The 288,358-nt window shown below is 35.4% G+C and overlaps 1 protein-coding gene across 20 annotated transcripts, besides 1 other annotated feature; it reads right to left on the reverse strand.

Moving 5' to 3' along the window:
• Window positions 61,373-208,125, reverse strand: GABRA2 (gamma-aminobutyric acid type A receptor subunit alpha2). Of its 20 annotated transcripts, none has more exons than NM_001377145.1 (11): window positions 208,087-208,125; window positions 206,461-206,541; window positions 203,899-204,014; window positions 150,440-150,507; window positions 130,321-130,541; window positions 127,998-128,080; window positions 123,393-123,536; window positions 121,285-121,437; window positions 79,751-79,953; window positions 74,020-74,199; window positions 61,373-68,429 (listed from the first exon to the last, which is right to left on the reverse strand). In NM_001377145.1, the coding sequence occupies exons 2-11, from the start codon at window positions 206,529-206,531 to the stop codon at window positions 68,133-68,135; spliced, it is 1,536 nt and encodes a 511-aa protein (NP_001364074.1). In that variant the 5' UTR covers window positions 206,532-206,541; window positions 208,087-208,125; the 3' UTR covers window positions 61,373-68,132. The 20 variants fall into 20 exon arrangements, with proteins under 20 accessions (NP_001364074.1, NP_001364073.1, XP_024309735.1 ...); NM_001377144.1 differs by lacking the exon at window positions 208,087-208,125 and adding an exon at window positions 207,560-207,953; XM_024453967.2 differs by lacking the exon at window positions 208,087-208,125 and adding an exon at window positions 207,136-207,234.
• Window positions 222,837-223,131: an enhancer, noted in NCBI's record as "tiled region #442; K562 Activating non-DNase unmatched - State 24:Quies, and HepG2 Activating non-DNase unmatched - State 24:Quies". NCBI's record gives its function as "activates a minimal TATA promoter and a strong SV40 promoter by Sharpr-MPRA in K562 cells, with weak activation in HepG2 cells {active_cell/tissue: HepG2 | K562}" and the evidence as "EXISTENCE:reporter gene assay evidence [ECO:0000049][PMID:27701403]".

The following is a 288,358-nucleotide window of genomic DNA, read 5'->3' on the forward strand; positions in this document are numbered from 1 at the left end:
CATATATGACACACCAACAGCCAATATCATACTGAATGAGCAAAAGCTGGAAGCATTCCCCATGAAAACTGGCACACGACAAGGATGCCCTTTCTCACTACTCCTATTCAATATAGTATTGGAAATTCTGGCCATTACAATCATGCAAGACAAAGAGATAAAGTATAAAAGGTATTTAAATAGGAAGTGAGGAGGTCAAATCATCTTTGTTTACAGATGAACTTATTCTATACCTAGAAAACCCCATCGTTTCAGCTCAAAAGCTTCTTAAGCAGATAAGCAGCTTCACCGAAGTCTCAGGATATGAAATCAATGTGCAAAAATCGCTAGCATTCCTATACACAAACAAATGCCAAGTCATGAATGAACTCCCATTCACAATTGCTAATAAAAGAATAGAATACATAGGAATACAGCTAACAAAGGAAGTGAAGGACTTTTTCAAGGAGGACTACAAACCAATCCTCAAATCAGAGAGGATACAAACAAATGGGGAAACATTTCTATGCTCATGGATAAGAAGAATCAATATCGTGAAAATGGTCATGCTGCCCAGAGTAATTTATAGATTCATTGCCATTCCCATTAAACTACCATTGACATTCTTCATCTAATTAGAAAAGAAACTATTTTAAAGGTCATATGGAGCCAAAAAAAAAAAGAGCCCAAATAGCCAAGTCCATTATAAACAAAAAGAGCAAAGTTGGAGGCATCACACTACCTGACTTCAAACTATACAACAAGTCTACAGTAAACAAAATAGCATGGTACTGGTACAAAAACAAATATATAGATCAATGAAACAGAATAGAGAACTCAGATATGGGACCAGACACCTAAAACCATATGATCTTCAACAAACCTGATAAAAACAAGCAAAAGAAAAATAATTCTGTGTTTAATAACTGGTGTTGGGAGAACTGTCTAGCCATATGCAGAAAATTGACCCCTTTTTTACATCATATCCAAAAATTAAATCAAGATGGATTAAAAACTAAAACCCAAACTATAAAACTATAGACACTATAAAAACCCTAGAAGAAAATCTAGGCAATACCATTCAAGACATAGGCACAGGAAAATACTTTTTGACAAAAACTCCAAAAGCCATTGCAACAAGAGCAAAAATTGGCAAATGGAATCTAATTAAACTAAAGAGCTCCCACACAGCAAAAGAAACTATCATTAGAGTAAACAGACTACCTACAGCATGGGGAAAATTGTTACAATCTATCCATCTGACAAAAGTCGAATATCCAGAATCTACAAGGAATTTAAATTTACAAGAAAAAAACCAACCTCATTAAAAAGTGGGAAAAGGACCTGAACAGACCCTTCTCAAAAAAAGGCATACATGTGGCCAAGAAACATATGGAAAAAAGCTCAACATCACTGATCATTAGAAAAATGCAAATCAAAACCCCAATGAGAACCATCTCATGCTAGTCAGAAGGCTATTGTTAACAAGCCAAAAAACAACAAATGCTTGTGATGTTGCAGAAAAAAGTAAATGCATTTACTCTGTTGGTGGGAGTGTAAATTAGTTGAACCATTGTGGAAGATATTGTGGTCATTCCTTAATGACCTAGAGGCATAAATACCATTTAGCCCAGCAATCCTATTACTGGATATATACCCAAGGAAATATAAATTATTCTGTGATAAAGATACATGCATGTGTATGTTCATTGCAGCACTCTTCACAATAGCAAAGACCCAGAATCAATCCAAATGCCAACCAATTATAGACTGGATAAAGAAAATGTGGTTCATACACATATGGAATATTCTGCAGTCATAAAAAAGAACAAGATCATATCCTTTGCAGGGACATGGATAGAGCTGGAAGCCATTAACCTCAGCAAACCAACACAAGAACAGAAAACCAAACACTGCATTTTCTCACTGGGAGCTGAATGATAAGAACACACGGGCACATGGCAGGGAACAACACACACTGGGCACTCATGGGGTTGGGGAAGAACATCAGGAAAAATAGCTAATGGATGCTGAGCTTCATACCTGGGTGATGGGATAATCTGTACAGTAAGCCACCATGACACACGTTTACCTACGTAACAAACCTGCATATCCAGCACATGTCCCCTTGAATGTAAAATAAAAGTTGAAGAAAGAAATAAAAATAAGAACACTCGCTATCATTGTCATTACTTAATATTTTTCTGGTTGTACTTTTCAGTATCTTTTGTCATGTGAAAAATAAAATTGAAAAAGCAAGAGGCAAAAATATCATTATTTTCATTTTATTCAATTATATATTTATAAACTTTAAAATAAATAATGAATAACTATTAAAATCAATAAGATATTTAAATAACAGTTTTTGTCACAAAGTTATTTTAAAAAATCAATAGAGATAATAAACTACTAGAAAGTATAAGAGAATATTCCATCTGGAAAAATCAAACAAGAAAGTAAAGTTTAAGACATCTACTTAATCAAATACAGAAACATCTCTAAAAGCAAATTTACTAAGAGAAGGAAAAGTTAACTAAGGCAAATATTTTATTCACTGATAAAATATACAATATTATTATTACAGTATGTTATTCCTAAATTAATATGTAATATTATGATCCTATTAAAATTATCAATAGTATTTTTAGTTAGGAAAGTAAAATTTTAGTTAATTTAGCTTCTAAATAAATATGGAAAATAAATATTTAGTTTATGTTTATCCAAGAAAATTCTGAATATTATAATTGAAACCAGTGGATACTATTCCTCCAAGAGAGCAGATGCATGTAAAAGGCCACAGAATTTAAAAATGATTTTGTTCTGATACAGAAAAGAGTAGACAGAGGCATGAAATAGAATCAAGATTTAACAAGAGAATGAACTACTGACAGCATTTATTATATACTAAAGTTAGCATTTTAAATTAGAGAGTAAAAAATAGATTATGCCATAAATAGCACTGGGACAAGTATCAACACCATTTAACAACAACAACACAATTCTAGATGTGACAGAATTAATGCAAAAAATGCAAACATGACTGACAAAAAGGAAACAAAGCTTTAAAAGCATGAAAAACTATAGCAAGGGCAAAAAAACAAACACCGCATGTTCTCACTCATAGATGGGAATTGAACAATGAGAACACATGGACACAGGAAGGGGAACATCACACTCTGGGGACTGTTGTGGGGTGGGGGAAGTGGGGAGGGATAGCATTAGGAGATATACCTAATGCTAAATGATGAGTTAATGGGTGCAGCACACTAGCATGGCACATGTATACATATGTAACTAACCTGCACATTATGCACATGTACCCTAAAACTTAAAGTATAATAATAATAGTAATAAAAAAATAAAATAAAATAAAATAAACAACTATGTAAAGGGAAAAAAAAAGCATGAAAAAAGGCTAAACATTATATATTGTTCTCATATTAGAATGCAGAAAGCTTTACTGAAGGAGACAGAAACCCAAAAAGTAGAAATAAAACAATTGCTAAAATTATTTACCTAAAATTTTAAAATATCTATAGAAAAAATATCACAAGCAGATTTAAATGCAAGCATCACACTGAGGAATCTGTGGCAGACAGAATTCTAAAAGTCCCCCCAAATTTTACCCCTGATGACCACAGGTTATTTTAATACAATGCCCTCCCCTTTAGCGTGCACGGAGTTTATAATTTGCTTCTAACCAGTAGAATATGGCAAAGATGAGTGGATTTTGCCAGTGTAATTAAGGTCTCTAGTCAGTTGATTTTGAGTTAAGCAAAAGAGAAAAGCCTGTCCCAACCTATTAAAGTGAGCCCTTTTCAAGAGGCCCAGATCTTTCCTGAAAGAAGAGACACAAAGCAGCAGGGACTCTTCTGCTGGCCTTGAGGAAATAAGCTCTCATTTTGTGCAAGGACCTATGAAGGGCCACATGGCAAGGGACTACTGGCAGCCTCCAGGACCTGAAACCGACCTTGACAATTTTACTTTGGAATATGAGACTGATACTCTGGGCTATAATTACAAAATATTTTAATCTGTTTGAAACCTTTATCATTGCATGTATTACTTTCTTCATCTATTTTTTCTTAAATTATAATCTAATTTATCCTTAAACATCCCTGAGGCAGGTAAGCAAGGGCTTATTAATCTTATATTTCAAAGGAGTACCTGAGGTGCCAAAAGCTTAAGTGACCTGGCTATGTAGTGGTTTCTATGCATATTTTGGTGATTTCTCTCCATAACACCACAAGAAAACTAAGGGGCTTCAGTGGTGTTTTCTGATGACCAAAACACCTTTTGATTGGTTTGGAGAGCCTTTAAATTTTCATCTCTCTTACCATTCAGTGCAGTTTTGTTTCCTAATCCAAAGATTGATTGATTGATAATAGATATATATCTCTAGAGAGGAGGGATTATAGGTGATTTTTCTTTCTTCTTTTTCTTTTTTTTTAAATCTTTTTACAAGCATCAATTAGATTTATAATCTCCAATCTGTCATTTTTATACATTTTCAAAATTTGCTTGAATGCACTTTTAAAGACATCCTGACTAGATAATCATGTTTAACTTAGCCTTTAAAGAATGTATGCAAAGAGAATAATTGTACCAAGATCGATATATTTCTAGTGAGGATGAGAGTAAACATTTAGAACAAGATACAAAATATCTCTGAGTGTTGGTTAAAAACATGAGCTCTGAAACGAGACTTTTGGGTTCATATTTCAGCTCTGTGTGACATAATAAGACTCGATAAACATTTGGTGCTGGTACTCTTAATGACAATCAAACAATGTGACTAAGATGCAAAAACCTTAACACCAGCAAAACTTGCGGTGAAAAACTGGCCTCACCATTATCAGTTGTTCAGTTGTATAGCCTTCTACAGAGTACTTAACCTCATTAAATCTCAATGTTCTCATATGTAAACAAGGACTGTAACACTTTGTTTACAAAGTATATTGAACCAATAATGATTACTATTCATTATTAATTAAATTTTTGATATATATAAATTATTGTTGCTATCATTGATAATTACAAAGCTTCATTATTCCATGTGACATAATGACATTCACAAAGAATTAATTAACTTGTGCATTATCCTGATTAACCAATTCTCTGAACTGGTATTAGCAAGATAATTCAGAGATGTCTGAGATATAAAGATAATTCTACCAGGGTCAGAATAGTAAGAATATTAAAGAGAAGACAGTTTCCTTGATAAGCCACCATATAAAGATATTAGGTTGGTGCCTTACATATTCATTTAGCTTTGGTGAGAGTCTCACAGTCTTTTAACCAAAGTGTATTTCAGAGAAAATATGCAACCTATTGATCAATCTCCACATCACCCTCATACTTAGAAGAACTAACATCAGCTTCTCTAACTCAGTTATCATCACCTACTGTCTTCTTCATTTAACAAATATTGACTGTGTACTTATCATATATCAAGCACTGGTCTTGGGTCTAGAAATACATCAACAAGGAACATGATTGACAAGTACACATTCCTTGTCAAGTGTAGAATACAAGGACGAGAATAAGAAACAAATGGCCGGGTGTGGTGGCTCACACATGTAATGCCAGAACTTTGGGTGGCCAAGGTGGGCGTATCACGAGGTCAAGAGATCAAGATCATCCTGGCCAACATGGTGAAACCCCATCTCACTAAAAATACAAAAATTAGCTGGGCGTGGTGGCACGTTCCTGTAGTCCCAGCTACTTGGGAAACTGAGGTAGGAGAATTGCTTGAAACCAAGAGGCAGATGTTGCATTGAGCCAAGATCGTGCCACTGCACTCTAGCCTGGTGACAGAGCAAGACCCCATCTCAAAAAAAAAAAATATATATATATATATACACACACACATATATATGTATTGTATATGTATATATATACATATATATGTATGTATGTATACATATATATGTATATATATGTATACATACATACATATATGTATATATACATACATATATATGTATATATATACATATATATGTATGTGTATATATATGTGTATATATGTGCATGTGTGTGTGTGTGTGTGTGTGTATATATATATATGGGAATAAGACAACTTCAGGCAGTTTAAGCACCATCAAGAAAACAAAACAGAATGATTTGATAGACAGTGATTAAAGGAGGGTAGGGATGAAGGGCAAAATATTACAGATGGTGTTCAGGAAAGATCTTTCTAATACAATTATGCAGGAGATGAGATCTGAATGGCCAAAGAAATTATGCATGAAAAGATAGAGAGGAAAAGAATATTGCAAGGAGAAAGAAATATCATTAGAAAAAAAATACATTGAATGAGATTGATGGTATAAATGTGAGGTTTGATATTATAAAGTGAGATTGCAGGGGTAAACAATTACCAGATCCTCTGCAGTCATGTAAAATGGCCCAAGCCTGAAAGTTAACTGTTCCCTTTGTGTCTGAACAGCTGTAGGATCAGTTTGCCTGTAACTGCTTGTACCTAGCAACTGTGGAACTTCATGTTGGCTGTGATCCTGCAGTGTTGTAGGGATGAAATCTCCTCGGATCGGCTGCAATCAGATGCATTTGCTTGAATCACAGACTTTAGGTTTTTATTGTCTCTATAAGTGGTTTAAAGATGTCAGATGGTTTGCTTTGCTTACACTTTGTTCTAAGAAAAGTGCATTATTTATAAAACTCATTAACTAAATAAGTAGATAATGATCTTTCTTAAGCTAACTTTATGTGTGGAAATGCATGTATATGAGTATCTGTGGGTGAATGATTTAAGAGGCTACAAGGAAGAAACCTTATTCAATATTTTTCCCTCTAAAGACTCCACAATTGTGTGATAAATATGGTATTAAAAATAATGCATTATACTGTCCCCTCTTATGTTAGGTCTTAAAAATGTTTTATTTAACAACTTATAAATCTTAAATTCACTCTTAAAGGAAAATAGATGTATATGGAATACTCCAGGAGTAACTACAGGGTGTAGCATACCATTCTCTCCAGCTTTTCTGATCCACTCACATGTGTCATTCAAAATAAGCACTCAGTATCACAACTTTAAAGCAAAAAGACTGCTTTTCAAGTGTGGGAAAAAATAAAAGAAGGTAATAACAGACTGATTTTTTCTACATCACAACCCTTTATTTTATCTCCCAAGTCAAGAGCCTCTCAAGAAAAAAAAAAAGAAAAAAGAAAGAAAACAAAACTATTCTCCCTTAAAATGGCTTTTGCTAGCAGTAGATGTGGATGTGACTCACTTGGACTGTTTTGATTGCTGAAAATTTCCCATTTCATTGGCTTGTTATGTGTGGATAAGTGTTCTTTCTCTAGGTGTAGTAGTAAAGATCATCTTCATCTAATCCTTTGCTGTTGACCATTTGCATTGTAGTTTGAGTTCAAGAGTGTGAGAGTGGGCCAGGTGCGGTGGCTCACGCCTGTAATCCCAGCACTTTGGGAGGCCGAGGCAGGTGGATCACCTGAGGTCGGGAGCTTGAGACCAGCCTGACCAACGTGGAGAAACACTCTCTCTACTAAAAATAGAAAATTAGCCGGGCATGGTGGTGCATGCCTGTAATCCTAGCTACTCAGGAGGCTGAGGCAGGAGAATTGCTTGAACCCAGGAGGCGGAGGTTACAGTGCGCCAAGTTTGCACCATTGCACTCCAGCCTGGGCAAGAAGAGTGAAACTCCATCTCAAAAAAAAAAAAAAAAAAAAGAAGTGAGAGTGATTGGCAAAGCTAGTCACCAAACTTTTTTACCTTTCTTTTCATGCACACTGTTAGACTACATTTTTCAGCTTACTTGCACACAGATTTGGCAATTTTGACATATTGCTAGCCAATGCAACTTAAGCAAAACAGTATCTATCACTATCTGAACTGACCCATAAACATCTTATATGTGCAACTTGCAACAGTGTTGTGTCAGCTGTCAAATTGATGAAGATTAATATTGCAAACCCAAAACCCATATATTGGAGATGGTGGAGTCACAGGTGAAAGGGCCTAGACCCTAAATCATCTTGTATAGAGCCACTTATTGATCAGAAACACTCATTTGTAAACTTTTTATGTGAACAGGAAATAAATTTCTCTTGTGTTTCAGCCATTTTTTGGTATATTCATCTTAACAGTTGTTATACAAAGAAAACAATAAGTATTTTTAACTAAGAAAAAGAAGATATGAAGAAGTTATCTATTTTCTGCAACATCTAAAAAAGTGATGTAAACAAAAATCAGGAAGTAGTCTAATAGGTTCTAAAACATCTAATTCTTCAGACACACGCTCCTAGAATGAAAATCTTCCTCTAGGAAAAACAAATCTTCCACATTTGCTGGAAAGCCATTTTGTAATTATCAGGTCATTTATTGCCAAAGAGACATAATAAGAACAGATAAAATTGGATTACCTGAAAAGAAAAGGTAGAAAAAAAGTAATTAATAATATTTGTGGCTAAGTAAGAGAAATATGTCCACATAACTGGTAAAATTATTTTTTGCTTTTAAACTACCTCTAAACTCCTGGGATCACAGTCTTACATATTGGCATAATAAAAGGAGATTGAAGTCTGCTCATATCTGATTATGTTAAATGAAAATATTGCATAAAAGATTACAGTTAAACTTTACAAGGGATGTTTGTGATATTCAGTGTGAGAAGATCATTTTATGCTTCTCTAATTTGGACTATGAAATGAAATTCAGTCAACATTTCAGCTTGTACACAGCCTTGTCTAAAAGCTGGTATCTTACACAAAGCCAATGAAATGATATAAGAAGTTAATAAAAAGAATGAGGGCTGCAGGGGATTCAAACCATAGGTGCTAAATTAGGATTTCTGGCAAATATAGAGATGTGAGACAGTTCCTCTTTTCTAGCTTGAATCTCACAATTTAAAAGAACGGCAAGCTAAATTTGACTACATCAACACTGTTAACAACACACAGAGCATAATCAGTTGATACGGATTGTGTTATTTGGCAGTGGAGAGGGACTGATGAGGGATCCAACAGGTAATATACATAGTAATTAACAAAATGTCTTTAGAAGGTTTAATGACTTAGATTTATTCTGTCATTTCCCAACCTCAGGTCTTTGGTTAATTTATTTCACATTTTTGAACCTCACAAGCCTTATATGTAATAGGTGACTTGAAATAATACACATCTTATAATACACCTGAAGCCTAAAGGAGATAATGCATGCATGATACTTAACATGGTGTTTGGCACATTGTAAGTTCTCGATAAATGTTAGAAATTTTCTAAATAATCTTTATTATTCTTTTTTATATAATTTTGGCAATAACTGTTACTTTTACAAAAGTGTTATACAATTGTTCATAAAAAATGAGGAATAGAGAAAAACAATGAAATGAGTATTGAATCCTTGTCAAGCATTTTCAAATTGCCAGGCCCCTTTTAAAGGATTTCTCACATTAAACTTATTTAATCTTCAGAAGCTATGCAGTACAAATATTTAGATTCCTTTTTATTATGAGAAAAATAAGGCTCTAAAGGGTAATATAAATTGATGAAGCTCAAAGGATCAATATCAGAATAAATTAAAAATGATTCTCAAGTGTGAGTTTTTAACCACCACAGAAGTGTCCTCCATAATGCCACTAACCAGAACTCCCACTGCTAGCCTACAAACTTGACCATGTTGTATTTGGCATATGTCTCAGGAATGTTTTCTTCAGATCATTGATGATGTTTTTTAACATGTTGTTTGCAAGAGTTTCTTAGGACTGCCATAACAAAGTATCATACACTGAATGGCTTATTCTCTTGCAATTCTGAATGCTAGTTAACCTGAAATCCAAGGTGTTGATGGGGCCATGCTCCCTCCAAACCTTCTAGGAGAGAATCTTTCTGTGCCTCTTTCAGCTTCCAGTAAGTCTTAGATACTGCATTGTGGTAACATAACGCCAAGCTCTGCCTCTCTCTTCCCATCACTGCCTTACCTCTGCACCTGCTTCTTCCCACGGTGTTCTCTATGTGTCTCTCTCTCCTTTTCTTACAAGGTACTTGTCTTTTAGATTAAGGTCACGATCTACTCCAGTATGACCTCATCTTAACTTATTACATATACAATCATCCCCTTTTCCAAATATGGTCACTTTATAAGGACTTTCTTTGGTGGCCACTGTGGGTAGAGAGTTGGACTTCAGCATATCTTTTTAAGGGAGACAGTTCGACTCAGAAAAACCTTATAATAATATCTAAAAGCAAATTAATTTTTAAATTTACATACTTTTAAAGTGCTTGGTACTTATTAGGATAGTGAAGAGACTGTTATATTTAGGCGATTATTTTTTCATGCCAGAAATATATTTTTGTCCTAAAATATACTGAAAAATTGTAAACTGTGCGTAAGTGTATGGCTATTTTATTTTTTATTTCCCTGGATTATCTGGACATATAGGTTAAATTTCTTTTTGGTTTCTCCAATCTACAGATTTTTGCTGATGGACAGAAAGGACTAGAAACAAAACCCAAACTAGGCTCATTTTTATCATCGATGGTATGAAATGAAGTAGTATTGAGATTACAAAATAAAGTCTAGACATATTTCCTCAGCCAAACCTGAGAAAGTTGCCAAAATGAAAATGACTTGATAGTAAAATTAAAGTAAATCCAGAACGAAAACTATTTATTCAGCACCAAATGGGGAGTCAGCATCTTTAGGTCAGGTATTCTTTCTGTTCTGTATTTCCTTTGTAACTTCATTCAGTCCTTCCCATCCAATCGCCATAGAACATGAATAATACAAGCATGGGCCATTGAATTCTATCAGGATAAAAACCTACAAGCAAAATGGAAGGTCCAACAGCATTCATCCACTCACTGTCAATTATTTATTGAAATCTCTCAAAAACAGAGTCTTATTTTACGTATGGGAGGTGATTACAAAATGATGAAGAAACTTTCCTAGACCTTAAAGATCTCAGAAACAAATTGAGAAAAATTCTCACTTGTAACCATGTAATTGCAGAACTCTATAGATTTGTTTATTTTTAATTTATTTTATACCAAAAAGACGATTTATGGAGCTTTTAAAATACATACTACATAATGACATATTTTTTCAAAAAGGCTTTAGAAAAATAGTCTAAAATAATGAAATTAGACTACATCTTAATAAATTATTGGTAATCACGGGTAACTAGTTTGGAGATATCTTTTGTTATCAACTCTCAAGGCATAAATTATCAATGTCTCTTCAACTAAAAGTATATCTGTACATATTGTTTTCATTTCTAGAATAACAAATAGAACTGGAAGTAATCACAGTTAAAAAATTAACAATTCTTCTGAAGCACTTTGGAGAAAAAAATAACTATTACTTAGGTATAGAATATTTACAAAAATAAAATAGTCCATCAGTAATTATACCTTTGGTGAGCATTTAGTACTTACTTATTGGCAAGCCTATTTCTCAAAACTCATCAGTTATCATTTGTAGACTATTTTTTAAACAAGATACAGACATTCAAGATGTTGTATTTAATATGTGTGTATAAATATATACATGTGTTTATATTAACATATATTTTCTAAAGTAAATATAAACTATTTTATATAGAATACACACACAGAAAAGCATAAATCAGAAGTGTACAACTAAATGAACTTTCACAAATTGAACACACCTATGTAACCATCAGCCAACCAAAGAGAACATTATTATCAACCAAGAAAACTCCCTCATAACTCCCTCTAGTTTATAACCCCATGTGTTAATTAATTTAAACATACAGATTAGTTTTATCAAATTTTAACTAATGAAATCATACATATTTATCTACAGCGTTACATGTGATTTTGTTTATTCTCAATCTGTACACAGCTGTATCATGTTCCATTATGTGACTCTGCCACAATTATTTCATCCATTATACTCTTGGTATATATTTGGGTATTGAGCATAATAAACGACTAGCTAATTAATCATTATATCTCTGATATTGAAAATTTTTTTTTAAATTTAAAAACATATACTTTATAAATATGCTTAAAAACTATCAACAACTACATGCATGATTTAAAACATAAGCAGTACAAACGAATCTATCGCAAATAGCAGAATGAATCTTGAAAAATCAATATTTTTACATATGAAAATCAAAATTTTATTGTACAGTGTTATATTTCAACTTTTAACAATCATAAAACTTCTCCAAGTTATTCAAGTTCAAAATTGCTTGACTGTTAAAGGTCTTGTTCTGACATCTTATTCAGAAATGCTATATTATTCATGGTATGTGTAGAATGAATGTTCTCTGGCCTGATGGGGATTGTAAGGAATCCAAGATCACGCATCATGATTAAAGAGAAATTTAACAGTTAAATCCTTAAATACATGTGACAAGGAAAAAAACTACTCCTTTACATTATCCAAACTACTCTTTGGCTTGCTGTCACTAATGTTCAATCAGATGGAGACTTCTGACAAGATATGTTGCCTCTGAATTAGAAAGTCCATCCATATTACAGCTTCCAGTGAAAACACAGATGTCAGTTGAGATGGTCTAAGTCTTCCAGCCTGAGAATATTTTTCCTTTATAATTCAGATAAACTAATGTCTCTTCACCCACTCAGTTGGACACCCAAAACCCTTCTTTTATCTGCAGATGATTGTCTTCTTGGTTCAGGGTGAGAGGAGGAACTACTTTTCTCCTAATCTCCTCTGACCCCACTTTTTTAAAGCCAAATTAGGGCTATCATAGAATTTTGCTTAAACAAAAATATATTTAACGTAAAAGGAAATAATACTCTCCATTAGTGCTGCAAGCTGATTCCATCAGTTGTAGTTTTTGATTGCCATTTCTTTGCTTCCTTTCTCTACTGCATTTCTTCTTTATAGTTATTTATAATAAATGTTATAATTCACTTTATATTCTGCATTGGATTTATGTATAGCTTTTTAAAATTTAGTTTAAGGTTTATCTTCCAACCTCAGGACTGATGAACTCCTGTAAGGATACAGTTCTTGGTCAAGTTCAGTAATTCAGAAACTCATGGAATTGTTTTCAAATTACTGTATCCAAATTTACTCTTAAAGGGGTTCATGCCCCTAAAATAATTCAATGAGATTGAATTTCAATTCTGAAATTTTTAGCTAGATGGCTTTTGGCAGATTATTTAAACTCTCTTCCTTAACTATAAAAGGAAATCATAATGGGATCTACTCCATAGGGTTGTTGTGAGTTAATTTATGTAAAGTACTGAATTCGTGCTTGCCACATAATAAGCATCATGTATGTACTGATTATTATTATAATTATTATAAAATGCTTCTGAAATACCATGCACAAACATTACCCATAAAATTTCAAACTAAAAGAAAATTGGAGTAATGTGGTCTTAGAAGCTGAGAGGTTTTGACTTCTCCTTCTACCCTTTAACAGCAATGATATTTTAAGCTATTATATAAACTGCCTGGGCCTCAGTTTCCTGATCTGTAAAATGGGCACAATTATTCCTACCTAGAAGAGTGGATCCAATGATTCAATGATGTAATTAAAGGCATGCTGTAGCATATATACACTAAATCTCCAGTAACAGGACTTTTCTTTATTCCATTTGTTTAACACCTGAGTGGGACTTTTTTTTATAGCCTACAGTTACTTGACAAAGGCAAAATAACCAGTGTTCAAGGTGTTAGTAGATTCGAGATAGAGAGCAAAATGAATGATCACACCTAAACATGTCACATTTTATTCTGTACTCCTGCTCAACAAACCAACAGAATGTGGGACCTTTAAAAGAATGAAATCTAGTGCACAAATAAAACATGACACTTTTTATTCCTAACAGTTTTCCATCACGGTAAGATTTGTGGTTATATTCAGCCATAAAGATGGATCTGTACCTCAGGCTAGCAAGATTTATAAAAATGAGACTGGATCAAAATAAAATTCTAGCAATGGCTTGTAATTACAGACTAAAATTTCTGTCATTTCAGAAAAATACAGTTGAAAATGTCATGCAATCCTCCAATTATTTTCTTTACTTATATTTTCAATCGTTGTAAAATAGATGACTTGGAGAGAGCCAAAGAGTTCAGACAGCCAGGTGGGAGGGGTTTCCTGGAGCAACTCCAACCAGCCTGCCCAAGGAGGTGGAGCCTCAGGAAGTTGAGGACTTTTGCAGCAGGGAGGAGCCTAACCCCTTCTCTTCCTGTGTGGGAACCTGGGATTCAAGCTGAGGGTGGGAAACACTCTAACAGTGACTCTGACCTAAAAAGTCCCTGTTTCTCCCTTTTTTCCTTTTCCCCCAATAAAACCTGGCTTTACTCACCCTTTAAATCTTCTGTGAGCTTAAATTTTTGTGGCCGTGGGATGGACAAGGATCCCGTCTAGCTGAACTAAGGAAACATCCTACAACAGAATGATCAGAATTCTCAGAAGCATGGTATTTACTTGTTCTACTATAAGGTTATTGACTTAAAACATACATTGCTGGAAATTTCATGAGTATAATCATTTGTTGATTACTTGTACTAATGGAAGAGAGGAAGAATTATTGGTACTATTAAATAGTATCTAAAAAAATCATGTAATTATTCATTGCTTTGCAAGAGAATTAAAATAAATAAATATCCATAAATATACATTGTTTATGTATATCAAATACAGCTGAAAATCATGCACTGTTCCTTTTTTAAAAAAATGTGGGTAAATAAATGAATTAATGAATATAAAGTGAGAACCAGAACACTATTTTCTCTTAATTTCTAAAACTATAATAATATCATATCTGAAGAGAGAAAATAAAGTAGTGTTTGTGCTCTCAAGTTTTCAAAGTTTTAAATCATACATCTCCACAACACCTGTACAGTACAACATTTTTCTTTGAATTATTTTTTACTAAATAGACTTGCTCTTTAGGTATCTTGAGCCTTCAATTCAAATGAGGTCAAAATACAAGAACTTGATCCAAACCAGGGATCCAAACCAATTTTTAATTTCGGACGAATTGGACCTTTGTCCTAAACTTACTTTACATTTAAATTCGTTGGGGTTGAACTCAACATTCACATTCCCCATTTTCAGCATGTCTTCCTGAGATTAACGAGATGAACATATTGGAATATTATAACTCAAGAACCAGTCCATTAACCTAGCAACAAAGGTCAACTCAGGAATGCTTGGGAAGTGACATAACGTTAATATTTTTAAGGTTTCTTATTAATAGTAAATTTTTAACAAACATAGTGACCCTGATCAGTTCTTCTATTTCATATTATTTGGAGACATCAATATTTATGTTCTTTTTATAAATGCCAGTGTTCTTCCATGTTAGCACCTAAGAATTCCCTTGACTCTCTCAGAGACATCCACCCCAATGCTTCATGAATCACTGATTTTCTGATTATTCCCAAGTCTTTAGGACTACCTCGGATCACTGTAAGGATCTTCAGATCTGAGAGAGCTATCTCAAATTCAGGAAGGACAAACTGGTTATTTTCCCCTCCCCACTCCAACCAAATATGTGTCTGCCTGTGCTCTCTTGTTTAGTTAGGGGTGCCCTATGTTATTCATCCTGTTTCTGAAGCCAGAAACATAGACATAATCTTAAAATCTTGTTTCTTCCTTTATGGCTTACATCTAATTGGTCACTGGGTTTTATTCATTCAATCCTCCTAAATGGCTTTCAAATCTATGTATGCCCACATTTCCTGCACCTAGTTGAGATAACTTCATTTGTTGCTAGGATCACTGCAACAATATCCCTAGTTGTCCTTTTTTTTTTTTTCCTTCTTTCCATTACCCCCACTGTAGTCAGGGTGATTATAAAATGAAACTCTGGAAATATTATTACCATGAGTAAGTCTTTACTGTCTCTCCAAAGTAATTAGAGTGAAGTCCACACTTCTCATGTTAGCTTCCAAGATTCTCTGACTTGACCCTTATCTCTTCAACATAAAATTCCATCAGGTCAACAATTTATACTTCACCTGCATGGTACTCCTGTGACTCCTTTCCACTCATATGCTTGACATACCATGTTTCTGAAGAATCTTTTTGTTTCCTGCCCAACACCTTCTCATCATTCAGTTCTTAGTCTAGATGTTCTTTGCCTTGAGGGGTCTTTTTCTGAACACTGTTCCTCACCATCCACCACAAGGTCAGAGTGATGAGGGCAGAGTAAAAAAACCTAATATACAATCTTCCTTAAAAGGCTCTTACAGTAACAACATGATTAAAATGACTGCTTACATTTACTGTTAATTTAATATAAACGGACAACATTAAAAAAACTTTCTGCAACTTAATGTTTTGTCATAAAGATTTTAGAAAGCAAAAGTCACCATTTTGTTAACACACCAAATAATAGTGCTCTTACATGATTATTTAAAATGAATCAAAGATCACCAAAGCTGGAGTAAGGAAGAAAAATTAAAAGTTGTATATAAAGGGATTCTAATGGAAAGATTAAACTGTAGCTATTATTATCAAATTGGGTTTAAATCCCAACTTTAATATTTACTAGCTTTAAAAATGTGGGAGAGTAACTTAATTCATCTGAATTTTGGTGTCCTTTCTTGAAAAAAAGTGATAATATACCTCTCATAGGGTTATTATGATAAATAAAGGAGATAATACTGAAAAAGTTCTTATATGCACTGTCCAGCACATGGTATTCATCCAATAAATGATGTTAGTAGTAGTAGATTTAAGACAAGTAAAATCCTATAAATAAAAGTAATTTATAACATTCAATATCTTTTATGAATTCTGAAAAGTCAGCATCTCTGAAAGAATGTTTTCTTGAGCAAAACTGAACAATTATATAAAGGATCTCTTTCACACAGGTCCTTTATCATTCTAAATGAAACCACCTTTCATTGTTCTGTAACTCTTATTTCTGGAAGTAGTGAATTGCTAAAGAAAGATATATGAGAATTCTGTCCAGCTTATATCTTGATCAGAGTCATTTATAGTCTTCAAAATCTATTTTTTATATTACACAGAATGTATAGTATTAGATTTGAAAGACGCTTTCTGCCGTCATAACAGTAATAGCAGTACCTCTGGGAAACATTAATTTCAAATGGAATGGTTATAAAAATCAAAACTTCATTTTTATTTAATATAAAAATGATTTCCAACAAGCCAGCCAGGCTTCAACAGCAATTCATAAAAACCAATTTGGTTATGTGATGCAAATTTCAAGAGCACAGTAGTACATTTTAACTGCTCATTTATTTGTTAAGCATTTATTATGCAGTGTTATTATAATTACTTCTTATGATCTATGTTGTGCAAGATCTGTCCCCTGACTCTAACTATATCATGTCCCCTCTTACCCTGCTCTAGTCATTATAGTTTCTTTGTTTTTCTTGAATAACTCTGTCCCATTCCAACTTTTTACCTGCTATTCTGGGAGGAATTGATGGCTATTGTCACTGTAAAGTTTCTTCTCATGCTTCCAGTGTTTTCATCAGCATCATCTTTTAGAATAAGATTTTGACCAAATTTTAAGAAGTAGTTTTCTCCTGTTATATTTTCCATATTCATCTATTCTCTTTTGATCCCTTCATGCCATTCCAATCACAATTTTAACACTGTTAGTTAGTTTTAGTTTTTCTTGTTAAACTACATGAAGGAAAAGGTGATGTCTGTCTCATTTGCCAGTCTATCTCTAGGATCTTGCATGTTACCCAATATCTAGTATGTGCTCAATAAAAACATGTCAAGTGAATGAATTAACACAATGTGCTTTCTCATGAATTCAAGAAAAAGAGGTTGTGTAGGTCAGGGGTCCCCAACCCCTGGGCCAGGAACATTACAGTTCCCTGGACTATTAGGAACCAGGCCGCACAGCAGGAGGTGAGTGGCCAGCAGGAAATCATTATGCCTGTGCTCTGCCTCCTGTCAGATAAGCTGCAGCATTAGATTCTGCAGCTCGAACCCTATTGTGAACTGCGTGTGTGAGGGATCTAGGCTCTGTGCTCCTTATGACAATCTAATGCCTGATGATCTAAGATGGAACAGTTTCATCCCAAAAGCATCCACCACCCAACATCTGTGGAAAAACTGTCTTCCACAAAATTGGCCCCTGGGGCCAAAAATGTTGGAGACCACTGGTGTAGGTCACAGAAAACTGAAGATAGATGGCCTATCATAGATATTGGTCACCATGAAAAATTCCCAAATTGATTAAATAGTTAAATAGAGAAGGGGTTACAAAGAAATATTTATGTGATAATTAGTTTGATTCTTCTATGAGACAACTGTTTCTAAGTTTAAAAGCAGCAGAAGGACATCAAATTAACATCAGTAGGTTTAATGACATAAAACTTGAATACATTCAAAGTAGGGTAATACAAAAATTTAAAACAAACTTGGGAGAAATACCAAAAACACAAATGGTAGGCAAAAGACCAATTCTTAATTTACAATTACATCATTTAAATTATTAAGAAGAATACAATTATATCAAAAATGAGTAATGGACCATAAATATAATAACTATAAAATTGTCAGCAGTAATTGTGATTTTACTATGTGCTGTGTTCAAGACACTGCATTATGTTTTATATACATTGCTTCATTTAATTCCCTAATAATCATATGAAATAGATAATGTTATTAAGAGTATTTTATGGAGGAGGAGTCTGAGGAACAGGGAGGCTAATTAATTTACCCAGTATTACACCCATTTGCAATGGGAATAGATTTAAACTCAGAACTTTCTCACAAAAAGTTCTAATTTATAACAACTCTGGTAGATTGACAATTGAAAAATGGGGAAGTATAAAAAAGAAAAAATATAATTCCATAAATAAGTAACGGATGTCACTCTTATCCCTTATCATTTTTGCACACTCCCTTCCTTGCAGGGCACAGCCTGGTTAAATCCAAACTACCATCCACTCTGCCCCTGATTCCATGTAGCTGAACACACTTATATTAGCATATAAACATGGTGAAGTTTTTCTCATTTTTTAAAAAAGTCTTCTCTTTTATTTTCCAACTATGGGCTGTCCCATTTACTCAGACTTCTATGAAACAAAACTTTGAAGCATCTTTATCCTGTCAATATCCAATTTCTTTGTCAATCCTTCTCTCTTAAATTTACTTATCTGGCTTTGACTTTTCCACTTTTCAGAAACTACTCTTGTCAAGTATGCCAATGACGTTCACTTGGCTAAATCTAATGGTCACTTTCAGTCTTCTTATATTAGACCATTCTGTACCATTTAACCAAGATGAGTGTTCACCCTTATCCTTGATAACTTTTCTGTATACACCTAGCTTTCAAAACATCACACTCTTGATTTTTCTACCCCTCCAAAATTTCTTTTCATTTTCTTTTGCTGTCTGTGCTCCTTCTCACCAAACTCTTAATATTTCAGTGTTCCCAGTTCAGGAATTTTATGTTTTCTGTCTGAATCCAGCCCTAAGGAGACACCACCTATATGCTGACAATATCCAAATTAATATTTTCATCTGAGACCTCTCTGCAAGACACTAGATCATATATAATTTTATAACTTCCTGTGTAATATCTCTACTTACACATCTAATGGCTTTCAAAACTAAACATATCTGAAGAAAAAAAAAAACCCACCATGCTACACTCCTTTATTCCCATCTCAGGTAAGAGAAAATCTATCCTCTAGTTGCTCAAAATAAAAACTTTTTTTTTCTGTTTCATTTTGAATAGTTTCTACTGCTCTCTTCAAGTTTAGTAAGTTTTTATTCTGTCATGTCTAATCTGCCATTAACTCCATTTAGCATGTTTATCCCTGAGTCATTATAGTTTTTTTTCTGGAAGTTTGATTGGATCTTATCTATATTTTCTATGTCTCTATTTACCTATTTATTTAAACATATGTAATGCAGTTATAATAGCTATTTCAGTGTCATTTTCTGTTAATCTAAAGTCCATGTCAGTGTTTATTGACTAATTCTTGCCATTTTGTGTTGTGTCTTCCTGCCTTGAGTCATACTTGATTATATGTCAAACACTGTGGATTTTACCTTATTGAGTGCTAGGTACATTTTCATTCCTGTAAGTTTTTGAGCTTTGTTTTGGCATGTAGTTAGTTACTTGGAAACATTTTGCTTTTTTTCATGCCCTGCTTCTATGACTTTTAGGTAGTTCTGGAATGGGGCTGAGTCTCTGGCTAATTATTCTACACTACTTGAGCAAGAGCTTCCTGAGTTCTCTACTCAATGCCCTACGTATTATGAGTTTCACTAGTCTGGTTCATAGGAATAAGCATTGATACCACCCCTATTGGAGGAATGGCCAGTATTTCCTCTGTCCATTTTGAAAGTTCTCTTCCAAGATGGGAGTAGTTTCCTCTGATGTTTGCTCTGATGAATAACTTTCAGAAAACTCAAGGTGAACCATCTGCATATCTCCAGTGTTCTCTCTCTCTGTGCAACTCTCTCTTTTCTGGTGATCTGTTATATTAGTCTGTTCTCACACTACTATAAGGACATACCTGAGACTGAATAATTTATGTTAAAAAAGAGGTTTAATGGACTCAGATCCACATGGCTGGGGAGGCCTCACAATCATTGCGGAAGGTGAAGGAAGAGCAAAGGCAGGTCTTACATGGTGGCAGGCAAGACGGTGTGCGCAGGGGAGCTGCCCTTTATAAAACCATCAGACCTCATGAGACCTATTCACTATCATGAGAAGAGCATAGGCAACCCCCCACCCCCCTAGCATGATTCAAAATTGCCTTGCACTGGGTCCCCCTATGACATGTGGGGATTATGGGAGCTGCAATTCAAGATGAGATTTAAGTGGTGAGACAGCCAAACCATATCATCTGTCCTATGAACTACAGTGGCTTCGTTTCTCTGGACTCTCAGCTCTATCTTCTAAACTCATACAATTATTTAGCCTCTGCTTCAGTTATCTTTCTATGACTACAGCCTAGAAACTCTGTCAAAGCTATAGCACTTGCTTCATTTTTTTCTTGCCTTTAAAAGGTCTCTGTCATCTGTTGCCTGATGTCTGGTGTCTTTTTTGTTTTTGCTTTTTTTAGACGGAGTTTCGCTCTTGTTGCCCAGGCTGGAGTGCAATGGTGCGATATCGGCTCACCACAACCTCCACCTCCCGGGTTCAAGCGATTCTCCTGCCTCAGCCTCCTGAGTAGCTGGGATTACAAGCATGTGCCACCATGCCCAGCTAATTTTGTATTTTTAGTAGAGATGGAGTTTCTCCATGTTGGTCAGGCTGGTCTCAAACTCCCAACCTCAGGTGATCCACCCACCTCGGCCTTCCAAAGTGCTAGGATTACAGGCGTGAGCCACCGCGCCCAGCCATCTCTAGTGTCTTAAAAATGTCACTTCATGCCTTTTGTCTGATTTTTTTGGCAGGGAAGGAATTTTTCAGATGTGAGGGCAAATCACATCACTGTTACTTTAATTTTATCAGAAGCAAAGGTTAAGAATTTAAGTGAAGAAAATAAAATGGATATAATAATTTCCAATATAGCCATGTAACATATATGTGTTTCTTAATACAATATTGACTTTTCAAATATTTTTTCATCTTTAAACTAAGATTTCTATGTAACTTCATTTTCATACTCTTATAATGCTTGTATCATTTAAATTTTTCTAAAATATACTGTTTATAGTCATATGAATTAATTATAATACATGGGAAATAAAAACATTTCCTTTTCACTTTTATTGGATAGACCAATTAATTCCACTTGCTCCTTAGGGAAAGAAAGAAAATACATTATAACTTGCTATTTGAAATATTTGAGATATTTGCTATTTGAGATATTTAGATGAAAATAGTTTGTGAGATAATTTAAATTAACTTTTATCAAAAAGAGTCTTGTTATCCAATCTTGATATCTAATATTGGATGGTACTTCGGTAATTTACCAAAACAATGCCCAATTTAAATTATTTTGTAAAATCCCACTTGACACAGATGTGAACAAATATAAAAAATGATGATTAATTTTCTGTCAGTAACAGTACTATTATGCTGTACTTCATTTGACAGATTGACTCACAAAAATATTAAAAATGACTTTATATAATTTTGTTATTTTTATGTACGTTTGTCTCCAAAATTATAAATAAGCCAAACAATACAGACAAAACAGATAATATAGGGAAGTGAAATTTAATGATCCAGTTTGATTGGTGATATCAGGCAAAAATATTTTATGAAGTGAAAAAAATGCGCTTTGTAATGATTCAATGAGAAGTCGACTCAACTGGGAACGGAAAAATAAGATTAGGCAGAGCATGTGTTTGAGTTTAAACAAGTTACTTAAATTCTCTGATCAGAGATATCCTCATCTATAAAATGGCATCATTAATATGTATATACAAATTTGGAGTGGAAATTAAATGAGGTGAATACATAGTTCAGAATTTCATACATGCATACTCATATACACTCACATTTCATATTAGTAAACATTTTGATATATAAACTGTAATCTAAAAAGTGAACCAAAATTTGTTATGAAACATATGATTTACAAAACATATTTATATGAAAGTTTGGCTGCCCAAAGTGCCTTCTCATTAAATTAGTTTTTTAAATTTAATTTCCAAAATGAGGAAAAATTTCTTTTAGACATGTGAAGATTCACACTTTATTCTTACTGTCAGTGAATATTAATGAACAACTGCTGTGTTTGAAATTTTTATTTACAACTTAAAGAATAAACAACCAGTATAGTATAGTATATTGGAGACAGTAAAAGGTTATTTATGCTCTGTATACTATATTTTAAGTAATTGTTGAATATTTGTAGATGCTAAAACCGTAAGCCTTCCCAAATAGGAAAAGAACCATGAAAGAAAGCAATCAATCACAATAAAGACAACAAATACATTATGGGAAGAAGTTGCCTGAAAATATAATAGGGTGGGAATTTGAAGAGAATCCTAACATAATATAACTAGATTCCATGTTAAACATCATTGTAATGAATTACTGGGCTACCAAGAAGGAAATACCATATCTATGGAACATCCTCTCTAAGTGGAAAACAAACGCAAACCAAGCCACAATTACTAGCAAGCTGTAAAATGTGGGGGTCTGAAGCAAATGCTAACATCAGCTTAAAGATTCAACCTTGAACTTAAGTTAAAGTAGTGACAGTAAGCCAGAGAATCCTATAATTAGCCTCTTTTAAAGGACCAAAACCATCTCAGGAAAATAATACCCTTGGAATCATGCAAAAGGAAATGCAAATTTTCTCTGGAATAAAGAATACCTAAATAAGCCATCAGAATTCCCACAAATTAAGATGAAAATGTGTGCATTTATAATCAAATATGACCAAGCATTTAAAAGAATATGAAACTATTAGGGTCAGAGAAATAAAACAAACAGACATCCCTAGCCAATTTAGATTCTCAAAAACACTTCAGATATTAGAATGTAAGATAAATAATAAGAGTAATTATGTAGAAAACATTTTATTAAAAATAAAAGATCAAACTAAAGAAAAGTGATTAGGAAAGTAGTGAGTGTAAAAATTTCCAAGGAGATATAAAAATGAATCATAGAGAATTTTAGAAACATAAGACATAAATATTGAAATTAGAATATCAATAGATAAGTTTAACAGATTAGATAAAGCTGAGGAAAAATGTAGTGAAACAGAAAGTAAATCCAAAGAAAGTATTCAGAATGCAATGCAGAGGGCAAGGAGAAGAAAATTATTAAGAAAAAAGAAAGTAAATCAATATAAAAGATAAAGTACAATATTCTAATATAAATCTAATTAGACATTTAGAAATGAGATTAGCAAAAATGGAAGAGACCTGAGCTTTGAAGAGAATATGACTGGGTATACTCTAGAATGGTGAGGGGCATAAATCCATAGAGAGAGAAAGAACAAGATACACTAAGCAGGGTGGGAAAAAGATGTCTTTGTAGACTACAGAACATCAAACACAAAAAGTATATTATAAAGAAAAATCCCAATACAATTGAACTTGGACTTTCTACCAAACAGTGAAAGCCAGACAACATTGGGAAAATTATCAAAGGTTTGAGGACAATTTTAAAAGAAAAAATGAACTACTAAAATAAGAATAATGTATTTGTATTTTTGGAAAAGTTACTATAACAGGATTATATTTAAAGCAATACCACAGAATGTCGTAAAATGAAGAAATTAATTAGGAAGAGAAATGTGTAAGATTACGGAAGAAATAGCTGCCCACTTAAAAAAGAGTGTAAAAGAAAAGAGAATTTACAAGGAATTCAAACAATTCAAAAACAGAAACAAAAATTACCATGTTAAAAAGTGGACAAAGGGCATGAATAAATATTTTTTAAAAGAAGACATACAAATGGCCAACAAGCATATGAAAAAAAATGCTCAACATCACAAATGATCACATACATGCAAATTAAAATCACAATGAGATATCATTTTGCACCAGTCAGAATGATTATTAAAAAGTCAAAAATAACATGTTGGCAAAGATGTAGAGAAAATGAAATATTTATACACTAATAGGAGATAAGTAAATTAGTACAACCTCTATGGAAAACAGTATGGAGATTTCTCAAAGACTTAAAAATGGAACTACCACTCAATCCAGCAATCCCACTACTGGGTGTCTACCCAAAGGAAAATAAACCATTCTATCAAAAAGATACCTGCACTTGTATGTTGATCACAGTGATATTCATAATAGCAAAGATATGGAATAAGCCTAAGTGCCACCAACTGATGAATGAGTAAAGAAAATATGGTGTGTGTGGGTTTAGCTATAAAAAAGGAATGAAAGTATGTATTTTGCAGGAACATGAATAGAACTGGAGACCATTATTTTAAGTGAAACTCAGAAACAGAAAGTCAAACATTGCAAGTTCTCTCTTATATGCAGGAGCTAAATAATGTGTACACATGGACATAGAGTGTGAGATAATAGACACTGATGTCTCAAAATGATGGGGAGGTAGGAGGGTGGGAGATGGATGAGAGGTGAGAAATTAGATAGTGAACAAAATATACAATATTTGGATCATGGTTACACTAAAAGCCCAGACCTCACCACTATGCAATATGTCCATGTAACAAAATTGCAGTTGAATTCCCGACATTTTTACAAATTAAAATAAATAAATAAGCATACACAAAAAAATAGTGGGGTGCAGTGAAAGCAGTATTTTCAAGGTAATATATAGCTATCATTGTTTACATTAGAAGAATAGAAAGCTTGAGAATTAAATATTTCAATATTTGAATGTAGAAGGTTGTAAAAGATCAAAAACCTAAAACCTGAGAATCTATGGAATAAATAATGAAGATGACAAAATTAAAAGCAACAACTACATCTATATCACCCAAACCAAAAGGTAGTTGTTCTTGGAAAAGAGTAATAAAACTGGCAAACTTCCAGTTAGATTTCTGTAGTAATATAATCCTTATTTATTGATTTATTGGCTGGGTACATGATTGCCAACAATAATTGTTAGATTCTTCAGCTTCTCTGCCAGCTAATTTTGTCCATGTGATTAAGTTCTGAGCATTGATACGAAAGCCGAGTCTTCCTTATAAGACATCTGGCACATGCCACATGTCACTTTTACTTTGTCCTTTATACTTTCTTTCTGGCTAGATGCAAACATGGTGGCTGGGAATGAAGGTGCCATCTTAGTCCATAAAGTGCCTTTGGGAGTGGAGGCTAAGAAAGGGTCAAGAATAGATTAGAACAAAATGAAGGCCTATGCACCTGTAAAGCAATGTGCTTTTATCAGCCCTGGACTGCCTGGTTTCAGACCTGAAAGAATGTAAATTTAAATATTTCCAACTTATTTTAAGCCACTGTTATTTTTAGTCACCATTAACTTGGATCCAAACCTGCTTCTAGTTGATAGAGCTATTTTGTGGGAAGAAAAGACTCTTCCAAGACATATCTTCTATTTGTTTCAATCAAAAATGAGGTGAATCATCAATGGAGAATGAATTGGGAAGAAGACAGATGTTGAAGTTTTCATCAGAGAGGAGAAATGATTACTTCAGAAAATAAGCTTATTAGGGAACAAGCTAGAATTGACAGAGAATTCTAAGTGAATTCTGGCAGTGGTGACAGTGATTTGAAGTTGCAGCAATTTGCCAGGTGGTATAACTTGTCTATACCACGGTTCAGATGTTTAGATTAAAGTAGAGAGAAGGCAGCTAGTTGGAATCATCCAGATATGAGTTTTACTCTCAGAGAATTAAGAAAAGAAAATACGAGAAAAAGCTGAGAGCATTTGCCAGAGATTAATTATAATAAATGAAGCACAAGACCCGGATCAGTTCAAAAGGAAAAGTATATAAGAAGTTAGAAAATAATGAGCTCAGAAAAACTGTACGAGTGGGCAGGTGTCTGCAGTCCCAGCTACTCAGAAGGCTGAGGCAAGAGAATCTCTTGAGCTTAGGAGTTTTGAAGCCAGCCTGGGCAACATAGTGGGACTCCTTTCCTAAAATAAATAAATAAACAAACAAACAAATAAATAAATAAAAATCAGGGCAAGAAGCTATGGGTCTTTAATGAAGTTCAAGAATGTTGTAGAAGTACTTGGGCAAGAATGTGGAGAATTTGAAGATCATTATCTGAGAGTAGAATGATTGAATTCAAGTTTTTTAAACTTCTCCTCTAGTACTGTGTGCTCAGCCTAATACTTTTTATTTTTCCCCTTCTCTTTGGTAAAAACAAGATGCTGAAAATTTGAGACAAATTGTCCATGTAATTACAAATGAAATCAATATTATTTAATGGAAAATTTTAAAACATTTCAAAAAATAAAATAAAATGGTCTTCAGAGACATGTTCCCAATGGCTATACATAAGGTGGTCCTAAAATAATTGGAACTATTGTTGCATAAGGAATTTTTCTAAAAAATAAGTATAGACATGCACAATGCTAATAAAAGTATAAAATCTCTTACACAAAATTCACTAATCTGTTAGTGTTCAATGTATTTTTTCATGTATTCTCTTAGAGGAAATTTTATCCCCTACTATCTAAACTCTCACTATCTGAATTCTCTTTGGTATCAGAAGTAAGGATCCAAATTTATATGTATCAGAAGGAAATACATTTAGGTGTGTATGTTACATTTTTCTTACAATTTTCAATGATTTTATTCTTAAAATCTTTGAATGTCTTATTAAGTATTTTAACATTTTTCTCCACATCTCCATTTAATATATTTGACCTCTTCAGTAATATCTTGCTGACTTTGATCTTAAAAGTTTTGTGCCTCTTCAAACATTTTTAAACCATTTCACTTTGATCTTCATTTGTCTATTTTTTAAAAGGTAATCGTAACAAAAACATAAAATAACATAGAAAATCTAAGTTTCTGAAATTTTTTCATGCAAAACGGCTTATAAGATTTCAAACAGCTGCATATGTCAGAAGTCATTTTCAAAGAGTGCTGTTTAATGTGCAGAGGTGGTCAGGCTTGGCTGAGATTGCAACTATTAATGGGTATCTATGGCTCTTTCGTATTTCCCAGGTGGGGTTCATTAGCATTGCCAAGTGATTTAAATTGGATGGGTTATGAACAAAATTTCAGGTGGTTGGAAGTCTGCAGACAAATAAAATGCATAAATTGTAATATATGATTGTGGGTGTTAATTTTATTCCAAGTGGTATTAGGAGGCTTAAAACAGACAACTTTTAAACTCCTTACTGTTTTCATTAGAGATAAAAGTAGAAAAAGTCACCACATCAATGTAACATATAGCTCATGAAGAATTCTGTACTTTAAAATTTATTAAAGGCATGATTTTAAATCAGCAGCAGAAATCGCAGGCATCCATAGGCTATTAGTCTTAGAAACACTGCACAGAGCCTAAAGGACCTACTACAGTCAGACTTAAAATGAATGTATTCTACTTCAATAGGCATTGTTCTAATACACTTTAAACATAATACATTATTTAGTTTAAAGTTCTAAGGAGGCTCAAAGTCAGACTAACTCTGGGAAAATATAAAAATAATTCACAGAAAAAAAACTGCAAGTAAAACTGTGTCTTGAAAGCTGAAAGGGTATTCAGCAGGTAGAGATGGAAGGCAGGGCACATGCTGGGAGAATAAGAAACACATACAAAGCTACAAAGAAGGAATGCATACAACCATTTGAGGTTAGGAAGAGTCCACTGTGGATGGAGGCTAAAACGCTTGAAAGAAAAGGTCAATGAAAAATGGCCAAAAAATAGGGCCATATAATTTAGGATATGATCCTATTATGAATGGAAATATTCAAGCCAATATTTTCAGCTTGGATTTTATCCTTGCAAAATAGTCATTAAGCAGTACCATGACATGATCAGATTTGGAATTTAGAAAGACCACTCTGCTGGGGTAATAGAAGGTCAATAGGACTGGAAAGGGAAGGAGATGGGCACCTGACAGTGAAAGACGAGGCATTAAGTGGTAAAGAAAAATGGAAAGGTTCAAGCAATCCTTGAGAAAAAGAAGCAACTTCTTTTTTCAGTTGGACATAGAATAGTTGTCCAGTATTATAGACACAAGAATTGACGAGGGATCTAATGTGAAAGTAGAGAAAGAACAGAGACATCAGTGACTGCAAGCTTTCTCTTCTACAAATAGTGTAGGCATGGGCTCCCAGAAGATCAGTGCTTAAGATACCTTTCTGAATGGGTGGTTCTGCTGCTCATGGATTTTTGTGGTGCTGAGTATGTGAATTTTCATGCATTCAAAAGCGTTACTACATATATCTCCACAGAGACGTTAAATGCCATTCACTTTGAAAGGGCTTCTTAACAGAAAACAAAATGAAACAAAACAAGACAATGAATCTTACTGGCAGATAAAATGAATACTAAAACACTTCATATCACTGAAGAACCCTCGCAGTCAAACATATGATACTCAGGCAAATTCATTTTGTTAAATTGAGACATTGATCACAGACACACACACACACACACACACACACACACAATACATATGTATATATATACATACATATATATATACACACACAGATACACATGTATATAATACACATATATATGTATCACATTTGCCTAAACTTTATCACTATTATTGACTAACAAAAATTATTTCTAAAGCACTCACTTGGATATTCAATAATGGGGACTGGTCACACAACTTACATAGACCATATCTCTCAGAGACTAAAAGATACAAAATGTTATGAAAGAACAACAGCATTCTAAAATGATTCTCCTTAGAGAGTCCTGCCTTCCAACTGGCATTTGCTACTGATGGCCTTGAATACGGGCACTTTGGAGCTGATTTGTAAGAAGGAGCTTAATGTTATCCATATCAAAGTTTATTGATCACAAATAAGGATCCCAAGACAATTATTGTCATTGTCTTCACAATGCCACAGATCAGCTTATGTCATTTCATGACATAACGACCAATGAAAAGCTCTAAAAAAAAAATGAAGATGCAGAGTTATGCAGACCACTTTGAGAACATGTTTAGTGGGTGAATCATACACCTCAATGGAGTCATAAATGCCCTGATTAGTCACTTCTTTTTACTCAATTGTGTCCCTCTAACTTAAAAATCATTCTTACGGTGCACTGGAAATTTTTCTATCACATTGTATGATAACATTAAGGTTATAAAACAGAACATTAGATCATCATATCATCCTTTGTTCCCAGGTTTCCTTGACCTCCATATATCTATGCAATTAAATCATAAGAATCTAGTAAAAAACTACACCTAAGAGCAAAAACATTTTAATAATACCACTATATTTAAAAGTTTCCAATAATACAGCCAAATGAGTTTGCTTCATTGAAGATGAGCAATTTATTAAACTTTTATTAAAGAAGAAGATGGAGCAAATATTACCTTTTACTTGGAACTGGGACAAATCAGCAAAATTCAGAATATTTCATACATCAAAGTATTTTTAAAAAATCGAGTACAATTTGTGAGAATGATAACACATTTTGGTTGAGTTTTAACTTGAAGTATTCTTCTAGGTGTTGTTGCTATAATTCTGCAGGTATTTTTTCGCTGCCCCACTTATGAATAGGTATTATTCAACTTTAGATATTTACTTCAGAAGCAATAACAATGGGGGTTGGGTTCAGTGGCCAGGCCTGTAATTCCATCTACTCAGGAGGCTAAGAAGGGAAGATGGCATGATTCCAGGAGTTCAAGACCAGCCTGAGCAACACAGTGAGACCCTGACTCAAAAAATAACATAAAATTAAAAAGAACAAGCTATCACAATAAATTTAAATTGTGATAAATTTAAATACACAATAAAATTAAATGCATGTAATACTATACATGCATACAAGCAAGATTTTATGCCCTCAGGAGACAATAAGTGATACATAACGGTAAAGCTGGTGTTCACATCCCTTGCTCTATCTCTCCCTGGTTGTACAATACTGGGAAAGTTACTTTACTTAACTACACTGTGTCAAGGCTTTTTACTGGTAAAATACACATAATACTAATACATGCTTCATATTTTGTATGACAATTAAACGAATAGATTCATGTAAAATTCTTTGTGCAGTGCCCATCGAAGACAATCTAGGTCAATAAATGTTAGCCACTTTTCATAAGAATTGAACTGTGAAGAAGGGAAGAAAAAATAAAATAAACCTGAAAAGACAACAAAGAAATAAATAAATCTGGATCATCATGAGCTGTCTGGGAAGGCTGATGAAAGTGAAGACTTTTCTATCAAGAAGACCTGAGAGCAGAATGGGGAGCTGACTCAGCCAAAATGTATGAGAAATCTGTTCCCAAACCAGAGCCTTGGAATGAAAGCCTGTGGACAGCCAATCACCTGGTGATCAAGGGTCTTCCCAAATACCTCCAAACATGTAGATGAGTAACCTGGTAAAGGATCATGGCACATTGAGTCAGCTTCACCCTGTGATCAAAGTGGAACTGGATATGAGCAGAGAGGGAGAGAGAGTCTCCTATTATTTTAGACTGAATTTTTATGTCCCAACCAAGTTCATGTGTTGAGTCATAAGAGTCTATGTGATGGGATTTGGAGGTGGGACCTTTGGGAGGTGATTAGGCCATGAGGATGGAGCCCTTGTGAAATGGATTTGTGCCTTATAAAAGAGACCTCAGAGGACTCCCTTGTCCCCACTTCTTCCTTGTGAGGACATGGTGAGAAGATGGCTATCTATTAAACAGAAAGAGGACCCTCACAGAACTTGACCATGCCAGCAACCTGATCTCAAACCTCCTGCCTTCAGAAGTAAGAAATATAATTTTTATTAGTTCTAAGGCACCTAGTCTATGACACTTTGTCATAGAAGCCCTAACAAAGGTATCGATGAACAAGATTAGCAGTAGACACATCAACTCTACTATACATGATTCTAACACATCCTGACAAAACTTCTCCAGGTTTTAATTTAAATATTAACAAATCTGCACACAGAAAAAACCTACACATAATTAAAAAAGATCTAACAGTTAACCTATTGCTAGATTCTGTGAGGAATTGTTGCTAATTGCAAAGATGATGCAACTTTAAAAATAAAACATGGACCAGGACCAGATGGATTCACAGCCAAATTCTACCAGAGGTACAAGGAGGAGCTGGTACCATTCCATCTGAAACTATTGCAATCAATAGAAAAAGAGGGAATCCTCCCTAACTCATTTTATGAGGCCAGCATCATCCTGATACCAAAGCCTGGCAGAGACACAAACAAAAAAGAGAATTTTAGACCAATATCCTTGATGAACATTGATGCAAAAATTCTCAATAAAATACTGGCAAACCGAATCCAGCAACACATCAAAAAGCTTATCTACCATGTTCAAGTGGGCTTCATCCCTGGGATGCAAGGCTGGTTCAACATATGAAAATCAATAAACGTAATCCAGCATATAAACAGAACCAAAGAAAAAAACCACATGATTATCTCAATAGATGCAGAAAAAGCCTTTGAAAAATTCAACAACACTTCATGCTAAAATCTCTCAATAAATTAGGTATTGATGGGACGTATCTCAAAATAATAAGAGCTATCTATGACAAACCCACAACCAATATCATACCGAATGGACAAAAACTGGAAGCATTCCCTTTGAAAGCTGGCCCAAGACAGGGATGCCCTCTCTCACCACTCCTATTTAACATAGTGTTAGAAGTTCTGGCTGGGGCAATCAGGCAGGAGAAGGAAATAAAGGATATTCAATTAGGAAAAGAGGAAGTCAAATTATCCCTGTATGCATATGACATGATTGTATATCTAGAAAACCACATCGTCTCAGCCCAAAATCTCCTTAAGCTGATAAGCAACTTCAGCAAAGTCTCAGGATACAAAATCAATGTGCAAAAATCACAAGCATTCTTACACACCAATAACAGACAAACAGAGACCCAAATCATGAGTGAACTCCCATTCACAATTGCTTCGAAGAGAATAAAATACCTAGGAATCCAACTTACAAGGGATGTGAAGGACCTCTTCAAGGAGAACTACAAACCACTGCTCAATGAAATAAAAGAGGATACAAACAAATGGAAGAACATTCCATGCCCATGGGTAGGAAGAATCAATATCGTGAAAATGGCCATACTGCCCAAGGTAATTTATAGATTCAATGCCATTCCCATCAAGCTACCAATGACTTTCTTCACAGAATTGGAAAAAACTACTTTAAAGTTCATATGGAACCAAAAAAGAGCCTGCATTGCCAAGTCAATTGTAAGCCAAAATAACAAAGCTGGAGGCATCACGCTACGTGACTTCAAACTATACTACAAGGCTACAGTAACCAAAACAGCATGGTACTGGTACCAAAACAGAGATATACATCAATGGAACAGAACAGAGCCCTCAGAAATAATGCTGCATATCTACAACCATCTGATCTTTGACAAACCTGACAAAAACAAGCAATGGGGAAAGGATTCCCTATTTAATAAATGGTGCTGGGAAAACTGGCTAGCCATATGTAGAAAGCTGAAACTGGATCCCTTCCTTACACCTTATACAAAAATTAATTCAAGATGGATTAAAGACTTAAATGTTAGACCTAAAACCATAAAATCCCTAGAAGAAAACCTAGGCAATACCATTCAGGACATGGGCATGGGCAAGGACTTCATGTCTGAAACACCAAAAGCAATGGCAACAAAGGCCAAAATTGACAAATGGGATCTAATGAAACTAAAGAGCTTCTGTACAGCAGAAGAAACTACCATCAGAGTGAACAGGCAACCTACAGAATAGGAGAAAAATTTTGCAACCTACTCATCTGACAAAGCGCTAATATCCAGAATCTACAATAAACTCAAACAAATTTACAAGAAAAAAACAAACAACCCCATCAAAAAGTGGGCAAAGGACATGAACAGACACTTCTCAAAAGAAGACATTTATGCAGCCAAAAGACACATGAAAAAATGCTCATCATCACTGGCCATCAGAGAAATGCAAATCAAAACCACAATGAGATACCATCTCACACCAGTTAGAATGGCAATCATTAAAAAGTCAGGAAACAACAGGTGCTGGAGAGGATGTGGAGAAATAGGAACACTTTTACACTGTTGGTGGGACTGTAAACTAGTTCAACCATTGTGGAAGTCAGTGTGGTGATTCCTCAGGGATCTAGAACTAGAAATACCATTTGACCCAGCCATCCCATTACTGGGTATATACCCAAAAGATTATAAAACGCAATGCTGCTCTCAAGACACATGCACACGTATGTTTATAGCGGCACTATTCACAATAGCAAAGACTTGGAACCAAGCCAAATGTCCAACAATGATAGACTGGATTAAGAAAATGTGGCACATATACACCATGGAATTCTATGCAACCATAAAAATGATGAGTTCATGTCCTTTGTAGGGACATGGATGAACCTGGAAACCATCATTCTCAGCAAACTATCACAAGGACAAAAAACCAAACACGGCATGTTCTCACTCATAGGTGGGAATTGAACAAAGAGAATACATGGACATAGGAAGGGGAACATCACACACCAGGGCCTGTTGCGAGGTGTGGGGAGGGGGGAGGGATAGAATTAGGAGATATACCTAATGCTAAATCACTAGTTAATGTGTGCAGCACACCAACATGGCACATGTATACATATGTAACAAACCTGCACATTGTGCACATGTACCCTAAAACTTAAAGTATAATAAATAAATAAATAAATAAAACATGGACCATTTATACAAGTTTGTCCACTTGAAAGTATAAGCAAGACCTTTTTTTTCAGCACTGATATCTCCTCTGAATTAGAAACAAAAAGTCCATACTAACATTATCAGTTATGAAAAACAACTCCCCCAGAAAGTTGTTAAGGATTTGGGAAATGGAAATGACAACAGTGCCTTGTACCTTGAAAAATTTAATTCCCCCAAATTAAGTGATGTGGGCAAAGAAAGAAGGACTTGTGGTAACAGTAGCTTCTGGTGATTGGATTTAAATAATGATGAACACAAGAACGCCAATGATTTTTATCATTCATTGAGCCATCAGTATGTACCAGGCACCGTATGTTATATAATTTAGTGCTGTCAGCAGCTCCATGAATTAAGTACTTACAAGGATAGATACTATCCTCAGTTAATGATGAAGAAGCTTGGACCAGACAAGTTATATCAGTTACTCAAGATCACATGACTAGCAATAGCAGAGCACCCTATTAGGAGCATCAAAAATCCATGTAGCTGAGGTGGGTAAGTAAATATTTCAAGCCAAGAGCACAATAGTATATAAAGACCAACTAGATACAGAAAATTATTCTAAGATTATGGGCATAAAATGACTTTAGCTATAGATTTGAGAAGTGGATTGCACCAAAAACAAAATGAACAGAGAATGGAATTAAGGGCATAAAGTGCACCTGTATGTTGGAAACTTCTAGAACTGGGTAGCTCTATTTTACTTCAATGTTGAGAAACATTGACATATTAGAAAAAAGGTTTTGGAAGTACGCCATTGTTATTATTTTTAATTTCAACATAAAGACAGAAAATGTTCACCACTTTCTAAGCAAAGCCAACAAAAAGCAGTCTGTGCCAATAACTCATCTGGGGAAGTATTTTATTTTTAAAAAATATCTTTAAGTATCCAAATAATGAAGGATCAGATAGTAGCATAATCTTAATTTTCTCATATATAACACTAGGTGACTGAAAATAAAGGAATAGGCCCTATGAAAACCTAAAAGGAAAATTTATGACCAAGAAAGTTTATACTCAGTGAGATTGTCTTTAATAAATAATTATAACAAGGAAATAGTTTAAAAGTAACAAAGCAGAATTTGTATCACCAATGCATACTACTTGAAAAACTTATTCCAGCTAACAGAGAAATGACTGGAAATTGAGTTTTAAATCATAATAACTATTATTCATTGAACACAAAGTATTTGTCAGACATAGTGCTATCTGTTTCTCACAAGAATTTTCATTACTTGTAAAATTCTTACAATAACCCAAGTGACTAGGCAATATTTCTGTCTTAGTCAGTCTAGGCTGCTATAATGAAGTACCATAAACTGGCTGGCTTCAAAAACAAATCTATTTTTCACAGTTCTGCAGGCTGGTAAGTCCAGCAGATCCCCTCCCTGAGGTGGGTTTCCTCTCTGGTTTGCAGATGCCTGTCTTCTCATTATATTCTCGCATGATGGGGAGCAGAGAATTCAGGTACCCTTTTATAAAAGCACCAATCCCACTACTGAGGGCCCCACCCCCAAGATCTAATCACCTCCAAAAGATCCCACCTCCCAATACTATCACACTGGGAATTAGGATTTCAACATATAAATTTTGTGGGGACATAAATATTCAGTTCATAACAATTATCAAATCCATTTTGAGACAAGAGTATTAATCCGTTTTTGCATTGCTATAAAGGAATACTTAAGACTGGGTGTATAGGGTTAATTTGTTCATGGTTCTGCAGGTTGTACAGGAAGCACAGCACTGGCATCTGCTCCTGGTGAGGTTTTAGGAAGCTGTCATGGAGGAAAGTGAAGGGGAAGCATGCTTGTCACATGGCAAGACTGGGAGGATAAAAGAGAGACAGAAGTGTTCAAATCTTTTAGACAAACAAATCTCCTGTGAACTAACTGAACAGAACTCACTTGTTACCAAGCGGATGGTGCTAAGCCATTGATGAGGGATCTGCCCCCATGATCCAATACCTCCCACCAGGCCCCACCTCCAACATTGAGGATCACATTTCAACATGAGATTTGGAGGGGAGACACATCCAAAGAATATTAATGAAGAAACTGATGCACAGAGAAATTAAGTAACTTGTCAAAGCTCATTTTAAGTCAGAGTAAGGAGTCAAACTTAAACAGTACAACTGCAAACCTAAAAGGTTCAAAACCACCAAGAAATACAGCCTCTCGGGGAAGATTATTTTGAGATCAAAGTTATTCAAAGATGTTCTCTTTCAACATGTGGGCCCAAGAATAGAAATCTAGAAATAATTTATTGAAATTTTCATCAGTTTCACTTTCTTTCTCATGAATAGAAAATGGGCTTCTTGTGCTACATACCGCATACTTTACCTTGTAATACTTTGCAAGGTTTGATTATCACCCAAACCAATAACTGCTGATAGTCTGTTGAGATCATCCTAATAATGACATTTATCTGAGAATAAATATTTATACGAATATATCAAATAAATATACCATAATGTTAAGTGTGGTAAATTTGGGAATATTTTAAGTAGCTTTTGGTTTTTCTTTAACTTTCTTTTTCTCTCTACTCTCTCTTTCTATCTCTCTTACTCTCTTTCTCTCTCTGTCTCCCTCTCTCCCTCCCTTTTTTCCTTCTCTCCATTCTTTATCTATTTACTTATTTATACCAATTTTTTGCAAAGAGCATGCATTATCTTTGCCATCAAGAAAAAGCAAATGTAAAACTCACCATATACAATTTAGTACATAGAAAATATATTGAAAGTAAAAAATTAAAGGAATAAATTTTTAGAATTTACAAAACTAAATTTTACTAGAAACACACCAAACTACAAATAGTACTCATATCTAACCACTAAAGTTGTGGATAATATTTTCCTAATTTTTCTCTTTTTGCAATATTCTAAAATAAATATTTATAAGCATTTTGTATAATATAACATTTTTGCGAGGGCATCAGATATATAATACAATCGGAGTCAAACATCTAGTTTCTGCTGCATACTCTAGATTTCAACAGATTGACGTAAATCGTTAAAATTAGTATTCTTTGACTCTGTTAATCAAAGGTGTTCTGTCCTTAAAACTGTATGAAAATTTATTTCCTTAGCTTATTTACAATATCATGTACAGGATGCCCAAATGTTTTGTGAAATCCAGATACACAATGTTTACAGCATATTTCTAATCCACTCACTACCCACATGCTGATTTAAATATATCTGATTATTTAACTCCCCATTTGGCATTTAAAATCCACAAATGACTTATAAAAAACAACTAATTGAAGTATGATTTAAATACAAAAATACTGGGCACATTTAATATATACAACTTAATATGTTTGGAGATAAGCATACTCTCTTGAAAACACTACCACAATTTATGCCAGAAACCTATCCATCACCTCCAAAGTTTCTTCCCACCCTCTTTATCTATTATTTTTCTGCATGTGACAAGAACACTTAACATAAGCTGTAACTGCTTAGCTTTTTTTTTTTTTGAGACAGAGTCTCATTCTGTCACCCAGACTGGAGTGCAGTGGTGAGACCTCCGCTCATTGCAACCTTCGCCTCCCAGGTTCAAGAGATTCTCCCACCTCAGCTTCCTGAGTAGCTGGGGAAACAGACGCATGCCACTATGCCTGGCTAATTTTTGTATTTTTAGTAGAGATTGAGTTTCACCATGTTGGTCAGACTGGCCTTGAACTCTTGACCTCAAGTGATCTGCCCCTCTCCACCTCCCAAAGTGCTGGGATTATAGATGTGAGCCACCACTGTCCAGCCAGCACATTTTTAAGTAAATAATGATGTATTATTAACTACAAGCACTATGCTGTACAGTAGATTCCTAGAACTTACTCATTTTGTATAACCGAAACTTCGTACCCTTTGAATAATACTTCCCTGTTTACCTCTTCCCCCAGTAGCCACGTCCACTCTCTGCTTAAATGTGACTGTTTTATATTTATCATATAAGTGGTATCATATACCATTTGTCCTTTGTTTGGCTTATTTCATTTAGCATAATGTCCTTTAGTTTCATCCACGTTGTCACAAATGCCAGGATTTTCTTAATTTTTAAAGCTGAATAATGTTTCATTTTCTTAATTCATTTGTCTATCAATTGACATTTAGTATAAAAGATGTCTCGGCTATTGCAATGCTGCAATGAATTTGGGGATGCAGATAATCTTTTTAAGATTCTGATTTCAAATCCTTTGCATATGTACCCAAAAGTCAGATTGCTGGATCATGTGGTAGTTCTGTTCTTAATTTTTTGTGCAAACAGCATACTGTTTTTCACACTGGCTGCACCAATTTACATCCCCATCATGTTGTACAAAGTTTCTCTTTTCAACACATTCTCACCAGTATTAGTTATATTTTTGTTTTTGTTTTTGTTTTGATAATAGCCATTATAACAGATATGAACTAATATCTCACTTTAGTTTTGATTTTCATTTCCCTGATGTTTAGTGATGCTGAGTACTTTTTATTTGCTGGCCACTTGTATGACTTCTTTGAAGAAATGTCTAACTTAGTTGCATTTCTATACACTAACAATAAATTATGAGAAAATAAAATTAATAAAACAATTTCATTTACTATAACATCAAAAATAATAAATTATTTAGAAATAAACTTATGCAAGTAGAGGAAAGACCTGTACACTGCTAACTGTAAAACTCTGATGAAAAATTAAAGCAGATGTAAACAAATGGAAAGATATCCTTTGTTAATGGATTGGTATGATAAATATTGTTAAAATGTCCATACTAGCAAAAGCAATATACAGGTTCAATGTAATCCCTGTCAAATTCCCAAAGGCAATGGGCAAAATAATCCTAAAATTTATATGAAACCATAAAAGACCCCAAATAGCCAAAGTAATTTTGATCATAAAAAAAAGCTGGAAGCATCACACTTCTTGATTTCAAAATATATTATAAAGCTACAGTCATCAAAGCAGTATGTTAGTGGCAGCAAAAAACAAACAAAAAACAACAGACATATTAGTTCCCCCTTATCCCTGTTTTCGCTTTTGTCAGTTTCAGTTACCTGTGGTCAATTGTGGTCTGAAAATAGGTGAGTAAAGTACAATGAGACATTTTGAGAGTGAAAGAGAGATCACATTCACATAATTTTTACTCCAGTGCAGTGGTTATAATTGTTCTATTTTATATTAGTTATTGTTAATCTCTTACTGTACCTAACTTACAAATTAAACTTTATCATATATATATATATATACACACATATATATCTGTATGTATAGAAAAAATGGTATATATAGGGTTTAGTATTATGTGAGGTTTCAGACATCCTCTTGGTTATCTTGGAACATATCCAAATAGGCCCCACTTATTCAGTTTTGCTTTCCATGGTATCAGTTACGCATGGTTCACTGTGATCTGAAAATATTAAATAAAAATTATGTAAATAAAAATTTCTAAACTTTTAAATTGTGCACTGTTTTGAGTAGCATACACTAACAACATGCCCAATACTAACAAATCTCATGCTCTATTGCTCTGTCCCACCTGGCACAAAATCATCCCTTTATCTAGCATATCAAGAAGTTTGTGCTACTTATTTTTAGTCACTTAGTAGCTGTCTTATCAGATCGACTGCCACAGTATCACAGTGCTTGTGTTCAAGCAATTATTTTACTTGATAATGGCCCCAAAAGAGAAGACTAGCAATGCAGGTAGTTCAGATATACCAAAGGGAAGCCATAAAATATTTTCTTTAAATGAAAATCTGAAAGTGTTCCACTTAATAAGGAAAGAAAATAATCAGATGCTGAGGTTGCTAAAATCTATGGTAAGAGTCAATCTCTTATCAGAGACATTATTAATTGTACATTATTATAGCTGTTCTATTTTATTATTAGTTATTGTTAATTTATTTATTTTTATTATACTTTAAGTTCAGGGGTACATGTGCAGAACATGCAGTTTTGTTACATAGTTATACACATGCCATGGTGGTTTGCTGCACCCATCAACCCGTCACCTACATTAGGTATTTCTCCTAATGCTATCCCTCCCCAACCCCCCACTCCCTGACAGGCCCCAGTGTGTGATGTTCCCTCCCTGTGTCCATGTGTTCTCCTTGTTCAACTTCCACTTATAAATGAAGACATGCAGTGTTTGGCTTTCTGTTCTTGTGATAGTTTGCTGAGAATGATGGTTTCCAGCTTCATCCATGTCCCTGCAAAGAACATGAACTCATCCTTTTTGATGGCTGCGCAGTATTCCATGGTGTATATGTGCCACATTTTCCTTATCCAGTCTATCACTGATGGACATTTCGGTTGATTCCAAGTCCTTGCTACTGTGAATATTGCCAATTTCTTACTGTGCCTAATTTATAAATTAAACTTTGTCATAGGTATGACTATATAGAAAAATCATAATGTATACTCAGCTTTTTATATCTATGAGATCCTCATTCACAGATTCAACCAACCTTAGATCAAAAATATTTGAAATAGAAAAACAAAAATAATGAAAATGAAAAACTATGCAACCTCACCCTCCTGGGTTCCAGCGATTCTGCTGCCTCAGCCTCCCAAGTAGCTAAGATTACAGGTGCCCACCACCATATCCAGCTAATTTTTTGTATTTTTATTATAGACGGGGTTTCACTATGTTGGTCAGGCTGGCCTCAAACTCTGGCCTCGTGATCCACCCACCTCAGACTGAGTAAAGAAGTTTTCCTTTCACCAATGTGGGTGGACATCACTCAATTCCTTAATGACCTGAACAGAGCAAAAAGGAGGAGGAGGAACATTTTTTGACCTGGAACATTTTCTTTTTGAGCTGGAACATTTTCTTCTGCCCTTTGAAGCTCCTGGTTCTCTGGCCTTCAGACTCCAGATTCTGTAATTTATGCCAGCCTCACTTCCCCAGCCCTCCACCACACTCACCAGCTCTCAGGCCTTTGGCTTCAAAGTAGAAGTTACAGCATCAGCTCTCCTTATTCTCAGGCCTTCAGATTCAGAGTGAATTATATGAGCAGCTCTGCTGATTCTCCGGCTTGCAGACTACATAACATAGAACTTCCTTGCTTCGTTAATCATGTGAGCCAATTTCTTAATAAATGTCCCCATATCTCATCATCTACCTATATATCTGTCTATATATATTTTCTATTTGTTCAATTTCTCTGGATAACCCTGAGTTGCACAGATTTTGATACTGAAATTGGTTCTAGAGGAACATAATTTTAAGAATGAGTTTTCCGAATTATTTAGGGGGTTCTAGAATTGGATCTCTACTCTGATTATACTTAAAGATATTAAAGATTCTATTTCTAGTAGTAAAGAGAGCACTGATAGTCCATGGTGTAATATCCAAAATATGTGCATTGGATACTCTTAATTAACCACTTATAATAAGCAAGGAAGTAAGCAATTACGTATATGACACTTGCTAACATTTTGGAAATTTAAGAAATATAATGATACTGGTTGCTTGTTCCTAATGTCACTGGACAAAGTGATGAAAGAAAAAAATAAGTTCAGTGATTTGAATTACAAGCTCAAGAGCCACATCAGTGATTTAAGAGCTTCTAGGTGTGCCCTGAGAAAGAGCATTATCTCCTACCACTGGAGGGCTGCAAGTGCTGAAAATCAAATGTAGGACCTCATCCTGTGATTGGCTGAATCACAAGGCAAGTTGAACTCCTAGCCTTACTGGGTGTTTTCTGATAAGGTGACAACATGGATTAGGAAAGCATGGGATCCTATAAGTTGAGATGGGACATGCAGAGAGACTTTAATGAAGCTGGGAACATTTAGCATCTGAATTCTGATGAGTCTTCTTTGGCAGTGGAAGTGGTCTCTCCACCGCTAGTAGAAGTAGGCTTTCTAACCCCAGCAAAAGCAGCCTTCCTATCTCCAGTTGCAGCAGCATCCCTGCCATATTGAAGTAAGCCTTTCCATTTCCTTATGAGGGAATTCAGCTTGCATTGCCTGAGGAAAAGGTTGTGGTCTTCCCTGAAATAGTGGTCATGCAAATCCCTGCTGATTCTCCTCAGGACCCAACCCTACCATCCCTCTTCTATAATTATAACTAGACTCATGCCCCAGCAGGCCCCTAGAAGTGAGGCACAAAGTGTGACCCATGAGGAGATATGCTACTCTCCAAAAGAACTACTTGAGTTTTCTAATTTTTACCAGCAGAAATCCAGAGAATATGTGTGGAAATGGATATCAAAGCTGTGGAATAAAGGTGGAAGGAACTTAAGTTGAATCAGGCCAAATTTATTAATACAGGCCCAGTAGCAGAGATGCTGTATTTAATGTTGCACTCAAGGAGTTAGAAAGGTCTTTAACTGTTTGGTTGGTTGACTGGCTAAAACATGGATTAAAGAGCACATCACTGTGAGTGAATTGGAAATGCCTGCTCTCCCTCAGCTTTATGTAGAGGAAATGGTGCAGATTTAAAGAGAATGGAATGTTAGAGAGGATATATCATTTAAGACCTACTCATTCACACTAGGTGGGTTCAGAAGTCCTATCTTTCAACAATATTTTGAGAAATAAATTCATGAGGGAAGCCCCAGTATCTTTGAAAATCTCAGTGATTCCTCTTCTCTATAGGTCAGATCTTACAGTGGGAACCATAGACACTCAACTGGAAAACCTAAATGCAATGGGAGTAAGTGGTTCCTAGGGTGGCGGAAGCCAACGGGCAAGATGAGCACAGCTACGATAATGGACAGCAGAGTCAAAGCAGCAATCAGAATATTCAGACCCTTGCAGACCTCTGGTGTTCCTAGGAATAAAATTGCTAGGATGCTTACTAAACTCTTACTTGTTCTGTATAAGCAGATAATTTTCCAGCCAAATGAACAAAAATATAACTTAAATCATAAAACCATAGGTTCATGGCTCCTCAAATCCGCTCAAATTCCCATACTTAAGTCAATTAACAGACCCCCAAGCCCCGTGAATAAATGGGGTGCCAAGTACCCTTGAGGAAGGACTCTCAAATACTACCAAAAATTTATATTGTTAATATTACACCCAGCCTTCCCCAAAGGGACCTATATCCTTTTGCCAAGATAACTGTGCATTGGGGAAATGAAATAATCAGACTTCAGGGACCACCAACACTGGCTCTTAACTGGCAATAATTCCAGGAGACACAGAATGTCACTGTGGTCTACTAATCAGAGTAGATCCTTATGAAGGTCAGGGCATCAATGGAGTTTCTATCTCAGGACCATTTCACAGTGTGTCCAGTGGGACCCCAAACCCAGCCTGTGATTATTTTCCCAGTTCCAGGTGCACAACTGGAATACATATACTTTACAGCTGGAAGAATCCCCACATTGGTTCCCTGACCTGTGAGGTGAGATTATTATGGTGAGAAATGCCAAATGATAGGCATTAGAACTGCCTCTACCTAGTGAAACAGTAATACCACATTCCTGAAGGAACTGCAGAGATTAGTGCCACCACCAAAAACTCAAAAGATGCAAGAATGCTATTTCCCACCACATCCCCACTTAACTATTCTCTTTGACCTGTGCAGAGTACAGAAGGATATTAGAGAATGACAGTGGATTATTGTAAGATTAACCTCATGGAGTTAAGACTCCAGCTGAAGCTTCTGTACCAGATGTGGTTTAACTGATTGAGGAAATTAACATATTCCCGGGTACCTGGTATGTAGCATTAATCTGGAAAATGTTTTGTTGGGTTTTTTTCCTCCATACCTGTCAATAAAGTCTACCAGTAGTAGTTGCTTTCAGGGGGAAAGGCCATAAATCCACCTTTACTGTTCCCCTACCTCAGGGGTAGGTCAACTCTCCAGTCATGTACCATAATTTCATCCATAGGGATCCTGATTGCCTTTTCATTCCACAATATATCATACTGTTCTACTACATTGATGACATTATGCTGATTGAACCTAGCGACTGAGAAGTAGCAATGACTCTAGACTTACTGCATATGTATTTGAATGTCAAAGTGTAGAAAGTAAATCCAAATAAAATCCAGGGTCTTCTATTTCAGTGAAATTTCTAGGGTCCTAGTGGTATGGGACATATCGCTATCATCCTCTAAAATGAGGGATACATTGTTGCATCCAGCCCCTTCTACAGCCAAGAAAGAGATCCAATGCTGTGAGCCTATTTGGATTTTGGATGAAACATACCCTTCATTTGAATGTATTACTTCAGCCAGTTTACCAAGTGAGTTACTAGTTTTGAATGTGGTTCAGAACAAGTGAAGACACTACAACAGGTTCAACTTGCTTTGCAAGATGCTTTGCCATTGAGCCATATGATCTAGCAGATCCAATGGTGCTTGCAGTGTCAGTGGCAGATAGGGATGCTGTTAGGTGCCTGTAGCAGACCCCCAAGGGTAAGTTAATGTGCGGGCCCTTAGGATTTTGGAGCAAGGCCCTGCCATCCTCAGATAACTATTCACCTTTTGAGAGACAGCTCTTGGCCTCCTACTGGGCCATAGTAGAAACCAAAAAAATTGATCATGGGCCATCAACTTATCATGTGACCTGAGCTGCCTGTCATGAACTGGTTATTACCTGACCCAGGAAGCCATAAATGTGGGCATGCACAGCAACACTCCATTATCAAATAAAAGTGGGATATACATGATCAAGCCTGAGATGGCCCTCTAAGCACAAGTAAATTACATTAGGAAGTAACCTATATGTCCATAGTCCCCACTTCTGCTACACTGCCTTCTCTCTCCTAGCCTCATGGAGAATTATTTCAATCACCTGACAGAGGAAGAGAATACCTAGGCACAGCTACAGCATTACAGCCCCTCTGTGGGACATCCTTGAAGTACAGTGGTGAAGAAAAATCATCTCCATGGGTAGAAATTTGCACAGTACAACTGGTTGTGGACTTTGTTTGGTAGGAGAAATGGCCAGATTGTGATTATATACCAATTCATGTGGCTAGATGGTCAGGGACTTTTGAGGGAACATAATTGGAAAATTTGTGACAAGGAAATTTGGGAAAGAGGTATGTGGATAGAACATTATGAATGGGCAAAAACATGAAGATACCTGAGTCCACATCCATGAATGCTCACCAAAGGATGTCCTCAGCAGAGTAGGATTTTAATAATCAAGGGTATAGAAGGGCCTGTTATGTAGATACTAGTCAACTTTTTCCCCAGTCCCTTCTGTCATTGTCTAATGGGATCATAAACAAAGTGGGCATAGTGGCAGAAATGGTGGTTATGCATGGATTCGGCAATATGAACTTCCACTCACCAAGGCTGACCTGGCTGTGACCAGCTTTGAGTGCCCAGTTTGCCAGCCATTGAGACCAACATTGAACCCCTCATATGGCACCATTTTTTATTGATTGATTACATTGGAGCTGGTGCCAGGTCAATTACATTCAACCATATTCATCCGGGAAGGGGCAGACACTTTATCACTTGAATAGACACTTACTCTGCATTCGACTCATCACTGGAATAGACACTTACTCTGGATATAAATTTGTCTTAATTGTACACAATGCTTTTGCCAAAAATACAATCCATAGCCTTACAGAATGCCTTATTCACTGTCGTGGCATTTCATGAAGCATTGCTTCTGATCAATGAGCTCACTTCACAGCAAAAGAAGTGTGACAGAGGGCCCATGCTCATGGAATCACTAGTGTAACCATGTTCTCCACCATCCATAAGAATATAGTTTGAAAGAAGGGTGGAACAGCATTTTGAAGACTCAGTTACAATGTCACCCAGGTGGCAATACCTTGAAAGAGTGAGACAAGGTTCTACTGAAGACTGTAGATGCTCTGAATCAGTGTTCACTACATGCTACTCTTTTTCCAATAGCCAGGATTCATGTGTCCAGGAATCAAGGGCTAAAAATGAAGTGGCGCTTTTCACCATTACCTCTACTGACCCACTAGCAAAACTTTGGCTTCTTCTTCCCACAGGTTTATGCTCTCCTGGCCTAAGGTCTAGATCCAGAGGGAGAAATATTTCCATCAGGAAACACAACAATGATTCCATTGAAATGGATATTAAGACTGCCATCTGATCATTTTAGCCTCCTCATGCCTATGAGTCAATTGGCCAAGAAGGGAATTAAGGTGTTGGCTGTACTGATTGATCTGAACGTTCAAGGGGAAATTGGACTTCTACTCCACAATGAACGTAAGAAAAAGTATGTCTGGAATACAGGAGATCTTTTCTGGGTGTGTTTTAGCATTACTATGCCATATAATTAAAGTCAATATAAAACAACACAGTCCAGGCAGGCCTATGAATGTCCCAAACCCTTCATTAATAAAAGTTTGGGTGACTTTGCTAAATAAAGGACCGTAATGAGGTAAAGTTCTCTCCAAAGGAAAGGAGAATACAGAAAGGAAACTAGAGGAAGGTACTTAAAAACACCAGCTAATTAACACAACTGAGTGTTCAGGGGGGATCAGATAAGACCACATGATACCTTATAGAATCCAGAATTATAATATTTCATGGGTATGTCATTATTTTGTTACAAATGTGATTGTGTATATATAAACATATTTAAGCAAATATTTGGATTTTTTCCTTTCTTATTCCTTATCTCATAACATGATGTCTTAAATTTATATCAGTATTTACATGCTGTTAATTTTATATCATAGTATTTAAATTTTGGAATATCAGAAGAGTAAATATCACTTAAAAACTTGACCATCTCTTCTGAGAAATAAATTAGTTTCTCCTCAGTTGTATGCAGAACAGTTGTACCATTGTAGGTAAAATTATGACCTTCTTATCCTCTTTACTTAGAGATTAAGTATGATTTAAGGAGATGTGTAGGGGTGTCAACTTAACAAGGGTTGGATATGTGATGGTTGATTTCATGTGTCAATTTCATTAGGTTAAAGATGCCTGGATAACAGGTGAAATATTATTTCTGGGTGTGTCTGTGAAGGTGTTTTCAGAAGAGATAAGTGTTTGAATCAAGGGACTACGTAAAGAAGATTTGCCCTTATCAATGTTAGTGAGCATTATCCAAACCCTTAAGAGCCTGAATAGAGATAGACCAAATTCTCTCTCTTCTTGAGCCAGGACATTTATATTTTCCTGCTTTCAGACATCAGAGCCCCTGAATTAAAGCCCTTTGAAACCAGACCAGAAGTTACTCAATCACTTCCTCTGGTTGTCAGGCCTTCAAGTTCTGACTGAATTACACTAACTCTCCTGGTTATTCAGCTTGTCCGTTGGATATCTTTGGACTTCTTGGCCTCCCTAATCACACAAGCCAATTCCCATAATAAATGTTCTTCTATCTATCTATCTATCTATCTATCTATCTATCTATCTATCTATCTAATCAGCTGTCTGTCTATCTATCTATCTTGTAGCTATATCTTAGATCAATACATAGATATATAGATCAATACATAGATAGATAGATCCTATTTGGTCTGTTCCTTTTAATTTATTTTCTTTGTAGAGATGGGGCCCTCACCATCTTGCCCAGGCTGGTTTCAAACTCCTGAACTCAAACAATCCTCATTCCTTGGCTTCCCAAAACACTAAGATTGCAGGTGTGAGACACTGCTCTGCCAAATTCTATTTCTTTTTACTAATATTTTTACTCACACAACCAATTCAAATGCTACTCTCTTCCAGAAATGCCCTCATAGACATACCCAGAAATAATGGTTTACCAGCTGTCTAGGCATTCCTTAGCACAGCAAATTGACACATATAAAATCAACCATCACATTAACCACCAGGAAATGTGCCTTTCTTTACTTTGTTATAATTTTCAACATTTTTTGTTTATTTTCTGTTTCTCGGTTTCATCTTTTATCTTTGCTATGAAGGAACTGGTCTCTCCGTTTATTTGACCTGGTCCTAAAATACAACTGTGTCTCTACCATGTGATCCTATATCCCCAACCCAGTCACAGAAGCCTGGCTAAATAGTACACATAGAGGCACCTCTTTAGCAGCTATTTTGCTTTCTGGCCTTCAGTCCACAAGAGAGATGATAACTCAGAGAATATTGTCCTGGTCATCTCAGGAGACCATTGGTAATTCACACAGGGCATGCAGCATGTGAAGCAAAACTTTCCTTAAGAACAATAATAGAATGCTTGTCAAACATAATAAAAGAGAAGTATATCATAGGAGCTAAGAAAATACTTTAAAGGGACTAAAGAAGTGAGAGCATAAATATTAGAGAAAAAAATATATGGCTGTTAAAATATGTAGACATTAATTGAAGGTTTAATTATACTTACAAATAGATGATTGAATCAACAGGGACCAGTCAAATTTTAATTAAAAACCCTGTTTAATATGCTGTGTTTATTATGAAATGTAAAAAATAAATGTACAATCTCTAGTCTTTGACCATGAGAAACTTACAGTTTACTCACAGACCCGAAAGTATCCATAGAAAATTCAGAGGAGATGATAACAAATATAAACTGCATTAAATATACTGGGAAAATAAAAACAGGCAGTGACTATATTGTGGTTAATCAGTGCAAGAAAATATGTCCTGTGGAAATAAGGAATAACTTTTGTCTTCCTGATACAGTAATACAGAAATGGAGACAAATTTAGCAGCTTTCCTCCAAAAGAACTCTCAGAATTCCACTTGTGATTTTGTTAATTGCCCAAATTCAATATCAGGTTTAGAACTAAGACATTGTTAGTAGACCAGTGGCAGTTTCTTCTGCTGATGTAGACTCATAGTAATCAAAGTATGAAATTGATATGCAAAAATCCAGAATACCATAACACTAATCTATAGTAACAAAGAACTATTACAGAGGCAAGGACATTTCTACCCCATATATCCAGCACATTATCTCAATGTTGGGAAGCCAAATTCAAATGATGAATTTTCTCATGTGTAAATAATCAGAACAAAGGAATATGATGAATTGAATAATAATCTAAATTAGGCTTTTTTTTTCTTTTTTACCTGATGCAACCATCTGACAATAGGAATGATATTGCCAATATTCAGGAATCAGTATAGTCTGATGTGTTTGCTAACTCCTTCTCTTTTTTTAGCAGAGCTTGGATGTGTAGTACAAATGTTTGTTTTTTATTATTATTATTATACTTTACGTTTTAAGATATATGGGCACAACGTGCAGGTTAGTTACATATGCATGCGTGTGCCATGTTGGTGTGCTGCACCCATCAACTCGTCATTTAACATTAGGTATATCTCCTAATGCTATCCCTCTCGCCTCCCCCCACCCCAAAACAGGCCCCAGCGTGTGATGTTCCCCTTCCTGTGTCCATGTGTTCTCATTGTTCAATTCCCACCTATGAGTGAGAACATGCAGTGTTTGGTTTTTTGTCCTTGTGATAGTTTGCTGAGAATGATGGTTTCCAGGTTCATCCATGTCCCTACAAAGGACATGAACTCATTATTTTTTATGGCTGCATAGTATTCCATGGTGTATATGTGCCACATTTTCTTAATCCAGTCTATCATTGTTGGACATTTGGGTTGGTTCCAAGTCTTTGCTATTGTGAATAGTGCCGCAATAAACATACGTGTGCATGTGTCTTTATAGCAGCATGTTTTATAATCCTTTGGGTATATACCCAGTAATGGGATGACTGTGTCAAATGGTATTTCTAGATCTAGATGCCTGAGAAATTGCCACACTGGCTTCCACAATGGTTGAACTAGTTTACAGTCCCACCAACGTGTAAAAGTGTTCCTATTTCTCCATATCCTCTCCAGCACCTGTTGTTTCCTGACTTTTTAATGATTGCCATTCTAACTGGTGTGAGATGGTATCTCATTGTGGTTTTGATTTGCATTTCTCCGATGGCCAGTGATGATGAGCATTTTTTCATGTGATTTTGACTGCATAAAAGTCTTCTTTTGAGAAGTGTCTCTTCATATCCTTCACCCACTTTTTGATGGGGTTGTTTGTTTTTTTCTTGTAAATTTGTTTGAGTTCATTGTAGATTCTGGATATTAGCCCTTTGTCAGATGAGTAGATTGCAAAAATTTTCTCCCATTCTGTAGGTTGCCTGTTCACTCTGATGGTAGTTTCTTTTGCTGTGCAGAAGCTCTTTAGTTTAATTAGATCTCATTTGTCAGTTTTGGCTTTTGTTGCCATTGCTTTTGGTGTTTCAGACATGAAGTCCTTGCCCATGCCCATGTCCTGAATGGTATTGCCTAGGTTTTCTTCTAGGGTTTTTATGGTTTTAGGTCTAACATTTAAGTCTTTAATCCATCTTGAATTAATTTTTGTATAAGGTGTAAGGAAGGGATCCAGTTTCAGCTTTCTACATATGGCTAGCCAGTTTTCCCAGCACCATTTATTAAATAGGGAATCTTTTCCCCATTGCTTGTTTTTGCAGGCTTGTCAAAGATCAGATGGTTGTAGATACGCAGCATTATTTCTGAGGGCTCTGTTCTGTTCCATTGATGTATATCTCTGTTTTGGTACCAGTACCATGCTGTTTTGGTTACTGTAGCCTTGTAGTATAGTTTGAAGTCAGGTAGCGTGATGCCTCCAGCTTTGTTATTTTGGCTTACGATTGTCTTGGCAATGCAGGCTCTTTTTTGGTTCCATATGAACTTTAAAGTAGTTTTTTCCAATTCTGTGAAGAAAGTCATTGGTAGCTTGATGGGGATGGCACTGAATCTATAAATTACCTTGGGCAGTATGGCCATTTTCACGATATTGATTCTTCCTACCCATGAGCATGGAATGTTCTTCCATTTGTTTGTATCCTCTTTTATTTCATTGAGCAGTGGATTGTAGTTCTCCTTGAAGAGGTCCTTCACATCCCTTGCAAGTTGGATTCCTAGGTATTTTATTCTCTTTGAAGCAATTGTGAATGGAGTTCACTCATGATTTGGGTCTCTGTTTGTCTGTTATTGGTGTGTAAGAATGCTTGTGATTTTTGCACATTGATTTTGTATCCTGAGACTTTGCTGAAGTTGCCTATCAGCTTAAGGAGATTTTGGGCTGAGACGATGTGGTTTTCTAGATATACAATCATGTCATCTGCAAACAGGGACAATTTGACTTCCTCTTTTCCTAATTGAATACCCTTTATTTCCTTCTCCTGCCTGATTGTCCTGTTTCTAAGGAACTAAATACTTTATATTTCTGTGGCTGACCAAAAACACTTCCAATTCAAATTTTCTATTTTGAAATGTTAAAATTTGTAATCAATTTATATTCTAGTCCATCAGACTTGGAAAATATTTTATCTTTTATATATGACTTTAAAACTTTGTTTTTTGACTTTAGGATTTAACTTCTAGAGAGTAAGTTTATTTCTTTGATTTCTAGTATCTTGAGAGGTTGAGGTTCATATTTAAGTTCCTAAATTTTTAATATATGTAAAAAATGCAAGACCTAAAATATAATATTAAGTCAATAATGTAATTAGTCAAATGCCTTTCAACTGAGAAGTTCAGTGTGCCATATGTGAATTTACTATGTAATTCTTAGGAGAGCCTAAGAATACTAATTAGAATCCCATAAAAAGTAGACACACATGCAGTCATGATCTGCTTGGCTAGAAGCTCTGCAAGACAACTCCTATTTTTCTTGACTTTCTTTCTGCAATTGTTATACCATAAATAACTTCTTTGTATGTTAGCTTTAAATATGCATGCCCACTTTTCCCATTATTCTTAACTTGCATGAACAGCTGGACTCATTACAGAAACAGAACTATTTTTTTTCCTACAGAGAATGAGATGAGAGAATAATTTAAAACATTTACAATGATATTTGAATGAAATGGCAAATAGGCAAGATGTGGGTGCTTTTCCACACTTTCTGTTCCTGTGCAACTTGCTTCCCAGTCGGCAGTGTGCTGTGTTCTTCTTACTGAAGCCCAAGTGTTCTGTATTGCTCGCCCTATAATTTTCTGGACAGAGTGAGCTGTGGTCTGTGCCAAGACAGAACTACACACTCCATTATCTTTTCAATAGGCCTGAAAATTATTTGTTTAAAAATCTTTCCCACTGTCAATTTTAGAAGTGTTTGCAAAAGTAATTGTTATAGATTTCCCTCTAATTATAATTTCAGAGTTGCCTCACATTCATTCTTTCCTATATCTCACCGAGAAACTCAACTTAAAGTTTGAAAATTACCTGTCTTTCATGGCTCTGTTTCTTGCCCAAGAGTTGTCCCTTCTTTATTCATCAATATTTTGTTTCACAAAATGCATTCAATTATTCCCCTGTCATTCTCATGAGAGCACTACACAATGAATCTTCTGAGGAACAGATTGTACCATGCCCTTAATTTCTCTCTTCACTACCCACAAAATCACCATATAACGGTGCCAGAAATTTATCTACTACAGCATTTCACTGTCAATGTCTTTTAGCTTGAGGAATGCTATAATTTTAGGATATTTTTTGGCCATGTCTGCCCAGTAACCATTTTTAAAGCATTTCATCATTTAGTACCCTAAAGAGTTCTACAATTTCAAGAGTGTTACAGAGATTCAGTTGTATTCAGTACATAGACAATTCACATTTTTAAAAACTCTAGCCGACTTTTAAATCTAATCTTTTTTCTAGATCTATGTAACTGCCGATGGAAAAAGAAAAAAACAATTTGAAATAGTACTGATTCTTATCATACATTATATTTTCTCACCAGATTCCATTTACTATAATCATTCTTTATTTCCTAGTCTTTCCACAACATGGCAGGTAAATGTTCTTGTCCCTGCCTCAGGGACCTGACATACATAATCTCTAATCACTGTTTAATTCATTTCAATTTACATTCATGGCCTGAAAAGGTAGCTTCAAACCTACCTCCCCAAATTAGGAGTATCAGGATGGCATCATGAAATGAGTAGAGATCTCAGTGAAACACTTTTTATTGCTGCTTAATAGCCACTTAATTTAAAAAAAAAAGACCTGTTGAAAATCATTGAGATTTTTTGAATTGTGTAGTTTCTTTGGAACAGATCTTATTTTTACTATGTTAAAAATCAATGCACAAGGAAGAATTTGCTAGAATGGTTCTCAGCTCCTATGCCCCCAGATTCTGAATATAGATTCTTTTCTGTGGCGCCCAGAAGCTTAATATCATTTTTCAGATTCCCATGTAACTAGAGTTCTGGATTTGATTTCGATTCAGCCAAACAGATAAACTAACACAAGATTTGAAAAGCAGAAACCAAGAGAAGGAAGAAAATCTCCTGCTTCTGCTATTTATCTTACTGAAGGATAGTTTAGGATAGTTGAGGTTTTTCTGCAGTAGTGTTTTTTTCTTTTTTTAGATGAGCAGTATTTTTTTAAATTTATTTATTTATTTTTATTATTATACTTTAATTTTAGGGTACATGTGCACAATGTGCAGGTTTGTTACATATGTATACATGTGCCATGCTGGTGCGCTGCACCCACTAACTGGTCATCTAGCATTAGGTATATCTCCCAATGCTATCCCTCCCCCGACCCCCCAACCCACAACAGTCCCCAGAGTGTGATGTTCCCCTTCCTGTGTCCATGTATTCCCATTGTTCAATTCCCACCTATGAGTGAGAACATGCAGTGTTTGGTTTTTTGTTCTTGCGATAGTTTACTGAGAATGATGATTTCCAATTTCACCCATGTCCCTACAAAGGACATGAGCTCATCATTTTTTATGGCTGCATAGTATTCCATGGTGTATATGTGCCACATTTTCTTAATCCAGTCTATCATTGTTGTACATTTGGGTTGGTTCCAAGTCTTTGCTATTGTGAATAGTGCCGCAATAAACATACGTGTGCATGTGTCAAAATTGACAAATGGGATCTAATTAAACTAAAGAGCTTCTGCACAGCAAAAGAAACTACCATCAGAGTGAACAGGCAACCTACAAAATGGGAGAAAATTTTCGCAACCTACTCATCTGACAAAGGGCTAATATCCAGAATCTACAATGAACTCAAACAAATTTACAAGAAAAAAACAAACAACCCCATCAAAAAGTGGGTGAAGGACATGAACAGACACTTCTCAAAAGAAGACATTTATGCAGCCAAACAACACATGAAAAAATGCTTGTCATCACTGGCCATTGGAGAAATGCAAATCAAAACCACAATGAGATACCATCTCACACCAGTTAGAATGGCAATCATTAAAACGTCAGGAAACAACAGGTGCTGGAGAGGATGTGGAGAAATAGGAACACTTTTACACTGTTGGTGAGACTGTAAACTAGTTCAACCATTGTGGAAGTCAGTGTGGCAATTCCTCAGAGATCTAGAACTAGAAATACCATTTGACCCAGCCAACCCATTACTTGGTATATACCCAAAGGACTATAAATCATACTGCAGTAGTTTTAACAGAGTTCTCACACTTCTAACTCCACAGTACTTGAAAGGTAGGGCATGGACATACATTTTGTTCATTTGGATGATGGCTAACATGGTGTGCTTGTCCATCTTGACAAAACATAGAGTTACTTACTTGGTTATGATGATTTATTGTGGCAGTGATGTTAGTCTGACATCTGTGGCCTCCTGACTGCAGAAGAGGTATTACCCTTGGTAGATATTTTGCAGCACATCTTTGAGAGACTTTTTTTAAAAGTAGACTTATATTTATAAATGTTCAATAAATCTGTATGTAACTCATATTCTATAAGTAGTCTACTATTGCTTAAAATATGGTGGAATTTGTTTGATGTGCATATAAATACTGACTGAAAAAGTAATTGGTAACAAGAATGTTTGAAAGTAATCACTTCTTAAGAAAATGGGAGTTTGGAGTTAAGTGACTTGGTTCAGTATTTAGTTGGCAATGTTTTTACTAGCATTATAAGATGGAGCATGGATAGTCTATGATATGCAATAGTAAAAGGGTTACTTGAATAAGCAGAGTTGGTTGAAGTCATAGACTGGAGATTTGTGGTCTATGTTTGAGTCTAACTTCTATCATATATTAGCCATTTGATCTTTAGCAAAGTAATTAACATATCTACCTCAATTTCCTCATCTGTATAATACTATTAACTTAATAGTTTTATTGTAAAGATAAATTAATATACTTAAAATGCCTTGAAAGATGGCAGGCATAGTGTGCTTTCTTTTCTGTTCATAAATATTGTTATTATTATTTTTACCATTATTGTTGTGGTGGTGGTAACTTGTCAAGAACTGTGAAGTTCAAGATTTTACCCCACATGCAAGCTAAAAAGTTAACCAGACACAGTGTTCTGAATATTGGCAGAAGTCATGAAACTCCTGGGTCAGAGACAAAAGAGCTTATTACTTACAGTAATAGTAATAGCTGGAATTTCATCATGTTTCCACCCACAGTCTAAGTCTCAATTCCTGTAGGGCAATAAAAGTATATTCAGCAGACACCTACACACATAATAGATTACATTATGAGAGAGAATCATGATTAGGGAACCTGAAAGTTTTGTGAAAGGTAATAAACTTGCCTGGTCTTTGCCACAGAGAGACACAATATCTTTATCATACTAGAGTATAAATGACCAAAATTTGCTGCTATATTTTTCTCTCAAGGCTGCTAGCTCTACAAACACATTTGAAAAGTAAGCTTGGAACAAAGGCAGCCAGTCCTTTTGCTGACAAGATGTGCAAAAATGTGACACTCATGGAGAAGTGTTTCCTAAAACATCTATCCCTGGTTTATATACCATCTTGGCTTCTGGTGAATTTTTCTTTGAATACATGACACTTTAATGGCTTACCCGACCTGACAGACAGAAGCTGAAATTATATCTGATCAGTTTGTCTTACACAGCATTTAATTAAGACTATTATCAGTAGGATCGCTATAAACATTGTGCCCATTTCATAAATGTGCCATTTCATAAATGGGCACAATGTTTATAGAAATCTTATTGATAGTAGCCTTATGAAATGATTTTAAAATTCAGTGCTTGGATAGGATGCTTATTCAAAAGGGTCAAATTTACATAAATTAATTTACATTTTAGTTTTTAAGTAATTGGAACTGTCCCTCAAAATTTCAGAGGAAAATGTACAGGAATATGAAGGGTGTTCATCTTTTATGAGTTGGCTCAAGTCAATTGTAAGAATTTCAGATCACTGAATATTAGCCTGGAGGTTCCCCATGGGCTAAAGAATGATTTTCACAGAGTCTTATTAATTATATAAATATTTTATATTCAAATCAATTTTTTTCAAAGCAAGAGAATTACAGAACCAGTGTGCAATTTAATGGTCAGACTCTGGATTAAAAATTCAAAATTAAAAATATGATTTTAGGCCAGTTTTTTAGCCAGTGCTTAAAGGAAATTATCCGGAATACAGACCAAAGACATGGGAACATAAAAGAGAGGTTAAAAGACACGGAGGGCTGAGTAAGAAGATCTAAATATATGTAATTGGTATTACAGAAAAATAGGGGAGAGAGAGTAGGGAGAAGTAATGTTATTTAAAGAGATAATGACTAAGAACGTTCCAAAACTGGTAAACCAATGCCCAGATTCAAAGAATCCCAGTAAATTTCAATCAAAATATTTGAAAGCAATAGGCATAATCACTCCCATTAAGAATATTATAGACGAATGGAGAAAGCAATTATTAAGTAAGTGTGAGCCACACAGGAGATCAATGAATATGCAATCAAGCACAAGTTTTTAAAGTTTTATAATAGTTTGTCTATGGTGTGCTCAAAACACATAAATTATTATCTAAGGTTTTAGTCCTACTGTTATTAAAATATTAGCTGTAGCTTCGTCAATTTTAAACTACTAAGAGATGAAGTTTGATACTATGGAAATTGTAATATTGTATGCTTAATAACAAGCCATTAATAATGAATAAAACTAATTTATTCACTTAGCAGAAAGTGAAATTACAAAATCATGCTTTCAAGAAGTAGTACTGTACTATTGTGAAATATGCCAATCAGTTAAGTTTATGTTATATTACATGTGATCCCTATTCCTGTATGAAAATTTCTCATATGGCATAAAATGTATCCTAATTGTAACCTCTGAATAAACAGTAATATGCAGAATATACATTAGTGGTATAAATTAATAGTGAGGGTAAATGGGAAACTCTAGTTTTTGAAAACATATGAAACTAAATCATCAAATCTTGATTGCTACTTCTGTTTACTCAAATCTTGGCTAATTATTTGGTCACTATTTTCTGCTACTTTATGACTCAAATAAAATTACATTCACTTCTCATAACTTTTGCTTCATCTTACTTACTTTACCTGATGTTAGTGTTACCCAGCATGTATTATGAGGATAGTGGGTAATGAAGACAGGTAGATATTCTAGTTTTATTCTTAGTCCTCAATAAAGACTCTGTTTTCCTTATTTATAACACGTTTCAATTCCATTCCAGTTCTGTTTCTTCTTCTAACTTTCTTGTTTTGTCCATGCTCCTGTCATTTGGACATGTCGATAGTAATTTTCCTGGAATATTCCTTGCCAGAGAATTTCTGTCTGACGTTACATTTTAGTCTCTTTCCATTCCTGGATTCTATAGAACAGGCAACACAGTTCAAATTTTGCCCTGTAGGACCCCATGTCCAAATCATGATGACTCCACTTGCCTGGGCTGCCAGTATCCTGCATACTTCTTGAGAGACTGCTGTTAGAGGCAACTGTGAATGTAAATGGCCTGTCATCCCAGTGTAAGCTAAGCGCAAGTAACTTTGATAATAGAAATGTATATAACAAAATCTTTAATGTACATGTGTTCTTTGATCTTCATGATAGTTTGTATTTATTTTTATGTTAAAAACATTATGCAAGCCAGGCACAGTGGTTTACGCCTGTAATCCCAGCACTTTGGGAGGCCAAGGCAGGAAGATCACTTGAGGACAGGAATTCGAGACCCACCTGCCAACATGGTGAAACCCCGTCTCTACTAAAAATACAAAAAAAAAAAAAAATAGCCAGGCATGGTGGCATGCACCTGTAGTCCCAGTTATCGGGAGGCTGAGGCAGAAGAATCCATTGAACCTGGGAGGCAAAAGTTGCAGTGAGACGAGATCACAGTACTGCACTCCAGCCTGGAGACAGGGTGAGATTCCGTATCAAAATAAATAAATAAATACACACATACGTACATTACGTGGACACATAAATACTGACAATTCAATAATAAATTATAACATCCTTATGTAGTTGATTTGTGTCTATCAGAAAATATAATTGTATCAGTATTGAGAGTGTCTTTTTTTTCCTCATTTTTTACATATTTTTAAATTTCATTTTCATTTTTGTAATTTTTCAAAGTAGAAAAACATTATTTGATTGTAACAGCCAATGTTTTGAAGTGTATGCAGAACCTTCGCTCTCTCCACTGATGAGGGGTGACCCAGCAATTGTGCTTGTATTTTTGACTCAAGATAATACAGCTGATTGGACCAAATTGTCCCTATCAGATTATTTTACTCCAGAATTTGAACTGAGCTACACAGGCAATGAGTCTCGTTATTTCATCACATTTATAGAGTCCATAGCCTAATTCCTAACATTTCTGAGTTCAATAAGTTTTTTCGTTTTTCTTTGTTTTTGTTTCTTAGGGACAGGGTCTTACTTGTATCCCCCACTTGGGAGTAACAGTGCCAGGATCACAGCTCACTTCAGCCTCAAACACCTGGCCTCCAGGTATCCTCCCGCTTCAGCCTCTCAAGTAGCTGGGACTACAGGTGCCTGCCACCACATCCAGCTAATTAAAAAAAAAAAATTTTTAGAGATAGGGTCTCAGTATGTTGCTCAGGCTTGTCTCAAACTTCTGGCCTCCAGTGATCCACCTTGGCTTCCCAAAGTGCTGAGATTACAGGCCTGAGCCATTGCTCCCAGCCTGAGGTCAGGAGTTTTAATGCTTAATTGCAATTGAATGAGACATCTTCAATCCTTTCCCTAAATTCCTAAATTCCTTGTGTGTTTCAACTAGTTTGAAGTTGTTCACGCTCTTAGTCAAGTCATGTCTAATATATCGACTTTCAGAAAGCAAAACATGATTTTCAGTAAGATACTCTACCTTCAACACTTCCTAAAGTTACTCACAAGTGTCAAGAAGTTCAATACAATTACTACATAGTATACCAGAATACTGAAAGATAAATGCAATGATCAGTATGAGGAAAAGTTAACAAAACAAGAATTATAGAATTACAGATATTTTTCTCCTGGTGTACAGATTCAGTTTTCCGGAATGGATGGGATTTTCAGATACAGCTTAGGGTGACCTCTGTATATACTTCTTATGAAAACGTTCTATAAACTGTGGTTGTAGACAGCCTGATTTAAGTGGTAGGCATGATGACCTTTAAAACTGTTTCATTTTTCCATTTATCTGGAATTTCATGTGTATTTTACTTTGGAAATAAAACTAGTTTCAAACAGTAAGTCCATGGACAGTTTAAAACTGATATACTTCAATTATTAGTTTACATCTTCTGATTATTCTACATCTTAAGAAGTGATTTAGAAATTGTTATGGACTAATAGAAGAAATGTTAGAAAATTTCAAGCTATTAAGAGAATAAGGTGTTCTACAGGAGTGAATTTTCCAGGTAAATGAAGCTCAATTAATTTCTAATATATTAACTGTTAATTGATGGAGGAAATTTAAAAAAAATTAGGCATACCCATATCCCTGATCTTCTAAACCAAAAAAATTGGATATAATTCCACAGTCTCTCAAGGGATATCTGAGGGATTCCATAGTATTTTTACCACTTATATCTGTTTTCCATTTTTCTATTTTCCTATCTACATCTGAAAACTTCCCAGAGTTAATATTGATGATGGGTTTGAGAATATAAAATCTTTTCAAATTGGCAATGCAACCATCTTTACAGTATACTGTTAAGATTTGAGCCTTACTGTTCTACCAGCAGTTTCCTTGGTTTTACATTTTAAAGATCAGACAAAACACCATAGAAAAGCCTTTGAGACCTCAGTTTCTCTCTTTTGAATCTTTCAGAGAAAAGGTGACATGAATGCTTCCATTGATAGCATGCTTTCATTTAGATGATTTTGAGAAAGCCTGGACTATAAATTGACTAATATCAGGGAAACTAGTTGAATGCTGTTGATGTGTTTAGCATTTTGCTGGCTATAAGTTTGCTGAAATGTAAATTCCAAGCCCTTAATAATTCTTACCTTATTATTTAAATTGATCATATTTTACTCAGGCAAATATTAGCAAAACATATTACTATAAGTAACTTTTAAATATTAAATAAGTAACTTTTAAAAATATTTGATTAAAAGCATGGGCTGAAGATGACAATTATATCTGTATCTATTATCTACAGCTATATACACATTCACAGTTTATAATTAATTACAGGTCTGTAGGGTACAAAGAGTAAGACAGCAATTTTAATTAATTGATCAGATTAACAAAATTATAAGAATGAGTACTTTGTTACACAAGATTTAACATTGTCAATTATACTTACTATATGATGTGAAAAATTGATGGAATATTCATTTAATTTTATGCCTAAACCGAAAGCTATAGGCTAGCAAGCAGAGGTCTTCAAAAAAGAAAGAGATTACAGAGAGCCCATGAAAGCATATAAACACAGCTGTACAGGAAAATTACTTGGAGAGGTTTTAAATTTTTTTCATAGCCCCTTGTCCCTCAAGATTCTGATTTGCCCATTTTTTAAAAAACTTCTCAGTTAATTTAAAATTTTGGCTAGGATTGAGCACGATTATATGAAAAACGATGATGACAAAAATTGTCTTGTTTTTAATACCTTTTTGGCATTTAAAAACATTTTATTTCAGTACTATTAACAATAATAGCAATAATCAAAAGAGGAACTCTTTTAAATAATATTGCATTAAATTTAGAAAATAGGTCAAACAAGAAAACTACAAGATATGGGAGTTTACAGAGAGAATAGTGAACTTAAAGCTACTTTAAAGAAAAGAAAATACTATTTATTTAATAGTTTCATGTAAACGTGACACTTTTATATTATAGCAGGTAGCCAATTTTCTGGGTGAGCTTATGTTTTCCACTTTCTTAAAGTGTTGAAGAGATGAACATTAGCAATATATGATTCCTCCTCAAATTTCAGGGTATGTTTATGCTTTTCCTGTCACCCTACAGCTTTTTATCTTAAAGAGAAGTTTAAGAAACTAACAACTTTTAAAACCGCTATTACAAAATATCATTTTATATCCCAATATATAAAAGCCACATACACAATAAATTCAATTATTGTAAGCGAATGTGTAACAGAGTATAAAAAACACAATTTTCAGAGCAAATATATTTAAATCATTTTTAATAAATACAAAAAAGTTGTTTAGCATTAATTTGCATGTGATTAGTTAGGAATTTTTTAAACAGCAAGCATGACATATTCAATAAAGGTCATATGATCAACTAGTGGCCTTTCCCAATTACAACAAGGTCACAATTACAAATATTAGTTCTTGAGTTATTTTCATGAACCAGAAAACCTACCAATAAGTATACTGTCACCCAGAAAATTTCAAATTTCACATAATGTGACTATCAAAGTTTAGTGTTGAAGGTTCCTCACATTCTCTCTGCATGTGATCGTATTATTAATTTGTAGCAAAGGAAAAATACTTTATTCCTTTTATTTTCTATTCAAATGTAGCAATAAGTATGACATTTTTTAAAGTTTTCACTCACATCACATCTACTGGAAACATTTCATGAAAGGTGATGTTCCTTAGTTTGAAGCACATCAAAACCTGAATTTGTATCTGCTCAGGAAAATCTTGAAAATTTATAGAAGACCAACAATTTTAAAATCAAGTGTAGTGCAGGCACCCAAGATTAACAAGCAATAAGGACTTAACTGTGGATGGTAAAGTTTAATTCATGAGAATTGTGGCTCAATAATTGAGTTTTACTTATGTCTTTCTAATTATACGTTACACCTTTTTACACATTATGATCAGTTTAAAGCACAATCAATTGCTTCAACGACTATGTCGAATATGTTAAAAATAAATTCTGAACAAATCTATCAGTACTATTTCTAAAGTAATTCTGCAACTAACTCTTGCTTTCTTAGCATCAGTTGTTTTTACAAATAAACTTTGTTGGAAATATTCATGTATAGCCAATAATACAGTTTATATAGCCAATGCAACATAGTTTGCCTTTTGGCATCATGTTATGGCAAAGTCTTCTAAAAAGAAGCATGGAAAACTGACATTTTCAAACCTAGTAAGCTAATTCAGCAATTGCAATCCCACCGGTGGCATCCCTTGGGATCAATTCAGGCGTCATTCTATAAACGGTAACTTACAACAAAATATTTGATGAAATCAATACATAATCCTTGAAGCCCAATGGGATTAAATGTTATGAAACGAACAATATGACAAATGAAAACACATCTCTCCAACCACTAATAAAACTGGCAAAATTAGAAAAAAAAGGAAATGAAGGAAGTGCTTACTTTTGCTTAATCAACATTAATCATTTTTAATACGTGATCATTACTTGTGAACCAAAAAAGAAAACTGCAATATATTCCCAGAAACTAAATTGTACCAAAGAAGTTAGTAAATAGCTAGCATCACAAAAACGGGTATTGCTTACTGTACAGTACAGTTTTATTGTTGAGTGTTTGCTTTTTACTTGTTTGTTTTGTTATGTAGAAAACCATGTAATGGCTCCCTTATTGAATGAATATTCCCCAAAAGGCATGAATATAAATTTGAATTAAAGCAAAGAAAAAACACAGGTTTTTGGTTTTTTTGTTGTTTTTTGTTTTTTTGTTTGTTTGTTTCGTTTACCTTTCCTATAATATATGTAAACTGGTATGTTGGTGTACTATATAGAAATCCTAGATTTCCAGAGCTTCAAGAATCACACAGTGATGATGGCTGCTGTGAGGACTGAATGAACTAATATGCATAAAAAACTTAGAACGTTGACTAGTATGTGATGGGCTCTCTGTAAGAATTATACTCTGAATCATTCCAATTCAAAAAGTAAGGTATGAAACAAATCAGTAATGAATATACATAACTTTGTATTTGTAAATAACCAGATATTTAACTTTTAGAAGAGCTTACACAAGCCTCCGTTGAGAAACCTGGCATTCAAAGATGTTTCTATTCTATCTCATGAAGCAGAATTGCAAGATCATTTTGAATTTAATCTTTTTTTAAAAAAAAACTAGAAATACATTCGAAAAAGTTTACACCAACATAGAAAAGATATTTTTAACCATATGCATAACTCAAACCTAATTCTAATTAATAAGTTTGTTATGGATTTACTGAAAAATGTGTTCTAGTGTGCAAGTTAATTGCTAGTTTAATAAGAGCTGAATTTGTGATAAGATCCATTAATAAAACAAATTGTTTAGATATCATAAATTTATCTGAATTTCTCAAAACATTATTCCATACATACCTAGGAATTACACACATACACACTCGCAAACATACACACATCACTGACACACACAGCTAAGACCCTATTAAAAGATCTTTGGGAACATTACTGTAAGCTGAAACATAAACCTGTAAATTGTTCTTTACTATTGGCAATATTAGGTAATGTTATGTATTAAATACATCATTGAGTAGTTTGAGGTGGGACGTATAACCACCTTTATAAGTATTTCTTCATATATAAACAAACAAAAATAGAATATTTCAACTTAACAAGATGGAAGACACAGTGGTCTAGATATGTTGATAATTAAGAATTTTAGCAAAAAAACAAAATTATGATATATAATATTTATAAGTAGATATTGAATAATTTACCTTCCCAAATGACTTTCACATGAACTTTCTCTACTTTAGTATTTTAGTTATGATGCTTACTATGATAGAATAACGACTCTTAAAATATTTGTGTGTCTACATATGTATAATTTATCTACTTTCTCGGAAGTTAAAAAGGGAAAAATGCTTCACTTGGTTTAATTAACAACAGTCTCCTGTTTCCTGTGGTTTCTTCTTTTCAGTAATTCTGAGCTCTTAAATACTGATGGAAAATATTAATATCTTTAATATAAATTTTAACAGCAAAATATTATGGATATTAAATAATTATGTTAAATATTTACTTTAATTTTTAGAGCATGAATTCAGTAGATAAAAATATGACTTGTCTTCTCCACACTGTTACAAGTGGTTTTGGTATAGTGTCCATGTTTCTCAAGCATGCAGATGTCAAAAATAACTGCACCCCTCCCCAGTTAAAATTTTACACTTCTGCATACTTTAAATTAATAAAAGGGAAGCACGAGGTGCCTATGGGACCTCAATTAAAAGGAAAATGAATGGCACTATAGGGTAGCAATGAGTCAGGTAGTAATCCCCTTAAAATTCTGAATGTTTTCATATGATAAAAAATTTGGTCATTGCTTCAAAAACATGCAGATGAATGTCAGTGTGCCAGGAGACTAATAACAATAATAATCTGTTTAGTAAATCTATTAACATAACCTCATATTTCCAAGTAAATAATAAATATGTCTGTGTTTCACAGACATGTGTCTGAGGGCATCAGGCATAGAATACATTAAACAAATTATTAATGGATGCCAAAGAACCATGATAATGCAGAAGGTGACTTGAGCTACTTCCTTTCTTCTTTCATTGGAATGATGACCGGCCATGCCAAAGAAAAGTACTTTGGTGCTCTTCTGGAATCCATGATTATATCATGGCAGGGTTTGTGTCCCTCAACCAGGAATTCAAAAAGAGCCACATAAATGCAAATTATACTTACCAAATAATGAGAGTAAAATAATAGATTCTGGGTTGTTTTTAAAAATAAACTATGAACTATTTAAGAAAAAAAATTTAGAAACATGGCTCAAGGGGATCACTTATCCAAACCTGAGATAAATTCAAAATAGAGAGATACCTGAAAAGATTTCTAAACATTAAGATTGGCACTTAATAAAATCATTAAAATTTAAAAAATATATATTAAATGGTTATATTTCTTCCATTTTATAATCAAACACATGGGAACATGAACAGGAGAAAAGAGAAAAACAGCCACCTATCCTAGCACACTAGTGGCATCATAGCTCATTAAAGAACTCCCAGTACTAAATTAATTTACATGTTTTATATAGTCTTTAATTTCAAGTCATTATAAGAATGAGATGCACTTAAAATTTCAACTAAATTCAGTGGGTGTGACATGAGTGATTTTAACACCAATTACAGGGCATGGCACAGGAGGTAAAAAATATTTTTGAATAAATATTAGTTAAATCAGAGTAGTAGCTATAAAATAATGAGATTATATCTCTATATATGTACATGTATTTATCTACATTTTGTACATACCATAACTCTTTATGTCATTGTACAACTGCATAAAATAGGTATAATCTTATGGGCCAAAGAGATCAGTGTTAGTATATATAAAATGTATTTTCTGAAAAATTGGCCTTATTGTGATAAATTAAAATCCTTTTAAATTTGTTTTTAAATTGGTTCATGGAAAGGATTATAATTGTTACGAATCTTGTTCTATAATTTAAAAGCAATTTCCACGGAGCATCCCTAGTCTCCCCACAAGAGAAGAAGCTCCTTTTGATTTATTTAAACATTAAAAGAAGAAGAAATATGTAAAAAGTACATCAAAGTTTAAAGAAATAACAAAGAATTCTGATCCCTAGCACTGAAAAATCTGAACTGCCAGAATGTCATTGCACTCAAATAAAATTTTACCACATGAAATTTAAAATAAGAATAACAGTGATAAGTTTTCTGGTCAATCTGCCATAAATGCTAATAATACTGGTGCCATCAATATAGTAGCAGCTCTTTGCCCAAAGTATAGATAAGCCTTTTCTGTTGTCATACAGAAACTGTTATTTACAACTGTTTTTACATATACACATATTTATAAATTTATAACTTATAGTCAGACATTAAGGGGGCAATGCGGACTTTACAAGACAAATATTCTTAAAGTATCTAATAATGCATACCATATAGAGCAATTTCATTGCTTGCCTTCTGGCATTGTGTACTTCCTTATACAATTGCACACATCCCTAAACTATACAGAAGAGCTATGCTATATTTAAATGTATAAGAAAATAGGATATCTTCTATTTCAATGTATGAATAAAGTGCACATTTTAAAACTAGGTGACAAAGAAAGTGTTACTGGAAGGGAATTAAAGAAATACATTTATTGGCTCATGTAACAATTTTATTTTATTAAGGATTATGGATTACCTCTTGTGAGGGAATTTTTAATGTCAAGGCTGTCTTCTTGGCAAATTCCGTTAATAAGTTGCATTTGTGACCTTGGTTTTATACAAGCATGCAAAGCATATAATAGAATCACATGGAAACAAAGAAATTTTAAAAATTAAATGAGGCAAAGGAATAGCAATTTTTGCTGATATTTTGCTTATTTCCATAGATACTCCTTTTATTGATTTTATGAACATACCTATTTATGCACTATACTCAAATACTGTACAAAACTGCAATAAATGTTACTATTTGACTACTTATGTTTCTACAAAAACACCATCGTAAAGGTGCATGTTTTAGTAAAAGTCAACTAATAACTGCTAATGTACATGTCAATCAAAAGTATTTGAAGTTTGCCAAAAACTTTGAATCTAGGCATAATACACAATCTTTAACTTTTATTAGCATATTTCGGGGCATAAATAATATTTTAAGATATTAAAAGAAAAATGAATTTTACCCATTAATAACTAGTAATTATATAAAATTTAAAATTGTGTTTTCTAATTTAGCTGTGTATGTGTGTGTGTGTGTGTGTGTGTGTGTATGTTTGTGCACGTGAAATAATCCACAATCTATTGGTGATGTTTTAAAGTTGCAGTGTAAAAATGTTCAACCCTTACCAAAACCTCTTCTGGTATACAAAGCTGTTGTAAATTTGAGTCAGCGAAATTTAAAGTTGCAATTTACAAAAGCAGATTTACATTAATTCTTATCTGAAAGAACTGCTTTCACAAGAGAAAAATGTGCCAATTAACTGCCCTTTCCTTTATAATTAGTGGCTTCTGAGTCTTGAAAAGAAGCCTTAAGGCAGAATTTGCAGTAAACAGGAAAGAGGAGAATCATATAAGTGTTTGTCATAGTGTGGGGCACCTATGAATTCTCATCAGTGGGAGTTTTTGGCACAATTTTCTAATCCAATATGCATGTTGCTCCACAGCAACCAAACTGGATGCTTTTTCCAGTCTCCAGCACCCGTAAAATTTAGCTGATCAATTTCAATACAACACATACCTGGAAATGTTAAGACACATTTCTTTTCTTTTTTTTTAATTAAGGTAGTTTCCAATGATTAAAATAAATTGTAGGATTTCAATTATTACTTTCAAATAAACTCTGAAGCTAAAAATGTAATGACCATGACATTCCAATAGTTATTACATCGTAGGCATAATTAACATCCTTTCGGGCTGACTCATAATTATTTGAGCTTGTCATGCTGTAATATGTACATGGCTATAGATACTATATAGAGTAATTCATAGCTGATTTCAAATCTCTAGTTTTTCTTATGTGTACCAAGCTTCCAATTACATTAGCAGGGACTCTGAGCACTCATGAACAGAGCTGATGTCAGATACAATGTTTGTTACTTCAAAGGATTCATCTAGGAATGACAATGTTATCTTCCATCATAATTAAGCAACAGTAGAAAATACCCCTACTTAAGAGCTAAACCAAAAGGGTCCACAAAGGGTTGTACAGGATCCCCATTTTCATCTCATTTGGAAGAATAGGAAATTAATCAGGTCACTTGAAATTCACTTTAAATCAGGTCCTAGGGTAAATCTTTAAAAAAGGCAATGGCTGTTTTCGCATGGAGTGCTTTCTGTCTGCAGTTCCATGAGTTAGCAAATGCATGTCTCCATTAAAGGTCTACTGGTAAGCTATGTCACTATATACATACTGTACATGTTGGATCACAAATTAGCAGTTATTAGTCAGACTGTACATAGCAAAACAAACCAAATTTAATGTTGCTATACATCCCAAAGATAACATGGGTCTCAATTCAAGGACTGACCCCTAATACAGGTTCTCTGTTTAAATATGTAGCCCAGTAAACTAAATTAAAGGTACCAAACAAAACTGGAAAAACTATTCTGGACATTCTGTCAATTTTGCTAACACTGTTGAAAGTTTTCTTTGCTTCAGCTGGCTTGTTTTCTGGCTTCTTGTTGGGTTCTGGCGTGGTTGCACTCTTGGAGATGGTGGAGAGAACTGGATCTTTTGAAAGATTCGGGGCATAATTGGCAACAGCCACTGCATAAGCGTTGTTCTGTATCATAACGGAAGCCTTTTCTTTTTTCTATTGAAAAATACAAAAATTAACAGAGTGTGGGTTGAGTCTGCTACTTAACATTTTCTAAAGTCCACTTCAAATTCTGAAGGAAGGTATCCTAATACAAATCATCATGCATTAGCAAAAAACAGAAATTAGGAAAATAAATAAAGGTGTTTATTAAATTCCAAATCCATTACGGTGAGAAAACCCCCAGTAAAATTAGTGGTACCACTTTCTTGAGGAATCTTATTGGTTGTGGGTTGACATGGAAAATAACCAATAGAAAAATGCAACTTTAAAAAACAATATAACTTTTCTTTTCTCATGAGTCAGTCAAGTATTTGTCAAATGAATGACTGAATGAATAACTGAAATGTAGAAATATTTTAACAAGAGGAATGATAATCTACAATGAATGATCCCACATTTCTAGCTTAGTAACAGGATTCCCTCCCACCTCACGTCAAAGTCATATAGCAATGCTTTACTCAGATGATGGGAAATTGTAACCTTATGAAGATGGCAGTGCAACAAATACTAGAAACACAGAAGGAGAATAAAATACAAAGTCTTGGATTTTTGCTTAGCTCATCCCGTTTCACTTTATAATCTCTAGTTCCATTATCACAAACTCTTGTCTGAGTCACTATTATCTCCTGCCTGGACTTTGTGTCCGTCTAGCTTGGCTTGACTTTGTCTAACCATTAGACACATTATGGCCACAGGGATCTTTTTTAAGACATAAATTGGATCATTTAACTTCTATGCTTACATCCCTTAAATAATATTTCATGGAACTTAGAATGAAAACAACATTTTTTTTTACAATGGCTTCTTTCTTTTGCTCATTACTTACTGGCTCCCCTGAAATAACCTCAGTTTTCAAAATACTTTCTTGCTTTGGTGCCACGCTTTTAGCCATGATATTTCCCCAGCCCAGAACACCTCAGTTTTGAAAACCTGATATACCATCTCCCCACCCCATTTTTCACATGAACACCAATTCTTTCTCTTATTTTGGTCTTGGTTTAAATGCCATTTCCTAAGAAAGGACTTTCTTAAGGTCACTCTAACTAAACATCTCTTTGCTCCCATATATGCTCATTCATAACACTCTAATTTGTTTCCATTACGATATTTTTCAAAATGTGTTATTTCTTAGTCATGTGATTATTCGACTGACATCTTGCTTTCTCATTCAATGAAGGCTGGTGCTGCTTCTGTCTTGTTCACCTTTGTAATCTTAGCACTTAGCATGAAGCCTTCCACAAGTTAGCCACATAATACATCAGTGAAATAATATATAATTCATTTAATAAAATGAAAATATAAATAGTACTTATCTGTTTCTTTACTAATATAAATATATTTTTGGTTACTTGAATACAAAGTAAATTGAGACAGCAGTGAATTATCCAAAATAGTGAGCAGGGTGTAAAGCAACAGATATAGAGGACAAATTGGTCTACAATCATATTTTGACTCTTATTTATTTTAATTAAGAGCTCTCAAAGTGTTCAAATAAGTTTAAAAAGGAGCTCTGAAAGCCCAGGAGATTCTAAAAACAGTCATGGATTACCCATCTTTCACTGGCCTGAGTTTCTTCCTCTCCTTTTTCCCCTGCTGACATTCTTCCAGATCTGGCTTAATTATGAAAGAAGGAAGGATGAGAGATCACCATTTGTAACTTTGTAAAAGCTACAAAATATCTCTTCTTCAGTAATGATGCATATAGTTCCCATGTTACAAATAGAGGATAATGTCTAAGTGAAAAACTGATAAGGAAATTATAGCGAACACTTTTTGAGCACTAGAATGTGTCGGGTTGATTGTTAGCCAAGGTGACATCTCTGACAAACCTCACTACGGGATAGGAAGTTCCTTTATTAACCCCATGATATAGGTTCAAAAATGAAGGCTAAAAAAGTTTTCTGACTTGACCAGGTCTGCGCCTATTAAATGGCTGAAAAAGCGCTCAAACTTAGATGTATCTGACTTCTAAACCTCTGCTTTTAAACACCATGCCATATGATTTTTGGTCTGAGGAAGCTGTTTGAGACATGGAGTATGCTTTTTCCTAAAATATTCTTGTTGAGGTTTATATCTCTAGGTCAATCTTCAAAAAGGGCTTTTCAACTTATAATGTATATAACATATAGCGTTTATATTATTATTTAAACCAAATTGAAACATCATTTAAAATGATATCAGATTGCACATATAAAGAATCTGGGCCTTGAGAAATTTCCTTAATGTTTTTCTTCAGCTTGTAACTTGACAAAAGGAAGATAATGATACTAAAGGTATATCAAACTGTTGTAATAAACAAATGGACGAATATCTTATTCTAACCACATTGAGAAACATATATTCTCCTAGTGGAGTGCAAATCATAACTATTACAAGCCAGACAGTGATTACTGGTGTACAAGATGTAAAGGCAATATAATTTATTATGTGTTAGGTAGAAGAAGACAAATATTTTGTTGAAGAACTCAAGGAAAGTTTGATGGAAGTAGGACATTTATGTTGGATGAGGAACTAAGGTGTAGGATTTAGGCATGTAGACAAAGAAACATAAAATGTAAATATCTTTTTTTTTGCAACAGGAGTCTCCAGCTAGAAACCCTATACTAATTTTAACCAATATTTTCTTGCCCCTCACTTGAATACCCTTCAGTTGCACATATATGCTCAGGAAATACAGGTACAAAGTCTCTGAAAAACTCTAGAGCAGAGGGACTAACCAATCTGAACAGATACTCTGACCAATCAGAACTGACGTTGGCTGTAAAATACAAGCAGCAGCACATACCAGCCAAGTATCAACCCTGCATATTTGTATGTTGGCACTTTTTGTTTTATGCTAACACTGTGGACTCTTTAATAAGCAGTGTTAAAACTCGTTCCAAGTTATGTTTGCAATTTTTATTGACAGCTATAAATAACAAAATTCACCTTATTTTCTTCATTGTTTAAAGTATGGCTTCACTCTATGAATCAGCAAAAACTTCAGAGTAGGGCTCAGAACTTCAAAAGGTAATGGTTTTGGCTTCAAAGTGCTCTCTTGTAACTTGGAAACTACCATTTTCAGGACCAAGTAAGCAAAGTACAACAGCTATAAGTACCATTTTTAGTTAAGAACCCAGTTGCTGGCACCTGTAATTTCCTACCAATTCACTGAATGAAGGGCAGGGCAATCCTATGGTGCTGCATCTTCTCAATTCCTAGTCTCAGCACAGCAAAGCTTTTCTGGCTCAGAATTTTACAAAGTCTTATTTTAAAGGGGAAAATAAGTCCCCTCAGTCCATTTAAAAGTAATAACTGCAAATCTATAGTAAAGCAGACTGTTTCTCTTTGTTTAAAATTAAAACCATGTTTAGGGAGAGAAAAATACTGTTGAATTCATAGCTGACTTACAATTCTAAGATCTTCTAAAGCAGAGTCTATAGGTTAAGTCTACATAATATATATTATTAATATTCTTTATAAGACACAGATTTGATAGTGATAGTCCCAAAGAATATCCATACCCTAGCTAAATGATATCCAGGAGGTATTACATGGCCCTATTCACTATTGACTGCTATTAAAAATAACTGTGTTGGGAGAAATCATACTATAGAGACCTCTTCGAATATCATGCAGGCTTTGGATCCAGCCACACCATCAGCAGGTTGAATCCTTGGGCCACATGACTGATTTTACTTTATTTAATGTAACTTTTAGCTTACACTCAGAACCTGAAGAAAAATAGTCCAATGAAACCTTTTGTGTTAATGATTAAAAACAGTACTCATTTCCATAAATGAATTTTTTAACGCTTATGTTCCTATACAATTTTTGTTTCTTTTGAAAACTAGAAAAGTTCGGATAGTTCTGATGGCTAATTTCCTATTGCCTCATCTCATGCTGTATTTCTACTTTAAGGCACCTAGATAGGCCACTTCATATCATTTATGAGAATAAGGCCAGGTATAGCCAAAAATATACACCGTGTTCCAGAAGCCGATTTTTAAAAAAGGTAATGTTACAAGTTGAGAATGGGATCAGTGGGAAGGAGACTGGGGATCATGCAGGCAAACTGACACTATTTTCTATTAATTGTAAGTAATTCTCATGGCTTTTGAAAGCTATGCGTGAATGACTGATAAAATATCTCTCCGGAATTCTTAACCACTAAATTTCACTAGACTTCTCTACCTACACATCCCACAGGTAATTAAAGCAAAAAAATGTCCAGAAGTGCACTCAGCTTCCATCCACTCTCACTTCCTGCTGAAATCTGTACACTCACTTGTACCCCCTAATCTGTGACTGGTAACACAATTCAGTCAGAACTGATAATTAACTCCACATTGTCCCCTGGTTACCTCCTTACCATAACCAGGCTAACACTGATTCAGCTCTGAGTCACATCGACCAAGACAACACTTTCTACTGCCTGTACTTAGTTGCCATTTCATGCTTTTCTGGAGGACCCTGGAGCTTGCCTCTATAATGAAACATGTATGTATCTTTTTCACTTTTGTTTTCCTTTCACTTCATTGTAAGCTCTTTGAAGGCACAGACTGTGTATTGCAGAGTTCCTAGCATAGTTCCTGGCTCAGAGCAGGCTCAGAAACGTTTGCTTAATGATAAATGAGTGGCATGTAACTAAAACGCTTACTATGATAAAAATGTATATATAACATATAAAGTGTAACAAGATAATATGTCATATAGACTATAATAAATACTTTATCAGATCAATTGATACAGAATTCAATAGCTTATTCTACAATTCTATTATGTAAGTCTCCTGAATGTCTTCAATTTCACCATCTACAGATGTGTAAGACTGGGAAATAATTAAACAGGCTAAATTTAAAAAAATCAAAGCTTGTGGAAGCTGTTTTACTTGTGATTTAGACCCATATCAGAAGGTGAAGATTTGATTTATAAACAAAATAAAATATATTTTTTATATATTATCTGGGTGGGGGTAGAGTAAACTATGCTGTTACACAGTTTGTTGAATGTTCAGTTGTCAATTAAGTGGAATGAAAAAGAAATATAACCCACACAAATTGATTTTCCATTTTAAAATGACATTTAGTAGGTTTAAGTATGTTTTGAGTGTATTACTTTATTGAAGTCTTTGGATGTATATTTAAAATATCAAGTCTGGAAAAACCCGGATTACAGAAATTAAAATGTCTTACACCATGGTGTCAAAACAATCTTGACTTCCTATGAGTGATAGAGAAAATAATTTGCTAGTAACTTCAGCTGATGTTCTAGCTAACATATAAACACCTATGAGTAAAGTGACCTGGCATTTGAATGAAAATAACAATTACATGGTTTGGAGTCAGAAAGAATCTTAGGGACTGTTCCTTACAGTAAAGAAATGGGGCTCTCATTCAAACACTAAATATAATAGGCTTTGGAGAAAAAAATCAGGTCTCCAAAGGGCAAATCTATGCTTTTTCTACCATACCATGTTGCCTTTTTACAGTTATTGTGGCTACTAGAAAGCTCATTACTTGTAAAATAACAACGTGCTCATTGGTCAGATAATGCTATTGTTAACTGTCTACTAATCATCCTGACTGAGAAAAGTGATACTTACAGAAGATTGTTTGAAGGTTAAACAGTCCATCCACTTCTCTAAGTACTCTAAAGTCTTTTCTTGGAATAAACTGGGCCATGAGAAAGCTATATACTTGGACCATATTAGCTTAGCTCCTTGAAGAATTGCTTTCACTGAGTTGTATGTTAATGTAATGCCTTCAGCTTTTATTGAAGGGGACTACAAGAAACATCAATATGAAATCCATTATTGCGTTTATTGGGAAAAATTTGACATCACTTTCTACAGTACCCAGCTTCCCCTAATTAAAAAAAAAATAAAACATTTGTTTTTTCAAAAGGCAATTTCAGTGTAAGGAAAAGTTTTTCTCTGAGAAAACTTATATATCTAAAGAAAAATAACTCTTCCCTCCCCCAAGGTGTTACTTTGGTCACCAAGAAACTGAGAATTTGAAGCTTAACTGCTATTGCTATGGACTGCAGCTAATGTGCTGGCCCAAAGATGAATGTATTTGAGTCTATTTTCTTTCATCTTGATTTTCTAATTTTATTTCTATTTTATTTAATTATAATTTAAATGCATGCATTCTTTGATGAACTGCCTGAAATATTTTGGAACAAGGCAGGATGTTATAAATGCAAATAAATAAATAAATACACTTGAAAATGTGATGTTTTCTATGAATTAAATAAAATGACTCATAAAACAATAGCACATTCCATAACTGTTTGCATATTTTGTTCCTACGTCTACGTTTTGAGTAAATTATTATCTAGTGTTTTCTATAATTTCCTTAGCCAGTTTGGACTCACTGACTCAGATTTAGAATTGAAAGCAATCTCAAGGAATTAAAGTAAATACATTTTTTTATCAACTCAATAAGATATGTACTAAATACTGTGCTAAGTAACAGTAGATACGATGATGAATAAGGCAAAATATTGCCCACTCAGATCTTGTAAACTTGTGTAAGAAACAGACTTACTTACAATATAACTATAATGTAATGAGATGTTGTAAAAATAATTTGTACCAAATGGTGTCAAAACACAATTTGGGGAATGAGAGGAGTTAAATAAATTAATCTGAAAAGTTTTCATATTATGTAAAATCAGATAGATCTTAACAAATAATAGGAGTTTGTCAGTTAGCAGCAGAAGAAGAGGTATTATTGCAAGAGGGGTCAGCAGGTCTAATGTTATGGAGCTGTGAAGAGGCATGGATGTTTGGGAAAATGATTGTGGCTAGTAATGGTTAGAGAAAGAATATGATTATGAAACTTAGATCTATCCTCAATCCTGGATTTCACTACCTATTAGATGTGTGATTCTGACCAAGTAACTTTATTGACCAATTCTCATTTCTAAAATAGAAATACTCCCAGTCACATGGAAGCAAAAACATAATAAAAAATCTTCCTTATTATTCATTATAGAAACAAACATAAGAGAAAACTATATACTTGGACCATATTAGCTTAGCTCCTTGAATAACTGCCTTTAATAATTGATTAAAGAACTGAAGAGTTAGTTAAATGATCTGATTTATGATTTAGAATAACTCTGACAGTAATGTAGAGATAGATAAGAAGAAGACATGATTAAAAATAGAAAGGAGTAAAAAAAACTATAAAAAGTATGAGAGATGGTGAAAATATGGTCTAAGATATGTAAGGAGAATAATGGACAAGATTTAATGACTGACTAGATGTTGAGCGATACTTCCAAGTTGTTGGCTTATAAGATTAGGTTGTGGCATTAACTGAAGTATCAATTAGTGATGAATAACTAGGTATGGGCAGTGGAAAGATATAAAATCTATTTTATTTTATCCTTTCTAAAACAGATATTGTTATATTCAGGTTGAGACTGAGGTTGAGATGTTATATTCAGGTAGAAATATTCCAGGAATAGGTTAGATATATTACCTCGTAAGTTAAAAGGTATGGTGTATAGTTATCAATAATGACCTTGAATAGTGAAATGAAGGCATGGGTTTTAAATTTTGATTGGGTAATACCTCTTTAACTCATACCATATTTACTGAGCACCTAATACATGTAAGAACCTGTACAAAATGCCAGAAAGAAGTGATGTGTTAAACAAAAATGGTCATTGTCATGATCAGTGAAAGAGTTGAGACAGAAATATGCAATTACAAACTACGATAAAGGTTCTAATGCAAAAGAACAGAGTACTGCACACACTTATAATGGAGGCCTAATCATTTACAAGGGCAGGGGAGGGCTCAGAAATTTCCTGAGGAATTGATATTTGTGCTGAGGATGGCAAATGGGGGGACAGTATGCTTAGTGTTGCAGATATTCATGCAAGCATTGTCAGTAAAACCCTTAAAGTGAGAATCACGCAGTGAATACTCAAAACAAAAACAGCATTAAAGAAAGCAGAATTGACTGTCTTTAGGGATAAACAAGAACAGATGCCAGGGAAGCTGGGTCCACTCTGAACTCTGGCAGAGAATCAAAAAACAGAAAATGAATAGTGGCAGCTGCCAGGATGTGAGGGAAGAAAGCAGATACTCTGAAGTTTGATTTAAGAAAGAAAAGAAGAGAAAAAGTTGCTGTGCTGGGCCTGAAGAATGATTCTGGAGCATAACAGTAAAAAAATTTAATGGGGATTCCTTGAGAAAAATAGGAAAATTATTTTCAGATCTTAAAGTATGGAGGTTATTAGCGCTCTTCAGCTACAAGATAGTAAATGAAAAGGAAATTAGATTATAGTTGGTCGAGAATTAAGTTGAAAGTGATAAGATAACATTGCAAGCAATGCTTTTAAAAAGTTTGAATACAGAAAAGAGGGGAGAAGCTGAGGATGTGGGAAGAAAGTGGCATAGGATTAGAAAGTTTTCTTCCTGGTAAATTAAGCATATTAAGCATCTTCATAAGCTGAAAGAAAGGAGGCAGTTGAAAATAGTAAGATGGCTTTGAAGACATAAAATAAGAAAACAATAACTAATGGAACAGGTTTGAGAAAGCAAGAAGGAAAGAGATCCAATCAAGAGCTAGGATGAAAGAATTTGTATTGAGCAAAAGGAGAAAAGGAAAAACACCGGATATGAAAAAGGGTTCCATAAGAGCCTGGGGTTGCATAAATAGACACCTTTGTATTAGGAAAGGCATAACAATTCAGAGTTTGATAATCTGATCCAGCACTGTATTTTTCTAATGATAAGACTTTCTTGTCTAATTTCACAACTGAGGCTAAAAGTAGTGTAAAATCCTGCCCAAGCTCACAGAGCAAGGTAGCTCTGCCTTTTAATATAGGGCTCAAATGTAGCTTGAGTATAACTGAGAGTGTTTATTTATTTATTTGCAAAAACTAAATTTAAGTAACGGTGCACATTCTACATGTAATATGTCGAGTGTGCACATGTAAACAGGTTAAAGACATATGTCTTTTTCTTAAAACATACAATATCAATATGGAGCTGAATCATTATTCTTATGGGGCAAATTGATAATTGGTATTTTATGAATTTTCAAAGAACTTTTCATTTGCTCGTTGGATTGACAGATAACCGCATTTGCTCATGTTTACTAATGTCAAAACAAAAGGACTTCCATAAGCCTGGTTAGTCAGAAAGGACACTAAAAACAGCCTGTGGACAGAAACTCTGTACTTAAAGAAAATTATAATTTTCTGCTTAAAAATTAAGTCTAAGGAATATTAAGATAAAAGTATATTACACTGAAATATCTTTTAGGCAGATAGGCTACTTTAGGGCACTCTTCTAGATATCCTTTTAGTTTTAAGGACATTTTAATTCTTAGTCTGAAGGTAGGTTTATGAAACATCTCTCAAAACTCATCTGAATCATGAAATTGGATAGAATACCCACTGATAAATTCATTATAAGTTTTTTTTTTACAAAACTTTCCATGAAGGCAAAGAAGTCCTCCCACTGGTATTATATTGTCGGATTTAAGATCACAAACTCATTCATTCTTTTATACAATAAATATTTATGAAATGCCTGCTAAGGACCAGGCACTGTGCTGGACACTCTAGCTGTGGAAAAGGAAATGAGAACAAGCAATGTCTGATATATTGTTTTCCTGAAGTAAACCACAAGAACTAAAATAACATAAACAACGTTAATTCTTTTCCTGAAAATTAGGTTGGAACCTCAGTGATTTTGACATAGATTTATCCTGGCTATGTGTAATTTGGCATATGGATAGACTTAAATCCACTATACATGAGGAGTAAGCTATTGCTTTTATAGAGCATTATCAATTATTTGTTTTTCACATTTAGAGGTACTTCTGTTTTCCAAAGTAAAGAGTTGAGGAGGCATATCATTTCAGAATGTCAATTTGGCACTCTCTAATATTAAAATAATATATCAATAAATTTATATACGGGAATTCATGGCACAAAATGTTTATCTTTTGTGACATATTTACAAAGGTCTAATATTTTATCTCCAAAAAATTAGTATAAAGGTGCATGTGTAACCAATATACCTTAAAAAATAATTGCATAGATACCATGAAAAAGCAGTACACCATATGGGCAATGAAAACATAAATCAATATTAAATTGTAATGGAAATGCTGAAACAGCCCAGAAGTTAAGCATACAAAATGGACCAGATTCCTTTTAATATTTATTTGTTGGCTCCGTTAGTAGGGAAAACACAACTTATAAAATGAAATAAATAATCAGTCTTATTAAAATTTCTATGGCTTACAAAATTAAGGAAAAAGACCAAGACTTTTAAACTATAACATTTACTGCTTGTATATTTAAACTGTAACATGGTCATAGAAATGAAAAAATATATTCAAATAACTGAAAAAGAAATCAAATCTGCAAGTATGTTAATCCAAATTTAATAAAAGAAGCATTTAGGTTGATACAATGTTAAAGATATCCTCTGAATACAACTTTTTACCATTATTAAGAATATAGATGATTATGATACATTCAAAGCCTCCTCTTAGGCAGATACATAATCTACAGAGTATGAAAGGAAACAGCTGTTATATCAATGCACAAATCTCCCATTAGATTCAGTACTTGAAACCTAAATATGGACAGCAATAATCTCAAAAGAAGTTAATCTTAAAAACAAATAACTTTTCCCTTTTAGACCATATGAACAATTTAAAATTCCTAAGCATTCCAGCACCGACATATTTATTCCATACAACATGGGAAAGATTTTAAAAAAATGCTATCCGGGCTTTTACAATCAATCAGCAGAGACTGGAACAGGTGAAGAGGATTCAATTCATTGATAGAGCCTGGAATTCTATAATAAGTAAAATTAATGCCCATTTTCTTTTTCTAATCTCTTTATAATAATGCAGTGTGGTGTTAAAACCATGAACTTAACAGTCAGACAGGTAGATCGGAGTTCAAGTATACTTACTAACAAGTTGTGTAAGCTTGGGCAAGAAAATAACTTTACTGCTTCAGATTCTTCATGAGTAAAAATAAGAATAAGAAGGCAGTCTAGTCATAAGGATGCTATAAAGATTATGTGAGAGAGCATATGTAAAACACTTAGCACAGTGCCTGACACATACAGCTCAACAGATGCTACGGAGTGGTTTTAATGGAAGTATTAGTACTACAAGAACTCCTAAAGGATTTCAGGCAAGAACACTTTAAAAGAAATTGATATGATTCAAATTCATATATATATGGATGTCTTTAATGTCAGTTTTTAGAAACATATCTGTTACAAGCGGAATTCATTAGGGTATTTTCTTAATAATGATAACACGGAAGCTCTCACTTACCTTGTCATTTACTACACTCTTCCCATCCCAAGCCCATCCTCTTTTGGTGAAGTAATTAACAGTTGCAAATTCAATTAGGGCAGAGAACACAAATGCATAACAAACAGCAATAAACCAGTCCATGGCAGTTGCATAAGCCACTTTGGGGAGAGAATTCCGAGCACTGATGCTTAGAGTTGTCATTGTTAGGACAGTTGTTACTCCTGCAAAAGAAAAGATAGGAATCGAAAACATCAATAGGTACTAGCAGGACAGCATGGGAAGTAGCTTTTCTTTCTCCCTCCAGCCCCCAAAGCTTTTACTACTCTTATCCACTAAATAATAATAAATAAATGAATAAATACTGGAATTTATATTAAAGTGTAAAGTTAATTATCTTAAATGGTTATGATATTTCGTGATGTAATGACTCTCAAAATACTTTCGGTTTCCATTTTTTGTTCTGTATAAAAATCAACTTCCTTCTTCTTAAGTACTGTTGAAGTTAAAAAGACTAGGGATACCGAAGTAGAATTACCTACAAGGAAAAGCAGGCACTTTAAATGGTCCCATTGACAATTAATATATATTTTTGAAATCTTATAAAATCCTCACATTAATTTGTTCATCATTTATTTGAATCATGTTAAGCAATGGACCAATAACCCACAGAAGTAATCATGAAGGAACCGTGATTTAAACATACTTCAAGAGGCTGGGCATGGTGGCTCACGCCTGTAATCCCAGCACTTTCGGAAGCCGAAGTGGGTGGATCACAAGGTCAGGAGTTCAAGACCAGCCTGGCCAAGATGGTGAAACCCCATCTCTATTAAAAATACAAAAATTAGCCCAGCGTGGTGGCAGGTGCCTGTAATCCCATCTACTTGGGAGGCTGAGGCAGGGAGTTGCTTAAACCCAGGAGACAGAGGTTGCAGTGAACCGAGATCACGATGCTACACTCCAGCCTGGGCGACAGAGCAAAAGTCCGTTGAAAGAAAGAACGAAAGAAAGAAAGAGAGAGAGAAAGAAAGAAGAAAGAAAGAAAGAAAGAAAGAGAGAGAGAGAGAGAGAGAGGGAGGGAGGGAGGGAGAGAGAGAAAGAAAGAAAGATATGTTGCTTTCCTCTGAGACTTTTGTACAAAAGAATAGAATATAAGACAAATACACACGTACATATATACATATACATATACATGTATGTACATATATGTGTATATACATACAATATAGGAAATGAAAATAACAAATCAGCAGCAACTGTAAAGGTAATACAAAAAAAGTTGCTTTTTAAAAGCAGTATTATCATCAAAATGTTAGTAAAACTTTAAAAAATTGATACTCTCCTGGTATTGAGGAAGATATGGGGCATTACAAATTTGTGTCATACCTAAGAAACTGTTGTCTAATCCAAGGTCATGAAGAATTAGCCCTATTTTTCTTATCAGTTTTAGAGTTTTATGTCTTACCAGTGAGTCTTTGGTCCATTTTGAGTTCATTTTTGTGTGTGGTGTAAGGTAGATGTTCACATTCATTCTTTTGCACCTAGATCGCCCATTGTCCCAGCACCATGTGTGAAAAAAGACTTTTGTTTCCCCATTAAATTATCTTGGACACTTCGTTGAGAATCAATTGACCATAGATATATGGGATATCTCTGTACTCCAAATTTTATACCCTTGATATACATATCTATCCTTAGTCAAGTTTTACACTGTTTTGATGACTATAGCTTTAAATTAACTTTTGAAATCAAGAAGCTTGAGTCCCTTCTTATTCTTATTCATCAGTCTTAGTTTTCTTCAAGATTGTTTTGGCTAATCAGGATCCCTTACATTTCTGTATGTTGTTATGGTTTTGTTATGGTCATTTTGTTCATCTTTGCAAAAAAGGTAATTGGAATTTTAATAGGCATTTCATTGAATCTGCACATGATATTTGGTAGTAATGCCATTTTAATGATACTAAGTCTTTCAATCTTTGAACACAGGATATATTTCCATTAGATCAATTCTCTCTCTCTCTCTCTCTCTCTCTCTCTCTCTCTCTATTTCTCTATAATAAACATTTCCATTTATTTAGGGCTTCTTTAATTTCATACAGCAACATTCTATAGTTTTCAGTGTATAAGTCTTTCATCTCCTTCATTAAATGTATTTATAGATATTGTATGTGTTTGGATGCTAATGTAAATGGAATGGTTTTCTTAACATTCTGTTGAGACTGTTCATTGCTTATGTACAAAAACACAACTGATTTTTTTCTACGTTGATTTTGTACCCTGAAACTTTGTTGAATTTGTTTAATAGCTGTAACAATTATGATGTGGTTCGTTAAGGGTCTTCTATAAATAAGATCATGCAAATAGGGAGAGTTTTACTTCTTCCTTTCCAATCTGTATATTTTTATTTGTTTTTCTTACCTAATTGCCCTAGCTAGAACCTGTAGTATAACGTTGAATAGAATTGGTGAGAGCAGACATCTGTGTCTTATTTCTGATGTTAGGGAGAAACTTTAATCCTTCACCTATAGGTATGATTGTTTGCATTTTTTTTCACTTTCCATAAATATGTTGTATTATATTGATTTGATTTTTGTATGCTGACCCAACCTTGCATTTCTGGGATAAATCCCACTTTGTCATGCTATGTAATCCTTTTAAAATGTGGCTGATTTTAGTTTGCTAGTATTTTATTGAGGGCATCTGCATCTATATCTATAAGGAATATGGATCTGTAGGTTTTTTATTGTGATTCCTTTCTCTAGTTTGGTATTGGTATCTTGGTAATACGGCCTTATAAAGTGAGTCAGGAAATGTTTCCTTCTCATCTATTTTCTGGAAGATTTTGAGAAAGATTGTTGTTAATTCTTTGTATGTTTGGTGGAACTCACCAGAGAAGCCATTTGACCTTGATATTTTCTTAATTGGAAGATTTTGTTTACTAAACTCACAGTTTTATTTGTTAAAGGTTTACTCAGAATCTTGAGTCTATTTTGGTCATGTGTAGTAGTTTCTAGGAATTGTTATAGTTAATCTAGATCATCTAAATTTTTGGCATACAATTGTTCCCAGAATTACTTTATACATATATATATATATATGTATAAAGAGAGAGAGAGATAGAGAGAGAGAGAGAGAGAGAGATTGAGAGAGTCAGTCTTGCTTGACATTTCACCCAGGCTGAAATGCAGTAGTGTGATCTTAGCTCACTGCAACCTGCACCTCCTGGGTTCAAACAATTCTTGTGCCTCAGCACCCTGAGTAGCTGGGATTACAGGAGCACGCTACCATGCCCAACTAGTTTTCGTATTTTTAGTAGAGACAGGGTTTTGTCGTATTGGCCTGGCTGGTCTCAAACTCCTGGCCTCAAATGAGTGATCCACCTGCCTCAGCCTCTCAAAGTGCTGTGATTACAGGCATGAGCCACCGCGCCTTGCCACTTTATATATGTATCTGTGTGTGTGTGTGTGTGTGTGTGTACACAATATATATATAATATATTGTGTATATATATAATATATTGTGTATATATATATAATATATTGTGTATATATATAATATATATATAATATATTGTGTATATATTATATATATATATATATGTTTTCTCTATGGTCAGAAGTGATGTCCCATCTTCTTTCCTGATTTTAGTAATTTGATTTTTTTCTCTTTTTTTCTTGGTCATTGTGGCTAAAAGTAAGTCAATGTTATTGATCTGTTCAAGAACCAACTTATGGCTGTGTGGTAATTTTTTCTATTTGTTATTTCTGTTCTCTCTACAATTTATCTCTACTCTAACACTTATTTTTCTTCCTCTTGCTTTGGGTTTAGTTTGTGCTATTCTACTTTTCAAGGAAGATGGTTAAGTTATTGATTTGAGAATTTTTTTTCTCTTTTTAACATAAGTGGTTAGAGATACAAATTTCTCTTTAAGAACAAGCTTTTGTATTTTCCATAACATACGTTATTTTTTGTTTCCATTCATCTTATTTTCTAAAACCTCTTGTGATCTCTTCTTTGATTTCATGGTTATTTAGAAATGTCTTGTTTAATGTTTACATATGCAAATTTTCCAAATTGTCTTTTTTATTGATTTCTAATTCTACTCTATTGTGGTGTAAGAACATACTTTGTAATAATTCAATCTTCGAATTTATTGAGACTTGTTTAATGGCCTAATGCATTATCTTCCTAGAGAATGCTCCATGCCCAGTTGAGAAATATGTGCATTCTGCTTTTTATGACCAGAGTATGTTAGGTCTAGTTGGCGTATTCTCTATTCAAGTCTTCTACATTTTGCTGATCTTCTGTCTAGTTATATTCATTTTTAATGTTTTAAAATTAATATTTCAATATTTTAATATTTTATATTAATAAGATAGTAAACAAATTATTATATTTAATTTTTAATATTTAAAATAAATATAAAATAAATTTATAAATTTAAATATAAATATAAAATAAATTTTATATTTACTTTTTAATATTTTATTTTAGTTTTGATGAGTAATTCTTGGTTGAGTATTTTTCTTTTCAAATATCTTCCCATGGCCTCTGGTCTCCATGGTTTTTGATGATTTTTTAGGTGCTAATCATGTTGAGGATCCCTTTTATATGAGGTGTTACTTTGCTTGTAACATTTGGTTGTTTCGAGATTCTCTATTGGCCTTTGGCATTCCACAGTTTTATTATGATATATCCAGTTGTGATTTCTTAGCGTTTACTTTATTTCTAGTTCATTGAGCTTCTTGGATGTGCTGATAGATGGTTTTCATCAAGTTTGAAAGGTTTTAGCCACCATGTCTTCAAATATTCTCTTTTTTTTTTTTTTTTTTTTTGAGATGGAGTCTCAGTCTGTCACCCAGGCTAGAGGGCAGTGACATGGTCTCAGCTTACTGCAACCTTTGCCTCCCAGGTTCAAGCAATTCTCCTGCCTCAGCCTCCCGAGTAGTTGGGATTACAGGCATGCACCACCACGTCCAGCTTATTTATTTTTATTTTTAGTAGAGACGGGGTTTCACCATGTTATCCAGGCTGGTCCTGAACTCCTGACCTCAGATGATCCACCATCCTCGGCCTCCCAAAGTGCTGGGATTACAGGTGTGAGCCACCGTGCATGGTCCAAATATTCTTTTTTCACCTTTCTCTTTCTACTCTTGTTCTGTGACTACAGTATATTCATGTGTTGATATGCTTGATGATGTACAACAGGTCTCACAGACTTTGATTAATTTTCCTCATTGTTTTTTCTTTCTGTTCCTCATATTCAACAATCTTAATTGGCTTATCATTGAGGTAACTGATTTTTCTTTTTGGACTGTTTGAATCTGCTGGTAAGCCCCTCTAGTGAATTTTTTATTTCAGTTATGATAATTTGAACTACAGAATTTCTAATTGTTTCAATTTTTAAATAATTTATATCATTTTATTGGTAAAGTGTTTGAAACATCATTATTATATTTTCCTTTAGTTCTTTCGACAGGGTCTCCTTTAGCTCTTTTATCATAGTTAGCACAGTTAAAGTCTTTGTGTGGTCAGTAAAACGTCTGGGCTTCCTCAGGTAGAATTTCTAATGATTTTTTTTTCCTGAAAATGGGTTATAGCTTCTCTTTATTTTGGATGTCTCATATTCTTTTTTGAAAATTGGACATTAGGAATACTGTAATGTGGCAAATCTGGAAATCAGATTCTGACCATTCTCTGGGGTTTGTTGTTATTGTTGAAGTACTTATTGTTTGTTTATTAGCTTTTCTTAACTAATTCTATGAAGTCTGTATTATTTTTAGTTAGGGGTTACTGAAGACTCTGTTTTAATAGCTTAGGGGGTCATCTAATGAATGGACAGAATATGTAATCATTAGCTATTTTTATTCTTCCTACTTTTGTTTTTATAACAGAATGACGATCCCTCAGCTAAAAGTCTCAGATTTAATATTCTCCAAAATCTGAAATGTTTCAAGTGCCAAGATGTCATTGTAGATTTCAGATTTTTCAGATTATGGATGCTGTTTCAGATTTTTCAGATTATGGATGCTGAACCAGTATGTATTCTACAAACGTTCCAAAATCCAAAAATATTCAAAAGACTTCTTGTCCCAAGCATTTTGGATAAGGGATAGTCGACCTGTACTACCATTCTAAAAAATGTATCTTGCTGATATGACAGAAAACAACAACAACAACAATAACAAAATCCTAGAATAAAAGATAAAGAAAAAGGTATATGACATTAGTTCGGGTAATGATTTTTTAGGTTTGACTGTGAAAACATAGGCAACAAAAACAAAGATAAATGAGTGAGATTACATCAAGATAAAAAGTTTTCATATATTTAAAAAATTAACAGAGTGATAAAAATATGTGAATTGGTAGAAAAAATTTGCAAGTCACACATCTGAAAGGTGCTTCATTTACAAAATATATAAAAACTCAAACACCTCTATAGAAATAAAACAAGTAATTGAATTGAGAAACAGGCAAGGGACTTCAAAAGATATTCCTCAAGGGAAGACGTTAATAGTTGACAGATACATGAAAAAAATGGCCAACATCACTAAACATTGGAGGATATCAATTAAAACCATAATGAATATCACTTCATATATTTTAGAATGGCTGTTATCAAAGGAACAAAAGAGAACATGTGTTGGCAAGGATGTATATTGCACATTCTTGGTTGGAATGTGAATTATGTGAATTAGCATAACTCTTATGGAAAACAGTATGGGAGTTTTTCAAAAAACAGAAAATAAAATTACCATATGATCCAGCAATCCCACTTCTGGGAATTTACCCCAAAGACTTGAGATCACTATAGTGAAGAGATATCTGCACTTCCATGTTCATTACAACACTACTTATAATAGCCAACTTATGGGATCAACCTAAGTATCTACCAAAGGATGAATTAAGAAAGAAAATGTGGTATATATGTACAATGGAAAAGTATTAGTCCTCAAAAAAAGAAGAAATTCTGTCATTTGAGGCAACATGAATAAAATTGGAGAATATTATGCTGAGTTAAATAAGTCAAACACAGAAAGACAAAAACAGCAATGTTCTCACTTATAGGTAAAATCTAAAGCAATTGAACTCATAGAAGCAGTGAGAAGAATGGTAGTCACTAGAGGCTGTGAGGTCAGATAAATGAAATGGGAAGATGATAACCAAAGGGTACCAAGCCTCAGATAGGAAGAATAATTTTGATGTTTTTTTGAGAACAGTTGCAGAGTATGGTAAATATAGCTAATAATTAAGTTCTGTAACTTCTATTTCACTAAGAGAGTATTTCTAATATTCTCATTACAAAATGTTAAATATTAGAGGTGACAGATATATTAATTAGCTGACTTTAATCTTCCCACATGTATTAAAAATCATAACATCATTTTGTAATCTATATGTATATATACAGTTATGTGTCAATAGAGAATAAAAAAGAAAGTATAGAGATAAGTGATATACAAGACTCCTCTTTGAACACTGCTTTTAAAAGCCAGAGTGGCAAATTGGCCTATTAACTGATATAGAAATAGTTTGAAAAGTTGTTGAATACCTACATGATAAATACCATGACAATATCACAAAGGATAAAGTAGTGCTATATATTCACTACAAATATTCTGCATTAAAAGTTTCATAATTCAATTTGAATGAAAATACACCCAGCTGGATTTATATATCAATATAAATGTAACTGTATAAACGTAGTAAAAAAAATCAGAAAAGAAACACCTACAGTTATCATTTTGGGGAAGAATGTGGTATTTGGATTGAATGGAGAAAATTAAAACGGACTTGTGGCTGACTTTTTTTTGTTTCACATTTTTTTACTATTGTAAAATGAAATACCAGAAATAAAATTAAAAGATAAAATCTCTAATGATACAATTTAATATGGTAATATTAGTTATTTATGAAAATTAATACTGAGGAGATTGTATTATATTCTTTTTCTGCAGTGAAACTGCTTTGCTTTTGTGATAAAAATAATACAACAATTTTAATTTAAAGCAGGGATACTTGATGGCATCTATCAATTGTAATGCAAATGTGAATTCTTGGAATATCTGATGGTTGCACTAATACTGATTAATTTTCTAAAAAACTAAAAACATTTACAATAAAATGTAAGCCCAAATTATGGCAAACCGTAAGTTGAAATTTGTTTGTAAGTGTAAACTGATAGTTTAAAATTAGATTTTGGTCTATTCATTCTAGGCAATGAAACATTACAGCAATTTTAATATAAATCTACTATGAGGCAGTCTTCCCCATATCTAAATTATATTTTCTTTCATCTGATTTTGGAAATTTGACAATAACATTATTAACTTTCTGTCTAGATCCGCTCCTCCTTCCTTCCTGTCTTCCCTTTCTTTTTGTCTTTTTACTGGAAAGATATGATTCTCAAATGTCACCTTTTCTGTTTACTGCTTTGGCGTAGCCTGGTCTCATGACACTATAAACAGAGAGTACTGGACATTAAACAAAGAGATAGTGCACTTACCTGGAAAGCTCACAAACCTTCCATGTACCTCTCTACCAACAATGTGCATTTTTCTACACTAGTTGGGTACTCTCTAAATGTTTCCTTAGCATTTCTTTAACAGACTGTTTCTTTTTTTTATCACCTCTGTGAGATCTCTACAATTCACTTCTTTTCTGGGAGGCTCTTTTGTCAATTAAAAATAAAAAAGGTAAGTACTTTAAAGTGTTTTTAGCACTAAAATTCTCTATAACATGTGAAATATATGTGATTATTCCCCATGCACAGACAATACCTAACTTACAGCACTTTTATATTTTGGTTTATTTTACATAATATTTTTATATCAAGGTATAGGCCAAAAACATTAGATAATTGATGTTTTAACTCATAATAGCTGAGCAAATGATGTCCAAGCAAAGAGTGTTGGGTAAAAATACACGCTGAGAAGAAAGTCAAACTAAGGTAGGTAGTTTAACATAGAGACTGACACTGCTGTAGCAGCTTCCCCATTTCTAAAGTAAGGATCACCAGTAGTGCTTTCCAATACTGTTGTTACTAAGATCAAATGAGTTTCTTCATGTAAAGCTGTGCCCCTACTATATAAAAAAAAAAAAATACTTCAATGCATTTATGCCAAAAATATCACTCTGAAAGCAAAGGTAGATTTAAATCAGAAAGACAAAATAAAATAAAACCTTCCTATGTATTTGTGGTTGGGGTGCAGGGTGGAAGTTAAGAAGGAGAAGTCTCAGAAACCAAACAGGCACGAAAGACTGCAATAGAACACATGTAAAATTGTTTGATACCACCTGCTGGTTATTGCTTGGAATGACAGAAACAAAAGATACTCTGATAACATGTGTTGGGTTTCCCCCGCTTCAGGCCAATGGATAAAAATTGAAAGGACAGAATATAACAAAGGTATGCACAAGACCAGGTTGTATATGCCTCTAGAAGGAAGTTCTACAGACTGCAAAACCTGAGCTATGCATACTGCAGCATTAGTAGAATGTGCACTCTCAGGTGCAAGAACCTTTGACATTTTGTTAAATACCCTATCCCCCAAATAAAGTAAAATAAACATTTACAAATACAACCTCAGCATACTGTAAAAGGTTATAATTTTTAACACAGAGCTGTACTGCATCTGAATGATAAAATCACTGGAATTTCTCTGTGTTAGAGAGAGAAATTAGAATTTGGATGACATATTTTCTCAAAAACCTTAACTCAAACTCACATCTTTAATATTGGTGAGAATAAAGAAACAATTATGATCTAGAAGAAAATGTTTCAAAGGCTAATAATAATGTGGACAACACTGTTGAAGGAATCAAAATTGTTCTATTTACCTAAATATATCACGGATTTAATTTATCCAAAACTCGTATCCCTCTCCTCACTTTTCTTCCTGAAGTCTTTCTCTCAGAGAAAGACTTCACAATTTAAATGATGCCATTTTCATATTGGCATCAATGTGAAGCTGCAGAGATATAAAAATTTTGTCAGTCTAGGGAATTGTACATGCTGTTTACTCTACCTGGAGTCTTTTCACTGTCCCTTGTTTACCTGTTTTTTATTTAGCTACCTTCTATGTCTTTACTTAATAAATTATTATTAAGTGCCTACTAAATGTCAGGTACTTTTGTAATAACTGAGAATACACCAATTAACAAAATTGCAAAGATTCCTGCACCCTAGGGTGCCAATTCTCCTAATGCTGCAGTATATATAGCTCAAGTTTTGCAATCTGTAGAATTTATTTCCTAAAGGCACACACAACCTGGTCTGATGCACATCTTTGATATATTGTCTTTTTCAATTTTTTGTTATTTGGCACAACTGTAAACCCCAATAAATTATATGGATTAGAGCCAGTGTGTCTTCTCCCCACAATGTAAGAATGTGCTTAGTTGAGGGTAGTGCTTCATTTGTTTTTTAATAAATTAATAAATATTTATTGAAACCACCCCACCAGTAATCTGTAATCAATAAATATTTATTTTTTAGGATAATTGCAAGAAACCTATACTTTCTTTTATGAAGCAAGCATAAATTTAGTCCCCACTTTGTGCTGAGCACTGTGGAGTTGTGAATGGAGTGTTAGCAAAGCCAGATAAGCTCTCTAAGAGATATTAAAAAATAAAAGTACAAAACAACCCAACCTCACAACTGGACAAGGTTTAAGATGACTTATAATAGAGCAGCCCACCTTGAAATGGGGGTTGGGTAGGGCTTCCCTTAAGAAGTAGGGGCAAAGTTAACGGGGTTCCCCAGAAAAGGAAAAATAATCCTAAACTAGAAAACAGCATGTACAGAAAATCCCAGGAACATGGTGAAGCCCAGGGCATTTAGGAGGAACAGACAGAAGGCTACAAGGCAGGAAGGCAAGAAATAAGGGTTTCATGAAAGAAGATGAGGCCAGAAAAGGAAGCAGGAGCCAGACTAATCAAAGCCTGTTTGATTATGCTAAGGTAATATCACTTACTTTCAAGAGCAATGGGAAACTATTTTTTATTATAATGTAAGTTCTGGGGTACGTGTGCAGAATGTGCAGGTTTGTTACACAGTTGTACACATGCCATGGTGGTTTGCTGCACCCATCAACCCATCATCTACATTAGGTATTTCTCCTAATGCTATTCCTCCCCTAGCCCCCCACCCCTGACAGAAATTTAAACAGTGTAGTGGCATGATCAGTATTTCTTATTTAAAATATTACTTTGGCTATTATTTATTTTTAGTTAAGGTAGTATTGTTTTTCCTTCCCTAGTTGTTTTTAAGATTGTCTCTGTCTTTGGTTTACAGCACTTTGAATGTGATATGACTAGGCGTGATTCTTGTTGTTGTTTTTCATTTTTTAAATTTATCCTTCTTAGTGTTCTCTGAGATTTCTGGATATGTGGTTTTATTTGGAAAGTTCTTGGCCATTATTACCTCAAATATTTCTTCTCTGTCCTCACTTTCTTCTTTCTCTCTCTCTCCCTCTGTGTGTGTGTGTGTGTGTGTGTATGTGTATACACACTGTTCACACTGCAGATATATTTAGACAGTCTCTCTATAGACCATTCATTGCATATATATATATATGCATATATATATATATATGCATATATATATATATATATATATATATATATATATGAGAGAGAGAGGGATACGTTTTGGAAAATGTATTAAGTTTTAGGAAATGTATTAAGCCAAGCACCAACTAAACACCATTCTCCGGAGTGAGAAGGTAAGAAAACAAACAAGATAAGATGGAAATAAATTTTCTCCTTCTCTATCTGTCACTTAACGACTGTGGCACAAGACATCCAAGCACAGGATAGTCTTGGTATCAGAGACCTAGGTTTTCTGTTTCTTGTATCTCTGCCATATTTAAGGTGTTGGCCATGATCCTGAGGTTCAGGAAGGCTTGCCAACACTAGACTGCCTTCCAGCAAACGGAAAGTGGAAGAGGGAAGGAGAAGCATATCTATTCATTTTAAGGGCATGTTCCCGAGTTTAAGGGCATCTCCCTAAGATTTAGGTAACAAACTGAAAATTATACAACTAAGATTTATTCATATTTCTTTGAGAGCTTTACTCATATATCTTAGCTCCTATAGCTATAAGCGGGGGGGCAGAAGAATGTAGTCTTGATTTGACACACCCAGCTTGAATCTGGAATTCTATTATTCTGTAAGTTACTGGGAGACAGTAGTCATCTCTGACAGAAGGATTGCTGATGAACATTTCTATGTATTAATTTGTGTAGCTCATATAACAACCATGTAAGTAACATATAATTATTATTCTCATTTACAGATGAGCAAATTGAGTTTACATGAGGTGTAGTACCTTACTGAAGATCATACTGTTAGCAAGTAGTAGAGATTAGATACAAACCCAGGTAACCTAACTCAGAAGTCCACACTCTTTACTGCTAAATTATATTGCTGAATCTATAAATGAGATTTTCTTTCAAAGACACTTATGTCTAAATTGTGTATTTTTCAATATAATTAATCTAACCCTTGCATTTTACTGGTGAAGTTGCTAAGATCTTTATGAATTTTAAAGTTGCATCATACATTAAAGTGTTTAAATTGCTTGAGAAGTGGCTATACATAGAGAAAAATGGGCCTTAAAGGCAGGCAAGAGTTTGAATTCTGCTTGTGCCACAGCAATGATGTGACTTTGCTAAACTGCAGACGCTTCCTCCATCTGCAAAAGGGAAATGATATTTTGGGGGTTGTTGGAAGGAAAACCTATAAGCATACGTGCCTTAAATACAGAGTTGCCCACAAATGTTAAATTCTCCCCTCTCTACTTCCTTTCTGAGCCTCAGTGGCTTTATCTCTAAAATGGGAATTAGAATATGCAGCTTATGTAATTCCAAAGATTAAATGATGTATGCAGAGGCCCTATGTAGAATCTGTCAAGTAGAGAATCCTATAGCTTCCCTGTTATTTCTAATTGGGGGTCTACAATTAGACCCCCAAATTGTAGACAAAGATGCTAAGAAACCAAAACCAAGGATGCAAGAGTCCCATCTAGTGGTGGTTTAAGAAAAATCAAAAGACACTTAGAAATTGCACTGCTTAAATGGATGCCTAGGAAGCATTGGGCAGTTTTATTTTAGTTAATTCATTTCCCACCTTGGGAAAGAATTTAACGCGGCTCTCGTGGAAAAAGAAAGGCTTCTTGAACTGGATTCCCCTTCATTCTTCCATTGTTCCAAAAGAGCACAGAATCTCTTCTGAGTGGATTCACCTATTTCTGGTCTCATTAAACCCATCATCTTAATGACCAAACTACTCTGTTCCTCGATTTTTAAAAGGATATGATTCAGATCCTTAATTAGGCATAATTTGATAGTGATGTTATAAAATGGATTTAGCAGGCTTTTTAACTTTTTATGACTTAATCTTAACCAATCTCTTGCAAGAACAACCCATCAAATCATAATCTACAACATTTGAGAGGTGATTTCCAAGAAATCTATTGTGATTCACATCAAATGAAACCAGTTATGACCTAGAGGTTCTGCATTAAGGTAAGGGTGGATCTAAATATGGACAAAGATGGCAGACCAGGGGTATCGCTCCAGGATCCCTGCACCTGTGCCCCTCTATAGAAGAGGTTCAACCTGATGTGACTATAAGAACCACTATTATATTCCAATTTCATGAGTTTAAAATAACATATTCATAATAATGAAAAGCAGACAATAAAATAGCAGGAGACCATCAAAAACCTTAACCTATATAAACCGCCCCAATGTTATCAAATTATTTTTCTATTTCACTCTTGTAAGTTTCATTGCCATAAAATGCAGTGTGACTGGTCCTATGTTAATAGTTTTAATGATTTCTTATAGCTCCTTGAGGTGATTTAACTGAGGAGATACGTTATTTGTGATAAATAGTACATCATTAGAGAATTTTTATCACAAAAATTCACCCAACTGGAAATTATTTTCTTGAAATACAAAAACCTATTTGAAAATAAAGGATAGCTTTTATTATTTATTTGGGAGTTATAAAACAAACAATAAAAATGCACTCAAAATTTGGCTGCAGTGAAAGTAAATATTTTACTATCTAGTGATAACCTTAGCCTTATAAAAAGTAGAATAATGAGAGTGGAAAAGTCGATATTTTCTACATTTCTTAAAGCTTAAATGAAGAAAATAAACATTACTCTTACCAAAAATAATCAAATCCAAAGAAAACAAGAACAAAAAAACTATTCTCTTGAAACACTTGAAACATGCTTCATATATTCAATAAAGTTATAAAGCTGTCACAGATGAGTTCCAAGAAAGAGTACGTTATGGAGAAATGGGTTTACTGAATGTAGTCAAAAGCAGTAAATTCTTCACTCAGATTACAGGGACATAGGCATTTTTAAGCAAAGTTAACCTAGACATGGGTTAACTAGGTTAATTTCCCTTAAAAATGTACAATACGACACCTGGGCAAGACTGAATTTGGAAAAGCCACTTTATAAGATTAGTTGTTGTAGTATCATCTGATAGTGACAATTTCTACTACAGGGCAAAGAATCTGAAATCCTTCTATAAGCAGCTGCTGACAGATAACAGTTAACTAGGAGAATTCAAATCTAAAATTCACCTCAAGTTCTGATGGAGATTTAGTAATTCTGACTCTCAAACAGAAACATAAAGAAGTCACCAAGAGCATTACTGACTTCAGGCTCAAAAAAAAAAAAAAAAAGAGCGTAGTTTGATGTCATAATGATGTAATAGAAAAAGTGAAAGCATTAGAGTCAGGGAGATCTAATGTCAAATTTTCTCTTTGGTGCTGACCTGCTGTTTGATAATAGAGTAGGATTTTAACACCTGTGTGTCTCAATGTTTTTGTCTGGAAAATGGGGATAATGTCACTTTCCTAACTGGGGATTTTTTTTTCAGAATTAAATAATGAGTTAATCTGAAGTGTCTAACAGAGTATATGGAATATAAAGGGTATTAAATAAATGCTACTTTTATTTTTACCATCATTATTGCTATATAAATTTTAGTGTAGGAAGTAGGAGTGGGTTTCCTTCTCTCATGACTTAAATGGTCATAACTGCATGTCCTGGTCAAAATCTAAAAATTAAAAAGAAATCACCAAAAAACAATTGCATATACTTTTAATTCCCCCCTATGTCCTTACTGTGAGGAGATAATAATTCGTGTGAATTATTATCACAATTCATTATTCATAATTCGTGTGAATTACAAATCAAGTCAGGCCACCTATATTCCTGAAACAACTTCTCAGGCTGCCTCTAGACTAGAATAATCAAGGCTCTCTAATTTTCCTTGCCATGGCTTATTAATGTATTTTGCTTCAGACACTTTCCTAATTGGCAGTGAGCTAACTGGGATGAGACTCTGACAACAGCAGGGAGGAGGGCTGCTGGTGGGCTGGCAGCTTGCATCTGATTATCAAGTGCTGCCTTGTGCCAAAGTCAATTCTGGGATGCCAGGTGTGCCTCCTGTTAGCACTCCCAGCCCATGCCTTGTGGAAGACTGATTTGGAATGAGTTTCTGCCCTGTACAGGTTATGTACTCATTGATTTCCTATCCTACTACCACCCAGGCATTCTGCTCCTGCTGCCACCTTCTCACTTACTTTTCCAATTAAAACCGTCTATATCTATCTCCGTCTAAGGCTGCCTCAACTCTTTAGCTTGGACAAGCTGGAGCTGTACTCATGTGACTTTCTGATTGTCTCTCTCTTTGCATTATTTTGTTTTGATCAGTTCTTACAGAATGTCCTTTCCTATCTCTGCATGACCTTATCCATGGGCTGCAAATTCAAATGTCCACAGGGACCGGGCAGGAAAGATAAACTGGTAATGTGGGCAACAGTGTGGAAAGGGCTGCAGCAAGCTAGAGAGCACGTCTAAAGGCAGCTGCTGCTATTCAGTCCCAGTTGAAGGTTGTCAATGCAAGAATATGAGTCCCTGCTTTACCAGATCTCCTGATATTTCATTGCCTATTTTTAATCAATGAAAATATTAGCATATATACATATGCAAATTCATACATGTATTTTTGTGTATGTAATCTATATCTACTTATCTATCTAGCTAGACAGTTTTCATGTCTCATGTAACTCTATCTTACTCAGTAGATAGTCAGATATAAAAAATGTAAGAAGTAGTTTTGTATACAAATATGGAAAGTAGTTGAAACTTTTTAGTTCTGAAGATTAAGAGCCCAGGATAAAGAAATTTTAATTCAAGAAAAACATACACACACACTTATACACACTCACACAATAGTTGGATCCATAGTATATTCTACAGTGTCCTTGGTTCTCAGAAAATATCCAAACTTTCTGTTTGTTGAATTAAAAAAACAAAGGTATATGTTGACTTTAAATTTAAGAAACCCTTCACACATATGGTTCCATGGATCATCTTAGGATCCCTATGGGGTAGATAGCATATGCTGTACATCAATTTAAAGTAGAGAAAATCTAGAGTTTAGAGAGGTAGTATAACTTACTCAAGCTAAACATGAGGTCAGAATCTGACATAAGCTTCCTTCATTCCTGGTGCAATATTCTTTCAAACAGGTAGTAAGTGCTTATAGGGCTATTTGTCTTATTATTAAAAGATTAACTCTATATTGCTTGCTTCAGATCATGACCCTCTTTATGGTACAATAATATCATTATTAAGGACTTTCTGCCTACAAAATTGTTTCCCAAAAGTTGTAAAGAAATGTTCTTTTTCTTCTATCAATTTTTCTGATCACATACAATATATAGCTGTGTTTCATATAATGAGTATGTGAGCCCATTTCCTTATAGATTTCAAGGACTATATGAAGAAGCATGGCTTTCACTCACCAATTACACTGAAAACAAGTATTTCTAGCTTTAAATAACTAGTTGGGAGGAAAAAGGAATGTTCCAGAGTAGAATTAAATGTTAACAGTAGAGATTAGACGATGGTGAGGGAAATAGAATGAAGGGAAGGTAAAAATAAGAGATGGGAAATAAAAGAGTAATGGTATCAATAAAGGTATGAAGGAGGCAGATATATTGATAACATAAGATGATAATTTAATAATTATATATTTAATATTTGGTTTTATATTATATACTATATGTATAATAAAGTGAATTATCAAAACAGAAAGTGGTTTTGGGAACTCCCAGAACTTACAGTTAGTGTCAGAGTGACAGCAGCTTTGTGCGCCGTGTTTCCCATAAACTTCATAGTCAGCTAATCAATTGCAATGAGTAAATTTAATTTATTTTCTGTCCGATATCTATTAAAACTTCTTTTTGATACAGCACTCTGATTTCCTATGGCTAACTACCTGATATACACTTTGCATTTATATAGATTTGCTCTTGCTAACTTAACTCCCGTTGAATTGATGAATGTAGGTGTTTACTTATCATCTGTGTATGAATGTATAAGCCAATTTATATTTATTTATCTATATATCTGTCTGTATCTATTACCTCTGTACAAGACTATCTAAAATCACTTTCCACTTACTTATTGTCTCACACCTATATAAAATTTTTAAGCACTGTAGTTTTATATGACAAAATCTGGCAATGGATATTCTCTTTTCATCTCTTTTTTTAAATTTTTTTTATTTTTTGCATCACAACTGTGTTCTTCCATATAAAGAGTTATATTAAACAGAGTCATATTGATATGTCATAAAAAATCTTACGTGGAAATATGTCTTTATATATTAAAATATTCATACATTCAAATATATATTTCACAGTAAAGTTTTACAGATTCATTATTTGGACTATCCTAACATAGTTTCTGTTCACTACTGTCTTCCCCTTTAAATAGTCCAACTCATGATTGCTATTATGCAGGAAACTTAGGGATCATGTGTGCTAAGTGGTTCTAGTCACTTTGATGAAACCACTTATTAATTCTAAGAATTTAGATTTCTTTGATTTTCTTTTGGAATATACTATAATCTATAGTGGATTATAGTGGAAACGGAAATTGCATTCCACTACTTATAGATTATATAAGTAGTACTTATAGATTGTATAAGTTTTCGAATGGATTTTTTTTCTTATCCAGCATGTATCAATCTATTCTATTAACAAATATTTATTAGGTACCTACTACATGCCAGACATTCTTCTAGGCTTACAAGTTTTTTTTTAAAAAATGAGATAAAAATGCCTGACTCCTGAAATTTAAAGTATAGTGGGAAAAACAGAAATCAAACAGAATATATATATATTTATATAATGTTGGAAGATGATCTATGCAATGGAGTACAAAAATAGATTAGGGCCAGGGGAGCAGAAGAGTCAGAAATCGTGAGACAGTTTGCAATTTTAAGTCAGGTTGGAAAATAGGTCTCTTTGAGAAGATGATAATTGAGAAAAGCACTGAGGAGGTGAAGGAGTGAACTACACAGATACCTGAGAAAAGAGAGGTCCAGGCACAAGGAAACAAAGCTGATAGGTGAATGTCTGGCATGGTCATGGAATAAAAGAAGGCCAGTGTGGATGTTAGGGAAAGAGCAAGGGATAGGAAGGGTGGCAGAAGTTCAACTTTGAGGGGAAGGGAGTTTGCGCCACATAAGGACTTACTGATTTCTGAAGAGTCTTTGGCTTTTACTTTGAGTATATTGGAGAGCCAATAAAGTTTGTAACACAAGTATGACATTGATCTGACCTACATTTTGAAAGGATCCTTCTGACTGCTATGTTGGGCATAGAGTTCCATAAAGGTGGAAGCAAGAGTCGATTAAGAGTCTAGTGTAGTACTGTGGACTGACTGTGTTACCTCCAAATCCATATGTTAAAGTCTTAACTCCTCATGTGGCTATTTCTAGAGATGGATCCTTTAGGGAAGTACTTGAGGTTAAACATGGTCATAAATTTATAGAAGAATCTGTCATAATGGTGGAGCCCTGATCAAAATGGGATTAGTGTGGTTATAAGAAGAGATGCCAGACAGCTCACTTGCTCTCTTTCTGCACATAGACTAAGGAAAGGCCATATGAGAACATAGAGAGATGGTGACCATCTATAAGCTGGAAAGACAGCCCTCACCAGAAACTGATCTTGCTGAACCCTGATCATCGACTTCCAGTCTCCAGAACTAAGAGAAGATGAAGTTTCTGTTTTTTAAGCCACCTTATCTATGGTATTTTTTAATAGCAGTCTGAGCAGGCTAAGACAGACATGCAGTAATCCAAAGGAGATATGATAGTGGTTCAGTCTAGGGTATGAGCAAAGCTACAAGTAGAGCAGATTTTGAGGGGAGGAAGTTTGAAAATTCAGTTTTGTGCAGATTGAGTTTGTCTATTGGACATACAAATGAAGACATAAGGAAGACAATTGGATGTATGTATCTGGAGTTAAGGGAGAAGATCTGTACAAAAGTTCTAAGTTTGGTAATTGTCACACAGAAATGGCAGAAAGTCACAATAAAGGCTGAGATAAATAAAGTAGAGAGTATAGATAGAAAAAATAATGGCTAAAATTTGAGCCAGATGAACTCAAATATTTAGGGGCTCTGGGAAAAGATAGGGACCAGCAAAGGAGACTAAGAAGGCATGAAAAGTTGGGGGTGAATCTAGGGAGTGTGGTTATCCTAGAAAGAGAATGAGGAAATTAAATTATCTCCAAGACATTGCATTTCTCATTTAGTAGAAGGAATGTACTCTGTCAAAGGCCACTGATATGTCAAGTAAATTGGCCTGAGATTTGGCCATTGTATTTAGCAGTGTGGCAGACCTTGCCAGGATGATGTTGGAGTAGTAGAGACAAAAGCTTGATTAGGTGGATTTGAGAGCTCATGGGAGGAGAAACTTTGAGGACAGTAAAAACAGCAAATTCCTTCAAGTAAATCATCTTAAAAGGAGAGCAAAGAAATGAGACATTAGCCAGGGCATTAGAAGAGTCAAGGGAATTTTATTTGAGGACTGGTTAATTAATGCCATATTTATCTTTCTTCTAGAGATGATCAAGTAAAAAATCAAAGACACTGATGGCATTAGAAAGGGAGAGGTGCATTCCTGGAATAATGCTCTCAAGCAGGAGAGAAGGAATGCATCCTGGTGCACAGACGGAAGGGTTGGCAATATGCAGAAACATGATTAGGCAGAGTATGTCGGCATAGGAGCTTGGAAACATGAGGCTGTGGAATTTGAAGGAGGTTCTCTTCTAGTTGCTTCAATTTTCTCAGTGAAGTACAAAGCAAGTTCATCATCAAAGAAAATATATACAAATAGCAGAGTGAGGGTGCATGATAATCCTTCTAATGACAACCTCTTATTCTCCTTTCCATTGGAGGAATATTCCTCTTCCCTCTTCAGGGTGAATTTGACAATTCCCACTGGCTCAAGGAGTGGCCTGTGACCCAAGTCTTGCTAATAAGTGTATAACTAGCCAGGACGACTGTATCAGGGAAGAGCATGTGTCCTATGTCTAACCAACAAGACCCAAGAATGGGACTTTGGGACGGGAGACATATCTGAGATGGTGTTTCTTGTGCATACTTAGACAAACTTGTGACTAATAAGAATAAAATTAACAGACAGGTATAAGACAACTTTACATGGATTTTATTCCACTACAATTGAAACAGCCTTTACTAAAACTGAACCCACACTAGCATAATTTGCTTAAATAACAGAATGACAAAGATTCTGAAATTCCCTTCAAACAAAATCAAACACTAATGATATGATGTCAAAGAAGCTGGATTCCTGCCCAGATCTGTTTTTCCCAGAAGTTTATAGAGGTCCATAGCTTCTGAAATGGCCATTTTGCAAAATGATTATTGTTATTCACACTAAAGATCAGACCATCCTTTAAACGTGTTTTTGACATGAAGTAGAGAATTAGTATCCGATAATAAACAATAATAATAATAGCAAATACTTGCATAGCGTTTACTATTTGCCCAGAATTCCACTAAGTGGTCCGTATATGAATAAATGTGAGTGTGTACACACAAGTTTGTGTTTTAATTCCCTAAACTACCTTATAAGAAAGTTATTGTTACTAACCCAGTTTTACAAAGAGATGAAACTAAGGTACAGAGGGGTTAAGAAACTTGCCAGACGCCACATAGTTTGGTAGTAAAAAGGCCAGGTTTTGAACCAAGATACTCTGGCTGCCAAGTATGTGCTCTTAATCACCTTATGGCCTTTATAACAACTTATTTTTATTGTGGCAGAAACTACTAGCTATCAATCTGATAGATAGTCAACCCGTGAGAGTAGAAAACTGAATTTATTTAAGAATAACGATTTCTCAGATTCTCCAGTTGTAAGACCACACTAGGCTAATGACACACAGAAATTATTAAGAGGGACATCTGGAAAGCTCATTTTATGGCAAACTGAGAGCAGAAGAAGTCTTTTACCCTTCCTCATTTTATTCTTCCTCTTTCCTGTAATATGAGTATAATGACTGGAGTATCAACAGCCATTGTAACCCACGAATTAAGCAAAACCATAAATTAAGGACATCAAAACAGGAAAATAGACACCGAATGCCTGATGCCCATGGTGCTGCCGTACTAGCCTTGGACCAACTACTTGTGGACTTATTCCACATGGGAAAAGAAAAGAAAAGTATTATGCATTCAAACAACTGTATTTGGGTTTTCTGGTATAAAAAGTCGAAATGAATCAGGGCTATCTGTAGAACTAAGGAGAAAAATGATCAATCCAAACATAGCCCTTTTGGAGTTTGAATTACTCTAAAATTGATATAAAAGAAGTAGCTAATGTCTTCAAATGTACCTTGAATTCTGTATGAAACGAAATGCATTTGAACTCTCTGTACTCACCAAAAATCTACAGCCTAACAGATGTTATTGTTTGATTCGAGTTTCTTAGTTTTTCTGTTTGTTTGTTTTTTGAGACGGAGTCTCACTCTGTCACCCAGGCCGGAGTGCAGTGGCATGATCTCGGCTCACTGCCAGCTCCGCCTCCTGGGTTCATGCCATTCTCCTGCCTCAGCCTCCCTAGTAGCTGGGACTACAGGCACCCGCCACCACACCCGGCTAATTTTTTGTATTTTTAGTAGAGAAGGGGTTTCACCGTGTTAGCCAGGATGGTCTCCATCTCCTGACCTTGTGATCTGCCCACCTCAGCCTCCCAAAGTGCTGGGACTACAGGCATGAGCCACCAAGTCCGGCCTGATTTGAGTTCTTAATAGAAAAAAAAAAAAAAAAAACTCTGTTATATACTCAATATAATATTAAGAAAAAATACAAGTTCATAATTCATATAAACTTATCCAAAACTTAATAAGTGATTTTGCTTTAAATATAGAGATAATACTATTCATCACAATTATGTTTTTTATATAAGGTTCTTTAAAAAGTTCAGAAGCCATAACTTCACAAGTTAAGCTATATGTATGTATAACAAAATGAGGTTTGTATACTGTTAATGCATTGTCTAGTCTCAGGAACCTCGAAAGCATAACACCTAAGGTAAAAGTTTTCCCAAGTGCTTTCTTATATTGTCAACAGAGAGCAAAAATCTCACCATGAAGGGAGCTGGGCTTACTTTTTGTTCAAGGATGTAAATAGCACTTAGTAAGTATCTGTTGCTATTGAATGAATTGGATAAACAGAGAATATGAAAGGAGGCTTTTACTTTTGCAAAATACAAGGATATCTTTGAAAGAAATCAGGCTGGCTCCAAATATCCATGAGATAAATGAAATATACCAGAAAATGAATAGCTGAAACCCAATATAATGGAGCAAAGTCTCTAATATCAAGGCATACACATTCTAATTTTAACTTCTCTGCCTACTGTCTTATTTGCTCTGTTCTATTATTCTATTCACAGCATGAACGCCATAAAGACCTCAGAGGTTGAAAAATTTGACATCTGTCTTCTAGAGCATATTAATTTTTTAAAAAAAATTCATTAAAATTAATTAAAAAATTAAAGAGTAGTATTTTTTTTATTAAAACTTGTGTGGATTACCCACAACGTAAAGCTTTGGACTTAGGGGAAGTGCAGGAGATTTAATTATCTTTCATCAGGGAGAGGGTTTATGAACCTGTCAATTTAAAGTGAGAAATTTAAAGAAGGTAGAAACTTTTCTTAAGAAACTTCTATGCAATAATCCAATGATGCTGCTCACCCTCAAAAAAAAAAAAAAAAAAACCTCAGAAAACATTGAAGGATGAGGCTGGACAGTTTTCAAGCCTCATTCCAGGCAGGTCTTAGCATTTTTGTTTATCTTTGACTTTCCCCCTCCAATATACACATGCATACACATACGCTCATACAGAATATTTATTTATTTATTTACACAATATTTATTTACACAAAATAACTCATAGAATACTTTTATCACCTGACAACCTCAACTTACATAATGTATGATTTTTGAATCCTTAAAGTGATATTGTAAAGAACTCATACAAAATTTATATTCAAATAGTCTGGATTTTTTATTTTATATATATTTATCATCAATCTTTAAAAACATTTGTATGTTTATTACAGATAACCTGGCAGCCTTGACACTAAACACCTTCTGCTGATTGTAAGTTAAATATCTATTCATCTATTTATCTCAACTCTGTACTAGGATGGGTAGAGTCTTCTGTTGACTCCCTCCGAAATATACAACTATTTGACTTATACTAGGAAATTTCTGTCTTTATTTACCTCAATGCAGTATTTAATTTTCCTTATAACCTTTATTAAACAAATAATTCATTATTTTATTAGAGATTTGTCACATAGTTGCAAATTAATTTAGGTCTTTCTAAAATGTCACTTCTGGTCCTGTTTATTTCCTCTCTGTTTTTATTACTATATAACTATTCCCTGAAACTATTTTTCTGTATTATTTGTGCTCTGAAAATCATGAAATCTTGTTTTTTTTTAAGTCATCTGCATAAAATATTTATTTTCACATTTGGCCATACCTATGGTTTTGGTTTTGGTGCAATAACTTGCAAAGTTTTCAGTAGATATTTGAGAAGATTCTTCTTACTCCTGGGATGCCCTTGGAATATAAATTCAGTGCTATATTTTAAGCTCATGAATTTTAAAAATTATTTTACAGAAGAGAGATTCATATGACATACAATTAACTTATAAAATTCAATGCCATTTATCCATTCACAGTGTTCTGCAACCACTGTCTTTCTCTAGTTTCAAAACTTGTTTTTATTATCCCAGAAGGATACTCTGTCTCTATTAAGTAATCACTCTCCATTTATTCCACTCCTATCCACTGGCAACCACTGAACCATTTCTGTCTCTATGGATTTGTCTATCTGGATATTTCATATAAAGGAATCATATAATTTATGACCATTTTTGTCTGGCTTCTTTCACTAAGCATAGAATTTCTAAGGTTCATCCAGGTTGTAGCATATATCAGCACTTAATTCTCATTATGGATAAATAATATCATATTGTAAGTATATACTATATTTTGTACATTCGTTTGTTAATGAAAATTTGGATTGTTTCCACCTTTTGACCATTGAGAATAATGCTGCTGTAAACATCCATGTACATGTTTCTGTGTGAACATATATTTTTATTAATCTTGGATCTATATTTAGAGGTAGAATTGCAGGGTCTTACGGTAATTCTCTGTCTAACTTTGTAAGGAGCCATCAAATTTGTTCACAGTGGATGCAACATTTTAAATTATCACCAGCAATATACAAGGATTCCTATTTTTCTACAACCTTGACAATGATTACTATATATTTTTCAAATACTTATATAGCCAACCTAGTGGTTATGAAATGTATCACACTGTGGTTTTTGTTTGTAATTCCTTAATGACCAGTAGTATTGTACATAATTTCATGTGCTTATATGTCAGTTGTATACTTCCTTTTGTGAAAAGTCTGTTCAAGTCTTTGCCCAGTTTTTAGATTTAATTATTTATATTTTTGTTTATGAGTTAGAGCTCCTTATATCTTCTAGATATTAAACCCTAATCAGATATAAGATTTGCAAATAGATTTTAATATTTTGTAAGGTGTCTTTTTACATACTCAATAATGTTCTTTGATACACAAAAGTTTTTTCATGATTAAAAGAAACAATTTATTTATTTATTTCTGCTTGTGCTTTTGGTGTTAGATCTAAGAATTCATTCATTGTTAAATACAAGGTCATGAAGATTTATCCTTATTTTTTTCCTAATAGTTTTATATTTTATGTGCTATGTTGAGATGTCATATATTTCTGATCTATTTGTGTTAATTGTTGTGTCTTAAGTGAGGTAGGGGGTCCAACTTCATTCTTTTGAATTTGGCAGTTATCTGGCTATAACAGCATCATTTGATAAAGAGATTATTCTTTCCCCATTGAATAATTCTAACAACCCTGTTGAAAATCAGTTGGCAGGTAGCGTGATTCCTCCAGCTTTGTTCTTGTTTAGGATTTACTTGGCTATTCAGGCTCTTTTTTGGTTCTACATGAATTTAACCTGTATTCCCAGCTATCCATGCTCATGGATAAGAATGTCCAACAATGATTGACTGGATTAAGAAAATGTGGCACATATACACCATGGAATACTATGCAGCCATAAAAAATGATGAGTTCATGTCCTTTGTAGGGACATGGATGAAATTGGAAATCATCATTCTCAGTAAACTATCGCAAGAACAAAAAACCAAACACCGCATATTCTCACTCATAGGTGGGAATTGAACAATGAGATCACATGGACACAGGAAGGGGAACATCACACTCTGGGGACTGTTGTGGGGTGGGGGGAGGGGGGAGGGATAGCATTGGGAGATATACCTAATGATAGATGACGAGTTAGTGGGTGCAGCGCACCAGCATGGCACATGTATACGTATGTAACTAACCTGCACATTGTGCACATGTACCCTAAAATTTAAAGTATAATAATAATAAAAAAAAAGAAGAATCAGTATTGGTAAAATAGCTGTATTTGTCTATTTTCACACTGCTGATAAAGATATACCTGAGACTGGCCAATCTACAAAATAAAGAGGTTTAATGGACTTACAGTTCCACTTGGTTGTAGAGGCCTCACAATCATGGTGGAAGGCATGGAGGAGCAAGTCACATCTTACATGGATAGCAGTAGGCAAAGAGAGAGCTTATGCAGGGAAACACCCCCATATAAAACTGTCAGATCTCATGAGACTTATTCACTATCATGAGAACAGAATGAGAAACATCCACCCCCATAATTCAATCACCTCACACTGGTTTCCTCTCATGACATGTGGGAATTGCGGGAGTTACAATTCAAGATGAAATTTGAAAGGGGACACAGCCAAACCATATCAACGACCATACTACCCAAAGCAATCTTGGGCAATTTTGAATGGGAATATGTTCCTTATTTGGCTCTCGGCTTGACTGTTGTTGGGGTATAGAAATGTTAGTAATTTTTGCACATTAATTTTGTATCCTGAGAATTTGCTGAAGTTGTTTCTTAGCTTAAGGAGCTTTTGAGCTGAGACTATGAGGTTTTTCAGAAATAGGATGATGTCAACTGCAAACAGGCTTCGTACCTACACTACTTGATCTTCGACAAACCTGACAAAAATAAGCAATGGGAAAAGGATTCCCCATTAAATAAATTGTGCTAGGGTAATGGCTAGCCATATGCAGAAGATTGAAACTGTATCCCTTTCTTATACCATACACAAAAATTAACTCAAGATGGATCAAAGACTTAAATGGAAAACCCAAAACTATAAAAAGCCTGGAAGAGAATCTAGGTAATACCATTCTGGACATAAGAACAGGCAAAGAGTTCATGATGAAGATGATAAAAGCAATTGCAACAAAAGTAAAAATTGACAAATGGGATCTAATTGAACTAAAGAGCATCTTCACAGTAAAGAAAACTATCAACGGAGTGAAAAGAAAATTTGCAGAATGGGAGACAATTTTTGCAAACTATGCATCTGAAAAAGGTCTAACATCCAGCATCTATAAGGAACTTAAACAAATTTACAAGGAAAAAAAACAATGAAAGTAGACAAAAAACATGAACAGACACTTTTTGAAGGAAGGTGTACATGTAGCCAACAATCATATGAAAAAAACTTAACATCATTGATGATTAGAGAAATGAAAATCAAAATCACAATGAGATACCATCTGATACCAGTCAAAATGGCTATTATTAAAAAGACAAAAAAAAACAGATGCTGGCAGGATATGGAGAAAAAGGAAAGCTTATGCACTGTTGGTGTGAGTGTAAATTAGTTCAACCATTGTAGAATACAGTGTGGTGATTCCTTAAAGTCCTAAAAATAGAAATACCATTTGTCCCGTAAGCTCATTACTGGGTATATACCCAAAGGAATATAAATTATTCTATTGTAAAGATGCATGCCTGTGCATGTTCATTGCAGCACTAGTAACAATAGCAAAGACATGGAATCAACTTAAATGCCCACAAATGGTAGACTAAGAAAATGTGGTAAATATACACCATGGAATACTACGCAGCTATAAAAAAGAATGAGATCACGTCCTTTGCAGGAACATGGGTGGATCTGGAGGTCATTATACTTAGCAAATTAATGCAGGAATAGAAAACCAAACACTGCATATTCTCACTTATAAGTGGTAGCTAAATGATGAGGACACATGGACACATAGGGAGGAACAACACACACTGGGGCCTTTCCAAGGGTAGAGGGTGGGAGGAGGGAGAGGAACAGGAAAAAATAACGAATAGGTACTAGGCTTAATGCCTGGGTAATGAAATAATCTGCACAACAAACTCCCATGACACAAGTGTACCTGTATAACACACCTGCACTATTCCCCTGAACATAAATAAAAGTTACATTAAAAACTAAGAAAATCAATTGTCCGTACATGTTTGGGTTTGTTTCTGGGCTCTCAATTCTATTCCATTGATCTATGTGTCTGTTCGTATGCCAGCACCAGGCTGCTTTGATTACTGTAGCTTTGTAGTAGGTTGTCAAATTGGAAAGTGTTGAGTATACCAGTTTATTTTATTTATTTATTTATTTATTTATTTATTTTTATTTTTTTTTTTTTTTTGAGACTGAGTCGGGCTCTGTCGCCCAGGCTGGAGTGCGGTGGCGCGATCTCGGCTCACTGCAAGACCCGCCTCCCGGGTTCACGCCATTCTCCTGCCTCAGCCTCCAGAGTAGCTGGGATTACAGGCGCCCGCCACCGTGCCCGGCTCATTTTTTGTATTTTTTTTTTAGTAGAGACGGGGTTTCACCATGGTCTTGATCTCCTGACCTCGTGATCCGCCCGCCTCAGCCTCCCATAGTGCTGGGATTGCAGACGCCAGCCACCGCGCCCGGCCTGAGTATACCAGTTTTGTCTTAAATTTTCAATGTTGTTTAGGTTTTTTCAGGCTTCTTTTGATTCCATATAAATTTGAGAACTAGTTTTTGAATTTCTGAAAAAAAAAGCCATTGAATTTTCTACACGTATTAAACTGAATCTGTAGATCTCTTTTGAGATTATTGCTGTTTTAACAGTATTAAATCTTCCAATCTCTTAACGTAGAATGTCTATTTAATTAGATCTTTTATATTTTCTTTCAGCAATGATTTGTAGTTTTCAGTGGACAAGTCTTTCACCTTTTTGGTTAAATTTAGTTTTAGGAATTTTATTCTTTGGGATATTATTATAAATGATATTATTTTCTTAAATTTCTTTTGAATTTTTCACTTCTGATGTAAAGAATCAAACTGATTTTTGTGCATTGATCTTGCATTCTACAATATCGTTAAAATTGTTTTTAAGCTCTAGTAATTTTTACTTTGGTTTATTTTGGCATATATATAATACAGGAATACAGTTTCAAGGAATAATTATATAGTAATGAAAAACATAAAGGAAATTAATGGGAGAGAAGTGACCTTTCAGAAATGTCACTTCTCTAAATTAATTTGTGACTATGTGACAAATTCCTGATAAAATGTGAGTTTTGTGTTTTTTGGCATTTGTTATTCCTTTTGAAATATTACATTAATGTGGTATAGTATATTGATTGCCTTTCTTATGTTGATCCACCCTTGTTTATCTAAGTTCCACTGGTCTTGGTGTATAATCTTTTAATGTGTGGTTGGATTTACATTGCTTGTGTTTTGTTAAGGAATTTTGCATCTATATTCATAATGGATATTAGTATATAGTTTTCTTCAGGTATCTTTGTCTGTTTTTGGTATGATGGTAACTCTAGTCACACAGAATGAGTTAGGAAGTGTTCTTTAAACTTCGATTTTTTGGAGGAGTTTGGAGATGATTGGTGTTAATTCTTCTAAAAATATTTGGTAGAATTAAACAAATATTAGCCCTCTGGTTCTAGACTTGTTGTTGTTGGAAGGTTTTTGCTTACTTATGGAAATTCTCCACTTATAATAGGTCTGTTGAGTTTTTCTATACTTTTTAGTCAGGATTGTTAATTTGTGTTTTTCTAGGAGTGTGCCCATTACTAGGAATGTATTTTTCTAGGAATGTGTCCAAGATTATTGTGATGGTTGTTACTGAGTGTCAACTTGACTGGATTGAAGGATGCAAAGTATTGATCCTGGGTGCGTCTGTGAGGGTGTTGCCAAAGGAGATTAACATTTGAGTCAGTGGGCTGGGAAAGGCAGACCTACCATTAATCTAGGTAGGCAAGATCTAATCAACTGCCAGCATGGCTGGATTAAAAAGCAGGCAGAAAAACGTGAAAAGGCTAGCCTGGCTTAGCCTCCCAGCCTATATATTTCGCCCAGGCTGAACACTGTCTGCCCTCAAATTTCGCACCCCAAGTTCTTCAGCTTTGGGTCTCAGACTGGCTTCATTGCTCCTCAGCTTGCAGACAGCCTATTGTGTGACCTTCTGACTTGTGATCATGTGAGTTAATACTATTAATAAACACACACATATATATATATATACATATACATATATATGTGTATATATATATCATCTCCTATTAGTTCTGTCCCTCTAGAGAACCCTGACTAATACAGACTTTTGTGCCAGGAGTGTTTACAGAGAAATAGAATATTAAGGATGCAGTTCTTTCATTGGTTTTCGGATTTCTAGAGTTGACTGTTTAATATAATTAGACCTCAAAATGCTGAGGACTATACTTCTAATAGTATGGAGAACACTGATGATCCTTGGCATGAACTGTTTAGAGAGTTACGCCAAATGAGTGCATTTGACACTCCTGATTCATGGCTAGAGAGAGGCAAGGACTTTAGGGATTCTACACATAATACCTTTGACTAAATGTGGAGAACCAAGAAACATAAAGAAGTTGGTTGGCTGCTCCTAAGTTCACTGGACAAAGTGATGAAAAACAAATGATGAACTCAGGGATTCTAACTCCAGGCTTCACAAGCAGATACTGAGCCTCAAATCCGCTAAGATTGCCCTGAGTGAGAGTCTTATCTCCTGTAGACAAAGAGCTGAAATGGTGAAAAATCAGACACAAGCTCTTATCATGCAAGTGGCTGACCTGCAACGAAAGGTGCATGTGCAGCCTCACCAGGTGTCTACTGTTAAAGTGAGGACATTAATTAGAAAAGAATGGGACACTACAACTTGGAATGAAGATGTGTAGGAGGACCCTGAGGAAGCTGAGAACACTGAGCTTGTAAACTCTGATGAATGGGATAATGGTGGAAGAAACAGATTTGGATCAGGCTGAATTTGTCGATTTGGGCGCACTAAGTAGAGATTCTGCATTTAATGTTGCAGCTCAGGGAGTTAAAAAAGGTTCTAAGAGTTTATTTGATTGTTTAGCTGAAATATAAGTTAAAAGATGGCCCACTGTGAGTGAGCTGGAAATGCCTGATCTCTCTTGGTTTAATGCAGAGGAAGGGATCCAAAGGCTTAGGGAGATTGGGATGGTGGAGTGGATTACTCACTTTAGACCTACTCATCCCAGCTGGGAGGGCCTAGAAGACATACCCTTGACCAATGCTTTGCAAAATAGATTTGTGAGGGCAGCACCTCCATCTTTGAAGAGCCCTGTAATTGCTCTTCTCTGTATGTCAGATCTAACAGTGACAATTGCAGTCACTCAACTACAAAATTTAAATATAATGGGAATAATTGGATCCCAAGTTGGCAGGGGTAAAGTAGTGGCACTCAACCCTCAAAGGCAAGGTGGGTGGAGCTACTGTAATGGACAGCAGAGGCACAGCAGCTATCAGAATAATCTGAATCGTGTAGAGCTCTGGCATTGGCTAATTAATCATGGTGACTCTATAAGTGAAATTTATAGAAAGCCTACTGCATTCCTATTTAGTTTATATAAGCAGAAAACTTTCAAGTTGAATGGACAAAAGACTAATTTGGAATTATAAAAACAGAGAATCATGGTGCCTCAATCAGTTTCCAGACTTAAGCCAGTTTACAGAGCCAGAACCCCTTGAATGAAGGGGGGTCCCCTTGAGAAGGGACCCCACCACACTACCGACAATTCATGCCATTAATCTTTCTCCCATTCTTCCCCAAGGAGACCTTTTATCAGGGGAGCTGTGCACTGGAGAAAGGCAAATAATCAGACATTTCAGGGACTACTGGACACTGGCTCTGAGTTGACGTTGATTCCAGAGGATCCAAAACGTCACTGTGGTCCTCCAGATAAAGTAGGGGCTTATGGAGGTCAGGGAATTAATGGAGTTTTAACTGATGTCTGACTACAGTTGGTCCAGTCAGGCCCTGGACTCATCCTGTGGTCATTTCTCTATTGCCAGAATGTGTAATTGGCACAGACATACTTTGCAGCTGGCAGAACCCGCACATTGGCTCCCTGACTGGTAGGGTGAACACTATTATGGTGGAAAAGACGAAATGTAAGCCATTAGAGCTGCCTCTACCTAGAAAAATGTAAATCAAAAACAATATCGCATCCCTGGAGGAACTGCTGAGATTAGTGCCACCATCAAGGACTTGAAAAATGCAGGGGTGGTGACTTTCACCACATCCCCATTCAAGTCTCCTATTTGGCCTGTGCAGAAGACAGATGGATCTTGGAGAATGACAGTGGATTATCATAAGCTTAACTAAGTGATGACTCCAATTGCAGCTGCTGTACCAGATGTGGTTTCATTGCTTGAACAAATTAACACATCTCCTGGTACCTGGTATGCAGCCATTGACTCAGCAAATGCCTTTTTCTCCATTCTTGTCCATAAGGCCCACCAGAAGCAATTTGCCTTCAGCTGGCAAGGCCAGCAACACCCCTTTACTTTCCTACATCAGGGGTATATCAACTCTCTGGCTATGTGTCATAATCTTATTCAGACAGAAACTAATCACTTTGGCTTCCACAAGATATCACACTGGTCCATTATATTGATTACACTATGCTGATTGCAACCAGCAACCAAGAAGTAGCAAATACACTGAACTTGCTTGCATGCCAGAGGATGAAAAATAAATCCAACTAAAATTCAGGGCACTTCTACCTCAGTAAAATTTCTAGGGGTCCAGTATTTTGAGATATTCCTTCTAAGGTGAAGGACAAGTTGCTGCATTTGGCCCCTCCTACAACCAAGAAAGAGGCACATTGCTCAGTGGACCTATTTAGATTTTGGAGACAACACATTCCTCATTTAGGTGTGTCACTCCATCCCATTTATTGAGTGACCTGAAAGGCTGCCAGTTTTGAGTGGCATCCAGAACAGAAGAAGGGTCTGCAACAGGTCCAGGCTGCTGTGTAAGCTGCTCTGCCACTTGGGCCATATGACCTAGCAGATCCAATGATGCTTGAGGTGTCAGGGGCAGATACGGATGCTGTTTGGAGCCTCTGGCAGACCCCCATAGGTGAACCCCAATGGACATCTCTAAGATTTTGGAGAAAAGCCCCTGCCATCTTCTGCAGATAACTACTCTTTTTTTTTGAGAGACAGCTCTTGGCCCATTACTGGGCTTTGGTAGAACATGAACATTCGACTATGGGTCATCAATTCACCATGCAACCTGAACTATAATGAACCGGGTGCTTTCTGACCCATCTAACCATAAACTGGGTCATGCACAGCAGCACTCGATCATCAAATGGAAGTGATATGCATGTGATCAGGCTCAAGCTGGTCCTGAAGGCACAAGTAAATTACATGAGGAAGTGACTCAAATGCCTATGGTCTCCACTCCTGCTACCCTGCCTTCTCTCTGCACCGATGGCCTCATGGGGAGTTCCCTATGATCAGTTGACAAAGGAAGAGAAGACTTAGGCCTGGTTCACAGATGGTTCTGCATGATATGCAGGCACCACTTAAAAGTGGACAGCTGCAGCACTGCAGCCCAAGTTCTAGGACATCCCTGAAGGACGGCAGAGAAGGGAGATCTTTCCAGCGGGCAGAACTTCGAACTGTGCATCTGGTTGTGCACTTTGCATGGAAGGAAAACTGGCCAGATGTGCAATTATATACTGATTCATAGGCTGTAGCTAATGGTTTGGCTGGATGGTCAAGGACTTGGAAGAAGCATGATTGGAAAATTGGTGACAAAGAAATTTGAGGAAGAAGTATGTGGATGGACCCCTCTGAGTGGTTAAAAACTGTGAAGATATTTTTATCCCAAGTGAGTGCTCACCAATGGGTGACCTCAGCAGAAGAGGACTTTAATAATGAAGTGGATATGATGATCTTGTCTATGGACACCACCCAGCCTCTTTCCTCAGCCACCCCTGTCATTGCCCAATGGGTCCATGGACAATGTGGCCATGGTGGCAGGGATGGAGCTTATGCATGGGCTCAGCAACATGGACTTCCACTCACCAAGGCTGACCTGGCTACAGCCACTGCTGGGTACCCGATTTGCCAGCAGCAGAGACTAGCTCTGAGCCCTCGATGTGGCACCATTCCTCGGGGTGATCAGCCCACCTACCTGGTGGCAGTTTGATTTTAATGGACCTCTTCCATCATGGAAAGGGCAGATGTTTGTTCTCACTTGAATGGACACTTATGCCGGATATGGGTTTGCCTATCCTGCACGCAATGCTTCTGCCAAGACTATCATCTATGGACTCATAGAATGCCTTATCCACCATTATGGTATTCCACACAGCATTGTCTCTCACCAAAGCACTCACTTTATGGCTAAATAAGTGAGACAGTGGGTTCATGCTCATGGAATTCATTGTTTATACCATGTTCCCCATCATCCTGAAGCAGCTGGATTGATAGAATGGTGGAATGACCTTTTGAAGTCACAATTACAAAGCCAACTAGGTGACAATACTTTGCAGGGCTGGGGCAAAGTTCTCCAGAAGGCCGTGTATGCTCTGAATCAGCATCTCATATATGATACTGTTTTGCCTATAGCCAGGATTCGTAGGTCCAGGATCAAGGGGTGGAAGTAGAAGTGGCACCACTCACCATCACTCCTAGTGATCCATTAGCAAAATTTTTGCTTCCTGTTCCCGTGACATTATGTTCTGCTGGCCTAGAGATCTTAGTTCCAGAGGGAGGAATGCTGGCACCAGAGGAAACATCAATGATTCCTTTGAACTAGAAGTTAAGATTGCCACCTGGACACTTTGGGTTCCTGCTATCTTTAAGTCAACAGAATAAGAAGGGAGGTACATTATTGGCTGGGGTCTATCAAGATGAAATCAGTCTACTGCTCCATAGTAGAGGTAAGGAAGAGCATGCATGTAATACAGCAGATCCATTATGGTGTCTCTTAATATTACCATGCCCTGTGATTAAGGTCAATGGGAAATTATAACAACCCAATCCAGGACTACAAATGGCCCAGCCACTTCAGGAATGAAGGTTTGGATTACTCTATCAGGGGGAAAAAAAAAAAGAAAAAAAAAAACCTGCTGAGGTGCTTGCTGAAGGCAAAGGAAATACAGGATGGGTAGTAGAAGAAGGTAGTCATCAATACCAACTATGACCACTTGGCCAGTTGCAGACACAAGGACTTAATTGTCATGACCATTTCCTCTTTCGTTTGTTAAAAATGTTTGTGCATGTATACACCTGTACAAAGAAAATGTCTTCATTTTGTTCTCATTTTCGTTTTTCATGCTGTACAAGATTTATTGACCTCATATTGTTAACTTGATGTATTGGCATTTGGGTTGGGGATTGGTGCATTTCCGGTTGTACGAAAGATAGTTGTATTACCTTAGGTGTAATTATGACCTTATTATTGTCTTTATTTGAAGACTATGTATGATCTCAGGAGATGTGTATTGCATCAAGTTGACAAACGGTGGACTTGTGATGGTTAATACTGAGTGTCAACTTGATTGGATTGAAGGATGCAAAGTATTGATCCTGGGTGTGTCCGTTAGGGTGTTGCCAAAGGAGATTAACATTTGATTCAGTGGACTGGGAGAGTCAGATCCACCCTTAATATGGGAAGAAACCATCTAATCAGCTGCCAGTGCAGCCAGAATATAAAGCAGGCAAAAAAACGTGGAAAGATTAGACTGGCTTAGCCTCCTAGCCTACATCTTTCTCCTGTGCTGGATGCTTCCTGTCCTCAAACATCAGACTCCAAGTTCTTCAGCTTTGGGACTCAGACTGGCTCTCCTTGCTCCTCAGCTTGCAGTTGGCCTATTGTGGGACCTTGTGTTCATGTGAGTTAATACTACTTAATAAAATCCCATATATATATATATATATATATATATATATATATATATATGGAGAACTGATATATACACTCTAGAGAACCCTAATACGATTATCTAATTTGTTGGTGTGATATCATTATTAATAATCCCTAGTAATGTCCCTACTTTCTGATTTTATTTTTTGAATTTTCTCTCTTTTTCTGAGGTAGTCTAACTAAAGATTTGTCAATTCTGCAGATATTTTCTAAGAACCAACCTTTGGTCTTGTTGATGACATTTTCTTTTATTCTACATTTCATTTACCTCTGCTCTAATCTTTATTATTTCATTTCTTCTACTGTCTTTGGGTTTAGTTTGTCCTTATGTTTTTATTCCTTTAGAGTGTTATTTGAGATCTTCCATATTTTTTAATGTAGGCATTTATAGCTACAAATTTTCCTTTGAGCTTTGACTTCACTGCATCTCGTAAGTTTTGGTATGGTGTGTTTTCATTTTAATTTCCCTCAAGGTATTTTATAATTTCCCATGTGATTTATTATTTAATCCATTTGTTGTTTAAGAGTGTGTTGTCTGATTTCCACATATTGGTAAAATTTCCAGTTTTCATTCTACAGTTATTTCTAGCTTTATTCCAGTGTGTTGAGAGAAGAGGCTTTGTATTATTTCAACCTTCTAAAATTTATTGAGAATTCCTTATAGCCTAATATCAGTTCTATTCTAACAAATGTTTCATGGTTCATTTGAGAGGAATGTGTAATTGCTGTTTTTGCGTTGTAATTATTCTTCTTTCACTGTCTATTCTGTGTTTTCTTGTTTCCCAATTTTACTATTCCAAGATTATCTTTTTGTAGTTGTGCTCATCTTTTTATTAGTGTTCTTTGTTTACATTTCCTATGTGTTCTTTTAAAACTCTTAACATATATTTTTCTTACAGAGACAATCTTTACAGTTCTGTATATGCATGGGTGTATGTGGGCTTTGTTTTGTTTTATTGTACTCACAATAGTGGAAATGCATTTGATGATGCTTAGAATTGAACTTGTTCTAATTTTTTGATATCGTTCATTTAGAGAGTTTAATTTGGAGAGATTGTCCATTGCTATAGATCACTTTATTGTTCCTCCACCCACTTATCCGTTATTTATTTATCATATATTTTATAGCACTTAGAATGTCCCAGGCTCTATGTTAATAACTGTGTGTAGAAACTGTCAGTCTGAAGAATGAGAAATGCATGTATGAAAAATTACCATAATGAAATTTAATTTGTGCCATGATATAGGCATTTATAAAACATCATAAGAGAACAATGGAAGGGGAGCTTTTTTAGAAATGTTTAGGGCACTAACAGGTGAAGATATTAGTGTATTAATATATTGTATGTGACTCACATTGAAAACTGTGTAGCAACTAAAATTGTAGACCATTATTATCTTGGAATTTTCTATAAAATTCTAGTATAATACCTAGGTTTAATTGCTAAATATAGTGAGGGCATATTATGTCTTAAATGCACAGCTTTTAAAAGATCATATATTATACATATATTATATGATTATTAGAATCATATATTTATGATTATTAGAATTATATTCTATATAATTCAATTTTGACTCATAAAAATATCACCTTTTTGTTCACTGAGCTTCAAATATTCTGTAATAAAATGGAATAAATAGATCATAAGCATATGTAATATTAGTACAAAGGAAACATGAATGACATTGTAATAACAAGCAAATGTTTATAACCCTAAGTTAAATTTGGTTTGGCAGACATATCCTAATTTAAAATTTTTATTCCTGAATTTTAAAAAAATTTATATAGGTGCGTACACTTTTTAAAAATTGCTCTTTTTACTATCCTCTTCATTCACTCCTCTTCTTACTCCTTTATTTCTGATGCATGTTGTGTTTGTTTAGTTCTTTCTAAAATTTTCCCATCAAATGTGGTCTGCAAAACAGTTTATTATTAATCTTACACAACTTGGTTGCAATTTTAACTCACTATAGTATCTTGAGGTTATTTACCATTTGAATCATGTTTATAGTTAGTGGCATAGTCTCTAAGCAAACTTGTTCCTCCAATAGTGTAATAATAAAAAGCATATTTCCAAGATTGAAAAAAAAATGTGTTTGTTAAACAGCCAGACAAAAATTTGGAAAGAGGAAAGTACCAACAAAGTCTGCTTTGCGTTGCTTATTACATGTTGGAGAATTGGGTTTCTTTCTTTTTTTTTTTTTTTTGTCTACCCAACCACATTACAAGTATTTTCTTTAGGTACCTGTTCATCTGAAATTCTTCCCTCTTCTATAGATATGTTCAATTTCCTTACTCTTTCTTGATCCCTCCCCCTTAAAGGACAGTCATGACAGCAGTATATGTAGTTTAATGAACTTAAGCCTTGGAGTAAAGCTCTGCTTTAAGGTCTTAGACGAGATACCTAAAACTGTAGAGTCTCGTTTCTTTCCTCCTTAGAAAAGAGATATTACAATCTACTTCATTGGAAAAATAATAAGTAAAGAAGTATGCAACATGAATAGCATGTGGCTTATTATAAAGTAGTTCCCCATGTTGTTCAAATTTTCATGTTAATAATTATGTATTAATAATAGTAATAATGATAACAATGACTCACCTTTCTTTATAGCTGTCTTAATCTTTTTCTTCCAAATTTATTATATGCTCAGCTTTTTTCCTTTCTCATTTCTTATTTCCATTTCAATCCTATTTCACTCCAAAGCAACTTTACTAATTTAATTCCTGACCATCAGTAACCTTCTACTAGTCAAATTCATTCAATGCATTTTAGACTTATTGGTATACATTTGATATCATATATTCAGTATGGATCTGTGTGTGTGTGCGCGCGCGTTTTGAGATGTTGAAATTAACATCTTTTCCTTTTAGAAAATTGTCATCCCCTGGTTTCCTTCCTTATTTTCTGGTCATTCCAATTAGTTCCTTTTTATTCTGCAATTTTAGGATTTTTAAAGATTCTGTCCTCTAATCTCATATTCACCCACCTAATTTTTCTTGGAGACAAGTTCTAGACTTATAAGTTCTATCATCTTGTCACTTACGATTGTCATATTTATCAATAGTTTCTTCTATTCATCTGTGTTCCAGATACTTATTTCTATTGTCTACTGAACATCAAATTGATACTATAAGGAACATCAAAATACACATAACTCAAACTACAATCAGTTTTCCTATTTGCCCTCTGTCTTCATTTTTTATTTTATTAATAGCAACACTATCCACTTAAATTATCCAAGAAAAATTCTACATGTTAGCCTAAATTATTCTTTTTTCTATAATTGTTATATATGTTCACCAAATCCATTGATACCCTCCCTCAAACATCTTTTGATCCTTTTCTTTCTTCCTTTTTATACTGTCTTCTTTTAAAATAGCCTAATAATTTCTCATGTGAACTATTTTAGTAGCCTCTTAACTTTTCCCCTACCTCTTGTAATTTATATTTTTCAATTCATCCTCTGCAAATATGTCATATCTTTCTAGAATACAAGTAGGATCAGATTAATAATAAGAATAATAGCTTTAGTTACGCAAGATAAATTAGATCTGGAGATCTACTATATAGCATGTGACTATAGCTAACAATGTATTGTCTTCTTAAAATTTGCAGTGAGGGTAGATCTTATGTTAAGTATCCTTACCCTCCCTCCCTTCACTCAACTCAATAATAATAAAGAAGGTGGGAAAAAATTTGAGGAGGTAGTGAATACATCTATACCTTTGATGGTGGTGATAGTTTCACAGATGTATTCTATTCCCCAAATTCAAAGAGTTGTATACATTAAATATGTACAGATTTTTACATGTCAATCAACCTCAACAAAATGGTTTTGAAAAAGAACGGCTAACAATTATATACCATGTATTAAATGCTAGGCATTGTTCTGACAGCTTTAGACATGTTATGGTCCAAAACACCATAGTGACTTGCTATAACCCGTTAAGATAAAAGTACATTTTATTACGATGACCTATAAGGCCCTTCTCATCTAGGCCTCAAACTATTTTCTATCTATGTCTCCACTGCCACTGAAACAGCTCCCTTTCAATGAACATGCCATTGTCTTTCATCCCTTAATGTCACTGCACAATCTATTCTTTTGAGCTAGGATTCTTGCCCCATCTCATCTGCCTGGGAAAGTCCTACTCATCTTCCAAGTCTCAGCTCAAATGGTAACTCAGCCACTTACTCAGCTCTAGGAAGGATCCATGCTGTTGTTTTCTATAACTTGTCTACGCCTCTTTTACAAGACCTTTACCTTATTACCCTTCCTGGTTATATGGTGCCATCCCCTATACCAAGTAATTGAATTCACTGACTATATTTTACCATATTTGCATCTCTAGGGCCTGGTACAGTATCTAACAAAATAAGTCCTCAATAAAACTTTCTTAAATGAATGAGTGGACCAAACACAAAAAGGTAATCTACTTTGTTACAAAACGTGCTTGGCCCAATTCATATATCTATATATCCAAAAAGCAGTAACCAAATTCCTCTGCATAGTTTCAATCAAGAAAATGAAGTTTGTTATTAAATAAACTCATGGAATGAATAATATACCACTCCTTTTCATTTTATTCTTTTTTTTTTTTGAGACATAGTCTTTCTCTGTCACTCAGGCTGGAGTGCAACGGCATGATCATAGCTCACGATAGCCTCAATCTCCCACGTTCAAGCGATCCTCCTGCCTCAGCCTCCCAAGTAGTGGCAACTATAGGTGTGCCACCAAGCTTGGCTAATTATTTTTAGAGAGACAGGGTCTTGCTATATTGCCCAGACTGGTCTCCAACTCCTGGTCTCAAGAGATCCTCCCTTCTTGGCCTCCAACGTGCTAGGACTACAGGCATGAGGCATTACACTAACCTCTCTCTCTCATTTAAAGTACTAATATCTTTAATAATCTCAAAACAAAACCAAAATAAACATATAAAGTCTAGCTATATGGAATTCCATTACTCTAAATTTAAAAATTCCCCTCCCTAGTTTTATTCAAGAAAATCAAACACTCTAGTAAAAGTGAATGAGGTCTCTCTTCCTCCCTCCCTTTCTACCTGTTTCTAACTTAAAGTTTTAAGATCATCACTCTTCATCTAAAAACAACAGAAAAATATAGAAAGCCTAGAAATATGGTAGTGAGACTATAAATTAAAACTTCTAAGAAAATTCTCCTTATAGGGGGCTCCAAAATGCTATTCTAGGGAAAATACATTTTGAATAATCCCCTCCCGTCTTTCTTACCATACCTTTTTCCACCTGTTCTTCTCCTGGCTTATATGTGCCAAGCTGCTCACATGTAAATATGATGGGCTACTGCACTTCTCCTGCTTTGCTCAAACTGCTCTCTCTGCCTAGAGAACCCTCTTTCTTGTTCTTCTTGGGAGGTACCTATTCACTAGCATTTGGTTCACAGCCATCTCCTCCTAAAGACTTTTATAAACTTTCCCCCAACTTTCTTCCTTCAGCCCCTATTTTACCTTGTGCTGACTTTTGTAATGGTGACTAGAACACATCATTGTATTTCTTGGCCTATAAATCTGTCTAAATGCCTCTTTAAGGCAGGCCCCATGCCTTATTTATTTCTGTATCCTTAGTGCTTATTGAAAATACATAGTAGGTGTTTGATCATAGCAACAATAAAGAGCTATCATTTTTTGAGCAAAAAAAAAAAAGAAAATTCACCTTGTGTAAATATAGTACAGACAAATGTTGAACAGCAGTATGATTTAACAGAAAGAAGACTAAGTGTGTTTTAAGAATATTTGAGTACTTTTCTTTCCTTATATCCCTTATTAACAGTGTAGCACTATGTTACCACTCTGAGCCTACTTCTTCACCTATAAGGCAAAAACAATACTCCCCGCCCCACCTACTACAAATAATTAGTTTGAGGATCAAGAGAGATAATGTTTTTGAAAGTATGCTATGAAACATAATGTGCTGTACTGCAAAGTGTGTATTCACTCACCAAACACAGTTCTTGCAGGCACAGATTCTCTGTTAAGCCAGAATGAAACTTGGGAGAGAATGACAGTCATGATGCAAGGCAGATAGGTTTGAATCACAAAATACCCAATTTTTCTTTTCAGGTGGAAATGAGCTGTCATTACAGTATATTCACCTGGAAGAAAAATTTAAGAAGCTCAAGGAGTAATAGTCAATACTTTGAACATTTAGGAAATAGAAGGGATCAGAGGTAGAACAAAAACTGATTTTTTAAAAAATAATATATCACATACATGTCAGGAAATTTATATCACTTTTAAAAGCCTCCTTAGCATAGCATGAGTGTTTAGAAGAAAATTTTAGTATCAAGAAACTTGCAGCTCACGTCCCATGATATTGTACAGATTAAGTACCTCTTATGTAAAATACGTGGAACTAGAAGTGTTTCAGGGTTTGGATTTTTCAGATTTTGGAAAATTTACATTATTACAAATTGAGCATCCCTAATCAAAATATATAAAATCTAACATGCTCTAATGAGCATCTCCTTTGAGCATCATGTCAGCACTCAAAAAGGTTTTTTTGTTTTTTTTTAATTTGGAGCATTTTGGATTTTAGATTTTCAAATTAGAGATGTTCAATTTGTATTTGTTTTCCTCTCTAAGTCATGCTTATTGACCAAAGGAATTCAGAATTCATAAATGCTCTCTGCCAACAGTTTATTTTACTTGGTTAGGCCCTTCATTCCCACTGGTATAAACCTCGTCTCTGTTTTTGATTGTTCTAACTCAGTGCTCTCTGGCTCCAAAAGTATTGATGTCTGGCCACATCTACAAGACTGATCTTCTGGCCCACATTTTCCCACTTTTAACCCTGTTGCCAATTCTGAATTTCTCACTGTTATATGTCTGTGCTAATTTGCTTCAGTCACTTCTATCTAATCCTCATATCTACCTTCCTTTCTGCTCCCTGGGTTTTAATTATTGCCAAAATGTAAGATAATTAGTCCACACAGCTGGGTTTTTTTGTTTTTGTTTTTTTGTCTTTTAATATTTATTTATTTATTATTTTTTAAAGGAAGGCGGCCTTCAGAGAGGGAATCAGCTTTCCACACAGGCCTGTAGTAATTATCAACATCAAAAGTTGAATAGTCATAAATTATCTAGAATAGGGGTGAAAAAATAGAAAACTAAAGAAATTATCACTTGTTGGCCGGGCGCACTGGCTCACGTCTGTAATCCCAGCACTTTGGGAGGCCGAGGCAGGCTGATCACGAGGTCAGGAGATCGAGACCATCCTGGCCAACAAAGTGAAACCCCGTCTCTACTAAAAATACAAAAATTAGCTCAGCGTGGTGGTGCGCCTATAGTCCCAGCTACTCGGGAGGCTGAGGCAGGAGATCACTTGAACCCAGGAAGTGGAGGTTGCAGTGAGCCCAGATCGTGCCACTGCACTCCAGCCTGGTGACAGAGCAAGACTCTGTCTCAAAAAAAAAAAAAAAAAAAATCATTTGTCAGAAGGTAAAAATTAAAATTTACTACTCTGAGAAGACACATATGTTGCAAATACATAGTGCATTTTAGGCCAGTGTTTCTCAAACTTCAATGCAACTATTAATCTTTGAATCTTGTTAAAATGTAGATTCTGATTTAATAAGGAGTGGGGCCTAAGATTCCAAATGTCTAAAAAGCTGGAAACCATCATTCTCAGCAAACTATCGCAAGGACAAAAAACCAAACACCACATGTTCTCACTCATAGGTGGGAATTGAACAATGAGAACACATGGACACAGGAAGGGGAACATCACACACTGGGGCCTGTTGTGGGGTGGGGGGAGGGGGGAGGGATAGCATTAGGAGATATATCTAATATTAAATGACGAGTTGATGTGTGCAGCACACCAACATGGCACATGTATACATATGTAACTAACCTGCGCATTGTGCACATGTACCCTAAAACTTAAAGTATAATTAAAAAAAAAAAAAACAAGCTCCCAAGCACAGCCTATGCTGCTAGTTCTTGGACCTCAAGAGCAAAAGATTTTAAGCAATCTGACACACTTCCAAGTCCTTTAACCTATTAATATTCTTAGGCACCAGCTTTTTTAAAGACTAATTTTACTAACCTGTACTGGATTTAATTGTCTCCTTTCCGATTGATTGGCCCAGCAGGTCATATTGATTTAACCTAGAGCCATCAGGAGCAACCTGTACTGAATCAGATGCATTGTAAGTCCAAATATAAGTGACCTCTGAAGTTGTATATGCATCTATAGGAAATCAGAAAAAATATTTTAAGCATTTTAGTAAGAACCATCAATCTAGTGCTACACGAACGGTTGTGTATTTCATACAATCACTATATACTTTCAATATTAATAGTTAAACATCACATTTAGGGCAAAAATGTCTCATTTGAATTTACTTCAATATGAGAGTTATGAAGTAGACCAAAAGAGATGATCATGACCATGACAGTATATTCATTGCAACCACTTTGAAAGGTGAAGAGCAAATTTCTTGTTAGAGTCTGTTAGAATCACTGGGCCCTTAGATGATTATAACATCTCCTTTAGGCCAAAGGTAGCATATGAAGACACTGTGGTAAAATAAGCTGTTTAGCTTATTTATAAATAGCAATCACTCATAAGATAAAAATCAAAATTCAAAATTATATTAATTTTTGGACATAAATGTAGCCTAGTTAAGAGTTAAATGAGTTAGCTATCATAATACAATGCATTTCATTAGAATAAAAAGTAATTATTATAGAACATATAAGATAAATAATAACGCTATACTTGCATCAAGTTGCAAATCCTTTTAAAATCATGCTCGTTTTTAAATGAATCAATGCACACAGATATCACTAGCCTACACATTCATAGCATCCCAGTTAAACTATGGATTGGCAGGAAGAGGAAAAACTGCAACCAGATCAGACATAACTTCCTGACTTATTGGCCAAGGATGCAGAAATTAGCAGAAGTAAGATGACTTCAGAGATGGCATGCAGGCAACATATCTGGTCTTAGCCTTTCTCTGACAGTGGCATTTTCTTACATCTCTATGCCCCACTGGGGAACAGATAACCTCTCCATGCAGGCAGAGTCCCTCCACAGTTGAGTAACAGGTAATTCTTTCTATACTACTGACCTTCTGAAGAACTTCTACGCACTTTTACTCATGAGAATGTTTAGAGATGTCGTTACCCCTAGTTCTTGAGCAAAACTCAGCATCACAGTCACGTTATCAATTAAGGGAGAGAAAGGGCCAGTTGTCTCTGGCAACAGTTCTACCTCCAGCTCTCTAGGACACTGGAAATCTCATTCTCTGCAATCTATAACTTTCCTAGCTTTAATAGCACCATACTGTGGTGACTCTGGTTCTGAAATTGATCTAAAGTCTGTGATCGCAAATCAATTTCCACTCAACCATCAGTAACAATAGAGTAAATGATTATGAGTTTGTGTTTTCTAATGACATACCTGGCATTGTCTAACGGCAATGTTGTCTGGTTTTCTGAATGTTGCTACTAAATGTTAGTATCAGTGAAACACCATTATCACTACATATATAGTCACCTACATTCACAATTAAATTACATTATGTGAAGCAATTTTTGAAATAGGATTCTAAAAATGTATATGTATATTTATATATATGTATATACTTTTAATAGAGAAATGTCCATATGATTTGATATGAATGAATTTTAATTATTCTAAGGTTTAGTTTTCTAATTAAGTAATTTCAATTCATTAACCATTAATGATTGATTACACCGAGAACATTAAACAACAACACTACTAATGTGAATAACTAGGAACTCATTTGTAGATCAAGTAGCTTGTTTTGTTTCCCCCATGAATACATATTCTGGCGCTCTCTTCAATAAAATTTCAAATGGCACAGAATTTAACAAAAAGATACATCAAATGATCTACTTTACGTTGGAAGGGCCTCACAATACTCTGTAGTCGTCAATAAATTATGAAGTTTTTTTTTTTTTTTAGCGGAACGACATCACTTTTGAATTATAATGTTTCTTTTAAACATAAATAAGAAAAAATGAAACCCTATAAAAGAGATGACATTTTTAAGGCACTAATGAGATACTGATAGGCAGTGACTCTGTCTGATTCATGCCTGTACTTCCAGGACCTGCTACAGTGCCTGATACACAGAAGAAAAAGTCTCAATTCACTCTTACTAGATTAATATATTAAGTCATAATATTTGAACTATGTTCTTTACTGCTATGGAAGATGGAAATCTAGAGAAAAGCTCAAGAGTTTATTAAAGAAAGTGACTGATTCTTCACATGTCTTTTGAAAAAGCAGTTACTGCACTTCATTATTTAGATAAGAATATAGTTTTGAGATTTTGTGTCTGGTGAAAATAATGCAGCAGAAATTTATGCAAAGCAGATTAAAGCCTCTCCCGAAGAGGGCGAGTTATATACATTAACACACATATAAGCCGAGAGGTCATAATAATGTTTCTCAATAAAGTATCAAAGGAGAGAAAGTTTTACAAAATTCATTATAAATTCCACTTGTAAATTAAGCTGCCATTAAATAATCTTGTTTGTGTTAATTAACCCATTTTTGAGTCCTATGTTGCATTAAGCAGATGTATACCAACTGATTCTTAATATTTGGTTACCAGGAAAAATACTTCAAAATTATTTTTAGCTGTCAATTTTTAATCTGAAAGACAATTTACAGCTTCTTTTGGATTAATGAATAGAATATCCCTAGACTTTCATTCAGAAATTCTAAAATCAAGTTAAACAACAAGGAAAAATTTAAAGGTATGCGGCAATAGGAATAAAACAAAACAAGACTGAATTTAAAATTGTAAGCACACAGAAAAAAAATGCTTCTTTTGATTGAGGACACTGACGAAGTTCCTGAAATACAATCCTTTTGTGGAGTGGGGGTAGGGAAGAAGAGGGCTTTCAAGTAAGGAAGGAATAAATGAGTAGAAGAAAAAGTCACAGCTGTTTCTGCCAAACTTTGTTATGCCAACATTGTCAGCTATGGCTTGGCTTGTATATTACTCCACACTGGTGTCCATACTTTTAATACTTATGCATCAAGCACCTACTACAGGCAAAGACAATAAAATAACATAAAAATTGTTTATTCAGAGTGTCAGAAAATAAATGTGAAGAAAACAAAATTAGTGCTAATTACTTAAACAAAAAATGCCTAGCAGCAAACTTTATTTGTTGCTCATAGCTCCTTCTGGGTACAGAAAACTATATGCTCAAGCATGCGATATTTCTGCACTCTGTAGATGCAGTATAAGAGATTTTTAAATTTCATTTAAATATTTTCAAGTGTGCTTATTTCATTTTCAGAATCGAGACATCCATCACATCATTTATATTTGATGCCTTAATGACAATACCTTGTCAACTGAAAAAAAAAAAGTCCTTTTTACAACATGATTACATCTTGAATTAATCTTTTCTTTGGTATCAAGGCTTTTCAATTTTTTCTATAATGCCTCTTATGTAATGGAAATAAGTCCTTCTCTGCTGCATCTGCTGTGGTTTTCTCAGCATCGTGTTTACATTGTATAACATGATTGACTATCTTAAATAATGTTGGAAGAAATGCCAATACTGAAGTTATGGTTTCCATGACAATAAAAGAAGCCTTTGTAGTTAAATAAAGAGAAGATTCTCAAAGAAAATTGAGACCTGACACCTTTTGCAAGAACAAACAAGATTGCAGTTCTTGTACCACAAAAGTATGATCATCAAAATAATTAGAGGGTTTTGCATTCATATGAGCCACCATTCTTCCGTTTTCTTTTGCTTGATACAGTTTGTGAGGAGAAGGCATACTATTCAGCAATACATAGTTTTAATCAGATGAGAGTACTGTATTTCTATTCAACAGAGAAGAAAAAGTCAAAAGCTATTCAGAAGGGACAAAGATGAGGGTGCCAAAAAGAGCACAGTCTCTAAAAAGGTCAGGCAATAGGACACCCTCACACAAGAGGGAGGCTGCTCAGCTGTGTTCGTGGATTTATGCTGAACCTACCCAGAATGTCATGTGGGCCTAGGGAGATGATTTGACCTTCCTCCTTTTCAATTATTCTGGAAGAATGAATGCTTCTGCTTGACATACAAGATATAACCCTTCTGACCTAAAGAAGAGCCAACTGCACAGACCCTTTTCTGAAATGTCCTATGTACATAGAAGGTGCCAGAATGTAGCAATGCAGCTACATTATCTCCTTTAATTTAAGAAATAAAAAAGAAATCCTTCCATTAGTTACAGTAGAAGACAATGACACAGACTAAGCTTCTGTGCATGTCATTTGCAACAGGCTGATTGCCACTTTATAGAATCTATCCTTTCCAATTCATTCTTAGTTGATGAAAAAGAAACATTTGAGTTTTTAATATTCTAGCACTTGAAAAAGAAGGTAAATTACAGTCCTAACCTCCAAGGAACTCCTGGTCTAATTTTACACATGTACTAAAACACATAGTAGTAAAAATAAGTCATAATTGTTTAACACCATGATTAAATTATAATAATATTTGAGAGATGTTCCTTAAGGACAATTAGCATGGCTTTTACTTCCAAGTCTTATTGACAATTGTCAATCATCTCATAATTTGAGAAAAAAACTAGACAATTGAGCAGTGCTGCTGACTTTCCCTGATATTATTGACCCAAAACATGTAACTTCATCCCTGTACTTACAGCTGCCAAATTTCAGAGGACATGAATGAGCATCCATTGGGAAATCCTCCAAGTGCATTGGGCATTCAGCTTGAACTGTAAGCCTAAAAGTCAAAATTTCACTATTTGTTTAAGTATATTGGTAAGTCAAGAAAAATCACTCGTCATTACTCTCAACAGACTCGATAGAGGTAGAGCATTAATCACAGCAGTAGGCTCATTCATATTTAAATAATCTTTTGTTCATTCATGTTTAGGTGATCCCTCGGAAGACATTGGCGTATACAAATTCTCAGTATAACTGAAAATAATAATTAAAAATATACTTTAGCCATTTTAGTTTCTTAAGAAGTGAAGAAATTACATATGCATTTTAAATGGCTCCTTTCTCATTAAGCTCACTATTAACACTTGAAATCTTAAGGGCCAAAAAAAATCTCTATCATTAAAAGAATGCTATTGTCTCCATTACCTCATCAACAAACACAGAGCAAAATTGATCAAAGGATTCAATATTAGTTCAGAGGAGCTCCCTTCAACATATGTGAATTGTGAATTGTTACTGTATACTGCATATATATTCACAGCTATACATATAGTGCTAGATATAAATACATATACAGATGTATTTCCTAGAAATAACTTTATCAAGTTTAGATTGTTGGCTAAATTATAAACACAAATTACGAATGTTAAATATATATTTTTCTGTATCTACATGATTACAACAAAGAGTAGTCATAGAAAATTTGATATAATGCAAACTTCCAATTATTCCATTTCATGTAAAGACAAAGTGGATATAGCAGGTACTAAATAAAATTTATAGAGAAATCTGTTATAATGAGCAAAGCAAATGTGACCACAATTTGTTATGGCTTAAATTCTAAGAAAATGTTTAAATAGAACCTTAGACAATATATTCCAAAATTATATATGTCCTGTGCCTGCATTTTATTTAAACCCTAAAGTTTTACTCATTGCCTTAGTTAATAGAAATGATCAATGTACAAAGTCAACAGGGGCATTGCATCTGAATATATTGCAAGATTCAAAGGGAGAGACAGAGGCAGAAAGACTAGCTAGCACTTCCATTTAGGCAATGAACATTTAGTAATGAGTCCTCAAGAAATTTTTTCTTTAAAGATCAGAAATAGCATAGGACTGTATTGTTGTCCCTTCTTAAATAACTTTCATAACCAAAATCTAACACTTATCTTATGAAATGACAATACATCAAATAACTGGAATACGTGTTTCTGTCTATATATAATGCTGATGTCAGATGTCTGTTTTAAATCTTTTATGAAACATTTTAACTTTAGATTCCACATAATCTTACTAGATTTGTTATTTTTTTCTTACATAATACAAGTAACTTATTTTACAAAATTAATTCATGAATATGCTTAAGATGTAATAGGTTTTAGGATCAACAACTATTTATTCTGCAAGAAAATTTTATTACAGTTTAAATCATATAAACAATGCTATAGGATACTTTTTGAGTTACAAAATGGCAATTTCATATGGTTCAATCTAGTACATGTTTATGGTATCCAATATACTTGTAAGCCTTATTAAATGAAGCTTTCTCTCTGAATTTAAATTAAAGTTATTTTTTCTTTGGAGTAACTTCATAGGGAAAATTAAGATATTAAATTAGGCTGAGCGTGGAGGCTCATGCCTGTAATCCCAGCACTTTGGGATGCCGAGGTGGGTGGATCACTTGAGGCCAGGAGTTCGGGGCCAGCCTGGCCAACATGGCGAAACACCGTCTCTACTAAAAATACAAAAACTAGCCTGGCATGGTGGCACGTGCCTGTAGTATCAGCTACTTGGGAGGCTGAGACAGGAGAATCACTACAACCCAGGAAGCGGAGGTTGAAGTGAGTCGAGATTGCACCACTGCACTCCAGCCTGGGTGATAGAGCAAGTCTCCGCCTCAATAAATGAATAAATAAATAAAGTCTTACTTTGAAATAACAAAAATTTTGATGGGATATCTGATAAGATATTAAAATTATATGTTGATACAAGTAAAATTCAAATCATTATTAAAAATGTACTTAATAAAAATGTCGTGAAGAATAATGAAAAACATCAATTCATAATAATAAAAGCAATTCTTAACATTTAAAGAACTAAGATGAGACTCAAACTCAAAAATACTATTTTATATAGTTTTTTAAATCAAAACATTTGCAAAGCATATTATTGGTACTTCAATAATCTGTTAGAAAACACTCAACTTTGTTAATACTTGACAGCTAGATTGGCTGGTTGTTTAATACATGAAAATTTCTCAGTATATAAATACATCACATCAAACCTAAAAACATACCTCATGGTATACAGCAGAGTCCCATCATCCTGAATTCGAAGCAACTTATTTGGCATTGTCATATTATGAGCTACTGATTTTTTCCCATTGTGAAAAAAGGTATCTGGAGTCCAGATTTTGCTAGCCATTAAATTGTTTAGTCGAAGGATATTCATAGGACCTTTAAATTTTAAACGTTCATCTTTCCATTTTTGTCGAAAGAAAACATCAATTGTATATTCCTGAAATAAAAAATAGAATTTTTTTGAAAATAGTAAATGTTGTAGACACAAGACACGGTAAAATTCCAAAATAATATTCTAATTAATTTAAACAGAGAGAGCTATATTGAAAGGAAAACATTTTTAATCAGAAAGATTACTCCTTTGGCTTATCAATACATGTTGCCACATACAATGGGATAAAGTACGTCTGTGTATACTATTAGCTATATATTCTTCTGAAAAGAAGAAGTAAATTCACTTTGGCCTCTTTTAGTTGAACAAGGTCTCAGTCAAACTGCTCCACTACATCCTGTAGTTTAGAGCTGCTTGGAGAGGGGATAAGCTTGAGCAGGGTCTGGTTGAATTATTTTAAGTAGCCTATTTCAAGAAAAAATGAGTAGGCAGCTTTCCCAGTAGCAAATAAATAAATAAATAAATAAATAAATAAATAAATAAATAAAATTTTTAAAAATTAAAAAGAAAAAACATAACAGAAAAAATTAAAAAGAAAAATTAAAAAATTAAAAAGAAAAAAACACAACACTTAAGCACACTTTCAGATCTGTATGAATCATCATCTCCTGTTGCCAAAGAAACTGTAAATTATCATATTTATTTTTTAATCCTAAAAAATGGTGAGAACATGATATTGTTAGCAAGACTGTCTTAGGAGATAATTTCAATAAAGTTTATTTATGACATTAGTTGTAATACAAGCACCTTACAAGTTTTTAGAATACTTAAATTATGACTATCTTGCAGATAAACTCCCTCATGTTAAAATGTACTTTAAAATATTGTTACAGACCCGCTAGTGATCATGTCCTCTATTATTTTTCTCCAAATTTTAACTTACGTGAAACTCTGTTTCTCTCTCTCTCTCTCTCTCTCTTTACCTCTCTCTCTATCTTTACCCTATCATTCTTAAGGTAACGTACACATTTTAAATGAGATATACAATGCACAATTGTGAATACTGTTTACAATCCATTGGATATTAATTTTTTGTCAGTGTATATTTGTATAAACATACTATAAATAATTGAAATGCTCAATTACACACCTGAGATTTGAAATTCAGAAACTGTCCTTTGAGCACAAAACCATAGTCATTACATGTTTGAAAATAAACAATGCAGCGATAGCAATTTTACTAAATTAATGTTTGCAAAAAAGAACAGATAAAAAGGTCATATACTATAAAATAGAAAATCATTTGTACAAATCGGAATCAAATACATGAATCCCAGTGATCCCTCAAAACTTGAAACTGTGATGATACTAACAAGTGAAAATCCTAGGTACTGGCATGTGAGTAGCAAATGAACAGAGGCTCTGGGCTGTTAATCCTTAAGGGAATATTCTATAACCTAGTGAGCGTGGGCTCACTATCATCTAGTTATCTTTTTTAATGCTTAACTCTAAACATTAAATGGAACTCTAAAATTAAAAAAATGATGAACAAAGAGATGAGTCTTTGCACTGCAAGTTTCACGTAAGTATTTCTTTTTTAACTGGGATTCCTCAAATACTAGCCTAATGTGACTGCATATGATTCTTGGTTACTTTTCCAGGCAAAATTAATGAATTTTAACACTTTTTATAAAACTTCAAATTCTATATTTCACTTCTGTAAAATGAGGTTATGTTTTATCTGTTTCAGAAGCTATTGATATGACAGTCATTTTCTGGAGGTCAATCACATAGGAGATACTTAAAATTTACAAACAGGAAGTTGCAAGTGATTTTTTGTACATTTTAATGATGTATTTTACTTATTTATTTTATTTTTTAATAACTTCAACTTTTATTTTAGATATGGGGGCATATGTGCAGGTTTGTTACATGAGCATATTGTGTCATGCTGAAGTTTGGGATACTATCATCCAGAGAGTTAGCATGTTACCCAATAGTTAGTTTTCCAACCCTTGACCTCCTCCCTCCCCGCTCTAGCAATAACCAGTGTCTATCGCTGTCATCTTTATGTCCATGAGTACCCAATGTTTAGCTCCCACTTCTTATAAGTGAGAACATGCATTATTTGATTTTCTGTTACTGCGTTGATTTGCTTAGGATAATGGCTTCCAGCTGCATCCATGTTGCTGCAGAGCGCAAGATTTTGTTCTCTTTTAAGGCTTCCTAACATCCCATAGTGTAGATGAATCGAATTTTCTTTATCCAATCTGTCATTGATGGGCATCTAAATTAATTCCATGTCTTTGCTATCGTGAATAGTGCTGCAATGAACATATGCATGCATGTGTCTTTTTGGTAAAACGATTCATTTTCCTTTGAGATATATAACCAGTAATGCGATTGCTGGGTTGCATGGTAGGTCTGTTTTAAGTTCTTTGAGAAATTTCCAGACTGCTTTCCACAGTGGCTGAACTAACTTACATTCCCAGCAACAGTGTGTAAGTATTCACTTTAGTCTGCATCTGTTTTTTTTTTTTTTCTAACTTTTTAATAATGGCCATTCTGACTGATATAAGATAGTATCTCATTGTGGTTTTGATTTCCATTTCTCTGATGATTGGTGATGTGAAGCATTTTTTCATCTGTTTGTTGGCTGCTTGTATGTCTTCTTTTATGCAGTGTCTGTTCATGTCTTTTGCCCACTTTTTAATGAGGTTGTTTGGTTTTACTTGTTGAATTATGTAAGTTTCCTAAAAATTGTTTCCAGAATTATTATTTATCTTTGAGGGCTCACAGTGTCCTAGGTGTGCCCTGCCAATCTATCTAACATAGTTTGAGTCTTTTTTCTCCCACCCTCACCATGCAAACTCATGTTATGCTCTAGGCAATTGTAACAATCCCCACTCCTTGACATTCCTCAAATAGAGCAAGTTCTCCACCTGCCTCAGTCCCTTGAACACCTGCAAAAAAACATAGCCAGCTCTCTTTGTATTTCTGTAGAGCCCTTCATTCTTTCAAGATCATCTATTGCAATTATACATTTGCTTCTTTGCCTCCCAAATAGCTTATAAATCTTCAAGAAAGGGACCATGTCTTTCATTTGTGTTCTATTTTCTTTTTGTTTTTCGGACATACACAAGAGTATAAAGAATATTACAAACACCTTGTAACCATCACCTAGCAGAAATGTCATCACAAATCTTATTGAAGCCCTTCCTCTTCTGTTTATCCCTTCTCAATCACAGCCCCCTAGTCTCTGAGGAAATAAGTATCTTGAGTTTAGTGTACACCCTTCCCATACATGTACTTTCACATTTAGTACATATATACACACACACACACACACACACATATATATATAGTGTGTCACATTTTAAACATTCATATACACAGTATCATACCTTGTATATTTTTCTGACACTTGCATCTTTTAGCTACTTTGCTGAGGTTTACTCATGGCAATATATCTAGCCCTTTGATTCATTTTTACTGCTTTATAGTATTATATTGGAAGACAAACTTCACAATATCATCATCGTTTTTCCTCATCCTTATTTTTCTTATTTATAATTTGTCACCGTCACAAGCAATATTGCTACAAATATTCTTGTTCAACACTTGTAATACAAAGGTATAAGAAGAGTTACTCTAGAACAGAGGTCAGCAAATTTTTTCCATTAAGTGTTAGTCAATAAACATTTTAGAATTTGTGGGCCATATGGTTAGCATCACAACTATCCAACTCTGCCACTGCAATGTGAAAGCAACCATAGATTGCATAAATGAATGAGCATGGCTATGTTCCAATAAAACTCTGTTTACAAATATAGGCAGCTGACAGCTTCTTTCCCATGGGCTGTAGTATGCTGACACTGCCCTAGACTAAATCTGTAAGTAAGATTACTGGAATTTCGTGTATGTGCATCTTCAAAATAACAAGATATTTTTAAATTGAAATCCTAAGTGGTGTGTAAATTTATATTCTCACTAGAAGTGTATAAATGTTCTTGTTTATGTACAACTTGGTAGAGACAGTATATTTCATTTTAGACATGATTAGTGTGAAATGGGTCATGGTGCAATCACGAGGATTTCTCTGTTAATTAGTAATAAATAATATATGTTCATGTTTATTAAAAATTCTAGTTTTCTCCTCTATAAATTATCTGTTCACTTCATCTACTCAGTTTCCTTTTGGGTTGTCTGTCATTTTCTCACAGACCACTGGGCTCAACTGGCTTTTCTTTCTCTTGACAATGGCAGAAGTACAAAAGAACAAACTCCAATGCACAAGCCCATTTCAAGCTAGTGCTTGTGTAATATGTTTTAACAGCCCATTGGCTAAAGCAATTTACATAGTTAAATTGATGGATACTTGGTGTAGTAGGTAACCCCAACTCTCAGTGAGAGGGCACTACAAAATGAGATGGGAAAATGTGGCTATAGGAAGGGGTAAAGAACTTGAGCCAGTATTTCATCATTGCAACTGAACAGACTAGGCCTCTGTGAGAGAAAAGTAAAAGATGTTAGTGAATGAATAAAGAGTTTGAGGTCATCTGAAATTTCAATGAAAGTCACATGAGTCTAATCTCAGGGAAGCAGGTTGGTTATAACTTAGTAAATGTAACTATTATCAACTGTATTATACCTAAATGAAGGGTGAGCCTTTAAGTGGAAGCAGGGTAATCAGCTTAGGACAGCGGCTTACAAAGTAAAGTGTGTGTATCCATTTGGGTGCAGGAAGAAAATATTAGAATCTCGATTTTTATATATCACTTTAAATATAAAAATAAATGAAGCTTTATAATATGGAACGATATAGACATTATTAAGAGTAAGAATGTAAATAAGTAAATTAAGGTCATGTTTATAAGGCATTCTATGGGAAGAGAAGGCACAACAGCAGGAAATGGGGTAGTGAATGCATTTGTCATCAGTGTACCGTGATTGTGCCTAGTTAGGTGAATTTACAATACTTATTTTTGATTAAACTAGCTCTAATGAAAATAGGCAATTGGATTCAGAAGATTACTGATAAAACACCATGGAAGAAAATAATAATTGTACAAACGAAAGTGGGAAACAAGAAAAAGAAATACCACACTCTGCCTAATATGAGCCCTACATGAGCCAGGTAAAAAAAAATGGTAAACAAATAAACTCTAAAAAAAATTCAAAAAAAAATTTATAATTATCAGTGAGGCTATTTAAAATATGGGTTTATGCCCACTGTTTATAAAAATAAGTTTCATCTTAAACACATGTTGTAATTTAAAATACTGGTCAATGATAGTATCAGATCATTGCAAGTAACAAGTCATTTTAAAAACTAAAAATCTGGAACACAAAGACAAATACCGAAAGTTGATGGGTGGATTTTTAAATATGAACATCATAATTCACTAACCAATAGCCAATGACACATTTCTTAAATTTGAATCTATAATAGTTGTAAAGGCAAGTATTAATGTGATATAAATTTAGAATCTTTTAATTGCTGCAACATAATCTATTTAAGAAAAATATTAAAAAATATTAAAAATAATAAACCATTTAAACATTAATTACTAGAAATATCATAAAAATTTTAAGTGGGAGCAAAAATAAATGTACTTCTTTGATAAATATAATAATTAGTCCTTAAAATAAATATTTATTTTTAAATGTTCACTTTGGTCCATATTTTATATTTTTATATATTAGTGTAAAATATAGGTATAGATATATAGATACATAAACAAATATAGCTGACTAACCAGTTTTTGTATGTTTTGTTTTCTAGACTAAAAAGACAGGGAAAGAAGACATTTCAATAAAATAATATTCTTTGCATAGCCACTAAGTACAAGATTTCCAAATAAATTATTTTCATGTGATTCCCTTAAATGCTTGTAAAATGCACAATCTAAGTATTTGAAAAGGATATTCTTGAAAAGTGCATTTAAAATTAACTTCAGACTTTCATGAATATATACTAACAGAGTTATTACCTGATTTGTGTTTTATAAGAAATTTACCAAAAAAATAAAAAACGGTCTAACTCCTTCATACAAACTTAAAGGCTTAGATCCATCAACTGAGACTCTAAAAGAAATTAATAATAAAAGGATGAATTACACAATGCAGTGGAGAATACACATACAACTAAAGTGCAAATTTAATAAGAAACAAACAAAAAACCGCAAGGATATATCAGCTTGCATGTATCCTATGGCTTATACACAGGAGAAGTGAGACTGACTGTTGGGTTACACTGAAGAGTTGAAAAATCCATACACTCCAAGATTTCAAAAATTCCTTACAGGAAATTTAACCCAATTTCCTCCTTTCACAGATGGGAATATAGATAAATTCAATGAATTTCCTGTTTTCAAGTTTGTTAGTGACAGAACCCAGACAAAGATGCAGTTTCCAGTCAAATGTTTTTGCCACTACTAAAAATCTCCATTTACAGTAAACTCCTTAAGTGTTATATCCATAATTTGTCCTGGAAACAAGGAAATCACTCTCTATAAACTATTGCACAGTTTATCATATAAACTTGATTTTAAGGACACATTAACTTAATGAAGGCATCATATTCTTTACTGCCTGACTACATTAATTATAAATCAGTACTTATAGCCAATTCCTGAAGAATCTTATCCACTCACTAAAACACAACTAAATTGTAGGACTGTTCCTGGAGTGATTTCTCATTTACTTTGATTTTCTACATTTATTTACTTATTACATTATACTCTTGTGGCTAATAAAGGCTAGTCTCCCTTGAGTAAATTCCAATCAGTGTGTTTCTTCTATAATGAAGAACATGTAGTCTATGAAGCAGGTATGCAACAATGTAAAAAATATCACTCTTGGAATACACAAGAATAATGAAGCTCGAATACTTTCAGTTGGTACTCAAACGGGGCTAGATAACAATTTAGCACAGTATTTGCATTGCAAAAATTGCAAAAACAATGAGAATCTTAAGAACAGATCAGCAAAGGGCCAGTAAACCCAATTAGTACAAGCCTTATTATACAAAGAAGTTCACCAAACTACAGTTGCAGAACAACATAGCTACTGCACATTCAAAACATTGTGGAGGTAAGATGTTTGGGCATTCTTTTTGGAACTAGGGGCCAGGCAAATTTCACTAACAAATTAGAAAATGTTACTAAAGATTCATATTTTAACAGAAGATAATTAAAATATATATAATAGAAGTATTCAATATGATTCATAGTTATAGTAGACAGCAATTTACTTTGATATAATATGTGTCATTTAAAATTCATAACATCCTCATTGCATATGCAAAATTATACCAATTTCACAAGTGGAAAATACTTCAAAAGCAATATTTACTTAAAAAAAAGACAGAGAGGCAAGATTTGGTCTCAAATTCTGTGTTTCTAAATACCATGGTCTTTTCATTATACCATACATAAAACAACCCTTGAAGGCAGAATATCAGAATAAAATTTCCTTCTTTCATAGATCAATAAATGGACATTACTCATGGCTTATGAGAAGTTACAGGAAGAACTAAGTTGTAGGGCTGAGACTGGAGTTTTGGAATTTCTGAAAGGGGTATTTTCTTCAAAACCTGATGTTGGAAAAACTGAATAGCCATATGCACTAGAATTAAATTGGACATCTATCTTATCCCATACACAAAAATCAACTCAAGGCAGACTAAAGACCTAAAGGTAAGACCTGAAACTATAAAACTCCTAGAAGAGAAGATAGGCTCTTTGACATTGATCTTGGCAATGAGTGTTTTGAACATCACTCCAAAAGCTCAGGCAACAAATGTAAAAATAAACAAGTCGACATACATCAAACTAGAAAGCTTCTGTACAGCAAAGGAAACAATCAACAAAATATAAAGGTAGCCTTATGGATTGGGAGAAAATACTTGCAGATTATATATTTGATAAGAGATTAATATCCAAAATACATAAGGAATTCACACAACTCAATAGGTAAAGAATCTGAATCGACAGTTCTCCAATAAAAACACAAAATGGTCAATAAGTATATAAAGAGGTGCTCAACATCACTAATCATCAAAGAATTACAAATTAAAATCAATATCACCTCACACCTGTTAGGATGGTTATTATCAAAAAGACAAGAGATAACGAGTGTTGGCCAGGGTGTAGATAAAAGGGAATCCATGTACACTGTTGGTGGGGATGTAAATTGGTGTATCCATTAGGGAAAACAATATTGATATTCCTCAAAATGTTAAAAGCAGAATCTTTCTGTTAGGTATATACCCAAGAGAAATGAAATCATGACCTTTAAAGATATTGGCATTCACATGCTCATTGTAGCATTATTCACAATACCCAATATACAAAAACAATCTAAGTGTCCGTCAATGCATGAATAAATTATTTAAACATAATATATATGTACAATGAAATTCTATTCAGCCTTAGAAAAGGAGATCCCATCATTTGCAACAATATAGATAAACATGGAGGGCATTATACTAAGTAAGATAAGTCAGACGCAGAAGGAAAATACTGCATGATCTCACTTACATGTGGAAAAAAGGAAGAGAGAAAGGTACGTTGGTTGTTTGAATACATAGAATAAAATGTTGGCAGTTACTGCGGTGGGATGTGAAGAGGGAAAAAATGGGGAGGTGTCAATCAAAGGGTATAAAGCTTAGATACATAGGATGAATGTCTACAGATCTAAGGTAAAACATAACGACTATAATTATTGTATACTGGAAATGTAAGTGCTCTTACTGGAAAAAAAGTAAACTATGCAAGATGATGGATATGTTAATTTTACTTGACTGTAGTAGCCACTTACTATTATAAGTGCACTAAAATATAATGTACATCTTAAATGTGCATAATAAAAAATCTTTTCACAATTAAAACTAACTCAAACACAAAATCAAATAATCATAATGATACATATTAAGTAATAAGAAATAGATGTTAAAACACAAGTTCTCAAGTCGGGTAGATCAGGGTACCTGGCTTTGAGCAGGTTGGCTAACCTTTCTTTATATCAGTTGACTTATCTGTAAAATGGTAAGAAAAATAGAAGTTACTTCCTAGGACTCTTGTAAGGATGAAGTGAGATAATATTTGCAAAGTTCTCAGAAAATGGTTGGACACCAAGGAAGATAGTCTGGCATAAATCATCTTCAAAAGATCCTTCTCCCTCTCCCCATACTCAACAAAAGGGTGGCCAGACAAGGTAGAGACAACCAGCAATTAAAGGTCATAAAGTTCCAGAGGCAGAGGCCACACAGGATACCACAAAGAATGCCATTGGAGAATAAGCCACCTGTGTTTTTGGTGACTGCAATAAGGAGGTCACTGAGAAGACATCACAAGTATGCCCCATGGGAGATCCAGTATTCATCCACCAACCATACAAACGGCATATATTGCTAACAGAGAACTACCAATAGAACCAGTTCAGTAAAAATGTATGTTCCCGTTTTACTACTCTCCCTTACCATTGCATCAACTTTGAAAAACACAGAAAAAGAAGAGGAAGAGTAGATCTTGGCCTGTCTCCACAGTATATCCCTTACCTGTGAAAAAGGCATGGAAAAGGACAGAACATCTAGATGGCCTAAGAGACTGATGCTGAAATTAGTCTGGACTGGACTCTTTAAGCTATGGTATGCACTGAAGCATTGCCGTAATGTGAGAAAGGGAGTTTGAAATAATAAAATCTTGCTGATTTCAGTCACCTGAATCTCTAAAGCCCTGGGGGTGAAGTAAAAACACTCTCACAGCCTCCAAGGCCCTGCACGATCTCTTCCTCTCTACTTCTCTAGCCACCCTACAATAATCCCCCACCACATCCACACACCCACGCCCCAACACATGCACCCCTCTATGCTGCCACAATAATGACATAAGTATGTGTCAGGCCTCTGATTTATCATGCTGCATTTTACTATGCAAACTCACTAACCTCTGTTGATCAGTCTTCTCTATCCCCTCCCTATATCTGGACAACTTTTAGTCCACACTGAGAACAAGAATCGTGACCACCTTCTTCAATGCTGTGTCACCGGCATCTAAAAAGCTACTTGGAACATAGGAAATAAACAATACTTTGCCCATGAATAAATGAATAAGGGGAGTCATTGTAAATTTAATGTAGTATGAAGGATACTGAGCCATAATGTTTCTGATGAGACATAAGAAGAAAGGCATCATTAGCAGAGGCAGATGGCAGAAAAGCTCTCAGATGTCTTATGGCAGCAATCTGCAAACAATACCCTAATCCTTAAATTCGCAGGTGTCAAGTGACTTTCATTTGTGTGTTTGCACGCGTGCATCTAGGTAACTATGTTAAACTAATCACCAATATACTTTATAGTTATATAAATAGTTATATTTTATAAAATAGTTATATTTTAACTATAATAGTTATTTTTAAATATTGTTGTCTTTTACAGAATGTATATAGTATAATAATTATATTTTAAAGAAAGTCAACACATACCAAAAAAGGCATGCAATTATAATTTGTCTGGTAACAGAAAGCATCATGTTTTAAAGTATCATTTGGGCATATCGCTATAACTTTTTACGGGGTCACTATGGTCTTCTTAGTCTTTATGGCCTTTATGGTCTGGCTCGGAATACTTTTCTAACCTAATCTCTCCCAAAATTCCTAAGAGCATTCTAGGCTCCAGTTATACTGAACTTTCACATTTTACTAAACTCAACAAGCTCTTCCAATTCGTGCTAAAATACTGTTTTTCCATTGTGTAGCTAGCCAATCCTCATTTGTTCTTCTCAGATATCTTTTTTTTCCCTAAAAACCGTACCAAACTCCGTATCTACCACCCACATCCCCTCTGATACCACATTAATCCATAAATACTTCATTGAAAGCATTATCGTACTGTTTTAAAATGGACTATTTTCCTTAGCTGTCCTCTAATACCCTGTGAGCAATTTGAGGGCTACACTTACTTATTTCAGTTCCTAACAGGGTGAGAAGCACTGAGTGTATACTTAGGAAATCTCGTTGAAATGTACAGACACAAGTTATGCCTTCTAGTAGCTCAGACTGCCATAAAAATAAAAATAAAAAAGTTAGGAAGATTTTCATAAGCCTGTGTACAACATCATTAAAAAAAAAAAGGTATGAACGCCATGTGGTGGAGCACAGGGATAAAGAGGACTGGTGACTTGGAGTAACCTAGAAAGAAATCAGAAAAAAAAAATTAAATTTGAACTTGGCTTTGACTAAATCAAATATCTCCATTTGGCAAAGGAGGAGGTAAGCATAACAAGAACAGGAAAAAACATGTGCAAGGCCAGAGAGTTGTTAAATATAATGACATGTTCAGGGAACAGTGAGAAGTTCAATGCCATCTTTAAAAATAAAAGCCTCACTGATAGTTATAATGCCGTATAGCTGCTGCCCTCTGTCTCGCCTCCTCTCTTCAACCACGCTGCTTAAAAATGTTACCTCCACTCTTTCTCTATTTCCTCACCTCCCACTTGCCTCCACCCACCGCAATCTGGTTGCTTTTACCACAATCAGCAAATACTTCTGTTTTTAATCTAATGACATATTTAAAAACCTTTTCTTGGTTTTACCGTAATAGATGACACAATGTTCCCTCCCTACTTTTGTAATGCTCTCTTGTACTGGTATTCTTAAAGTCACAATTTCCTGGTACTGTGAGAAACCATTGCTAAAATCCTCATCATGGGATCTGAGACTTTTGATGTCTGTCAACTATCTACATGTATTGATATCCCCTAGAAAATATATGGTAGTAGCAACAGTGGATAATATTTATTATTCTTAATCTAGGCATACAAGTTCTTTGTGGCTTTCCCAAAGACAGCCTCAAAACTTGAAACCTAGGAAAAAAACATGCAACCTCTGAAATTTTTATTTTAAAAATCACTACATGTTCAGAAATCACAGTTGTTTATTATTTAGTTTTTTTTTTCTTTTGTCAACATTTATTTTTGGTTCAGAGAGTACCTGTGCAGGTTTGTTACACAACTAGATTGCATGTTGCTGGGGTATGATGTGCAAATTATTTTGTCACCCGGGTAGTGAACACAGTATCCATAGGTAGTTTTTCAACCCTCCCCCTCCCTCTCCATCAAATAAGCTTCAGTGTCTATTGTTCCTATCTTTCTGTCTATGTGTACTTGATGTTTAGCTCCCACTTACAAGTGAAAACATGTCATATTTGGTTTTCTGTTCCTGTATTAATTTGCTTAGGGAAATGGCCTCCAGCTGCATCCATGTTACTGCAAAGGACATAATTTCATTATTTTTTATGGCTGCATAGTTTTCCAAGGTGTACACAGACCGCATTTTCTTTATGCAGTCCACCACCGATGGGCATCTAGGTTGATTCCATGTCTTTTCTATTGTGAATTGTGCTGCAATGAACATACATAGTTCATATGTCTTTTTGGTAGAACAATCTATATTCTACTAAAAAGTAGAATAGTAATAAGTATATAGTATGTAGTAATAAGCTTGCTGGGTCATATAGTAGTTCTGTTTTAAGTTCTTTCTGAAATCTCCAAATTGCTTTCCACAGTGGCTAAACTAATTTACATTCCCACCAGCAGTATGTAAGCACTCCTTTTTCTCTGAAACTTTGCCAACATGTTAATTTTTTACTTTTTATAATTGCCATCTGACTGAGGTGAGATGGTACCTTGTTGTGGTTTTGATTTGCATTTCTCTAATGATTAATGATGTTGAACATTTTTCATATGCTTGTTGCCTCCATGTGTGTCATTTTAAGAAATGTCCTTTCATGTCCTTTTTCCATGTTTTAATGAGATTGTTTGTTTTTCACTTATGAAGTACTTTATAGATTCTGGCTATTAGACCTTTGTTGGATGCATAGTTCAAAAATAATTTCTCCTATTCTGTAGGTTGTCTGTTTGCTCTGTTAATAGTTCCCTTTCCCATGAAGAAGCTTTTTAGTTTAGTTAGGTCCCTGTCGTCTATTTTTGTTTTTGTTATAATTGCTTTCAGGGACTTCAACATGAAATTGTTGTCAAGGCCTAGGTTCAGAATGGCATTTCCTAGGTTTTCTTCTAGGATTCTTATAGGTTGGGGTCTCACATTTAAGTCTTTAATCCATCTTGAGTTGATTTTTGTATATTGTGAAAAGAAGGGTCCAGTTTCAGTCTTCTGCATATGGCTAGCCAGTTATCCTAGCACCATTTATTGAATAAGGAGTCCTTACCCCACTGCTTGTTTTTGTCGACTTTGTCAAAGATTATCTAGCTATAAGTGCGTGGCTTTATTTCTGGGTTCTCTAGCCTGTTCCATTAATCTATATGTTTTTGTACCAGTACCATGTTGTTTTGGTTACTGCAGCCTTGTAGGGTAGTTTGAATCAGGGTAGTGTAATGCCTCCAGCTTTGTTCTTTTGCTTAGATTTGCTTTGGCTATTCAGGCTCTTACTTTGGCTCCCTGTGAATTTTAGGATATTTGAATTTATTTTCCAATTATGTTAAAAGTGATATTGATAGTGTGATAGGAATAAATCTTATTTAGTTTTTACAAAAGAATGGGGAGGGTGGTAGGGAATACTACTTTGTGACCTTAGAAAACCAAGAAAGCTATGACTGCATGTACTAAGTTCCTACAACCCTCCTTCCCCAAGAAAGCTAATGAATGGAGTCAAATTACTTCTACCTGCACCCTTCTGGAACAGTTTCCCCACCCCCAGGTGATGTTTTACTATGCGCAAAACACACGGGTTCATACAGTTACCCAGTTACCAAATAAGCCATCTCACCTTAACTCTACAGAATCCCATTTTGGCAGAGGGCTGTAGCACAGATATCTGATGAAAGCACAGCACTGCATCTGATAAGGAATAAGACAGTGGTCTCTGCCTTTTTTTTTTTTTTTTGGATCAAAGCATAGCCTAGCTCAGAAAATGGAACCACCCTTCATTTTGACAGATACCCACATTTGCTCCTTCTCAGTCTCTTCTTCCATTTTTTTGTCCTCTTCCTGTCCTTTAAATATTGGTGTTCTAGAGTTTCTGTGAAAGTAAGATGGCTACTTTGTTCTAATCTCTTTCCTTGTAAGATTTTATGTATGCCTATGGTTTCAACCACCATTAGATGGCCCCCAAGCCATCTGTACTCCAGGCTTCTCTATTGGGCTCCAGATCTATGCCTGCTACCTAGACATCTCCAATTAAAGTCTCAAACTCAACATGTGCAAAACATAAATGTTCATCCCCGAGCAACAGAACAAAGACAAACAAAACTTTTCCTGCTGTGTTCCATATCCCAGTGAATAGTACCACTTTTCACCCAATTCCCCAAGATGTCATTCTATACTTCTTCTTCCACCCTTATATCCAACAGATCACCAATTCTACCCCACAGAGAACTTTTAAATCTTTTCAGTGCTCTCCATCTTCAGTTCCACTGCCCTGGGCCAATCCACTTTCATCTCTTGCCTGTAGTAAAACAGATTTCTAACTAGTCTTCCTTTTCCCTATCCTTTAATATAAATTATTGGATCATAGAACTCTTACCTTCCTCCGCCTCTTCACCAATCTTATAATATATTTGTGCTTCCCTTAGCATAAAGTCAAATACCTTATCATGTTAAAATACAGACTTTCATGTTCTACAAATAGTAAATATGAGTCCATAGATCATAGGAAGATCCCAGGAAACAACTATTTTAAAAAATAATTCAAATGGTTACAATCTAAGTATCTATAAATCACATTTTGGGGAATATTATTATAAATTCTAGGAGGGTGCTGAAAAATATTTGATGAATGAATGAATGTTCCCAGTGTCTATTTTCTAACTTTCCAAAATGTCAATAACCTTACAGCAACCAGCTTCTACATGCTGGCTTTAAAGGGAGTAAACATCATTAATTTACTTTTGATACAAAGGGTTTGCCATGTTTGTCACAGGTTTTCTTAATGAACTACATTTACAAATGGCAACTTCTGATAAAGGATAACAGATTAAGTTCAGTGTCAATTTTGACCAGATATTAAAACTCACAACTCTCTAAACTTCCTTGATATTAACTACTGAACTAATTAATATCCCAGTAGCTTCTGGAGTTTCTAAGAGATAATGCACTCTGTGTTTTTGCAGAGGAAGAAAAGTATTAACTGGAGAAATCAACATAATCAAGAAACCAAGGTCATACTTACCAGACTGCCTGCTTCTTAGCCTAATGGTAAACTCTGTATCAGATATTTCAAGATTACTTCAAAGTTTTCACTGTCCAAGCTCTAACCCTAACACTTCACAATAGACAACCATTTGGGCTGAGGTTCTCAGTCTAGGTTTAGGTTAAATAATTGGTAGTTATAATACCTATACCTTAATAATATGCACACACAGTGAAAATGTTTACTAATATAAGAAAGACATCCTATATAGAAACCAAGGAAAAAGGGAAAAAAACAGTAGAGCAAGTTAGAAATTGCTAAAATATTCATGCCTACTACAAACTTGGTCAATTGTGAGCTACTAATACATTTCAAAAATTAATTACCTCCTTATGTTGAAATAAAATATTTTTAACTTAATTGCAGAAACTTAAAGTAGAATCTTTAATTATAATTTAGATCTACAACATTTTTGGGACAATTACACTACTTAATGATTCCAAGATAGCAGAGTGTGTGTGTGTGTGTGTGTGTGTGCGCACACGCATGTGTGTGTGTGTTTGCATATTCTTTTGGTTCATAATTCTTTTTGCTATGCTGCTTTTTTTCTCTCAGGCTAATGTCATAACAAATCTACATCACTGACCTGAATAAGAGAAATTAGGAATTTAGCTTTTGCTACTGACCGTGCACACTGATTAGAAATAAAAGTGTATCAGCTAAGCTACTAAAAGTAAAACTAAATTTGTTCTTTATTTTTTTTCTTATTAACAAATTGCTTCTGTAAGGTATTCATTAGATATCTCCACATCCACTTTGACTTGTGGGTAATAATATGGCTATGTTTTCCCTTCCCATCATGATAACATTCTTTTTTTTATATATATACTTTAAGTTTTAGGGTACATGTGCACATTGTGCAGGTTAGTTACGTATGTATACATGTGCCATGCTGGTGCGCTGCACCCACTAACTCGTCATCTAGCATTAGGTATATCATTCTTTTTATTTAGAGTGTCACAGCCACGTCTCATTGCTCAACCTATTGCTCCATCCATACTAAACATAAATTCAAACTTTGCCTCCTTACTTATCTTGATTTCCAGTAAAACTAATATCAACATGGAAATCATTCATTTTGATCATCATGAAGACCATATCCTTTCTCTCCATAAAATGTATATTTTTTTAATTGAGCACTATCTTCCCTAATAGACTTACAATGTGAGTAAATGCATGTGTTTGTATGTGTCTGTGTTACTTGTGTCTATAAGTTATTCAACTTTAATTTTTCCTAGCTGCATCTTTCTTCTCTAGATTTGGACAAATATCAACAGTACCTGTTGAGTGATCAAACTATCTCCTGGTCCTCAGTTTACATCTTCCCTGTATTACACACTATTAGTATTTCAGCTATCTGTGTACTGCCTCTCAACTCCAAATCCACCCTTCTTTCATTTCCTTTGTGATACCTGATGGATCCTATAAATACTGCTCCTCTGCCAGCTAATACAATGTCAGGTTTTGTCAATAGAGGGTGCTGGAGGGACACTCCAATGTAGTCACAAGAGAAGGGAGCTTTTCTTTCTTGGTCTCTCTGGGTCAGCTGCATTGTCATTTTTTGGCACAGCTTCAAACGACTGACATGCTATGAGTTTTCAGCCCATGAAGCATATTTCTGTGGACCAGCTTCAGCATATACCCTCACATGTTTCTTCACCACCAGTAGCTGCACGTTCCTGTAGCAGCAGTATCCCTCCAGTGAGGTCAGAATTCACAGGTCTTAGAGGGAAAGGGTGTTCTTTCCAGTCTTCAGTTTCTTTCTGATTTTGGAAGTGGTGACACTGTGGCCCTAGAAGTAGATATTCTATCTGCATTTCTTAATTCTCTATCACTTGAAATCTTCTTTTATCAATGTTTAAAAAAGAATTTAGCTGTCTTTTATTAGTTAATAATTCTTTATATCAGATTTTCCCTGTGATGTCCTGTGACTGGACTGTGTTTATATAGTATGCTCCCATTTGGTAGCTTTGTGATTAACTAGACTTCCTCTAAAACAACTGTTGGCAAGCCTGACTAAATGAGGTAAATAAAGACAGAAATAAAGTAGGAAATCTGACAAGAGCAGAGCAATCTCATAGAAATTTTTTTAGGCTAGATGAATTAAGGGAAATGTATTATTAGGGAAAATGTCTAGGGCCTTCAAGATTTTCAAAAACCTACTAAGATGCTGAATATGCATTTCATTTTTGAGAATATATCTATATTTGGGTGTGCATATACATACTCACTCACACGCATGTATTCTGAAATATAAAAAGAAAACTAAAAAATCAAAGTAAGTGGTTTTTTATTTAAATGTTATCAACTGAAATTCCACTCAATGCAACCTATATTGGTAGTGTGAGTATATTTTAATGTTTTCTATAACTTGTGGTAGAATCCCCCCAAATAAGAAAGCATATCTTGAGTCTGCTAAAAAATTTTAAAGTTCTTGGGTTCAATTTACAGATAAAGCACAGCTGTTTTTAGTTCAATTCAGATATAAAGTAGCTAAATGTGTTCTATTGCTAATGACTATATACCTAACATCAACTACCAACTTTTTAAATACGTTAGCAATCCCAAAGAGTGGTCACAACAAGGAGAGGTAGAGAATTAATCTAATCTATTATCATCACTGGAAAACAAAGGTCTGTGTACATTTTGGCAAACAAGTATGATGTGAATTTGTGTAAAATCCCCAAATACCAAACATGTCTTGCTAGAAATAGATATGTTTGCATTTATGTATGTATATATGCATATATATATATATATATATATATATATAGAGAGAGAGAGAGAGAGATGTTTTAGGTAAAATAATTCACTTTGCAAAAATCAAAGCTAAAATTTCAATGCAGTAACTGCTACTACTGAAATTTACAACATGAAAAAACTACAATATTGAAAATGTACTGATATTTGGGAGTCTTATATCATTTGCCTTTCTGTTTTGGCTGATAATAAGACACAAAGTACCATATTTAAGAGTAATAATTTATATAATATGCTAATTTCTCAATGTAGTAGTTAACAAAATTCTGACTCTACTTGATTTTAGATAGAAGTTAGGTGTTTATCTGCACTGTGTCTCTAACATTTGGGAACATTTAAGACAAGCTACACTAAGACAGAGTATTTACTAGGACAAAATTATATCTATAGCCAAACAATAACATTTGGAATGCACACTCTTGCTAAAACACATTGTCTCTGTCATCATTATAAGGATCTGTCCACTTAAATTGACCCATGGAAAGAGGCAGATTAATATTTCAGGTCAAAATATACAATAATGCCAGGGAAAAAGAAGGGTTATGCTGAAGAATAGGATTTTTTCCTCTTGTACCAGAATTGTGCCTAAGACCCAGAGTTGAAGGAGAAAAATAAAAGCACTTAAATCTTGACATTCCTGTTTCAAATAATTTTAATGGACTGCCAACATTTAGTATCAACCACTTCCAAAGAGGTGGGGATCACCCATCAACCACATGGGGCCTTACATTTTCAGCCACCCAGGTCAAGATAAGAAATCTCTGAGGTCAGAGGTGTGGCTCTGATGGAATAAACAGCATATTTTGTAACATAAAAGTGGAATTTAGGTTCTCTAACGGAAACGTAGGGAGCTCCTATTAAATTAGCTGATAATGTTTATGAAAGCCTATAAAAATGGAATACTTTTTGTTTTGTTTGTTTATCCAGGTAGAAAATGTCCAACCTTGTCAACTTTCCCCCTGAGTTATCAGAGAAAGGGAAGAATTTCATCAAAAATGTCTATTACAGAGCACCATAGTTAGCAGTAAAAGTGAAGGACTGATTATTAAATTTTTAATGCTTCATCAATAATTCATCTTTGGTGATTCCAGCCCACCAGTACCTAACACATCAAACCAATTTTCCTCACTTATCTATCTCATTTTATTGTATTTTAATTGATTGATTGATTGGAGACAGGGTCTCACTCTCATGCAGACTGGAGTGCAGTGGCAGGATCACAGCTCACTGCAACTTCGACCTCCTGGGCTCAAGTGATCCTCCCACATCAGCCTTCTGACCACAGGCATGTGCTATCACACCCTGCTAATTTTGATATTTTTGGGTAAACATGGGGTTTCACTATGTTGCTCAAGCTAATTTCAAACTCCTGGGATTAAGCAGTCCTCCCACCTCAGCCTCCCAAATTGCTGCAATTACATTTGTGAGCCACCACACCAGGCCTGTCTCATTTTAAAGAAAAAATAAATAATACCAGTTCCATAGAATCCAAGAGTACCAACATTCTAATTTTTTTAGGTTGATTTATATATACCTACTATGTGTGCAGATTATACGTATTGTATGTATGTAGATAGCATAACAAGGCAATCACTTTGCTCAATACCAATCAAAGGGTTTTTTGTTGTTGTTGTTGTTTTTAAATGTGATACACTGACCATGACCTAATTCTGTAAGAAGTCTTTATCTGTGAAACTATATTCACTTTCCTTATGGAAGTCCAGAATTCTGCCTTAATCCTCCTAGAAAATGTTTCTTCTTAATACAATTAATTTTATTTAAATAATTGTTTATTACACTGTAGTTAGGTAGACATGTTTTGAAAATGACGTAAAATACATAGGGCTAATCCAAACACTGAAGTTGGAAATGGAAACCATAGATCCAAACATCTTTAACTATCCATGTATTTGAGTAGACTAAATAGACATGAGACATATACATAATTCTATAACACTAAAAATGCTAGTTTATTTGAAATTACCCCCCACTCCCCATTATGTGAAGTAAAAATACTATTTAATGAAAAACTCACCATATCTGTATCTGAGACAGGGCCAAAACTGGTCACGTAGATGTTAGTGAAGACTTCAGTAATACTGTCTAATATGAGAAAAGAGATTGAATATAGATATTATATAATAAGAGCCACAGGAGAGAGAAGGGTTTGAGTACACGGTATGGTTTGAAAGCTGTGTCACAAATTCGGGAGTACTGGGTTTTACTTTCTTGTCAACTTTCGCAACCATAATGACTATAATGCTCAGTTATTTCATTGGTTTTCACCATCCTAACTGCAAAATGCATAGAAGTATTATGACATTCTTACTTGGAATCCATACCTGATTAGCGCATCCTCATTTATATTGCTCAAAATGAATAGTTTATTAGGAAACATCTTAAGTGAAATAGTTTATAATAAATGTGCTACCAGTAATAAAAATAAACCATGGTATTGTTTGATATAATCCTACATTCGATGTTCAACTAAATATTTCAGTATCTCGTGATAGTAGAGACTCAATTTACAGATTGTAAATCAGTATATCTTCTCCATACAGCACAAAACAGTTTGGTAATTATAAATAAACATAATTCCAATTAATATAAAAAGCTCAATCATTCAGTGACATAAAAATAAAAAATAACAGATTACTTTCAAAGAAGCTTGTTTTTAAATGTATTTAAGAATGCCTGAAATGCTAAGACTGAACTAAATTGGATTCTAAAATTATGTAACATAATAACTGTAATACAATTAACTGGATTGCTCTATCAACCAGGTAATTTAGATCTTTTATTTTAAATAAGCCAAATAGTGATGGGGAAAAGGTCAAAGAAAGATCAAAAAACAAAAATATTTTCACTGCTCTTGTAGTAGAAAAAAACACGTCATTAATGTTTATCATCATGAGCTAAATGTCTTATCCATTAGCTGTCAGATTTGTAATTCTACACAAACAATAACATGAATTGTTTTTTGTATTATACTAGACATTAATTTACAACCATTAGAGTAAACTATGTCTGGGATTTTGTATCCATTAAGGCAAGAATAAAAAATAGAAAGGATATTGATAAAACGGGGTAGACTTTGAATGCCTACTACATACCAGGTACTCTTTAAAGCACCTGAAATATTATAATCTGCATGTCAAACCTATGTGGTAGATTCTCTGTTACCCCTATGCATGTGTACAATGATTCAAAGAAAGGTAAGCAAACTTGCCAAAGACCCACAGCTAGTAGAGTAGATAAAACAATGATTTATAACCCAAGCAATCTAGTTTCTGAGTATTCAAACTAAATCAAAGAATTATACCATAGTCAATTATAAACTTAAAACTAACAGTAGTTTGTTTCTTATTAAATGCATGTTTCTATTCACCAGAATACTCCGTGCCAAAGGCATAGTTATAGTGCTCCAAATAAATATGTTCATTAAGCTTTGTTGTATATACTATTTTATCCCAAAAACTGTATTTTTGAAATTCTATTATAAAAGCATTAGAAAATAAATTTATAAAATTATTTCAGATGCCACCTACTCCAAAGACCTGTTCAGGAGCAGCTTTCTGTGTATACAAAGTACCATAGGACCCTGAGTTCAGAAAAGTCCCATGCTTCATTTAATGGTCTATCTGTGCTCTCTTTAAAAATCTTAATTATTTTTTAAACAAATGGCCCTGTATTTTTCATTTTGGACTGGGCATCACAAATTATGTAGCTGATGCTGAACCTGAATTTATATATACTAGAAAGCAAGTGTGGAAATGAGACCCGACATTTTTTTCCTTTTACCCACACCAAATTAATCACACTATTACATTTATTCAATTAGTAACTGAATAAAACTTTGTTATAGCTGTTGACCTAAAATGTTCCAGAGAAGAGAAATTAAAATGTGAAGGTAGCTTTTACCCTAAGAGAAGAAAGTGAAATGATTCTCCTTAGTTTAAGTAGTAAAGTTAGAATCCAAGAAATGACAAAAATGTGTGAATGTATTGATGCTAAGGATATGAATGGCATTCCCTATATGCCAAATGGCAAGTAAAGGGTGAAGGGGTATCAGTACCTAGTGGCTATAGGGAGGTGTCAGCTAAGAACTGACATGAAAAATAAGGTTAGCCTCAAAACTCCAAGCAGTAAGAGAAACACCTAAGACTCAGAACATAGACATAAAAAGTTATTTTTAGAAAAAGAAATGGTTTCATGGATTACTGACTTCATAAACATAGCTAAATAATGTATGCACTGGGGAGATATTGTCCTGCTATGGAAGTTCCGAAAAAGGAAAATCAGCAAGCCAAACACTGACGATGAACATCCAATAGTGTCTAAGTCTGGGAAAGGTATTCTTAACAATGAGTTTTTTGGTTTTTTTGGTCAGATTTCAATATGGATGGATGCACAGAGCTGTAAACAACCAACATGGGCTAATGAAATATTTTAGTGTAATGAATATAGATATTTGATACATCTAACACAATCTTCTAGAATTCTATGATCAAAACTCAATCTTTGGTTATATTTTGGCTTTCTATAAGACAAGGAAAGGGAAGTGAACAAAGAAAAAGGGAAAAGAAAGGAATGGAGGGGAAGGAAGGCTAGGGAGATTATATGAATGTAGGCTATTTCCAGTAGAATACAGGTTATTCTAATCTTGTGACTCTGATTCGTCAAGACATTTTATAGTATCATCTGCTCAGGTTTGTTTTCCCATGTGGATTTGGAACAAGGTGGAATTGTGCTGTTAGTGCCTGTTACAATATTCTGATCCATTGAACAGATGTATGTTACAGAGTAAACAAGTTAATTTACAGTCTGGTGGCAACCTGAGTCTCTGTGCATTTTAGGTACCATGATTCACTCTTCAGTCTTGATCACTCTTTTTTTGTTGTTTTTGTTCTTTAGATGGAATTTCGCTCTTATTGCCCAGGCTGGAGTGCAGTGGTGCGATCTCAGCTCACCGCAACCTCTGCCTCCAGGGTTCAAGTGATTCTCCTGCCTCAGCCTCCCAAGTAACTGGGACTACAGACGCACACCACGTCCAGCTAGTTTTTGTATTCTTAGTAGAGATGGGGTTTCACCATGTTGGCCAGGCTGGTCTCAAACTCCTGACCTCAGGTGATCCACCCACCTCGGCCTCCCAAAGCACTGGGATTACAGGCATGAGCCACCGTGCCTGGCCCTGATCACTCTTAGTTGACACACCAAAGTCTGTCCTGACTCAGAGCCTTCAAAATGGCCATTATCTCGCATTTTCTCTTTGGTTAACTGCTCCTTTGCATTTAAGTCTCAGTTTAAATGGTCTCTCTTCAGAGCAGGAGTTCACAAACCTCTATGTAATGTAAGCCCTCTTCTCTCATTTTTGCTCTCTGACACTTTCTTTTTATGGGACCTTTCAACTTTGCCTTTATTTTAATGCCTTAATATATTCTTCTTGCTTTTTGTCTTGTGTTTGGTCTGTCTCCCCATCCAGGATTTAAGCTCCACAAAGAACAGGGACTGCACTATTTCTGTTCACTATTATGTCATGAGGGCTTACTACAATGTCTATCACATGTTACATGCTGTATGTTTGAACAAATTATTTCTCATTTTAATTCATGTAGAATATCGATCTTTTTCCAAAATATATCATCAACTTTAAAAATGGTCATGCATAGCTGTTACTAGTCATGAGGAAAAGATGCCCATCAGTTGTGAAGGCAGAGTCCATTTCCATTGACAAAGGCAGGTTGAGAGTATAAGTAATAGGCTTCCAGTGAAGTAACAAAGCTGAGCAAAGGGAAAGAATGTACTTGAAGACAGCACTGATTCACTGCAAACCAAAATTGAAGTCTGAACAGTTAAGCAGCTCCTAGCAGAAATATCCACCAGCTAAATAATGGTTTACCATTAGCAGAAATATCCACCAGCCAAAATAATGGTTTACCAGCTAAATAGCTGACATGAGAATACCAAGAGTAATATGCAAAAGTAAGAGGATGTTCTGTACAGATTTCTCCAGAGGCAAAATACAAGGTTGATAACAGGTACTTTAGGAGAAATAAGTAATGCATGTGGCATACATAGAAGAATGTATAATCCTTAGAGCAATCATCAAATTCAGGATGGTGAAAGAGAACAGGAAATAGCCTGCAGACATGTACTGAGGAACACATAATGTATTCCTAATATTTCATTCTTTTAAAATTAATCCTAATCAATTTTGACAAAATCTTAAGATATGATGGGGGTGGTCACTGTTAATCTTACTCTTCTGTTACTTCTCTGATTTTTTTAACTGATTCATAGAAAAAATAAATGGCCTGAAAAGATATCCAAAATGCACGTATAAATAATTTCAAGAAGTATTTAATTAATGAAAAATTGCTTTTTTGCTGGGAAATGTAGTATAGAATAACAATAAAACTTCTTATAAAATCTTTGCAAAACTATGAAAGAACAAAATTGATGTTCAATTATGATTTATTTTACGATTCACTTAAAATAGATGGTTGAGGATAAAAAGTGAGTAAAGAAAAACATCTGCCTGTGAAAGACCCACAACATAATAGAAAAAAAGCATTTAAAAATTTGTAATACAAGAAATGTCTGCTGCAACCAAACCAAAAAGACAGTATCTCAATGCCCATAGAAGCATATTGGAGAAAGACATGGAGGTTTCACTCTTTTGTAATTTTCAATGGTCCTGAGCATCCTCTAATCCAACAAAGAGCAAAGTAAATATCCGAGGCAGGGAAACTCCTTTGTGCAAAAGTCAAGTCCCACAAATAATTAACTTTCACTCATAAACATGGTTAACATGTATATACAGAGGATGGAATGAGGTTGTAAAGAAAGGCAGAGTTGTATCAAAACAGACCTGATATGCCACAATAATACGAATGTTGTCTTTATATACATGGCAGCAGGAGATTCACTGAAAGACTTTGGCTTGGAGAATTTTGTGGCCAGGGCTATGTAACCAGATATATTATGTCACATTTATGTAGAGGGCAAGCCGAGACAAAGTAGACTGAAGATAGCGTATTCAGTTTGGAAGATGATGCCATTGTTAAGACCAAAAAAAAAAAAAAAAAGAGACTGAGATTAGCAAATGGTAGAAGTCAAGGAAATAATTTGTTTGTTTTAAAGTAATATTGCAGGGATAGGCCCTTTGGTTTGACTGTTAGAGGATGTGTGGAGCCTGGAAAGGAGTAGGTTCAGTAAAACTATAAAGACATAAAACAAATGAAGAGGTTTGGAAAGTAAATGGAGGGTAAGGACATGAAGAGAGTAAGTGGAAAATATTCTTTTTAAAAGCTTGTCAAAAAAGATTTTGACAAACACAATAATAGCTGAACTGTACTGGATAATATAACACACAATAGCAAGCAAACTTTCCAAACAAAAATTTCTAACATTTGGCAACAGCAAAATCCTTTCTGTAAATGATTGATGGACATTTGATAGGTATATTCTTTGTACCAGATCCTCCTTCTCTTTCTCCTCCACCGTAGACACACACATACACACCATTTTAAAACTGATTTTCTCAAGAGAGTGGTAATAGTACATGTAGAGTTGAAAAGAGAATCATAAAAATATTTCTGAAAGTTTTTGTGTGCATCATATGAAAGAAGAAGTGAATTCATATTGACCATTTATCGTCTGATCTAGGCAGTAACGATGTTATTCTAGGAATGGAAAATAACTCTAGGAAAATGTTCTCCACATCAGTGATGTTGAATCCAGGAAAACTAATTATAATTTGATTCACATGCAATTGAGCCAGTAAAGTTTCTAAGTACATAATCATCTGCATATTTAGGAAAAAAACTTAACCTCTTTTATCCTACTCTTACTTGTATTTTAGGTTATTGCATTAGCCAATCTTCAATAATTATTTTAAATAATAGTGAAAATAAAAATCAGGCATTCATTATTATTTTAAAAAGCTTATCTTTATAAAGTTAATAATAAATTCTGGGAATAAATTCAATATATCTCTTCCCAAAGTGAGGTATCCACAATAAATGGGAAGAGAAATATCTGATTTTCTGTCGTCCATATGTGTGCCAATTACTTGACTTTTGTAGGCATTTAAGACTGAAAATCTTGGAAAGTTGCAATTTCCCATTAAAAAAGATTATTTCCTCTCTGTTCCTATCCATAGATGTTTTTTCTTGGATTAATTCTCAGGCTATTATTTTCTATGGCTAATGTCTCCTACCCATTTCTGACCTTCTAGTCTTACTATTTTCTTGGAGTTTGAGAGTATAAATAGACAGCTACTGAGAAGTAGAAAGGTTGGACCAGTTTTCTGACTTAAAGCCACTGCAGTTTCAAAATATAGCTCAGGCAGTTAAGATGAGATGAAAGATTTCTTTTCACCATCTCTAAGGCTAATCAGGTTTATTGTTTCCTGTTGTTCATTATGGATGGGTATATAGTTCCCAACACAATGGAATATAGCAATGAGTAAGTGAGTGAGTGAGTGAATAAAGTTGTCATTCTGTCTTAAACTACAACCACTCCAAATCTCTCCCTAGCTCTACAGGTTCATTTATTTATTATTGTTTTCTGTTTGCCATATATATCTACTCCTATGGTAGACATGAGACACATGTGGCCATTTAAATTAAATTTTAATTAAATAAAATTAAATAACATTTAAAATTTTGTTCCTTAGTACACTGGTCATATTTTATCCATATGTGGCTATGTTACTATACTGGATAGAAGAGCCGAACATTTCCATTATCACAGAAAGTTCTGTAAAATAGTATTTGTCTATATCCTCCCAATAGAAGTTAAGTTCCATGAAGACTGGGGTTTTGTTTGCTCAGAAAGATAAAGCCATAGCACAGAATAGCCCTTGACATAGTATATGTTCTTAATAAATCCTGGTTAACTAAATAAATTCTTACTCTTAGTTCACAGTCATTTAAAGTAGACATAGCCTCTGCTATCATAATGAAGCTTATTATAGCCTAACAAAGAGAGATACTATGCAAAAAATCAAATAAATATACAATTGCAGACATGATATATGCTATCAGAGTATACAATAAAGGAACTTCTCCTGGAAACATTTTCTTCACTTCTTCTCCAGGACATCGTAATCACTTTATTTTACTCCAACCTTACTGGTTACTTCTTCCCTAAATCCTTCACTCCTAACTCCTAACCTAATAATATCGGAATGCCACAAATTTCAGTTTTTGGTGTTCTGTATTTATACTTCTTTGATGATTTATTTCATGTAGTCAAGGACTTCTGAATTTCTATTTGCAGTCTAGAACTTTCTTCCAAAATATAGACTTCTATATACAGCTGTCTACTTGGCTATCTAGTAGAGTTTTTAAACTTATCATGTCTCAAACAAAACTAATTTTCCTCTCCAAAATCATGGCATTTACAGCCTTCCCTATTGTATTTTATTTATTCTAACTCTTAGGTCACAAATATTGGTTTTATTCACAGCTTCTCTCTTTTCAACAGTAAATCTCTTCTCAAAGATAGGCACAATCCAAAGACTTCTTACCTCCTCTGTTGTTATGACTCTTAAAGCTACCATCATCTGTCTCTGGGAACACTGCTTGCACTCATTCACCCCTACAGTCTCTTTTTTTAAAAGAAAATAACAGATTTATTCAGATATAATTTATGTAATATAAAATACACCCTTCTAAAGTGTACAATTTAGTGCTTTTTGGTATCATCACAAAGTTATACCACATTACTCTCTAAACTTGAAACATTTTTATCACCACAAAGAAATCCCACATCCATTTGCAGTCTTTCCCAATTCTCCCTTCTCACAAGCTCTGGCAACTGCTAATTCAGTTTCTGTTTCTATGGATTTGCTTATTTTGAAAATTTTATTATAAATTAAATCCCTTCTATTCTATTCTATTCCAAATTTATAAAATTTTTGTCATGAATGAGTGTTGGATTTTGTCAAATTATTGTTTTTCACCTATGCAGATGATCATGAAGCATTTGCCCTTTTTCTGTTGATATTGGATATTACAGCAATTTATTTTCATGTGTTAAAGCAACTTGGCATTCCTGGCATAAATATAACTTGGTTTAGTGTATAATTTTTTACATGTTGCTGAATTTAATTTACTAGTATTTTGTAGATACATCTTTCAATTTATCTTTTGATTTTGTTGAGCTTCCTGGAGGCACAGAATAATGTTTCTCACCAATTGGGGAACTTCCTAACCATTATTTCTTTAAATAATCTTTCTGTCCTTTCTTTCCTTTCCTTCTAGAAATTCTATTATGCAAATGTTGGTATGCTTTATGTGTTCTCTAGGTCTTTAAGGCTGTATTCGTTTCTTCTTCTTTTTTTTCTTATGTTCCTTAGAATGAATAATCTCAATTAACCTTTTTTAGATTTATTGATTCTTCTGACTGTACCAATTTGTTACTGAATCCCTCTATTAAAGGTTTTATTTCTGTTGGTTTTTATATCCTGGGTTTCTATGAGATCCTTTAAAAAATATATGATGTCCATCTCTTTGTCATTATTCTCTTTCGGAGAGATATTGTTTTTATACTTTCCTTTTATTATTTAGACATTGTTTCCTTTAGTTCATTGAAAAGATCATTTAAACTTGTTGACTAGTAATTCTGATATCTAAGTTTCCTAAAGGACAACTTATATTGATTCCAGTTTTTTCTGTATATGGAACATATTTTCCTGTTTCTTTTCATGGGTCATAGTTTTTTACTGAAAACTTAAAACTTTAAATACTATATGATAACTCTAAAGATAAAGATAAGACATCCTTCCACTCTTCAAGGTGTGTGTGCATGTACGTGTGCATGTGCATGTGTGTGTATGTTGCTGTTTGTTGCTGTTGCTATTTTTTGTTTAGTGACTTTATAGGACTATTTCTGTAAAGCCTGTATTCTTTGTCTTTTGCAGCCATTGAAGTCTCTGCTAATAATAGCAGTGATTTTCTTAAATGCTTTGAACCAATAAGTTTCCCAGCCTTTGCACAAAGGTTCTGTGGGGTGAAAGGATTAGGGGGAAGTAACATCTTCAACACTCCAGCACAAAGTTCATAACTCTGCCTAAGCCTTCACTTCCTGCTTTTGCAAAATCTGAAGGCCATCCAATTTGGAAGATTAAGGCCATTTTAAGTCATTTTCAGGCAATTCTGCAAGGCTTTCTAGATTCCCAGGAATAGGTTTGAGGTTTTAAAAGCCCCCTATTGTCATCTCAGTCCTCAGTTTTTTTCTTTAGATTTTGCCCAGCTTTTTGTTAATCCCAGCTTATATCTCTGTTAAAATTACTGTGACATTAAACAATACCTGCTAACTGTTTTCATCAAATGCCCTGGAAATAGAGCTGTCCACAAGAGCAAGCTAAGTCAAGTCAAATAAAGATGAGCCCTGAGAGTGGACAGACAGGTCAAATGGTGACAGTTTGCTGGTGATGGGAGTTTTGGGGAAGATCCAACCCGATTCTGTCAAATCCAGTGGCTGCCAGACTGCCACTTTTCACAACAGAGTTGCAAGACTTGATTTTTAAGTTGTGCATGGAGAATGCAGAAAAGAAGATGAAACAATGAAAGTTAAAATGACACAAAGCTCAATGCGTTTAACAAGCTTAGGACATTTTTCTTGTAAATGCTCCTCAAATTGTTGCATGGCTTTGGTTAATTTCAAGAGTACTGAGAAGGTTGATTATATAACCTCTGCCACTGCTCTTGTTGCGTTTATGCAGGAGCAGATTTTTGGAGGTCCTTACTTTTCCATTCCATAAGTATTTTTCCACAGTCTCTTAAATCAGAAATCAGATTGTGCCAATTCTCTTCACAAAACCCCAGAATGTCTCTATATTTCACTCCAAGTATTAAAAGCTGTGGCCTTATATTCATGACCCACACAACACTTCATAACCATAGCCTGTTACTTTGTTTCTTCTCTGTTATTGCCCTCACTAACTGCTGCCTCGCTGACCTCTTGACTGTTCATTAAACATGCCTGATATTTCACAGACATTTACTTCTGCCTACGAGGCCCTTGTCACAGAAGCATAGCTTACTCTCTCACCTTACTGTTTTATTTTATTTTTAGAGAAAAGGTCTTACTCTGGTGCGTAGGCTGGAGTGAAGTCATATGATCACAACATCATAGCTCACTGCAGTCTCCAACTCCTGGGCTCAAGTGAGCCTCCCATCTCAACCTCCTGGTTAGCTGGTACTACAGGTGCACAGCACCACACCTAGCTAATTTTTATTTATTTATTTTATTTTAGAAACAGGGACTGGCTTTGTTGCCCAAGCTGGCCTTGAACTCCTGGCTTCAAGTAATCCTCCCACCTTGGCCTCCAAAAGTGCTGAGATTACAGGTATAAGCCACAGAGCCCTGCCTGTTTATTCATGTTTAACAAATATTTATATAGGGTTAACTACATGCCTGACACTTTCTAAGCTTTTTTAAAATAGTAACTTACTTAAGACTTTGTTGAAAGATCACTGTCTTCCGATAAGCCTGAAATGGACATTGTAATTCAAATTTCACCTTCCCTCCATCCCCAATACTTTAGATCTCCCTTACCTTGCCCTGTTTTTCCCCACTTTTTCCACAATAACATTAATTTTCAACATTCCCTATAAGTTTCTTACATATTGCATACATATTTTAAAATAAAAACTCTAAGAAAACAAAGATAGATTTTTCTACTGATATTTCCCAAGAACATATAATTTCTGGAACGTAGTAGGCTCTGAATAAATATTTGTTGAGGGAACCAACCATTTAGCCTGACTCAATTTGGGGTAGAGGAAGGGTAGGATTCCTTAAACAAATTATATACCAGTGATATAAAGAGGTGCATTATAAAGATCTTTTAAAAGTCTGTAAGTTTGAGTGAGACACATAAGAGAATATTAGGCCTAACCAGCATAGGGGAAACTGCAGATTCAAAGATATTGATATAAAATATAATTGGATCTCATGAGGAAATGAAAAAAAGTACAGAAAGAGAACAGAGAGGGAGTAGAAGAATAATACAAGGTGGATCTGAAGAAACAGGCACAGCTAACATGCACGCTTTGTAATTGTGTGAACTTGGACAATGAGTTTGATCTGTATAATATGTATAACTCAACACAGATAATAACTATACCTACCTTATGGTCTTGTTATAAAGATTAAATGAGTTACTTTATAAAATCACTTATAGCTGACACATACAAAGTAATATAAAAGATTTTGCCATCTATGTATATCTGTATCTAATTGGGGAGTTCCAGGCTGTGAATGCATACTCCAGAGTCCATGATTCCACTGAATAATAACTGGGCAATTTAGTTATCCTCTATGCACCTAAATTTCTTTATCCCTAAAAAGAGAAAAGTAAAAGAAGCCACCTCACTGGGTTCCTGTGAGGATTAAGGCTTGACAGGAGTACAGAACAATGCCAGATAATAATGTTCCATGATGCTAGCTATTACTAGTGTTACTATTATAATTGGAGTCCAAAAAGTAGATGAATATACCTAATATTGGAATACACACCAAGAAATAAAAAAGGACGCAGTCCCAACATTTAAACAATTTATAAATGAAAGTAAGCCAGGAAATTAGGCTAGAAAATAGCATACAGAGAGATAGTGACTAAAAGTAGAGGAGAATACAGTATCTCAAAGACTAGAGATTAGTGCTACAAAGGCAATTCACATTCCTAGGAAGGAAAGAGTGATGTACAGTTGATGCTGCTGAGAGATCCAGTAGTCTGAGGCCTGGAATATTTGCTTGATTTAGAGATCTTGAAGTCACTAGCAGAGTAAGGAGTGTGCAGAAGCCAGCTTGGTGTGAGAGATATTAGAGAAGAGGAAAAGACTAAAGAGATGTTCAAAAAGCCGTGAGAAATTTGACTGTGAAGGGTAAGAGAACTCTAGCAAAAGGGCAAGGTGGAGGAAAAGAGACATCTTTTTGCTTTGCTTGTTTAAGGCAGAAGATAGTTGAACATATGGCAAGGCAGATGGGAAAGACTGAGGTTGAAAGGGAGAAGCTGAATATACAGGAGAGAGAAAAGATCAATGACAGAGGAAAATTTTCTAGCACACAGCCAGGACATTAACTAAAGGGGATTGGCAACTACTACACAGAAGGAGGAGGGAAGAGAGAACATCCTTGATTATATCAGGAATGAGTAAGGAGCGTATTTAAACAAATGGAAATAGATTTTTAAATCTAGTGGTAAGAAAGTTGAAGATGTTCCTGGAGATAAATTTCTAGTTAGCTGCCAAATATATGTATACATTCTTATTATAATAAATAATGATTCCAGGTCAAAAGTTTTATAGTTTAGGTAATCCTATTAATAAAATGTAAAATATTGTATATCCATATGATATGGGTTGGCTCTGTGTCCCCACCCAAATTTCATCTTGAATTGTAATTCCCAAGTGTCAAGGGTGGGACCTAGTGGGAGGTGATTTTAGCATAGGAGCAGTTTCCCCTATGCTGTTCTCATGATAGTGAGTGAGTTCTCACGAGATCCAATGGTTTTATAAGGGGCTCTTCCCCCTTCACTTGTTCACACTCTCTCACCTGCTACCATGTAAGATGTGCCTCTTCCCCTTCCACTATGATTTTAAGTTTTCTGAGGCCTCCCCAGCCCTGTGGGACTGTGAGTCAATTAAACCCCTTTTCTTTATAAATTACCCAGTCTTGGGTATGTCTTTATAGCAGTGTGAAAATGGACTAATACACCACGTAAGACCAATTTAGTATCTAGTGTCAGCTCGTTGTCCATATTCCCTTGACAATCACAATTCCTAAACATACAATGGTGTTCTACTGCAGCTGTGATGCTCTGCCTGAGGGCTTTCTCTGGTGGTGAGGGTAGACTGGAAGTGTACAGAGTTTATGTTCCTGAGAGCAACTAGCAATTAGTGACTAATGGGAGATGGAAGAAATATAACTCAGCTTTCTCTCCCCATAAGTAGAGACAACCCTAAGGCATGTTCCACGTCACTCCCCAAGAGTCCACAGTGGTACTAAACCACAGTTGTCCTGAACAGTAAGCTGCTCATTAGGATACCTTGCATTGACGTTCTTTCCTAACTGGCTCACTTTGCCACTCCCTCTTCTAGTCCCTCCTGCTACCATTTCCCAAATAAATCCATGTTTTAGAGTCTGCTTCTGGGGAAAATGAGAGGCAACTACAAACATCCTTCGCTTACCCTAAGAAGGAAAAATGACAATAGTTACAGACACAAGAGAAATATCAATTATATTCACTGGTGCTAACCATCCAAGCAATAAGTTATACTGTCTTCATCCCTGTAATTTAGATTTTAACAGTGATATCAGTAAAGACATGAATGTACAATGCTGAGAGTAAATCAGGCTGTAGATGACTTCCCTTGAAGATCACGATGCTAATAATTTTGCTCATCTTGTATCATAACTAGAATGTCACGCACACATTTTAAGATGAGTTAGTCATTGCTGTGCTTTGCCTTACACTCTCAGCAACAACAAAGACATTTCGCTTTCTGGGATGATTCCCATAACACCTACATGTGCCATTTGTCATCCATCAATTGAATTAAAGTCAACAAATACTTAAGTGACTTCTGTGTATATGGTACTTAGTGTTCTCTAGTAAAAGTTAAAAACATTAAATTAGATAATAAAATTGTCTCCATTCTACCACTAAGGAACGCTTGCCTCTTACCTAGTATCCTACTCCCAGTAGGCAGTCAACATACATTTGATAAAAAGGATGACTCAAACAATACAGTACTGTATTTGGACAGTCAACAAAGGGTCCATAAAGGCGGGAAGAGTTAAGAATAATAAAAAAAACTCGGCAAGTATTTTGTTTAGGTACAATCATTTTTTAGTATAGTTCTAAGTTTTGTCTTTGATATATTGTAATGATTTGGAAAAGTGAAATATAAACATACGTTTAATATATTACATATCCTCTTAGTGTAAGATTCCTGATGCTTTTAAAACGTGTTGCATATTTATGTATTATATTTATTATTTTTATTTATTATACTTAAATATTATATTTATTATATTTATTATTGTAGTTTTCTTTGTTTACATTTATTTTTCCAAATTAATTATGTTACATTTATTTTTTAAAGTATAGACTATTTGGGAATCCTGAACAAGAATGCCTGTATGTGCACAATCACCACTTCTATTCAACAGTACTGGAAGTCCTAACCAGAGCAATTAAGCAAGAAAGAAAAATAAAAGGCATCCAAGTGGGAAAAAAAGAAGTGAAAATTTATCTGTTCACTGACAATATATAGAATGCCATAAATAATCCATCAAAAAGCTGTCAGAGCTGATAAATTAATTAAAGCTGCAAACTACAAAGTTAACCTACAAAATCAGTAGCATTTCTATATACTAACAATGAACAATCTGAGTCCTATTTACAATAGCATAAAAATACTTAGGAGTAAATTTAACCAAGGAGCTAAAAGATCAATGAGAACTATAAAATATTGTTGAAATCAATTGAAAATGACACATATAAATGAAAAGATACCTTATGTTCATGAGTTAGAAGATTTAATATTGTCAAAATATCCATGCCATCAAAAGTGATTTACAGATTCAATGCAATTCCTATCAAATTTCTAATGTTGTTCTTCACCGAAATAGGAAAAACAATCTTAAAACTTGTATAAAATGACAAAATATCTTGAATAGCCAAAGCAATTTTAAGCAAAAGAAAGAAAACTGGAGACACCACACTACCTGACTTCAAAATACATTATAAAGTTATAGTAATCAAAACAGCATAGTACTGGCATAAAACTACATATATCAACCAATGGAATAGGATAGAAAGCACAGAAATAAACCCACATATCCAAGGTCAATTGATATTGAACAAAGGTTTGAAGAACACATTTTGGGGAAAGGACAGACTCCTCCATAAATAATGTTGGAAAAACTGTCTATCCACATGCAGAAGAATGAAATTGGACCCTTATCTTATCCCTGATACAAGAATCCACCCACAATTGATTAAAGACTTAAATATAAGACTCTAAACTATCAAACTACCAGATTAAAACATAAGGGAAAGCTATACAGTATTGGTCTGGGCTATGATTTGTTGGATATGACCCAAGAAGCACAGTCAACAAAAGCAAAAAATAAACAAATAGAATTGTATCAGACTAAAAAACTTTTGCACTGCAAAGGAAACAATTAGCAGATGGAAGAGAAAAAAACACAGACTGGGAGAAAATATTTACAAATCATAAGTCAGGTAAGAAGCTCATATCTACACTATAAAAGAAACCCAAACTACCCAATAACAGGAAAACAAATAATTCTGTTTAAAAGGTTCTAATTAAATTAAAGAGCTTCTGCATAGTAAAAGAAACTACCATCAGAGTGAACAGGCAACCTACGAAATGGGAGAAAATTTTCACAACCTACCCATCTGACAAAGGGCTAATATCCAGAATCTACAATGAACCCAAACAAATTTACAAGAAAAAAACAAACAACCCCATCAAAAAATGGGTGAAGGATATCAACAGACACTTCTCAAAAGAAGACATTTATGCAGCCAAAAGTCACATGAAAAAATGCTCATCATCACTGGCCATCAGAGAAATGCAAATCAAAACCACAATGAGATACCATCTCACACCAGTTAGAATGGCAGTCATTAAAAAGTCAGGAAACAACAGGTGCTGGAGAGGATGTGGAGAAATAGGAACACTTTTACACTGTTGGTGGGACTGTAAACTAGTTCAACCATTGTGGAAGTCGGTGTGGCGATTCCTTAGGGATCTAGAACTAGAAATACCATTTGACCCAGCCATCCCATTACTGGGCATATAACCAAAGGACTATAAATCATGCTGCTATAAAGACACATGCACACATATGTTTATTGTGGCACTATTCACAATAGCAAAGACTTGGAACCAAGCCAAATGTCCAACAACGATAGACTGGATTAAGAAAATGTGGCACATATACACCATGGAATACTATGCAGTCATAAAAAATGATGAGGTCATGTCCTTTGTAGGGACATGGATGAAACTGGAAACCATCATTCTCAGCAAACTATCACAAGGACAAAAAACCAAACACCGCATGTTCTCACTCATAGGTGGGAATTGAACAATGAGAACACATGGACACAGGAAGGGGAACATCACACTCCGGGGACTGTTGTGGGGTGGGGGGAGGGGGGAGGGATAGCATTAGGAGATATACCTAATGCTGAATGACGAGTTAATGGGTGCGGCACACCAACATGGCACATGTATACATATGTAACAAACCTGCACATTGTGCACATGTACCCTAAAACTTAAAGTATAATAATAATAAAATTTAAAAAAAAAGAAATTGCCACAGCTATCCCAATCTTCAGCAACCATCACCCTGATGATCGAGCAGCCAACAACATTCAGTCAAGACCCTCCACCTGCAGAAAGACTGTAATTTGCTGAAGGCTCAGATGATTGTTGGCATTTTTTAGCAATAAAGTATATTTAGTTAATGTACATTTTTGAGACATAATGCTGTTTCACACAATGGACCAGAGTGTAATGTAAACATAATTCTATATGCACTGGGAAGCGAAAATTTATGTGACTCGCTTTATTGAGATATTTGCTTTATTGCAGTAGCCTGGAACTGAACCTGGAATATCTCTAAGGAATGCCTGTAGTTACATTATCTTTGAAATATGGCTTTTATGTAGGGAATCTGTTTTTATCTCCTTGTTGGATATCATATTATAATAAAGTATAAGGCTATAGAAATCCTATCACACTTAAATATGAAATAAGTGAAATTTATACTTATGGATAATTAGTATAATTTACATGTAGGAAAATTGTTATGATGGTACATTGCTGAATTACATTAATCATATATGGGAAAAAATTTAAAGCAATGTTTTAGATTTAGATGCTAAAAAACATAGGTTTTAAGATCGGTTGCTTTTGTTTCAAGTAGAGTTTGGTTTTCATTTTCAACAATCCAATATTTTTCTTCTACAACATTCCAAAGTTAAATGCATTCAGAGCCTTGTTGGCAATAGTACAAACCCTTGCTATCTTTCCCTGGATCTCCTGGATCAGTCTCAAAAAGAAACTCAGTACTTATAACACAGAGCTTATTGATATTCTAATTTGGTGATAGTATCACTTTCTTCTTAAAAATAAATTTAGCTTAAAGTAGTATAAAAGCAAAAATGAAATCTACTAAAGTGATTAACTTTACCACATATTACTGGAATGTAGTTTCTTGAATGTATGTATATTGGAAAATATTATGATTACTCTATACTTAACATGTAATTAAGAACTTTTAGAAACTTAAGTAGCAACCCTTAAGTACTTGTCATATCTCTTGAATTCCAAATGTGTGATAATAAAAGGAATTTACCACCTATTAAGCATTTACTGTATGCTGAACTAGATTAAATTTATATATATGATCAAAATTTATCTTCATGATCCCCCATGAACTGTAATTATATTCATTTTATCATCATCCAAATTCAACAGCTAAGATGAGACAGATCTGCATTGAAATATTTTACTCTGATATGAAATCCCATTCTCCTAATCACTACAGTAATAAAATGCTAGTCACAAACACAACCAGTAAAAGGATTTTTATTTAGCTTATACCAGTATCTTGAGTAGTCCCAGTATAGTCAAACCATGTATATGTACTACACAGTCTTCATGGGCCAGCCTCATGTTAAATGTTTGGGAGATAATATAGAGATAATAATAAACTTACAGTCCAGTTAAGAAGTCAATGCTAGTTATGAAAACATAGCAACATTTAAAATTTTCATCTCATTATATGTATGATATATATGTAGGTATATATTATCTTTGTTCTATATCATACATCATACATATATTTGTATATATATACACATACATACATACCTGTATATAAATACACATGCATCTATCTATATATGTCTCTGTCATATCTAGATCTTAATTTTGATGTTGAACTGCCTCAAACTTAAATTAAAATAATTATACCACTTTATCTTAAATCTGAAACTTCCAAAGAGAGCTACATGAAGACACTGAGAAATGGATAAATGAATGTTCTTTCTTACGTCCTTTCTGATTTCATTCTTTTTCCTCCTTCCAAAAAAAGAATTAAAAAAAATTGAGTGCCTATTATACTATTTAATATACTAAGATAAAAGACAAATAGAAAACATAGTATGTAGATAACATAGTCATGGAGGAAAAAGAAATAAGTAGACAGATTATGTCCATGAAGTGTGCATAAATCATAAAAATAATCAAAAGTGCAAAGGTGTGGTGTAGGAGGTAAGAGATAGGGGGAGGGGAGGCACATGATTCTGAACTCAAAGCTGGGGAGCCAGAGAAGCTTCCCAGAAAAAGGCTTTCCAGACCATCCTTATATCTATAATGCATATGTCTTTTTGTTAATTTTTCTTCTGCTTTAGGAGCCTTTCCTTTCTATCACTTCAACTCATTTTATTACATGGTCTCATTGTTGGAGACTTAAAAAAAAAGGAAGACGGGGGGCTATTAACCATAGTGAATATTAATACTTATGATAAGTTCCTTTGATGAAACTCTAGGAGATCTAGAGTTTACTTAGAAAGAAAATAGATGCAGCATAGGGTTTGGAGCTCAAAGTGAGTGCAGAAATTCATAGAAGAAATTTAACAAAGAAATTCACTAGACGGGAGAGAGATGAAAGGATGAAATAAAGATAACTATTAAATTAAGCTAATGATTGAATGTTCTAAAAGTCCTTCAAAATTGTTTTGGAGGCTACACCTAGATCTGATCATGAAATATTCTCTTTAATTTAATGCAAGTTCTTAAACTCAGCATTCTTTGCAATTTACAACACTTTTACTTTATTCTAAATCTGTCTCTGAATCCTAATTATGTCCATACCTTTTCCAGACAATAAAATATTCTTAGACAGTTCCCACCAAAAAAGTAGAGAGACAAGAAATATATTTTCTACAGACAAAATTTTTAAAAGATATATGAATGGATAATAACATTGAAGACATAGATAAGAAAATAATCTTCCAAGAAAAATGATTACAGACCATGTCTGAAATGAAAAGCTGTATTTACTATTTATTAGTCTAAAACATATCTTTAATTTCTCAGCATGATCATATCCATAGAAAATATTTTAATGTAAATATTCAAGTTCCTTTATTCTTTCTTCATTTGCACTCAAATTTTATCCTTTCCTTTATCTGTTTTGATACACTATTAGGAATAGTTGATCGTTTTTTTCCTACCCTAAATTCAGTTGTCACCATATCTTCTTATAAAAGTATTCGTTATATAAACTTATAAGTTGATACATTTGGGGTTTTACCAAAAACTGGGTTTTTTTTTTTTACCTGTCCACTTACTTGTTCCTGCCATTCCTGGTAGTCTTTTAAGCTGCTGTTTCAGCTCTCCAAGCAATTTTCAAAGGCAGCTATGGTACAACCCCAGCTAACAGATCAAAGAATTCGCCCCATGTTTGCCTTCACTGAACTCAGAACGTGGGACGGTTAGACTTTTGCTGTAAAGGCAGAGAATCACTATAAATGAGGCTTTGCACTTCTTGTAATGAAAACACATCCAGTTTGTACTCTCAGGGACAGTTACAACTAAATCAGGGTATTTCATGTATGCCCTGATACTCCTCACCCAAGCTCTCCTGTTTGGAATTGGCATGACATTTCTGAACTCTGTTTACAACTGTTGAGCCTCAACATTCTGCTTGTATTTGTGAGTCACAGATTATGAAGAAAAAACAGAAATTGTAAGTAAGCTACATAATTTATTTTTCCTCTGGTCCTCCCAGAAATAATAATGTCTGCTTCTTCTCTCAGTGTGAACGTTTTTATGTATCCCATCTGTAAATGTTCACAAGAATATAAATCCAATACAAAAACGAAATGCATCATTTCCTGAAAGCATTGTGGCAATTCTCTTCAGTTCCTAAGGATATATCAACACATAAAGAGAATAACGGAGATCCACTTCTGCCCACATAAGAGAAATTTTAGACAGACCCTTTGGGGCTTATTTTGTCAGGTAATTGTATCCATTGTCCATTTCCATTCACTGTAGAGTACTTGTCTCTATATATCCAGAGAACAATCTAAGGCTCTTAAAAGGGGAGACTGCTTTCTGCAATCAAGAAGGATGTGAGCATCCATATTGACTTTGGAGAATGTCTATGGTAAAGTGCTTGGATCAGACAATGTAATGGGAGGTGAAAAGTCAGGACCAGAGTAAGTTTAACCCAGCTGTAAAGGAAAAGAAATTTCTCTCTGAAAGTCTTCACTGTCTTTTCATGCCTTACTGTTTTCTCTCAGCAGTAGAGTTGTCTCCATACACTTTAAAGTTTCAGCTATTGTTTACTCAGCACCAATTTTGTGCATATCATTTTTAATAAGTTCTATGGAGAATATAAAGAAGTACAAGTGTGTTCACTGTTCTCTTTTAAGTGTGGAAAACAAGAAGCCACAAATTACAAAATAACAATAATCATATTTAAGATAATCCTTCCTGATGCTTAAGCCAAAGCCTTGTAATTATCCTTGACTTTCCTCTTTCACACCCATATCCAATCCATCGGAAATCCTGCTGACTCCATCATCAAAATATATCCAGATTCCTATCACCTGTCAAGAATTCTACTGCTCCCACCCTGGTCCAAGCCACCACTGTCTCTCACCTAGGTAAAAGCAGTGCCCTCTTGACCAGTCTCCTTGCCCAGACAGTCTACTCTCACCACTGCAAACAGACTGGGTCTGATAAGATATAAGAAAATCAAATCGTGCCATGGCTCTGCCCAGAACTTTGCAATGATTTCTCATTTTACTCAGAAGTAAAAGCCAAAGCTCTTACAATGGCCAGCAAGGCCATAAGTATCTGAGCTGTCCTCTCTGTTACACATCTGACTTCATCTCCTGCTAATCTCACCCTCTGTGTCTTTGCCTCCTTTCTCTGGGCATACTCCTGTTTCACATCTTTTGAACTGAATGCACTCTTCCCTATTGTAGAATGCTATTTTTTTCAGTCATCCATATAGGTGACTCCTTCAAATTTCTATAAGCCCTCATCAAAATCTCAACATCTCAATGAGGCTAATATTAACAGCACCATATAAACTGAAAAAAAGTTGTTCATCTTGCTTCCAATTCTCCCACTTCTTATTTCCCTGCTCTTATTTATTTTTATTTTCTCCGTAGCATTCGATACTTCCTGACATACTACATATTTCACCTCTTCACTATGTTTGTTATTTATTTCCACTCCATTCACTAAGATGTAAATTCACAGGGGCAGGAATCTCATCTGTTCACTGATAAATTTCAATGGATTAGAACAATTGCTGGCACATACTTAACACTCAATAAATATGTATTCAATAAATTTATGAAGAATTAATAAAAAATAGTGTCCTTTACTGACTGCATTCTACCTGCCAGTGCTTTGCTAAGTATTTTGCACACATTATTTTATTTTGTCTCATAAACCCTATGAGGTAAGGTATTACTCCTCCTCTTGGCAAATGCAGAAGCCAACATTTAAAAAAGTTTGTTACTTGCCCAAGGTTACACAGCAGGTAAGTGGCAGAGCCAATATTGAAACTCATATCCAGCTCTAAAGCTTGGATGTTAACTGCTGTGACATGTTGAAAGTAGCAACTTGTTTTACTACACAGTTCTGCATAATCATGAGTTTCTGTTGTGTGTAGGAAAGGATTTAAGCTTTCTGGACTGAGAAGCATAAAGTAATTATCAAAAAATATGTTATTCCAGAATCTAATCCTAATTTAGAAAATGTTTCAAAACAAGACACTGGCTCATAATATCTATAGAAAAAGGCAAGAAAAACACAGGGAACAAGGGTGAATTTTAATTGGTTATCCTTTTCATTCATCTCATCATAGTCTGATTCTCATTTTTCTCTTGGGGATGGCTTCTAAGTGTCTCTAATGATTGATCTCTGTTCTTGACCTCCAATTAACACAAAAACCAAACTATTGGTAAATTCATCATTTTAAAATGAGCCAGGTGGCTTTTAAAAAAACCTTTAAGCGGCTTGTTTGGAATCAGCTGACCCTCAGCTACTTACTCTCTTGATTCCTCTTGATGTCACACACAGTTTCAAGAATGCTAGCACTTAGTCCCAGCTTCATGAAGCAAGGAAATCCTTTAACTTCCCTCACTTGTGGTGCCAGCGTATCCGCTTGCCACTCTTTTTGTACACATTACATTATTTTAAGCTTGAATTTGTCATCCAGTTTTGCCCCATCTGTGTCATGGCTGGCTCCACCTGTGTCTCAGATTATAAACTTCCATGAGAGGAGAAGAGATCTGGATATAATTATACATACTAAGTCACTTTATACAGACCTCACAGGCAGCCATGAACTGAGTAGACTCTTAATATGTGCATTCTGATAAAAATATCCTAGTCTACTCCCTTCCGAGGCACCCTCCACCCACGTCAACACTTCACTTTCTTTCTCATTTGCCTGGTGAGTCATATCAGTGCTAAAAATTTATATTAAATGCTTCAATCCCAATGTCTTACTTTATTTTTTGCCAGCATTTTCTTAACCTGAATAGTCCTTATAATTGTAATTGTTCACTTCTTGCGGTATAAACATAGAGGAATATATAAGCAGTCAACAGACTCTTTGCATTTCAATGCACTAAACTATATTTTTTTAGAATTAAACATCCATCATGCTTTAAAAATACTCCAACAGATTGTGTTTCTAAATGGTGCCTTAAACAGCAGTTGTCCTTTCCTTTGCAAACTCAGTAAAGGGATAATATATCCTTTGGGGTCAGGCTATGCTCCATTTTTTCCCCCAGTAGACCCTTTAACTGCAAATAACTTTTCTTAAATGGATTCTCAAATTTCCTTTTAAATCAAAGTTATTATTAAGTCAAAGAAAACTAGAGAAGAATTGTTACAAGTGCCAAGCATTCACTTTAGCACTTCCTGCAGGGAAGCTCATTTCAATATGTAGCAATTCTGATTCTCCCTTTGCTAAAGATCCTGCCAAGCACAGGAACCCCCAAATAATCAGGGCTATGCTAAGCACAACCTTATCAGAGCTGGAGGAAAATACATTACAATCTAATCCACTGTATGTTTTCCATCTTGCTTTCATTTATTTATAATTTTCTGTATTACCTTAAAATATCACTGGGTTGACTAAAATGGCAGTTCATTAGTAAGACTCTTTAAGGGTCTTTCTAACTACACACCTCATCAGGTTACATACTAGACCACTTGAAACAAAATGTAGTCAAAACACTCTTGTTTATATTTCTCAATCATTATTCTCATAATGGCAAATTTAGTACCTCTTCAAGAGGCATGTGGACTCATATCCATCTTCACAGAACTTGGTGAAATGTAGTATTTCTTAATGCACATAAGGTGCCAACACTATACCCCCTGTTAATCATTAAGGGACTGTGGCACTCAATGCCCCTGACCATGTTAATCTTCACTCCTTAAACTCTTAAAATAAATATCTTCAACCATTGCCCCATTGTGCTCCTCAGAAAACTTTAATAATGCTGGACATCTCGGAAAATCAAAATCAGCTTTCTTTTGCTCTGCTTTTAATCCCTTTTCCCAAGACCTTTAATTTTATCCTTTTGTCTAGCCTCCCTCTATGGATTTACCAAAGCCAATCTATCTGTCAATTTTCTGATTTTCTCTGAATCTCCCATTCAAGAATCTGTTTGCTGCAGTCTCTCCACACCCCTGGCCAGGAAGAAAACATACTTGCAATTATCTGGGGATATGGTAAACTCACTAAGAAAAAAAAAAAAAAGCCACTGTTTTACAGCTTCCCACATGTATAGTATCTAACAGCTCATCTCTTTGATGTTTATCAAGCAATTACAGGGTGCATGGCAGCTGCATAAATAAGTATGCCTTTGAGAAACCTAGACTTCGCATATAAAAATCACTTCTGAGATTCACATGAAGCCTGGGTCTGCAGACGTTATCGCAGGACAATCAGGAACTAATCTAATGGCCTCAAGATTAGTATATTCTATTTTCTGAGATGAGCAGAATGAACAAGACATAACTGCTGTTCTGTGAAGGTTTGATCTACTGCTGGAATAACACTTATTCCCCTCTTCTCACATTTTACTGGACATTTCCCTCCCTAGAGGGGACATTATTCACTACCCATAAATAACTATTCACTACCCATAAATACCTCTCCTGAGGGAGAAATAGTAACTTTTGTGACAAGAGGGATTGGGAAAAGAAACTGAACATGATCAGCTTTGCCACTTTCTCTGATTTAAGATCCCCTTGCCCAGAAGAGTTGTGTCCTGTTTTCTGGGTTTGTTTTTTTTTTGTTTTGTTTTGTTTTTGTTGTTGTTGTTTGTTTGTTTTTTGCTTCCCGTGATAAGCACACAAGTTTGGACACAGGCCTGTCATTTAGGCATAGGTCAGAAAGAGTATCCCTTTCTGACTGCACTACTGGGGCTCTACATACATAAAACAGTGATCAGGAATATGTCTGTCTATCTGCAGGCCCCAGAACTCCTAGGGTGAAATATTAAGGAGCCTGACTATGACCATACATCTAAGCCACATTCTCCCATCTAGCCTGTTAGTAATAAAACTGATAATCTGATCTCTGGAAGTCTGCTTTCTATGTCTAGTTTTTATTTGGCTTGGGGTTCAGGAGGAGAAAAAAGGGTCTTATTATAGGCCCCATAAGCCCTAAACAGCTACAGAGGAGCAATTAGGCATGCTTCTTATCTAGTATGTTGCATTTCATTTTATTAGATCTGTGTGGAGTGAAAAGACCTCAATTTGAATTTGAATTCTCTCACTTACTATGTGTATAACCTTGGCCAATTTATTTAACTTCTTAGTCCCTCAGTTTCCTCAATCATCTATTCAAATAATATTAAATGAGCACATACAATGTGCCAGGCACTGTTCTAGGGTCTGAGGATACACAGTAAACAAATAGACTAAAATGTCTGCCTTTGTGAAGCTTTTTTATTTTTTATTTTCTTTCTTTTTTTTTTTTTTTTTGACAGTCTTGCTCTGTTGCCAGGCTGGAGTGCAGTGGTGCAATCTCAGCTCACTGCAACCTCTGTCTCCCAGGTTCACATGATTCTCCTGCCTCAGCCTCCCGAGTAGCTGGGACTACAGGCACATTCCACCACGCCCACCTAATTTTTGTATTTTTAGTAGAGACAGAGTTTCACCATGTTGGCAGGATGGTCTCAATCTCTTGACTTCGTGATCCACCCACCTCTGCCTCCTAAAGTTCTGGGATTACAGGTGTGAGCCACCGCGCCCAGCTGTGAAACTTTCATACAGTAAAATTGAAATAGTCCTAGGACATAACGTTAGTATGAGTATAAAACATAACGTTAGTATGAGTATACTAGGCCTAGTATATGAGACACACTTACAGTGTTTCCTGGACATAGTAAGCACTCAACAGGTGATGAGGAATGATGATGATAATGACAATGAAGATCTTTGCTTCATTGAGGGAAGGAGTGCCAGCTCTAACCAAACAACTTGTGTTATTAATGCAGTTTTTTTCTCTGTGATTATCTCTGAGCTTTACGATGTCCCATGATGCAATGATGATTCTTTACATAAAAATATTTTACATCTTCTGATTTCTAAATTCCACTCTCTAACGCTGAACTCAGCTCCTTAGAGGATACTGTTATTTAACCTGCTATACTGTGTCAGTAGGAATTATTTTCTGACTTTGAAAGCAAAGGGCTTTCATTTTGTTTTGTTTTGCAATACTGATGTTCCATATAGTATAACATATTGTTAATTGAATTCTGATGGGCAATATTGAAACATTATTTTATCTTCTCTTCTTAGAGATGGTAGGTCTCTAAATAAATATATTTATGAAGTTAACAAGGATGTTGCCACACAGAATTTGCACCTCTTTAAGAATAATCATTATTTTAAGTGCATGCATTGGATGGTTAGAAATTCAGGGATCACATGTTTGCTGGGTTAGTTCTTGTATAGAAATGGTTGAACTACCACACTCTTGGCCTTAGATTGATACTTAGCCACTGTCTCTGATGCAATTAATCTAGGATTAGTCTCAGACTAAATATCTCTGAGCAATCTTCTATCAGAGAGTCCTTTTATCTACATGTTATGCCAGTTATGATGTTCTTTTGCACTAACTTGGCTACTTGGTAGAATTTGTCCATTTGGATACTTGACTAACCATCTGTGATCAAGCCATTCATCTCAGCCACATTAATGTTCTATACATAAGGAATGATGAATTACCTTCACAGGTAATGGATAACTTTCAAATACAGCTCATATCTTCATCCACTCATTCCACCATCATAAACACACACCTGTTATACCAAATATTGGGATCTGTAATTTTATTTTCATTTTCAGACATGACATCAAAACTTAGTTTAAGTATAAGGTACATAAGGTCATAAAGATAGTAAGCAGCAGAAGTGTTAACCAAAAATATTCTTCTTGACCCAAAGTTTACCAAAATTGCCCAAATATGTTGTAATGTCTAATAAAAATCACGTACTCCAAATTTAGGGAGATACTCTTAAACTAAATCATTATGGGACCTAACACTATCCAACACATTCTACTTTCGTTGTAAAGTCTAATGAAAATCACTCACTCTAAATTTAAGGAAATATTCTTAAACTAATCTTTATAGCACTTAAGATTCTCTGACACTTTAGAGCCCATTTTCATTATAATCATTATACTCAACTTTGTAGAACTCAAGAAAAGATACTATCAGCCCCTTCTAAAACTGTCAAGCCTAAGACGATGGACAAGTACCATATCTTTCTTTACTCAGAAATGTGTAACTACAACAACATATCTACAATTGCCTGTACCAAGTAATAATGGAAATATCTTTAGTGAGCTCTCTATTGTTCAGTACTCTATATGTTTTTCAAAAATAATTACCTTCAAGAGAGAAGGTAATTATTTCATAGTCATTTTTATTTTTATATTACAATGCAAAATAAATCAAAACTTAAAGAATTGTAACCGAGGCAGACGGATCATGAGGTCAGGAGATTGAGACCATCCTGGCTAACACGGTGAAACCCTGTCTCTACTAAAAATATAAAAACTTAGCCGGGCATGGAGGTGGGTGCCTGTAGTCCCAGCTACTCAGGAGGCTGAGGCAGGAGAATGGCGTGAACCTGGGAGGCAGAGCTTGCAGTGAGCCAAGATCGTGCCACTGCACTCCAGCCTGGGTAACAGAGTGAGACTCCATCTCAAAAAACAAAAAAAAAAAAGAATTTTAAAAGCAGTGATAAGTCCACTCACATTCCTAAAAGAGACAGGAGAGAAGAAGGAAACCAATTAGTAAAAAGGGGATTACTCCTCCTGTGCTACTAGCTAGGGAGCAATGAAACTATATTAATTCCTCCTGGCTCTTTGAAAATGTGACTTACCAGGAAATCAAATAATATTAAAGTCAGCATTTCTTAAAGCTTATTTAGCATTTTGATTGTGGTGATGGTATCACAGGTATATACATAAGACCAAATTGATAAAAATGTATACATTAAATGTTTAATTTTTGTATATCAATTATGATATAGTTTGGCTGTTTCCTCACCGAAATCTCATCTTGAATTGTAACTCCCATAATTCCCAGTTTTCTTGGGAGGAATCCAGTGGGAGGTAATTGAATCATGAGGGTGGGTTTTTCCCATGCTGTTCTCATGATAGTGAATAAGTGTCAAGAGATCTGACGGTTTTAAAAACAGGAGTTTCCCTGCACAAGCTCTCTCCCTGCCTGCTGCCATCCATGTAAGATGTGACTTGCTCCTCATTGCCTGTCACCATGATTGTGAGGCTTTCCCAGCCATGGGGAATAGTAAGCCCATTAAACCTCTTTCTTTTGTAAATTGCTGAGTCTTGGGTATGTCTTTGTCAGCAGTGTGAAAATGGACTAATACAGTAAATTGGTACCAGTAGAGTGGGGTGCTCCTTAAAAGATACCCAAAAATGTGGAAAGGACTTTGGAACTGGGTAACAGGCAGAGGCTGGAAGAGTTTGAAGGGCTCAGAAGAAGACAAGAAAATGTGGGAATGTTTGGAACTACCTAGAGACTTGTTGAATGGCTTTGACTAAAATGCTGATAATGATATGGACAATGAAATCCAGGCTGAGGTGGTCTCAGTTGAAGATGAGGAACTTGTTGGGAACTGGAGCAAAGATGACTCTTGTTATATTTTAGCAAAGACAGTGTTGGCATTTTGCCCCTATCCCAGAGATTTGTGGCACTCTGAACTTGAGAAGGATTATTTAGGGTATTTGGCAGAAGAAATTTCTAAGCAGCAAATTCAAGATGTGACTTGGGTGCTGTTAAAGGCATTCAGTTTTAAAATGAAAACAGAGCATAAAAGTTTTTAAAAAATTGCAGCCTGACAATGCAATAGAAAAGAAAATCCCATTTTCTGAGGAGAAATTTAAGATACCTCGAGAAACTTGCATTAGTAATGAGGAGCCCAATGTTAATCACAGGACAATGGGGAAAATGTCTCCTGGGCATGTAAGAGACCTCTGTGGGAGCCCCTTTCATCACAGACCTGGAAGTTTTAGCAGGAAAAATGGGCCTGGCCGAGGGTCCCCCTGCTGTGTGCAGTATAGGGACTTGGTGCCCTGCATCCCAGTTGATCCAGCTGTGACTAAAAGAGGACAAGTTACAGCTCAGGCTGTTGCTTCAGAGGGTGGAATCCCCAAGCCTTGGCAGCTTCCACATGGTGTTGAGTCTATGGTGCACAGAAGTCAAGAATTGAAGTTTGGGAACCTCCGCCTGGATTTCAAAGGATGTATGGAAATGCCTAGATGTCCAGGCAGAAGTTTGCTGCAGGGGCAGGGCCCTCATGGAGAACCTCTGCTAGAACAATGAGGAAGGGAAATGTAGGGTTGGAGCCACCAAACAGAGTCGCTACTGGGGCACCACCTAGTGGAGCCGTGAGAAGAGGGCCACCATCCTCCAGATCCCAGAATGGTAGATCCAGCAACAGCTTGCACCATGCAACTGAAAAAGCTGAAAACACTCAACGCTAGCCTGTGAAAGCAGCCAGGAGGAGGGCTATACCCTACAAGGCCATGGGCCGAGCTGCCCAAGGCCATGGTAGCCCACCTCTTGCATCAGCATTACCTGGATGTGAGACATAGAGTCAAAGGAGATCATTTTGAAGCTTTAAGATCCAATTGCCCCACTAGATTTTGGACTTGCATGAGGCCTGTAGGCCCTTTGTTTTGGCCAATTTCTCCCATTTAGAATGGTTGTATTTATGCCTGTACCCACTATTGTATCTAGGAAGTAACTAACTTGCTTTTGATTTTACAGGCTAATAGGAGGAATTGACTTAGCATGTCTCGGATGAGACTTTGGACTGCAGACTTTTGAGATAATGATGAAATCAGTTAAGACTTTGGGGGACTGTTGGGAAGGCATAATTGGTTTTGAAATGTGATGGCATGAGATTTGGGAGGGGCTGGGGTGGAATGACATGGTTTGGCTGTATAGGAGGAACTTGATGGGAGGTAACTGAATCATGAGGGTAGGTCTTTCCCATGCTGTTCTCATAATAGTGAATAAGTCTCATGAGATCTGATGATTTTAAAAGCAGGAGTTTCGCTGCACAAGCTCTCTCTCTGCCTGCTGCCATCCATGTAAGATGTGACTTAATCCTCCTTGTCTTCCACTATGATTACAAGGCCTCCCCAGCCACGTGGAACTGTAAGTCCATTAAAGTCCATTAAACCTCTTTCTTTTGTGAATTGCCCAGTCCCAGGTATGTCTTTATCAGCAGCGTGAAAACAGACTAATACAAATTATATCTCAATCAAGTCAAAAAAAGAAACACAAAAACTAAAAATAAAATTAGACACACTGTTTTATTTGGAGAGGTTAACTTACATTTCATTCAATAAGAAAAGCTCAGGTTGGAAATAGAATTAACTTCAAAAATATTTAAATGAAATGGTGGTAACAGAACCACAAAAAGCAACTAAGTAAATGATTTGGGATTATGTCTCTAAACTTTTAATGACAGGTTTTAAGTAGCTGCCATATGGTTGCTGGTCATTAAGAAAGAAATTCTTAGCTGATTTACATGCAGCAAAGCAATGGTTTGCAAAATGGCAAAAGATAGTAAAGTTAAACTGGTGTATTCAATTATCAAACATTTATTGGGTGATATTATATGCAGGATGCTGTGCCAAGTGCCATAGAGATAAAACAAGAAGACTTTGTATCTCTAGTAATAAAATTTATAATCTACTCAGGTAATCAGGGCATGTACAATAGTAAATATAATTCAAATCTTTCCTATTTAAGTAAAATTAAACAGTTTCTACCCCCTTGCCTATGTCAACATCCTTTGAATATTCCTTGATTTTTCTTTCTCTAACTTCATCTAGTCTAAAAAGTTATATATCCATTACCTGCAAGACATACACCAAATCACTTCTCTTAAAAATTATGCATACATGAGACATGGATAAGATAGATGATAAGAAAGAAATATTGAATGTAGGGAATAAGTGAATGATGTATTTCAATAGGCCAGAAAAGAAATAAAGTGGCCGGGGGAGTATTAAGAGTTAGTGGAGACAGGCGATAAGTAAGCATTAACGGATAGAACTAGGAGATATTAACACCTGCGAAGGTAGTCTCCAGACTAAGAAAGACTTTAGAATCAAATACATAGAAGGGCAGCTAAATCCCTGGGAAAGGAAGAGAGCACCAAGAATAAAAACGAGAGCAAGAAATAGCCACATGGATTGAAAGAGAAAGAGAGGAGGACCTCAGAGAAGAAAGAGACAGCAACATACTAATACTACTAAAAAATAAGACAAGATAGTGGTCTATTTGAGAATACATAATGACTTTTAGTTTAAAGAACAATTTTGCAATGAAAGGCTTAAGGAAAAATAAACTTTATTATATAAAATCTAAGGTATAATAGTTTAGCCTCTTAGCTATGTTAACATTTTGAGAATGTTTAGTAAGATTTTTAATAAAGATATAAGAACATTAACAATCTTAAAATGGTTTTAAAAGGCATTTATTCAATATGAGCAAGGATGATAAAAATAAAATTAAACATTATGAATGTACCAATAATGCGCTTTAAGAGTTAATCATTTTGGAATGTGTAGTTTTATTCAGTTAATAACAACTTTGAGGTATAACTGATAGTTATAAATCCTGTTGGAAATAATTAAACTTTTCCATAGCAATTTTAAAGGTAGAATACACTTACATGTAATTGATTAAAAATGTAACATCCAATCTTGTCCCATAAAAATAAAATTGCTTTTTCTCTTGCGGAAGACTCAGAAATAAGATATTTTGTAGGTAAAGTGTCACATCAATGCCATATCGTATTCTGTAGATGGCATGTTATCATCTTCATGAAGTATCTATTCCTACCTAATAAAGGGGCATGTAAGATCCCAAGCCTTGGAATCAAAGAGATCTAAATTCAATTCAGAGTTATACACTAATAATTTGTGACCCTATGCATATTACTTAACTTATATGTGCTTCGATATTCTTATCTGTTAAATGTGGCTTATAATGCCTATCTTACAGTACTTTGAAATAATTAAATGAGATGGTAGGTGTAAAGTACACTATGCCTAGCACAGGTTAAACACTGAAAAATGTATTTTAAAAAATTAGTAACAGTAGATATGCTAGTTTTCTATTGTTTAACAAATTATTACAAACTTAACAATGTAAGACAATACCCATTTATTAGCACATAGTTCTGTAGGTCAGAAGTCCAGCATGCTATGTCTTGGTTCTCTGCTCAGATTCTCACATGGCTGAAATCAAGGTATGGGTGTGCTGTGCTCCTTTCTGGAGCCTCTGGGGAAGAATCAGCTTCTAAGCTCTTTCAGATTGTTGTCCAAATCTAGTTCCTTGCAGCTGTAGAATTAAGATTCCCATTTTCCCTGCTGGCTGTCAAGTCTCATCTCCTAGAGGCTGTTGTGTTCCTTGCCATGTGGCCCCCTACCAGCAATGAAGAATCTCCCTCATGTTTTAAATATCCTGGACTTTTCTGTCTCTGATCTCTTGATTTAGATTTAAAAGGCTCATGTGATTAGGTCAGACCCACTCGGATAATGTCCCTTTCTTAAAGTCAACTGTGCCATATAACAAAAACTAATCATCAGACTGAAATCACAGTCACAGTCACAGAAATCATACAGGGCATGTAAAACATGTGACAAGAAATTTGGGGATAGCCTAGAATTCTATCTCCTACTCATTTCAGTAAATGTTTTAAAAATTGTCTATTGCATAACACTTTCAATCATTTTAAAAGGTTACCTTTTTTAAGTTTTGAAGAAATCATAAGTAATCATGATTAGAAATCTAACAGGTAATTAGATCACTAATGGCTAATATTTATGCAAGGGAAATACAACATATTTATGGAAGTCTAAATTTCTAAAGAAAAGCCAGATGAAGTTAAGCTATCATTTATTTGACTGCTCAGGTTTTCTCAGAAACACCTTATTCTCCTGTTTGGTTCTGTACTTCCATAGATGTAATCTCAAAATCCAACTATTCCTTCTCATTTAATTCTAGTGTATGACAAGAAATACCATGAAATTTAAACATTCTATGGAGAATTTTGCAATAAACTTCTACTTAAAGGGCATCCCACAAAGGAAAAATTTAATCACATGTAACCCTAGGATACACAGTTAAATAAAGACTATCAAACTCCATGAACTCTCTTAGTAAAAATAACTATCTCATGTCCTATTTTTAGATGTTCTCTCATTTTCACTCATTATTTCCTAAATTGTGAACAAATCTCCACATTATGACATGTTCGCAAAAATCAAAAGGCACATGGGAAGTTGGCCACTAATGAACACCCAACATATGCTGGGTACTTTTACAGGAACATTACAAATAATTTCATTACTCTTTGTAACCTTGCTATAAATGTTAGTTATTTTATACTTATTTTACTGATGAAGAAACTGAGGTTTAGAGAAGGCAATTCATGTATACAAAAAGCACATGGTAAGAACATGCTCAAACCAGAATACAAACCCTGGTTTTTCAAGCTCCAAAGCCTGATCTTTTCCAAAGTACACTATATTGTGTCTCATAAGATGTACATGGGTCAAATGGGAACAAAGGGAAATGAAGCAGTTGTAACTCAATGCATCTGGAAAGAGGGTTCTTGCATTTAATATGCCTTCATCTATTTGCCTTTCATATACTCATCCCTTCTTCATGTATCATATTACTTCAATATCACTTATAATAAGCTTAACATGATTGAAATTTATATGAACAATTGCATCATTGTATTACTAATTTTACAAATAACTCAAGTACCAATGTACTTTGTACCAAGAAATGCTGAGATTATCTATCTAGACTACATGGTCTTCTTATCTCCTTCTCATTAGCTATTCTCCAGCATAATAATACCAAAAGCTCTGATTCACACAGTAAGGGAGTAAAATCAGCAGTGAGAGTAACAGATTCTGGCTTTAATTCACAACACCCTAATAGATTTTCTGCTAAACACTGCACTGTCCTTTCTGATCCTTCATGTCTAAACCTGTATTCAAGTCTGGATATACGTCAAACTCAGGATGACCAAGAAATGCAATAATAAGAACACCTAAACAAATAAAAGAATGAAACTGCGCACCATCCTTCCCCTTCCAGAGATACTTATCCAGATGCTAATGATTACACAAATGTAACAAATAGTGAGCTCCTCCTCCAAAGCATACATATACTCATTGATACCACCTTTGTTTGATTTGAGGGTGCTTAATTCCTGATTGATGAGACTCTGGAGAAAGGCTCTTGAGAAAATTATATTGGATAGAATATCCATGCCATCACAAAATAATTAGGTGACAAAAGGCAAGTAATTGGTCTGCGGCTCTCATTTCCTTGCTTCTAAGGTAGGGGTCATCAATTTATCTATCTCATGGGAGTTATAATGAGTATTAAATGATATGTAAAGTGCTTAGCATGGCACCTCAATCTCAGAACCTGTTAGAAATTATAATTTAGTATGATTCCATTATCTTATAACTTTTCATTAACAGCCTCTGCAAGACAACTGAAAAACTTTAAACGGTTGGTATAAAACTAACAATAGTTTTGCAAAATCTCAAAATACAGAGACATTTTAGGCTTATGCTTTTCAGGCTTTTAAAATACATTTTTGTAGTTCTTGTTTTTGTCTCTATCATGTGCATCTAGTGGCTCTTCCAAAGCTTTTGTTGTGGGGTTAGAAGGCAGTGTTGTATGCATTACAGATGACTGAAGCCATAGAGCCTTTGTTCATGATCACTGCTCAGATGGTCTGAAAAGCAGTAACAGCAGGGGCTACTGAATTAGTCCATTTCACTATATTAAATCCAGGTTCAACCCAATGGTTCTAATTTTATGTGCTACTGAATTTAAGGTTCAGCAGACCAATTTAACCCATCTATCAATCAACATTGTTTCTGAGAAGGATGACTCGTTGTTAGCAATGTCAGAAGTCTAAACCACTAAAATATATAGAAAAAAATTGATTGTTGAATGTCAAAAACATTTCTAAGAACCCAAAATAAGTAGCTCTCCAAAGCACAGATATGTCTGTTTTTGCATATATGAGTGTTGGATTCACATAATCAATTGACAAATGGTGAATTCTACATACTGTGCCAAGCACTAAGGACACAGTAGCAAACCACACATGGTCTCTTCCTCACCTATCTAACTCCATTCTCCCTGGCAATTACTGTCACGGAGGTTGAAATTTCAGACTAACACTTCAAAGAGTATCTCTTTTTAAATATCTTCAACTGGAACTATGCCTTCACAGCACAAATGGCAAACCTCTTTATTCCTGGGAGCTTTGGAAAAAGGGCATACAGCACTGCCTTCTAACACCAAGAAAAGAGAAGGTACATAAAGTTGACTATATCCAAAAAAGCATGGTTATTAATATCATATCTTCATAATAATTAACTTCATAAACATTCTATGCATGCTACAGACAAAACAAAGTTGCAGAATTATACATCTTGAAATGAGATATGACCTGTGTCACCAAACAGTTTGTATAATCAGTCACTATGGAAGATGACTTGCACCCTGAGAAATGGGTTCTACTTGCCAAGTGTGGTAGTTATTAAGTTACTTGCAAAATATTGCTAGTTCTTCCACTTCTGAGTAAATGGTAGGGTTGCACTTCCCTGCCACCTTGAAGTTAAACATGTGTATATGGTTTCCTTTGAACAATGGACTGTGGGCAGAGGGACATTGTGTCACATCTGGGCAGAAGCTTTAAATGACAGTGTACACCTAGCCACATCTTTCCCCTGGACACAGTGGCTAGCAATGTTTTAGGTGGTGGAAGTCCATCAATCCGAAACCCTAAGTGAGGAAGACATAAAAGAGAGCCCATTCCTACATGCCATCCAACCTCAGTGGACAAGGTTGGATCGTGAGCAAGATACATGATCGAGAGATAAAACTGGATAGTTATTACTGAAACATAAGCCAGTTAATTCTGACTAATCCAATCACTAAACAAAAGTAGGACTCTGACCTTGTAACACTGACAGCCACCTCAGAACAATGGGGGACAGAGGCCTCTCTTTGAGGTTTTGAGGAAAATGCTAGCTAGACTCATCTGGTAACAGACCAATCTTACCATACACATTTCTTTTTCCCTTTAACTTAAAAGAGTTCAAATAAAGTACTATGAGAGAAAGAAGAAAGAAACCATCATTTTTAACCAGAACCTTGAAAACAGATGACTCAGTCCAGTGTTTGGACCATGTGCATCAGAATCAAGAACATTTGTTGAAATATAGTTCTGGGACCAAACCAAATCTGAATGAGTCTTTGAAGATTTGTTAAATTTGCACTTAACAAGTTTTCCGACTGGTTTTTTCATACCCTTTATGAGAAGTCTTGGTTTAGGGCCAGAGGCTGCAAACTAATACTCAAGTGTGATTTGTTTGGGAAGCACAGATTTTGTTTAGTTTGATTTAAATGAAAATTGGTTGACCTTTAAGACTGAAGAAAACTTTCTATAAAAATGGAGATCTTCAACAACTTTTGAAAAATAATTGGAATATCTGGCAACTCTGATTTTAAATACTTATGTGGCAATGATCAGATAAAACTCAACCCCCTTCATACAAGAAATGTGCTCTCCAGTTCTTCAATCTCCATTATGCTCCACTCATTCCTTTATTTGTTCTGCCCATGGAGAGCATTTGAGTTTGGGTCCCTTTGTTCTGGCTCTTGAAGGCTATGTTACACAGACTGGAGATTCCACTCTGGAAACTGGGAAAGAAGAAAGCTATTAAAGATGCTGAGCAAAATAATTACATAATCAAATCTAACTAAAAGTTAGAAATCTGGCAATATGGGAAATAGGGTAGGGCTAGGTTAATATACTCAAACGTTTCCTTGGGGCAGCACAGTACTTCCTGGTCAAGCGGTTTACTTGACTGAGTGACATACACTGGATAGATCTCTGGCTAAATCTAGAGGGCACACCCCTGTAATCAGGGAAGCTATTACCGAATTTCATTGAGCTACTGTCATTGGGAATTTCAGCTTGGGGTCACCAGATTTGTCATTTTTAAAAGAGAAGACAGAAGTTCACATTTTATTGGATTCCAAATGTTTCAAGTTAATTATTTATTTAAAAACAAGAATAGGCCAATACATTATGTTGATACCTGTGGATTAGAGGATGGAGATTAGAAGCAAGAAACTGAATAGGAGTAAAGAGAATTTGAAAAATTATTTTCAGATGGATATTTAGTTCTTGCAGCTTGACAAATACAGATACCATTAGCCATGCAAGAGAACTACAGGCTGAAAAAAAACAGTTTTAGGTGGCAGAATTATGAGTTTAGTTCCTAGAAACTGAATTTGAGAAATCCATGTATCAAAGGGCACAGTTCATCATTTGTCTATCTATTCAACATATATGATTACTGTTATATCCTAAAAATATTACACATAGTATTGGGGATAAATTAACAGGCAGAGTCATAAGTCTTTGTATTTAGAGGTCTTAGATTCCAATAGATGTATGATAGAATTACAAAACTGCATGTTAGAGTTATATTAAATATAGTAACGGGAGATTTGTTCCAAAGGAAATGTGTGTATATAAGTGGATGGTAGTTATTTAAGGCTTCTAGAAGGTAGTGACATCTAAGCTAAAACCTAAAAATAGGAAAATGTGGTTCCCAATAGAAGCAATAGTCTACATAATGACTCACAGGCTAGTGGTCCAAAGTCTATTTTTAAATTTTCCTAAAAAATAAAAAATGAAATTAATTCAGTGAATCTGGACCACCACAAACAAAATTAGTGACAAGTAGTAAGAGATGGAACCAAAAAAGTGAACAGAAGTCACTGGCTACAGAGCTACCTTAAGTGCCCTGGATCATGAAAGTAGTGGATAATCATAGAAAGGAGTTCATGTGAGCAATAATAAGCAAAGCTGAAAAAAAAAGCATCAGGGCTAGAAATTAAAATTTGTGAATAAACTACATATAGGTTAATATTTAAGGTCATGAAATTGAATTATTCTGGGAAAATTAAAAGGTAATAAGAGTTAAAAGTATAGAACATTGGAATACACTCATATACTTCAGAAGAGAGAAGATAAAGAGAAACCAAAGAAAAAAAACTGATAAAGAACAGTAGAGGGACAAAACAAACAAACAAACAAAAAACCCAACCAACCAGGAAAAAGGAGTTTTCAAGTGGAGGTAGATCTATGAAGTCCAACAGGATGAGAAGTAAAAGAGCTTTGAAGAGATGTTGCCATTCACATGCCATGTATAAAGAATGTAGAGCAAGATTTAGAAACATAAACAGCTGAGAAATATAATTTGATGCATTCATTACTATCTTACTTACACCAGTCACTTCCTAATCAAACCTTACTCAGGTTTCAAAGAAGCTCTTAATTGGGATTTTCATGCAATGGGAGCACCTAATTTTGTACAAACTTCTAGTTGCTAGGAGTCAGAAAACCAAAGCAGCCTTTGTGTCCTTCCAGACTGGACAGACCTTAGAGGTTTGCAGCCTTATTCTGCTAGCTTGTATTCAACTCTATACTCTGTCTATTTCTCTACAAAGAAAAAATTGGTTTTAGATTTCTGTTCCAAGAACCCTATTTTCTACTCTATTTGCCTTGAAACAAGCCACACACACACACACAACACACACACACAAAACCACAGGAGAAATTTTAGATAGAAGGGGCATTGTAGGTTACTGAACTACAGTCCTCTCATACTCATGTTCCAGAAACTGAGGCACAGAGATGACACTAGTCCAAGATCACACAGCTTTTATAAAAAGAATTTTCTTTATATACAAACTAGTGTTTATTTTATACTCTAGTATACAGCTTTGCCATCACAAAATCCTCTGATCAAATTAAAGGCTTTTTCTCCTCTTAGCAAGTCTGTAAAATTAAAGTACAATGTTTTTCACCAATTTAGCATCCTCTAGGTTTGTAAAGTGGTCTTTGTCAAGCTCTGATACAAATCATATATAATATTGTTTTAAAGAACATCATCCCTTTTATCTCTCCAAAGGGTAAATTTGGAACATGTTAAATAGAACATAAAATAATTTAAATCAAGCGTACTATTATATTTCTGCCAAAATTATATGTGTGGTAATTTTTTACCATAATACCAAATTCAGATTTAAATTAGTTATTTTTATAATCAATTATTCTTGCAGATTTTGTTCACAACCTTCATTACAGATTTTTTCTTCCCACAACTCATTAACTGCAGTATCCAATACATTTTTTTATAAAGCAAGGTTCAAATACTACTGAGCATTATTACAGATTAGTTTTAATTTTTTCTACATACCATGTATAGATATAGATTTTTTTTACTCATAGAGGATGATATAACTAAAGTGCAGTCATGACTGGATAGAGAAATTGCATTTAATATTATGCAGCATATCCACCTAAATTAATGGTCAGTCTTATATTTACGAACAATTTTGTAAAAGTATAAGAAATAAATCTGTTCATGTTTATACTCTGCTAAAAATAAAGTTTACCACCACCACCATTTAGAAATAAAAATTATAAATCTCTAAGTGTCAAAAAATTGATATTATAATAATATTTAGTGAGCACTTAAAGGACCCCTTCTCTTCACTACATTATATTCTTTATGAATTTCCCCTGGGGTTGTAGGACATGGTAGCCTGAGCTAATCACTTCCTTGCTGCACAAAGTGTGGCGCACAGAACAGCAGCACTGGCATCACCCAGGAGCTTGTTAGAAATGCAGCATCTTGAGCCCAACATAAATGTATTGAATCAACATATGCATGTTAATAATAACCAACCAGGTTATTCATATGCACACTTTACAAAGTAAGAAATGGAGGCACTGAAAGAAGAAGTAACTTTTCTATTAGAGAGTTAGCAGATGTGACAGACATTGCCAGTAGCTTACTGATTATCAAATACATCCTCCTCCTTTCTAATAAATCCAATTTTATTTAGGGCAGAAATGTGCCCAATGCCAAGCAGGACACTAATTTCCCCAGATGTCTTCCTAGCTGCAGAGAACTATGAAGGTAAAGGCAGAAATCAGCTGCAAGTGCCCAGAAGGCTTATTTTTCTGACATAAGGAACAGATGATTCCACTCCTTCCTTTTGTTCTGGCCTTAACCATAGATAGGATAGTTGGAGCTGCAGTAGCCATCTTGGGATCATGAGGTGACAAGCATAAAGAGAAGGAAACACTAAGGAAGGTGATTAAAAAAAATAAAGAGTCGATGTTCTTTAAGCCACCTTTTTAAGAACTCAGTGCTAGGAGCCACCTATCTGTAAAATTCTTGTTTGTGAGAAAAATTAACCCCCATTGAAGTCACTGTAGATGGAATTTCCTATTACACTCAGGCAAACACATCCCTAAATGATGAAGGCTACTATGATAATTCTTCTCTTACCTATATTTGATAATTTTATTCCAATGCTAAAGAGCAAACTTTCCTGTTTCCAATTGGCATTAAACTCACGGTATAAAAAGCCACTTGAGATTATTATATCCTTTTCTAATGTCTTCAGACAGAAGTATGTAAAGTGTTACACCACCCTCTCTAAGAGGGTGGGGAAAATTACAGAGATAACAGGCCACAAACTGTTCCCTAAACGGAAGGGATTTGATGAAGAGACATCTGCTTTCACCCCAGTAACTTTCATATCCACTCACTTAAATGTGCACCTGCCCAATTTCCTTGTGTTGATAGATTTTGCTTAACATCCCAGCTGTTCCAATGAAGTGGCAACACAGGCAGAAATTGCAGCTGCCCCCTGGAACTGGTGGCAATCAGATATCTGAGGCTGAGATGACTGTATTAGAAGCTGTCACCAAAAATGACAAAGACCAGACTGGGTGGGGTAGTAGCTAAAAGAGAATGGCAAACGCGGTGAACATCTGTGTAACAAGCATCTGAATGTAAACATCTTCATCCTGAGTCAGCAACTGTATTCCATGGAACTTTTCATCACCCCTATATTTCACAGATTGTAATGTAAATCCTAAATGACCCTCCCTGTTAAAGATATTAATTGTGCCATCAATTTGGCAGCAGCCAAAAATACCTCCTAGAGTCCTGCAGATTATCAGGGAAGCTTGAAGGAATGAAAGTTGAAATGAATCTGTTACAGCAATATTCTCCTCACTACTACATTGTCTTTTCTCCCTCAAGAGTTCAGATAACTGTTATTCTGATGTATGTACTGGAACAGTAATAAGTCAACTTATGACATTTAATCTATTTTAAATGGTGACATATTTTAATATAATTATTACTAATAATATGGTTCTATATATGGTTTTCTTGTTAGTTATCTCTGATCCTGCAACTCTATAATTGCCACTAAGCCAAAACTACTCAAAATGATAAAAGGATCCTCAGTTTTAATTACTGTTGTCTTAGAAATCCTCTGCTTCCTTAAAAGTGACTCTACATTAACTCCCATTGTTGTATGATATTTTTACAATGTAAGCCTGCCCCATTTAGTCTCTTAAGATTCCGAAGTTTCTTTTACTCGAATATGTGTTGCACAATTATTTTGCAAGTCTACTAAGCACAATCATTGGTTTCCCATTTTTTGCTTGAATGATTACCCTTACATGCCCTAGATAGCTAATTAAATCTATCCTCCCATACTCCCCCCTACCTGACCTGAACACCAGCCTTGCAATTCCGTTTTCTTTTAATTAAGATGTCCTCTCTTGTGGTATCCAAATTTTAATCTTCCTTGCAAACCTAAGTGGCATTTTAGCCCACTATTTTTTTCTTGAAAATTTTGAAGAGTTTCTCTATATGATCACAGTAACAACAGTGAATTTGTTCTATTTACCCTGATTCTCTGACTATTGCTAACTTACTGAATTCTATTGTAATGAACCTTAAAAAATGCATGTAACTGAAAAAATTTGAACTCTCCAACCAAAAAATCTTAGTAACTCAGCATCTTTTGCACAAAATCTAAAATCTTCACAAGTAATTAAAACAGGAAATCTTCCATCTCTTTCTAAAAGTCCCCCATGACATTTGTCTTCCTCCTCTAAACCCCTCCAGTTCAAGTCTGGAGTTATCTTATGTCCTGGGAAGTTTTAAACATACCTAATTCTAAAAGCATCTGATCCCTTTGCCAACATAATGGAAACCAAGTGCCTATCCAATACTTACTAAAATATGTTAGGTCCCATTATAAAACACAATCTAAATAACGTATTTTGTAATACTACTTGGAGACATTTGTAATTTTTATACCTTCTTCAACTTTCCTTAACCTGGAGATATAACTCTACTCCTCTACTCACAGACAAAATCCAATTGTACTACCCATTATATCGAAATACTCATGTATTTCAGTATATTCCTGAAATATCCATAAAGTTATTAGACTTTGCTAACCATCTCCACCAAACATTTGAAAATATTATGACCTTATTTTAGTATATTTTTTGATGACTACTATATGCATACTTATATATATCAGAAGGGACATCTTACTTTTTATTACGTTTTAAATCAAATTATTAATGCCCTAATTCATCATATTCTCTAAGAATACTGATATGCTTCTATACAAAAAAAAATGGCATCACACATATCCCTGAAACATTTTGCATTCACCCCCCTAATAAGTTTGTGACAATCTGAATGTTAATAAAAATATTTATTAAATGGATGCTCTCATGACAGAATACTATTTAAAAAAAGTTATATGAAACCATTTTCAATTTTTAACATGTTTTAATACTGAAATAAACAACAAGGAATATAGAGAAGGTGAAATAGATTTAACTCATGTATCAAATTAAGATTGCACCTTAAAAAGGTATAATAAAAACACAAAAATAGCAAAACTACCACTAATGCTAATTACTTAAACTGCAAAATCCAGTGAAGAATTTGAAGGGATCTGTATCTGATGATAAGTTGATATCCCTAATTTGATCAGCTTCTGTATTAAATCATTTAATATTTAAACATTAATTTTATTCTTATAATACCTTATTTGTAAATGATAAGATCTGTACCTCATGGGATGAGGGTATTTTAAGTTAAAAACAAAAATTTCCAGAATTCTGTGTTAACAACACTAAAAATTTAGAAGAAATAATTCTCATCATATAACTCTTCATAAGTTTTTCATTTTGCTGTTCATGTCTAGTTTTTTTTTCTTTTACCTGTAGCTCAAAACAAATAAGTTTTTCTAAAGAAGATAATTGAGGAGAATCCGGAAGTTTCTATTGGAATTAACACGGTCTTAGTACTTTTGGGAATGCCACACTTAAACACCCTCGACATCCCTGCTACAGACATAGAAAAATGTGCTCTCTGAGCCTTACACTCTTCTGTAGATATCATAATTCTCTGCCTCACAGTAAATATACCAGAAATCACTCTTCCCTTTATGACAGAATACTTAAAGTTCAATAAAGAAAACACAGAGTGGTTATACAGAATTCTTAATTAAGAAGAGAAAGAAGAAACCAGTGCCTAGAACACATGAAAGCCAGAACGAGCCAAAATATGGTGTGATATGAATTTATGCAGACTGGGTCTTGCTCGTGATAGTATTTCCAGCATTTAAAATAGTACCCGGCAAATCCTAAGCCCTTAGTAAGAAACAGTTGAATGAATGAGCTATACTTACAGCTACAAAACTTGGCTAACTCCAGTTAAATGGTACAAGTAAAAATCATTTCCTACTTCTCTAAACTTCAATAGAATGTTCTTATAATGGACCATGTGTTCTGTGGTTTCAAGCTATTTTGAGAATGACAGTGTACATGCCTCATCTCCCCGAGGGACCTCATCTCCAGGAAGACCAACACCACACCTTGTACGTCTTTATATCCTGCAGAGTAGAGTGGCTGGCATATCACACTCTTTCAATACACATTTTAAGGAACAAAATACTAGAATAATTTCATTTGACTCTTTCCATGTTAACACATTGAAAAGTAATGAATAGTTTACTGGCCAATCTGTTCATTTCACTATCTTCACTACCAATATAGATTTCTACAAGGTGATTTATCTGTAGCAATCAAAATAGGACACTAAAACAAATGGATCAGTCATGCTTATGGTCCAATTTATCCACTGTGTATTAAGGGGGAGAGAAACAAAAACTTTGACTGCATCTGAGCTGAAGTGCTACAGGGAAAAAATACAGTGAGTGAGGCATGCTTGTGCCTGAAACAGCCAAAGTAAGCATCCCTCAAAATTATGACTGAGGACAACACCTTCACAACAGCGATGGTTGAAAAAACCAACTGCTATTAACCAAAAATGTTTTCAGATGAAAACAAAACACTAGTATTAGTTCATTAAAACATGGGTAGTGGCCAGGCGTAGTGGGTCATGCCTGTTATCCCAGCACTTTGGGAGGCCAAAGTGGGAGGATCACTTGAAGCCGAGAGTTCAAGACCAGACATAGTGAGATCCTGTGTCTACAAAAAATTTAAAAATTGTCTCCCTCTCCCTCTCCCTCTCCCTCTCCCTCTCCCTCTCCCCACGGTCTCCCTCTCCCTCTCTCCACGGTCTCCCTCTGATGCCGAGCTGAAGCTGGACGGTACTGCTGCCTGATTCTCCTGCCTCAGCCTGCCGACTGCCTGCGATTGCAGGCGCGCGCCTGACTGGTTTTCCTATTTTTTTGGTGGAGACGGGGTTTCGCTGTGTTGGCTGGGCTGATCTCCAGCTCCTAACCGCAAGTGATCCACCAGCCTCGGCATCCTGAGGTGCCGGGATTGCAGACGGAGTCTCATTCATTCCGTGCTCAATGGTGCCCAGGCTGGAGTGCAGTGGCGTGATCTCGGCTCGCTACAACCTTCACCTCCCAGCAGCCTGCCTTGGCCTCCCAAAGTGCCGAGATTGCAGCCTCTGCCCGGCCGCCACCCCGTCTGGGAAGTGAGGAGCGTCTCTGCCCGGCCGCCCATCGTCTGGGATGTGAGGAGCCCCTCTTCCTGGCTGCCCAGTCTGGAAAGTGAGGAGCATCTCTGCCCGGCCGCCATCCCATCTAGGAAGTGAGGAGCGCCTCTTCCCGGCCGCCATCCCATCTGGGAAGTGAGGAGCGTCTCTGCCCAGCCGCCCATCGTCTGAGATGTGGGGAGCACCTCTGCCCTGCCGCCCCGTCCGGGATGTGAGGAGCGTCTCTGCCCAGCCGCCCCGTCTGAGAAGTGAGGAGACCCTCTGCCTGGCAACCGCCCCGTCTGAGAAGTGAGGAGCCCCTCCGCCCAGCAACCGCCCCGTCTGAGAAGTGAGGAGCCCCTCCGCCCAGCAGCCACCCCGTCTGGGAAGTGAGGGGCGTCTCTGCCCGGCAGCCACCTCGTCCGGCAGGGAGGTGGGGGGTCAGCCCCCCGCCCGGCTAGCCGCCCGGTCCAGGAGGTGAGGGGCGCCTCTGCCCGGCCGCCCCTACTGGGAAGTGAGGAGCCCCTCTGCCCGGCCAGCCTCCCCGTCCGGGAGGGAGGTGGGGGGGGTCAGCCCCCCGCCCGGCCAGCCGCCCCGTCCGGGAAGTGAGGGGCGCCTCTGCCCGGCCGCCCCTACTGGGAAGTGAGGAGCCCCTCTGCCCGGCCAGCTGCCCCGTCCGGGAGGGAGGTGGGGGGGTCAGCCCCCCGCCCAGCTAGCCGCCCCGTCCAGGAGGTGAGGGGCGCCTCTGCCCGGCCGCCCCTACTGGGAAGTGAGGAGCCCCTCTGCCCGGCCAGCCGCCCCATCCAGGAGGGAGGTGGGGGGGTCAGCCCCCCGCCCGGCCAGCCGCCCCGTCCGGGAGGGAGGTGGGGGGTTCAGCCCCCCCACCCGGCCAGCCGCCCCATCAGGGAGGTGAGGGGCGCCTCTGCCCGGCCGCCCCTACTGGGAAGTGAGGAGCCCCTCTGCCCGGCCACCACCCCGTCTGGGAGGTGTACCCAACAGCTCATTGAGAACGGGCCATGATGACAATGGCGGTTTTGTGGAATGGAAAGGGGGGAAGGGTGGGGAAAAGACTGAGAAATCGGATGGTTGCCGTGTCTGTGTAGAAAGAGGTAGACGTGGGAGACTTTTCATTTTGTTCTGTACTAAGAAAAATTCTTCTGCCTTGGGATCCTGTTGATCTGTGACCTTACCCCCAACCCTGTGCTATCTGAAACATGTGCTGTATCCACTCAGGGTTGAATGGATTAAGGGCGGTGCAAGATGTGCTTTGTTAAACAGATGCTTGAAGGCAGCATGCTCGTTAAGAGTCATCACCACTCCCTAATCTCAAGTACCCAGGGACACAAACACTGCGGAAGGCCACAGGGTCCTCTGCCTAGGAAAACCAGAGACCTTTGTTCACTTGTTTATCTGCTGACCTTCCCTCCACTATTGTCCTGTGACCCTGCCAAATCCCCCTCTGCGAGAAACACCCAAGAATGATCAATTAAAAAAAAAAAAATTTAAAAATTAGCTGGGTGTGGTGGCACACACCTGTGGTCCTAGCTACTCAGGGGACTGAGGTGGGAGGATCACTTGAACCCGGGAGGTGGAGGCCACAGTGGGCTGAGATTGAGTCCACTGTATTCCAGCCTGGGCAACATAGCAAGATTCTGCCTCAAAAAAAAAAAAAAGTAGGCAATATTTTCTGGGCCATGCACTTTACTGACATCACCTTGAATTTTGCCTGACACTTGCTGTATGGGGAGAAAGTGCTTCTATCTAATATAATACATACCAGCGCTGCCACATATTCAGTCTGCCTTTCCTATAAAACAATCACAAGCTATATATCTGGTTAAGACAACCAACTGAGAAAAAATTCTGCAAAACTACCTCACCCTAACTATTTCCTAAGAAGCCTATCTTAGTCCCATTCTGCAGCAAGGAGTGGGCAAGCAACACACAGTGAGGTGTATGCAGAAACAATAAGATGCTTGTTAGTCATGCCTCAAAATATTAAAAAGCGTCACAAAAAGCTGTACCTAACATTACCGTGTTTCTAGTTTAACCTAGCATGCACTGTGATGAAGTCCATCAGCATGCTATTTCCATGCCATATGGAGAGAAGTGGGATAGCCCCCAGGCAAAATTCAAGAAACTGACTCTGAAAGCTGTGTCCACAAGTCTCCAGCCTCCCCAATGGCATCCCACTTCAGGCACCCAAGCACATGTCTCATGCCTCCCACAAAGTAAATTTAAATAAATAGGAAATGACAAATAACTTGATATCAGTCATTTACACTTTTATTAAAAGCTATTTACATACGTGCGAAATCATCCCAATTTATTTTCATTTTCTCACTCATGAAATAATAAAATGCAGTGTTCCCTGTGACCTTTAGGGAGCCTAGTGGGTGGATCTCATGCGGAGCATTAAAGGGCTCTGAAATCTTCTTATGCGGAAGGCTTATTCTGAAGGTTATCCTACTCAGTGAACTTTAGGAGACCCCAGGAATCTGAGTCTGAAAGGCAGAGAGACTAGATTCTCAGCTGCCTCATGCTTCTGAAGGAGCATCAGCCTTGACTGCAGCTGCCTGATTGAGGAGAATGCCAAACATCACAGCTTTTCAAAGAAGCAGAAGCTTTAACATCTGGAGTTTACTCTGCCTTCATCTGAGACTAGAACTACTTAACAGCTCAGCTCAATCTCTTCTTTCTACTCATCTTGCAACCTACCTTTCCCTATCTTCCCCTCGCCTCCACAGTTTTATATACTGAGATCTCAAACCACTCTCAGCATGTTCTCTCTCTCTCGATGTCTCCACCACCCATAATCATAAAGATAAGTATGATGTGATCAAGCATCAGGATATATACTCTAAAGTTTCAAGACTCAGAGGTTTTGCTGTTGAGGTGTCTGGTACATCCCAGCTTAGGGTGGTGACTATGCTTTCAATTTTATAATATGTCCCTAAAATCATCATTTATATCATATAATGAGCTTTTATTCTGTAAATACAGCTTTGCTTCTATAGGCAAATTCATTATCTTGAATTGATGGTGCCAAATTTTTATATGTCATGACAGTAATCGTGAAGATAAATGCATCATCTTTTTCATTGGTTTTGTTTTCAGGGGTTTTGTTCATGTACAAAGATGTGCCCACACAATAAGACTGAATGCATAAGAAACACACAAATAACTTCTTTCTTTAAAGCTGGATCCTGTATGCCCCAAGTTTATCATGTTTTGGAAGTCAAAGCTTTTATAAATTAAATGCGACATGGGTTGATATATTCTATTTCATTTCTAGTAGAAGTGGTAGTAGAACCAACAATAACGATAATAATTTCTACATGTATTGAGTTCTTACTCTGTTTGCCAGCCACTGTCCAAAGGGATTAGATGTAAAAAGTAAAATAAGCCCTCAACAAACCAATAAGCCTTGTAATTTTACAAATAAAGAAACTGAAGCAAGGAGAGGTTGAGCAATGTGCTGAAAGTCATATAGTTAATATATAATAGGAACAGAATTCAAAAGCAGGTACTGATCTTAACCATTACTTCATGAAGCAATACAATGCTCTTTTGAGGTCAGAATTCCTCTTAGGTTCTGGGAGAGATCAGATTTTTTGGTATTAATTTTTGCCCACTCAGTAGCCTCTATTTCATTTTTTTATAAATTTGAGGAGTAATAAAATCCATGGAAACATGTTATCATACATCTCTCCACAGTCTAAGGATAAATATCCAAGAGTAAATTTGAAAACTGACCATCAGACTCTAAGTCTGTGTTCAGACCTCAAGTTTTTCATGATTTTTAAGCATAAAGCATCTTCAAGGTTTCAGAGTATAAAACAAAAGTACCAGGTTGGGAGAGGGTGGTTCTAACTAGCCAACCTCCTCGAAACAGCTTTTCAAAATGCAGTTAAGCATGGTGCTCAATCTAGATTTTCCAGGCTGAATCTATAATTTAGATTTCAAGGCTTGTCATAGCTAATAGTTGTTACTCTTGATCATGTGGATGCCAGCTATCATAAATATATGAGGCCTGTCTACACATTCAATTTTCCAATGACCTATAAAATTGATCCGAAATAACAAATGTTGCTCCTTTTATTCATTTAACAATGTGAAAGCCTCCTCTGAAATAGAAAAATCCATGGGAGATACCCCGACTTGTTAGCTCTGATGACTAAATTGAAGACAAAGAGAAGACTTGATACAGTTATTAATTCTAGCTAATCTGCATCTACAGTCTTGTTAGATAAGATTTTGAGGCAATGCCATGTCAATTTTTCAGGCCCACAATGAAATAAGACTACCAAATGCATAAGGCCTACCAATATTTTCTTGACATGTTTTTCAAAGAATATTACTTTCTAACATAATATTCTCCTTGAAGAATTCTCCTCTGCTATACCTAACAATACTAATTCCTATCAATTGTATGTCACATTGCACTTTCTTAAGAATTTCAATGTACTTGAGCCATATACTATTCCTGCGAGATATAAATAGAATCAGTGGAACTCCTCCTCCCACTTCACAGATGAGTAAATTAAGTCATAGATGGGATAAATGAATCACTCAAATCACACAGTTAGTTCATGGCAGAATCACAGGTACTGTAAATCAGGAGTCTGAGTAATTGGTGTAATAATTATCCCAATTCACCAAGAAATCAACTTAAAATATATTGGTGTTAATAGTGAGAGGCTGGTGTAGTAATTAAATAATCACTCCATTGATTTTAAGGATGAAGTCAACTCTATAGTTGATCATTTTCATGGTGGCACACTGAAAGCAAAAATGAAATCAACTAATAAAATGGAAAGTCATTCAAGAGATATTTTGTTGAGTGCTTACTATGTGCCAGGCACGGTTCTAGATGCTTAGGATAGATATATCAGTGAATCAAGCTGCAAAACAAGCAAAAATCCCTGACCTCATAGAGCATACATTCTAGCAAAAGAGACAAAAATGTGCAATTAATGGTAATAAATTATATATATATACACAAACATACACACACACACACACATATATATATATATATAAAGTGCTAAAGAAGCACAAAGAAAAAATGAAATTGGGCAAAAGGGATCAGGATTGCTGATGGGTAGACAGGTTGGAGTTTCATTAAGTTGGTCAGGGTTGACCTCGTTGAGAAGGTGAGATCAGTGGATACACCAGGGAAGAGAATACAAGCAGGGAAAAGGCTCCACAGAGTATCCCAGTGTGTTCAAAGAGCAGGAAGGAAGCTAATGTGACTGAAGCGATGTTAGCAAGAAGGAGAGTTGTGTGAGGTGAGGTTAAAGAAAGAGTGGGGAGAAAAACCTTGCAGGGCCTTGCAGGTCACCACAAGAAATAAATCCAACTTTTATTCTGAATGACTAGGACACCATTGCAAGGATCTGAGCAGTTGAGGGGCATGCTCTGACTTAAATTTTTAAAGGGATCTATTATTAATCGTTAAATGCCTTAAAATATGTTACTCAATATATTATATAATCTTTGTCATATAAATGAATCACAATGGACTCTCCTTCTCTCAGAATAAAATTCTATTATTCCCATTTTCCCAAAGAAAATATCCAGGCTCAAAATGTCTACAATAAGAGCTAGTAATGATAGAGCCAGGTGAAAAGAACAATTTTTCTAACTCATAGTTCAAAACTGGTTCCTCTTTTCTATGTACTCATTTATATCATAGTTATAAAGGAAAGAAAATAGCAATTGAGACTAATTAAATAGATTATCCATCAACAGAGATGTGCAGTTTGATACATTAAAATCAAATTGAGCCCATTTTTCCCTTATTATTCATTTCTGGGAAATAATGATACAGGTAATTTCCCTGAGTTTTCTATTTGAAACGACATGTGTGCATTCAGACTAAAAATGTTGGATGCAGAGGTAATTATGATAATAATTTAAACTTGAAACAGTACATTTAGCAAGTTCTTCAAAGTCTTTTAGTTATTGTCATTTATTAACTGTCCACTAAATGCCAGTCGCTATGCTAAATTCATTGCATATATTATATTTAATATTCATAAAAAATTTAAGAATGTCATTAGAAATCCTGTTTCACAGATGACAAATATAGATCCAGAGAGGCTAGCGATTGAAAGGTCACACACTGCTTAGCCCCAGAACCAGGATTTTACTAAATCTCCAGTCTAAAGCAAAGTTCTCTTCATTAAGAGCGATACTCAACATACCACCTCAACATTCCTAACTAAAAGGTCAGCCAGATATGGGTAGTCCCATTTTCCAGACAATGAGCTGTTCACAGAAAAGTTAATCAAGCATCAACATTTATTTTATGACCACAATATGCAAATCAATATTTAGTTGCTGAGAAAGGAGGATTTATTATACAATATCTTGACTCAATGAGCTTCTAATCTTAATAAGGTAACAAGAGAAACATAAAATGGTAATAAATCATATATGATAGCACATAATATGTACCAGGAGACATAGTGCCAGTGACTGGTTAAAAAAATTTGAGAGAAAATTTAATCTGGGTGCTTCAATTCAGTTAAGAAAGATCTTTACTAAAAAGAACTGGTGTTAAGATGATTTGCATAGGAAAGGTAGAGTTTAGATAAGCAGAAGGGATGAGGAAAAAATGATTCCAGTCAGAGGAGATCATATGACTAAAAGCCAAAGGAATAGATGAGAATGAATTATCAAGAGAAAATAAATAGATGTGTTTGAAAGGCAGGAAGAATTGGAGGTGGGGTAAAGTGGTAAATGAAACCAGAGAAATAGACTGTGGAAATCCTTGTTAAATTAGCAATTTAAGGGAGGAGAGAAAGAATTGATATCATTGAAATGCCAATATGTAGCACATGCTTTGTGTACACTTTTTGTTTATATAATCAACTCAACAACCCTAAAGGTAACTATATCACAGCCACAGAAACAGAGGTGATATGGCCAAGGCACAGCTTTGTGTGTGGATGGAGCAGAATTCCAGTCTAGACCTGTCTGCCTCCAAGGAATATGTTCCTTCCACTATCCCTCGCCACCATCTACCAAAGGAAATGGGGAGCCACTGTTGGCACTTGATCAAGAGAAGAGAGTGACATATGAAAAGGAGTATAAAGCTAAAAGAAGACTGACCTGACTGTGAGATATTAGCATATGTTCAATATCAGAGGATTGAGGAAGGAAGAGAATAACTCAAGAAAAGCCACTTCATGTATTGCATTAACCTAATTAACAAGGTAATGTAAATCTCTATTTGAATGCAAGCGTTGGAAATAAAAAGGATGCAAGATTTTACAAAAGAAATATAAGGAGATCAATGGCAATACATAAGTCCTCAAACAGGTAGTTTCTACTACCTAACCATATACCCAGAGGATAAATATTCCTCGTAAAAATTCAAAGAGACAAAGTCTACAGGCTAACTTGGATATTTTAAAATTTGACAGCAGGTGATTTATTTTAAAATAATATGATCTATGCCTTATGAAAAACATCTGCCTTAGTGCAATATGCCTCTTAAACCACGATTGTGAATTATGGGAACCTTACTTCTTACTTACTAGGCTTACTTCTCTTATACAAGTTTGGCCAATAGTTCATTGCCACATATGTTAACCTGGATAGTAATTCCTTATGTTCGTGCTTGTTAGGCATATTAATTACTAATCAGATATTCTTTTCCTTTTTATTTTTCCTATTAGAAACTGAGCATATATTAAACAACTGAATTCTTCCTTCAGGATACAATGTGTCATACCTGTGAACATTATTCCTCTCTGGGATGTCTCTCTTAAAATGTAAGATATCACTCAGGGATTCAAGTCAAAAACTAATAGAAATTAAATGGCATATTATTGAACCAGTTGGGTCTCTTCCAACTTTTTTCTTACCCATGGACAACCCAAACCATACAATTGCCTAACATATATATATATATATATATATATATATATAAACAAAACTTATATTTTTAAAAGAATTATTTGCATATATATTCAGGAATTTAGTCAGACTAATACAAATCTTTTCCAGCAACTTAGCATTGCAAAGTCACCAAACCCGGCAATAACCAGGTTAACTACATAAATCTTGTATTAGTATCAACTGTTCAACTAATTTGTCTTAATTTTGAATTAACTGTGAAACTAAATGTCTTAATGATTATGAAACAAACAAGTGATAAATGTGATCATTAAAATTTAACATATTAGCCAAGCCAAATTTTCTTTCCCTTTTCGAATAAAAATATATTTATTTTTCTGAATTAAAAATTTTAATTTTCTGAATATTTATTTTATTTTTCTGAATAAAAAATGTTTAAATTTGAAATCAAACTGTGCCACAATCCAAAACTTTAGACCTATGTCTAACGTATATCTGAAATGTCTTTGAAAGTTTCAAGAATAACAAAGTTGTGCTGTATTCTAGAAATATCACATGCAAGTGTAAAGAAGTATCATCATAGAATGCTAAAAAGTGTATTCGTTAAAATACAACCACTATATTCTTAAATTTTTTATGTTCCTCATTTCTGTGTATCTGAGCTGACATGAAAATATGATCAAAGAAAGTAAATATACTTTCTTTACACATGAAATATACTTTCATATGTATATCTGCTCAATAATGCTAGATTTTAACATACTCTAAGTGTGAGAAAGTTAATTTAAAAACTATTCATGCAGAAAGTCTGGGCTCCATATGACTTTAGGCATTCTATGAAAGATATGTTAAATACATTATGTATGTATAAAAGGAATCACAGACAATATTTTTTCATATATCTTACTTTCTATTTTCTATAATTTTATATACACAGTGATGCATTCATATATAAAAGTATTAAAATAGGAATATTACCCTTAACTTTTAAAGGCATTATTTTACGAGAGTTTTAAAAGAGGAAAACTATTTTTACCTCCCAGTCCTGGTCTAAGCCGATTATCGTAACCATCCAGAAGTCTGTCAAGAATTCTCGTAAAGATGGTAATGTTATTTTTAGCCTCATCTTCTTGGATGTTAGCCAGCACCAACCTAAACAGATAATTTTAAAAGCTGATATATATACATATGTGTGTTTTGCAAATGCCAACATGCTTTTCTTCCTTAATTTAAATTTTAACACTCCCTGAGCTATTAGTACCACCCGTTTTCCTCCTTTTTTTTTAACTTCTATAAATATCGGTTTGTCTTCAAAAAAGGTAAACATGAAATTGAAATAGATTCTAAATAGTAGATTATCAGAAGTTTGATGTTAACATTATTTGAGATTCTTGCCCCTTTAACATTTTATGTGGACTATTCATTTTCTTTCTAAATCCATCTCCTGGGATATATTATGATTGTAGATTAACACATGCAAACACTATTAGTATTGCTATTCTACAGTTAGAAAATTCCAATAATCAAACAGACTCCTGAAATAACCGTTTTCAATATTAATTGGAAAATAAATTGCTTTTTTGGAGGTAAATATATTTTCTATCTCTCTCATAAGTGTCTTTCTTTTTCATATGTATTTTTCTCTTTTAAATCAGGATTTTTTCCTTACTTTGGGTATACCTCCACCCAATGGCCAAGTGCAATATAAGCATCAGGGAAACTCCACTGGCTATGTGCCAGGCTCCATGTAGCCAGGAGGTGGAGGTGGGCTCTGAAAGCATCAGCAACACATACACAGCTGCAGAGATCCTTAGAGCCTAGTTCTTCCTGATTGGTCTCTGAGAAGAGCAATATTGTAAAGATTAAAATGCCTAGTTACTTTGTTTTGGTGACAATTTTGTAGAAAGAACAAATGGTCTTAAAATATCACCAGAAAAGCTTTAGAAATTGTGATTTTCTCCATTATTTCTCCATCATAAAGCCAAACACCTGATTCTGTGACATGCAGCAATTTGTTGCAGAAGCAACTAAATGTATAAAACAGAATGTCCCTTTTCATTGTCTTTTTTTTTCTCAGAATGAATCAGAGATTTAAATTGCTGGCCCCAAAAAAGAATCATTTATATAATAGAATACAATACTGGCATAAGCATTACTGGTCAAATATAGAACAGAAAACTAGTTGAGAGAAGTATGGTTAAACACTGAGATTTTCAATGATTATTAATTGATAATGGATTGTCCACTCTTTTAAAATAAAAGACAATATGTAATTACATTCTGATCAAGGTGCATTGTATAAAATATTATTAAAAGTGTCCATTTGCATTTAAATGATTACACACCTAGTAGCTATAAATAGTCACAATACATCAAAAACTGGTAACCAACTTCAAACAAATATTGTCTTAAGAGCAGAGAAAATATTAAAGTATTCAAATGAAGATAAACATCTACAAATTAAATAAGTGTATCACTTTATACCCTCTAGCCTCAAAAGTTTCTGTATTGCCTACTTAAGCTAATTTTAAAACCAATAACTAAGATGTTCATAAAGTTCCACATATTTTCATTTGAAAGTGTTTCTTAATCACATTTTATATTTTCTTTCTCAAATCAATATGTAGTCATTAAATTAGTAGATATTTTCCAAATGAAAGCAAGGCTTTATGAGATAGATGGCGTCTCAATTCTAAGAAATGTTTTCATACTTTGACCATTACTTGGACAATTAAATAAAAAGTTAAAAGAGAAATAAAGGTATAATAAAGACTTATTAGATTTTTAAAAATAAATAGTTACAAGAACATTCTTATAAAACTTGTATCTTAAGTCTTCTGGTATTTTGAGAATCATATCCTAAAGGCATTAAAGAAAAGATGTCCACTGATGATGAAAATCAGGAAAGTCTACAAAATAAAATGAAGTTACTGAAAGCAATAAAAATTAATTTCATGTTTTTATAGCATAGGCAAAAGAAAATTCATTACATATTTTAAATCAGTACTCCTGACTGTAAGCATTTGAGAAAAAAATCTTAATAATGCAAAAAGTCGATGATTAATAAATCTAGCTTTTGTTTCATTGTTTGTGATTGTGAAGTTGTATACTACCTCCACCTAGAGGTTTAAGACTCACACATCTTTTGGGTTTTCTATGGTGACTAAAGGAGCCATACCATTAAAAAAAGAAAAGAAAAAGGAAAAAAAAAATTAGTTAACACTCAAATCACTTAGCTGGTACTTTTCTGTCAGCTCGAAGGAAAACTTGGCTTCCTTATCGAATCCTGGTGTTATATTATAAGTGCCTATAATTAATCACTTCAATTCCTTGTAGGAATATGCCATTGAAAGGATTTTCTTTTCTTCTGTGAATGTTCTGCATGGAAAGTGTTTCTGTTTGCTTTTGGATCTTATCACTAAGAACGAGAAGCAGTGAAGTTTTTACAGTCTATTACTTCATAGTTCACTTTCCCCATACACCCCCTTTTCTGAGAAATAATTCTTTAAAACACCCTTGATTTTCAAAAGCATTAATGGCCTACAAGAAACACATCTTTGCCCTGAATTAAAATAGTCAAATACAATAAATATCTCACCTGGCAGGGTCCCACACCAAGAAAACAAAAAGCAGGAACTGCATGTTGTAGATGTTCAATTTTGTCTTCATCACCGCCGCTCTTTACAAAGCCATGGAATGAAAAACAAAATACACTTAAAATTGCCTTCAGTTTCACTATCCAAGTAACCCCAAAGAATATCCTTTTAGTTAGGGATTCGTGTTAAAGCTATGGAGATTACTTCCTGGACTCTGTGTAGGACTTGATGATTGAGAGACGATTTCTTTTTTATGGACCCCCACCCCCACCCTTTTCCTTTCTGTTTCTTTCTTTCTTTTTTTCTTTCTTTCTTTCTTTAACAGCAAGATGACCAAGTAATCAGACTTCTCTCTGCCAGGAACGTCCCCCAGCCTCATCGTCAGCAAACACTGTTTTGCGCACACGTAATAATAACACCCTGGACTTTAAACTGGCATAGCAGCTGGAAAGGGAATGGGTTGGAGGGGAGGGGAGGAAAGGAGAGGAGAGGAGAGATGGGTACTTCACGCCACAACCCCCTCAACCAAGACCACCTCCGCAACCACAGCGGGAAAAGCTAGGGGCAGGCAGCCCACTTTTGCAATTACTCTACATTACAGTGAACTGCGGTCCTCACGTCTTCTTTTCTTCACTCCCCTTAACAAAATAAAATAAATAATTTCCCTTCCTGCCCACCCACGGTTGCCCAAGACCAAGTCTTAGAGGCAGCCGGGTTCCGATCAAGTGCTGCGAAACGACGCGTTTGACAGCTGCTCTGGAGCCGAGGATCACAATAAGAGAAGGCGCGTGAGGCTCCGGCAGCAAACACCAGCCAGGCAGGCAGCGGTAATCACAGTGAGCAAAGTTGAAGACTATAAAAGAGCCAGGCTAACGTGCTGCCGAGCAGGTGTCCTGGATTTTATTGTAGTTGCAAATATGCTTCTGGTGATAAGTATCGAAATTATTTTTTAAGTGCGCTGGGGAGGAGGGAGGTGCGGGAATTGAGCCTCCTCCGTTTCCAGGGAGCCTCTGAAAGTGGGGTGGGGGGAGATGAGGCATGCACGCGAGGCAAAGACAAACAGGAAAGTGTCTCTATCGGGACCAACGTGTGCGACCCTACCTGAAACGGCAAGCAGAATTCGGTGTTTTCTTCCTTTTGCCCTGATCTTGACGAGATAGGAAACTTGGGAGAGAGAGAGAGAGAGAGAGAGAGAGAGAGAGAGAGAGAGAGAGAGAGAGAGAGAGAGACCGAGACTGCAGCAGCCAAGAGAGCGTGGAGCGATGGGCTGGTGGAAGCCGGAGAGGAGCGCTAGGAGCCGCGGCGGCGGCGCGAGGTGTAGAAGGAGGCGAAGGCGTTCGTAGTGGCGGTGATGGGCGGAGGAGGAGGAAGAGGAGGAGGAGGAAGAGGAGGAGGGGGAAAACGATGACAGGAGCTGGGGCCGGGGGGGGAAATTGGGGGGACGCGGGCGGAGGCGCGGTGCGCGCCGGCGGTGGCGGGCACGAGCCCCGCGCCTGGAGGAGGAGGAGTCAGGCCGGGTAGGAGGGCTAAGGAGGTTCCCGGGAAGGCAGGGCCCCCCCTCCCCCCCCTCCCCCCCCCCCACACACACACACTCCCCTGCCTCGATCCCTCGATCCCTGGTAACTGACCGTCGCCCGCCTGGCACTAGCAGCGGCGCAGACCCGGGCGGCGTCGGGCGCCTGGGTGCGCTCGGAGCGCCGCTCCCCTCGCCCACACCTCGCCGGAGGAGCGGAGCCCACGCGCAGCCTCGGGCTGCTCCCCGAGGCCGCTTGCTGGGGCTCCCGAGAGGCCCCAAGGTTCCTGACAGAGCTGCTGTTGGGTGTTGGTGTAAAGCCGGGAATGTAGTGTGGCGGTGATGCCCTAGATCCCTGGGGCCGCGCCCTGCCGCCCGTCCCCCAACATCACCCTACTGTGGAGCGACGTGGCTGCTAAGAGGTAAAGAGGTTCCGCTCCTGCTGGAGGGCAAGGGGACTAATCACGCCTTTACTTAGTCATCAACGCATCCACGCAGGACCAAGTTCAAAGCATGTTGCGTGAAATCAGACAGCAGGAAGTTTATTTGATTCCTTAACCCTCCTGATATACCATTCATTCCTTCACACTCCCGCAATAAAGACCGATTTCCCCTGAAAGCTCTGAGAGCTGGAGAATTCCCTTGAGCCAGTCAGTAAAGTCCATTTGCAGATTACACACACACCTTGGGAAACCTCCCGCTCACTTCCAGCAATCCTTTTCCAACCTCTTTTCACAGGCGCCCTCCCTAGCAGGTGATCAAACTCAATCAACAGCTCCAAAAAGTTTACATTACCCAGGAGCAAAAACGGACCTGCTGTGTTTCTACTACCTCTGCAACTCATTCCCCAGTGGGAGGAAAGGTAACAACGTTTGAGGTTTTCCCCCTTTAGGGCTTTTTGCTGGCAAAGGGACTTGGAATTCCAGTCCCATCTTACACTTTCAGCATTGTGTGTTTGATCTGTCTCATTTCTGTTCTGTTTTATCTGAGGCGATAGAATCCAAACGTGCAACTTGAACAACAAAAAAAGGGGGGGACATTTTCCTTTTTGTACTGCACAGAAGACAGAATGTTATGCACATTTTACTAAGGCAAAGCAGAGCCAGTGTTTATCTCCTCCAGAAGTTGTTATAAACGTTAGACACTTTAAAGGAAAAAAGAGAGAGAGATAAGTATGCTGATACGTTTCTGTCATTTTACATTCAGAGTCAATATGTGCCAAACACTTCAATTTTGTTAGTTATGCACCAAAAATTCAGATGTTTTTCCTAGATGGTGCAGTTTTTCTAACAGGCACTGCTAATCTACAGTAAATTTTAGCTTTGCTTTGAAGATTATGGGAGGAGAGTAAAACCTTTACATTGTAAATATTTCCAGCTGTCCTTTTTAATCTATTAATCACCATTTTCTGGATGAGCATTTAATATGTTACAACCTAAACAAACATTTGCTCTCTTATTTAGCTTGCTCTGTGAAGAATGGAACACCACCCAGCTCTCTCCTCCATCATTAATATTCTTTTCCTGACTTGCCCATTGCAGAGTCTAATTGAAATTCACAAAGATAAAAAGCATGCCATTTAAAACCTTGCAACCAGAGAACCTAAGTATCTTATACTTGGCATGAACAGTTCACTTGCTACTGTATTTTCCTATTTTCCATTTCTGTGAGTCAATCTTCATTAAAATCTCTATCACCTCTCCATTTATATTACTAATAAATTGTTGATATTTTGATAATGGAAGTTAAGCAGTGTATGGTTTCTTCCCAGCCTTAATTGCTATGCTCCAACAAAATTTTTCTTTAATGAATGTCACAATTTTTGTAAATATATTCATATATTATTCTAATACTTATAAGGTCTTCTCCTGGATTCTAATATCAAATTATAAATGTTTTAATTTTTTTCGTTCAACATTTATATCAATTGGAATTGTTTGTTCTGAGGAATTAGCTTTTCCCATTAGCACCCTTATTAAATATGTAATTTCAATGACATATGACCCTCTTATATGACACTTCACAAAGTTCAAGCTGCTTTGAATGTTTTTCACCATTTTGGTTTTTTTTCTGTAAGTGTATGTTACTACATCCCACCGATTTAGAGATGCATTTACTGGAGAATGACCCACAGTAAAAACTAAATTTAAAAGTTTTCATTATAAAACCTTGATTTTTAGTTCTCACAAAATGTTTTACAATTTTAAATGTTGGATAGCTGTAACTTAAACTTCAAAGCACATTAAAGGAAATGGAACTAGAAAAGCTGATTGTGGGCAGCAGATTTCTGGTGTTTAGCCATATCTATACTGCTATTTTGTTGTATTACTAGCCCAGACAAATTTCTCTGGAAATTTGGAGGATTATCCAGCTTCCTCAAACAGCTGACAAACTCAGCCAGATTTTCTTCTCTGCTCTTTGTGATAGAGTGCAGGTTAACTGCCTGAGATCTGAGCCAGCCTGTGTGGGTCGTGACTAAGCTCTTCCTACCCACTCCTTTCAGAGCATGTCCTAAGGCAACCAATCCTGAGGAAGAATTGACAACTAATTGGTTGCCAGTAAATCCATTCCCATCCAGGCTTGGGCAGCACAAAACCTTCTGTTTCAAACCTCTTTGAATTACTGATCAACAAATTAGGTTGGTGGGTGGAGGTGGTCACTTCTTACATATTCCCCAACCCCAACGCTGAAATCCTTAAGGAAATTTCCACATAAAGACCATGAATAAAAGAAAGCTGAAGAATTGGGAGATCTTGGTTTTGTCTGATTTCTTATTAGCTGACATCTCACAATATTGTACAATTTTAAGATTTGTTATAAAAACTGTTCATGTTCTTGAACAGATATTTTGTACAGCTTCCATTTTTAGAGCTCAGCCTAGCATTACTGCTATAGAGAGCTACTACTTTATATGCCCTAGGGGACTTCATTAATCTTTAAGCTTTCTATAGAGTGATATGTGTATAGAAGTATATATATTACATATGTATATATATAATACACCTATATTTATTGTACACTTATATGCATACATACATATATACAAATATGCTAATATATCTGTAGATAAATATATATCAGAACTAATAAAAATAGACAAGAATATTTTAATAAGAATAGCATTTAAATACCACAATTCTACAAAATACATTTAATCTTACTACTACATGAATTGGATCATGATGATCTTTACATGCTTTAAAGAGCAATATCATAATTACTTCAACAAGAATAGCATCTCACTATATTTAACTTTTTAAACTCTCAGCACATATTTCATATAATAAATTTGTGTATACTTTAACTACATACATTCCTATGTGATTCATTCATTTGAATGAGAATACAAATTTATGAAAAATTAGGAACGGAAGCACAGATTATTCTGTTTTCAAACAATTTAATATTATCTTCTACTTTTTCCCATTGAACTAGTTAACTAATTTCAAAGTGGACCTGGAGTATATGTCAGTTCTCACATATTCACCACATTACTGAAAGACAAAATGAGACAAAACCGGTGCAAATTCTTAGCTGACAATTATCAATTCAAAACCAGGACTTGGTCAAGCTCTATTTTTCCCATATGTTGCATTTAGATGGAGGGTTAGGCCCCAAGGTTCTGAGAGAAGAAACAGCTGTAAAGTGGAAGTAACTAGTTTCACAAACAAATAATTCCGAAACTACTCTCTTACATTCACGGATCTAGGTCACATTTCATTAGAGCTAAATATATCATGTGTATTAGCTTGGATAAACTATGCACATTACCTTCTTCAAATAGAATTAGTAACTTTCTGTTTACCAAGTAATTTTACAAATTCTCATCCAACTTGCAAATTGAATATATCAAGCATTCAGGATATCCTGGTGGTTTCTGAGATTTTTAAAACAATTTACAACAAGACACACATAAGAATTATTTGTAAGAAAATTATTTTACCTTCCTTTCTTGAAATTATAGGTATAATTTATTTTTAGGTTAATCAATTCCTTTCTAAAACAAAGATAAAACTCTGGTAATTCAAACCAAAAATTTCCTCACTGAAAACTATGCTTGTTAATGAAGTATAAGCGGCTACATGATCAGCAGCTTTACCTGTGAGACATGTCCTTTAAATGATATTCATAGTAATGACAAGAATAAAAGGAAACCTGTAATGTCTTCATTGGTATAACAGCTTAGATTCCATTCTCAGTGTTTTGTATTAACTCATTTAATCTTCAAAAGTAAGAAGTTATTATTATTTCCATTTCACTGATAAGAAGGTTTAGACACAGAAATATTAAGCCGACTCAAGGTCTCACAGTGCTGGCAAAAGGAGTAGAGCCCTGGCAACATGGCTCCAGAGTTTCCGTAACTACTATACTATTTGTAATAACACCTTATCATGCGCAATTATTCAGACAAAGGCAACAACAATAACAACAAAATCAGAAAACATAGCGAGTCCAGGACCTAATTTGAACCCATTTATAAACACCTCAGGTGGGATAAGATTGGTCCAACTGAAGGATTATTCCAATATCATTATTTATAGCATCAAAACACTTGCATCTTAAGAGGAACAGAGGGTATATATAGTGAAGAAATAAACGAAAAATATAATCAGGCTATGGGCATTTTATGGTCAATCAGTGCGACATGAAAGAGAAAATAGAAACCAATTATTTCTAAGAAAAAGTGAATAATGCTATGGCAAATTAATTATGGATATCAAATGATTTTAAATATAGATCATTTCTCTTTGGTAGAGACTTTTTGTATTTGAGAGAGTGGCTTGCTCATAGATGCTCAATAAATAATTGCTGATCTTCGTAAAGTTAAGCACTTTGGAATACAAATTGGGAGCCTTGGTTCCAGAGCCTGACCTTGGGCAGTCTTAGCTATGACATATTCTGTTACCTCTTAGAGCTCTATCTCTGTCCATCACTGACTATCAGTGCTTAGATACCTTTTTTCCTCTACCTTTTCACCTTTCCCCTATGGAAATCCTGAACACTGGGAGATATTCATTCTAGACTCTTTCTCAACCACCCACCAGTACCATACACATACACACACACACACACACACACACACACACACACACACACAATTACTATCGCTGAGAAAGTACCTCCTATCTATCCATCATCTGAACCATTCTATTCATTACCAATTCCATAGCCTTATCTCTATCCTCACTTGGAATACTGCAATACTAATAAATAGTGGCCTACTAATTAGTTTCTCTGCCTCTGATCTTCGTTTTCTCCAATCTATCTTCCATTGAAACAACAAAAATGTTTCTAAAACTAATTTTGATAGTGTCACTCAGCCATCTAAAATGTTTTCTTGAGAACAGTATAAGGTGCAAACTCTTTTGCATATCACATCTGACTTCAAATTATAGCTTATACCTCCAGTCTCAACTCTGCTTTCTCTGCACACTCCTTGTTACACACATGCACACACATGCATGCACATACACACACATGCACACACATCCATAGCCAGCATTCATTTTTCAAGCATCATTCTTTCCTCTATGCTTCCTGCAAACATAACTTTTTGCATTTCTCTCAAGAGCCAGTGGTTTCATGTCTCTATGCTTTTGTTTCTCACTGTCTTCCCCTACTGGAATGCCACGTTCACCCTATCTACCTGATGAACACTCCAAGTTTCAGCCATGTAAACTACTTCTTCTTCCAGATAAAATTATCATGCCTTACTTTTTACTCCTGTTGAACTTAGCACAGGCATTTAACATTAAACCTAGAATATTCAACTGAACTTATTTATTAACTTTTCTATCACACTGTCTTAGTCATTTGGGGCTGCTATAACAAAATACCATAAAATGCGTAGCTTTTAAACAACATAATTTTACTTTGTACAGTTCTGAAAGTCAAGAACTCCAAGATCCAGGCACTGCAAGATTCAGTGTCATAGATGGTGCCCCTTGCCATGTCTTCACATAGTAGAAAGGGGGAGGTAGCTCTCTGGAGTCTCTTCTATAAGAACACCAATCTCATTAATTAGGACTCTGCTCTCAGGACCTAAGTATCTCCCAAAAGGCCTCACCTCCTAATGCCACAGGGATTGGGATTTCAACACGCGAATTTTGGGAGAACACAACATTCAGATCATAGCACTCACCCTATTGAACAGTGAGCTATTTAAAGGCAGAAGGAGACTCATCTAAGCTATCTTTACCTTCTACATGCATAGGCAGAATCAAGCATATATCATCTTTCAGGAAATTCTTGAGGACATGAGCATCTGTACCTTCATATGTGATATAGTTTGGATATTTGTCCCCTTTAAATCTCATGTTAAAATTTGATCCTCCGTATTGGAAGTGGGGTTTAGTGGGAGGTATTTGGGTTATGGGGGCAGGTCCTTCATGAAGGTCTTTGTGCCCTCCCCCAGTAATGAATGAGTTCTTCTTCTATTAGCTCCCTTGAGATCTGATTGTTACAAGAGCTTGGCACTGCCTTCTCTCTCTCTTTCTTTCTTCATCTTTCCATGTGATGCCTTCTTTCCAATGCCTTCTGCCATGAGTGGAAGCAGCCTGAAGCCCTCACCAGAGGTAGATGCTGGTCCTGTACAGTGCCAGAAGAACCATAGGCCAAATAAACTTATTTTCTTATAAATTATCCAGGTTCATGTATTTATTTATAGCAATGCAAAATGAACTAAAACAATATGTATATGGGAATCATAATCCTTCCTTCAGAGGAATGAGATGTTACAGAGAGTTGAGGTTAAGAGCTCAGACTCTGGTTCTAAATCCGAATCCTGCTGCTTATTCACTATACAACCTTTGACAAATTCCTTAGCCTTACCTTGTCTTAGTTTTCTTACCTGAAGAATAAAAGTATTTGTAGAACCTACTATTTTTGGTCATCACAAGTATTTTATGAGTTGATATATGTGCACAGAACAACACATGGATCATAGACAACACTACACAGTGTTTGCTGGTGTTACTGAAGTATTTGAAAGCTGTTAGATCACTGCCTCCACATTCAGTTGATGAGATTTAGTTGCATGCACAGCACTTGAGTTTGTTGATTCTTTTGGCTCTTACCTTTTCCCATGAGTGTGAATATGTTCCCATCCACTCTTTCCCACCCACATTCAAGCTCCCACATTCACAGAATGACCTGTCAGAGCCCAGCACATATACCTACATTCTCTTACTTTGCATTAGATTATTTTTTCTCATGAATACATTGTTTCCCTCATTCCCTCATTTTTTTTCTGGTCTTTTTTTTTCTCCTGTCCTCCTTTTAGTATCCTATGCCCTCCTTTTTATTCCAGCTCGGCCTGTTTCCATCTTTCGTTAGTTCTCTAATGTCCCCTTTTCCTCCCTCTTTCTCATTAGCATTCCTACATAGCATACATCTGCATTTGTGTATGCACTTGTCTTTTGGCATATGGGAAAATGTGTGTTTATAAGAGTGCATACAGATAAGAAGACAGTGTCTATTTAAGCAGATGGGAATGTGAGTGCTTATGCTGCACATGGATGGGCATCCCTGCCTGTGTTTCTGGGTAAAGGCCTCTGTATAAGCAATACTATTAAATCCACTCAAATGCATGGTATTGATCCATTATATTAATTGAATTGAAAAGTCAAGAGGGGCTTTATTTTTTAAATTGGCTTGATCTGCCTGAATTTTTTTTAAAAAGTCACATGTTTAAATGAAGCCCAAATCTGTAACACCTAGAGAGCTAAATTCATTTGTCAACGTGAAGGCGTCCAGCTGCCCCTCCTACCCATGCCCTAGAGTGAAATATGGTTAAAAGTTGCTCTTCCTTTTTCTGTGATTTCTGGGTATCCAGCATGTATTCAGTTGGAAAAGAGAAACATGAAAATTTTCTGCATTATGAATTAAGAGTTAACAAATTATCCTTAAAATAGGATAACAAACAATTAAGATAACAAACTATTCCAAAATATTTTGGTGGGGAGGGAGACATTTTTATAGAGGCTAATGATGGTGCTCTCCAGCATTATTGCTCTCCAGCAAATATTGCCAGTTTCCAGCATAGATGTAAGAACAGATCAAATTTTCTCACTTTCCTTGAAATTAGAGTTGCTAATGAAAATTGCTCTGACCAATGATAGGGAAGCTAAACAGACTTAGGCCATTTCCAGATGGAAACTGGACGAATAAGTGTCTGATTCACCATGTTTACTCCTTCTCTGTTACCTGGGTATGACCAGTGATGCTCCAAATAGTGCTGGTTGCTCAGTGGGTCCTTGAATGAGGATGACAAAGTTCGGAACTCTTAACTGACTGGCACTGAACTTATAGCATGGACGAGAAATACATATTTGCTGCTTTAAGCCTCTAAAATTTGGAGTAGTATCTACTACAGAATAACTTGATCTCTCCTTACAGCTGAAATATGAGGAGAAAAGCAAAGTTTTTTTGTCTTGTTTTAATACCAAATATTGATTGATGAAGTGGTATATAAAATCTTTTCTGGCAAAGAAGATTTTTTAAAAGATCCAAAAATCACAGCCCATAAATACTTGCTTGCCTAAGCCTAAACCAAATTATTTCATGGGTCTTTGGTTGTATTTATGTTTTTTTCCCATTTCTTAACTGTTTTTATCTTTATTTCTCCTCCACCTAAACACCCAGAGGGGTTGAGAAAAAGTCTGAGATTGTTCTTGAAAAACATTTCTTCTAAATTTCCGTTTCATTCTTCCTTATAGTGGCACAGACATTGGGTAGGTGGATGATATTCATTGAGTTCCAACAGGAACTCTGATTATCAAATCATCTGACAGGTATTAGAAATGGGATAGAAAATGATTTAAAAAGAAGGGATAAGGAAAAGAGGACTGATGTGACAGCAACTGTTAGATGTTAAAGTGAAAGAGAGACGATTAAAAAAAAAAAACTGCTTCTGAGTAGAAATGCATGTAGGAAGATATCTCCATGTTTTCACTACATAAAGAAAAACAAAAGAAATCGGCTCTGACCTAAAAATACAATGAGAACTTTGAGGCCTTTTTCAGAGATTTTTGACAAGGTAGAAAAGGCCAGTTAGTTACAGGTTTTAATATGAACTATTTCGTTGTCATTGCACAATTCACTGGAGCAAAAATTTATGGGTTTAAACTGCTTTTAGCTAGTCAATCAACATCAAACCATTGAGACAATTTAGCATTCAAATTGTGAAAAGAAAAATGTACTTGTCTTTAATAAGCCCTTGAGGGAACAGAAACTATTTCTCTCTCCTTATATTCCTCACAGTGCTTTCCAGATAGTAAGTGCTCAATAAACATTAATAGAAAGTACAATAGACAAGTGAATAAACATGAGTAAATTAACAAATGAATGAAAGACTGTGCCAAAAAGTTCTTAAAGGTCGTTTATAGTAGCTCACCTGTTCTCACCTTCTCCATTTTGACCCTCTCTAGCCTGGCCTCAATGCAGTAGGCTGTGTGATCTTGTCGCAATACAGAGCTGATCGTGTCACTGCATAACTTAAAATTCTTCAAATACTTTCCATTTCTCCTAAGTTCAAGACTAGATTCCTTACATGGTTGATGTCTTGTATGCCTTGGCTCCTATCTGGTGTGGAATCATTATTTTCCTTGCTCCAAGAACACCAGCCTTCTTTCAGTACTTGAAATATGCCAGGCTCCCTAATGGCATTTCTTTTCCTGCCATGGGGCATCATAGCACATGTTTCCTCTGATGGAAGCCTCCTACCTCCTTTACCTGATTTGCATCTATTCATTCCTCTTAGAAGAAATTAGGAAGCACTTCCTTAAGCCTTCCCTGACATAGTAACCCCACCACCAGTCTCTGTTATGTTCCCTTGTTAAATGTGCTTTTTTTTTAAAAGATATCTTGTCTCAGTTTTTTAATTGTTGTGTGTGATTATTTTATTAACATCTGTTAACCAACAGTGCTATATATTCCATGAGTTCAGGTGTCCTGCTTATTTTTATTTAACATTGTATATCCTTGAATTGGTGCATTGCCTGATTCCTTGTAAGCATGCAATAAATCATTGTTGAAAAAAATTAAAGAACAAATAAATGTATAACAAGCTCAAAATGTGATGTATAATGTTACTTTCAAAGATAACATTTCCTATGCCTAAAATTAAATCTATAGTCCAATTATTTGGACTGTTGCTATTGTCATAAAGAGCCTATGGGGAACTAGGAGCTGAAGATAACGTCACTGCCTCTCTACACTTATGAGAAATGAGACGAGGACACATTTTGTGTTGGTAAAAAAGTGGGAGAGAAATTCAATCAAGGTAGGCCAGCAAAAGGAACAAAAGGAAATGATGTATTTGGTTCACAATAAGGAAGTTTTTTTTTGTTTTTTGTTTTTTTTTTTTGAGACCAAGTCTTGCTCTGTCTCCCAGACTGGAGTGCAATGTTGCAATCTTGGCTCACTGAAAACTGCGCCTCCCAGGTTCAAGCAATTGTCTGCCTCAGCCTCCCGAGTAGCTGAGATTATAGGCACCTGCCACCACGCCTGGATAATTTTTGTATTTTTAGTAAAGACAGGATTTCACCATCTTGGCCAGGCTGGTCTTGAACTCCTGACCTCGTAATCCACCCACTCAGCCTCCCAAAGTGATGGGATTGCAAGCATGAGCCATTCAATGTAGGTGGTAATGATAGAGGCCAGTGGGCTATTAGCTTCAAAGGATAAAACTTCAAGTAGGTTATTGCCAGTGTTCAGGAACTGACATCCATCAAATCTTGCCTTAGTATCTCTGCCTAAAATAGAATGATCTATTATTATTTAGCTATAATATAGGACTAAAGTCTGATGGATAAAGAAGAACACTGACATTAGAAAATCATAGACTGAAATGTTTTAAGGGACTTTGCCATCGAAACCAATCCTGCCATCTATTTCTACCTAGGGCTATGTCTGAGCCATAAAGGTGACTAACTTTAAGAAACCATTGAATTTACAAGTCATCTAGGAGCTCACTGAGGAACCCTCTCAAACACTCTACCACCACCACCAGCTGGTTTGTTTATGATATTTCCTGGTGCAATTAACTGTAGACATTTTAGTATAAGTAGTAGACATATGTGTATAGGCAATTTAAATTTAACTAACATCTTATGGTGGGGTTAATTAACCTAAGAAAATTTTCAGTATAAATCAACCTGTTTTAGGCTTATTAATTAGCATAAGACCTATAATAATCTTTTGGCGATAATAGTAATGGGATTTGAAGCTAAGAAGACTTTAAGAGGACCCAAACTCCTTGCATGAATAAGGTCTACAAAGAGCAAGCTCAGCAATGCCCAGAGTGCTGCAAGCCAACCCTAGAGACTTTGACCTGGAGACATCTTGCCACTGGATCCAATTACAAGGCCAGCAGATCTTGCCATCAGACTCTCTTATGTAACACTCAGAGCGAATATTTCATGGAAGATGCTGGTCTATGGAACTAAGGGCAAATGAATGAAATTTTCCCAAGCTAAGAAGTTCCATGACTATACTGCTTGTTAATAAGTGCATTCTGCTTGGAAGATTTTCATCTGAGATCTGCTTTCATTGTGAGTTAACATCCATCTAGTTAGGAGATTGTAGGATAGAGACTACCTCTAATCAGTGGTGGTTACTCATGTTTACCAGAAGAGCCTGACATTCACTAAAGGAACAAATTGGTTTTGCATAGTTGGGTGATCTAGAACAGTTCACAGGATCTGTAGAGTTTGAAAATGAGAGAACAAGGAATGAGCAGCTGGTATTTAAGAAAGTGTTGCTAGGGCTTTAGAGTTGTGATAGGACTAAAGGTATCAATAGTGACAAAAGTTGGCTGAAGCTAGTACATAAAGGAAAGGTGCACTCACACCTGAACCTAAGATTTTCAATTTAGACAAGGCCTCGCTTGGAAAATAAAACTTATGTCACAGGAAGAAAGGGCATGAAGCAGAAAAGGTGTTTTATTTCTAGAACATTTGTAGGTAATATGGAAAGAAACTCTTGAGCCTGGTTGTTGGTAGGCTCAGAGCTTGGCTCTGACCCAAGTCAGAGCCAGAGATATTTTAAGTTTTAGCATCTTTCCCCAAAGAAAGCTCACCATGGTGAAACCGCCCCCATAAAGTTTACAAGAATTACATGCTGGATTCTGGGCAGAAAAAAATAGTTATAATTAAGCATTAATCAGGATGCACTTTGGTTGAGTCAGATGGGGCTGACTTTACGTGTCTGTGCTGAATCCAAGGTCTAATCCCCATGAGTTTTATGGAGAAGTGAGTTTCCAGCAAGACTTCATGTGATCTGTTCTACTGAGGCTTTACCTAGTTGTCAGGATGCTGGCTTTCCAGGTCTTCAATAACATCCAGTCTCCAGGCTGACTAGGGTGAAAGGGCACATTTGTAGGAAACAGCAATCTGCTAGAAGCAAATTTATGAATGGCAGGAGAATCAGGCCTAAGGATTGCACATACCTGACAGTGTCTCACTCTTTTTTGTGTATATTATTGGGGTCCTTTATTCCAAGGGTGGAGCATGGGAAGGGCATCCCATATAGCATTTCAAAAGGACTAAATTTGATCCTGATTTTAAGAGCCACTCTTACTCTGAGCAGGGAAATAGGCAAAGCCTTATTCCAGGTCAAGTTGGTTTCCTGACAAATCTTAACTAAAGCCTTTTCTCAGGACATGATTCATTTTTTCACTCTTCTTTGTGGGTCCTCCAGGCTGTGTGGAATTTCCATGTTATGCCAAGGACTTGAGAGACATCCTTAGTGACTTTAGCCACAAAGGTGGCACCATTGTCACTCTGATTAGAAATGGGCAAGCCAAACTGAGGGATGATTGTTTTTAAAGCAGAGCCTTAGCAACTTCAGATATCTTCTCTGCTCTGCAATAGAATGCCTCAATCTATCCTTAAAAAGAATCTACAAACATGAGCAGATATTTAAAGTTTCCTGCCACCCTCAGCATCATGGTGAAGTCAATCTACCAGCCCCAAGTTGGCCCTTCACTCCGTGCCTGGACTCCTTGTATCATGGGTGGAGGGCCAGTTTTTGGGTTACTCCAGACCCAGGAGAGACACTTCTGTATGACCATTTGAAAAATCTTATGCATACATGGGTGAACAATATATCTCTGACTCCAATGGAGAAGGGCATCCCACCTATACTGAGTGGTTCCCTGAGTATGTCCAACAATGCCATCCATGAGGCATTCAGATACTAGGAATATCCCCTCTTGGTTATGTATCCATCCATCCTGTGTTTTTCAACTGGGGTCAAAACCCCAATCGAGTGCTCTTTTAGATCCTCCTCTGAGTATGTAGGTAGTTCAAGGTCAAGGATTATTCCAGGTGTTAATGGTGTTAGTAAAGTTTGGGGGATCTTTTCTCTTGCTGCGGTCTTTGCAGCCTTATCTGATTATTGCTTTTTGCCACCAAACTGTCTGTCTGTTGATGCCCAACGCAATGAACTACAGCCACTTCTTTGGAGCCCATGACTGCCTCTAGCAGAGCTAAAATCTCTTTAGCATGTTTAATTTCTTTGTTGCCAGCAGTTAAAAACCCTCTTTTTTTTTCCCAAATAATCCCATGAGTATGGATAACAGAAAAGGCATACCTGGAATCTCTGTAGATAGTCATTTTTGAGTCTTCACGTAGTTGGAGGATGTGGGTGAGGGTAATGAGTTTTGCTTTCTGTGCTAATGTTCTGGGGGAAGTGCCTCAGCTTCCAAAACTTGCTGGTGTATCACCACAGCATACTCAACCTTTTTTTTCCTTCCTGGTCCATAAAGCCACTTCCATCAGTGAACATCTCTAGATCTGGATCTTCCAATTGTATGTCAATCAAACCTAGCCAGCTAGAATTAACTTGTTGGATAATTTGTAAGCAGTCATGCATAGGTTTAGATGCTATCTGAGGAAGCAAGGTGGCAGGATTTTAAGTAATATCAGCTCTCAACATCACATTTAGGTTATTAAGGAGGATGGCATAATATTGTCATAGGCTTCTAGAAATCAACCAATAGCTTCCTTTTTGTTCCAGTAAAGGAAGTACATAGTGGGGTGTGTGCACTGTAGTTGGCTGGGCCAGAGTAAACTTTTCTGCTTCCTAAAGAAAATCACAGGTGGCAGCAATAACCCTAAGGCAAGATGACTATCCTTTTGTGACAGTGCCCAATTGTTTTGAGAAGTATGGACCTGGCCTCTTGATGTTCCCTAAATATTGGGTTATCATTCCTAAATCCGTTCCTTGTCTTTCATGCAAAAATAGGTCAAAGGGCTTTCTTATACTGGGGAGTCCTAATACAAGACCTGTTATCAACTTTTCTTTAATGGTCAAAAAAGCCTTTTGGCAATCCCCAGTCCATTCTAACAGTTTGTTATATTCCATATATATATATATACACACACACATATATATATATTTTAATTTTGGGGGGTACATAGTAGGTGTATATTTTTATGGGGTATGACAGATATTTCGATACAGGCATTCAATGTGAAATAAGCACATCTTGGAGTTTGCGTTACCTTATCTCCCCTTTAAAACATCATGTGGTCGCTTCCAAGATAGCTGAATAGGAACAGCTCCGGTCTGCAGCTCCCAGCAAGAACGACGAAGAAGACGGGTGATTTCTTCATTTCCAACTAAGGTACATGGTTCATCTCACTGGAACTGGTTGGACAGTGGATGCAGCCCACGGAGGGTGAGCTGAACCAGGGCAGGGCATCACCTCACCCAGGATGTGCAAGGGGTCAGGGGATTTCCCTTCCCTATCCAAGGGAAGCCATGACAGACTGTACTTGGAGAAATGGTACACTCCTGACCAAATACTGTGCTTTCCCCATGGTCTTAGCAATCAGCAGACCAGGAGATACCCTCCCAGCCTGGCTCAGCAGGTCCCACACCCACAGAGCCTTGCTCACTGCTAGCACAGCAGTCTGAGATCAACCTGTAACACTGCAGCTTGACGGGGGTAGGGCAATCTGCCTTTGCTGAGGCTTGAGTAGCTCAAAGTGTAAACAAAGCAGCCAGGAAGCTGGAACTGGGCGGAGCCCACTGCAGCTCATCAAGGCCTACTGCCTCCCCAGATTCCAACTCTGGGGGCAGGGCATAGCAGAACAGAAGGCAGCAGACAGCTTCTGCAGACTTAAACATCCCTGTCTGGCAGCTCTGAAGAGATCCGTGGTTCTCTCAGCATGGTGTTCGAGCTCTGAGAACAGACAGACTGCGTCCTCAAGCAGGTCTCTGACCCCCCCATGTAGCCTGACTGGGAGACATCTCCCAGTAGGAGCTGACAGAAACCTCAAACAGGTGGGTGCCCCTCTGGGATGAAGCTTCCAGAGGAAGGATCAGGCAGCAATATTTGCTGTTCTGCAGGCTGTGCTGGCGATACCCAAGCAAACAGTGTCTGGAGTGGACCTCCAGCAAACTCCACCAGACCTGCAGCTGAGAGGCCTGACTGTTAGAAGGAAAACTAATAAACAGAAAGGAATAGCATCAACATCAACAAAAAGGTCATCCACATCAAAACCCCATCTGTAGTTCATCAAAATCTAAGACCAAAGGTAGATAAAACCACAAAGATGGGGAGAAACCAGAGCAGAAAAGCAGAAAATTCCAAAAACCAGAGTGCCTCTTCTCCTCCAGAGGATCTCAGCTCCTCGCCAGCAAGAGAACAAAACTGGATGGAGAATGAGTTTGATGAGTTGACAGAAGTAGGCTTCAAAAGGTAGGCAATAACAAACTTCTCTGAGCTAAAGGAGCATGTTCTAACCCATCACAAGGAAGCTAAAAACCTTGAAGAAAAGGTTAGACAAATGGCTAACTAGAACAGTGTGGAGAAGACCTTAAATTACTTGATGGAGCTGAAAACCACAGCATGAGAACTTTGTGACACATGCACAAACTTCAATAGCCAATTTGATCAAGCGGAAGAAAGGATATCAGTGATTGAAAATCAAATTAATGAAATAAAGTGAGAAGACAAGATTAGAGAAAAAAGAGTGAAAAGAAATGAATAAAGCTTTGAAGAAATATGGCACTATGTGAAAAGACCAAATATACATTTGATTGGTATACCAGAAAGTGACGAGGAGAATGGAACCAAGTTAGAAAACACTCTTCCAGATATTATCCAGGAGAACTCCCCTAACCTAGCAAGGCAGGCAAATATTCAAATTCAGGAAATACAGAAAATGCCACAAGGATACTCCTTGAGAAGAGCAACCCCAAGACACATAATTGTCAGATTCACCAAGGTTGAAATGAAGGAAAAAAATTTTAAGGGCAGCCAGAGAGAAAGGTCAGGTTGCCTACATAAGGAAGCCCATCAGACTAACAGTGGATCCCTTGGCAGAAACCCTACAATCCAGAAGAGACTGGGGCCAATATTAAACATTCTTAAAGAAAAGAATTTTCAACCAGAATCTCATATCCAGCCAAACTAAGCTTCATAAGTGAAGGAGAAATAAAATTCTTTACAGACAAGCAAATGCTGAGAGATTTTGTCACCATCAGGCCTGCCTTACAAGAGCTCCTGAAGGAAGCACTAAACATGGAAAGGAACAACTGGTACCAGCCACTGCAGAAATATGCCAAATCGTGCAGACCATAGACACTAAGAAGAAACTGCATCAATTAATGGGCAAAATAACCAGCTAACATCATAATAACAGGATCAAATTCAAACAAAACAATATTAACCTTAAATGTAAATGGGCTAAATGACCAAATTAAAAGACACAGACTGGCAAATTGGATAAACGGTCAAGACCCTTCGATGTGCTGTATTCAGGAGACCCATCTCAAGTGCAAAGATGCACATAGGTTCAAAATAAAGGGATGTAGGAAGATCTACCAAGCAAATGGAAGGCAAAAAAAAGGAAGGGCTGCAATCCTAGTCTCTGATAAAACAGACTTTAAACCATCAAAGATCAAAAAAGACAAAGAAGGCCACTACATAATGGTAAAGGGATCAACTCAGCAAGCAGAGCTAACTATCCTAAATATATATGCACCCAATGCAGGAGCACCCATATTCATAAAGCAAGTCATTAGAGACCTAAAAAGAGACTTAGATTCCCACGAAATAATAATGGAAGACTTTAACACCACACTATCAATATTAGACAGATCAACAAGACAAAAGGTTAACAAGGATATCCAGGACTTGAACTCAGCTCTGGACCAAGTGGATCTAATACACATCTAGAGAATTGTACACCCTAAATCAACAGAATATACATTCTTCTTAGCACCACATCATACTTATTCTAAGATTGACCACATAATTGGAAGTAAAGCTCTCCTCAGCAAATGTAAAAGAACAGAAATCATAACAAACTGCCTCTCAGACCACAATGCAATCAAATTAGAACTCAGGATTTAAAAACTCACTCAAGACCTCACAATTACATGGAAACAGAACAACCTAATGAAATGAAGGCGGAAATAAAGATGTTCTTTCAAACCAATGAGAACGAAGACACAACGTACCAGAATCTCTAGGAAACATTTAAAGCAGTGTGTAGAGGGAAATTTATAGCACTAAATGCCCACAAGAGAAAGAAGGAAAGATCTAAAATCAACACCTTAACAACACAATTAAAAGAACCAGAGAAGCAACAGCAAACAAATTCAAAAATTAGCAGAAGGCAAGAAATAACTAAGATCAGAGCAGAGCTGAAGGAGATAGAGACACAAAAATACCTTCAAAAAATCAATGAATACAAGAGTTCATCTTTTGAAAAGATCAACAAAATAAATAGACTGTTATCAAGACTAACAAAGAAGAAAAGACAGAAGAATCAAATAGACACAATAAAAAATGATAAAGGGGATATCACCACCAATCCCACAGACATACAAACTACCATCAGAGAATACTATAAACACTTCTACACAAATAAACTAGAAAATCTAGAAGAAATGGATAAATTCCTGGACACATACACCCTCCAAAGACTAAACCAGGAAGAAGTTGAATCTCTGAATAGACCAATAACAGGTTCCTAAATTGAGGCAACAATTAATACCCTACCAATCAAAAAAAGTCCAGGACCAGATGGATTCACAGCCACCTTCTACCAGAGGTACAAAGAGGAGCTGGTATCATTCTTTCTGAAACTATTCCAACCAGTAGAAAAAGATGAATCCTCCCTAACTCATTTTATGAGGCCAGCATCATTCTGATACCAAAGCCTGGCAGAGACACAAGAAAAAAAGAGAATTTTAGGACAATATCCCTGATGAACATTGATGCAAAAATCCTCCATAAAATACTGGCAAACTGAATCCAGCAGCACATCAAAAAGCTTATCCACCATGATCAAGTCAGCTTCATCCGTGGGATGCAAGCCTGGTTCAACATATGCAAATCAATAAACATAATCCCTCACATAAACAGAACAAATGACAAAAACCACATGATTATCTCAATAGATGCAGAAAAGGCCTTTGACAAAATTCAATAGCCCTTCATGCTAAAAACTCTCAATAAACTAGGTATTGATGGAACACAGCTCAAAATAATAAGAGCTATTTAGGACAAACCCACAACCAATATCATACTGAATGGGCAAAAACCTGGAAGCATTCCCTTTGAAAACTGGCACAAGATAAGGATACCCTCTCTCACCACTCCTATTCAACATAGTGTTGGAAGTTCTGGCCAGAGCAGTCAGGCAAGAGAAAGAAATAAAGGGTATTCAATTAGAAAAAAAGGAAGTCAGATTTTCTCTGTTTGCAGATGACATGATTGTATATTTAGAAAACTCCATTGTCTCAGCCTAAAATCTCCTTAAGCTGATAAGCAACTTCAGCAAAGTCTCAGGATACAAAATCAATGTGCAAAAATCACAAGCATTCTTACACATCAATAATAGACAAGCAGAGAGCCAAATCATGAGTGAATCCCCATTCACAAATACTACAAAGAGAATAAAATACCTAAGAATCCAACTTACAAGGGATGTGAAGGACCTCTTCAAGCAGAACTAAAAACCACTGCTCGACGAAATAAAAGAGGACACAAACAAATGGAAGAACATTCCATGCTCATGGATAGGAAGAATCAATATTGTGAAAATGGCCGTGCAGCCCAAGGTAATTTATAGATTCAATGCCATCCTCATCAAGCTACCACTGACTTTCTCACAGAATTGGAAAAAACTACTTTAAAGTTCATGTGGAAGCAAAAAAGAGCCCACATAGCCAAGGCAATCCTAAGCCAAAAGAACAAAGCTGGAGGCATCACACTACTTGACTTCAAACTTACTACAAGTCTACAGTAATCAAAACAGCATGGTACTGGTACCAAAACAGAGATATAGACCAATGGAACAAAAGAGAGTCCTCAGAAATAACACCACATGTCTACCACTATTTGATCTTTGACAAACCTGACAAAAACAAGAAATGGAGAAAGGATTCCCTATTTAATAGATGGTGCTGGGAAAACAGGCTAGCCATATGTAGAAAGCTGAAACTGGATCCCTTCTTTACACTGTATACAAAAATTAACTGAAAATGGATTAAAGACTTAAATGTAAGACCTAACAACATAAAAACCCCAGAAGAAAACCTAGGCAATACCATTCAGGACATAGGCATGGGCAAAGTCTTCATCACTAAAACACCAAAAGCAATGGCAACAAAAGCCAAAATTGACAACTGGGATCTAATTAAACTAAAGAACTTCTGCACAGCAAAAGAAAATATCATCAGAGTGAACAGGCAACCTACAGAACGGGAGAAAATTTTTGCAATCTATCCATCTGACAAATGGCTAATACCCAGAATCTACGAAGAACTTAAACATATTTACAAGAAAAAAGAAAACAACCCAATCAAAAAGTGGGCAAAAGTTATGAAAAGACACTTCTCAAAAGATGACATTTATGCAGCAAACAGACATATGAAAAAATGCTCATCATCACTGGTCATCAGAGAAATGCAAATGAAAATCACAATGAGATACCATCTCACACCAGTTAGCATGGTGATCATTAAAAAGTCAGAAAACAACAGATGCTGGAGAGGATGTGGAGAAATAGGAATGCTTTTACACTGTTGGTGGGACTGTAAATTCGTTCAACCATTGTGGAAGACAGTGTGGCAATTCCTCAAGGATCTAGGACTAGAAATACTGTTTGACCCAGCCATCCCATTACTGGGTATATACCTAAAGGATGACAAATCATGCTGCTATAAAGACACATGCACACATATGTTTATTGCCATACTATTCACAATAGCAAAGACTTGGAACTAACCCAAATGTCCATCAATGATAGACTGGATTAAGAAAATGTGGCACATATACACCATGTAATACTATGCAACCATAGAAAAGATGAGTTCATGTCCTTTGCAGGGACACAGATGAAGCTGGAAACCATCATTCTAAGCAAACTATCACAGGGACAGAAAACCAAACACCCCATCTTCTCACTCACAGGTAGGAGTTGAACAATGAGAACACATGGACACAGGGTGGGGAACCTCACACAGGGGCCTGTCATGGGGTGGGGGGCTGAGGGAGGGATAGCATTAGGAGAAATACCTAATGTAAATGACGAGTTGATGGGTTCAGCAAAACAACATGGCACATGTATACCTATGTAACAAACCTGCACGTTGTGCACATGTACCCTAGAACTTAAAGTATATATAAAAAAGAAAAAAATTATCCAAATATCCAAGTGTGGCAGAACCCAGCCAGTCCTAAAAAACTCCTTAGTTGTTACCTTGTCATAAGCCTGGCAGCTCTAGAAAGAGCTTCCTTCCAGTCAGGGAGCAGGTTTCTCTGTCCCTGCAAAAGCTTAGCCCCAAAGTGTTTAACTGAGGATTGTAACATTTTGCCTTTTCTTGCATACTTCATATCCCTCTTTGGCCAGAAAATTTAAAGTTAATATAGTGCTCTGGTTAGAAGCCTCCTTGTTTGTGCCAGCAACTAATATGTCATTAACATATTAGAGTAGAGTCCCATGTTTTAGCTGAAGGTCTTGAAGGTGCTTAGTAAGAATTTCCCCAAAGATGACTGGAGAGTTTTTAAAGGCTTGGAGAGCTGTCCAACAGTACTGCTGCTTTTCCTTAGTATCTGGACCCTCTCATTCAAAAGCAAACAATTCTGTGACTCTGAACTCAAAGGAATGAAAAAGAAAGCATCTTTCAGATCTGAGACTGTAAACCAGCAATGTTCACCAGTTAAAGTTGTGAGTAGTCTATAAGGATTGGGAACTACTGGGTAAATGTCCTTTGCAATTTGGTTAATGGCTCTGAAGTCCTGAACAACCCTGTATTCCTTAGTCCCAGGCCTCTGGACCACCAAGGTAGGTGTGTAATATGGGGACCAGAAAGGTCTACTGTGCCTAAATTGGAGGAAAATGGGCAACAAAGTTTCAATATCTTATTGTGCTTTTTTCCTCAGGAATATTGTTGTAGATTCTACAAATACATTATTGTTTTAGATTTCTACACATACATTAACCTGTATTGGGATTGTGGATTTAGCCCTCTCTTGTCTGCTATGGGCTCAGGTATGGTGGCTCACCCTTTGTAGCAATTCTTCAGGGATGGAAGCAGGTTTATGAGCTTCTTGTAACAATTCAGCTTGCTAGGTGCAAACTTCATATGGGGACATGCTGACATTCAGTCATCCAGGGAAATGGCAACCTTTGCATTCAGTTTAGTCAAAAGATCATGTCCCAAGAGAGGAATGGGGCATTTAGGCATATATAAGAAAGTATGTTGGCAATCTAGGGATTGAAGTAGTCTTTATAGGGTCCTCCCTGTGACTCCAGTCACTTTTGTGGTTTCTGGACAGTTTGGACAGGCATGTATTTAATACCAAGTAGGTAGCTCCAGTATCTACTAGAAATTCCAATCATCTATTTTCCACTCTTATAACAACCTGGGTCTCTGTGTGGGAAAACTGAAGGTTGTTGGTTGGATCAGAAGGAGCTGCCCGGGTCCTGTAATTCCTATCCCTCATCAACAAAGTTCTCAGCCTCAAGTCCCTTGCCTGCAGGTAGCATGGAATGCATTTGGTGAATGAGAGGTTGATTTCTCTCAGTATTTGCCCCTCTGTGGTTTGCACAATCTTTTTTCCAGTGGCCCTCCTGTCTGCGATAGGCACATTGGTCAGGATCTGCAGTGGAGTGCCCCTTCTTATTGGAAGCATGGGGAAAAGAGGGTCTTATCTTAAGTGGGGTGCCCAAGCAGGGTCCTTGCCATGGTAGAGTTCCTTGGGTTAGAGCAGCTGTCAGCAAGGTGGCTTGTTGTTGCATTCTTTGAAGGTTTTTCTGCTTCTGAACCTGGTCACTGCTGGTGAATACTTTGAAAGAAATCCCCACCGTTTGAGACAAAGGCATGCCCAATGCCCCTTTGGCATTTTGCAAATTTCTCAGAATATTGGAAGCACTCTGGCTAGTAAATGTCATGTTTATTATGCTTAAATATTCTGGAACAGTGAGGTCAACATATGTGTATTACCGAACACTTTAAAAATGCATCTCATGAACTCAGAGGGGCTTTCATTGGGCTTTTGCATTACTTCTTGAACTTTGTTAAGGCTTCTTTGCTTCAGGTCCTCTTTATGGAGTCTAGCCAGGGTGCAATCACAATAATGCTGAAGCTTAGGCTTGTCTCCAGTGTTAACATTCCATCCAGGGTTGGCTATAAGCACTGAAATCTGGGATGCTGCCTATACCAGGGTTACCAGGGAAGTCAGCATGCAAACAATCTGCTTCATCTCTAGCCTTTCTAAGACCATTCTCCACTCCTCAGATATTAGAAGTATATTGAACAGGCTTCAAACATTAGCCCAGGTGGGGTTATGAATTGGAAATATAAATGAAAACTGTAAGTGGGCATATTGTTTTTCAAATTGAATAACTCAGAAGTAGAGAATAAAGAATATACCCAAATTAACCCCATAGGTTTCCTTGCATTGACATCAACACCTCCCATAATTAGCTGCTGAAAGCAGAATTGCCCTACTGAAGTTCAAGTGGCACCCTGGCTGAAGGGTTCCCTGATAGGTGTGAGAAATGACCATTCCTGTATCCCCCTCATTTCTGGCCTCTTGGAGGTGGGAACTATGGTTCAGGACCTGGTGATGTGGCCAAGGCTCCCCCATATAGTGGGGGAAGTGGACCTGACCACTTGTTTAACTGAATTAACAAAGTATCATCATCTCTTTACTGGGACTCTGCTAGTACAGGATTATTAACATTTTCTGATATCCCAATTTTACATTTTTGTCTTTATTGGTCTGTTTTGCCAAAGGAATATAAAACACTATATACATGAGAGACTTCATCTTGCTTTTCTTCTTCCTTGTAGAACAAGTCTAGCTGAAAGAAGGTATTGTAACCAAAGGAACCATTTCTGGCTATCTTTCCCCATATTCTAATAAGTACTGGGACCAGGTTGCATTACAAATGTAAATCATTTTCTTCTTCTTTTTCATGGATTTTTAGGTGAAGAATGCCCAATTTTGTAATACACAAGCCAATAGCCTGCTTAGAAAAATCAACTTATCATTTATCATAGCAGCCAAGACAAAATTATAGATGTAACAAAGACACAATACCAGTCACTCCTCTCGGTATCTGAGTTTTAACCTAGAAAAAGAGACAAAATGGTTTCCCGCAAATCAGGCCTGTTGAGCATCAGCTAGTGACTCCTTCAAGACTCCCCACACATAAATGGAACAAGAACAGGCATGCAGTCTTACAAGTCTGAATTCTGAAACTAGATTTCAGAACTGAGACCCAAAGCATCTAGTAGTACTTCCTCCAAACCGTGCTCTTTATTGTCTTTCCAGTTGGTGAAAGTCCCCTTAAACAGGGCCCATCCTATAGTTTAGGGAGAGTCAACAGAACCTTCTGACAGGTAACAGGACCTCTGAAAAGGTCAACATATCAGGAGAAGGGAAAAGGGGTGTTCATTGCACTTGAGATTACTCACCAGATTCAGAAGACATCTTTAAGACTCAGAAACCATTTCTCTACTGTAAGCAAGCTTATGTGCCAAATGTTGGCAACACTCCACTGGTAAGGAAGGCTCCAGGGATAGCGCCTGGCTTAAAGGAGCCAGACAGCTACTTGAGCTTATCTCTAGGCCCTCCAAAATGGAGGGGGCACTAGCCATGGGCAGATGCTGACAATGGATGACTCTTAGTAGAATCACCACTAAGGTGTGACTGTAATAGGCTTATGGACTGATGCACACAGCAAGTCAATACACTGAGACACTGGGTTGCAGCAGAGAAAGAGGATTAATTGTAGGTCACTGAACAAGGAGATAGGACGAATCCTCAAATCCATCTCCCAAAGGAGCTTGGGGTTAAGGTTTCTAAGGGTGTTGGAGTGGGCTGAAGCGTGGAGATCATTGATTGGTCTAAGAGTGCATGATGAAGTCGTGGGACAGGGAGATGAAGAAGCTGTATTTTCATGTTGATCTTACTCCTCCGTAGAGGTCTTCAAACTGGCTAGTGGAATTCTGGTCCTGAAAATCATCTTAAGCAACCCTTAAAAACCTTATGAGTCCAATGTCAGAGATCCCATCTATAGGAACAATGAGAATGCAAATCAAGTCTTAAGCAGTTTTAAGACACTAATTTTCAAATTCTTATCTATAGGAACGGGGGGATGTAAATGGTCAGTATCTAGTGCTATGTGACTTTTAGCAACAAGGAAGTGGACCAGAGTGCAGCCTCATTAATATTTAATTATAAGTAACTATATTTCTGTCCAGAACCCAGCATGCAATTTTATCTTTTGTTTTTGTTTTGAGACAGAGTCTCACTCTGTCACACAGGCTGGAGTGCAGTGGTGCAAACTTGGCTCATTGCAACTCTGCCTTCTGGGTTGAACTCAGCATGCAATTCTTGTTAACTTTGTGGGGGAAGTTTCAGTGGCACATACTAGCATGAATAGGACTGAAATGGGAATGTTACTAGTAAAAAAACCAGATTTCATTAGCCTGGTGAGTAAAAAATGACTGTTCATGAGAACACAAGTTTTCATCAATAGGAGTGTTAAGGAAGAGAACACTGAGAGTATTCTTCAAAGCAGTGTCTTCCTGAGGGAAAGAGACGAAAGGTTTTATGGGATGACGGACAGGGGAGAGAATACATCATCACATGTAGATAAGTGAGAGTAGGGGTCCCAGTTGTACAGATGTAGTGAGCCATTATGCCAGTACATAAGTTGCATGTTATAGTAATGAAGCTGCATGTTACGGTAATGAAACTCCTTTGGGGTGGATATTTTAGGAATGTAATGAGGAAAATTTACTAGGGTCCATCTATAAGTTGCCAGAGTCTGTCAGAAACTGGTTCCAACCAACGAGGTGATTGTATTCCACACACGGTTTGGGGAAAAACAGACTTCAGGGCAGGATGCTGTGCAACAGGCTGATTGTTCAATTTGATTAAATTCCTGTAATTCCGAAAGAGCCTCTCTGTTTGCTGAGAAAAATATCACAGATTTAGAGCCATAGATTATGGCTCAAGAGACAGCTGAAAGGTTAGGAAGTCTATGCTACTAGCCAAGGAATCATCAGATTCCATTAGATTCTCTACTGGGGGGAGAGCAAGATTAATGAGTTAATAACCAGGGCTGGAAAGGCTGTAACATTGCAAGAACAGAAAATCAAGCAGACCATTACACCATCTTACAGATTTACATTGTTCCCACTTACAGATTTACGTTTATATCGGACAGTATAATGTTCAGGATCCTCTGTCACCTCACTCCCCATTGCCGTTTTCCAAAATCAGCAGATAAAATTGGAAACAATACCAGTAGTTGCTGTTGCTGTTGTTTTGAGACAGGGTCTTGCTCTGTCACTGAGGTTGGAGTGCAGTGATGTGATCATAGCTTACTGCAGCCTCAACCTCCTGGGCTCAGGTGATCTTCCTGTCTCAACCAAGTAGCTGGGACTACAGCCATGTGCCACCAAACTCAGCTAATTGTTTTTTCTTTTAGATGGAGTCTTGCTCTGTCGCCCAGGCTGGAGTGCAGTGGCACGATCTCTGCTCACTGCAAACTCCACCTCCCGGGTTCACGCCATTCTCAGGCCTCAGCCTCCTGAGTAGCTGGGACTACAGTCGCCTGCCACCAGTCCTGGCTAATTTTTTTTGTATTTTTAGTAGAGACAGGGTTTCACTGTATTAGCCAGGATGGTCTCGATCTCCTGACCTTGTGATCCACCTGCCTTGGCCTCCCAAAGTGCTGGGATTACAGACGTGAGCCACTGCGCCCGGCCCTCAGCTAATTTTTAAATTTTTTTTAGAGGTAAGATCTCACTATATTTCCCAGGATGGTATTGAACTCCAGAGCTGAAGGGATCCTCCTGTTTCAGACTCCCAAAATGCTGGAGCTACCTGTAGTCATCACACCTGGCCTAATTCCAGTTCTTTCTATGTGACTGAAACCCTGGCTATTATTACTGGGTGCCAGGGGAAGAGTGATACTAAGACTTTGTTTTTCTTTATTTAGTTATTTTTCATAGGAATTCTACCATAATTTACATGGTTAAAGTGTTTATAAATATTCTTTTTTTCAAATTAAGACAGATTGTCTATAGTCCCGTATTTAAGAATTTGGTCAAAAACATAGTTTTCTACTCATTTATAAATACTCAAATGAAAAATAAATGTAAAAGTACACAAGGTCCATGAGCGCTACATAAGCCAAGGATCCTGGTTGTGTTGCCCAAGATATTTCAGTTTAATGCCTGAATGGTTAAGATCAGCAGTTAATTTATGAAGCCATCAATTATCTTTACAAAGAACTGTTCCTGATTGAATTCACCAGACCTTACAATCAGTTTCATCAAGTAGCAATGTAGCAAAGAATGCCATTTTAGGGAGAGAAAAAAAGGAAAGAAAGAACTCCTTAAGCCACTTTGACTGTGGTAATAGTGCCAAAGTCTCCATTTTTAGGAAAACTTAACAATAACTCACATTTATTAAGCCCTTACTCTATGCATGACATTCTACAGAGAACTCTACATATAGTGTCTCATGGATTTCTTGTAACAGCACTCTCAGATATTATCTCTGTTTTAAAGATTGAAAGAGAAAGGTTCAAGCTGGTTAAGTTATTCCAAGTTGTTCATTCAAGGCAACTGAGCCACTCAGAGCAGCATTATCACTTTTATGAGCTCTAGGCATTTTTGTCTTTGTGAGCCCCTTTCTTCATTAAAAAACAAAAATTATATCTTATAACTGCTTAACTATGAAGACAATTATATCCCAGGCTGGATTTACTCTTACATATCCGTTATTATTATATTCAATTCTTTTTTCTTGAATTCAAAATAAATTAAAATTAAAATATTTTGTGAGACCCCCCCAAAAATCATGAGACCTTGGCATCGTGCCTACTGTGCCTAATAAATAAGCTGGCCCTGCAGAGACAGGATTCAAACTTGGGCTGATGGAATGAGTCCAATAGCTACGTCCTTCTATGCATTCCCCTCATCTTGGCCACTGTCAAATCGTGAACCTCACATTTTTCCCACTTCTCTCAAAATGATTTTTAAAATACTAATGTCACAATCTACCCAGCCTAAATTCTGTGAATTTGTAGAACTCCAATTTCTTTGCTTCCAAGATGTAACACTCCAGAATTAATTCAGGATTAAAAAAAAAAAAAAACAAAAAGAAAGAAAGAAAAAAGTCACAGTATTTGCAATGCTGCAAAGGGAAAGGAAATGTTTTATTCGTAGTCATTTGAACTCTTAAAGCCATAAAGAACAAAGATGCCTAACATATCTTTATCATTCATTTCTGTGTTATTGAACCAAAACTGCCTGCAGGTGCATGTGGCTATTTAAAGGAAATTGTAAATCGCTTTCATATCTTACTAATGTAGTGAGGACGTATAAATAGTTGCACATGGCAGATAATTAGTTTATGCCAACACATTATTGTGCTTACGAGCATCTGGATATCAACTACTTGGCAAAAGAGCCAAAGAAAGTTATTGCTAACAAAATACTACGAAGTCATTTCCAAAATGCTGAGTGGTGAATATTTAAATGACAAAAAAGAGTATGTTAAACTTATGCTAACGGGTAAGATTTAAGTTAAAGAAATTCAGAGAAAAAGTAGCCATGACAAACAAAGAGTGGTATGCTTAATATTGATGCTTCCTGGGACTTTTGTTGCTTCCCTTTTATTATTTTCTTATAAAATAATAGAAGAAAACAAATGCATGGATATGCAGATACATATATAGATTATATAATTATATGACTATATTATATAAATTATATAGATTACAAAGAATAAAACATCAGAAAAGCATCCTTAGAAGTGTTTATTTCTAGAAGAAATTATTATATATATTTATACAATTTTTTTAAAGTGTGGCATATTGTATAGTTAAATCCCAAATTCAAAAATATATTCTAAGATATATGTGCATTATTTCTTTTGTCTGATACTCTGAACTTTGTTCATCCATGCAGAAGACTAAATTTCCTGTGCCCCTGCTAAACTGGCCATTTTTTCTCTTGTATCCATCCCATGGAGCACTCAGATGTCATGGATGTTGAAGGAAAGATGGGTAGGTCTCTTACTTGCTGCCCATTGTGGCACTGAGACCATTCATTGTCCTTTCCTTCTACCTCATTATCTTATCTTTTTGAAGTTAATTGCTTGAGTCCATCACCTCATATCCCTTCTTGTTGTTCCTATTTTCTATCTTTTCATGCTTTTTTTCTAGTATTTCAGAACTATTCCTGAATTACAGACTCATATATCTAAGTGCTTACATGGCATTTCCAGTTGGAGTTTGTATTAGTCTGTTCTCACATGGCAATGAAGAACCACCTGGGACTGAGTAATTTATGAAGACAAGAGGTTTAATTGACTCACAGTTCTGCAGGCTTAACAAGAAGCATGAGTGGGAGGTCTCAGGAAACTTAGGACTATCATGGCAAAAGGCAAGCAAGGACATCTTATCATGGTGGAGCAGGAAAGAGAGGGGAGGGGAGGTGCCACACACTTTTGAAGAATCAGATTTCGTGAGAACTCACTCACTATTACAAGAACAGCAAGGGAAAAATCTGCTCCCAAGATCTAATCATCTCCTACTAGGCCCCGTCTCTAATTTGACATGAGATTTGAGTGGGGACACTAATCCAAACCATGTCGGAAGTTTAATAGGTATAACAAATTTATCATGTCTAGTATTGAAATCTTGATTTCCATCTCCCAAATATGTTCCTCACGTGGTCTTTTTCATCTCCATAAAATAGCACTTTCATTCTTCACGTTGTTTAGACCCGAGCTTTAAAGTCCTTGTTTACTACCTTTTATTCTCACACTCATACAATCAAACTGCAAATCCTTTGTTTCTACCTTCAAAACAGCAGAATCCTTCCCATTCTCATTGACTCTATTACAACTACTACTCCAGGCCTAAACTCTCTGACTTGGATGATGGTAATTGCTCCTAAATATTCTCTCTGCATGTATTCATGTTTCCCTGTAGTCTCTTCCCTGTAATCCTGCATCTCCATGTGGAAGCTTCCACTTTCATCCCCAGCCACACGGGAACTGAGCTAACAGCTGACCTCACCCTCAGGGGATAAAGAGTGGACACCATGTCTATATATATCATTCTCAATAGTATTAAGCATTTGACTTTTTATAGCCATTTAAATGTCATTTCTAATCAGAGTAGTAGTTGTGTGTCATAAAAAACCCAACTATCATAGAAAGCTAAACCAAAAACCTAAACCCTGCTTCTCACCCCTTAGTTGCACCACCTCGGAGGCAACAACTTTTAACTCTCTTAACTGTTTTGTCTAGCAGTTACCTCCTTCTATAAAAACAACATACATACATTGATATTCCTTTGCTCATTAATTTCTAATATTATCCTCAGAGTCTCTGCTATTTTGGATGAGGATTTAGTTCTTTTATAACTCTACCCTACTAAACTATCTCCTAGGCCTTATATGGTTTTATTACTGTTTATATTTTAATGAATAAATAGTGCATACATGATTATGGTTAGGTATATATTTTGCACTGGAGAGCCAAGCAGAGTAATTCTTTTCCATTTTCCATCTTTTAAGTATTTTCTTTTCACGTCATGTTTTAATTACCTTTCATTTTCTTGATTATATTCTCAAATGTTCTTTCAAACTTTTATTATGTTGGGAATTCTGAGACAGTCTCTCTCTTTACCTCTTTTTATTCCCCCAGAAGATCTTTTTTCTGGAGTCTTCATTCTACTGTTCTAAACTGGATGATATGATTTTGGACAAAAATATTTATTTAAGGTTCAGTTTTATCACCTATAACATAGACATATGGAAAATCTATAAAGCATGCAGAATTATTATGAGGACTAAATGAGACATCTAAGAAAATACTTTATCAACTAAAAAGTACCAAAAATTAATGATGGTATTATTACTTTCATCATTAAAATATTATTCTCATGTTGAATTGTCAAAGCAACTTCACAAATGCAAGGTACTTTGGAAAGGACAAGCATCAATAACTCTGCCTGGCCACCCCAGATGAATATCTGGCTGGGAGGCAGCATGAAGCATTCAAAAGAACTTTGACTTTATAATGAAAGGACCTGGATTTGACATTTTCGCATTTCACTGACTAATATTAGTTAAGTCATTTGACTTTTTCTCATTTCAATGTTTCTAATATGCTATAATAGCACTAGCTTTTTTCCATGTTTTAAATTTTTTTCTATTTAAATAAATTTTTAATTAAGGTAATTACAGATTCACAATTAGTTACAAAAATAGTACAAAGAGGTCCCATGTAACATTGCTCAGGTTCTTCTTATATTATTGACATAATTATAGCACATTAGAAAAATCCCCAGATCAGTAAACTACCATTAACTAAACCATTGATTTTTTTTTGACATTTCAAAACCTGAATATGATACAGTAATTCATATATACACATAAAAGTGAGTACAACTTCCTGACTTTTCACAGATTAAACACACCCTTGTAACCAGCATTTTAACAAAAGGCAGTAAATTGCTAGCACCCCAGAATCACCTCTTGGGTTCCCGTTCCAACCCAACTCCTTGATATTTCTAACAACAGATATTAGTGTTGCTTTTACTGTAATTATAAAAATGAAGTCATACTTCTTCATTCTCTTGTGTCTGCCTCCTTTAGTTCAACACATTTGTGGAATTCACTTTTGTTGGTTTCTTTATGTCTTTTGTCTTTGTTTTTATTTTATTTCAACACATAAAAGTCTTTTTAAATGTAATCAAACTTATGAGTCTTTTATGGCATCTACAATTTGAAAGAGGTTTTTAATTTAAGTTTATTTTTATTTTTATTTCCATAGGTTCTTGGAAAACAGGTGGTTTTGGTTACACGAATAGGTTCTTTAGTGGTGATTTCTGAGAATTTGGTGCACTCATCACCTGAGCAGCATACACCATGCCCAATTTGTAGTATTTTATCCCTCACCCTTCCCACCCTCTCCCCCAAGTCCCCAAAGTTCATTGTATCATTCTTATGCCTTTGAATCCTTATAGCTCAGCTGCCACTTATGAATGAGTGAGAACATATGATGTTTGGCTTTCCATTCCTGAGCTACTTCACTTAGAATAATGATCTCCAATTCCATCCAGGTTGCTGTAAATGCCATTATTTCATTCCTTTTTATGGCTGAGTAGTATTCTACCATATATATATATATATATATTCTATCATCTATATATTCTATCATATATATTCTATCATGTATATATTCTATCGTATATACACACATGTTTTTGATATATATCATATATGACATATATATTACACATATATGTATACACACACACTATGTATATACACACACACACATATACTACGTTTTTTATTCACTCTTTGATTGATGGGCATTTGGTCTGGTTCCATATTTTAGCAATTGCAAACTATGCTGCCATAAATATGAGTGTGCAAGTATCTTTTTTGTATAATGACTTCTCTTCTTCTGGGTAGATACCCAGTAGTGGGATTGCTGGATCAAACGGTAGTTCTACTTTTAGTTGTTTAAGGAATCGCCACACTGTTTTCCACAGTGGTTGTACTAGTTTACATTTCCACCAGAAATGTAAAAGTTTCCCCTTTTTACCACATCCCCACCAACATCTATAATTTTTTTGATTTTTTTATTATGGCCATTCTTGCAGGAGTAAGGTGGTATCACATTGTTGTTTTGATTTGTAGTTCCCTGATCATTAGTGATGTTGAGCATGTTTTCATATGTTTGTTGGCCATTTGTGTATCTTCTTTTGAGAATTGTCTGTTCATGTCCTTAGCCCAGTTTTTGATGAGATTGTTTTTTTGTAGCTAATTTGTTTAAGTTCCTTGTAGATTCTGGATATTGGTCCTTTGTCAAATGTGTACATTTTGAAGATTTTCTTCCACTCTGTGGGTTGTCTGTTTACTCTGCTAATTGTTTCTTTTGCTGTATAGAAGATTTTTAGTTTAATTAAGTTCCATCTATTTGTTTTTGTTGCATTTGCTTTTGGGTTCTTGGTCGTGAAGTCTTTGCCCAAGCCAATGTCTAGAAAGGTTTTTCTGATGTTATCTTCTAGAATTTTTATAGTTTCAGGTCTTAGATTTAAGTCCTTGATCCATCTTGAGTCAATTTTTGTATAAGGTGAGCGATGGGGATCCAGTTTTATTCTTCTGCATGATGCCAGCCTATTATCCCAGCATCATTTGTTGAATAGGGTGTCCTCTTCTCTATTCAACAAATTTTTTTTGTATGTTTTTGTTTGCTATGTCAAAGATCAGCTGCCTGTAAGTATATGGCTTTATTTCTGGGTTTTCTAGTCTATTCCATAAGTCTATGTTCCTATTTTTATACTAGTAGCATGATGTTTTGGTGACTATGGCCTTATAATATAGTTTGAAATCATATAATGTGATGCCTCCAGATTTGTTCTTTTTGCTTAGTCTTGCTTTGGCTACACAGGCTCTTTTTGGTTCCATATGAATTTTAAGATTGTTTTTTCTAGTTCTGTGAAGAATGATGGTGATAGTATGATGGGAATTGCATTGACTTTGCAGATTGCTTTGGGCAGTATGGTGATTTTCACAATATTGATTTTACCCATCCATGAGCATGGGATGTGTTTCTATTTGTTTGTGTCATCTATGATTTCTTTCATCCATGTTTTGTAGTTTTGCTTGTAGAAGTCTTTCATCTCCTTGGTTAAATATATTCCTAAGTATTTTATTTATTTATTTTTCTGCAGCTATTTTAAAAGGGGTTGAGTTCTTGATTTGATTCTCAGCTTGGTTGCTATTGGCTTATAGCAGAGCTACTGATTTGTGTACATTAATTTTGTATCCTAAAATTGTGCTGAATTCATTTATCAGTTCTAGGAGCTTTTTGGAGAAGTCTAGGATTTTCTAGGTAAACAGTCATATCATCAGCAAACAGTGGCACTTTGACTCACTCTTTATTGATTTGAATGCCCTTTATTTCTTTTTCTTGTCTGATTGCTCTGACTAGGGGACTTCCAGAACTATATTGAATAGAAGAGGTGAGAATGGGCATCCTTGTCTTGTTCTAGTTCTCAGGGGAAATGCTTTCAACTTTTCCCCATCAGTATTATGTTGGCTGTGGGTTTGTCCTAGATGGCTTTTATTACATTGAGGTATGTCCCTTCTATGCCGATTTTGCTGAGGGTTTTAATTATAAAGGATTGCTGCATTTTCTCAAACACCTTTTCTGCGTCTATTGAGATGATCATGTGATTTTTGTTTTTAATTGTGTTTATGTAATGTATCACATTTATTGGCTTGCACATGTTAAACTATCCCTGCACTATCTGTTTTTAATTAGTCAGAGTAACACTAACTGCTGTAATAAACCCAGTATCAATGGCTTACCCCAACAATTTCTTTTCTCTTGCCCACTTAACAGCCTAATGTGGTTTCTCTAGGCTGGTAATCAACCTTACTCAACACAATACATGGACCCAAGTTTTCCCCACATGGCAGTTTTGCCTATTTTATGCAGTAGCAGAAGGGGAAGCACAGAGAAGAACACACATTGCTTAAAAGCTTTGGTTCAGAAGTGATAGGTCTCACATCCACTCATATTACATTGGTGAAAAATAGTCATACCAAAATATAAGGGATGGAGGGAGACTGATAAATCATTTCTACTTAGTCACTTTCCAGCAACTACTTTACTTTCACAGTATTACAAGTGAAAAAATACAAGTTTTGATGGAAAGCAAACCATCTTCTCCAGTACTCTGTTGAATAGAAGCTATTTCACACGTATTTATGGAAATAAAATATGAGTACACAATTTTACATTTAATACGTAAGACTATTTTGTAAACTCTAACTTACTATTAAAATCTCAGCTCCATGTGTGAGTACTTGTGTGTGTGTTTGTGTGTGTTACATGTAAATAATTCATTATTAGGACCACATATCTGACTAAATATCAATCAAGTAATAACTTTCCTCATTCCATTTAGTTCAACAGCTATTTATTGAGCATCTGTTACATGCTAGGCAGTCTAGTAGATGCCAAACATACCGCTATATATGAGGAGATAGGCAAAAATATTTTCTACCCATGTAATTGGTGCTTATAGACAAGCACACAGTAAGATATATAACAAATTATCCTTAAAACATCACCATTTCATCCCTAAATATTCAGGAAGCTATTATTTAGTTTCCATTAGGAAAACAAAACAATTTGTCTACTGTAGGGGAGAAAAATACAGGAAATACTAAACCCAACAAGGCTAGACCATTTTCTTTATAGCATGATTTTGGACATTGTGAGTGTCCAAAAGAGACCCAAAAATACAGATTCCTAAACTTGCTTTCCCAGTTACATGTTTTCCTAATAAAATCTTGTAGAACATCGCCACTGGAGAATTTCATAGCTGGAGCATCTTCTTTCGCAGTTTTATCACAGCACTTTCATGAGTCAGAAATACAATAAAGGCTCACCTCTAAATATTGTTTTCATTTTCTTTTGTGATTTGACTTGAATTTTAAATTTAAAAGACCTAATTTTTAGATATCTTGGAAAACTTTCTCATTTAGGCCACTGTGGGGAACTAGAAGAAACACCATCTGTTGACACTGTGAAATCAAGCACCCCAGGCTGGAAATTTGAACATATCCTTTTTCACTTTTTAAAATTATTTATTTAATATGTTTCTTATCTATCCCCTATCTTCTTCTAGCCACTCTGCTCATTGAGTGAAAACTAACACATTATGTTTCATAAAAAATAGTTATATAGATTTACTCTATTCCTAGGTTTCCTGAAGAACATGCTTCTAACAAATATCTGAAGTCCCTTCCTGGGAATCAAGTACATACCGTTACTGTTCACACTGTCTGCCCTAAAACTCACTCTTGGGGAACATCATCTTAATCCTGTTCAGTGAAATGTCAATTAATAATTACCCCTAAGCCACTTTCTATCTGGCCATACATTCTAATTTCTAATCCCTGGATATTTCTGCTGCTAATATAATCATGAACTATTTAGTTTAGTGACAAATTTTTTAAACTGATTTGTTAAACTTCATTAGAAAAGGCACTACGTTTTCCTTACGCTTCATTCAAATTTTTTTTTCAAATAAATCCAGGAATTTTTTTTTAAGGAATACTATGTATGTCTCATCAGTGAGGTCGCATGTTAATAATCAGGCATGTGTTCAAAATTTATTCTCAAAGCGGGGGTTCCTACCTTTGACCTAAAAGACAATACAGTGACTCTCTGCAGTATTTGTTTTATCATTTCCTGTCATTAGGCAATTCTCCTGAGTTGGGCAAGTATCTGAAGCAGGCACGCTTGCTGATAGCTGGTCACTGGCCAGCAGTCCTCTGGCCCCTATTAAAATCAGAACTGGGACTTATGCAACTTCTGGTTCTTCCATTATGCAAAATTAAATTGTTTGAAAAGTTAATCTGCTGACTCGTTGACCCACTGCTAAGCAGAAGAATAATGTAAGACAATTTGTGTAGCCTAAAGGAGACCTGGCTTGGAGTGTGGGGTAGAAGGACAGGGCTGACTAGAAGCACTAGCTTAGCTTCAGGGCTGAACATGTTGCCATGTCTCTAGGGGAAGTGCCTTTACCTAGTTTTTCTAATGTTTTCTAATTTTCTCTGAGAGATGTTATTAACAATAAACACTACATGACATTTGGATTGGACCTACTCTGGAGAAGGCAAATGACTCTATCTTCAACTCGCAATGAAGAAATGGACACATGAATGAGTGAGGTGAGACAGTAGGGGTGGGGTTAAATATACAGCCTTTGTCATCAGGCAGAGATTTGCTGGCACCCCTGCTCCACTGTTGATTAAGCGGTTAGTCCATTTCTAAGCCTGTATTTCTATGTTAAAAAAATGAGGCTGACAATATTTACCTGGAAGGATTATTAAGAGGATTAAATGGAAAACATAGTGCCTGGCTTAGGGTAAATGCTTGAAAAGTGTGACTATCTCATAGCGAGCTTATGGTAAAACCAAGCTTAGAACTGGGGTGTTCTCTTTTCATTAAATCATGTAGAAGTCAGTTAACACAAATACTCAAATTAAGAAGAAATAGAAAGCTGCACAATTCTCTACATGACAAGATGTATTTTATATCCATTTTGTTCTGAGAATTTGAAAATGACACTGGAATGATATCTTCTGCTTCATAGTCCCTCTGTTATTTTTGTCATTTTTTTCTTCTAAATTGATTTTCCCTTTCTTTTTTTAGAAGATTCAGCTGTTTCATTTTGTTTTCCAAATAAGCATTTTAAATTAAGTTATTTTTATTATAGTTTTCAAAGTTAAATAGTACACTGATAAGTGATGTTGATTTTATGCTATTAAAGTCAAATTTGTTTAATGTGCCTTGTTTTTAAATTTAATTTTAAACTTTATTTAAATAAATATGTAATATCAAGAATAGGAAGGAAGTTTCAAAAGATGCAGGTCAGCTGATTGTTAAATTATGTCTTGATAATAAGCTATTTTGAAAGAGATAGGCACTTTGCTTGGGTTGTTTTGCAGCAATTTTGACCATTTTAAAATAAAACTAATCAATTCTTCTGAGCCGCAAATAAATACATATTCATAAATACCAAAGTAATGAGAAAAACAGTAGTGGACATCAAAATTGATTTTATGGTGCATCCAATAAAAATGACACATACAATACTTAACATTTTAATTTTAACTTAAATCACATGCATATCCATTTATTTGCCAATATTTTCATATAGAAATGCCAACATGTAACATTTTCTTTGGGTTTAACTGAAGTTCTAAATTATCTCTTTTACATGAATCACGTCCAAAATGCATCTTCTTACAATTCACTTTTTTTTCTCAAAATTCTTCTCTCTTCTTTCTTTATGTATTTCTTTTTGCCTGCCTGTCTCCTTTCCTTCCTCCCTCCTCCTTTCCCTGCCTTCTTCCCTCCCTCCTTTCCTTCCTTCCTCCCATTACATGGGTGCTTAAAGAGGCAGGTGGAGAAATCTAGATTCATAACTTAGTTACAAATTCTTTATAAATTTTTATAATTTCACTCTAGTTTTTAGTTGTTTCTCCAACACAAAATTATCAAAATTAATTTTAGTATTATATAATAACTCACATTCATCAATATTTAACAAAGCAGCTAATTTTATTTTCATATTTTATCAGTTTACAAGTATTTCATTATGATGAGTATTGCCCTGATAAGTACAATTGGCACAAATGGGTAGGGGACAAAAAATTTTGAAAGCATCTTAAATATAGTGGGAGACAAGCCTATGTCTGGGAGCAATTGGTATCTATGGGTATTAGTCATTATATTTTAAGAAAATGATGGAAACATTCTTAGCTACTTGTTAAGAGGCCAAATAAGAAGGCATTTACTGTAATTACTTTCAAAACATTTATGAATTTTAGCAAAATCGGCCTTAATAAGATAAAATGTTCTTCAGAGCCTGGGTCTGAACAAATTTAATGGACACATTCCAAACATCTGGCCTCCACCCTACAGCTCCTTTCTTCTGTAGTAAAATAAGGGGCTAACCGTAAGCTGAGGTAACTAACTGACTGATGGGATCAGGGACGGCAAGACCCATGATGGATACTTTAGACATCACTTTACACACTGGGGAAATTGGATGTGTTGGTCTCAGTTTGAATAATTTTATTTATTTATTTATTTATTTATTTATTTACTTACTTACTTACTTACTTATTTTTGAAATGAAGTCTCACTCTGTTACCCAGGCTGGAGTGCAGTGGTGCAATCTGGGCTCACTGCAACCTCTGCTTCCTGGGTTCAAGCGATTCTTCTGCCTCAGCCTCCGAAGTAGCTGGGACTACAGGCGCATGCCACCAAGCCCAGCTAATTTTTGTATTTTTAGTAGAGACAGAGCTTCACCATGTCGGCCAGGCTGATTTCAAACTTCTGGCCTCAAGTGATCTGCCAGCCTTGGCCTCCCAAAGTGCTGGGATTACAGGCGTGAACCACCATGACCTGCCTGAATAATTTTAATGCATAGATTGGATCACAGGATCAATCTCACCTTTTGAGATCTATAGAAAATGAGAAGAAAACATTCAAAGCAAAAAGAAAAGCAGGTTCTAACTAGATAATGCTTTTTTCTATTCTTTCTTTTTCTTTTTTCTTCTCTTCCTCTCAGTCCCTTTTACTGGATTATCTTCCTCTTTCTGAGCCATAAATGTTGGAGTACTTCATTTAGCCATTCTCTTGTCTCCCCCTCTTTTCTTCCTATAATTAATTCCTAGGTAAGTCCATCTGAGTCCATGGCTTGAAGTCACTAATAACTCCCAAATTTAAACCTCCAGGCTCTCCCATTTTTTTCTGAAATCTAGGATATACCATTTAGGTGTCTAATAAGCATCATAAACTTAAAAGAAATCTTTGCTGTGGTTTGAATGTCCCCTCAAAAATGCAGATGTTGTCGATGTGATGGTATTGAGAGGTAGGGCCTTTACGAGAAGACCAGGTGATGAGAGTTCCTCCCTGGTTAATGGGATTCATGCCTTTATAGAAAAGTTTCATTCGGTGTTCAGTTATCTCCTGCCCTTACACCTTCCACGATTTAAGGATGCAGCAAGATGGTCTCACCAGTTACTGACACCTTGATCTTGGACTTAACAGCCTCCAGAACTGTGAGAAATGCATTTGTGTTATTTATAAACGACCCAGTTTCAGATATCTTGTTATACCAACACAAAACAGACTAAGAGAGTCTCCCAAGATGAATGTATGATTCCTGCTGCACTTCAAAACCAGCTCCTCTCTGCCTTCCTCCTGCACACCCTACAGTGCTTCCTAACTCTCTAAATAATGCTATTATTCTATCAGTAGCTCAGGACAAATTTTAGGGAGCCATTCTTTACTTTCTTCAACCTCCATCTCCTCCATATAATCCATTCATATTTCCCATTAGCTCACCTTAAATCTAGAAACTAACCATTTCTTACTCATTTTACAATTACTATCCAAATCCACATTATAATCATTTCATCCTTGGATTGGGGCAACTGCCTTCTAATTAGTCTGTCTGATTTTACTCTTGCTATTCTTCAGTTTATAATTCCCAAAGTCAGAGTAATCCTTTCCAAGATAAATCACATCTTGTCCTTTCTTTATTCAAACATTAGTAGTTTCTTATATTAAAATAATGTACAAATATATCAATACCTAATTATGTGTGTATATGTCACAATAACATCAAGGCCCTACAATATCAGGGTCTTACAATACTCCATCAAGGTCCCACAATATCAGACATCCACTCCTTCTTTCTACCACACTTCCTTCTGCCTACTATGCTACTGCCACATGGTTCTTTTGGTTGTGTGTTAGTCACACCACACATGCTCTGTCTTGGCCCCTTAGCTTGTCATTCTATGCTTGTAACATTCAATCGCTAGATATACACTGTCTCTGATCAGCTATTATCACTTCAGAGTGATGACCACTTTATCTAAAAATAACATCTCTGGAAACTCTCTATCCCTTTTTATTTTTCTTCATGATACTTATCACTACCTGACATTATATTTTATATCTATTTGATCATTCTTCTGCTACCTACCTACTAAATGTACGCTCTATGAGAGCAGTATTTTGTCTGTTTCATTCACTGATGCATCCCAGAGCCTGCAGTAGTGACAAGCATATAGGAGACATCTAATAAATATATTTTAAATGAATGAATTCAGAGATAAGGAAGGGAAAAGTATGAAAGCACTCTGATAGTGTCTGAGACCACAAAGAGGAGTAAAACATGAACAAGGTGGCCTTGACTTCTTACTGCTATTCCCTCACATGAACAGTTCAGCATTACTCCAATTCTGAGTACCCAGCATAGTTCAAACAAAGGAGCCAGAAATGAGCAAAGCATTTCTAATGGGAATTGAGCACTTAGGTGAGCTTGGCACTTGGCTGAGTATTGGATACACAGAGATAATTTGGAAATGATCCCTGAGTTTCAAATATTTGTAGTTTAAGAAAATGCAGAAATTAATGTAGTGCACTGTGGTAAGTAAAATAACTGAAGCACGAGCCCCATAAATACTTTGTAGGGATCCAAATTAGAAAATGGCCATACTGTGCTAGATGTAGCTGTGTTGGAGAAAGCGTCACAAAGGATTCTTGTGTCAAATTACTCTTTTGGCTAAAACTCATATGTTTTTAAACCTATTATAAGTTGACTTGATGAAGAAATCATAATTTATTCTTAGAAATCATTATTTATTCCATTGAAAACCTTACTTTAATTAGTATTTCTTCCCCTTGACAGATTTGACACAGGTCGTTTTCTTATATGTCTATCCAAAGGAAATGGAGAAAAAGAATAATGTAGTCAGGTAGAATACATGTTCAGAAATCTGACATAATCTGAGTTTAAATTTTAAATATATGTTCACATAAAATGTATTTAGGCAATTTTGAAAACTGTAGTGACTTTGGGTGTTGTATGTATAGCATTGAGCTCAAGTAAGCAGATCATATAGATGGAAACAGACTTTAAGAAGAAAAAAATGAAGAGTGGAAGTATTTTAGTAACATTACTTTTTTGAAATATTTGAGAAAATATTTTTCAGAAGCAGTTGATTAGAAACAAAATTATTTCCAAGTGGCTTAAAACACCATACTGTTGATTTTTTCTATGTAGAAAATATCGCATACATTTGATGTAAAACATCTATAAGCTGATGGATGGCAATAGGATATATAAGCCTAATTAGGTTTACAATATAAAACATGCATCTCAAAATTGTTTCCTTCATTCTACCTCAAAACACATATACGCATACACACATATACATGCACACACACACACACACACACGCCCACACACACACATTACCTGGCTAATTGAAATATGTTTTCACAGCTTCAAATGTATGTTGAATTGCTTTTGATGCCAGAAAACTCCTAGCATCACTTAAATTGCTATACACACTCTGTAGCTGATATCTACAATTTTGGCACATAAAACCAAAATATCCATATTTTTACCATTTATTTTTAATCCATTTGTGTAAGGTAAAGCTAACACGTGAACAAATTCCCTTCCAGTGTAACTGACTGGCAAGATAACACATCCAAGAGCAGGTTTTGACATAGCTCTGGGTCACTGGAGAAAGGTTTCAAGTGACCTAGTTAGGTAAAAGAAAGGAGTAAAACGGGGTGGTGGGGATAACTGATCTCCCTCCTTTACCAGTTGGCTTATGAAGGCATCTACTCTAATTTTTTTAAGGTGTCCTAGAGAAACCTCTGGGCTTAGTCACAGCCAATATTTTAATGCAAACAATATATATAATTTATGGTCATTAAAACTATTAAAATGTTCTGGCAGAAGATTCCTCCCACTAATCAGCTGGATGATATCCCCAGAGTCAGGAAATGCTTTTCCTTATTCAGTCCTTTGGAAACAAATAAGAGGGGTGAGAGCATTGCCTACCTTTTTGAGGGGGGGTTATTGGCTAATGTTGGATTAGTTAAAATTGGTTTGATTATTTTGCAAACAGTCATTTCCCCTTTAACCTACTGAAGAGTCTCAGTTTTGTTCTGATACCTATCCTGCCACCTCAGGTAACAAGAATTCTTTTTTTTAATGTTATTAAGGTATATTTGACAATTAGAATTTTATATATTTAAGGTGTACAATTTGACAATTTGATACACATGTACATTGTGAAATAATCACCACAATCAAGTTAATTAACATATTCATCACAACAGATAGTATCAATTTTTGGGGGGTGAAAACACTTAAACTCTACCCTCTTAGCAAATTTTAAGTATCAATAAAGTATTGTTAATCATAGTCAGATTATTGTACATTATATCTTTAGAGATCTAATCCTTCCTTCCATTTATTGATCTTGATGTGAGAACGTGACCCAGTTTTAGCTAGTAAGACATGAGAAATCTTCAGGGTGTTTCTGGAAATGGCTTCTTCACCTCTAACTAGAGATTCAAAGAAGAAATGATTCTGTTTCTCCTGCTGGACATTGTAGTATCTTTCACAGAAGTATGGATCTGTAACAGCTATTTTCCAAGTAAACACTCAGACTGAGGAGATAACACAACAGGGGGCATGAAAACAGAAAGGTAGAAGAAATTTTGTCCCATGTGACATCACTGGTTTACAAAATTAACTAAATCTGAAACCATTATATCAATGAACTTTTCATTTTGTCTTTCTTTTGATAAGACTATTTCCTTATTATTGAAGCCATTTCTATTACTCACAGCCAAATCTATATTTGCTTTAAAATCAAAAGGAAGAATCATACACAGCAATAGTTTTAAAAAATAAATTATTTAATTACAACAGGTACAAAACCCAAGCTTATTCACTACACTTCAAACTGAGATTTCTTTATTCCCAATTCTCTCACCCAGATAAGAAACTAAATTGCAAACATGTTGCAGCTGCTGAATGACTCAGCCTGGCAAGCTTCCTGTCTGGAATAATGTGCTGCTCTGGGAACTTCTCATCAAACATTCACCCCAATAGCATAAGTATATACTTTCAACAGTTATTTATCAGATATTCATTACTGAAAGTATGGATCGTATGGAATATAGCAGGAGTCTAAGATATGTTCTCTGCCCTCATGACACTGACCATCAAATTAAGAAAAGAAGGCACGAGTAAATAAAAATAATAGAAAGAATGCTATAGATAGTATAAAACCAAATGCCAAATAAATGATGTCAAAAATTAATTCCACAATCTAAGAAGGGAAAATATCAGCATAAGCTGGAACATTCATGAGAGATGATGGAGTTTATATTAAGACTGTTAGACAAGCGGAGGACAAGATGATGGAATTTATATTAGGACTATTAGAAAATAGGGAGATTCTGAAGGGAAGAGGAAATAATTTTCAATGTTATTCTTTAACTCTGCATGGTAAAATGTTGAATTGAGAAAGAAATGTACAGAGATCATAAAACAGAAGGATGATGCAAAAGAAGAGTCAGATATAAGTGGAGCACACAAGATTCGACTGACTGTGGAAAGCCTTGGACACCAGGCTAAGAAATCTGACCTTGATCCTGAAGACAAGAAAATAATTGGAGGTTTTGAGCAGGGAAGTACAACAGTGAAAGTAATCTTCTTGTAAGCAAAACCTTTTGTCTGTATGCAGAATTAGAAGGGAAGGAATGGCAGCAGGGTGCTTGTGAATAGGCCATTGCAGCACTGTTGTCATGAGAAAAAAGTTATATTTACAATTTACATCATTAAGCAAGGTTGTCACTAAGTAGAATTAAATTGATCTAAATGAGTTGACAATTCAGTAAAAGAAGGAAAACCAGTGCAAGTTATTTGATAACGTGTAGATCAATACACAAGATATTGATTGGCTTTATCGTTTTGGAAATAATCATTGTTGTGGTTGAGGTTCATGCTCAATCACAAACTAAGAGTTTCCAGTTGGTACAAGAGAAAACTGGAGATCAATGACAGATGGTCCTGCATTCCATTGTTTTTTTGTGTCATATATGTTTAAGGAGTAAAACATAATGTTTTGATCTCTTTATACATAGTGAAATGGCTATTATATTCAAGCAATTAAAATATTCATTATCTCTTGTAGTTATCCTTCTTATTTTTGTGGCAAACACACCTGCAATCCACTCTTTTAGTAAAAATACTCAGTTAAATACTATATTATTAACTATAGTCCCCATGTTCTCTGTTACATCTCTAGATTTATTCTTCCTATATATCTGTAGCTTTGTATTTCTTGACCTGCGTCTCCCCATTCCCTCTTACCTCATCTCTGGTAACTACCACTTCATTTCCTATTTCTGTGTATTCAGTTTTTTTTTTTAAAGATTCTACATATAAGTGCAATTATGTAATATTTTTTTTTAATCTGGCTTATTTCACTTAGCATAATGACCTCCAAGTTCATCCATGTTATGGTAAGTGGCAGGATCTTCTTCTTTATTAAGGCTGAATAATACTCCATTATACATATATGTAATATCACAGTTTCTTTATTCATTTATCAATTGATACTTAGGTTGTCTCTATATCTTGGCTACTGTGAATAATGTTACAATCAACATAGGAGTGCAGATATCTTTATAACATGATGATTTCATGTTCATTGGGTATATACACAGAACAGAAGATAGCTTTATGATGTGGTGATTTCATTTCCTTTGGTATATACACAAAAGAAGAATTACTGAGTCATGTGGTAGTTATCTCTTTAATGTTATTAAGAACTTCCATGCTGTTTTCCATAATGGTTGCACCAATTTACATTCTCACCAACAGTATACAAAGATTCCCTTTTCTTCATACTCTCATGAACAATTGTTATTGCTTGATGTGAGGCAATTATTTCATAGGGGTTTTAATTTTCACTTCCCTGGTGATTAGAGAGGTAGAGCATCTTTTCATATACCTGTTGGCCATTTTTATGTCTTCTGATAAATGTTTATTCAGGTTATTGGCCTATTTTTTAAAATTAGGTTACTTATTTTTCTCCTAATGAGTTGTGTAAGTTCTTCATGTATTTTGGATATTAACATTTTACCAGATATGTGGTTTTCAAATATTATTTCCCAATCTGTATGCTGCCTTTTCATTTTGTTTATTGTATCCTTTACTATGCAGAAGCTTTTTAGTTTGATATAGTCCCATTTGGTAGCCTGAACTTTTTATGATATGCCAAAAGTAATTGTTCAGACCAGTGTCATGCAGTTTTTTGTATATATTTTCTTCTAAGAGTTATGGTTTCAAGTGCTACATTTAGGTTTTTATCCATTTTAATTGACTTTTGCTCTTAATTTGTTGTTGTAGGATCTGCCTCAAGTTGTCAAACTAAACATTGCTTTATTGTCTTATACACAACAGAAATAACTCTCTTCAATCAAAACACCTGAAAATCTTGTCAGCAAAGTTTACCTCTGATTTACTTCTACCACTTAACATCTGTGTGATATTAAGCAAAATAATTAACTTTTCTGTGTGCAACACTTTCTTCATCTGTAAAATGGTACCCCGCATATGGGTCTGTTGTATAGAGAAATTTTATATACATATGTGTATGTGTGTAGTGACTGCAATCTAATAAACAAAACACTCAATGAATGTTGGCAATTATTATCATTATTAGTTTTGTCATCATCTCCATTATCATGATGCTGTCATATAAAATGTGTAAAGGTCATCTAAGCAAATGAAGCTATAAGGAAGGGAGGCTATTGTGTACAAATGAGACAGTCTAACTGATGGATGGAGATGGGAGAAATTAAGAGCAGAGCCTATGGAGAGAGGATAATCTTTTTCTAAGATATTTGCTGATATTCTTGCTGAACAGTGTTTTCTCTCACTTTGCAAGGCTTCTTGATTTCTCACCCCTTATATTTGTATTTTCCATTCCCTAAGCAGGAACCTATGTGTCTAATCAAGCTGCAGCAATAAAAAGCATGTTTCATCATATTCACTGTATAGTGAGAAAATAATTCCAATTTGAGGGTCAAACAAACACCCATTGGATAGAAACATGAATGCCAATAGTCATCCTGGGCATTACTTTTTTTTTTTAATTATTATACTTTAAGTTTTAGGGTACATGTGCACATTGTGCAGGTTAGTTACATATGTATACATGTGCCATGCTAGTGTGCTGCACCTATTAACTTGTCATTTAGCATTAGGTATATCTCCTAATGCTATCCCTCCCCCCTCCCCCCACCCCACAACAGTCCCCAGAATGTGATGTTCCCCTTCCTGCGTCCATGAGCGCTCATTGCTCAATTCCCCCCTATAAGTGAGAACACGCAGTGTTTGGTTTATTGTCCTTGCGATAGTTTACTGAGAATGATGATTTCCAATTTCATCCATGTCCCTACAAAGGACATGAACTCATCATTTTTTATGGCTGCATAGTATTCCATGGTGTATATGTGCCACATTTTCTTAATCCAGTCTATCATTGTTGGACCTTTGGGTTGGTTCCAAGTCTTTGCTATTGTGAATAGTGCCTCAATAAACATACGTGTGCATGTGTCTTTATAGCAGCATGATTTATAGTCCTTTGGGTATATACCCAGTAATGGGATGGCTGGGTCAAATGGTATTTCTAGTTCTAGATCCCCGAGGAATCACCACACTGACTTCCACAATGGTTGAACTAGTTTACAGTCCCACCAATAGTGTAAAAGTGTTCCTATTTCTCCACATCCTCTCCAGCACCTGTTGTGTCCTGACTTTTTAATGATTGCCATTCTAACTGGTGTGAGATGGTATTTCATTGTGGTTTTGATTTGCATTTTTCTGATGGCCAGTGATGGTGAGCATTTTTTCATGTGTTTTTTGGCTGCATAAATGTCTTCTTTTGAGAAGTGTCTGTTCATGTCCTTTGCCCACTTTTTGATGGGGTTGTTTGTTTTTTTCTTGTAAATTTGTTTGATTTCATTGTGGATTCTGGATATTAGCCCTTGGTCAGATGAGTAGGTTGCGAAAATTTTCTCCCATTTTGTAGGTTGCCTGTTCACTCTGATGGTAGTTTCTTGTGCTGTGCAGAAGCTCTTTAGTTTAATTAGATCCCATTTGTCAATTTTGGCTTTTGTTGCCATTGCTTTTGGTGTTTTAGACCTGAAGTCCTTGCCCATGCCTATGTCCTGAATGGTAATGCCTAGGTTTTCTTCTAGGGTTTTTATGGTTTTAGGTCTAATGTTTAAGTCTTTAATCCATCTTGAATTAATTTTTGTATAAGGTGTAAGGAACCCTTCATGCTAAAAACTCTCAATAAATTAGGTATTGATAGGATGTATCTCAAAATAATAAGAGCTATCTATGACAAACCCACAGCCAATATACTGAATGGGCAAAAACTGGAAGCATTCCCTTTCAAAACTGGCACAAGACAGGGATGCCCTGTCTCACCACTCCTATTCAACATAGTGTTGGAAGTTCTGGCCAGGGCAATTAGGCAGGAGAAGGAAATAAAGGGTATTCAATTAGGAAAAGAGGAAGTCAAATTGTCCCTGTTTGCAGATGACATGATTGTATATCTACAAAACCCCATTGTCTCAGCCCAAAATCTCCTTAAGCTGATAAGCAACTTCAGTAAAGTCTCAGGATACAAAATCAATGTACAAAAATCGCAAGCATTCTTATACACCAATAACAGACAAACAGAGAACCAAATCGTGAGTGAACTCCCATTCATAATTGCTTCAAAGAGAATAAAATACCTAGGAATCCAACTTACAAGGGACGTGAAGGACCTCTTCAAGGAGAACTACAAACCACTACTCAATGAAATAAAAGAGGATACAAAGAAATGGAAGAACATTCCGTGCTCATGGGTAGGAAGAATCAATATCATGAACATGGCCATACTGCCCAAGGTAATCTATAGATTCAATGCCATCCCCATCAAGCTACCAATGACTTTCTTCACAGAATTGGAAAAAAACTACTTTAAAGTTCATATGGAACCAAAAAAGAGCCCACATCGCCAAGTCAATCCTAAGGCAAAAGAACAAAGCTGGAGGCATCACGCTACCTGACTTCAAACTATGCTACAAGGCTACAGTAACCAAAACAGCATGGCACTGGTACCAAAACAGAGATATAGATCAATGGAACAGAACAGACCCCTAAGAAATAACGCCGCATATCTACAAATATCTGATCTTTGACAAACCTGAGAAAAACAAGCAATGGAGAAAGGATTCCCTATTTAATAAATGGTGCTGGGAAAACTGGCTAGCCATATGTAGAAAGCTGAAACTGGATCCCTTCCTTACATCCTGGGCATTACTTTTAACCAGACTATCCCCTACTTAAACAGCAAACATTCTGAAATTATATGCAGATATTTATCTATATGCATCTTTTACAACTTTTTTCCTAAGGAAGAATCAATATTTCTCACCAGTTTCTCAAGGAAGTCCATGACCCCCATATTTTCTCTAAAGGTAGACAATAATCTTGAGCCATTCTTCATTAAAACCTTGTTTACAGCATAATGCTCCACCAACTTTAAAATGATTTACATCTTTTATATCTATTTAGGTTTCCAACTTATGCTATCTTCTGGGGCATTGAAATCCACAAAGTTGTTCTCCATTATAGAAAGTGATTATTTCCATTTTCTTGTACTAAAAATCCTTTAAAAATCAAATTATATACACAAGTTTTAGCATTACAGGAGCTTGGGAACAAGTCCCCAGTGAGAAATACTGTAAGGTGGTGCTTCTCAAATTATCTGTGAGGAAAGACCACTTCTTTTTTCTTCTTACCTCTAATCTATTGCAGAGTGACACTGTTACCGAATAAAATTTGGAAATATGACAATGTCAAATTACTGTAAAAATGTCTAAGCACTTACTCTCAACTTTTGTACTTATCACAGATCCATAACAAGTAGTTCACAGATGAACACCATTCTTTGGACCGCATTTTGAACACTAGCATAATTTGCTGAAGATAGAATGCACTACATATTAGGGTCATTTGTGTTTCATAACTAAATTGTGAAAATTGAAAGACCTACATGTTTTTAAAAATTATTTGTATTGTATTAAAAACATATAAGTTATCTACCATCTTAACAAAATTGTAAACGTATAGCATAATAATAACTGTAAACGCAGTTTTGTATAGCTGATCTCTAGAGCTTTTCCATCGTTCATGACTGAAACTCCATACCCACTGAACGGAAATTCCTCCATTTCCTCTTCCCCTCCAAAAGAAATTATTATTATTATTTTATTTATTTATTTATTTATTTATTTATTTATTTATTCTTTTTTTTTTTTTTTTTTTTGGGACAGAGTCTCACTCTGTTGCCCAGGCTGCAGTGCAGTGGTGTGATCTTGGCTCAATTCAACCTCTGCCTCCCTGGTTCAAACAATTCTCCTGCCTCAGCCTCCCGAGGAGCTAGGACTACAGGCACATGCCATCACACCCAGTTAATTTTTGTATTTTTAGTAGAGATGGGGTTTCACCATGTTGGCCAGGCTGGTCTCGAACTTTTGACCTCAGGTGATCCACCCACGTCAGCCTCCCCAAGCGCTGGGATTACAGGCATGAGCCACCACACCCAGCCAAAAATTAATTATTTTTAATGGTAAAAATTCAATCTATTATGGTGATAGGGAGGAAAGGCAAATTCCCAGCCCTGTCTTAATGTATTTATGGAATGATTAAATCAGAAGGCATACATGATCAGATGACAGGACTCAAAGAAGAATAAAGAGTTATTTATCTTTCTTTCTCTAGCATGCCTAAAGATATGATGATGGGAATTGCTGTGTTCTTTGTTACCACAAAAATCTCAGCTATTGTGGCGTGTATAGCCTTCATTGTTACGTTTTCTTTTAAAACTAGAAATCTTTTGTTTTGTTTTGTTTTGTTTTGTCCTAAAACAGTTTTATTTTTTATTTTTTTATTTATTTTATTTTTTTTTTTATTATTATACTTTAAGTTTTAGGGTACATGTGCACATTGTGCAGGTTAGTTACATACGTATACATGTGCCATGCTGGTGTGCTGCACCCACTAAGTCGTCATCTAGCATTAGGTATATCTCCCACTGCTATCCCTCCCCCCTCCCCCCACCCCACAACAGTCCCTGGAATACTATGCAGCCATAAAAAATGATGAGTTCATGTCCTTTGTAGGGACATGGATGAAATTGGAAATCATCATTCTCAGTAAACTATCGCAAGAACAAAAAACCAAACACCGCATATTCTCACTCATAGGTGGGAATTGAACAATGAGATCACATGGACACAGGAAGGGGAAAACTAGAAATCTTAACACATACAAGCTTCAAGCACCTTTCATCCAACCCTTATATTACAAACAATGCCTATACAAGAATGTATGAAAAATGAAATCAGATTTCAGGGTGCTTGTTATGTAGCAAGACAAAGAATGTAAAATTAAATTAACACAAAGCATCATAGGACAAGCATCTTATGAAGCAAAAAACAAAAACTTAAAAAAACTAAAGATGTTAAGAGATGTTAAGAGGAAGAAGAAACACTTTTTTCTAGGGGTAGGGATGAAGGCTAATGTGAATAACTTTTGTTTGTTTTGTTTCTCTATCAAGTTATCCTTTCAATTTTAATTTTGGAGGAAATAATTTTATTGTTTTTAATTTATATGATACATTTTCACTGTACAATGTTTCAGAAACCATATACCAGATGTGTTTAAGGGCAGGGGCAATGAGATTGAAGATGATAAAATGAAGACATAACTGGAAAGCCCGATCTTGAAGGAGTTCAGTTTGGGAAGGGCATATTTTCAAAACATGCACCTTATAAATGAGCAGAAAAAAATCATAAAGTTATCTTAAAGCAAGGTAAATATTGGGTTAGATGAGAGAGATCACACCGATCTTCCTACATAAAATAGGCCAGATTGAGAAATCACACTTAATTTTCATATGAAATAGGAAATGTGGCAATTTGAAATGGACAGGCAAAATAATGGAATAGAGAGTCTGAGAAAAGTAGGGAACTTTGAGAATAAATGTTACAGTGACTGTGCTGGCAAATCACCAAAATAGGAATAATGTTAGTTTCGTTGAGAACCCAGCTAGAACCAAACAACACAGTTCAATTTTGGAGTCATCAACATTGGGAAAATTCCTTGGATTGATTATGGGGAGATTCCCTGAGTCATCTTTAGTGTTCTGAGGTAATTGAAACATTTTTCTACAGATGAAAATAAACAAAATTATGTCTGAATTCCTCTTTCAAATAAACATACAATATGATTATATAAATATAGGAAATGACTCAGAATCTGTGAAACTACAAGACTTGGTTGTAAAATAGTTTATCTCTTTGATTAGATTTTGTTAAAGATAAACATAAATTCCCATATGACCATAATGGTCATTTTAATGAAAACTATCTACTGAATAATAATCAAAACACAATTACTTGATCAGATTTTGTCATAGTCTATTTACATCATGGTGAGCAGGAGGCTCACTACTGAGCACAGTTCTAACTGCCTACCAGATGTGTTCTACCAGGACATTCCACCAACCCCTCAAATAAAAGCTGTAAAGGAAAAAAATCGCTTATTTATTATCTTCCCTCCTCCAGCTCCTTTTCCCCCTGTAGTCTCATAAATGATTCTGTTGAGATCATTCTTATTCCAGGAACTAAAGCTAGAAATCTTAGAAATTGTTTTAATCTTCATTTTTTGTGTGTACACAGTAGGCATATATATTTATGGGATACATGACATATTCTGATAAGGTATATCATATGTAATAATCACATCAGGGTAAATGGAGTGTCTGTCACCTCAAGCATTTATCCTTTCGTTGTGTTACAAACAACCCAGCTGGACTCTTTTTGTTATTTTTAAATGTATAATAAATTATTGTTGAGTGTAGTCACCCTGTTATGCTATCAAATACTAAACCTTGTTCATTCTATTTCATTATTTTTTGTACCCATTAGCCATCTCTCCAATGTACCCTTCCCAGCCTTCTAACTCCATGAGTTCAGTTGTATTAATTTTTAGCTCCCACAAACAAGTGAGACCAAGTGAAGTTTGTCTTTCCGTGCTTGGCTTATTTCACTTAACATAATGACCTCCATTTCCATCCATGTTGTTGCAAATTACAGGATGTCATTCTTTTTTATGGCTGAATAGTATGCCACTGTGTATATGTAACATATTTTCTTTATCCATTCATCTGTTGATGGATACTTAGGCTGCTTCTAAACTTGGTTATTGTGAATGGTGCTGCAACTAACATAGGAGTGCATATATCGCTTCAGTATACTGATTAGATATCTTAGAATATTTTAAAATTACTTTATCTGTCTTGACAATCAGAGCCAATATGATGTCAAATCCATTTGATATAATAATAATAATGAAATAGACAATATTCCTTGACACTTACTATGAGCAAGGTGCTGTGTTAAATAAATACTTTGTAGGTTTTTATTTTCATTAAACCTTCATTCCCATACAAATATATAGGTAGTACCTTTATGATCTTCATTCTATACATGAGGAAAGGCTTAGAGCAAGTGAATAATTTGTCCAAATCCATGCATCTGGTATGCAGGGGAGCTGAAGTATGAATTTATACTCTTACCACTGTCATGTACTCTTTCACCTTCTTTCTATTGAAATTCATTCTCCTCATTCAGTATTTTATCAGGTTTTTATTCTATCTAAGCTTTCTCGTATACTGCTGCCTAGCTGATATTCTTACAGCACAGCTCTAAGTCACCTCCTTATTAAAATATCATCAATATATTTGCATTGATTAATAAAAGCAACACAAATTTTGTGGCCGAAGGGTCAAAACTTTTATACTTTGGATGCAATTTATCTTTCCAGCCTTATCTTTCCACATTTCCAGCCATACAACCATATCTTCAGCCAAATTAACAATTTTGCTTTGCTTCAAAGGACTATGCATGTGCAAAAGCTGGGAAGTGTTGAGTGTTTGAACGAGTTTTGGTGAGTCATGCCTACAGAGTAGAAGGAACCAGACAGGGAAGGTGGTTGTGGCCAGACTGCAAAAGAACTTGAGTCTCACACAACAAAGTTTGACTTTTAGCCTAGAGCATAGGGGTAAAGGTAAGGGATGGTGGGGACAGAGTATGTGCTTGTGGGTGCACAGACACTATTTTCACTATGTTTTGATGTTATTCTGTCTGAAAAAATAAGCTATATTTGTTTGTTAAGGGGGATTTACATCAGCATGTTTATAACAATTAGAACTTATAGCAAGTTCAGTGATGTTTGTTTGCTTCAAATAACTCAAGGGTTAATGTGAACTATGAGCCATTCTTCAACTAAAGTATATGCTTTTCTCAGATTTTAAGAAGTATCAAGATTGGGGAAATGTCACATGAACTTTAATGAAAGCTAATCATATATAGTTATTTTCAAAAAATGAAAGTAATCAACGCTGACCTGTAAGTAGTTGTTTTGACTAAATATAATAGTCAAACCAATCTGTTGTGTACTCTACAATATGATACTGTAAAATTGACAGTGATTTCATTAACCAATATGGAATTTTTAACTTTAAAAATGTATTACTCGAAAATATTGGCTGGGCACAGTGGCTCACGCCTGTCATCTCAGCACTTTTGGGAGCCTGAGGCAAGCGGATCTCCTGAGGTCAAGAGTTTGAGACCAGCCTGGTCAACAAGGTGAAACCCTGTCTCTACTAAAAACACAAAAATTAGTCAGGCATGGTGGTGCACACCAGTGGTTTCAGTTGCTCTGGAGGCTGAGGCAGGAGAATCACTTGAACCCGGGAGGCGAAGGTTGAAGTGAGCTGGTGCCACTGCACTCCACCCTGGGCAACAGAGCAGGATTCCATCTCAAAAAACAAACAAACAAACAAACAACAACAACCATAACTATATATCTGATTATTTCTTCACTTAACTGTCTTAGAAAATCCAAACATAAGATATCTATTTTTGAATACATTTGTTATTATTTTACATGGTTTATAAAATTAAACACAGATACCAAAAATTCTCAATTAATAGGCAGTTTTGTATTTTGCGTTCTAAGTAATGAGCCATTATTTTTTAATTTTACATTTTATAAAAATAATATTTAACAAATTATAAGCATAATGGTAGGTTTTATTAAAACAGTGTTTTTCAAATAAGTTCGACTGGGTGGTTTAAAAACTGACTTACATACATTACAGTATAGCATTTCCTATCTTGCATTCCATGCATGTGAGAAAGATAACTCGGGCCCAGAAATGCATGTATTTGGAAGACTGAAAATTCGATGGGCATGACATTTTCTAGCCAGATAAAAATATACATGCATATGTCTGTATGACTCATTCCACACAACTCAAAATTGCTGGAGAGTGGGTGTAGCTATGAATATTACTGCACAATGTAGTTTTCAAAGAAAAAAAAACAAATTTGGCAGCTTCCTATCTTTTTGGATAACTTTAGATTAATTGAAATTTCAATTAATGAAATGCACAGCTAAAAATGCATTAAAGGCACATCAAGTGCTAGAGAACAAATGAGGGAGAATGAATAATACAAAACCAAGATGATAACTTTTCTATGAATGTGCATATTTCGTCTGTCTGTCTGAATGCATTTTAACTAAGTTAGGCCATGTCTCAGACAGTAAATTGAAATGGGCAATTGATTTTTTTTTTGTCTGTACTTCAATATCATTGTATTTCCGATGCAAATTGTGAGATCTGCATTTTCCAAATAGTTTTTTTCAATTTCAAACATTTCTTGTAAATTGTCATTTGGTTATTGGTTGTGAATGAGCTAGAGTCTACATATATGGAATAATATAAAGACAGTTTTAGTAGGTGTCGTCTTTGAGTTTTTTTATATAAAATACTGTGGTAAGTGATAATGCGTTTTTTTACATGTATTATCTCTTTTAACCTCCTCCCCAAAATATGAACTTCTTACTGTTACTTTTTTTGTTTTTTTATATGTTAAAAATTAAACAGTATAACATATTCCAACAAAGCTAGTACATAACATAGTTGGAATTCGGGCCCCATTTTTTCTGATGCCAGATCCCATTTCTAAACTGGTATGTTATTTAACATCTTTAGAAAAGGCTTATTTCAGTTTACAAAAGTTATGGAACCATTGATAATAATTAAAATATAGGTGAGAGGAATGACATAAAGTTATGTCCACAAGGTTTGAAACATGTATGTGAAGGTTAATATATAAATAATTATATATTTATATGCATACAGTTTATTCATTTCATATTCCAATATTATATAAATTATCAATTTATACAAATAAATTCACTCAACTCTACATGCAGCAAAACCAATATTACCGTTCTTTTTTTATAAAAAGTTTTATACAAACATAGTAATGTACAGAAATTATGCAGGAAACCTGTTCGGAGGTCTTTAAATGGATTAATTTTTATCTGTACAAGAGCCTGGCGCACAGATTTTTCTTACAAATCCTTTTATACAACTTTAATAATTGGATGGTTAGTAAAGGTTAAGTTCAGCCAGACAAATAGTTGAGTGAAGTCACTTGGTTAGACCATGGTTATGTGAGGGAGAGAAAATAACATATCTGTATAGAAAGCGGCCTCCATGGTTCATTTTGCGCATCTTAATAGTCAATGCCAGTCACTGAAGCTGTTGCTATTGCTATTGATTATGAAATTAGCACTGTGAGTCATAAAGGTTTTGCTTACTCTCCTGCCATCCGTTTTATTGACTTAGGAACAAGTGAGCTTCAAACAGCAGTATTCGCTTTGTGCATATTGAACATGGCAGAAAGCAAACAAGCAAACAGCATTACTTTTCTCTAATATTGTCTGTGTGCTTCCAACCTAGCCTCGAAGCCTTCATTCACAAATTTATAAATGCCTGTATGTTTGCAACCTGAAAACTCCAGTTCAAGATGATCTCACCCTAGGGAATTCAATACATCCCTAATCATCTAAATAGTACTCTTGACCTTTGCTATTAGTCAGACTTGAATTTCCCAATTGTTCACAATTGTTCTTTCACAATTGTTCTTCTTTTCTCAGGTGGTAGATATTTCCCCAGATGTTAAATATAAGCTTCTTAAGGACTGATGTGTCAAATTTATTTATTTTTCCATGCAAACATTATTTTATTCATTTGAAAAGAATTTATCATGAATTTATTCAGCACTATTGTCTTTTGCTTTATTTAATTATAAAGGGTTATTTAATAATCTTGAGCTTCAGTTTTCTCATCTCTAACATGTGAATAATCAAAGTGAATTATAATTATAGTGAAAATGAAATGAGAAAATTTCTGAAAAGTGCCTAAAGTAGTACATTGTGGCTTCTGCATTTCTTTGAGTAAGGCCTTGGTAAATGTTGAATTGGATGATAGCTACTGGTTAGTTTCATCAAAATGATCAACAAATCATTTGTTTAGACATAGTTATTCACACCTCTAACTTCTTAATAAAATTGGACTTTAACAATGAAAATAAATTTTAGTCACTTGATGTATTCTGGAAAACATATCAAATGCATTGTGGATGGTATCTTTGGAAAGGGAAAGAGGAAAGTGGCTAAAGATCAGAGACAGGGGTGGAATAAAATAGGAGAGGAGCCTTTTATCGACCAATCAGGATGATGTGTTGGAGCCTGAGAATTCAGTTTAAATTATTCTTCTGCTCCTGAGAAAATGGGATAGAAGACGAACAAAAAGGAAACAACAAAAATGAAAATGCATTCATCTTGTTTGCAGGTACCAAGAAAAGCATATCCATATGTAAGTAATGATCATGAATACATGTATTTGTAGAGTATATGTAGTGTCTCTGTCTATCCATTCATCTATCTGTGTTCTTACTGAAGATGAGTGATACATGGCATTTAAATTATGATCTCCTTCAATTTGCACAGATATTTCAGTCTCATTGGTACTTACCTTCCATGTTTCTTCACAAACTACAAATATAGAAGACAGACTTGCAACTCTTACTTTAGTCTCCTTCAAACAATGATAAACATCAATATTATTGAGTAAAAGAGTCTTCTAAATATTGACCTTAAACCACAGAGAAATATATAGATTTCACCACAAAGGGTAATATTTTATTAAGTTATATAATATATTTGAAAATTCTAACTTAACTTTAAGACTGACAATACTTTTCTTTAAGGGCTTAAGTCATAAGTCAGTGTTATTCAATTATCTATAATGGGAAAATCATGATACAGCACTCAGAGTGAGTGCGAGCATTGAATTAAGATGGTTTTTAACCAAAATGAATGCATTTTAAATAAATATAATAATCATGCTACTTTATATCTCTACAAAGAGATCTTTAAAGCCAAAAATCCATGATCGACATTCTCCTATTGATTTAAACTATCTCATTTATTATTTTAATAGCAACAGACTTGCTAAATTTCTACTCCACTTAAAATTATGTAAGGTATACTCTTCAGCTAAGAAAGGACTATATATGTAGGCACAGTAGCAGAATATTTCTGAGTACACTTTCCATCATAGCTTTTTTCTTTCTTGCCCTTCTAACTCAGCATGTAGGCAAGAAGACACTTAGAAAATAGAACAATGCTAATTGGTTTTATCACATGTTAGTCAAAAATGAAATAATGGAATCTTAAATATCATCTTTCAGAGTACAGAGAGTCCACTCACTCTTTACAGAATATGCCTTGAATAATATCCCCATAAAAATATTTAAAGAAATTTGCTATTTTATTCTATGCATATGCATTTTCAAGGAAGAGTCAAATTTGAAAGAATATTTGGATAAAGTCCAAGACATTAAGACAAAGGCATATAGGTTTTAATCCTTACATTACTTTCATTGTCTGTTTAATATCATAGAAAATTAACTAGGCCTCTGTATAATTTTTGTGAAGTTATTCACTTAATAAGGGATACATTTTCCATAGAAATGATTTGGATTGAATCATGAAGTTCAGATTTGCTTAAGCATAAATAAATCATTATTCCAAAAGTGTAATAATAAGAAATGAAGTATTTCCAATAAAATTGTGATTTTTAATTGTAGAATGATGATCTTCATAGAAGAGTTTTATGTTCTTAATATTTGATGATATACTATATAGGGAATTTTGTATTAATTTGTCCTGGGGTTTTATTGTTGGAAGGAAAAAAGTTTACTAAGATTGGAGTACTACCAGGAAAAGCCTGATGCTCACAGAACAAGAAATCTTAGAAGGTAGCATATACTCAATGGTTTAAGGACAATGTTCCTCCACATGTGTGTGAGAATGTGGGGGACAGATGCCACATATTCATGCACAATGACCCCCATTTACAGACCTAAATGCATAGCCTTTACCCAGGTGATTCTGCTGCAGGTTGTCCTTTGACCATTGGTTTAGGATCTCACTCTCAACCTTGCAGCCTCAGAAAACTGAAACTATTTTAAGTTCATTAACTATGGATCTCTCTGTCTGGAGTAGACTCATATCGCCAACAAGTTCACAGAAAAAAACACATAACTCATGAGTTCACAGGGACCAAGGTATATAACAAAATGCTGAAGTATTTTTTTAAATTAAAACTACAACTTTCATGCAAGGCAGTATACTTAGGTCAGTAAGTCAGAGCAGTTATAATCAGAAAGCTAATTCAAAAATTGAAATAAGATAATCCATATGATTCAAATTTAAAAAATCAAGGTTTAAATTGTTATTGAACTCACAGAAAATCTTTTTAATTATGTAGAATGGCCATGGCTCTCTCCATCTTTATTAAGAAATATGAATGTAGGCTGGGCGCGATGGTTCATGCCTGTAATCCCAACACTTTGGGATGCCGAGGCAGGTGGATCACGAGGTCAGGAGATGGAGACCATCCTGGCTAACATGGTGAAACCCTGTCTCTACCAAAAAAATAAAAAATATTAGCTGGTGTGGTGGCGGGCGCCTGTAGTCCCAGTTACTTGGGAGGCTGAGGCAGGAGAATGGCGTGAACCTGGGAGGAGGAGCTTGCAGTAAGCCGAGATCGCGCCACTGCACTCCAGCCTGGGCGACAGAGCGAGACTCTGTCTCAAAAAAAAAAAAAAAAAAAAAAAAAAGAAAGGTGAATGTATAGACATTTGCAAAAGGATGTGATAGTCCTTCATATTTCTGTTATTCAGAATTAACAAAGGTTAACATTTTAATATATTTCATTTTTAAATAATTCCTTACTACTTAAATATTACATAATTTATATTATACACGCTGTAAATACATATATTGTCTTTTTGCTCATAAAACATTACAGATAAATAGTGATGATAATTAAGAATAATGTATTGTATACTTGATATTCGTTAAAAGAATGGATCTTAAATCATCTGACCACACACACACACACACACACACACACGATGACTATGTAGAGCTGATATATTACCTGGATTGTGGTGATCATCTCACAATGTGTGTGTCTATCAAAACATTAAGTTGTCCTAAGTATATATAATTTTTATATGTCTATGATATATCTCCAAGAAGCTGTTTATAAAAATGTACAAATAAATTCTCCCATGAAAACCACTTGGTACTCCTCTCTATCTCTATTGGAAGCTGTCTTCTGGAATCATGCATAAGTCGCCAGAAATACTGTTCATTGATATGAAAGTACGGAGTCCCTGTTGCCACAATGTTACCGTCAGCTGTTGACTGACCACGTTGCCACTGTCCACTGAAGTTTATCCAGGGATATTGACAACATGCTTATTCAATATAGGAGCCTGATGGATATTTTATGTAGGTAGATACAAACAAAATATAAGAAAAAAAACACATAAAAAGTTATATCACATAACTCATTCTAGAGACATAAATATAAACAAATACTAAGAATTAATTAAATTAGGAATGTCACACCCCAAAAAGAAGAATACATTGCAATCAAAAACAGATGATTGATTTATATATAAGAAGATATAGGCTGGGTGCAGTGGCTCACTCCTGTAATCCCAGCACTTTGGGAGGCCAAGGCAGGCGGATCATCTGAGATCGGGAGTTCAAGACCAGCCTGACGAACATGAAGAAACCCTGTCTCTACTAAAAATACAAAATTAGCCAGGTGTGGTGGTGCATGCCTGTAATCCCATCTACTCAGGAGGCTGATACAGGAGAATCGCTTGAACCAGGAGGTGGAGGTCGCCGTGGGCTGAGATCACGCCATTGCAATCCAACCTGGGCAACAAGACTGAAACTCTGTTTCAAAAAAAAAAAAAAAAAAAAGATATAATTCTTAGGACAGTGAAAATTTTGTCTACCTACTATGGCTTTAAAATTAATGCATAATGGCTTATAATCAAGACAATTTAAAATGACTTTTTGTGGGAGGGAAATCTTTACATAAATCACAGTGGTTCTGGACATGTCAAGAGGAATAAAGAGGTGTTGTTTGCTGGAAACACAGCCTGCAAAAAAAGTCACAGAAGTGGAAATGAACCAGCCTTATGCAGACCACATTGTAACACCAACTAGACTGTGGCTCATCACAACTGTTGAAGAGATTTTTGAAAATGAGTGAGCTGTTTGAGAGCCAGACTTTAACAAAAGGCTTTTTCAAAATGATTTCCTTAGATTAGCATTACTTTCATGGCATTTTGTAAAACACTGGTATTCTGTTAGATATTAACTAACAGAATGGAGTTCTGTTAGTCTGGAGTTAGATACTAACTCCATTCCCTTTCAAAATAATAATACATTGTACTGGGGGACTGCTAGCTAATATACGCTCTCATGGCAATTTACAGTATTAGCGTATGATTGTTACTATGCTATTCTGTGGCAGAGAAACTTCTTCACATTCGTTCACTTAAGTCACTGAACTCTTTTTCATAAGATGAACAATTTTTATATTGGTAAAATTTACAAAAGATGGTGGGAATGAGCACGGATGCTTGAACAAGAAAGTAGCATGGTAAAAATCATTGTTTAGAAGCAGAATGTAGGTGGAGGAAGTATGTGGAGGTAGTGAGGAGAAGGGGGAATTGTGTCCAGAAATTGGCAGGGCAGCTAATGCCCTGGTGCAGTCGTGAAGTCATGAGGATGATACCTGGGGCAGAGGGAATTATGAGAAAAGATGCAGTCCAAGAGACAATGAGGCAAATGACAAGAACATATCAATGGCTTGGATGTAAAGGAATGAACATAAAGGAGGGACAAAAACAGCTACTGTTAGTAAAAGCTACTCACTAGCTTTTTTCTCTTTATTGTTTTCGAAAAGCAAAAAGAGCTTAAAGAAGTCCGTGGGGGGCAAAAATTAAGCTCTATGAATGAATATGCACATGCTATGAAGGATAAAAGTGGAATTAGTAGGCCGGGCACGGTGGCTCATGCCTGTAATCCCAACACGTTGGGAGGCTGAGGCAGGCCGATCACATGAGGTTGAGAGTTCGCAACCAGCCTGACCAACATAGAGAAACCCCATCTCTAGTAAAAATACAAAATTAGCTGGGCGTGGTGGCAGGCGTCTGTAATCCCAGCTACTCGGGAGGCTGAAGCAGGAGAATCACTTGAACGCGGGAGGTGGAGGTTGTGGTGAGCCGAGACCGCACCATTGCCCTCCAGCCTGGGCAGCAAGAGCAAAACTCCGTTTCAACAACGACAACAACAACAAAAGTGGAATTAGTAAATTCTAATAAAGTAAAATATAGTTAACTAGTTAATAATTTAATCCATGCAAGTTGGGTCATGTACTTATTGAAAACTATATAAATCTATGCTATTTGTATAAAAATACATATACGCTAACAACATTTTATATATACATATATATCAATAGTATGTCAAACATTTTTACAAATGTTTTTGAAAAGTTCTGGAAGGCAAAGGAGATTTTAGTAATTGAATTGAGAGGGCATATAAGGTGGGGAAAATATAGATAAAATAAATATAGAAAATATATATTACAATTTCTAATAAGTCACAGAAAAAATGTGCTATAATTAATTTTTGTGGAAGTTTGTGATGTAATAAAATGAAAGGAGAAATGTCAGTTAATTCTCTATCCACTGCCAACTGGCTTCCTGTGGAATGACAGAGTAAAAGAAGTCAGGCAATAATAATTTCAATCACCTCAAGATTGATTTACTTTCAATTACACGTTCAGTCTGGTGAAAGGTGTTATAATGGCAGCTCAAGTTTCCCAAAGTAAAGTAGAACACGAGAAGCAGTAATTTAAAGTGTTCCACAGGCAGGCCTCTATCTTGACCTACACAGTCACTGTGGACATTCAATTATTGAACTCCTCTTTTGTTTACAATAATGCTACTTAATTCAAATCTCATCTGTAGAGTGAAGGGTCCTTTATCTAATTTCCATCTACACCTTTAGTAGATAAAACATACAGTGCATTGTCCTTCAGTTACAATAATATGACATTGGATCATCGTCTTTAAATGGCACTAAAAAATGTAAGGCATTTATGTAGAAGATACTACCAGTAACGAGTATGGCACTTTATCTCTTTACAAAGTACTTCTATGTTATTATCTCATTTGATATTTAAGAATAACAATATTATTATTAAAATTACTTAACAATTGATTGATTTTTCTTTTATTTTGCCAAGCCCTATATACCTATATGTATCTCACCAGCAGTTTTCAATATTGGATCAGTAGCACCATGGGTGTCAGTAGGTTCTTACATCATTATACTTATTTTTTATTTTATTTCTTTTTATTAATAAACAATATGAACCTATTCTGAATTATCTGAATTTTCACCTTATCATTGAACAAGTTTCAGTTCCTGTTTTGGAATTTTGGTGTGCATTCACACTATTTACCAAGAGAAACGCTAAAATAACATTTAACATTAAACAAAATGTTATCAAACTGAAGCCCAAAGACTGAGACATCTGTAAATATATTCTTGGAAAGATGAATACTTGGGGCCCAGGCCTGCGTTTCAGAGAATGGAAGCTACTGAATCTTGTTCAAGTGGAAAATAATTTAGCACATAGTATTATGAAATGATGTGAAGAATCATCAGGAGGTCTAACAAAATATATTCTAATAGATGATTCCCAAAAATGTTACAGAAATAAGCAGCTAAGAGAGCTGCTGCTACTATATCGTAGAACTGCCTAACTGAGTCAGCAAACTAACACTAAGGCTTCTGGCTCAAGAACCACATGATCATGGCTAAAATACATGCCAGCACATGTGCAATTCATCTTTATTTGTCCAGTAGATATAGTGTTTATCATGAAGGAAATGTTCAATAAATATTTGTTGAACAGATAGGTGGATATTCTTTCTCATCTGTTATATTGCTCTATGCATAAATTCTTACCCATGCTGTCTTTTGAGTCCATGTTGGCAAGTGCCCTCAACAGCAATTAAAAGAGAGTTAACTATGGCCATGGAAAAGAGCAAGGTATCAATACTGTTAGGTATATTGTTATAGAGTTTTGAATTATTTAATGTAATAAAATATGATAAAGCAAAATCTCTAAAATCTCAGTGATTTATGAAAATAGCTGTATATTTTTTACAGACAACTGAACTTCATAGGCGGTGAGTGGAATGAGGACTTCTCTGCTCTATATCTTTATTCATGGATGAGAGGCTTTGGGAGCCATACATTGATCAATAAATCTTCTGCAGCCTGATTCAACATTCAGCTGGCAAATGGTGAAGGTGAAGGTGTTTATGGTCCAAGTCTCAAAGTTGTATACACCACTTCAGTCCACATCTCATTTGACAAGTGTAGTCATGTAGCTTTATCTGACTACAATGGTGACAGGCAAGTAAAGCATACTCATTTATTGTATTTTCAGGAGGAATAGAAAATGAATTTTAACAGACACAGTTAATACTGTAATAGTGAAGATAAATCATACTGTTAGGCTAATAAAAATTATGTCAAATTTTACTGTGGATATGCTATATGAAAGAAATTTGCAAATAATATAGATGAAAGACTTGATCTGTAAAAGTCATCATGAAAAGGCTTTAAATATCCCTCTATGACCACAATGTTGAGATTTAAAGCATCTTTGGGTGGCAAAATTTATCTATCATCTCCACACAAACAAACCAAGATTTTTCACACTGTATTATCTAAATATTTTGTAGGAGAAGATTGTTCACACTATACGAAGTATCTACACATTTTCTAGAAGAAGAAAGCAACAATTGCTATCTATTCCTCTATGAGGTATTTTTTGCCCCTTGGCAAATAGTGTACTCCCCTCCCTTAATCATCTGTGTTTTATAGGAGTGTCCTTTAACACTAAGAAGAGTGATACTGAAACTAAGTTGGTGTATGTGAAATCCAAACGTAAAACATTAGATGAGAACTGTGAGAAGTTGAAATGTAAGGATCTATGGCAGATAAAAACCTTTAGAAAGGAAACAAAATTCTATAGCTACTCTGCATATATGGAGTTTTCTTTCTTCTATACATTTTTTATTTTATTGAATGCTTCAAACTGAATAAAACTGTTTCTCACAATAGCTAACTTATACAGTAATTTTTAAAATGTCATGTGAAACATGGTATTAAAAAAGGAGAGATCAGATATAACATTCCCAAGACTACAACTTGAAGAAGAGAACCAGATTTTAGTCCATATTAAAAGAGGGTTGAAGGAAACACTTTTCGTTTAAACTATTGAGTCATCTGTCTTTATCCTAAAAGTAAAGAAAGTTCAGAAATCCCATAGACAAAATGTTAATTTTAAAGAAACTTTTAAAATAGTATTCTGCTTTTTAAAATATTTATTTTGTAATTTTTAAAAACTTGATCTTAGTTTTGACCTTCAGGAATATCTGACTTTCTTGCATTAGCAGTTAAGAATCAGAAATTTGAGTGATGTCAGCAAAATGGCAGAACAGAAGATCCCACAGCGTAACTCCACTTACAAAAATACAACTAGAAACTATTCCAACACAAAAATACCACCCTGAGCTCACCAGAACTCAGGGGAGAAGCTAAGACATTCCCAGGGCCAACAGAACAGAGAAAAGCTGTGATCAGTAAGAAAAAGGTCATTTCAGACTATGCCACCTCCTCCTCCAAGCCAACATAACCGCTATCACAGAGGATTTTCCTAGACCCACAGTTTCTGAAGTAAAAGTAGGGAATTGGAGGTGGATGTTTAATGTTCCCACTGGTTTGGAAACCTTTACAATAAGCCCACGCCAGTCCTGTCCCATGGGAAGCACTGAGATTGCCAGGAGGGCTGAACCACCTGAAATCAATGGCAGACAAATAATGGCATGCTGATTACAGCAAGTGGAGGATAAATTATGGGGGCTACTCTGCACTTTGATCAGCAGGGATGACATGTGAAGAGACTGGCCAAGACCCATATTGCTACAGAAGTCACAATCTGAGGAAGGTCTGAATTCCTAGATGGATTTTCCACGAAGCCCAGATGCTCACATGGAGCCTTCTTCTGGCCTAGAATTAACCAAAAGTTCAGGATTAAGTTCCAGTGCCTGCTTAAGTACTCTTCAGATTGGGAAACACCATCAGGCCATTAATCTAGTTCTGGGGCAAAGTTTAACTTCCAGTGCTCACTATGAGTCTTCATCAGACCAGAAAAAAGAAAAACAGAGCAGTATTTTAGTTCCAGAGTAGCATTTAAATTCTGATGGTCACTGTAAGTCTTCTCCAGACCAGGAAACAATGGCAAAGTAATGAGTTAGTTCCAGTGCAGTGTTTTAGTTCTGGTGCTCACTATAAGTAATCCCCAGAATGTGAAGAAACAACAGGCCAGCATGTAAATTTCAATTCCAAGCAGTAACGGTCCAACACCACCAAAAAACACCTGGAGAAACTGAAAGAGATAGCTTTTTACTCAAATAGGCAAGGATCAACATAAAGACAAAAGGTTTGTAAAAACTCAGGGATATATGGCATCACCAAGAGAAACCAAAACACTCCAGCAATGGACCCAGAAAAACTGAAGATCTATAAAATGTCAGACAGATAATTCAGAGTAATCTTCTTAAAGAAGTTCAGGTGACCACAAGAATATACAAATAGAAAACTATATGAAATTTGGAAAGTAAGAAGGAAAAAAGTGAGAAATTTGACAAAGTAATAGATACAATTAAAACAAATAGGAATTCCAGAAGTAGAAAATACAATAATTGAACCAAAAAGTTGAATAGGAAGCTTCAATAGCAGACTTGATGAAACAGAAAAAAAAAATAGCCAGCTTGAAAACAGAAAATATAAAATTACCCAATCAGAATGGCAAAAAGTAAAAAATAGAGATTGAAGAAGGATAAAAGGATTATGAGACACCATCAAGTGAACAAACCTCCACATAATAATTTCCCAAAGAGACAAGGGAGAAGGCCTATGAAGCCTATTTAAGAAAACAGTGGCTTAAAATTTCTTAAGTGTAGAGAAAGATGACACCATCCAGGTACAGGAAGCTCAGAGTTCATCAAATTCAGCACTCCCCACCACACACACATACACACACAAGACATTTCCAAGGCTCATGATAATCAAATTAGCAAAAATCAAAGGCAAAGAAAGAATACTCAAAGCAGCAAGAGAAAGTAAATATACCGCATTCAATGGAACTCCAATACAGCTTTCAGTAGATTTCTCAGCAGAAATTTTGGAAGACCAGAAGAAAGTGGGATGCTCTACTCAAAGTGCTAAAGGAACACCCAAAAGCCAAAAACAAACAAAAAACCTGCTAAGAATACTGTACTCAGCAAAGCTGTCCTTCAAACATGAAAGAGAGATAAAGATGTTCCCCAACAAACAAAAGCTGAGGAAATTCATCAACATCAGACCTGCTTTCCAATAAATGTTGAAACGAATTATTTAATCTAAAAAAAGTGAATGCTAATGTGTAACAAAATAGAATCTGAAGGTATTAAACTCACTAGTATAAAAAAAGGAAATCATAAAAATTAAGAATACTCCACTACTCTAATGGGGTTATTAAACTACCTATATCTTAGGTATGTTAAAAGAAAAAAGCAAAACTGTTAAAAACTGTAAAAACAATTGGATAAGACATAGGCAATATAAAAAGATATAAACTGAAACATTGAAAAGCCAATATGTGAGGAGTGATAATGTTATAGTTTGTTTCTGTTACTTTTCTTTGTGACCAAATTTAAGTCATTATCAGTTTAAAATAACCTGTTATATTTTTTGTGAGCCACATGGTAACAACAAAGCAAAAACCTATAATAGATGTATTAAAAATAAATAGTAGGGAATCAAAACATATTTCTATGGAGAAATCACTTAATCACAAAGGAAGACAGTAAGAAAGGAACAAAAGAAGATAAGATCTACAAAACGACCAGATAACAGGTAACCTATCTTTTAATAAACTTTTACCTATCAATACTAATCTTGATTGTAAATGGATTACATTCTCCAATTAAAAGACATAGAGTACATGAATGGATTTTTTTTAAAAGCCCAAACTATATGCTGTCTACATGAAACTCACTTCACCTATAAAGACATACAGACTGAAAGTGAAAGGATAGTAAAAGCTATTCCATTTAAATGGAAACAGAAAAGGTGTAGGAATATCTATATTTATATCAGATAAACGAGACTTTATATCAAGAACAAGAAAAGACAAACAAGACCATTATATAATAATAAAGGTGCCAATGCAGCAAAAGGATATAACAATTGTAAATATATATGCAACAAACACTGGAACACCCAAATATATAAAACAAATATTAATAGGCCTAAAGGGAGAGATTGCCTGCAATACAATAATAGTAGTGGATTTCAACACCCCCACTTTCAGCAATGAACAGATTATCCAGACGACTAAGAAATATCAGAGTTAAATGGCACTCAACAAAATAGACCTAACAGACACTTAGAGAACATCTCATCCAACAGCTGCAAAATACAAATTTTCTCAACAGCATATGGAACATTTTTCAGGATAGACCATATATTATTAGGTCACAGAACAACTCAACAAACTTTAAGAAATAAAAATTACATCAAGTATCTTTTCCGACCACAATGCAATGAAGCTGGAAATACATAACAGTAGGAAAATTTAAAACTAAAAAAAAAAAAAAATAGAAATTAAACCACACGCTCCTGAACAACAAATGGGTCAATAAAGAAATTAAAAAGGAAACTTTCCTTGAGACAGATGAAAATGGAAGCACAATATTCCAAAACCTATGGAATACTGCAAAAGCAGTTTTAAGAGGGAAGTTTATAGCAATAAAAGCCTACATCAAAAAAATAAAAAATTAAAATAAATAGAACTATTTCTAGTTGCTCAAAGAACTAGAAAAGCAAAAACAAAACCCAAAACAAATAAAAGGAAAGAAATAATGAAGATCAGAGCCAAAATAAATAAAATTGAGACCAAAAAAAATAAAAGATGAACGAAAGGAATAGGTGGGTTTGAAAACATAAAACTGACAAACATTTAGCTAGACTAAGAGAGAAGACCCAAATAAAATCAGAGATGAAGAAGACATTACAAGTGATACAGAAATACAAAGGATCATTAGAGACAATTATGAATAAGTATACACCAACAAATTAGATAGCTTATAAGAAATGGATAAATTTCTGAACATATGGAATTCAAGATTGAACTACAAAGAAATAGAAAACCTGAACAGACCAACAATGAATAATTGAGTAATGAGATCAAAGAAATAATAAAAGTCTCTCATCAAATTAAAGCTTAGGGGCTGGCACAGTGGCTCACGCCTGTAATCCCAGCACTTTGGTAGGCTAAGGCGGGCGGATAGCTTGAGATCAGGAGTTCGAGAGCAGCTTGGCCAACATAATGAAACCTCGTCTCTACTAAAAATATAAAAATTAGCTGGGTGTGGTGGCATGCGCCTGCAATCCCAGCTACTCAGGAGGCTGAGACAGGACAATCACTTGAACATGGGAGGCAGAGGTTGCAGTGAGCCAAGATTGTGCCATTGCACTCCAGCCTGTGTGACAGAGCGAGTCTCTGTCTCAAAAAAAAATAAAACAAAAGAAAGAAAAAGAAAGAAAGAAAAGCTTAGGGCTTCAGACTTCACTGTTGAATTCCACCAAATATTTCAAGAAGAACTAATACCAATTCTACTCAAACTATTGAAAAAAACTAAAGAGAAAGGACTATTACAAACTCATTCTATGAGGTCAGTATAATGCTGATACCAAGACTAGACAAGGATACGACACACAAAAGAAATTACAGACCAATATCTCTCATGGACATAAATGCAAAAATCCTCCACCAAATACTAGCAAAGCAAATATAACAGGGGATAAAAAATCATTTATCTTGATCAAGTAGAATTTATCCCAAGGATGCAAGGATGACTCAGCATATGCAAATTAATAAACATAACACATCACATTAACAGAATCAAGAATAAAAACCACATGATAATTTAAATAGATGCTGAAAAAATTGTTAAAATTTAACATACTTATGATAAATACTGTCAACAAACTGGGTATAGAAGGAACATAACTCAAAACAATAAAGACCACAGCCAACATCAAACTGAATGTGGAAAAATGCAAAGCCTTTCCTCTAAGATTTAGAACAGGACAAAAATATCCACTTTCACCACATTTATTCAACATGGTACTGGAAGATCCAGTCAGAGCAATTAGGCAAGGAGAAGATAAAGGGCATCCAAATTATCCTTCTTTGCAGGTGACATGATCCTATACTTACAAAAACTAAAAGACTCTACCAAAAACTGTTAGAACTGATAAATGAATTCAGTAAAATTTCAGGATACAAAATCAACATACAAAAATAAGCAGCATTTCTATGTGTCAATAGAAAACAATCTGAGAAAGAAATCAAGAAAATAGTCCCATTTGTAATGGCTACAAAACCATTTAAATACCTAGGAATTTTGCTAACTTTTAGGTTCAGGGGTACCTGTGAAGGTTTGTTATACAGGTAAAATCATCCCATGGGAGTTTGTTGTACAGATTATTTCATCACCCAGGTACTAAGCCTAGTACCCAACAATTATTGTTTCTGATCCTCTCCCTACCCCCTCCCTCCACCCTCAGGCAGGCCCCAGCATCTGTTGTTCCCCTCTCTGTGTCCATGTGTTCTCATCATTTAGCTCCCACTTGTAAGTGAAAATATGTGGTATTTGGTTTTCTGTTAAGAATATATTTAACCAAAGAAGTAAAAGATCTCTGTAATAAAAACTATAAAACACTGATGAAAGAAATTGAATAGGACACACAAAAAATTGAAGATAATTTACGCTTATGAATTGGAAGAATTAATATTGTTAAAATGTCCATACTACCGAAAGTGCTATGTACTGCAATCCCTATCAAAATTCCAGTGACATTTTTTCTCAGAAATAGAAAAAAAAAAACAACTAAAAATTGTATGGAACCTCAAAAGACCCCAAATAGTCAAAGCAATCTGGAGCAGAAAGAACAGAGCTGGAAGCATCACACTACAAAATTTCAAATATACTACAAAGCTATAGTAACAAATACAGCATGATTCAGGCATAAAGACACACACATAGACCCATGGAACAAAATATAGAATCTGGAAATAAATCTATGCATTTACAGACAACTCATTTTTGACGAAGGTGCCAACAAATACAATAGGGAAAGGACACTCTCTTCAATTAATGGTAATGGGAGAACTGACTATCCATACAGAGAAGAATGAAACTAGACCTACATCCCTCACCATATACAAAAGTGAACTCAAAATGGATTAAAGACTTAAATGCAATACTTGAAATGAAAATAGTTGAAGAAAACACAGAGGAAATGTGTTAGGACACAGGTCTGAGCAAATATTTTGGGATAAGACCTCGAAAGCACAGGCATCAAAACCAAAATAGGATTTTATTAAGCTAAAAACTTTCTGCACAGCAAAGAAAATAATCACGGTGAAAGTACAACCTATTGAATAGGATAAAATATCTGCAAACTATCCATCTAAGGACAGATTGATAACCAGAATATATAAGGAACTCAAATAACTCAATAGCAAAAATCACAAATCATCCTACTAAAAATGGACAAATGATCTGAAAAATCATTTCACAAAAGATGACATATAAATGGACAACAGGTATATGAAGAAAATGCTCAACATAACTAATCATCAGGGAAATAAAAATCAAAACAACAATAATATATTATCTCACCTCAGTTAGAATGACTATTTCAAAAAGAAAAAGCTAACAAATGCTGGTGAAGATGGGAAGAAAGGGGAACACTAGCATGCTTCTGGTGGAAATGTAAATTAATATAGCCATATGGAAAATAGTATAAAGGTTCCTCAAACAACTAAAAATAAGTAAGCCATATGATTCAGTAATCCCACTGCTGAGTATATATCCTCAAGAAAGGAAATCAGTATATAGAATATATATCTGCACTCATGTTTATTGTAGCACCGTTCACAATAGCCAAGATATGAAAGTAACGTGTGTCCATCAATGAATGAATACTTAAGAAAAATGTGGTATATATATGCAATGGAATAATATTGAGCCATGAAAAAGAAGGAAATTCTGTCATTTGCAGCAACACGGTTGGGAGAGGGTAGCATAATGGTTACCAGAGGCAGGGAAGAAGAGAGGGGAGCATGAGAGAAAAGAAGGTGGTTAATGGGTACAAAAATACAATTAAATAAAAGGAATAAAGTTCTAGTTTTCTAGTCATCATAGGGTGGTTATGATTAACAATAACTTATTATATATTTCAAAATAGCTAAAAAAGAAAATTTGGAATATTCCAACACAAAGATATAATAAGTAGTTGAGCTGATAGATATTTCAATTGCCCTGATTTAATCATTACACAGTATGGGCATGTATTAAAATACAAACAGTAACTCCCAAAAAAGTATAATTGTTTGGTACCAATAAAACTAATGGAAGAAAAAAATGGTAATATGATTCTCATAACATAAATTTGGTTTTATAGCATCTTAAACTTATATTGACAATGTTTTTCACTTTTATAATAGTTCTTTTATAAAGGTCTCCCTCATTTTTCTATATGCTTATTGAATAAAGTAACATTTCTCATTTATCCTTTCACAAATCAGATATATAATATGTGCTGTTGATGTGATTTATGTATACATTTATACATTTTGCCCATATACAAGAATATTGTCAGGAAAATCATAAAACATTAGTGGATCCACAAATTATATGATTTTTTCAAAGAAATTATTCTCAGGATTTCCACTAAATTCTTTTGGAGTTATGTATTATTCTTTAATCAACAGCATGTCATGTATAATATATAAGAACCATTAACATTTTAATTGTCATTGGCACAGTTATATTCAAGTATTAATAAGTGACTAACACAAAGGAATTTTGCTCTGCTTAAGAGGATTTCCACTCCACATACTTGGCGTTTCATTGAGCTTCCCTAAGATGTTAATGTATGTATATATTAGTGGTACTGACTTGACATGATTATTTTTCATTTAGCCAATGTTTTTAAAACAATCGTCTACTATTGGCTTTTCAATGTTCTAGGATATAACAGTAACAGAAGACTGACAAGGAGTCTGCTTTCATTGATCTTATTAAATTCTAATGGGAATACTAGACAGTAAGAGTGAAAATAAACAAATAAATGAAATAAAGCATATAGTGATAAGTGTATAGAGAAAATAAAACATAAATGTGATAGAGGTTGACTGTGGCAGTATACAACATAACACAGAGGAGTCAGGAAAGATCACTCATGAGGTGACATTTGTGCTAAGATATTAGTGACAAAGTTGTCAGCCACGTGAAAATCTAGAGGAATGGCTCTCCAGGGAAAAGCAAATGTAGAGACTGCGATGACAGAATGAGTTTGTTTTATTTGCAGAACTGAAAGGGAGTAGGGCTAGAAAATTAAATGGATGGAAAAGAGCTAGAAGAGATAGTAAAGGAAGCAAGGGCCCTGTCTTTAGTAGTAATTTCCTGGTCTCTTGTGCTAGGTTGTATTATTCAAAAAAAGCAGCTATCTGGAACTAATGGTGTATGAATATTACTAGGAGACTACCTATGAGTTATTTTTATTAATTTTTGCAATTTTCCTCAAATATAGCTATAATATATATTCCTTGTAGAAATTTTGGTAAATAGAGAAACTTATGAAAATAAAATCCCAAACCTACAAGTAACCATTATGAGAATTTTTCTTTAATGCCTACTTTTCGTAGGTGTTTAGACCAGAGGTGAGCAAATTCTTTCTGTAAAGGCCTAAATAATAAATGTTTTAGGCTTTATGATTCATATAATCTCTGTCTGGACTACTCGGCTCTGCTTTGTACCTTGTTATTAGCCATAAGTAATGTGTAAATGAGGAGTCTTGGCTGTGTTTCCAGTAAGACTTTATTTATAGATACTGAAATCTGAATTTCATTTAATTTTAATGTACCATGGAATATTATTATTTTGATATATTTCAGCCATTTAAAGATTTTAAAGATCATTCTTAGCTAGTGAGTTGTACAAATACAGGCAGCAGGCCAGATTTCACCAGGGCCATACCTGTTTCAGACACTTCTTTTTTTTTTTTTTTTTAATTATACTTTAAGTTTTAGGGTACATGTGCACAATGTGCAGGTTTGTTACATATGTATACATGTGCCATGTTGGTGGGCTGCACCCATTAACTGGACATTTAACATTAGGTATATCTCCTAATGCTATCCCTCCCCCTTCCCCCCACCCCACAACAGGCCCCAGTGTGTGATGTTCCCCTTCCTGTGTCCATGTTTTCTCATTGTTCAATCCCCACCTATGAGTGAGAACATGCGGTGTTTGGTTTTTTTGTCCTTGCGATAGTCTGCTGAGAATGATGGTTTCCAGCTTCATCCATGTCCCTGCAAAGGACATGAACTTATCACTTTTTATGGCTGCATAGTATTCCATGGTGTATATGTGCCACGTTTTCTTAATCCAGTCTATCATTGTTAGACATCTGGGTTGGTTTCAAGTCTTTGCTGCTGTGAATAGTGCTGCAATAAACATACGTGTGCATGTGTCTTTATAGCAGCGTGATTTATAATCCTTTGGGTATATACCCAGTAATGGGATGGCTGGGTCAAATGGTATTTCTAGTTCTAGATCCCTGAGGAATCGCCACACTGACTTCCACAATGGTTGAACTAGTTTACAGTCCCACCAACAGTATAAAAGTGTTCCTATTTCTCCACCTCCTCTCCAGCTCCTGTTGTTTCCTGACATTTTAATGATCGCCATTCTAACTGGTGTGAGATGGTATCTCATTGCAGTTTTGATTTGCATTTCTCTGATGGCCAATGATGATGAGCATTTTTTCATGCATCTTTTGGCTGCATAAGTGTCTTGTTTTGAGAAGTGTCTGTTGAAATCCTTTGCCCACTTTTTGTTGGGGTTGTTTGTTTTTTTCAAACAACAATTTGTTGGAGTTCATTATATGTATTACATTAATGGAGTACATTATATGTATATTACATCAATGTAAATTTGTTGGAGTTCATTATAGATTCTGGATATTAGCCCTTCATCAGATAAGCAGATTGCAAAATTTTTCTCCCATTCTGTAGGTTGCCTGTTCACTCTGATTGTGGTTTCTTTTGCTGTGCAGAAGCTCTTTAGTTTATTTAGATCCCATTTGTCAATTTTGGCTTTTGTTGCCATTGCTTTTGGTGTTTTAGACATGAAGTCCTTGCCCATGCCTATGTCCTGAATGGTATTGCCTAGGTTTTCTTCTAGGTCTTTTATGGTTATAGGTCTAACATTTAAGTCTTTAATCCATCTTGAATTAATTTTTGTATAAGGTGTAAGGAAGAGATGCAGTTTCAGCTTTCTACATATGGCTAGCCAGTTTTCCCAGCAACATTTATTAAATAGGGAATCTTTTCCCCATTTCTTGTTTTTGTCAGGTTTGTCAAAGATAAGATAGTTGTAGATATGCGGCATTATTTCTGAGGGCTCTGTTCTGTTCCATTGGTCAATATCTCTGTTTTGGTACCAGTACCATGCTGTTTTGGTTACTGTAGCCTTGTAGTATAGTTTGAAGTCAGGTAGCGTGATGCCTCCAGCTTCGTTCTTTTGGCTTAGGATTGACTTGGCAATGTGGGCTCTTTTTTGGTTCCATATGATCTTTAAAGTAGTTTTTTCCAATTCTGTGAAGAAAGTCATTGGTAGCTTGTTGGGGATGGCATTGAGTCTATAAATTACCTTGGGCAGTATGACCATTTTCATGATATTGATTCTTCCTACCCATGAGCATGGAATGTTCTTCCATTTGTTTGTATCCTCTTTTATTTCATTGAACAGTGGTTTGTAGTTCTCCTTAAAGAGGTCCTTCACATCCCTTGTAAGTTGGATTCCTAGGTATTTTATTCTCTTTGAAGCAATTGTGAATGGGAGTTCACTCATGATTTGACTGTCTGTGTGTCTATTATTGGTGTGTAAGAATGCTTGTGATTTTTGCACATTGATTTTGTATCCTGAGACTTTGCTGAAGTTGCCTATCAGCTTAAGGAGATTTTGGGCTGAGACAATGGGGTTTTCTAAATATACAGTCATGTCATCTGCAAACAGGGACAATTTGACTTCCTCTTTTCCTAATTGAATACCCTTTATTTCCTTCTCCTGTCTGATTGCCCTGGCCAGAACTTACAACACTGTGTTGAATAGGAGTGGTGAGAGAGGGCATCCCTGTCTTGTGCCAGTTTTCAAAGGGAATGCTTCCAGTTTTTGCCCATTCAGTATGATATTGGCTGTGGGTTTGTCATAGACTGGCTGTGGATTTGTCATAGATAGCTCTATTATTTTGAGATACGTCCGTTTTTTAGACAGAGTTTCACTCTTGTTGCCCAGGCTGGAGTGCAATGGCGCAATCTCGGCTCACAGCAACCTTTGCCTCCCAGGTTCAAGTGATTCTCCTGTCTCAGCCTCCCTAGTAGCTGGAATTACAGGCATGCGCCACCATGCCCTGATAATTTTGTATTTTCAGTAGAGACAGGATTTCTCCATGTTGGTCAGGCTGGTCTCGAACTCCCAACCTCAGGTGATCCGCCTGCCTCAGCCTTCCAAAGTTTCAGACACTTCTAATTCTCACTAACATTTGTCTTATTCCAGGCACAAGAAAAGATAATTTTCTACCACTTTTGCAGTTATCCAGAACCATATGGCTAGTTGAGATTACTGGTTCAAGACATTAAAGAGAGGGAGTGAACCCTGTAGTCTCAGGTTGAGCTGGCAGGGACATGGCGTGGAAGCAGACTGAGGCCCTGAGCCACCATTTGGCACGGAGCGCTGCTGAATCCACAGTATAGTTTGCATGAACAATAAGTGAATCTTTATTTTTAAGCCTCTGAAATTTTGATGTTTGTTACTGAGGAGAACCTACTTTTACTAATACAATATTTGTATTTGGTATTTACCCTTAATAATATATTCTGAAAATCATTCTTGGAAATGGCATCTTTATGACAATATAACTTTTCATTCTATAAGGATCCACTATAATGTATTTAACCAATGATGTAATTAGTTTTCAGATGAGTTATTCTCCAATTTTGTTCTATATAAGTTCAGCTGTATGAAAATATTGGAAACATCAATATTTTATTTTCATCTATGTATTATGAATTCTGGAAATGTAGTCATTGGGATAAAGTGTTAAATACTTTAAGGATTATTGATGTGTATTCCCTATTTATCCTAAAATTTGTGACATTTGAAACTCTTGCTGGCCATACATGTTCCAAAACCATTTCATTAACATTAGTCACTATTTTTTTAACTTTGTTTGATGTGATATGGAAAATGATACTTTTTTGTAATTATTTGCATTTTTTACCTAGTAAGGTTGAATATTTTTTACATTTTTCTTGGCCTCTTGAATTTCCCTTTTTAAATTAGTATTTTGTTTACATACTTCACTCATTCTTTTATTAGCATATTCATCTATTACTTCCTTGTTGATAAAATTATCTTTTTAAAAAAATTATGAATGTCCTTTATTTACCCTTTGCCCTATCTGCTGCATTTACTATTCTAGATTTCGTTTGGCTGTTATTTTGCTTACTGTGTTATACTTTTTCCACATATGTAGATTTTTAAACTTGTTTTAAGTCTATCTTTCTTTTCCTTATGATTACTTCCATTTGCACAGTATTCTTTCCCATCTCAAGACAGATTCATATTTGCTAATCTTTTACTTTTGTTCTTTTATCAGCATATTTTTGGTATTTCTAGTAGGCAGAATTATGGCCTCCCAAATGTGTCTGCATCTTAATTCACAGGATCTATGAATATGATACCTCACCTGACAAAGGATACTTTGCGGATGTGAATAAATTAAGGATATTAAAATGGGGAAATTATCCTGGATTATCAACATGTGTCTAATGTAATTATAGGTGTCCCTATAAGAGGGAGGTAGAAGGTTCAAACTCAGATAAAGAGATGTGATGGTGGAAGAAGAGGCGAGCATGATGCAACCACTAGCCAAGGCATTCAAGCAGCCTCTAGAAGCTGGAAAAAGCAAGGTTCAGGGCCTTCAGAAGGAATGTAGCTCTGCCAACACCTTGAATGGCCTTGTAAGACCCATTTTGAACTTATAACATTCAGAACTATAAGATAATAAATTTGTGTCGTTTTAAGCCACTAAGTATGTGGTACTTAGTTACAGCAGCAATAGGAAATTAATACTATTTAATCCCCTTGGAAATTATTTTTTTAGATGTAAAATGAGATTTATTTTTATAAGAGCTAGAAAAATAACCAATAAGCTTATAATAGCATATAGCATCTGGAGAACGAAAAACATCCTAAGAAGCCTTGAGTGACTTGTGAAGGGTATAATTTTAGTAATAATAATGATAAAAATTTTGAGGTTCTGGGATATCTATACCCAGCAGCCCAGTTAGTCTGGTTTATGCACTTTAAATGTAGTAATATTTAATAGAGAAAAAGAAAAGATACTTAGGTGACCCCAGCCAGTTAAGTTCAAATCCATTTCAAGATAAAGTACAGTCATGTGTTGCTTAATGACAGGAATATGTTCAGAGAAATGCCTCATTAGCCAATTTCATCATTGTGCAAACATCACAATGTGCACTTACACAAACCTAGATTGTATAGCCTACTTCACCTGTAGGGATAGCCTATTGCTCCTAGGCTACAAACCTGGACAGCATGTTAATTGTACTAAATATGATTTACAATTTTTACAATTTAAGTATTTGTATATATAAACACATCTAAACATAGACAGGGTGCAGTAAAATTATGGCATTATCTTACAGGACCACCATCATAAAGGAGGTCCATAATGACTGAAACGTCATTATGCAGTGCATGACTGTACTCTCAACTGAGGCCATTATGGGGGTAACCTGGTTGTCTAGAATTCTTTCACCATCCTTCTGTTTGACTGCCAGCTATGTATCTCTATCAAAGGTTAACTATAAAAGGATCTAGAAGTATCAGGCAAAAACATTCAGGCAATACTATAAGTACATTTTAAAGCCCAATTTTATTATTTTATTATATCTGAAGACAATATTGGAAATTAAAGAGGTTACTGCTATTGTCTTAATGTCTATAAATTTCAACTATCCTGACTATTTGAACATGGTATTTTTACATTCTATTTCATGCTTCTTGTGTGTGTGTGTGTGCCCATTCCTCTCTTGCTATGGTCCCCAGTAAAAGGAAATATTCTTCCTCAGCAAGAGAACTTGTGTGCAGTGGACAAGTGGATCTCTCTAATTGAAGTGCCTGGTTTGAACCTTCCTCCATTACTTAATCAACCTGTGACTCTAAGAATTGTACTTATCATCTCTTAGCCTTGATTTCCTCTTCTATAAAACAGAGATAATAATGGGACCTATGTTATAAGAATACTTTGAGACTTAAACTACATAATAAGTGTAAAATATTTGAACAATGTCAAATGCAATGACCACACCCATTTAACTTTGATTATTTATTCTTTTCTCTTCATGCCTATTTCACATCTTATCTACACAATCTACGCTTCAATGCCCAAAGTAATGATAATTCAAAACTTATTTCCAGCCACCACATATCACCATGCTCTTTCCATTCCTGGATGTCTATAGATTCCATATTAAAAAGCAAATTTTTTATCTCATTGGATTCATAATAACTGTTAAATTTTTAATTTAAATTATTTACATATTTTGCTCAACAAATATATGTGCAATAATTTTTGTGTTATCTCTGGATATCTGCTGCTCTGTTTTTTCATATGTAGAGTAGGAATACCAATAGTATTACTAGACTTATTGTGAAAAGTAAATGAGTTTATGTGTATAAAATCCTTGGAAGAATACCTGACACATAGGAAGTGCTAAATAAATATTAGTTTTTACTAGAATTATTATTAATCTTGTATGCAAAACACTATCAAATTATTAAACATTACAAAAAGACTATACTATATTATACTATACTATACTTTTTAAAAAAAGACCTATTTCCTATGCCTTCCTTATACCCCATTGTAAGTTTTCAATAGATACGAAGTCAGTGAGGGAAAAACACAAAAATGAATGGTGAAAATTTAGTATTTTAGTATGGAGTCATTCCAGGAGCAATTTGATGTGTGATTAGGCATGAATGTATATCTTCTTCAAAAGAAAGAAGAAAGAAGGAATGAACAAACACCCTGTTTTTTCTCTGCATCCAACCACTTGAGCAGATTTTGGCTACCTTACCATAAAGGTGATAGGACCAAAAACAATTACAGCAATAATAAATGAGCTACACAAGCAAATAGCTAGAAACAACGAGAAAGACCATAGGATCATAGAATGTTCACTTTACACCTATGTTAATGCTCTGCAACAAATTAAGTAAAAAGGAGATGTGATAGAAGAATGTATAGGATTTGTGTGTAAGAAATAATTTAGCTTGTGAAATATGAAAGAAGTTCCCTTTTTTTATAATGCTATGGCAAGAGCAGAAATTTCTCAAAAGCTGAGAAATTTGGCAGGAGTATAATTTAGAAAGAGACCAGAAAAGAAGTTTCTGGAGATAACAAAGGATATCTCTGAAGCGCACACTAATTATCAGTGCCCAGCTATTTTTACATGAAATTTCCTTTGGAAGGTTTGCTCCTTTCTAGATATATCTGCCAGTCAGAAAGGAAAAAAGAGAGCTATCCAGCATCTGGGAAGTTCCCATTTATACATATTCCAGTTTATATAGATTCTTTTGTGTTGCTAGATTATCTGAATATATTATTTTCAACATCATTTATTCTTTCATTAGTTCATTTATTCAACAAGCATTGATTGAGTACTACTGTATGACAGATACTGTGTCAGAGATCCTAGAAATGTGTCTGTGACTAATA

Source organism: Homo sapiens, chromosome 4 (genome assembly GCF_000001405.40).
Source record: "Homo sapiens chromosome 4, GRCh38.p14 Primary Assembly".
Classification (NCBI taxonomy): domain Eukaryota; kingdom Metazoa; phylum Chordata; class Mammalia; order Primates; family Hominidae; genus Homo; species Homo sapiens.

What these genes read in the sequence shown, in the direction of transcription:
- GABRA2 (NM_001377145.1), bottom strand. Translation starts at nt 206,531, where the DNA reads ATGAAGACAAAATTGAACATCTACAACATGCAGTTCCTGCTTTTTGTT. An exon ending in TTGGTGTGGGACCCTGCCAG is followed by an intron (nt 204,015 to 206,460) that starts GTGAGATATTTA and finishes TTATCTGTTTAG; the next exon opens with GTTGGTGCTGGCTAACATCC. An exon ending in GACAATTAAATCCAGTACAG is followed by an intron (nt 121,438 to 123,392) that starts GTTAGTAAAATT and finishes TTTTTCTTCCAG; the next exon opens with GTGAATATACTGTAATGACA.